Below are 288358 nucleotides of genomic sequence, written 5' to 3' on the forward strand. Positions count from 1 at the left end.
AATGAGGGGCAGTAACTTCAGAGCACTGAAGTGGTTTTTGCTGTTAAAACTTTTGTCATTTGGGGATGTGTGGGTGTGTTTTTCACACCTCTGCGTAACAAAAACTTTAATGGCAAAAGTGCAGTGGAGACAATCATAGAACACTAGAACTGGAAGGGACCTTGAGAGGTCGTCAAGTCCAGTCCCCAGTGCTCGTGGCAAGCCCAAGCACTGTTTAGATCATCCCTGACAGGTGTCTGTCCAACCTGCTCTTAAATATTTCCAGTGATGCAGATTCCACAACCTCCCTAGGCAATTTATTCCAGTGTTTAGCCACCCTGACAGTAAGAGTGTGTCTAGACTACAGGGTTTTGTCGACAAAACTATACCTGCGTCTATACTACTGCTGAGTTCTGTCGACATAATGTCGACAGAACTCGGCAGTTTTGTCGACGGTGGTAAACCTCATTCCACGAGGAATAACGCCTTTTGTCGACAGATTTCTGGGTTTGGGTTTGTTTAGTTTAGAAAAGAGAAGACTGAGAGGGGACATGATAGCAGTTTTCAAGTATTTAAAAAGGTGTTACAAGGAGGAGGGAGAAAAATTGTTTTCCTTGGCCTCTTATGATTGGACCATAAGTGGCTTGCTTTGTCGACAGAACTGGATGTAGTCTAGACACTCTTTGTCGACAGAAGCTTTGTCGTTGACAAAGCCTCTGTCGACAAAAGCCTGTAGTCTAGACATACCCTAAGGCAGTTTTTCCTAATGATCAATCTAAACCTCCCTTGCTGCTTCTGGTCCAATCGTCAGAGGCCAAGGAGAACAATTTTTCTCCCTCCTCCTTGTAACACCCTTTTAAATACTTGAAAACTGCTATCTTGTCCCCTCTCAGGCTTCTCTTTTCTAAACTAAACAAACCCAATTCTTTCAGTCTCCCCTTCATAGGTCATGTATTCTAGACCTTTAATCATTTTTTCATTAAGACAAAGCCTTAATGTGCTGGCTGTATGTCTCTCATCCCCTGCTACCTTGAGGAATGAGTGACTAGAATCAGGAAATTAATTTAGGTTTTGCCAGAGGTAGTGAAGGGCAAAAAGCAACCACAAAATGTTGTTTGACTCTTTCCTAGTATAATTCCACTGCTGTTAAGGAAATTACTTTCCCTTTTTATGTTCTGGATTTCCAAGTTATAGCTCACCCCAGGCTCTCTTGGATTCTGGCCATTGAGGTGGCCTTCCTAGCTTCTGAGGGGAAGTAACTGCCTTACATTAGTCACTGGTCATCCCTCCAGCTAGAGAAGTAAGGATACATCTACACAGCAAGGCTAAAGTTGGAATAAGTTAAGCAATTTCAGGCATGTCAATTGTGTAGCTGAAGTCAAAATAGCTTATTTTGGCTTTTGGTGCTGTTTACACAGCAGCATGTCAAAGGAAGAACAAAACTCTTCCTTCCACTTCCCTTACTCCTCACAAAATGAGGGTTACAGGAGTTGGAATAAGAAGTTCTCCAGCTCGGTATTATTTCGAAATAAAGGCTTGTAGTGTAGATGTGCACTAGGTTATTATGGATTAACATCAATTATTCCATAATAACATTGCTGGGTAGACATATCCTAAAGGTATAGGTACCCTGAACATAATCACAGCCAGTTCTTAGTGGGCTGGATAAGAGCAGCTGTCTGTCCATTTATTTGTCTAAAATATTTCTGATGCACCCCTCAGTATACAGGCTGCAATCAGTTTCAGATTAAAAATGAAGACTACATTGAAATAGTTCATAAAAGTCTCCCCTTTCTTATTCGTCCTACTCTGTCTTCAGGTTATTCTTTAGCTTTTGTTATTGAGAGAGTGAGTGTGGGATATGGCAATTTTCTACACAATCTTGGGGAAAATCTTATTGAAATAAGTTTAAGACTTTTAGAGTCCATTGTATTAAATGCAAAAGTACTATGGGCTTCGATAGTGTATTGGATGATGTGGCTCATAAAGAATCAACTTCTGGGATAAAACACTTGAAGTGTATTTCCCGTGGCTGTATGCAAATTAACCCCTCCCCCAGTATTCAAAAACCCAGCCTTTGAAGCTATGCCCTGAGGAGAGAGTGATTGTTGGCTGATAACTTGTTCTAGAGTCCCAAGATTTCAACCATGGGATAAATACAGGTGCAGTTGCCTTAAATTGTTACAGAAGGCTTCTGAGTAAAGTTGAGTCTTGCAGCTTGCTGTGGAAATGGTCCATAGAGGGCTCATTCTTGCCTTGCACCCAGATTAAAATGAAAGGGTAAAAGGAAGAACACTTTTCATAAAGGAGCTCAGCAGCATTAAAGATGGGACATGGGCCGGCTGATGTGCTGTATTTTCATTGTAAGCCATCATGCAACTCCCAGTAGAGAACAGACACCAAACTTTCCCCCCTCTACTTGGATTTGACCGTTAACTTTCATAGCAAGGTACCACAGAACTCAGCTTAAGCATTCTCTGGCTGTTACCAGACTTTTTCCATGCAAGACTTCTCTGTCTCTGCTATTAGTTGCTTCTCTGTCAAATACATTCCTACTCCAGAGGTGGCACAAATGGGACTCCATTGATCTGATAACAGAATAAGGCCATATCTACACTTTCATTTTGTCAGTATCACATATGTTGCTCAGGGGTGTGAAAAACCCCCCGCTGAGGGACATAAGTACCCCAGCTCTGCATGACATAGTAGTCTCTCACAAAAGCGGCTTGCTCCACCTGTCTGCCTATGGTTTTGTGATACCCTCTGACTATGTCTACACTATGAGTTTTCTTGGCAGAAAATATGCTATTGAGGGACTCATTTGCATGAGTTGTGATCTCATTTGCATGTTTTCTGCCAATCCGTTTTTGTGCTGGAGTTTTTGCACAAAAACAAGCAGTGTGGACGTTTTCTTTTTGCGCAAAAACATCCTTTACTGGGGCATAAGGATCTTGGGATCCAATTGAGATTGGTCCTGTGGGGCTGGAGTTGATGGCCTTCTGAGGTCCCTTCCAGCTCTATGGTTCTATGATTCTATGAAATGAGATTGTGACTCATGCAAATGAGTCCCTCGTTAGCATATTTTTTGTCCAGAAAACTCGTAGTATAGATGTAGCCTCTGAGTCCTCTGGGAGTGGTGTCCTGAGCAGCTCTGTGAGCTCTCTGTGCTGTGGAATTTCTGTCTGTTCCCACCCCATCCCTGCAGCAGCAATCTGCCTTCCCCTGTGTTCCTAGGCTAGGGCAGATCAGGAACATTCCACATCAATGATTAGCTAGCACGCTCAGCTGTCAGATAGGGCAGGGGTGCATGACTGCAGGGCAGCACAGATGACAAAACACTGAGTGGAACAGTCACTGTGGCCATGGTGAGATACCTGTGGGAGCCTGCTCTGTTGACAAAATAAACAGCAGCATCTACGCTGATGCTTTGTTGCTTTAACTTTGCCACAAAAATGTCTTATGACTCTTGTCAGCAAAGCAGCAGAGTTTTGCCGCCAAAAGTAGCTGTAGTGTGGACACCTCCCCTGTTTTGTGGGCAAAAGGTAGTGTAGACAAGGCTCTAGGCTCTGTGGAGGGGGCCAATGAGAAGGAAGTGCACCTGTGAGGGAATGGGTGAGGCTTCTATAAAGACAACAGGCTAGCATAAGTGTGGGGAGCAGCATAGAGAAAGCATGTGGCCCCTCTCCCTGCAGAGGAGAAGCACAGGAAGGATGGTAGGAAGGAGTCTGGAAGTGAGAGCAATAAGGCTGTGTAGATGCACACCTTAACTGTTCATTGCAGAAACCTGGAGTGTTCCCTAAAAAGCAGAGGGTGGGCCTGGGTTCCTCTGCCAACCACTGTGAAGAGGTATCACTACAGGGCAGTGACTAAGGAGACTGCTGTGGTTACTGCAGGAGTGACACAGCCAGGTTAGTGCCTATGAGGCCTGCTTATGGAGAGAGACTCTGAAAAACACCCTGGAAGGGGAAACTAAGTAGAGACCTGGTGTGACGGCGCGTTGGGGGTTCCCCGTCTCCTGCACCCCGAAATGGCACAAACAGACTTCACCAGCCGGTGGAATAGAGGAAGTTTATTGCCTCTCCAGGATACAGCACAGCACAGATGTAGTCTGGTCACAGAGCTGGGCTAGGATGCCTCAGGCCCCCTTGAGATGGGGGAGACTGGGCCCCTAAACTCCAGCCCCTTCTCCTAGGCTCTCCTCCATGCTCTCCCACAGTAACTAACTAAATTCCCTTGCAGCCCTGCCCCCCAGCCAGGGCAGCATCCACCTTCCTTTGTTCCTCTCCATGGGGGTGTCTGGCCACTGGTTCAACAAGTTTGGCATTACCTCTGCCTAGCGAGGTTTTCCCTGCTGGGTCTTGCTCCAGACAGCAGGGGTCACCACAGCCCAGCAAGTACCCCCACTACGTCACACCTGGATGGAAGGCTGAGCCACAAAAAGGAAACTGCAGTTCCTGGAGAGACAGAAGGGCTACAGGTGAGAGAGACTGTGAAAGGGTGCAACTATTAGGAAGGGGTGTTAGCCTGGCAGAGCTAATCCCCACAGCTGCCAGGAGGAGATGGTAACAAGCAGCAAATAGAGTGCTCTGTCACAAGCCCCTAAGAGTACTAGTCATGTGTATATGGGTTCTAGACAGGGCTCTAACTTTGGCCCCAAAAGACTAGAGACCTGACTCACCACTGACTAATCAAAGTTCTATACCCATATAACACCTCTGACATCAACAGAGATACACCTGCTTTACAAAGTGTCACACAGTGATTATTCCATACCAATGTGTTTTACCAACCAGTAATGCACCACGCCATAGAAGTCGGCCATTGAAGAGACAGTCCAGTTACACATTCTGTCTGATCTTTGCAAAAGAACTTTAATCAACAGAGATATGCCATTTCCATGCACATGATCAGGGGCGGCACTCAGGTAACTCTTTCATATTGTTAGGGAGCCTGACTCATCCTGAGTTCCATGCAGAGATGTTGCAAAAAATTCTGTTCTTGGCCTCAGATCTAACCAGTCAGTTTGGAGGCGGATAAGGTTTCTTTGTGGGTAGTCCCGACAAGTTCTGCCCATGGGGTCATCTTTCAGCCAAGGGTTCACTCTTATGACCATGAGCCCCACCAGCTCAATCTCATGTCGGTGTTGAGTGTCCTGTGTGTATATATCATACAATGGGCCTTTCTGCCACAGAGATAAAGCCTATCTATGCAGATGACAGAGCTTTCTCGGCTGCTGGCCCTAGACAGTGGCATGAACTGCCTTAGGAGCTAAGGACCACTGCAAACCTCACCACTTTCATTTCCAAGCGCAGAGCAGTGTATGCATCGATCAAACAAAGCCCCCCAAATCCCACTTCATCAAGACACTCCTCCTATTGCACACATTCTCTCACTCTCCCAGCAGGGGAGAGGAGAACATTTAACAAATGTTAGTAACAAAGTATAATACGTCACTGGAAAGTGCTCAGAGGCTACGTTGATGAGGACAGTTTAAGAACCTATATAGAGGGGACAGATGTGTATATGAGAGGTGTGGGGAACCTTTTTTGGGTCAGGGCCACCAACCCACAGAAAAATCAGTTGGGGGCTGCACACAAGAGAGAAACAATCAACCACCCCCACTCCTCAACAGCATGGGCTCCCCAATGCTGGGGGTAGTGCTGAGCCTTGGACTGGCTCCAGGCAAGCTGGGGCTGCATCTGGCACCCAGGCCTTAGGTTTCCCACCCCTGGTATATGAAATAGTCTGGGAGAAGGGACTATGTCCCACAGTAAACTGCGAGTTCCTTCAGAGCATTGAAGACAAACAGAAGTGTGCTGGTTGCTATTAGAGACAGTTGTGCCACTTTGTATCCTGTTTGTATGCACTTATCAACAGGAATCCATTGGGGGAAACATTACAGAACAGGGACAGCCATTCCAAAGGCAAGGCTGCAACTGAGTTTCCATTTTAAATGCAGTTTTGTCTCCTCACTTCCTTGATAAAATCCACACTCCCCCCACACTCTGCCCCATGAGGCATATCACCTTCGAAATTATCTGTTATATCTGTGGATGAGGTAGATTTTTAGTTTTTTTCTAACTCTGATGCAAATATGACAAGGGGGTTCTGATTTACGACATCCTAACTAGAGCTGTCCAGCGTTCCACATCATTCTGAAAGAAAGGGCAGTGCTAACATTTACTTTACTGAATTCCCTTAGCTGAGATACCCAAGTCCAAAAGGTAGTTTTTAAAATCTGATTTTAAGAGTTATTTAAATTTCATTCTGTAACGTTGCCAGGAAAGTTAGCTCTGACAATCTGCAAATAGGACATCACATGATTGCTGGACTATAGTTTTCATTAAAAAAAAAAAAGTAAGTGTCCAGCCCTTTTCTTTGCAGAGATCAAGCTAAAAGTGTAATGTAGTCAAGTAGGAAGGCTCGTCAAAGGGGGGAAAAGATTTTTCCATTAGAAGGTTCACAAGTGGCTCTCCCTATTTCTATGAGTCTCAGGAGGTTCTGAGGAAGGGGATCAGGAATGCCCCATCAAAGCCCTGTTCTCAGGGAGTTATGCCTCGTAGAAGGAGGTTTACCTACACCGGCAAAAGCCCTCTGTTCTGCCATTTTACTGCCAATTTACTTGTGCAAAAGCACATTTGAGGTGTGGATGCTCTGCAGGTTTTTGCACAAAATGGCCATTTTTTGCGCAAAAACGTTGCAGGATAGACATAGCCCTACTATCCCCACTCCAACTTTCTTGCCAGCCATAAGATGCCTGGCCAGCTCCAATCCTTCAAACATCACGCAGTTGAAAGGAATGGAACTGAATTTCTGTACATCTTCTGGTGCCTCCTGGAGAGAAGCAGTGTTCCTATGAATGTACAGACATTTTCAGGAGTTCAGCTCCCTTTGGAAGGACTGTGAAGACTCCTCTCAATAAAGGACAGAAATGTTAGCAGTAGGAGATGATGTGATCAGCAGACTAAATTGGTATTCCTTACCCATGGCCTCCTAAGAATGGCCAGTTTGCACCAGCCCTCTTGCAAAGGTCATAGGATGTGTGAGAATGGGACTTGTCTCCAGCCTACCTGAGGACCACTTACAAGGAACTGAGGTAATTCCCCCCAGAAAAAAACTGCAGTAATGTGGAATTAAGGCTGAAGATACATCAGTGGTTTGAATGCATATGACCCTTCAGGAATGTAAGAAATTAAAAATACAAACAACAGTGCTTAAACGTTAGAAACCCAGTACATTCAGAGCTAAAGTTGCATTTTTAAGCAGGGCAACTCTGTTTCACAGCAATGTCCTGAACCCCCCCACCCCCGAAACACACACTAACTTATCCAACTCAAATAAAATGTCCTTGGATAGATGGTCATAAAACGCTAGAAAACCTCTGTTTAATCATACAGTAATTCTGCTACTTTCTAGCTTTGCTAACAGCCATATATAGTGCACATCAAAGGGTTTTCCAGAGTCTTGATTAGACAAATACTAGGCTGAAAACAATCACTTTCCTCATTTCATTAAGGGTCCGATTCTTTTAGGTGCTGAGGGCACGCAGGGCCAGCTATACACCGAATGGGAATTTCAAAAGCGCCTGGGTGATTCAATAGGAGTTAAGTACCTAACCTGCTCAAGGCATTTTTAAAAACCACTGGGTGCTTGTAAGCATCTTCAGATACCCAAAGACCTATACAAATCTGACCTTCCATGCCTTGCAGGATCATGCTCTACTTGTAAAAGAGATGGTACTCACCTGCCTCTAAAACAGAATATAGTAATTAACTAATATTTATTAATGCATAAAGATGCTTGAGTGGAAAGCACCGGCCTTATCTATCTATTCAAGTGTCATTAGCTACAGAGCTAGCATGTGACTATATACAAATCTCAAAGACTTAGGTTAAATTAAATTAAAGCACTTACCTAAAAAGAACAAAAGTCAGTGTGGTGCCAAAACAGTACACTAAGTACAGGAGACAGGTATGCATGAAATAAATGATAATGCCTGTGTTCCACAGTGCACATTTTCAATACCATCTTTTTTGTCATGCAGTGTAGGCAGACATTTCTAAGGGGGCGGAGATAGGTACTCAGATACTATGGTGATGAGGAATATATAAGTAACTTGATTGATAGCTAGATAACAGTAATTTGAGTTACTTGTTTGAGAAGTACCCTTTAACTCTGAATTTTCTGGGTTTCTAACACTTATTTTGGTTTTTATTCAACTAGCATTTTCAAGAGATGATTTGCTCTGTAGCCACTTATATGTGCCTGCAACCTTAACTTTACCTCCTAGTTTCCATGAGCTTTTGCAGGCAAAACCCACTTCCTCAGACGAGAGAATAAGATGACTCTCCTCTGAGGAAGTGGATTTTGCCCATGAAAGCTCATTATACTTGGCTGTCCCCTGAGACTTTCACCTCCTAGATGTGTGTGTGGAGGAATTGTACATGCCATGACAGGGAGCAGAGTACAAAAGGACAGAGTAATCTGAACTCAGCACCGATAGCAGAGGGGGAAACTGTCCATTTGATTATGGGGCTGGGGGACTCTGGAGAGAAGCATAATGATAACCCCTTCTAGTGTGGGGCACAAGGGCTTCTGGAAGGGTACAGTACAGAGACAGCTCCTTCCCCACCCCACCCTTACTGTGGACACTAGAGTTCCACACTGTTTTATAGTGGATTGTTATATGACAGGTTGGGATAGACCAGTCACCACAAAAGATCACAGAAAGTAGAGACATGGGTAAGTGTTCAAGGGTTGGTTAGGTATATGTCCATCAAGTCTGATTACTGTGGGTTTGTGCTATGGTCTGTGCACATGTGCAATCAGAGCTGTAGGGTCTGTGTGTGCCGAAATGTAGCCTCTATGTGTACAAACTGTGGAATCTGAACACTTGCGTTTGCATGCATAACACACACACACATTGTGTGTGTGTATTTATACAGGTTTCTTAGGTCTGTGTATTGATAATGACACGCAGTTGCCTACTTTACAAGCAGGAGGAAGCACAGCATCCAGAACAAGAGAAGCCATGAAACAGTTACCGTCAGATCTGTTCAAAACCATTTCCACCAAGCATAAGAGCCCAGTGCTAGCCAGAGGCCCTGTGCCAATAACTAGGCTGCAAGGTCATTGGTGGACACCAGGAAAGTCCTCTTCTTTGTAGAAGCTGTCACTACCCAGCTCCTCCTCTTCCTTTTCCTCTTCCTCCTTTTCCAGGTGCTGGTTCATCATGGACTGCACCTGGGGAGAAGAAGACCGTGATCAAGTCACCTTCCGATGCCATAACACTGGAGCCCAGAGATAGCATCTCAACCACTTTTGACAGCTCTGAAATCTGAAGTACACAGGACAAGGTGTGTGTCTCCCTGGAGGAGGGGAGTGATGGAAGGGATCTTATTTCTGTGATTTATCTTCTGTCTTTACTGTAATCCCCTCATATATCCTGTTGTACTCCCCCTTCTCTCCCCATTTTCACTCCTTCTTGCGCCACAAGCTTTTAGTTCTCTGTATTTTAAAACCCTCTCATTGCTGACAGACCATTCTCTGCCTATGATCTCCTCACAATTACAGACGCTGTCTTGTAGGACATGGTCTCCTGCTATATCTTTCCCTTCTGCACAACAGCTCTATCCTCCAGGCTTGTTTCCCCAACCTGACTCCTTTAAAACATTCAGACCCTGTTGTCCAGGGCATTCTTCCCCAGTCATAACCTGCCCCTTCAGCGTGCCAAGACCCATGGTAATAGGAACATTCATGGCTTCACGGCAGCTCCAGCCTGCTCAGTCACAACAGGATTCTGCTACAGACCACCCCACACATACACCCCACACAAACACCCCCAAAAATCCTCCATACCTGCAGCAACATGAACTGCAAGGGGTCATCTGGTTTCTCATACACCAAGTTTTCAGTGATCTCCTGTGAGAGAAAGTGAGAGCTTTATATTCATGATGAAGGCAGGTAAGTTCTGCGGAGGGCAGGGATGCCCTGTCCTTTGGGATGAGATTCCAGAATATTTGGGATGTGGTACTAATGTTCATGAAAATAAAGCAGTGTAACAAGTAACGAGGGGCTGGTAAATACTGGTAATGATAGAAACAGACACAGGAATGTTTGGAAAATGCAAACAAATACAAAAGAGCTGGACTGGATAATATGTCATGGGAATTGGTTATTAAGTTATGCAACCACTGGCAATTATTGTTCAGAACCCCTGAAAAATGGTGGAGGCACAAAGGGTTGAGTGTGTTACTGCTCTGCTGAAAAGGAAAGAAGAGTGATCCAGATAATTGCCACCCACTAAATCTAACTTCTGTTCCCGGATTTTAAATATTTAATCTATTGTTTTTAGCAGTAGACATACTGAAGCATAACAGGACCATGAGCAGGATGTTGGCTGATAAAGGGTATGTCTACACTGTAGCATTTTTCCAGAATAATGGGCGCTATTCCAGAAAAACAATGCTTTTGTCCACACTGCCATTGCATTCTTTTGACAAATAGTCAAAAGAATGGAGGGGTTTTTCCGACATTGGTAAAAACCTTTTTCTACAAGGAAGAACACCTTTTCGGAAAAAGGTGTGCGTGGATGCAGAAGAGGGAGTTCTTTGGAAAAAAGAGGCCTCCAGGAAATAACACAGGTGCCCTGCTGGCCACTCCATCCAAACTCATCACAACTCTATAGTTCCTATCTCCAGGTAGCTCTTAAAGCCACAGGCGCTTGGGACAAGGCTTGTAGCAGTAAGCTGGCCCTGGGAGCTGCACCTCACTGCACGGCTTCCGATTCCTGACTTGCGGACACCAATGTCCCAGCCACGAGCCCCCCCGAGAGCCCACCGGCCCTCACAGGAAGCATGCCCAGGGCACCCAGGAGCACAAAAAGGCATGTGCCGTCATGATCTGGGGTGGAGATCCTGGCCCTCCTGGAGGTGTGGGGTGAGGAGAAGATCCTCCAGGATCTCCGCTCCAGACAGCACAACGCCAATATCTATGGCTGGATGGCCAAGGCCCTGGCCACAAGAGGCCACCACCCCAGGAACCCTGAACAGGTGTGCAGCCAAGTTAAGGAGCTGTGGCAGGGCTATTCCAGGCCCAGGGAGCACAACTCTCACTCCAGCGCAGAACCGCACTCCTGCCCCTATTCCAGCAAGCTCTACCACATCCTGGGGGGTGGTTGTGATGGGACATCAGGGTCCCCCGCCTCCTTCACCCCCATAGTGGCACGAACAGACTCCACCAGCCAGTAGAATAGAGGGAGTTTATTGCTTCTCCAGGATATAGCACAGCACAGATGTAATCTGATTACAGGAACTGGGGCTAGGAGGCCTCAGTGCCCCCCCTTGAGATGGGGGGTGGCTGGGCCCTACAATCCCAGCCCCCTCCCTAGCTCCTTCTCCCCTGCTTCCCAGACAGACACTAACTAACTATCCCTTCCAGCCCTGCCCCCCAGCCAGGGGCGGCATTTCAACTTCCTTTGTTCCTCTCCCTGAGAGGTAACTGGTAGAACAGGTTACCTCCCTGTCCCATCAGCTACTCTGCTGGGCCATGGTACAGACAGCAGCCAGTGGGGGTCGCTCACAGCCCAAGCCTAGCAACCAGCAAGGTACCCACACTACATCACAGTGGTGCAGCCCCTTTCCCATCCCTTGTTGTGGACTCGGGGCTGGAGACTCCCATCATTGCCTGGGCAGAGGTCCCAGAGGACGAGGAGGAGGAGAAGGAAGAGGAGGAAACGGCCAGCACCATCACCCTAAGCCTGGAGCTGGTACTCCAGGGCCAGGACGTCGCCCAGGCATCCTCTGAGGTTGGGGAGGGATTATCAGGTGAGTGCTCTTAGTTTTTCACACACACAATGTGGAGGTGGCAAGCACTGAGGTGCTATTGTCGCTTGGCCTTCTCGGCCTGGCCCTCACACTGCAGTCTGCGCATGTGGATGCACGTGCAGAGCCAGTCTGCAGCACTCAGCCCCACAAGGCAGCCCTGGACTCCCCTGGGCTCCTGTTCATAGGCTTTGGGGAGGCCACACACAGGTCTGACTCTGGAGAGGGATGCCCTCCCACCACCAGCCACTGCTGGAAGCAAGCTGGGGACAAGGGCACACACATGCCCATACACAGACTGAGGAGTGCCGCACACGGGCATGCCTGCACGCTCGAGGCACCACCTGCTCCCGGGGACAGCGCTGTCAGGCGCAGGTGTGTGTGGGGCCCCGATGGAAGCCCCTCTCCTGGCCATGGGATCCCAGTGTGGCTGGAAGCTTCCCTTGCCTGCTTGACTGTGGGATGTGGGGCGGGAAGGTGAGAAGCATGGTTCCTTCGGCACCTCTGGACCTGTGAGGCAGGACCCGCTGTAAAAGCTTAGTACAAAAGAAACTTGCACTGTAGACGTAGCCAAAGAAAAATACTGCCAGGTCCCTTCCTCTGCAGTAGTCAAAGGAGATGAAGAACTCAGCCCTCCACCCTTCTCAAAAACACTCACTGCCTTGCCTCCCTGCCTCCCAGTAGGATCCACAGGAAGAAGGATATGCTCCTTCCTGGCTCAATGTGGGAGGTTCTGTTTCTCAAGCGGGTCACTAGGAGAAGAGGAGATGGAACAGAAAAGTTCACCTGAAATATCTGCAGAATGTTATGTTTCTCCATGTACCTAACGGAAACTTCAAAGGGATCTTCATACACCACAGGCGTTTCTGCCTCAGGTGATTTGACCACTTCTGCCGATTCAGCCTCAGGTGCTTCAACTTCTGTCTTTGCAGGTTCAGCCTCAGGTGGCTTGACCACAGATGGTGACAATTCATACACAGGTGTTTTGACCTCAGTTGTTGGTAAGTCAGTCATGAATGATTTGTTATCTGACTCTGACAATTCAACCATGGCTAATGTGGCCACGGACTCTGACAATTCATCTGTCGGTAACTCTGATGTTGGCAATTCGACTATAGGTGGTTGGTCCACCGACGCTGGCGATTCGACTACTGGTGACTGGTCGACAGATGACTCAATCACTGCTGCTGGTGATTCCGCAAGCTCCTGCACTTCATCCATTCTAGCTTCTTCAGGCTCTGGCTAAAAGATTTAACATAAAAAAGTGTTAAATGCATAGAATTGCTTACTAGACACATTACATTACTGTACCATTATATGACAATAGGACTTTGCAGCTACAGCTCCTACAGCAAGGGCTTGTCCACCTCTCTTTCTGGGAGAGGCTGGTACTGGAATGAGCTTCATCTCTTTCTTAGCATGACTGAAAAAGGAAATATGAATTTTCTGTTCCTTGTATAAAACATAGAATACTCAAACTGGAAGGGACCTTGAGAGGTCAACAAGTTCAGTCCCCTGTCCTCATGGTAGAACCAAGCACCATCTAGATCAGTGGTTCCCAACCTTTTCCAGATGGGGACCTATTTTGACAATTCAGGAAGACTTAGTGACCCAAGGCAATTCAAAATCAGAGGGATGGGGGGGGGGGGGGGGACAGAGCCACCTGGGGAGACACTTGGCAACCCTTTTGAAATGTAATGGTGACCCATATTTGGGTTGTGATCCATAGGTTGGGAAACCCTGATCTAGATCATCCCTGATAGATGTTTATTTAGCCTGCTCTTACATATCTTCAGTGAGTGACAGCCTCTCTAAGCAGTTTATTCCAGCACTTAGGCAGGTAGGAAGTTTTTCCTATTGTCCAACCTAAACCTCCCTTGCTGCAATTTAAGCCCATAGCTTCTTGTCCTATCATTAGATGTTAAGGTGAACAATTTTTCTCCCTTCTCCTTGTAACATCCTTTTAGGTACTTGAAAGCTACTATCATGTCCCTTCTCAGCCTTCTCTTTTCCAAACTAAAAAAACAGGTTACGTCTACATTGGCAAGATTTTGTGCAAATACTTTTAACGCAAGAGTTTTTGCGTTAAAGTATTTGCACAAGAGAGCGTCTACACTGGCATGTGCTTTTGCGCAAGAGATGTGCTTTTGCACAAAAGCATCCATGCCAGTGTAGACGCTCTCTTGCGCAAGGAAGCTCCGATGGCCATTTTAGGCATCGGGCTTTCTTGCGCAAGAAATTCATGTTGCCTGTCTACACTGGCCTCTTGCGCAAGAACAGTTGCGCAAGAGGGCTTATTCCTAAGCGGGAGTATCATAGTTCTTGCGCAAGAAGCACTGATTTCATACATTATAACATCAGTGTTCTTGCGCAAGAACTCCCCGCCATTGTAGATAGGCAGCATGTTTTTGCACAAAAGCAGCCGCTTTTGCGCAAAATCATGCCAATGTAGACACAGCCACACAGTTCTTTCAGTCTTCCCTCATAGGTTGTGTTTTCTAAACCTTTAAACATTTTGTTGCTCTTCTCTGGATAGTCTTCAATTTCTCCAGACATGCTGGTTTACAGGTGAGATCCTAGCTCCATAGAAGTCAATGACAAAACTCTCATTGTCTTCCAGAGGACCAAGATTTCAGCATCTTTCCTTTCCAGCTCAGAAAGAGGGTTAAGCAACATATGACTCTGCAATTCTGCTGTTTTTAATGGGCACCAGTTTTTAAACAATCAAACAAACAAACAAACAAGCAAGTAAGAAAGCAAGCAAGCAAACACAACCACAGAGCTGAGAATTTAATACAAAATAGTTCTTTTCATCCTTTGGCAGCAGTGTGCATCAGGGATGCAAAATCCTATTTAATTAATTAACCAGCTAAACATTAAGTTTAAGTGGTTAACTGATTAAAAGGGGATGGGTGGTGCTTACCAGGTAACTGGTTAACTGGATACAGGGTGTCCCCACTATAAATTGCCCTGGTATACAGCCGTTCTGCACTAAAGTCCTTGATGCTTGTCGGAACTGATGTGTTATAGGTCCTGCCATTCCCCAGTCTTAAATCGCACAAAGAAAAAATTGTGCAAATGGAAGTCAGCTGCAGGAAAAAGTTCTCTGCTTTAAATTGTCTTGCTGTAAGTCCAAGTTTTTGGAACATATTTTGTACTTATAGCGAGAGCAGCCTGTACCCATTCACATCACTAGTATGCATCTTGGTGCAGGACTCAGGAGACCTATTTGGTACTCCGGGTGACTGGAGGCAAGACACTTGATTTTTCCCTGCCTCAGTTTCTCTACTGGTAAAAGGGGATAATGATATTGACCTCCCTTGTGCAGCACATTGTGCCCTGTGGAGTCTACATTATAACAAGGAGTGAATATCCCTGTGTCCATTTTCTGGAGGGGGAGAACAGGAGAGAAGAGAGAGAAATGACTGGCTCAAATTCGCACACCTGTTTCCCATGGCTGCATGGGGTGCTGTGGGGATCCGCGTGGGATCAGACACCACAGGGCAGCGGGGTGGGAGCTCCTGCTGTGCAGAGGCTGCAGGGGAGCGTGTGTGTGATGGGGGGCGGGCACTGGGGGAGCCATGTGTGTGCGGGACACGTGGAGAGTCGGGCACAGTGCCTGGGGCAGTGTGTGTGTGGGGGGGGGAGTGGGGGGCTGGGGCAGTGTGTGTGGGGGGGGAGTGGGGGGCTGGGGCAGTGTGTGTGGGGGGGGAGGGGGGGGCTGGGGCAGTGTGTGTGGGGGGGGAGTGGGGGGCTGGGGCAGTGTGTGGGGGGGGGAGTGGGGCAGTGTGTGTGGGGGGGAGTGGGGGGCTGGGGCAGTGTGTGTGGGGGGGGGCTGGGGCAGGGCGTTTTACCGGGGGGGGGGTCTGGGGAGGTGCAGCCCGTCGGGGTCTCACCTGCCCCGGCCCCTCCATCCCGGAGCAGAGGCGCGTTTCATCGCCCAGCCGCCCCCGTGCTATTCTGTCTCTCGGCGCTCTCCGTATGGCGGGATGGGGGGGGGGGTGCGTGGGGGGAGAGAGAGCGACAGAGACGCTAGCGGCGGTCGCCATGGAAACAGCCGCCCTTTAGCTCCGCCCCCTTTGTCCGCGGGCGACTGGGGCGGGGCCGAAGCCGATAGCGGTCACGTGGCTGCCCGGCCTTAGGGGCCTTGCCGGCCAGCTGGGGACGGGGTGGAAGGGGCCTGCGGCTGGAGTGGCACGAGCTGCAGGGCTGGGCTGCGCGCGAAGGCAGGGAGCGCGGGGCGGCGCTGGCTGCAGGAGGGGGCTGGCTAGTGAGGCAGCCAAATGCCTAAGCCCCCTGCCCCCTCTCACTCTGTGCCCCTCCTTCTGTGGGGCGTGGGCTCTGGGCTGAGCACGGGGTAGAGGTCGTGGAGCGGAAGGGGGTGATAGAGGGCAGGCACTGGGAGAGAGTTTGAGTGTGGGAGGGTGTTGGGATGCAGGAGGGGTGATGGGGGTGCAGGCTCTGGGAGGGAGTTTGGGTGTGGGAGGGGATTTGGGGTGGGGAAGGAGGTTGGGGTGCAGGAGGGGGTGAGAGATGCAGACTCTGCCTGGGTGGTGCTTAACCTCAAGTAACTCCAGTACAGGGGTGCAGTGGGGCTGAGGCAGGCTCTCTTCCCCTTCTTTCCTTGCCTTATGGCTCCTGGAAGTGACCAGCATGTCTGACTCCTAGGTTCTGTGCATTGCCCCTGCCTGCAGGCACTGCTATCGCAGTTCCCAACCAATGGAAGCTGCAGAGTTGGTGCTTGGGGTGGGGCAGCGCACAGAGCGACTTTGTCCCTTTGTCCAGGGGCCACAGGGATGTGATGAACACTTCTCAGAGCTGCATGGAGCCAGAGCCAGGGAGAGCCTGCCTTAGCCCTACTGCACCGCCAGTCCTTTAGCAGCCTACAATCTCTGATTGGCTTCAGTAGCCCCTGGGGAATATAGCATGATTCTGGGAGATTTCTTGGCAAAACCAGGAGGGTTGGCAACTCGAGAGACACAGGGTAGAGTTTAAGGATTGGCTGGTTCAGTACCGAGCCCAGCTTTGTCCATGACATTGTTGGTATAAATTGCCATCTATAGGACTCTGTACTTTGTCAGGAGTATTGCATGCTATGGTCATGGTACTTACCTCCGCAAGCTGCACCTTCCTATGTGGGAGTACATACAATTATGCTATTGTGTATTCATTAATTGTAGCTCTTAGTCTCCTGCTAGGGTGGCCATGTTTCCTTAAAGTGAAAACAGGGCACTAGGGAAGCAGCACAGTTGTGGCCAGAGCCACCTGTGTCACCACTTGCTTGAGCCCTACTCCACTGGACCAAGGGCCAGAGCCCTGCCACATGGGACCTGAGCTGTCTGGTATGACTGCTTGCTTGAGGTGCTTCACATTGCCTAATCCCTGCTCCATAGGGCCAATGGCCCATGCCTTGCCACATGCAGCTCAAGATGCCTGCTGTTGCCTGAGCCCTGCTTTATGTGACTGATGGCCTGAGCTGCATGGGGCTTTAGCCATTGTCAAAGACATCAGGACTGTTTTAGCAAAACTGGGAAATTGTCCCATTTGCTCTTGCTTCAGTGTTTCTTCAGGCCTCCATACAGCAAGAGCAGACAGGACAAATGCCTAGTTTTGCCAAAAAAGTTGTGATGTCTGGGACAGAGCTCAAAAAGGGGATTGTCCCATCTAAAATGGGACATAAGATCAACCTAGTTCCTGTCAAAGTGACCCTTTGTTTGCTCACATTTAATTTATTTTGTAAATTTCATTACTTTCAAGCAATTTAGTGTGTTTAGACCTTTCATCTCCTTTGACACACAAGTGTTTCAATAGTGGTTTCCCCTTCAAATAATTCTATTGCAAAGCTGTTGAGATAGCTGTGTCCTGTGGGATTCAAACCAGGAAAGCCTTGCTTTTGTCCACATCTAAACAACTTCATTTAGTGGATCAGAAACAAAAGTGTAAATCCAAAGCAACTCTGCTGCCTCCAAATTCATACTATTGTACCCAAGAGCAGAATTTGGCTTACTGTCTTCCCTGGGAATAATTCTATAGATATGTTTAGTTTTATTTTGGACACTAGAGGGCAGAATAAAAACAAAATTACTTCACAGTGCAACCCTCAAGGATATGGTAGAGTTATCTTTTAGGACTAAATTCTCTCTATTGATCCAACCAGGTTCCTATATAAGACCCCTCAAGTTAGTAAATGAGTTTTCAACTCCGAGTGGTAAGAAAACCATGACAACAATCTCTTTCTCCACCCCTTCCTTGATAATGAGTAGAAGTTTGGATTTCGTTATTAGCAGTATTAGTTCTTTATTAATATTATTGTCTAAGAGGAGTGGCAGTAGTATGACCGAGGGATCTATTATAGAAGAGTTTGGGTGAAGAGATGGATTTTGCATTTAGCTTGATTGTGGTGACTTTGGTGACCATTCTTATTTCATCTATCAATGAGTTTGGTAGTCTTGATCTAGCTTCTGTGGAGATTTAGTCTGCTGCATTCAAGAACCTAATCCCCATTATTGATGATTTTGTTGTTTCTCAGACAGACCCTGCCCTGAAAAGTTCATGTGTAAAAGTAGAAAACATAAAATCAATGTTTTTCTTTTAAATTGACTATCAACATTATTAGTGGCATGTATCACAGTGGCGGTTGATCTTGACAAGAGAATTGAAGGGGCAGAACATGGGGGATATTACGGATCAACATAGGGGAGCGTTCTCAGTGTAGGGCAGAAAGTATAAAAGTATTTGTAAGAGAGCTGGCCAAATGAAGATTGGATGTTAGCACCACTAAGGGGGTAGAGGATGCAAAGCGATATGATTTGTATATAGGTTGATTTTATATATAAAAGCACATGAAAAATTAAACCCCATTGAAACAGTTAAATGATATAATTTTAGTTGTTTAACCGGTTAAGTGGTTAACTGTGGAGGGCTGTGAGGCAAGAATGCCACCTGCCAGGCAAAGAGAGAGCTGCTCCAGGCAGGGGCTACTGCAGCTAGGGTCCTGCCACAGCCAGCCCGCCGTGCCACACTGGAGACTGCTTTGGCCATGGCCACTGTGGAGAGGGTCGTGCTAGCTGAGCCAGTGAATTGGTTACCAGGTAAACACGCTGGTAAGCCTAATGTTTACCAGGTAACCAGTTAATCGGTTAACCTTTTATATCCTATAGTGCACATTTATGTGAAAGAAGTATGTCTGAGGTATCCCAGAATAGCTACCTTGTGTCTTAACAAGCTGCCTGTTATTTGGAAATATTTTTCAAAATAACTGGCACGCTATTTCGGCCTTCCTGTAACCCTCATTCCATGAGGGTTAAGGGATGTCTCAAAATAATGTATTATCTCACAATTTGGCACCGTGTAGACATGCCAAATTTCAAATTAAGCTATGCTGAAATAGAATCAAAATAAGATACGCAATTTGTGTAGCGCAAATTGCGTATCTTATTTTGAGTTTAGGGTGCAGTGTGGACGTACCCTCATATATGTCCCTTTCTATACAATCCCTGATAGTTGGCTCATTGCTCTATGACCCTTTTCAGAGGGCACAAATAAACAGATTGCCAGTTTTCCCCCAAAGAACAGATTAAAAGCATGGAGATACAAACTGTGCTATGTTACCACAGTAACCAGCTTTCTGAAGTAGTTCAGTTCATCGTACTCCAGCGTGACAAAGTTTGGGTTGGAATGCATGAGACTGAAGTAGTAGCTGCTGGGAGAAAGGGAAAGACCCAAGATTTATAAAGCATTTTAACTAAGCAGAAGTTAAGTTCTGTGCAGTTCCGTTTGCATGTATTTTTAGATGTGCATTGACTTTTCAAAATTTGATTTTTTTTAAAAGCTGTAATTGACTCAGAACATGGCTGCATATTGCTCAACACCGCAGACCACTGAGAGTCTGTCACCACAGAACTCTGTTGCCTGCGTTGGCTCGGGGGGGATATAAGTTCAAATTCCAGGTTTTGGGCGTCATCTCCAAATTCTTTATGGCATCAGTAGGTAATGTGAGAGGCCCTCACATTGTGTGATGATGACAGCCTTATTCCACTGAAACAATCGCATCGCATACTGCAGATAGAGCATTTTCAATAACTGGCCCATAAATCTAAAAATTACTCCTGGAAGACATCAAGTATAAGCTCCTTCAGAGCAAACCCCACTTCTTCAGCTCAACCTTCTCGCAATAAACCAAGTCACATATTTAAAAAGCAAACCAGCAAGTCAAAGTCCTTACAGAATGAGGGAAAGAGACAGAGAACAAGTGGCTTATTTTAGTTTAATACTTTTATAAGACACTTTGGTCAGAATTGCAAAATAATTAGGTGCCCAGCTTGTACTGAATTTGGGTGCATAACATCTTTAGTCTCCTTTAAAAATCCTATCTTCAGATACTATGGTGAAGGGTATGGTAAAGGAAATTACTCACCCTGTGCAGTAATGATTGTTCTTCAAGGTGTGTCCACGTGGGTGCTCCACTGTTGGTGAAGGGTTGTCCCAGAGCCACTAATCGGAGCTTTATTGAGCAGTTGTCAGTGGGCTGCACATGTGCGGAGAGCGCCTTGCACTGCCCTTGTTTTGGCGCCTCATGCGTGGCCCTGACCCCATCTTCAGTTCTTCATCTATGCCTGAGTAACTAAGGATATGTTTAAACTACTTTTTTTTTGAAAGAGGATATGCAAATTCCTCTCCTCCTTAAAAAAAAAAAAAAAAAAAAAAGGGGTTACGTGATTTTTCGAAAAAGGGATTTTTTCTGGAAAAAAAAACCCCGCATCCAGACTACTTTCACTTTTGAAAGACCCGCTTTCGAAAAAGTGATCAGAAGAAGATATGAAAATTCCCTCTTTCGGGAGAGGGGGGGAAGTAGTTTAGACTTACCCTAAGACTCCGAGGAGAGGGGAGAAGGGAAGATTGTGGAGGACCCACGGGGGGACACACCTCAAAGAACAGTTGTTATTGCACAGGGTGAGTAACTTCCTTTTCTTCTTCGGGTGATGTCCCCATGTGTCCTCCACTATTGGTGATTACAAAGCTGTGCCCTATGTGGATGGTGGGAATCAGAGTCACTGCTTGGACGCTGTAGCCACCACCATATCTGTTGCCAGTTGAGGCATTAGGCATAGTGCCTGGCAAAGGTGTGGTCTGATGACCATTGGTTGGTCGATAAATGTCCTTAAGGGCCACATTGCTCAGGAAATCCATGGAGGTTGCAGTAGCATGAGTGGAATGTGCTCTTGGTGGGACTGTCAATGTTTTGTTGCGGAGGGAATGGCATCCTGGTATATGTGATGATATCCATTTGGAGATACATTGAACGGAAATTGTTGTGCCCTTCGAAAATGCTGTGATGGATATGAAGAGGCGTGGGGACTTCCGAAATGATAGAGTTCTAGCTATATAAAAAGCCTGAGTTCTGTGAATGTTCAGGGTATGGAGCATAGCATCCCTGTGGGATGCGTGAGGTTTAGGAAAAAATGTTGATAATATTATGGGCTCGTTGACATGGAAGGCCATGCTGACCTTGGGTAGAGATGTTGGGTGCAGTTGCAAGGTCACTTTGTCCTTGGTGAAGACTATATGGTGGTCTGACCATCAGGGCTCCTATCTCGCTAACCCTCCTTACTGAGGTAATAGCTGTCAAGAATAGTACCATCATTAGAAGAACGAGAGTGGACAAGTCGCCATGGGCTCGAAAGGAGGTCTCATGAGACCGTCTAGAACTAAGTTCAAGTCCCAGGTGAGGGCTGGGGCTCTATGCAGAGGGTAGAGATTCTGGAGGCCTTTCAGGAACCTCCTGGTTGCAGGGTATGTGAAGACAGATGATCTTGACGGAGGAGACTGATAAGCCTCCAGTGTTGAGGTGGAATATATAGTCAAGGACACGATTGAGTGGTGTACTATGAGAATCAACTTGGGCTTGCTGGCACCAAGAGGAGAACCGCTTCCATTTCTCCAGGTAAGTGGCTCTGGTGGACAGCGTTCTGCTGTGTAGAAGAATAGGGATTCTGATCTGTGGAACCAGACAGGAGCTAGGTGTGCAGGGGAAGAGTGTGGTGTTGGGGGTGGAGGAGTTTGATCCCAGCCTGGAAGAAGATGTCATGACAGGATGGAAGAGGATAAGTTGGTGTGATGGACATCGAGTGTAGGTATGGAGACCAGGTTTGTCTGGCCCAGGATGGGGCTATCAAGATGACTCGAGCTCTGTTGGCCTGGATCTTGTGTAGTATTATGGGATTGAGTGGGATGGGTGGGAAGGCATAGTGTAGCAGCTCATTCCAGTGGGTTAGGAATGCATCGCCCAGGGATCCCTAGCCCAGTCCCACCCGGGAGCAGAAGCTTGGTGTTGTTGGGGGTTGCAAAAAGGTCTATTGATGGATATCCCCAGCGGTGAAAGATGGAGGCAAGCATTGCTGGGTGTAGTTCCCATTCATGGTCGATGGAAAAATTGTGGCTCAGGACATCCGCTCTGACATTGTTCACTCCAGGTAAGTATGATGTTATCAGAGTGACCCTGTGATGAATGCACCAGTTCCAAAGGTGGATTGCTTCCACACTCAGTGATTGCAACCCTACCTGCCTGTTTATATAAAACATGGTTGTCATGTTGTTCATAAATATGCAAATGACAAGGTTGGTGATCATGGGGGTGCAGTGGCTGCATGCATTTCTCATGGTTCTGAGTTTGAGGAGGTTGATATGCAGTACAGTTTTGAGTGGGAACCATCTGCCCTGAATAGCATGCTGGTGCAGGTGTGCACCCCAGCCCAGGAGAGAGGCATCCGTAATAATGTGTACTGATGGCTCAGGTTGGGGGAAGGGTACCCCTGCTAGGAGATTGCTGAGTAGTGTCCACCATTTGAGAGAGTCCAGCACCCTCTTGGGAACAGTAACCTGTTTGTGTAGGGGACGACGAAATGGCGTATAGACTTATGCTAACCAGTGTTGCAGGGCACGGAAATGGAGGCGTGCATATTGGATGAAGAAAGTAGTGTCGGCCATGTGGCCCAACAATTGGAGGCAGGTAAGTACTGCAGTGGAAGGGCTTGTGGTTAACATGGCTACGAGATTGCATAGTGCAATGAAGCGGTGATGTGGAAGATAAGCTCGGGCAGCTAATGGATCAAGATGGGCCCCAATGAACTCTATGCCCTGTGCGGGATTCAGAGTTGATTTCTGTTTGTTTATCAGGAGGCCCAGATGATTGAACAGGTGTCTGGTTTTCAAAAACATGTTGGTCGTTTCCTCGTGGGACCAGCCTTTTATAAGGCAGTCGTCTAAGTATGGAAAAATCATGATCCCCTGCTGGTGGAGGTAGGCAGTGACTACAGTAAGGACCTTTGAGAATACCCAGGGGCAGAGGACAATCCAAAAGGTAGGACTCTGTACTGGAAGTGGTCATCGCCTGCCATGAATCGAAGGTACCGTCTGTGTGATGGATGTATGGCGATGTGAAAGTATGGGTCCTGTAGGTCAAGGGCTGCGAACCTGTCCCCTTCATCTAGTGCCGGTATAATTGAAGCCAAAGTTGCCATCTTGAATCGTGGCTTCCACAGGAATTTGTTTTGCTTGCGGAGATCCAGTATGGGTCCCCAGCCCTCTGTCCGCTTCTGAGTCAGAAAGTATTTGGAATAAAATCCCCTTCCCCGAAATGCATCTGGAACCCTCTCTATTGCTCCTAGATGGGGGAGGTGATCGATTTCTTGTCTGAGAGGGATCTTGTGGGAGGGGTCCCTGAAGAGGGATGGGGAACGGGAAAAAGTAGGGGGAAGCAATGTAAAGGGGGTGACATTCTGTATGGGTGATTCTGTATGGGTGATTTCTAGCACCCACTGATCTGATGTTATGGAGTCCCATTGGTGGTAAAAGGGATGGAGTCTGTGGGTGAACAGATGGTGTTGGTTTGTTGGCAGTGGATAGACAGGGAGGTCGGGCAGTCCCTTGACCAAATTTTCAAATCTGCTGCTTAGTTGCCTGGCAACCCAAGGAGCGAGATTGGGGTGGGCGCTTCCTGTGGGGTCATTGCCTGGGCCAGTTGTACTCATAAGGCTTCTGCTCTGTGCAGTTGTAATAACTATCTTTATTTCTGTTATACTGGGTATAATATTTTCCATGGTATGGAGGGCTGTACATGCCATCTGTCCGAAGTCTTGTTCAAGAGTCTTTGCTGCTGTGCAGGACCTCATCTGAATTTGCCACAAAGAGTTTGTGCTTATCGAAGGGGAGGTCCTCCACCTTCAACAGGAGCTCCTCAGGCACTCCCACAGAGAGGAGCCAAGAGGCTCTTTTCATTACCACTACTGTGGCAGTTGCTCTGGCTGCTGTTTCAGTTATGTCCATTGAGGAGAGCAGGGCCATGTGGGCAATGGTCTGCCCTTCATGAATAATCAATTTGAGAATGGGTCTTTTAGAGTCTGGGTGGTGTTCCATGCGCTCGGCAAGTTTAGAGTAGTTATTAAAGTCATGGTTCGCTAATAGTGTGGAATAATTAGCAATTCTCGGCTGTAGTGTGGCTGAAGAGTATACCTTTCTTCCAAATAGGTCTAATTTTTTGTGTTCCTTGTCATTAGATACTGATCTGTACTGAGGATTGGCAGTGATTGGTTGTGGAGGTGAGAAAAGGAAATCTAAGTCCTTCAGAGGGACAAAGTAATTCCTGTTGTCTTTCCTCCATATTGGTTGGATAGACGTGGGAGTTTGCCAAATTTAATCTGAAACTTCCATGATGGCCTCATTGGTGGGCAAACACAATCCTTACCTGCGAAGAAGGGAGGATGTTCTTGAGGAGGTGGTGTTGCTTTTCCTTGACCTCCTGTAACTGAACATCTTGACTTGCAGCCACCCTCTTGAAAATCTCTTGGAATTGTTTCAATTCATCTGTAGGGGGGATATCCTCTGGAATTACAGCTTCATGGGGGTGATGATGAGTTAATCGGTAGGGAACTCCCCTGGTGTATCCCTCTGGATCACCCTGGGAGACAGGGTGGGGGACAACAAACTTGTTGGGGAGAATCTCTTTTTTGACAGCTTGTGAGGCAACAGGGAGGCAGTCCTTTTCCTAGGAGCCTGTCCTGGTGGCAGGGAGGATTGAGAGTCCTCACTAGGCTGAACAGCCTTCTTGAATAAAATCATTCAGCGCTGAAGCTCCCTGTCTTTTCTGGCTCTGTTCATGAGGCTGCGGCAGTGATCACACATGAGCTTCCCCCAAGCTATTGCGCACTAAATGTTTGTCCGATACAGGCATTGGCTGACGACATGTCTCATGTTTCTTAAAGCCTGGTGAGCCTGGCATTGCGGGGTGTGTGTGAGGCTTGAGTGCTGTTAAAATCTCAATTGCCGAGATTGTCACTCTCCACTTCCTTTTATCTCCTTTTGCCCCACCTCGTTCTTTTTTTTTTTTTAAACAAGGGGAGGAAGGGTAGGGTAAAAGCATTATGCAGCTGCTTGGACAAGCCAGCGCTGGTACTGCTGGCAACTTCGGAGCTTACAGAATTTTTTTTTATAGGAACTGGAAGATGAATATTTAATAAGGAAACACTTGAGGAAAAGGTAAGTGTAACTTGAACTATCTCTGTGAAGAGAATGAAATTCTGAGGAGAACAAAGAGCTCCGTCTGCGACCGAGGGCAGTAAGCAAGGAAATGAAGAGGAGTTGGACTGCATGCGTGAGGCACCGAAGTGAGGACAGTGCGAGGCACTCTCCGTGCACGTGTGGCCCACTGACAGCTGCTCAAAAAAGGTCCGATCTGCAGCTCCGGGATGACCCGTCACCAACAGTGAAGCACCCACTGGGACGTCACCTGAAGAAGCATAAGAATTTACAGGTAGACCTTAAAATCCAAGGTTCTTGTTTCTTTGTGTAGATGTTAGTGATCCTTTCATGCTTTTATTTAAAAAAAAAATAGTTTCTAACTATTTTGGATGCCAAGGAAACCTAAAAAATGCAATTTACTACCATGCTTTAAATCTGCAAAGGAGGAAAGATTCTGAAACAACAGCGTTGAGAGAGGTGTGAAATGTTTGCCTTAGTAGCAAGAGGGCATTCACTTTGAAACCTAAAGCTGACAATATAAGGTATGTTTACGCTACAACAGCAAATAAAACAGAAACCAAAACTGCTGCCCCAATTCTCAGCTTAAGTCTACTTGAGTACAGACACTACAGTGATGAAAGGTTTTTTTTCCTTTGCTGTAATAAATCCACCTATAATAAATCCAATGGAAGAATTTTTCGGTGGACCTAGTGCTGTTTATATGGCCTTAGGTTGGCTTACCTACGTCTCTCAAGGTGTGACTTTTTCATGCTTGTTCGAAACTTAGCTGGGTCAACCTACCTTTAGTGTAGAACATCACTCAGAGCCTAGGTCTACAGGCTCAGACTCATGGTAGGTCACCACTGCAGAGGAAGATCAAAGCAGCCACTGTTGATCTTCCAGGGTTTGAATTAGCGCTCTCTCTAGTTAAGACAGGTAATTCGAAGTGAGAAGGGCACTCTGGTCGATGCCAGTAACCCTGCTTCCATGAGGAATAAGGGAAGTGGAAGGAAGAGTGTTCTCCCTTCGACTTCCTGCAGTGTGGACAGTGCCAAAAGCCAAGTTAAGCTACTTTGACTTCAACTACACAGTTAATGTAACTGAAGTTGCATATCTTAATTCAACTTTGGCATGTAGTGTAGACGTATCTTTAGAGAGCTCATGCTACAGTGCTGAAAATAGCAGAATGAACATTCCTGCTCAGGCTCTGAAACCCGGTTTCATAGCCCTAACTCCAGTTATAGCACCATAGCTTGAGGCCTGCAAGACCAAGTCTGTCATCTTAGGCCCTGGAACTCACTGCTACAAGTTTTTTTTTCCACAGTGTTGATGTACTTGTAGATGTCCTCATTGTTAACTGTTTTTATGATAAACTGAAAAACAACAAATGGTCTGGTAGCACTTTCTAGACAAAAAAAGTAGATGGTATCATGAGCTTTCTTGATACCATCTACATGTTTTGTTAGTCTATACAGTGCTACCAGACCATCTGTTGTTTTTTAGTTTATCTTGTACAGACTAACTCGGCTACCCCCTGAAGCTTCTGTTTTTATGAAGAACATCATTTTGGTAAGAAAGGTGAAGCTCTTAATTTCTGTGTCACGTGGTGGGGTAGTATCTTTGGCAGTTACTACCATTACCATTTTAGCCTAAACATGCAGATACTCTGGATTTATGGGTGAATTGGGCAATTGTGGATGGAGCATACCAGCACGTTCCTCCATAATATCATTTCCTCCAGTCCAGTTTCACTCTCCTCGCATTGTTATGCAATTCTGAGCAGACCTTTGCCACCTGTAGGCCTCAAGCAGAGACTGGTCTTCTGTAAATCCTGAGCCCCACGTGACACTTTTAGCATGTTTCTTCAACTCAGCCACATTGGTAAATAACCAATCTCTCCATTTGCAGCATTATGTCTCCTGCAGAGATCTGACTGCTGGGTCTGGAAAGCTAGGATTTTGTACAAGGAAGCACGATGAATTACTCCATTAAATATACATCACTGCTCTGCTCATTCTTTCAAAAGAACGGATTACAGAAACCAGAAGATGTGCTTTAAATGCATTAAAATTCTAAGTAAAATAATGTCTTAAATACAATGGTCATGTTACATAAATCATATGGCTTTTCTACTCAGGCATTCAGAAAGCAAAACTGTATTATTATATTATTATTTATATCACACCATATGCTAGGTCTGGAACTTAAACACTTGGAAATAGATAAGAAAACACCAGCTGCAGATCAGCAACACTCTCCTTTATTGTGTCCCTATGGAGGCATGGTGTAGCCATGACCATCCTTCCCACTATTAAGTTGAAACTTAAATAGGTTGTCAAAGAAATCAGAGAACCATTATAGAGTCAGTCTCTGTCTCCCGGGGACACTTCTTTAACATCTGCACCATAGATCTGCTGCTGGTTTTGTCCTGTCTGTGTACTAAGTCACTGCTAGCATTTGTCCTTGTGTGATCAAACACTTGGTATTTAGAAGAGTTGGTTGATTTATTTATTATGATCGTAATGGTTAGCAATGTAACTGCTTTTTGATTAGCAAATTATGAACAAACTGCTCCCTAGTTGGTTTGAAAGTATTTAGTGAAGACTTTGAACAAATAACTTTCACAGTATTCCCTTTGAATATCCCTAATTTGTTGATGCAGTAAGATGTGTACAACACAAACACCAGACATGCCCATTGCAAACTCCAGAGTCCCTTTACAAAACATAACATTCATAACATTGATTTTTTTTAAATTACATTAAATCACTTACTCCCACTTCTAGTACTATACAATCTTAAGTCTAACCTGAAAACATTCTGAGCGCATGGCATTAAAAGCCCCATCCAACCCTGATCCTCTCCCTTCCTAAACAGGGCATTCACCCTGAAACAATGGTTAGGGTACTAGCTTAGGACTTGTGAGACCTATCTTCAAATCCTTTCTGAATCCCGGACTTCTTGTATCATTTAGGCCCAGATTCTCAAAGGTCTTTGGGTCCCTCTCTCCCACTGAACTCATAAACATAGGGTTGTGTCTGGCAGTGTCTTCTCCCATACCTTTTGTAGAAGATCCCCCCACAAAACACTTCTCTGAGCTTGCAAGAACCTATCATCTGGTCACCTAGCTCCCAAAGAGCTCAATGGGAGTTAAGTGCCTAAATGTCTTTGTGGATCTCGGCCTTAATTCCACTGTTCCTCAGTTTCCCATCTGTACAAGGGGGAGAACAGCATTTCCTGGCCTCATGGGGATGTTGGGAGAATATGTACTAAGAAGTGCTCAAATGCTATGGTGCTGCTGCAATATAAGTACTATAGACAGATACAAACGCTGAGCTCCCAATGGCGAGAAAGAGACTGCCCTATGGTTATAGGGGGAGAAATTCAAGGAGGAAAATAATACACCTGAACATGCTGAAGCCAGGGAAAGGGGAAGGAAAGATTTAGGTCAGAGATGTTACCACATGAGTTCCCCTGGTAGGCTGGTTCTGAACAGCATTCTGGTTGCATGGTGCACCCCATAGCTTTTGAAAGGTTGTAACACAATAGGAGCATGATTAAAACAGTATTGCCAGGGGCTGGAATGAACTGTAAGTTTTCATACAATTATGTGACTGTTTGTTGGGGACAGATGGGGCCTGAGTGGGAGGAGAAACCCAACTCTTCTGTCAGATAGGAAAATATCCACTTGCAGTCTCCATTCCAGCTCTTCCCACAAGAGAGCAGCAGAGGCTCAGAACTGCAAAGTTAGGTCTGACAATATATTCTCCCATAGTTTTTATAGTGCATGTATGCCACACACACACACAAAAATCTTTGCTACGGTTGCAAGCGGATATAGTTTCTCTCAAGCACATTGGTGTGAACAAACAAGCAGCAAATACACGGTAGAAAGAAAGCCAGGAAATGCAGAACTCATCTGGACAAAAACACCCTAATTTATGAAGTCTAGGAGTGTGTAAAGGAAACATTCAAACTACCCGACCTTTAGCAGTTTCCCTGCTTTGCATGTAGCGCCACCAAATACAGCTTTGGCAGCCAAAGAAACTCCTTCAGCCCACAGCATTGGGAGCATTTTTTGAAGAATTCCGTGAGCTTTGTTGGATGAAGAAGATTGAGAGGCCCTGATCCTTCCCCTTGCCCTCTCCTGCATCCCTGAGCAACTCTTAAGCATCTCCTTTCTCCACAAGGGGTACATCTAGACTGCAAAGCTATTTTGGGATACTGGAGATATCCTGAAATAGCTACCCCGCATCCAAGGATCGTGTCTGCTATTTCAAAATAATTTTTGAAATAATGCATGCGCTATTTTGGCATCCCTGTAAACCTTGTTCCATGAGGAATAAGGGATGTCTCAAAATAGTGCTTTATTTCAAAATTTGGCGCTGTGTAGATGCGCCAAATTACGAAATAGCCTATTTCAAAATAAAAAACAAGTAAGATACGCAATTTGCATAGCGCAAATTACATCTTATTTCAATTTTAGAATGCAGACCAAATAGGTCTTTGTTCTGGCACAGAATTAGATGACATATGTGAATCATCGTCTCTTGACTCTCTTCTGCCTTAGCTGGACTCATGAACACAGATAGTGTATTGCAGGACTATCTCATGATAGCTAACCAGAGCCAATGTTCCCTAGCAACATTACTGAAGAAAATGTTAATAACTTTTGTGTTTTCAAATTAATTAAGTAAATGTTGGTCCTGGGGACTAGCTCTCAGCAAGAAGAGGCCAGTAAAAGTAGGTTTCAGCTGTCTTTTTGTGGGTGTTTGTTTTTTCTACAAAGTGGGGAAAGGGGAGTTAGAAAACTTTTAACAGCTCTTCTCCCACAAGATAATAAAACGAATGAGCCCTAGGGCTAATTCACTTCAAATTTTCCAGAAAAATTCAACTTTGGCCTTAGACTTAACTTACCAATGTTGAGGTCCTTTTGACTTTCACTGTGGATTTTAAGAAGTGGATCATAACTGGGTTTTATACTGGAAACACAGCTGCAACCCGAACTATGGAGCAACTGCTTTCATTCCATATATTTTCTATTCTTATTCTCAATCCAAAGCAACAAGGCTTTTATGTTTTCCTTCATGAGACTGACACAGAGTCAAATGCATATCAGATGGTATGATGTAGAGTGTCTTGAAGGGACAGCTTACTCAGTCGCCACCCTTCCCACCAATTCTTTACAGAAAGAGCCGTGGGGAGGGGGAGGAGGCTTCACTATGTTCTCCTTTGTTGTCTTTGGTGGAGTCTCCCTCATTAACTCAGTTGCTGGTATTTGAATTAAATAAATAATGGGAAGAGGCGCCTAATTTGAAATCCTCAAGAACAAAGAGGCCCGAAGGAGTTCAGGAGAGCTGTAATCTCAGTGAGGGGCCATTAGGGGTGCTGTGCCGGGGATAGGAAAGGAAATCCTGACCTATACTCCTACTCTGTTGCTGGAAATGCTCCCTTCTTCCTACACACTTACCATGAGCCAACTCAGGGTAGGCAGATACCGAGCAGGCAGGGACCAGGCAGTGGTCCCCAACCTTTTGGGGCTTCCGGGTCCAGGGGTGGGGTTGCGCATGGGCCCGGGGCACAAGAATGGCTCGGGCTGGCCCCGGGTCACTAGGCAGGCACACATAAATGCTCTGGCTGGTGCCATGGCGCCCACGGGCACCATGTTGGGGACCACTGGTGTAGGCAGACATGGGATGGGAGGCGGCCAGGCAGACAAAGGGGGGCAAATGCACACAGGTAGAAAGGGAAGGCACTTGCATTCCTTATTTTTTAAGGTTACATTTTGCTTTCTGCATTGCTTAGAAGCCCTGAACCTCTAGCCCCCACCCAGCACCTGGCAGCTGGTATATATGTCAACCCTAATTTAACACGTGATCTCCTACAGGCCACTGGGCTAGCCTACAAAATATCACATCACTCACCCCAGGAGGGATCTGTCCTCCTCTAAGGATGCGAATGATGCTTCATCTCTGAATTGCTGCTATACATGGGAAAGATGCAATTAGCTGCTGCAGAATGGGCCTGTCTGTTGCCTTGCCTTGTTTAACAGAGGCTTTAATTAAAGACCCCCTGATGTTAGAAAGCCACATTAATTATTCATCTGAAAACATTTACATAGAATCCCCCGATTCCCTTCTTCAATAAATTATCAACTTCACGTCTCCATAATTTATTGAAATGACTAAAAATACATTGTCTTAGCCAGCCTCCGTCGCCACCCTCCCTGCTCTGGCGTTGTCTCTTCAAAATGTGATGGGTTTGCTTTCTTAATGGTAAGCTATCCTAGTGGCCAGGAAAGTGGGAAGGAGAGGAAGACAGGGGAAAAAAGAAGTCTCTATGCAGGAGTTGTGGAGATAGCTGTTATTTGTCTTTCTTACATATCTGCTATGAGCTGTGGTTTGAAGCCATTCAGCGACCATGTTTGAGGAGGTTAGGAGCTAGTGCCCCAGCCTTATTCTCCAACAGAGAAGATGCACGTTCCCATTCTGATTCAACCGTATTTGCTGTGTGACCTTGGTCAAGTAATTTAATTTACCCTATCTTTCAGTTTCCCCGCTGTGAAATGGGGATGATACTACTACTTTGGTGGTAAGGATAAAATCCATTAATAACTGTGAGGCACTAAGAGGGCAATCACATAAGTGACTAATTAGAACCAGCTTTATAGCAAACCCCAGGGAAGGTATTACCATAGGAACCTCCAAATGAATGATTCACAGCAAGTAGTTAATTCAACACATTTCAGTTTGTGACAGAATGGACTGTCACATGGCGGGGGGGGGGGGGGGGAAAGACCTCTGAGAAGCAGGAAATTAGAACCAAGGCATAGGCCAGCTAACCCTAGTTAACAGCTAAGCCTTGCAGAGACTGCTGGGTGTGGGAGGAGTCCGTGAGCTATATAGTTAGGTCCAGTTAGCTTCAGGTTAGAGTCAGTTTCAAAATATAGTGATAGAAATGTAGCCGTGTTAGTCTGGTGTAGCTGAAACAAAAAACAGGACTATGTAGCACTTTAAAGACTAACAAGATGGTTTATTAGGTTTCGTGGGCCATACCCACTTCTTCAGATCAAATAGTGGAAGAAAATTGTCACAACCATATATACCAAAGGATACAATTAAAAAAATGAACACATATGAAAAGGACAAATCAAATTTCAGAACAGAAGGGGGATGGGGGGAGGTAAATGTCTGCGAGCTAATGATATTAGAGGTGATAATTGGGGAAGTTATCTTTGTGATGGGTAAGATAATTAAAGTCTTTATTCAAACTTAGGTGTAAAGTGTCGAATTTAAGCATGAATGACAGTTCAGAGGATTCTCTTTCAAGTGTAGTCTTAAAAAGATTTTTTGCTTTTGCTGTAGGAACTGCTATGTTATTTGACTTTTATTCTTCTCTTCTCTTCCTAATCCCTACATTGTACCTCTACTCTCTCCTGCTGTGCCCAAGTCCCTGCACTCCTTTCACACCAATCCCTGCCTCCTTCTGTGCCCCCAACCCTTGGTCTCCTGTGTCCCTGATCTCTGCCCTCTCCTGCACCCCACCCCTACACTGTGCCTCCTGTACCTCTAACCACTTCATTCCCCTCATGTGCCCCTAATCTTTGCATACCTTCATCTCAACCCTTGCCCCTTCCTGCTCTCACAATTCCCGATCGCCCATCCTGTGACCCTTACCTGTGCTCTTCCTGCATCCCTTATCCCTGTCCTTTCTGCTGCCTAATCCCTGCATCGTGACTCCCCACATGTCTCTGCCTTGCCAGCAGGGCTGGGTCAACTCTTCTGGGTGCTGGAGATGAGAAGATTTATATGGCCCTCTAGGCTCTGAGGGAGAGAGGCAAAAATGAGAGGCTCAGAGAGTTGGGAAGAGGCTGCCAAGGAATGGGGTGGGAGTGCAGGGTCTTAATGGGAAGTAGGTTGCAGGGGGCGGCTAGGGATAGGGGTGTGGGGTCTGGACAAGAGGGAGGGAAGAGTGCAGGAGCACGTGGGGTGGGGAGTAGGATATAGGAGCAGGCTGGAGGTGTGGAGTCTGGGAGATAGGTAAGGTGCAGGAGCAGGTTGGGGGTGCAGGGTCTGGGCAGGAGGGAGAGAGACAGCAGGCAGTGCACTGGGGTGCATCCCAGCGCAGCTCCGGGGGGAGGGGAAGGACAGGTGGTTGTGTGTGGCCCTGCTCTTGCAGGCACCACTCCTCATGATTCCTGGCCAATGGGAGCTTGAAGGCAAGTGTCACTGATGGGATGCCTGAAGCAACAGCCAGGAGAAGGCGGGGGGTGGGGAATAGCAGCATGCAGAGACACCCTGGGGCCCCCACCAGGCAGGGTCATAGCATATAGGGGCTTTAGTGGCTGCATCCCAGGGGCCAAGCTGCGGCTGCTCTTCTAATCAGTTGGGTGGCACTTGAATCTCTCCTGAGTGGCCACACAAGGGCACAGCTTGGAGGGTTAATGCAGGAATACCCACTGGGATTTAATGTGTGGGTGGTAAAATTGCTTCATAAAAATCAGATGTCAAGAAGCAATGGCCATCTGCCATGATGCAGTAGCCCATCATACCATTGCCTAGGAATTTTAGGTTCTCTGGTAAATTGAAAAGGGACGGTGTGACATATCAGGGGACAATCCAGACCAATGAGCAGCTGTGTCACCCCTGCCTTGCGCCTTTGGGTATTTTATAATGCCTTGCTGAAGGAGCTCTTACCTAGGCCTCTCACAAACAGACTTTCAGCATTCAAGTCATACCTTGAGTGTTTGTGTGTAACTGCAGTCTGCCACCCACAACTGGGTTACATTCTGCTTCTCACCAGCCGGAATTATACTGCAGGGTTAGATTTCCCTCTGGAAAAGGATGGCCTGGACTCTCTTGGACAATACAAGCTATATTAAGTCTGTTGTTTCTTTAATAAATATCTACAACTTGTCACACCAAATGGAGTTTCCCAGACACTTCCATTTAAACACACAACAAAACAAGTTTATTAACGACAAAGAAAGAGGTTTTAAGTGCATACAAGTAATGAGGCATAAAATTCAGAAATGGTTACAAGAAAAAATAAAGATAAAATGCTACTGGTGCCTCACTTAAACCAACTATGTTTAATTCAGTTTCTCACAATGCACTTTAAACAACCTTACTGATCAAACTTCTTAGGTCAGGACTCCTTATCCCATAGTCCAGTGAAAGCTTCCTTTGTTGTTTCAGGTACAATGAATACTAAGAGCAGAGAGAGAAAGAGGGGTCTTTTGGGGTGTTTGTCCCATCTTTTTACAGTTTTAGTCCCTTTCTTGAAAAACATTTCCAGTTGAAATTCAGGAGACAAAAAAAAAAAAAAAATCTATGGGAAGGATGTTCTCTGTTGTTTCTTCTCACCTATTTGAGCATCCTTTTGTCTTCCTTTCCTGCTTTTGATGAATCTGCTTACTGCTTAAATGCAAATTAAGCACATCACATATTCCTTTGTTTAGGACAGACCTGTGCCAGTCTTAGTTTGGAACATGTTAATAACACCATGCAGTGGAATCTTACATCACATACAATGTTGGCACATGTAATTTATCAAGATACTACTAATCAGCAAGTTCTGAGTTTTCAAATGATATTTTACAAAGAATTCTTTGTACAAAATTACTACACTGTTATGTAGGATGTGAATATAGAGGAACATTCTTTCACAGAGGGTAAAGTGGAAGATTAGGGAAGCAAAATACTTAAAAAAAGGTAACAGGAGTTCTTGCCTCAACTAACTCAGAATACTCACATTTGCAAAACATCAGTTTTAATTATTAAATTAAGAGTGAGTAAATCTAGGCAAGGTGCTGATGATGATACTGACAGAGAGATTGAGATCGCAGATAGAAGAACATCTAGCAGATGAGCAAGCAGGATTCAGGAAAGACAAAAGTACCATACGGCAGATATTGGCACTAAGATTGATAGCAGAGAAAGCTTGGCGAAAGAACAAGAACGTCTACAATTGCTTTGTCGATTTTCAGAAGGCATTTGACAGTATAGATCAGAAAGTGACTTGGGTGGTGTTGGATTCATATGGAGTGGATGGCAGACTGATATGGTTGTTGAAGGATATCAACGATAATGCGGAGGCAGTGGTGAGAACGTGCAGAGAGTTAGGATGTTGGTTTAGAACGAGTAGAGGTACGAGACACGGAGATCCGATATTGCCGAGTATCTTCATCACGCACCTAGAGAAAGTTATGGACAAGATCAAGGAAGAGGTGGAAGGGATATTGGTGCATGGGATGAGAATTAACAACTTGAGGTTCGGATGATATAGTTATCATCGAGGAAGATGAAGAGAAACTAGCAAGAACAGTGCAGGTGCTAAATGAGGTATGAACTGATTATGAATATCGATAAAACAAAGACAATGGTATTTAGAGATAAGGAAATAGGAAGGAAGATCAGTATACATGGGATCGAATTAGAGAATGTAGAGAAGTTAACGTATTTGGGGAGCAACATGATGTATGATCTAGACTCTAACAAGGAAACAGCGACTAGAATAGCAAAAGCAAGAGCGAGTTTGAAGGCGATGGATAAGATCTAGAAAAGTAAGTGATTAGCTTAGGCACAAAGCTGAGCATCTTGAAAATGTGTGTATTTAGCAGCATGTTGTACAGATGTGAGACATAGGTGATAATGAAAGATTTGAAGAGAAGGATATTGGCATTCAAAAGGAGTTGTTATAGAAAGATCCTGAGACTAGTATGGATGTAGGTCACCAATGAGGAATTATATAGGAAGATACAGATGAAAGAGAACCTACTGCAGGAGGTTATACAATAGAAGTTACAGCTCTTTGGACATATCTGCAGAATGAACGAGTGAAAAGTTAAGACCCCGGTATTCGGCATTATGGATGGTCCGAATAGGAGAGGCAGACCCCACAGAGAATGGGTAGTTGAGATAGGAGCTTGGTGCAGAGCTAGTCTACAGAAACTAAGCCACTCCGCACTGGACAGGGAAAGATGGAAGGAACTAGTGAGGGAGGCATCGGACACCAATGAGCGTTGGGTCCATTGTTGTTGATGATGATGATGAAATTAACTCCGTACATATGTGGACCTTGGAATAGCCCCTTTTCACTGAATTTTTGGGGTTTCCCTTTACTTTCATGAGAAAGAACAGTAATAAAACCCTCATTCTCCTTGATGTAGAACTCATTGTCATAAAATAGCATGGAGATCAAGAGCTTAGTAATTTTTTTAAATTAAATATTTATATAGTTAACAGGCTCTCTCTAGAGGGATAAGGTGAGTGAACTAATATCTTGTATTGGACCAACTTCTGCTGGTGAGAGACAAGCTTTTGAGGGCTGTACTTGATTAGCTGAGTCTGTTTCTTTTTTGTTTGGTTCAATGAGAAGCAATCCCTTTCCAGGCACATTTCATTTTCCTGGCACATCCAAACCTGTATGCTGCTGTAAGTTATGATAAGAGGAAACTGTATACCAAATTTGTTGGTCCTAGGACTTACTGTTTAGGAGGAGTTCCTGATGAAACAGACAAACTCTCTCTCTCTCTCTTTATATATATATATATATATATATATATATATATATATATATATATATATATATATATATATATATATATATATATATATATATATATATATAGATAGATAGATAGATAGATGAGGGATCTCAGCCCTCATGCTTGAGGCCATATGTCAAACCCTAACCTGTAGGCATCAAGAAGAAACCTCTCATCGGCAGATTGTTCCATATGCATTCTCAACAATGTTTCTGATACCTTCTTCTGAAGCAGCTGATACTGGTTGCTAATGGAGATGGCATACCCATCTAGGTGAACTGCTGGTCTGATCTGGAATGATTGTTCTCATGCTACTATCGCTAATATTTCCCAGAGAAGAAACATTCTTAGGTCCTATAATCCATTACAAAAACTTAATTCAAAAGATGTTGTGGTGGCTAAAAGATAAATAGGAAGTTCAGAATGGATCAGTTAAGGTAAATCACAGAAAAAACTGACAATCATTCGTTAAAGTTCATATACACTCTTTAAAGCTCTAGATGCTCTATCATCCTGCCACTTACATATGTGCGATACCCACTGAAGATGGATGAAGTGTCACATCTGACTTCCCTGTAAGTCAGAAATGCTCATGGCTGAAGCTTTCTTTTGCCTAAGCAGTGTGCACATAAAGTTTATCCTCCCCAAACCAGTGATATCTAAAGCTTAGAAACACCAGTCCTTTGTCATTCAAAATGTTACATCTTCATGTCAATAATGAAGAAGAAAGCAATAATGACAAAGCATTCTGATGAGTTTAATTTATTTTCAGAATGGTAAAACCAAGCTGTCTTTGATGGTGCAGGATCAACTTGGATCTCACACTCCAGCTTTTCTGACTAAGCTGGATAGTTCGCAGGGCTTCCTCTGAAATATCAGGAGTTGAGGAAGGAGCCATGGTCTGACCTGATGTGTTCAGTTCTAGATTACTGATAAACTGAGTGTCTACTGAGAATGCTGTTGGTCCCATAGTCATCTGCCCCATTCCATGGGAAAGATGGACTGAGCAGCGGGGAATTGGAGAAGCAGCAAGTTTGACACCAATTAAGGAGGTGTTACTTGTCGGCAGTTCCTCTTTCTGTCAGGAGGGACATTTTCACTTTTGTAGCTTTGTAGTTGTGGCAACGACAAACTAGGCACCTCACTTTCTGCAGGACTGAGATTACACAGAGGTGGGCATGGATGGGCAACCTTGGAGGTGAAGTCTCCATGTGTATGCTATTACACTAAGCATGCATGGCTACTAACCCAATGTCTTGAGAGTGGCTGTGCCAGTGATGGGGGAAGCAGGAGGACTATGCTCAAGATCGTACATTAGCAGCAATGGCTGAGTTTCTGCATGCTCATGATGTCGGGTTGGGTGAAGCTAAAGTTTGACCATCATGTCCGCCTGCACTTCTGAGTGACCATATTTTGTCGAATCTAATCAGCATGAAATTTGCTTACCATGTCATGCTAGGGAAAAAATGCAGGTTTTCTTTTGCAATGACTCATGAGGGATGAGGGAGAAGATGGGAAGGAGAGGAAAAGAAAAACTCTAACATACCCAGGCAACCTGTCAGATCCTGTCTTCTTCATTGCCCATCCTAACTAGCTGTGTGCTACTAAGAACCTGAACAGCAAGAGAGCTGTGTGTCCTAGAACTGCCACCCTGCGCAACCCGGAGAAGCCACCATTTCTTTGAACTTCTGAGGTAAATGCCACATAGTTTCTTTGAACTTATTTTACATCAAGTGACATCAAGCGGCTCAAACTGGAGTTGGTAATAGTAGCCCAAGATAAACGGGATGGATGTATGAAGGGGTAACTTTTTGTTTCAGATACTGTGATGTTAGGTGGTCACAAAGGACATAACAATTATTGATTATTTATTATTTGTGTTATCAAAGTGTCTAGGAACCCAGGTTGCCATTGTTCACCTTGCTTAACTCCTCAGAGACACTAGGAATGGCAGTCTTATGGCTTCAAAGAGATTAGCTTTTTCACCACTAATGCTCAAAAACCTTTGCACTAACAGTGTTCCTGATAAGCTGTGCGCTTGTGCAGCCACTCAGGAGAGATTCATATGCTGCCCAGCTGATTAGCAGAGCACTCACAACTAAGGCTGTGTCCAGACTCCATGCCTCCGTCGACGGAGGCATGTAGATTAGCCAGCTCGGAAGAGGGAAATGAAGCCGCGATTAAAATAATCGCGGCTTCATTTAAATTTAAATGGCTGCCCCGATCTGCCGATCAGCTGTTTGTCGGCAGATCGGGAGAGTCTGGACGCGATGCCCCGACAAAGAAGCCTTTCTTCATCGACACAGGTAAACCTGGTTTCACGAGGCTTACCTGTGTCGATGAAGAAAGGCTTCTTTGTCGGGGCATCGCGTCCAGACTCTCCCGATCTGCCGACAAACAGCTGATCGGCAGATCGGGGCAGCCATTTAAATTTAAATGAAGCCGCGATTATTTTAATCGCGGCTTCATTTCCCTCTTCCGAGCTGGCTAATCTACATGCCTCCGTCGACGGAGGCATGGAGTCTGGACACAGCCTAAGTGTTTTGTTTCCACTGATGATGCATAGTTGTATGTGCCTTGGTGCACATAACAATTTATTCCGCACACAAATGGAAAAGATTAGAGGGAACTTGGTTGCTAGCTGCACTGATTGGCAAGGTCAAGTCCACTTTTCTTAGATATGGTTCAAAATTGTGACAAATATCTGGATCCAAATTTGTCAACTTGACCCTATTTCTTATTTCTGGGTTCTCCCCGAAGCTCCTGTGCATAAAGAGCTGAATGACCTGTTTTCTCTTCCATATCTTTTTTTCTATGTGGTTCCTCAGCATCCCCTATGCCTCTCTCTTCCATTAAACAAACTTTACCACAGCTGGAAAAACTTAAAGAACAACAAATAATCTTGCATCACCTTAGGGTGTATCTACACAGCCGGGCTTAACTTGAAATAAGCTACACAAATGGAGGTACGTCAGTTGTGTAGCTTATTTCGAAATAGCTAATTTCGAAATTGGGAGCATCTACATAGAACTTATTTAGAAATAGAGCACTCTTCCTCCGACTTCCCTTACTCCTCGTACAATGAGGGTTACAGGAGTTGGAGTAAGAAGTCCTCCAGCTTGACAGTATTTCAACACTATTTCGAAATAACTTAGTCTGCGTTTACAGAGCAGGCAGTTATTTCGAAATAACGCTAGTTATTTGAAATAATGTTGCTGTGTAGACGTACCCTTAGAGACTAACAAAAAATGTAGATGGTATCATGAGCTTTTGTGGGCACAACTCTCTTTTTTTTTTTGGAAGTTTTTCTGCTTATAGACTAACACGGCTCCCCCTCTAAAACTTTACCACAGCTGATGTGGCATCTGTAGGGAACAGCAGGCTGGCTCCTTCCCATGCTCTGTTCTGTGGTTCCCTACACATTCCATCACGTCAAGAAGTTGACAACTGACCGTGACAGATGTAAGAGGGACAAAGAAATGTCATGGACAGCACCAAGAAACTCCAGCCAAGATCCTCTTCTGTAAGAGCAGGGGAATTCCCAACGTTCAGCCCTTATTATTAGCTAGATGAAGTGCTATTGTCCTCATCACTTTGCTGCAAGGCAGCCAAATTCTGCTTGTCGGAACTTGTGAGCATAGACCTGGCTCTAGAGCAGGGCTAATCAACATGCGGTCAATGGGCTGCATGTGGCCCATGGCCTGTTTGTTTATGGCCTGTAGTGCAGTTTGGGTTGGGTTTGTGGCCTGCGGATGGGATCCTTTGAACATGGCCTCCACTGGGAACACGCTCCACAATGGGGAGGCGTCTCCCAGGTGGGGTGAGCACTGAAAGACACAAGCAGATGGGCTGGCTGGAACAGACAAGTTCAGGGTGTTGGTGTTTTTAGCCCCCAGAGAAGAGGTGCCAGGAGCGCCAGGGCATTGTGGGAAATGCTGGCTGCTTAGCCTTGGGGCAGAGCCTGAGAGGTGCTGAGTGGCTCACACTGGCCACGTTTGGGCCCGGCACTGCAGCTTAAGACTTAATCTTTGTATTCATGCCTGTCAGTGTTTAAGAAGCTATTTGCATATATTTGCATACATATTTGCATGTATATGCAACCATACTTAAGTTGCAGCCCTTGGCATGTGCTGTGAGTATCATTGTGGCCCACGGGGCTTCCAAAGTTGAGTAGCCCTGCTCTAGAGAATCACACCCTGGTAATGCTTCCCAGGACTGTGCTGGTGATATTTGGGAATTGGCAGGGTGGGAATTAATGAGCGGAGAAGCAAAACAATTATTACAAATGTTATTTCGAGGTGATTGTGCATTATAAAAAGGGCTTCTGATAGTGCTTTCTTCATGGGTAGGAACTGAGTTACCAGGTATAATTCTGCTGTGGCTAGCTGGGTTACTCACATCAAATCTCACAACCGAGGATTTTTGCAATAGAGAAAGAGGGCAGAGCTCTCTTTCCACTTGTTTTAATATTTTCTTAGTATATAAATACCTAGAACTTAATCCTGCACATTCAAAATTCCCACTGACTCCAGTGGGTGCACATTTCCTGAGGCAGCTATATGGATTGAGTGTTAATATTATTTACCAGGAACATTTGGGCCTTAGGCACCCTTTAAAAGTAAAATTCCAGATCCTTAATTCTCTACTGAGAATTTGGCCCAGATTGTCTGTCTAGTAAGAATAAAGGAAAGCAACTTAAAACAAGCAGGCTGAGTACTTGTCAATTCACAATTAATTGGGACTCAGTCAGAGAATACAGGAGAGCACTGCTAGTATTACAACATTTGAATGTCAAATGGCAAGAGAAGACCATTTTGATTTTTACTTCCCTTGGCGCACACACCCTTCCTCCAAGCAAACTTAGCTTTGTCAGAGGCTTTACTGCCAAGAATTGAACAATGCACCCATAAGCTGTTGTACAAAGACTCCTGTTGTCTCTATGAACAGAGCAATCTTAACACAAGGGTTTGAACTGTAGAAGTCTAGCGTATTACCCCTTGGCTTTCAAGAAGCTCAGGAGCCGCCTCTGTTTCCGTGATTCTCATTATAATGCCACAGAAATGGTTACAACCAGCAGCACAAGTGAGGTCTTGGACTGCTCTCTCGCCCTTTTTGGGAGCTGCAAAGTGCACAAATATCCTGCTCCTGTGTAACGCTATTTGAAATTAAAAATTGGTTTCCTCTAATAGCTGTTACAGAATGCACTGTCTCTCACAATCACTTATCTGATCCCAGAGTGATCACCCATGCAAAAACGGCCCACATCAAAGCCTCCTGTTCCAAATGGGAAGGCTTTACCGATGGACCTCACTGTTTTCAAAGTCCATGAAAAATTAGTTACGAAAAGAGTGTCTAATGTATTCATTATTTATGGAGAGTTAACATGGTCACCTCCAAGCTGATAATGTCATGTGGGGATAGGGGAATTCTTCTGCCACAATTCACCATCAGCTATGAAATCAAGGCTTAGAAAATGAGTTGTGATACCCAGTGCTCCCTGACACCGGTGCGGTATTCTTGCTGCCTTCCATGGTGTGTCTAGACTACAAGGCTTTTATGAAAAAAGTGGCCTTTTTTAGAAAAAACTTCCCCTGCACCTAGACTGCTGCTGCGTTCTTTCAAAAGTAAATTGAAAGAACGCTGCAGGTTTTTTTTACTTTGGAAAAACTAGTTTTATGAGGAATAACGCCTTTTTTTGAAAGTACTCTTTTGAAAAAAGGCACTAGTAATGCAAACTGTGCTTTTTCGAAAGAGAGCATCCAGACTGTCTGGGTGTTCTCTTTTGAAAAAGTGGCTAGCTTTTTCAAAAGTGCAGGTTGTAGTCTAGACACTCTTTTTTGAGTGTAGTCTAGGCACTCTTTCTAGCCATAGCCCCAGAGGGATATAACAACTTACCACCATCCCTGTAAGAACTGGGCTGTGTCTAGACTGCAGGCTTCTTTCGAAAGAGGCTCTTTCGAAAGAACCTCTTTCGAAAGATCGCGTCTAGACAGCAGGCGGATCTTTCGATAGAGGAAATCCGCTTTTTCGAAAGAGAGCACCCAGCGAATCTGGATGCTCTCTTTCGAAGACGGCCTCTTTACATTGAAGAACGCCTTCCTTCGAAAGAGGAACTTTCGAAGGAAGGCGTTCTTCCTCGTGAAACGAGGTTTACCGCCATCGAAAGAAAAGCCGCGTTCTTTCAAAATAATTTCGAAAGAACGCGGCTTGAGTCTGGATGCAGGGGAAGTTCTTTCGAAAAAAGGGTACTTTTTTCGAAAGAACCCCTGAGTGTGGACACGGCCCTGGTGGTTCCACAGATTGTACACAAATTGACCAGCGATAAAAACTTACACCGAGATGTCATTTTCATAAGTGATTTAAATGCCTCATTCTCCTTGACTTCCAATGAAACTTGGACTCTTAAGTGCCCAAGTCATGTTGGAAAATGACACTTAGGCATTATTAAACATTTTACCTGAGACCTGTATTCCTGCCAACTTCAATTCTGCAGCAAGGGACCAGGTGTAACTTTTCTTGGGAACATGGGTAGCAAGAACATTGTGAAGAGGGAATGATGGGCATTTTAAAGGAAGCTGTTATATCATCCCCTGTACATAAGGAACAAACGATGCTCCATTCAATCTAGATTATTTCTATCTCCGCCTAAGGAGACTAGTCATCAGTATAACATAAAGGAGATCACACTAGGGATGTTAAATATCGGTTAATTGAATAGTCGATTAACCTCATGAATTTTTATTGGTTAATCAACTATTTTATAGTCCCCAGGGATGGGCTGGCAGCCAGTGTGCTCCGTCCCCACTCCCGAGGAGCCCCCTGCAACTCTGTGTTGCTGCTTCTGTATCAGAGGCAGCAGTGTGGAGTGCCAAGTGGGAGCTGGTCTATGAGGGGAGGCAGTTTAAAAAGCAGTTCCCCTTGTGGATCGGCTGCCTGTCATCCCGCACTGCTGCACAGCGTGGGGTGGCAGCAGCCCTGTCCAGGTAGAGGGTTGGGGCTGAGCTTCCAGGGCTCTCCTTGCCCGCCAGCTCCTAATACACTTTAAATTCAGAGCCACAGCAGGGATAGGTCCCAGACCTGGCGTGAGCCAGGACTGTGTAGGGCTGCTGGCCAACCTGCTAAAAAATTTACTGGTGGGGGAGGGGGGAGGAGGAAATTTATGTAGTCTATAGCTAAAGCTTATCGGTTAATTGGCTACACTATTACATCCGTAGATCACACACAAGGGCTAAACACACACCCTTCCCCATCCAGACAGGAACCCAAAATGGCAGCTACCTCCAGCAGCCCCTACATATAACCATGGAGACACTTCTGTAGTTAAAGGCACAGTACACTGAAGACAAACTATCTCTGAAGTTACACAGTGTGTTGGGGTACACACACCCCACACTGGACAACAAGGGGTTGAGGAGTTGCTCTGAGCTCAGGCAGCTCCACCCTGCCACACATGGAAGGCATGCACTGGCTGGAGGAAGAGCTGTAAGAGAGGAACAGAGCAGCTCGCTTGATGGCAGGCCAGGAGAGAGAACAAAACCCATGACAAAGGCAGGAGCTTCCTCAGCCACCACTGCCTGAAGGCCTCTCCCTGAGAGAAGGCGTGGTCAGATTCTGACATACCTTAAGAGGGAATCATGCCCCCCTATTTCCTATGGACTGTTTGTTTGTGTTAATTCCTCTTGCATTTTGTTTGTGGAATACCATGGAAGGAGAGAGACTCTAAAGTGACCTGTCCGGAGGGCAATCAAGGGAACTTTAATGAACCCTAGAGGAAGCAATGTCTTATGGAAATTCAAAAATGCAACCCAACTTGAAGGCAGCAGAGAGCAGCTTATGGTGTCTGGCACATAGATCGCAGCTTGCTTGGCACTCAGCCGTGCCATGCAGAATGTGGTCTCGTTTATTTCAGGACTTGATCTGCTTTGTGGGCTGCTTCCATACCTCAGGAATCTGCTGCATTTCAGTTTCCCCAGATGATGGATGTGTGATGGTTTGAGTATTCTTTCGATCTTCTGAACAGCATTCTCCACTCAGGGCATGCTCTTGTCACCTACTTCGAATTCCCCTCTGGGCAGCAGTCAAATGGAAATCTTGTGTATCTAAACTTCAGCTAATGCATATTGCACCAGACACACACAGCATGTGTTCACAAGTCCCCAAAAGCAACAGCAGAAGCAGGACCTGACACCTGAGACCATGTCAGAACATGCTGCTTTTACAGTCCATGCTTTGAGGGGGAGAACTGCTTCCTAGGGAATGAGAGAACATTAAACAGATGAATAGGAGAAAATGGTGACTGGGGGATATGTGGGGGACATTCAACACAGACAGCTATGTAGTCCCATTAGATCCCAGTCAGCTGTGAGAGAGGAAGTCATTGGTAGTCCAGCAGAGTTCCAAAACAATATTTTTCAGTTGGCAAACTTGTCTCTAAAACTATAAAATTGTTCATTAAGCCAGGATCCTGACATGGACATGTTCATCAGCTGTGGGGCAAGCCAAGGTTCAGAAGTGGACTCAGTCTTGCATGCTATGAACTGTTTGGAAACAGCCCTCTAATTCATGGTGGCTTTACTGAGAATAGTTATTAAGATAATAATCATGCTGTGGAATGACGGTTGTGGTTCATCTGATCGTAACAATGTCATGCTCAGAATTACCATAAAAGTCCGTAAGTGCCTGTATAATATGCTGAACATTTTCTGTGAAGTGACTACTTGATCACATCGCCTCATCTGCTTCAGGCCTCCCAGTTGGACTGACTGGAGTGCCAAGAAGACTGTTGCAAAAGAGTTCAACAGTCAAAGCTTCCACACAGAGAAGGAAGCCATTAAGTAGCTACACTTCTGCTTGGTCTCCAATGTCTTTGTGATTTAAGAATACAAACTATGACAAAGGCAGCAAATAAGACTCAAGCAATTAACACCAACCGTCATACCTTCTGTACACTGCGGGCTATAGTTTTTTGTGGAAATACATAGCGGAGATATATGGATCATTCAGTGTGAATGTTAGTATTTGCAAATTAACTTCTTCCTTTCCTGTTCATTAATTGTTTGGGACCCAGTAACAATCTCTTTGAATGCATCTGTTCATAAGAATTTCCCCAAACAGGACCATTCTTAGATGGTGTCAGTAGGTCAGTTGCAAACAGTGCATGTGGTTTGTGAGGTGTGTTTGGTCTCAGGAGTGGAATTTCTGCTTTTTGACTAGATGACAAGAACTTCTAAAGTAGGAAAATAACAAATAATTGTTGTCTGTAAATTTTCTGGCCAAATAGTTATGAATGATAAATTAAGGATGTTTTCATGATTATCCTCTCTGTGATTGTCCGAATACCTGTAAATACCAATAAGCAATTATGACTAAAGGAAATCAAATACAGGGCTCTGATTCTTGAAGCAGGGCTTCTGCTATTTAACCAATACTAGTATTTAGGTTAGGAGTGGACAATAATTTTTAGAGGGGGGACACTCCATGAATGTTGGTAAGTGGTCACACAGGCCACCCTTTTCTATTATATTAATGGGGGGTGGTGCATGGTTTGGAAGAGAGTTTGGATTCAGGAGGGGGTTCTGATTGAGGGCATGGAGTTGGGGTGAAAAGGGGAGTGCAGGTGCAGGCCCTGGCTCTGGCTGGGAGTTGCTTATCATAGGCAGATTTCAGCCAGCAGGGCACTCAGGTGGGCATGGTGCCTGCATGCCATGGTGGTCTCATGCTGCTTAAAACTGTCAGCTGCTGCTGTATGCCCCGTGGGATATGAGACATTTTCTTCCAGCCCAGGCTGGGAGGCTCATGACAGGCCAGAGGAAAATGTTTGGCAGGCTGGATTTGGACTGTATTTTGCCCACCGCTGATTTGGTATGTTCATGTGTGTGTGCGAAGCAGGTAATTGGTGCAGGATGTAGTGACTGAAGTGTGCCTACAGTGCACTGGTTGTAAATTATTTAGAATTGTTTTTCCAGCAAAACATACTTCCCTTACCTTGAAATACTGACACAATCTCCCAGATACAGAGCCAAAAATCAGCCTTGCTGAAAGTGACCATAACCCCACTGATATTGCTAGAAGTGCACATACACACATGTCACGGCTCTATTTAAGCTGGAGTTGAGAACTCTTCTGTTCATATATGGGAGTTTGTGTGGCTGCTAGGGGAATTATTAGCAGTTAAGGCAGAAGTATTGACAATAAAGGAAATAGAGTTTCTTCTTTTGTGGCACTGATTTAAAAATAGCCTTGAAAATAATATTAGATTATTGAAAATACTATGAGCCCTCTTTGGGCTCTGTTTAAGCAGGTGCAAATACTTTGGCTTCCATGGATACCCACCTACTTACACTATTTGTGAATGTGGATCTGTGCTTGTGCACAACTTAAAATGGTGTCCAGTTTCCGGAACCAAGTGTTCAAGTGCAGAGACAAAGGGCTAGATTCTAGCCCACAGTGTCAAACTGGTAAAGCCAGCTCTGGGAGGATCGTCTGGTGTATGTGGATCTTTACATAACGTAGAACCTGCTCCTAGAAATTCTCAGCCCTCCAACTACTAGCATGGGAAATATGGTTGGGGAGAAGTAACTAGAACATCCCAATGCTCTAATATCTGTACCTGCCACATTGGCTGCTGGAGCAGCCTATTAGCCAGCTAGTAAGTTAGATCTAGGGACTGGACTGGTGCAGAGACATCCCAAAATTGGAAGAATGCCAAGGTGACTTTCTTCTTACAGAGCTATGCTCTGCACTCCTCAGCCACAGATCATGATCCGGGACAGGGGTTCCCAAACTTTTTGACACGGGGACCGTGTCAAATAAATCCATTCATGAGCTTTTGGAGGACCAGTAACATTCATTAAGCAAATAATGAATATTCAAATAAGTTGTTTCTGGTCCTCCCAAAGCCCCCAGTGCCAGCGCTAGCAAAGTTTTTGATACAGTCACCCACAATATTCTTGCCAGCAAGTTAAGGGAATATGAATTGGATAAATGTACTGTAAGATAGATAGAAAGATGGCTAGACCAGGGTTTTCCAAACTTCTTACTTTAGTTGGAACCCGGTTCTTTTAGTACTGTTTTTTGCAGCCCAAAAATATAAACACATATAAAAAAAAATGAAAAATGAATAAATTTTCAGTTTTCACCTGGCTGCATCCTCCGCCCAGCCTGGGCCAGGGTTCTGGGGACCCGGAGCTGCATGGGCACTCCAGGAGGTGGGAGCAGGAGCGGACTGGGGGTAGGGTAGCTGTCTAGGAAGGAGGGTGCAAGGAAGGGTAGGGTTGCCAGGTATCTGGTTTTGTACTGGACAATCTGGTATTTGAGGGTTTTGTCTGAGAAACAAATTGAGAAATTGCCAGACATATAAAATGTCCGGTATTTTCTAATTAGGTAAGTTTTATTATAATTAGGTGTATCAGTCCTTAGCTGTGAACTGCCTGGCTGGTAGATGTGCTCACGCTGCCTGAGTGTGTCTACCTGCCAGGCAGTTCGCAACTACTTGAGGGAGGGTATGTGGGAGGACGGGGCCAAAAAGAAATCCCCAGGCAGACTCACTCCTCTGCCAGGGTCTGTAGGGTCTGCATGTGCCCATGTCAGTCCCGCTCCCCCCCTTCTCCTCCCAATCTCCCAGTCAAGCCCAGCTGCCCCCGTCCAGCCCTGCTTCCTGCAGCTGGTTCTCCCGTCCTCTTCCTCCTGTTCTCCCCTGGCCAGCCCTCCCACCCCCCGTCCAGCCCTGGTTCCTCATGGTAGGAGGAGTAACGGTAGTTCGAATTAAGAGTGTTAATTTGAACTACCTCGCCTGTTCCACGTGTAGCCGCAGGCAGGTAGTTCGAGCTACCGGGCATTTAAAAATGGTGGCGCCCGGGAACATGCAAATGAAGCCCGGGATATTTAAATCCTGGGCTTCATTTGCAAGTTTGAATGACTACATTAGCCACCCTAGTTCGAACTAGGGTGGCTAGTGTAGCCATACCCTAAGAGATGTTATCTGTGTTTTAATTTGTTTCACTGAGTGCTCTGTAACACCTAGCAACCAAGTATGTGTTCTCAAGTATATCTTTTTGTTTTGTTAATAAAATCGCCCTTTTTAAGGCGATGATTAGAGTCTTGTGTCTTGGAAAGTACAGGAGGTCTGTGTGTGTGCATGCCTCAGACTAAGAGGTCAGCTACCAGAGACTGCAGTTGTTTTCTCTTTCTTTTCAAGCTCTCCTGTGGTAAAGGAGCTTGGGGGTACCCCTCTGGAAGAAGTCCAAGTGCTTCTTCCTGGGTTCAAGAAGAAAGAGGTTTTTCTTTTATTTCACTTGGTGGTGGCAGCTAACCCCCCAAAAAGTCAGTGAATCTGTGACTCGGGAGTGGGGAAGGGGGGTTGTAAGCAGAGGCTGTAGAGGCAAGGTATTTAAGCTCTCTTGTGGGCCCCCGCCTTCTGCACTTGGAGTGCCAGAGTGGGGAACAGCCTTGACAGAAGCTAACAACACTTCATAGGGAAACTCTGCTGGACTTTTCTGTCTTGTTACCAATCTGAGGGGCATACCGTGGCTGTCTGCAGCACTCCCTGCCTGTGCATTAATTGCATTATCATCACTGCTTGAGTAGATCTGAGCATTTAAATAAAACAACACAGTCCTAGCCCATTCAATTTCATTGCCATAGTGCAGGGGTGGGGAACCTAAAGCTTGGGGGTCAGATGCAGCCTTTGGCGTCCCTGGATTTGGCCCCCAGGGCTCAGGGCTCCCCCCAAGCACTGGGGAATCTGTGCTGGCATGCCAGCCCCCCGCTGTTTCACTCTGAGGCTGGAGCACACAACATCTATTAGGCTGGGCCCTCCTAGGCTCTTCTGTATGAGGGAAATTTGAGGAGTATCTTTCTCCTCAGTAAGGGGCCACATCAGTGAGGGTTTGGTTTTTCTATTTAGCTTCTCACATGTGTGCGGCCCTCCAATTGATTTTTCTGTGGGGCAGAGGCCCCTGACCCAAAATGTTTCCCACCCCTGCCATAGTGTCTCTCCCATCTTGGGGCTGTTGACTGGGTTCCTTCTCTAGGAAGTCATTCCACCATTCTTCCTCCTTTCTCTTCTCCCTCTCTCAGTTGGGGAAAGGCTCCCTGATTTTTAAGTAGGAGCAGATCATGGCAGATGTATGTTCTCCTCTGGGACTCGACCACCATTTGGTCTAATTACTCCTGACATGTTGCTGTTGCTATTACGGAAGAAGTGTCAGGAGAAATTAGACCAAGCAGTTGCATGAAAAGCAGAGAGAATCCAGTATAGTGTTTCACTTTCCTGAAGTTTTCACTGCCAAGCTCTGCTGTTGCTGGTTTTCCAGCAGAGAAATAGAAGGAAACTGAAAGAATGTGAAAGTGATAGGCTGATCTGTGTTGAACACCTTTAGTTTACTGAGAGAGCTGAGAACCATTTTTGGTGGTTTTGGTGTTGAAACTAACATGTCAAAAGAGCTTTAAGGTGGACATCAACTCCTATGAAATCCTGGCTAATCTGTCATGTGGTGGAAATGAGGTAACTTTGAAACTCAGTGTTTGGAACATTGGAATCCATCTCTGAACTTTTTTGGAATGTGAAGCAGAGATTATGGCTCAGCTCATTAGAGGAAGGAGTCACTTGTGTGTTTTGTTTTCCGATCTGAACTTCACTGGTTTTAGGGTTTTGTTTCAGGCCACTTCTCTACTTAAAGAATCATGGAGCAATCCAGCCACTTGATGGTAATGATTGTTAAGTTCTGCGTATAATTTTTTAGGCACAAGTTTTAGCTGCTTAGCCATGTTACATTTCCTTGTACCAATATATCTTTGAAAAGGCAGGGGAAAATATTTTGTGTGAGTGCAATATTTAAACACGTTCACCCTAGCCATTCCTTCCTTCCATGGTTTATTTTAACATGCTTGAATTACAGTGCCAGATTTAGGACATTGCAGGAGCCTACTACTTGCAGCAACTTGCAAGAAACTGAAAAGTGTAGCTAGAATACTGACTTCTTCATGATCAGTTGCACAAAAGCACAATGGAAAATGACTGCCTAAGAAGGGACAGGAGGGTCATAGTGGATAACAGGTAAATATCAGTGAACAGTAGAAACACTGTTGCAATAAACATATCTATTATTCTGGGATGTATTAGCAGGAATGTTGTAAGCAGAGCATGATAAATAATTCTTCCACTCGACTCCATGCTGATTAGGCCTCAGTTGAAGTAGTATGTAGGGTTGCCAGGTGTCTGGTATTCACCCGGACAGTATGGTATTTTTGGCTCCTGTCCGGTAAAAAAAATTCAGAGAATACCGGACACCTAAAATGTCCGGTATTTTCTGAATTTTTCCCTGCCAGGAGGTAAAAATGCCGTGCACCTGGCAACTCTACAAACACTCAGCTCCCGGCTTCCCCCCCGAGCCTCCGCCTGACTCCCAACACCCCCTGACCCTAGCATCCATGCTTACCTGGTTCCCCAAGGGTGCCAGCACAAAATGGCTGTTGGCCAAAAGACTTAGGGGAAACAATGCTTTCCCCTGGGTCTTAGTGCTCAACTTTTCCTATCCCCGCACTCACTTTTAAAGGGGACATGCTGTTTTAATGCTGTTTTATTTTATTTATTTATGTTTTTCTCAACAACTTTGGTCTCCCTTCCCCTTTTTCCCCCCTTCAACAGAATTTTTTCCCATTTTGGGGGGAGGGAGTTTGGTATTTTTGTTTCAACCATCTGGCAACCCTAGTGGTATGTCCTGTTCTGGGTGCCACATTTCAGGAAAGATGTGGACAAATTAGAAAGTCCAGAATAGCACAACAAAAATTATTAAAAATCTAGAAAATATGATCAATGAGGAAAAATTGAAAAAATGGTATTTGTTTAGCATGATCAGTGCTCCTAGATTTGCCTCATTGCCTGTAAAGACCAGGGGGATTTTATTATGCCATGGTATCTTATGGAGGGAATGAATTGTTTCTCCCATCTGTTGTGCAAGAACAGGGCAAAGAAGGAAGAGTGAGTTAGAGCGGCACTTGTCTGAGTTGGAATATGGGCGGGGCCCTCCTGTATATATAGTGGGAGTTCTGAATGTATGAATGGGCAGACACAGATGCTGCTCTGACTTATTAAATAAAGGTGGGTCCAGATGTCAACAGCATGATCAGTGCTCCTTGATTTGCCATAATGTTTTATAGTTAATTGATGACCTTGATGGCAGAAGATAATGGTGGTCTCCATTAACAGAGACAAAGGGTTTCAAGGGATACTAAGGAAGATCCCACTGAACTTTAATGATATCTGGCTGTCCAACACCTCTGGGTTCCTTCAAAAATGCCTGCCTAGTACAGACCCTTCAAAAGCCCTGCACTGTGTTTGCATAGTTGCTGCAATTTTATTAATTTACTAGGATAACTTCAATTAGAAGAGCTCGTTAATTTGTAAAATTTTACTTATTTACAGTGCTTCTTGGACAGGGACTTTCACTGAGAATGATGATAACAAGCTTAGGCATTCCAAACCCTCTCACTGATTTTGTTAATGTGCAGGCTGAGAGTAGTAATTAGAGGGAGACATTTCCAGCTGGGAGCTTCACTCTAGTTTCCAATCATTGGACCTAGTTCCGCAAGGCCTGGATCTCCCACTGAAGTCAAGGGGACTTCTGCCTGGGGCACGCTTTCAGAACTAGATCTGTTGTTTTGTGTTGAAGAGGCCCACTTGAAATAACAGTGGCGAACCAAGTGGGTTTTCATTAATCACTGTGTAAATAACAAATACGAGGGATGCAGTGTTTGCCTAAAACATGCACTTCAGCCCCAGGTCTTTATCTGCACAGTATGGAAGATATGGTAATGCACTTTGTGACTGTACACTCTAGAGCACTTTCTGTCACCCCCCCCATGCTTTATGAAAATTGGCTTATGAATATGCATATTTCAAAGATGCTTTCTGCAAAATAGCTCATGTAACATGTCAATTTTACAGTTACAGTCTGCTGAATCTATATATCCTATTTTTGTGCATGCTTCATTCTTGAATGTGAAGTTAGAAACATGAAGTGTGAATCTGTTTATAGTTCTAAATTTGCTAACAAGAGCCATTACCGGTGCTCCGGAAACATAATGACTCAATATTCAAACCAACGACCTGTGAATGGTCATATTTGTCCTATAAGTCCAAACAGTGGTTGGTCCTAGAAAGACATGTGACCATGCCCCGTACTACTGGAATCCATCTTGAATCTGGTATTTTTCCATGGAGATGAAGGGGTGCTTAACAAAGGGTTTCCACCTTGCGGGAAAGTCTATTTAAGCAATGGGAAGCCATCAATCCTTTGTCTTTAGCTTTGAAACTGCTTGGCCCACCTTAAGAGGATACAAAGAACTTTGAAGAAGCTGTAGACCTGGGCCAGAGTAAAGATCAACTCTAACTCGAAGCTCTTTACCTGAGATAAGAACAACTGTTGAGGATAAGAATTTACAGGTAACTAGTTTCTTAGTGGATTAGAACTAGATAACGGTATTTTTTTGTTCGTTTTAATTTAATAACTTACTTTAATCTGACTGTTTTCACTTGCAGCTACTTAAATCTTACTTTTTTTCTTTAACAAAATCACTTGTTGATTATCAAGCCAAGTGTAAATAATTGTTAGGAGAGCGGGGGTGCAACCACTGTGCATAACTCTCTTTCACTGATAAAGAGGGCTGACCTGCTTTTATAATCTTTCTCTTTGTACAACTTTTACACAAGGTTTATTTGGAGTTTTGGTTCCTTTTGGATGTTGATTTCCTGAGTGCTAAATCCTCATAGGTGAGCCCTCCCGGAGCTGAACTGGTCAAGTGTCTGTGTTGATCTGCAGGGGGTTGGTAATTCCAATTCTGTGTCTTGACTGGGGGATGCCAGAGGATCTGGCTCAGTAGGACAGGGTGTTGGGGAGCCCCAGAGGACAGGAAGGCAAGTGTTAGTGGAATGATCAGTACACTGGGTGACAACCCTAAGAGGACTTCTGTGATTCAACCCATTAAGAAGCATGTCCAATCTAGGAATCTTAAACACTTTTACTATGAACCAAATAAAGTTCATATCACCCCTAAAGGTGAGAGGAGTGTGCTTCTCATTTTTTCGGATGAGGAAGCTGAGGCACATAGTGGGAAGATGATTTCTAAAGGCAGGCAGCAAGTCAATCACAGCTCTGGAAAGATCCAAGATCTTGTGACATCCAGACCTGTGCCTTAGATTGTCCATGCTCTCATAGGCTGCACAATCATATAAGAACATCCAAATTAATTCATTGCTAGAGATTTTTAGTTGCAGTGTTTTTATTAGCTCATGCTATTAGCAGGGCTATTATGAGAAGTGGCAGGAGATAAGCACCTCGTTGAAGTGCCTCGCATGGTAGGTGCAAGCTGACTCTTCCTAATGAGAGAGGTGCTGTAGGGGTCAGTTTTCCACCCCTGCTGTCGCTTTATCAATACAACACTGTCAGTACTGATTCTCTTCTCACAATGCTTCTCATTCATTCCTTCATTCTGGTTACTGAACGTTTGCTCTGGGCTCTTGGTGAAGCCTTTCTCCCTGCTGAGCAAATGCTCTCAGTGCACAGACAGCACAACTTGACCAGACATGCCATGCTGGAACAGTGATGGGTCCCGCTGGCTGGATTCAACTGGGCAATGGGTTGAGGCTGGGCTGGGAGTGGTTAAAATAGCGGCAGGGGTGTAGACTGCTATGGGCCACATAGGCAATGCTTCAGGCTGCAGTGTACCAGAGGCAACATCGAGCTGTTAAACAACAGAGAAGAGAGAGACAATGGTTTTTTCATATAATGTTTCCATTTTTGCTGTGATTAGACTCTGTCATGTGTTTTCTCCATAGTTAGCTGACTGCTGTCTGCCACACTGCATCCAATGCTCCTCCCCAAGAGCTGCTCCCTCCCCCTGGGATACCTGTCCAATGCATCCCCACTGGCTGCTCCAATGCCTCCCAGCATGCTGCGTCCAACAAGATACCTGTCCCCTTAGGCTACTCTTTTCTCCCTTCACATCCCCCAGATGTACAGTAATTTGCACGTTGGACACTTTCCTTCTTGAGGAGCATTGGAGGGCAAAGTTTGCTCGAGGTGGGGTAACGTGGCTAAAAAGAAGCAAGCTAAAAAGAAAGAAGCCTGACTAATGCATTGACTAGAGACCTCCTCTAAGGAGGATGCTTCATTTCTCAAACATTTGAAAGCTAAGGTCTCCTTCAGCCACCTTAAAAACCTTAATGTAATCTTCCATGCCCCTGTGCCCAGCTAAACCTTCATGTCCCCCCTCATATACGTCACACTTCAGGAACCACTGCAGTAGGTGGCGATGGCATGCCAGGGTGCAATCCAGACCTGCGAGGGGCTATGTCACCCTTGCCTTGCAACTAGAAGTGCCTCACAGCGCTTTGCTGCTATAAGTTCCAACCGGAGCCCCTCACAAACAGCATGCAGAGTGTGAGGGCCCATGGGCTGGATCCAGCCCGCTGTTTAATTTAATCTGTCTGTGGAAAATCTTCATGTAGTAAATCTTCATATACAATTCTCTGCTCCCTTAACTGGAGTTCCCCCAAACAATTCACAAGACTGGATTAGCTTTAATTGAAGAATAGAACAAGTTTAGTTAACCACAAGGAGAGCCATTTTAAGTGAATACAAGTAATGCAGCATTAAAGTCTGAAATGGTTACAAAAATAAAGATAAAATGCTTTCTACATTTAGCAAATTGGATTGGGTTTAAAGGGAAGTCTTTACTCGGGTTCCGAGTAGCATTGCTGGCCAAATTTCAGGTCAGGCTGTTCTCCCAAAATCAAAAGAAACAGCCTATGGTGGTCTTAGGTGGGAAAATGAAAATGGACACAGACAGATAAGTTTTGCTTCTCATTTTTATTGCCCAGTTGCCCTTTGAAATGCATTTTCCTAAGGGTTATCCCTAGTTAAAGTTCATTCAAACTGTGAAGAAGGTGAGATAGTGTCTGGTGGTGAAAGAGGCTCTATGTGGTTTCGTCTCACCAGTTTGCTGAAATGCAGTTTCCTTTTGTCTTCTGTCTTTCCCCTCTTGCTGTTTATTCCAGAGTTGTTGACTCGAGTCCCACGACTTGAACTCGAGTCCGACTTAAGTCGCCTATGTGACTCAACTTGAGACTAGACTCGGGTTCATTGTTTGTGACTTGAGACTTGACTTGAGACTTGCTAATTTTGTTAAATCGACTTGGTGAAAAAATTGTCCAAAAAATTGATGGCTTGTACCAAAGTGACTTGACATTTTTTAAATTAAGACTTGAGACTCGACTTGAGACTTGAAATGTAGTGACTTGAGACTCAACTTGGACTTGACAATGACGACTTGAAGACAACACTGGCTTATACCACATTTATAAATTGAGGCAAACACGCTTTTTAAGACCTTCCTGACCAATTCTGCCACAGTGGAGTTACATGGGTTGAATATGCGCCTCCAGCATAATCTAGGGGGAATTCATAACTTTGCATATAATGCTGCTACATGCATTCTACCATGATAGTATTGACCAGGAAGTGGGAGTGGGAAAGTTGGATACCGGGAAGAAATGCAGAGAGGAATGAGCAAGAAAGGAGGACTCCTGATTCGAATGGAGAAGATAGGGCAATCAACTGGTTACCTGAGGTGTTTGTACACTAATGCGAGAAGCCTGGGCAACAAACAGGAAGAACTGGAGGCCCTGGCCCTGGCCCAGTCCAAGAAATATGATTTAATTGGGATAACAGAGACTTGGTGGGATGACTCGCATGACTGGAGCGCTGTCATGGAAGGGTATAGACTGTTCAGGAAGAACAGGCAGGGGAGAAAAGGAGGAAGAGTTGCACTATATGTAAGAGAGCACTATGATTGCTCTGAACTCCAGTATAAAGAGGGAGAAAAACCTGTTGAGAGTATGGGTTAAGTTTAAAGGAGCAAACAACAGCAGTGATGTTGTGGTTGGTGTCTGCTACAGGCCACCGAATCAGGTGGATGAGGTAGATGAGGCTTTGTTCGGACAACTGAGAGAAGCTTCCAGATTGCAGGCCCTGGTTCTCATGGGTGACTTTTTAATCACCCTGACATCTGTTGGGAAACCAATACGGCAGTATGCAGGCAATCCAGGAAGTTTTTGGAGAATGTTGGCAATAACTTCTTGACACAAGTGCTGAAGGATCTGACCAGGGGCCGAGCGCAGCTTGACCTTCTGCTCACAAACAGGGAGGAACTAATAGGGGAAGTGGAGGTGGGTGATAACCTGGGAAGCAGTGATCATGAGATGGTAGATTTCAGGATCCTGACCAAAGAAAGAAAAAAGAGTAGAAAAATACTTATCTTGGACTTCAAAAAAGCAGTTTTTGACTCCCTCAGAGACCTGATGGGCAGAATCCCCTGGGATGCTAACATGAAGGGGAAAGGAGTCCAGGACAGCTGGCAGTATTTTAAAGAAGCCTTATTAAAGGCACAGAAAGTAGCCATCCCAACGTGTAGCAAGAGAGACAAACATGGTAGGAGACCGGACTGGCTTACAGGGGAAATCCTTGGTGAACTTAAGCACAAAAAGGAAGCTTACAAAAAGTGGAAACTTGGACAAATGACCAGGGAGGAGTTTAAATGTATAGCTCGAGAGTGCTGGGGGGTTATCAGGAAGGCGAAAGCACAAATGGAATTGCGACTGGCTAAGGATGTGAAGGACAACAGGAAAGGTATTTACTGGCATGTTAACAAGAAGAAGGTGATCAGAGAGGGTGTGCGGCCCCTACTGGATGAAGGAGGTAACCTAGTGACAGATGATGTAGGGAAAGCTGAGGTACTCAATGCTTTCTTTGCCTCTGTATTCACGGACAAGGAGGGCTCCTGGACTAATGCGCTAAGTGACGCAAGATGGGATGAAGATGGACAGCCCTTGGTGGGTAAAGAACAGGTTAGGAACTATTTAGAAAAGATAAACATACACAAATCCATGGGTCTGGACTTAATGCATCCGAGGGTACTGAGGGAGTTGGGAAATGTCACTTTGTCCATTATATTTGAAAAGTCGTGGAGATCGGGAGAAATCCCGGATGATTGGAAAAAGGCAAATGTAGTGCCCATCTTCAAAAAAGGGAAGAAGGATGATCCAGAGAACTATAGGCCGGTCAGTCTTACCTCAGTCCCTGGAAAAATCATGGAAGGGATCCTTAAGGAATCCATTTTGAGGCACTTGGAAGAGAGGAAAGTGATTAGGAATAGTCAGCATGGATTCACAAAGGGAAAGTCATGCCTGACCAATCTGATTAGCTTCTATGATGAGGTAACTGGCTCTGTGGACGTGGGAAAGTCAGTGTATGTGATATACCTTGACTTTAGCAAGGCTTTTGATACGGTTTCCCACAATATTCTTGCCAGCAAGTTAAGGGAATGTGGATTGGATAAATGGACGGTAAGATGGATAGAAAGATGGCTAGAAGGCTGGACCCAGCGGATAGTGATCAATGGCTTTCAGTTCCTAGCAGAGTGCCCCAAGGTTCGGTTCTAGGACCGGTTTTGTTCAATATCTTTATTAATGACCTGGATGAGGGGATGGATTGCACCTTCAGCAAGTTTGCGCATGATACTAAGCTAGGGCGAGAGGTAGATACGCTTGAGGGCAGAGATAGGGTCCAGAGTGACTTAGACAAATTGGAGGATTGGGCCACAAGATATCTGATGAGGTTCAACAAGGACAAATGCAGATTCCTGCACTTGGGATGGAAGAATCCCAAGCATAGTTACAAGCTGGGGACCAACCAGTTAAATAGTAGTTCTGCAGAAAAGGGTTACAGTGGATGAGAAGCTGGATATGAGTCAACAGTGTGCCCTTGTAGCCAAGAAGGCTACTGGCATATTAGGTTGCATTAAGAGGAGCATTGCCAGTCGATCCAGAGAAGTGATTATTCCTCTTTACTGGGCTCTGGTGAGGCCACATCTGGAGTATTATGTCCAGTTCTGGGCCCCCAATTACAGGAAGGATGTGGATGCATTGGAGAGGGTCCAGCAGAGGGCAACCAAAATGATTAGGGGGCTGGAGCATATGACCTACAAGGAGAGGCTGAGGGAGTTGGGTTTGTTTAGTTTGCAGAAGAGAAAAGTGAGGGGGGATTTGATAGCAGCCTTCAACTTCTGGAAGGGAGGTTCAAAGAGGCTGGAGAAAGGCTGTTCACAGTAGTGATGGATGGCAGAACAAGGAGCAATGGTCTCAAGTTGCAGTGGGAGAGGTCCAGGTTGGATATTAGGAAAAACTATTTCACTAGGAGGGTAGTGAAGCACTGGAATGGGTTACCTAGGGAAGTAGTGGAGTCTCTATCCCTAGAGGTGTATAAGTCTCGGCTTGACAAAGCCCTGGCCGGGTTGATTTAATTGGGATTGGTCCTGCCTAGAGCAGGGGCCTGGACTTGATGACCTTCTGAGGTCTCTTCCAGTTCTATGATTCTATGAAGTATGACCAAGCACATTTTGTACCAAAATTATTACATGGTCTTTAGGGTGTGAATAGAGGGGTGTATTCTGTCACAGTGGTGCCCTTCTCCCCACAGGGACTGAGTCAAAGTCCCTCAATGTGGAGTGTGCGGCACTTTGCAGCTGAATTGCCACCTTTTGGATGAAACATTGATTCATTAAAATTCCCATATTCTGTAAGAGAAGGTGTGTTAACTTTGGGATCCTGGCCAATCTCCAAATTACATTCTGCCTTCCAAAACTTCTCCCAGTATTTTCAATTGGATACCTCACCCCTCTTCACTTCTTGCTTTAGCCTGCTACTCCATGCCAGTGATGGCGGGAAACATTTCAACAATATTACTCTGCGATACTGTCATCACTTCCCAACCAGCTCTCCCATGCCTTGTTCAATGCCTGCAGCATTCCATCCCAGAGGAGGCTGTGCTGCCACCTGGATGAAATGATTCCTCTGTGTGAGTGGGTGGGGTAGGGCGGTGCGGTATAAAGTTTTGATGGGTGTAAGTTCAGGATGGTCACAGGTGTATAGTGAGTCTCTGAATTAGTTATATAGCTTGTCTTCCACGAGTGCTCATAAAACCTTTATCCCATGTCATCTGGATGTGCCCTCTATGCTATCCCCCACCCCCATTTTAACAATGTTTTGGCAAGCTTAAAACAAATGTTTAGTGGAGTTACATTTTGCATTGCTCTGCCTGCAAACTCAGGTGCCTTAGTTTTTACGAGCCCACCTTTGCAGGGCTCAGAAGCCTTATTTGCTGTGGGATAAGAGGAGCAATTGTTTTCTCAGGTCTTGGTTTGTGCCCCCTCCCCTTTTATAGATCTATACAGTCCATTTTGTCTTCTGTCATTGCTTCCTCCCCCTGATTTTGCAGGATATTAGATGATCTTTGTGTAGCTCCTCATAATAATGATCTTGTCTTGGACATGGTCAAAAGGAAAGCAATAGGGCTCAGACCAAAGGGAATTAGGCACCTAAATTCCTCTGAGTAAGAAGCAGATTTAAAGCAGCAAGGAGAACAACCCAAAGCTGAATAGCCAGTCATGCTCCCAATGACAGTAAGCTCCTTCCATGCCACTTGGGTGACAGGGTTTTCCAGATACTGATGGCTATGCTCATGAGAAATCTCTGAATCCCTTCCACCTAGTGAACTGGATCATGGGAATATGAGTTAGCAAGTGAACCAACCTGTAAAGGAAATGGCCCTGCTCACATAGACTAACATCCCAAACTAAGGGGATGCTTCAGCAAATTTGATGGTGTCCATCGGCAGGTCTTCACAATACACTTCTAGCTGTAAAACTTTGCAGGCATACTTCCTCCCTGGCTTCACTGGGATCTCCATATATCACCTCTGGGTGCGTGGGCTGCTGTTCACTGAACAGCTTGTGCTCCCCGTGTCAGATACTTAGGAAGTCTCACTGCATAAATCAGTACGACTTTGTGCCTCCGTCAGGTGTTTGTTTTCCTGTTGGCTTCCCTTGTATTTCAGACCGGATTGCTTCTGAATGCAGAAGGCAATTTTTTATATACATGGGATATACAAAGGGTTGTTATATAGAGCTAGCAAACCAGGGTAGGTATTGGCTCATACGTCTGCATCCCAGTCACAGCATCTACTCAACCCATTTGTGGAGTCCTGAAGCTTAATTTTTGACATCACATTCACAGCAGGCTTCTGCCTGATCCGGTATTCAGGCTTGAGGTTTGACTACAGGATAAAGTAGATAAGAAACAGGGAAGGAGAATGTTGACAAAGGTTTGTCTGTGTAGGGCCAGACTCAGTGTGATTGACATCAGGCTTATGAGCTTCAGAGGGGGAGCCGAGTTAGTCTGTAACAGGAAAAACTTCAAAAACAACAAATAGTCTAGTAGCTCCTTAAAGACTAACAAAACATGTAGCTGGAATCATGAGCTTTTGTGGGCAAAACCCACTTCTTCAGATGACCTGCAGGCTTATGGTCTCTCTCCACTGTCAAAAAAGTTTTATTTTGTGAGATACTTTTTGAAAAGCTTGTTCACTAATGTTGCCCATCTAGAGAAACTAAACTGCTCTCTGGTTCAGCTCAGAAGTAATAAGCTCTGGAAGGATCTGTTCTTGGAGATTACACCTCCCTCTTATAAACTGTAGCATCTCTAGTGGAACTGTAATTGACCACATTCCCATACTTAAAAGAAGGAGTTTGTGATGTTTTAAATTAAGAGTTGAGAGGGAGGGAGTGCTGATGTTGGGGAAACAAGATACTGAGAGTGGAGAGAAAATGGAGCTTTAAACCACGATCTGCACATGTTTCAACTTAGGTCTTTGCAGAATCAAGATCCTGTTTCCCCTTTAGCAATACCTGCATTATATAATTGTTATTCACTACAATTCTTTTGACACTATTACAGAAGTGTTGCTGTAGCCTTCTTGGTCCCAAGATATGAGAGACACAAAATGAGTAGGATAACATCTTTTATTGGACTGAGCTGAGGAACTTTGTAGAACTCAAAAGCTTCTCTCTTTCACCAATAGAAGTTGGTCCAATAAAGGAAATTATTCCATGGTTAGAAAGTTATTTAGAGCTTGTCCACACATACTGATTACTGATTTAACTAAATTGGTGGAATTCCCTAGTGTAAGAACTATTACATTTATTTAAAAGTGCCTTTCACTGATTTAGTTGAAATCCATTCTTTATTGACTTAAATTAACAGTATAAGGCACCTGTGAACTGATTTAAGGATGCCTATACTAGGCATTATATTAATATAACTTGTTGTGGAGCCTAAGGCCTGGGGGCCGGATTTGGCCGCTGTGGCGTGGGGCTTTCCCCAGCATTGGGGAGCCCATGTTGGTGAGGGGTGTTTTTTTCTCATGTGTGTGCAGACCCTGACTGATTTTACGGTGGGTCAGTGGCCCCCGACCCAAAAAAGGTTCCCCACTTCTGATTTAACTAAATCACTTTATAAATGAATTTAATTAAGCTGATTCACCTTTTATGGTAGACAAGGCAAATGGAACCGATCAAATCAAATTTTTAAAATGTCATAATTTTTTAGAAAATGTTCTATGGTAACTGTTCATCAAAAATTTCGTTTGGGAAACTGGAATTTTTTTTAAATAATATTTTTGAAAAATACATTTTCAGTATTTTCTTATTTGAAAAACAGCAACCAACAATTTTCTTATCAATAATTTCCAGTAAAAAAAAGAATATTTTTACCACCATCCAAGAAAAAAAATCATTTAAAAATGTTGACTAATTTGATTTCTAAGCAATATCTTGTATGTTAGGGGAGTCTGCGGGTAGCTGATGGCTATGTTTGAGAGAATAATAATAATAATTAATAATAAAGCATTCTGAGGTGACTTAGCAAGAATATTTATTATTTAATATCTATGTGCCAGTGTGATGGGGTGACCACCTCACATGGGACTGAAAAGGGTTAAGGTAGTCAGACAGGCCAATGAACTTTGCAGGCTGCATCTAGAAGAAGAGCCAAGGAGTAAAGAATTAACTAAAAGCAGGTTTACCTATGCAGGAACAGGCAGGGCCTGCATAAAGCCAGGGAGTTGGCAATGGAAGCTGCAGAAAAGCAAGCAGCAGTCACTCGCTGGGATGAGAGAGGAGGATTTTGGAGTTGATACACCCAGAGAGAGAAGGAGAACCAGATGCGGTAAGAAGCAGCCCAGGGAAGGTACAGTGAGGGCTAAGATAGGAAAGTCCAGAACTGCTGAGCTGAGGGTTCCTAAACTGGAATCCAGAGTAAAGGATGGGTCTGGGTTCCACTACTAGCCACTAAGAGAGTGGCACCAAGGTAGTAGAAGGGAAGAATACCTAGAACTATGAGGAAGAAGGGACTTTGATACCCCAGAAGAAGGGGAACACCGAGTGACCTGGCTGGAAGGCTGAGTCATGAAGAGGATGCTGTGGTTCTTGGCATGAGAGATGGGCTGCAAGCCAGAGGGAGAAACTGATTGATGGTGTGCAAACTTCGGAAGGGAGGGTTTCATCTTCCAGAGTGATCAGGAGGAGGCATCAGAGCAACAGTGAGTGGTGTGTCCATGACAGAGAGAATCACCCAGAGGCCCCAGTGGTGATCGGGGTCCCATTTGCTATGCATTGTAAAAATGTATAGGAAGACACGGTCCTCGGCTCAAAGAGCTTACAGTCTAAGAAACAAGTGAATTTATGAGACAGATTTAACTGCAGTTAATTGAATCTACAGGAGTAAAATGTAGATCTCCGACTGGTTGTAGAGAAACTGCTCCTTCATAAATCTTCAGCTGGGTATCCGGTTACATATGTTACCTCATTAGAACAAACTCTCATTGGCTAATTATATCCTGAGGCTAGGATGTTGCAGCCTTGCATCTTCTGACAGCAGCTAGCATTTACACAATAAATCTTTCCTGGACATCACATATGCTATACTCCTGCACTGGAATCTGCATGTTAAGCTTCAGAAAAAGCAAGGCACTGAAGTATGAAAAGGAAGTCACACTTGGAGAAGGCTGGATAGCATCTAGAGGCAAGAGCTTTCCTGCATGTTCTGGGTTCTTATAAGTGCCCATCATCATGCTGTCTGAACACCCTAAAGGCTGGTCCTTCTCTCTTCCTAAACTTCCATGCTCCAGTTGACCAACCTCAGTCGGACTCTCTAGAATAATCTGGAATTGCCAGATGCCAGCACCTGATTCTCTAAAAATTTTAAGTCCTACCAGGTGCCAGTCAAACAGAGAAAAGGGAAAGTTCACTCTAACATTATGGGAGTGGAACGGTTATTCGAAATAACTGCACTTGCTATGGCAATGTTGGGATTGAAGTGCACAGCTGTTCCCTCTGTTCTTTTTTTGTTGGTGCACTCTTCTTTCTTTAATGCATATTTTAGGTATAGTGAAAGGTGTTAGATTAAGAAGCATGGATATTCAACATCACCATGCTCTGCAGATATTAGCTATGCTGTCCATTCAGTGTGTTGTAATTCTCTTCTGGAGGGACCATCCTTGAGGATGAAAAAGGACTTGTGTCTCCGTGCATCATTCGGCCATTGAGCGTTCTGTTGTGACTCACAGGAAAGATGCCCAGTGCAGTAGTTGGTTTTGAAGCTTGGACCCTTGTGTGCTAGATTAGTGGTTTCAACTTCTTTCATTTTATGGAACCCTGCAATTTTTTGAATGGAGATGTGGACCCCTTTGAAAATCTGCTGCCTGTATGTATGGCTGAATTCTGTTCAGTCCATTTTCAATCTTTTGTGGACACCTTACACATAGTTTGTGGTTCCCATCCCCCACCACCTCCAATGAAAACCACTGTACTTTATTCTGCACAGAGTTCACCCTACTCATTTCCCATTGAATAACTATTCTACTAGTGGAAATATTCATTGTCTTTTCACTTCTAGAAGTTTATCTTATATCATTAATTTTCTAGTGCTGTTTTAGAGGTGGCTGATCTGAACTTTCAGTTTTAAAATATGTCTTACCATGCTTTCAAACATCCAGATAAAGCTGTTAGATAGAACAAGATGTTCTTATTGCGTTACCATAGAGACATCCATGGTCTGTGAAAGTTTCTTGTTCATAATCTGATTTTTAAGGGGGGTTGTGGTTTAGCTCTAAAAAGCTGACAGAAAAGGGCTTAATCATGAGCAACTATTAATTTAAAACATCCAGGTTTGGGTCAGGGTTGATTAAAAAAATAATTAAAAATTTAAAAATCAGATTTTTAATTTTTAAAATATCAATAAAATACTTTTTTTCATTTAAAAATAACAGTTACAATTAAATTTAATCACAAACATGTTACACCTGGGGTATGTCTATACTGCAACACTATTTCAAAATAACTAGTGCTATTCCGAAATAACTTAGTGCATGTCTACACAGCAGACAATTATTTTGAAATAGTGTCAAAATACTGTCAAGCTGGAGGACTTCATATTCTGACTCCTGTAACCCTCATTGTATGAGGAATGAGAGAAGTCAGAGGAAGAGTGCTCTATTTTGAAATAAGTGCTGAGTAGATGCTCCCTATTTTGAAATAAGATACGCAATTGACGTAGCTCAATTTGTGTAGCTTATTTCAATTTAAGCCCTGCAGTGTAGACATAGTCTCATAAAAATGAATGAATGGCTCTAGTCTCTCCAGCCTAGCTACTAGCTTTTGTTTCTTGAAAGTCTGGGCTGTGTTTTCAACTTCTGTTTCTCAGCAGACTAAAAAAGTAACATTTGCAAAGAGATATACACAGTGAATAGGATTGTTTTTGTTCTGTGCTTATGTTGTGGTGGACCTTGGCTAAGCATGGCAGAGGAGTTAGTTAAGACATTGTTTCAAACACAGCCAACATACAGGAAAGGACAGAAGCAGCATAGAAAGGAACAGTGAAGTGGACTGGAAAGAAAAAGGGAAGACATGATTCAGCACGCGCAGCTTCCTATATTCCCCCACACTTTTGCCACAGAAATTGTCATGGCTTCTAGGCATCGAGATCCTATCTGGAATATTTTGAAGAAATTCCCTGGGTAAAAAAGGAAAACGTGTTAAGTGTCAAGTATAAGCAGTGCAAGAAGATGATACAAGGCCTAGTTGCAAGAATGAAACATCATAAGGAAAACTACTTATTGGGAGAAAATGATGTAAATGGAGATGTGAATGTAGCTGAGTGGATCAACTGGCTAGTAACTTAAATAATTCACTTTGCAATGCATCATTCTTAAAAACTCTCTCTATGCTTTTTAGTGTAAGTGTAATTTGACAAGTAAATTCCCAAGCTGTTTGCTGGGTTGGATATTGCTAGAAAAAAATCTTTAGCTTGGCTAATCAGTGAGGCTTGTTTAATTAGCTAACTAGGTTTAGAATCTATCACTGAAATATATAATACAAGAACGCTGCAAGAAGAGAAATCTAGAGTTGCCAGTTGCCACTGGGTGTCATTTTCTTATTTTATATTACAGAATACACTCCCCTTATTTTGGAACATCATGGCCACAGACCATAATGGTGACCATAAGTCTATTCCCCATTTTACTTCAGCATAATTCAGTTTTTCCAAGGAACCCCATCCTGTGCTTGTTTCCTCAAAAAACAGAAGTGCTAGTGAGTTCAATGGGGCTTATTCCATAATTAAGTACATTCTAAGCACGGAAGCTTAAGCTTATGTCTTAAAGCTTCTTTTTTTTTTTGGTAACTTGATTTAAATAATTGATTTTTTTTGGTGATTTAAATCTCCTCGATTTTAAATCAATCCACTCTGGTCTGGGTGCAATGAAGTGACAGTCTCTATCCAGATCTCAGAAGACAGGTGTTTGCATCACAAAACTTGCTGTTCCCTAGAAAGACTAAGGGTATGTCTACACTTGCACCCTCTTTCGAGAGGGATGCAAATGAAGACATTCAAAATTGCAAATGAAGCTGGGATTTAAATATCCCACGCTTCATTTGCATATTCGTGTTATGGTGCTATTTCGAATTAGCGCTATTTCGAAATAACAGATGCTGTTAAGATGCAGTTATTTTGAGAGAAAACCCTTCTCTCAAAATAGCTGGTAAAACTCATTGTATGAGGAATAAGGATTATTTCAAGAGAAGGGTTTTCTCTTGAAATAACCGAGTCTTAACAGCATTTGTTATTTCGAAATAGTGCTATTTCAAAATAGTGCCATAATGCGAATATGCAAATGAAGTGAGGGATATTTAAATCACAGCTTCATTTGCAATTTTGAATGTCTTCATTTGCATCCCTCTCTCGAAAGTGGGTGCAAGTGTAGACATACCCTAAGGGATGAATGGGCCAGTGAAACTGAATTGACTTGAAACATTCTTTAAAAATAGAGTAAAAGAGTAAAAAAAAGAGAAAACTTTTCCTTAAATTTTAATACTGATTTTTAAAATAGATGGTTTCCATTTGCACTCAGACAACTAAATTTTGCTTTTTAAGTGTATACATTTTTAAGTGTATACTAAATGAAGTTAATGGCAGTGAAAGGTGCTGGTCTGACAGCTGTGCTCTGGAGACTGAATTCTTTGACATTCTTCTGCAGGGGTATAATAGTGGAGGCTGAAGCTGTCTTTCAAACCTGACCTGAAGAAGCTACCCTTAGGAGAGAGAGGTTGGCACTGTCCACTGATTGCCATACCAGAGAAAGGTTTTGTGAAGTGGAGAGAAAAGGGGTTCACTGCAACTATGGGAAATGAAAATAAAGGAAAACAAAATAGCAGAGTTAGCTGAGAGTCTCTATTCAGCACTATAATCCTCTGACAGGGATAAAGCTGACTTTTCTTTAGACTAGAGGTTCTGAGGTGCCTATGCTAGGGGGAAAAGTGTGGGTTTTTTAAACATGGCATGGAGTGGCTGGCTCTTTGAGGCCATGCCCAAGACTTAGCATCTATCCCTCAGCCTCCCAGGTGAGCAGGCAAGGTAAGGACTAATCAGTGACCTCAATTGGCTGTAATGAAACTTAATTAGAAAGCTGACCCCCCCCCCCCCATCTGGTGATGATGCAGTAGAGAGGGGACTACCTGAATGGAGCTGGGAATGCAGGAAGAGCCTGGAAAGAAGAACAAAGGCTTTTCTCCAGAAGAGAATGCCCTGAGAGTGAGGCTGAGTAACCCATGGGGAGCTCTGTGATATGGCCTATATACAGAACAGAGAGATCTTCAGAGATAAGCTGCCAGAGTTTCTGGTGAAGGGAAGATGCTATTCCAGAGAATCTCTGCAGAGGCCAGGAAGCAGGAGATTTCAGTCAAGCCTGAGGGGGCAGAAGAACTGTAAGTTTGGACATTGTCTGTGAACTTTAAGCCAGCCCTTTAGTTCCCCCAGAAGAAGAGTGAGCTGTTGTTTGAAATGGCCAAAGAACAGAGCCACAGAACACCCTGAGAGGGAGTCAGGTGAAGATGCCATCTGGGACTGGTCATTGTGAGGCTAATGAAGTAGCCATCTGGAGGGGTACCCTAAGAGTTGTCTGCTCTCCAGCCCAGGGAAAAATGAACACTTCTTCCTTTTCTGACCATCTTAGATAATCTCCTGTTCTGGTTAAATACCTACCTTTTCAGGAGTAAACTATGAGTTTGGCACAATATTGTTCTCTAGGGCAGTGCTGGTCCTTTGCCCGCCTTCTTTTGCAGGGGATTAACCCCTTTATTCCTGATCATATGTGGAATTTGTAGATCCCATCACAAAGATCATCTATGGACCTATGGCATTTTGCTTTATGGATTAACCACCAACAGGCTATCACTTGCCGCTATGTCTTTGTGCTTCACTGTAATGTTAATAGAAGTGAGGTACCTGGGTACACAATTTTAGGCCACTAAGTGGCATGTTAAGTGGATCTGGGTTCTCAAATAACCAAATTACTACAAACTCAATGGACTTTATAATTGAAACCACCATGTGGTCTGTGATATCAATAGATAACAGACCATGGTGTCAATTAAACCTAAGGATTAATGATTTCTGTTTGTTTTGGTTTGTGATGGATTGCACTAACTCTAGAGTGTGGGAAAGACCCATGAGAGTCAGACCTGGCATGATTACAGAGCAGTTCCTTACATCTAGAACCAAATCTGAATGCATGTTTTAGGGGTGAAGTGTTTGCATATTTGGTCCCCAATTTTAAGTGGAGCATGTGCCTCCTGATATTTTTAGCTTAGACTTATTTTAGGATTAAAAACTTCTATTATTTTTAAAGAATGTCTACAACTAAAGGCTGTTTGTTCTTCTTATAATTCCATTTGATGGGGTTACACCCAGGATGAATGTGTGCCTGTGTTAATATGCATGACACCAAGCTGTATGTGGCAGAAAGGCACAGAGAGGTGGCTTGAACTCTAGTTACACATGAACTGGACTAGCACAGTTGGATTAGGGGAAGGGAAGCAGGCTAAAATAAAAATATATTTTTTCTTTATCATTTTCTCTTTCTGCGTATATAGCACCTAGCACAAGGGGCAACTATTGTGAGACCAGGAATATTTTTTTTCAAAATTAATAATGTAAGTATAACCAAGATATTTCAATTGATACAATCATTACCAATATCAAGATGAAAGAATCCAAAAATAAGCCTATTGTTTTATATAAAAAAAAAACTAAAATAAGTATACTAGTTGCCAATGCAGTTTAAAAATATTATGAAAACATGTAAGAGCCATGCTCTATTGTCCATTTTAGTTCCTTTCCCCATTTTGTCAGTAAAGTATTTTTATCAATCAGAGCACTGTGTATTAAATTCTTCCAACTGTTATAAATAAATTAGATTTCCATTCTCTGAGCAGTCTGAGTTATGCTTCCGTAAGACATGTCGTTGCCACCATTTGTTGGTGTTTGGTGGAAAACATAATTCTATAATTCCAGTATTATGGACTCTTGGAGAGGGACAGATCTCTGTACTCAGAGTTATGGAGAGATCTTAGAATATGCTGCTTCAGTATTTTTTTAAATCTTGGCAAGAAAAACACGATATGGGACAGATTTGTAGTTGATGGTTAGTGCCATCTCCAGCATTTGCTGCAGTTAGCTAAATCTATCATGTATAGATTTTACTGTTCAGTAAAATCTGTTCGTCTTTTTTTTTCCTGGAAAAAATCGTAAAGATAATTAGGTGGATGTATTTTTGATGTACTGTCACATTTCTTCCCAAACAGAATTAAAACCGAGCAAGCTGCCAACTTAATTTCCTCAATAACATCGAGATAACCAAGTTTCAGTAAATTCTGCAGTTATTAATGATCACTTCAGTACATTTTATCATTATCTTTATATGTCAGGACACTCTGACGATGATTTTGTTCAATTCTGGCGCAATGACACCTTCAATAAATTTCTATCTGACAATGGATAAACCAATACCAGTTCAGTAGACGGAAGAGGTGACTCAGGACCTGGAATTTTTCTGAGAACTGGTGGCTTCCCAGCTGATTTTTGTAAACCATTGGAGGCGTAGGTAGGAGCACCTATCCTGGAAAGGTTCTTCATTGAACTTTCCCAGAAAAGTCTCATTCCCTGACATGAGAACTACCTTATTTCCAGTAACTTTTTAAAAGGATAAGGCAAGTAGTAATTGTGGATTCTTTAGCCCTTTATCTTTGCCAAGAACTTACTTGCTATGTTTGGCAAAGATATTAGCCATTAAATTCATATGTACATGATAGGGAGACTTGCAGCAGTCTGCAGCTGCTGATGCTTGTAGAATTTGTATGTGTAATTCTCTTCCAACCACTGCTGTTCCGTCAGTAGTGGTGGGAAGTTGCTGGCACTCCTTGGTGGACAGAGACCCCAGAAAGCAGTAAATGTGTACTTCACAACTGCTTGCTTGATTTGCTCTCTCCTTTTGTCTGAGGGATCTAGTTGCTAGTGTTTGATGTTTTTGTACCTTCTCATCATCAAACAAGCAGTTAGGAGTACGGGGACATCTCTAAAGTCCTCCTTGAATGATTTGCAAACTAATTTGGAGGCAGTGGTGTTTGTTGTGGAGCGAGGGTTTTTTTCTACATTTCCTGCCATTTGTTCCCTGTACTTGCCATTCCAACTTTCGGTGTAGCCACAGATTTATTTTGCCAGCCACTGAAATAGCCACCTTTGCCTTGTTGGTATGTCATGATATGGTGTGTGTGTGGCAGGGCAGGGGGAATGTTAAAAGATGATAAACTGATAAGCATAGCTCCTACCCAGTTAACTCGGAGGAATTGGCTCATTTAAAGCCAGGTAGAAGTGCTGCCTGCTGCCCACTAAGATCATGAATAAAGGCATGCTTATGGGTACTCTGTAGGAAGTGAATCCAATCAGCCACTGCATAGGGACCTGCTCGTGGGCTGAACTGATTTCAGTGATCTATTCCTGAGCAAGTAGATGACATGGGCATGGATGAAATTGGCATGTACTAAAAATGCAGAGACGATATTTCTAAGCAAACACTTATTTCCCAAGAGGGTAAGGTAGATTCCAGGTCTCAACTTTGAGCAGAGAAAAAGGACACCACCAGCAAGTAACAGAAATTGTTTCTCTTTGTTCAGTTTGTCTAGCCATTTCTTATAACCTGAGCTCTGTAATGCCTGGTAGCTTTGCAAGGGATCCTCAAGGAATCCATTTTGAAGCACTTGGAAGAGGGGAAGGTGATCAACAATACGCAGCATGGATTCATGAATGGCAAGTCATGCCTGACCAATCTGATTAGCTTCTATGATGAGATAACTGGCTTTCTGGATATGGGGAAGTCAGTGGATGTGATATACCTTGACTTTAGCAAAGCTTTTGATACGGTCTCCCACAATATTCTTGCCAGCAAGTTAAGGGAATGTGGATTGGATAAATGAATGGTAAGATGGATAGAAAGCTGGCTGGAAGCGGGTAGTGATCAACGGCTCAATGTCAGGATGGTAGTCGGTTTCTAGCAGAGTGCCCCAAGATTTGGTTCTGGGACCAGTTTTGTTCAACATCTTTATTAATGACGTGGATGAGGGGATGGATTGCATCTTCAGCAAATTTGCAGATGACACTAAGCTAGAGGGAGAGGTAGATACGCTAGAGGGCAGGGATAGAGTCCAGAGTGACTTTAGACAAATTGGAGGATTGGGCCACAAGAAATCTGATGAAGTTCAATAAGGACAAGTGTAGAGACCTGCACTTGGGACAGAAGAATCCCAAGCATTGTTAGAAGTTGGGGACTAACTGGCTAAGTAGCAGTTCTGTAGAAAAGGATCTGGGGATTACAGTGGATGAGAAGCTGGACATGAGTCAACAGTGTGCCCTTGTAGCCAAGAAGGCTAATGGCATATTAGGTTGCATTAAGAGGAGCATTGCCAGTCAATCCAGAGAAGTGATTATTCCTCTTTACTGGGCTCTGGTGAGGCCACATCTGGAGTATTATGTCCCGTTCTGGGCCCCCAATTACAGGAAGGATGTGGATGCATTGGAGAGGGTCCAGCAGAGGGCAACCAAAATGATTAGGGGGCAGGAGCATATGACCTACAAGGAGAGGCTGAGGGAGTTGGGTTTGTTTAGTTTGCAGAAGAGAAAAGTGAAGGGGGATTTGATAGCAGCCTTCAACTTCTGGAAGGGAGGTTCAAAGAGGCTGGAGAAAGGCTGTTCACTGTAATGATGGATGGCAGAACAAGGAGCAATGGTCTCAAGTTGCGGTGGGAGAGGTCCAGGTTGGATATTAGGAAAAACTATTTCACTAGGAGGGTGGTGAAGCACTGGAATGGATTACCTAGGGAAGTAGTGGAGTGTCCATCCCTAGAGGTGTTTAAGTCTCGGCTTCACAAAGCCCTGGATGGGTTGATTTAGTTAGGATTGGTCCTGCCTTAGGCATGGGGCAGGACTTGATAGCCTTCTAAGCTCTCTTCCAGCTCTATGATTCTAAGTAAGAGGGGTGTCAGTCTCCCCTTCACAGGATCATGATGTTTCCACCACTTTTTCTGGTATTTCTCATGTTACATGTAGCTGGTGGCTGAGCACTCTGTTTTGTTTTCAATAACAACTTGGTGTGATTTTTTTCAGAGGTCCCAGATGCCTATTTGTCTCTCATTGACTTGACTTGGAATTATTGGTGCACAGTACCTTGGAAAATTAGGTCTGTGGTATGGATGTTACTTGAAGCTGGGTAGAGCAGAGACCAAATACTGGTCCATACAGGTCCAGTGTTTCCTACCCAAGACTAGGATCCAACAGAGGTACAAGCTTTAAAGGCAATAAATCCCATAATGCAGTCTTCCTTCCAGAATTGCACAGAAGAGGCTCCAAGAGGGGGATTGCACAGGGGCTAGCTAAGAGCAGTGTGACCACAGCTTCTGCTCAGGTCAGGCTGGTACATCACAAGCTGCTGTTCCCACCACAAGGCCACATACCTGCTAGGATTACAATTTGAGAATTGTAAGCAAAGGCAGGGCAGAGCTGATTTCTGAGGGGCTGCACCTCAGAGTGGACCAACAAGCAGCATCACATGTTGGAATGCCTAGTCTCTCTGAACTAAAACAAGATGTGGGCATGTACGTTCTGATTTTATTGGTTTATGCTCCACCTTGGGCTGAGCCAGGCAGGGAGATGACTTGGATGAAGCATAACCTGCAGGGAGGGACCTCTGCTGGGCATTAGGCTGGCAACAAAGCATGGCCCAGCTGGGTGGGTTCTGTGCAGAGCCTGGATTTCAGTGGCCTAAAAAGCTGGCCCATTGCTGGCTAAGTCACTGGACTGTGCTGTCTCCAGGGGCCACTCTATCTCAGACCAAGGTGAGGCGTTGCAGGACTGAAACCTGCTCGGTTTCAGGCAGACCGGGGGCTGCCCGAAGTGCATGCTGAACTGGGGTTAGGCAGCGTTTTCGGGCTAAGGGGCTGCAGCCTTGGGCTTTCTAGGAGCCAGCTGTCCTGGGCAGCGGGTGGGTGGCTGGTGAGGGGGGCTTGAGCCATGCCGCTCTAAAGCGAGCCCGCCTCCTGGGGGAGGGGAGCGGGGACTGCGCCCTGCAGTTGCATCCCGCTTTTGGCGCGTGCGGTTCTCCAGCTCCTGGGGCAGGAGCAGGAGCAGCAGCAGCAGAGCCCGCGGGGGGCTGCGTGAGGCGGGGGCTCGGGCGGAGCGGAGCCCGGTGCACCTGCGGGGCCGGGCTGGGGCAGGCGGCTCCCGGGCTGGGTGGCAGCTGCTGCAGCTCGGCGGGGCCGCCAGGCTGCGCTCTCGGGCCGGTTCGGAGCCTGGCGGCGTCCCCGGGCTGCCGGGGCTCCGGAGCTCCAGAGCCTCCCGGGCAGCGGGCGGTGCAGGCGGGCGGTCCCGGGACAGCGGCTGCAGCCGGAGCGGCGGCTGCTGCGGGAGCAGCCCGGGCGGGGAGCCCCGCGCTTAGCCCGGCTGCTGAGCGCCCCTGTGGCGGGGCGGCGCCCCCGGGGGCTTCGCCAGGACTTGGGGGCTGGCGGCAGGGCGCCGAGCCGCCGCCCGGGGAGGGGGAGCGAGGTGCCGGCTGAGCCCCTCTCCCGGCCCGGCATGACTCCGAGGGGCTCCGGCGGCTGGGGGCTGTGGGTCGGCCCCTTGGCTGCGCTCCTGTCTCTGCGAGGTGAGTGCGGGCAGGGCAGGGCGGCGGGCTCCCTGGGGGGGCACCGGCCCCCGCCTTCCCTCCGAGCCCGGGCGGGACTTGGGCGCCCAACTTTCTCCGGGCCCGAGCCGGGGGGAGCGATCGCCCGAGATGCGCTCGGGGCCGGGGTCGGGAGGTGGCGGCTCGGAGCAGGGCGCCGGCTGGGCACCCAGGCGCTGTCCGCTAGCCGGCTGCAGGGATGAGCGGAGCAGGTTGGCTGGAAGTCCCCGAGAGGGGCTGATCCGCCACCTCCCGTCCCGGGCATCCCGAGCCGCCCGGAGGGTGGGTGTCGGGTCAGCCCCTCGCTGGGACTGCAGGGGAAGGGGAAAGCGCGTTGTGAGAGGGAGGGAGGCGTTTTGTTTGTGCCCTGACAGGGTCGGCGACCTTTTAAGGAGCAGCGGCCGGAGCCCCGGCTTATTCATAGGGAACGGGACGCCTGCGATGGCTCCTGCAGCCGTCTCATGGGGCCGATGGAGTTGTCGTGTTGCAACCAGGCACGGCGAGGAGCGATTCATTTCCTCCCTCGCGGCTGCGCTCCCGTGACCGTTTTCTGTAGAGCTCTTGAACTTGCTTTAAAGTAACTGTCTGTAATTCACTTCCCGCTCCATGGCCCGGCCCCGGCCTCGCTCCGCGATTGCCCGGTGAAGATCATGAGTTACAACTTTGCTCCTTACCACTTGCACAAGGCAACTTTCCACCCGTCGGGCAATGCTTGTCTGTGAGGGAGACAGAGCTTTCTCAGGGGCTGGCCCAAGACTGGGGCAGGCACTCCCCGCAAACCTCCCCACCTTCAGCGGCAAGGGCGAGGTGCATTTCTCCAACCGGCCTTCTCAAATGGAAACACAGAGCAGCAAGTACAGTTAACAAGCTAGACCCCCCTACCCCAAGAAAAGGCCACCGGCACACTCAGCTCTCTTGAGAAGGGGATGGGAGACTTCAAACTACACATCACTTAATGCCCCACTGGAAAGTGCTCAGATACTAAGGTGATGGGAGTAATTTAAGAGCCTGTCTACAATAGAATTTTCAGACTCATCCCTTGGTCAGTGAGTTATGTGCTCTTTTCAGCAGCAATCTGAATTTCCTGCTATAAGCAATGGTCCCTTTCCTCTCTATAGTTTAGGACCTCTCGTGGTGTATTTCCTCTAAAATATTTGGCAGGTTTGAAAAAGGTCTGAAGTGATTTAGATCCCAAAGTCCTATTTTCCTAAGTAATTTAGGAGCCTAAAGTAGGTTGTTTTGAACATTTTAACTAGTCAACTTCAGAAAGATGGTTTGTTTACAATATATTTCCTTCCCAATTTCACTAACAGCACTTCAGCTTAAACAGGACAGGGATAGTCAGTAAGCAGACTGCAGAACAAATCTGGACCATTAGATGCTTTCTAATGGACCCTGAAATATTTTTATTTAGTTTATTATTGTTGTTGTTTTTCTGAAGTCTGGACCTTGACTATACCTTGATGAAGACATTTGTGCATTGACCAAAATAATTGATTTTCCCTGAAATAGGAAGTACTATTCAGGGTGTTTGTTTACTTTTTGCATTTTTCTTAGCTTGGATAACAAAGTGAACACAACTTCATTGATTAGTTTCTTGATGCTGCAATATTTGGGCTACAAGCAATACAACGGTATGATTATTTAAACAGCCTTTCCCTCCCCCCCCCCCAAACTACTGTGAAGGGGGAATAATGAAAACATTTCTACTGATGTGAGATCTTTGTAAAAGGTTTTTAGAAACTCCAATTTTGGGGACAAATTTGAATTTCATTTCACTATCTCTTTACATGGTAAGAGATCTAATCAATATTTATTTTTGATCTTTCATTATATTGTTGATAGATACTACTTGGCACTTAACAAGTTTACCTTTGAATAAAATATTTTACTTACAGTACAATAATTATTTTCCTGCACCTTCCTCTTTAATTTTTAAAGCTGCACCAGTGATCCTCCAATCTCTCAGGTTGGGGGTTACTTTTAGCTGTGGGAAGATGCTTTGTAGTAGGTGGAACTGGTAAGCAACGTGGTGCACAAAAGGAAGAGGTGCATCGTTTTTTGAGTCCTTGCTAGAACAATAATCTGGTGAAGATGTGTTAGGCATATAACATTACTTAGGTTGAATTTAAATCCAGTGATTACCATGGTTTGTTTTTTAATCCAAATAATGTTTGAAAGAGACCAACAAGAGGGTTTCACCTTGGGGTACAATATTTGAATAGAAAATGTGGTCTTTCTATCAGATGTGTGGTAGGGGAGAAGGGGGTGGAGGAGAAGGCAGGGAGATTAGACCATATACAAAGTGATATTTGGATGGAGGGTGGAGCCTCCAGCGGTCTTCTTGTACCCAATCATTTTACACCTATGACATGGGAGGATCAAACTTTGTAGTAAATTGCCTGATGGGGAAGCAGTGTCATAGCCCCTGTAACTTATGTTGTTTTGTGGAACAGCAGTGAATCTGCTTCACAGGAGCTGGTGCGCCACTGTATTTAGACTTGTAATACTATACTGTATGGTCCTCGTGGCAGGGACAATATCTTTATTTCCCAGTTAAGCCTTAAGGGGGATTTATATGCATGCTGATGGATATTCACCCCCACTAGTGAAGTATTTGGAAAATAAGGAGGGAATTCTGTTAAAGCTTAAACAAAACCTATGCTTGCAAAGTGTTGCCTGTAATAGCTTATTGCAAATTTTCCAATGTGTTAGAAATCACACATTGGGAACAGCTAAATCGAAGATTCATTTTTAACTAAATGAGGTTTTGCCCACGTGATGTAGTGTTGCAACAAGTGACTGTGTTAACTGTGCATATGCAAGGGTGGCTCTGGAGGGATTGACAGCACCATATAGGCTTTGTCAGAGTTCCAGCACATGCAACTTCTCACACTGTTCTACACTTCTAGTCTTGACGTGCAGCACCTTTTGGTCTTTTATTCCAGTCCAGGACTCCTTTTATCCAGCTCTAGTTGTACCTTCATCTGTTGCAGGCCTGCTCCCTCTTCCTCCCCGCTCTGCTGCAGATGCGGAGTCCTGGCCAGAGTACAGTGCCCCTTGCTCCCTCATCTTTATGTATTGTGTGAACAGACAGCTGTTTGTGTCAAACTGTGTGGCTTCCTGTTTGTGTAGATACCTTATTTCATTTGCAGCCTGACCTGTTCTCTAGAGGTAAATGCAAAGGCATTAATCCGATCTTAGTCTTCTCCAATAGGCATCTTCCTCTGTTTTGGAAAATGAGCATAACTGATTTTTTTATCTGTTTCTCTCAGTACTCTTCAAACAGTTTTTCATTTATAGGATACCTGTCATACTGGATTCTCAAAGTGCTTCAAGACCAAATAGGTTTAGCTTTTCTGTAACCATTGGGATAGTCCATGTGTTGCATAAACATCTTAAAAACTTGCTAATTATTTCTCCCCTCCCTCCTGAGAAGTGAGTGATTAGCACAATACCAGTATTACAGGTGGTGATATTGAGGCACAAGGCTTTTAATATCTTGCTCAAGGTCAGTGGCAGACCCATGAATAGAAGCAAATACTCTGGGCTCCTTGGCCCAAGTTCTAACCACTGGAGAATGTTAAATGCATGTGACACGATAAGCAATATTCCTAATGGTCTTCTTAACTACTAAATTGTGGTGACTCATCTATATTTAGCAGGATTCTACTATCGTTGTGCTTTTTTTAATAAATAAAGTGCTTTTAACACAATGTATTTCAAGGGGAAATGCACACACTGAGAATCTATTCTTCGTGGTTTCTTTGAGCAATAATTCTGCATTTATTTTATAATAGTCCAGAGTGCAATTTAGCTTCTGGATGTTAGTAGGCAGGTGTGATGAAGAAAATTCCATTGTTGGTAATACTAACTAGGAATTACATGGTAGTTTACAAACATCATCCAATGAGTGCTCCTGACACTTTTGTTTGCTAAGGGAGGACACAATCATTATACCCATTTTACAGATGGGGAAACTCAAGCACAGATCAAGGCAGTGTCACATAGGGCATTCTCCCAGCTCTGCTTCTCAGAATTCAGAAGTCTCTTGTTTCCAATCAGAGAACTAAATAATAATACCCATCTCTTCATCAGTGGATACCAAAGCACTTTACAAAGGAGGTTTGTATCATAACCCTCCTTTCACAGATGGGGTAACTGGGGCAGAGAGCGGTGAAGTGATTTTTTTCCGAGGTCACCCAGCAAGCCAGTGGCAGAACTGGGCATAGGCCCCAGGTTTTCTGAATCCCAGGCCAGTGCTGTACCCACAGGGCTGCACTGCCTTCAGGATGTTTAACAGACTAAGGATGTTAAATATGTTAACTGAATAGTTGAGTAACCTCATGAATTCTTATTGGTTACTCTGTAATCCTTAGAGGCAGGGCCAGCAAGCCAGTGTAATCTGTCCTCACTCCTAAGACGCCCTCTGCCACACCACGCTGCTGCCTCTGTATCAGAGGCATCAGTGCGGGGTGCCAGGCGGGAGCTGGTCCAAGAGGGGAGCCAGTTTAAAAATCAGCTCCCTCACAGACTGGCTGCCTGTTGCCCCTCACTGCTGCCTCTGATACAGGGATGGCAGCAGCTCCTGTCTGGGAGATGGGATGTCTGAGCTCCTGGATCCAGTGTGAGCTGGAATTGAGCCAGGTTGCTTGCCCACATATCTCCTAATATACTTTAAATACAGAGCCCACGGGGATAGGTCCCAGACCCATCGCAAGCCAGGACTGAGACAAGCTGCTGGCCAGCCTGCTAAAAAATTTACTGGCGGGGAGTTGGGGGGAGTGGGAAGCATGTAGTCTATAGCAGTAACCTATAAGCTTTTGTTTATCGGTTAATCGACTACACTATTACATCCCTACTTCAGACCAGTTCTCTATTGTGGACGTTTCATGCCCTTAAAGACTAAGGTAAAAATTTACCGTGAATAGATTTCTTTACACAATCAATTTATCTGTTTGGTTTCAGTGGTCACTGTTATGTCCATTCTAGCTCCACTGTTTATTTCTTTTGAAATTTTTGACTGGCTTTGTAGTTTAAAAATACTCCCACAAACCTGCCCTTTCCTCCTGACTTGTGATCTTTGGAAGCAGTTTTCTGCCTTTTTTAGTATTAATTGTTCCAGCATTCCTTGTCTGCCTTCCCTTCCTCTATTCAGACTCATGTATGCAAATACTTCATAAAAGCATGCCATGTTGCATATCTCCTTCTTTATTCGTATTCACGTAGAATCCAGTTTCCCGCAAAATGAGTGGATGGTATAGTCTGATGTGTCCCAGTTTTGCATTTTGAACCCCCCCTTTTTTTGCCTTCTCACACAGTTGTAAGAGTTCAGAACAGAACTAGTAGATATGCTACAACCATTTATTACTCATGTACATGCAGAGTCACATCTTTCTTCACTGCACACAGTCATTTGCATGTAGATAAATCAAAGTGCACTTCTGCTTTGAAAAATGACTATGTAAAAATGTCCCCTCCTGTCTCAGTCTATCTGAGCCTGATGTGTATCTCAGGAGTCAGATCACTCAAATGAAGAATAAAAAATAGTATCATGGGTGTCACACTCTCTCTCTCTCTCTCTCTCTCTCTCTCTCTCTTTTTTGGGGGGGGTGGGGAGGAGGGCTCTAGTTAGCCTTCCTGAGATAACTGAGTGACAAGTGTGTGAGGTGAATTTGACATCTGTGTTCTGGTTAGCTACATCCATACACTAGATTTCTTCAAAACACAAGAGCTGGAAGTGTAATTTTAAAGAGATGTAAGTGTACATTTGGAGGCACAACTCTGCAGCAGTGAGTGTAAGAATTGCCACAGAGAATCAGAGTAGTGGTCCACGGAAGCCAGTCTCCTGTCTCTGACATTGGTCAGTACCAGATGCTTCAAGGAAAGGTGCAAGAAACTCCACAGTGGGCAGTTAATAACACAATTAGTCAAGAGGTTCCCTGGTGCTGTCTTATTGCTGAGGGCAGCCCAGTAGCTGAGCTGTAAATGTAAACAACACTCCAGGTATAGCTCCTAAAATCTTCAGCCTTCTCAAGGCCACATCCTTTTCCTTAAGATTGGCTCTTGAGTCCAACAGACAAGCCACATTGTGAAGTTCTCATGCTTCCCTCAGAATAAAGTAAATTATATACTCCTTAACAGTAGAAAGGGAATAAGGAGTCCAAAGTATGTCTTTCCCTCAGGGAAGCCCTTTCCATCTGGAAAATTACAAGCACAACATTCACTCTTGTGAGAGTAAACGTGTGGTATCTTCAATTATCTCAACTGTTGGAGTGAAAAACCTTCCCCTCATTCAGACACTCAACTGTTCTTTCCCATGTCCGAGGGCTGGCATGCTGTGTCAGAATGGCACATGAGAGATTTCTTCCTGACCCCCATTAGTTAGAGGTTGGCTTCTTAGGTTCTCAAGCATGAAGATTTATTGTGTGTGTGGGTATATATAGCATTATACCTAATATAACTGTTGGTGTTCTCATTATCCTTATAAATATGTAATCAATTGTCAATCTTGCTAAGATCTTGGCCTTAGTGATAACTTGTGGTAATAAGTTCCACAGGTTTATTATGTGCTGTGCAAAAAATAAACTATTGTAGTAATAATAATGAAGTGTTTAATTGAACATCACCTTGCCTTTCTGTTCTGAGAATAAATAGAAGCACTCAGTTTATGTTCTGTGTTCCACTCAGTATCTTATCTATCTCTAGCCTACCTTTTCTTATAGATCTCTCTAAATTGAACAGTCCCAATCGTAATGTCATAACAAAGTTTCTATTGGCCCATACACAATTTTGAGGTCTGTTTTTGAAACTCTTACTTTTAGGTAAAACATCCAGAAGTAAATACAGTATTCTAGCTGAGAGTATGCTATCAAATTTCATAATGACCTTTATATTTTCAGCATATTTTATCTAATTATTTAGACATCTGAACATTTTGTTTGACTGCTTTTGTGCACTGAACAAAAGTTTGCACTGAGCTGTCCATGATAATACTAAGGTAACTGCCCCAAGGGATTCGTTCAATAAGAACCCAGTGATATGTGTGAGTAGTTGAAATGATTCCTTTAAGTTTGTATTACCTTCCATTTGCTAACACAGAATTTCATCTTCTGTCACCTTGCTACCTAGCTTTGCCTGCCTTTGTTAGATCCCTCTGAAGTTCCTCACTGCTGCCTTTTGTCTAATCTAAACCAAACCATTTTATTACCTGAAAACTTTGCCACCTCACACTTCATCCCCCTTTTGCAGATGACTTATGAACCTATTACATTACACCAGTTGGTGTGGCACCCACGTGATGATCATTTACACTACTGAGTATTGACAAATAGCCCTACTCTGGTTTTGTCTGTATCACATTCCTAATCCATGCAAAATGTTGTTACCTTTCACATCCATTGCTGAAGAACTTTGTCTCCTTCATCCACTGTTTTGTTGACATCTTCAAGGAATTCTAGTACATTGGAGAGGTCTGGTTTCCCTTTTCGGAGACTGGGCTCCTTTGTCCCTATGATGTTCCTCTGGGAACTTTATAATTCTTGCTTTAGCTATAATTTCAGATGGAGTCATCCCAGCACCTTCTTTAAAGATAGGTATATTTTTGCTGTTTTCCAGCAGCAGCTGATGTGAATGGAGGATTGCTTAAGTTTCTTCAGCCCTTTTGGATCAAACTGTTCAGTCTGGGTGACTTGTCATGCATGAGTTTCACAGTTTTGTTCCATTAACTTTCTCTTCTTACATCTGTCTCGGACACTTTCTCATCTTATTTTCTGTAAAGAGTAGTTTTAGGGTAGGAATCTCCCCAGAATTCTGTGCAATGAAAACCAATGCAAAGCTTCTTTGCTTTAGCTTCTTTGTGATGTCCTTGCCCTCCTTAACTGTTCCTTTTACCACTTCATAGTCTATCAGATCCCTTGTTCATAATGCAGGTTCCTGCTTCTGATATTATACAAGGATTGCCGCTTTCAGTTTTGCTATCAGTTCTGTTAACATCTTATAAATTATACCCTACTAATTCAAATAACTTTTTGTACCTTACCATTTAACTGCACAGAGTATTTGCTTCCTTTTCTACACCTGTTTTTGTTCAGGGGGTATATATAATTTCTGTTTTCTGCTATGGTTGCTTAAGTAGTATCCATGCTAAGTGTAAAGACTTTAATTTTTCTGCTTTGAAGTTGGGATCCTTTGGACTGGCTTCCTCATTACTTTTAAAATATACCATTTTAATGTTTAGTGTCACTACTAGTTTTTGCTAAGGTCAGTCTCACAATGATATTGTTATTACTATTATTTGATTACTTCTTGAATGAATTTCTGTGTTATTTATTCAAGAGTAACCTCTATTTCTGTGTACCCTAGAACTAGAAGCACTGTTTAAGATGTTGAGAAAATTTCTCTAACTCTTGTCTTGTTGCTGTGATATTGAATTAGTCAACATGTGTATAGCTAAAATTAGCCACTATTGCTGTTCTAGGCTTTGTTGTTTCTTTGATCTCTTTGAGCACTGTATTCTCCATACCCTTTTCCTGATCAGAGGGTCACTAGAGTATGTCTACACTGCAACACTATTTCGCAATAACTAGCTCTATTCAGAAATAACTTAGTTGGTGTCTACACAGCAGGCAGTTATTTCGAAATAGTGTCAAAATACTGTCAAGCTGGAGGACTTCTTACTCCGACTCCTGTAATCCTCATTGTATGAGGAGTAAGGGAAGTTGGAGGGAGAGCACTTTATTTCAAAATAAGTGCTGTGTAGACACTCGCTATTTCAAAATAAGCTACGCAATGGATGTAGTTCAGTTTGTGTAGCTTATTTCGAGTTTAGCCTTGCTTGGTAGATGCACCCTAATAGGACCTTTATACTTATGGTTTTGATGGCTTGGGCTTTGTATCCATAAAGATTCTATTCTGTTCTTTTGCTCTCATGAATTTGAGCTCATTAGAGTCTATAGAATCTGTCAAGAATAGTGCTACTGCATCCACCTCTACCCCTGAGTCTGTCCTTCCTGTAGCATTTGTAGCCAGTATTCCACAAATGTATTGTTTTGGTCTTTTATTATTGCTTTGTTATCCTATCACCTCTCAGTAATATTTACTATGCCAGGGTTCTCATCAGCTAGCAGATATTCTGATTCACCCACTTTCGATTTTCTTGCATTGGCATGTTAGATTAGTACGGCTATTATTTTAATAAGCTCTGTGCCTATTCGGATCCTACATATTCCTTGTTACTGCTTACAGAATTTAACTCTGTGCTGTTGAGCTCTTCGTCGGTAGTTCTGTGTTACTGGTGTCACTGGACGATGTCTTAGTCAGAGTCGAATGCCTCTCCATGCTTGTTGGCTTTCTGGCCGAGGAGTGACTTCTACAGCCGCTGCACCCTGAATGGCATGAAGCTCTGGTCATATGCACTCTTTTGCTCTGTGACTAACTTATTTATTTAGCTATACAGTACTCTGCTTTGTGGAAGTCAGCAGTTCTGTCCTGCCAGAGGGGATGGTTTAGAGTAGATCCTAAGCATCGAAAGTTAAATACTCACTCCCTGGAACCAGGGGTTCTGAGACTCTAGCGCAGTCTCGATAGCTTCCCTCCTCAGTAGCCAGACCGAGTTCCAGTCTGTTGGTCTTTGGGCTGAGGTCTTAAAAACCAAGGTCCTGACTGCTCAGTGACTGTTGGATGCACAGGTTCCAGGGGGTTACGTTGGTGTTACCTTCTGCCCACGTGCAGTGTGCTGTCTGCTTGGATGCTGTTCTCTTCCCAGAAGCACTGTATCTCTGTGGTGCTGTGTGCATGTGGTATCTGATGCATTCTGGGATCTTTTGGGAGGAGAGAGTGACTTGGTTTTTTAACTGTGGCAGAGCCTGCAATATGTTGTTGTTTTAATGAAGCTACTTGTGAGAGGCTACGCCAAGGGCTTCAGGGCAACTCGGGCTGCCTGAATAATCGGAGTATCCTTTGCCTCACTAGCTGCATTAGCCTCTTTTTTTCAGTCACAGAGCAAGGAGAAGGTATTTCACAAGGGCTAACTGGTAGCCAGCACAGACCAAAGAGCTTGGCTATTTGGCAAAGGAACAGGATAGCCTCTGCCCCTGTGCAAATCAGCTCCTCTTTGTTTTGGTGTGTCATGGGCAACCCCTTCCCCCTTTTGTCCCTGAAACAGATGGTGTGCCCGGGGCTGCTGCGGATGGACATTCCCAGGCTGCTGATGTCCCTGGCACAAGCCTTAAGGGTGTCCCTTTCATTTGGGTGGTGCGGCAGCAATGCTGCATTGATAGGATTTTTGCTAGTACTCTTGGGGCATGCTTTGTCTAATTCTCGGCTGTGCTTTCTCCTTCTATCCTGCTGCCTTTTTATTCCTATTTCCAGTCACAATTTAAAACCATATTTTGTCTATAACAGGCCAGATTGTCAGCAATTTATCCACAGAGCACAGGCAGGAGCCAAGCAGGCTCTCCCTCACCCCCAGAACCACCCTGCCAGTGTGCTATAGTAGCCCTGCACTGGAGAGGTGACCTCTCTGGGCAAGAGGGGAATTCGGTCTCCACACACTCCTGCTGCATCCTAGTTGAAATAGCCCTTCCACAATCAGCAGTTTCTGGAAGTAATTGACAAGAGGTGCTGAATTCTTGCTGACTCAGTGCGATGTGTGCTTGCCAAGTGACTGCAGCAGAAGGAGGCGGTGGCTAGCATCTGATAGAGGGAAGCCAGTTTACTGTGGGCTCCTTAACTGCTTTGGGACCCTCTTATGCTGCTTATGCAGAAACTGTGCTGGACCAGCAGCGATGCTCTGTGCGAGGGAACAAGGAGCCTGCTGGTTAAAGCACAGAATCAAGAAGCAGAGGGGATGTGGGCTGTATTCCCAGCTGCCACTACTCCCTTGTTGTGCTAGCCCTTCTACACTCTGAGCCCAATTGCATAATGGCAAATAGCCGAGTGTAAACTACATATTGGGTATAACAGGTAAATGAGGGTGTTTGGCAGCAATGTGGCATGCAGTGGGCATGAAACACGAATGTGTCACCCCAAGGTGGGGAGGGAGTATGGAAAACAACAGGAGAATACTTCTTACCCTTCCTTATTACACTATAGGGGCTTTCCACAGATAGACTAGTCCTTCCCCTCCATCTTCTGACCTGCTCCCAGCTAGCATCTCCACTCTCACTGAAGATCTTAGGGGGAGGGGGATGTTTGCCTCCTTTACCTCAATGGGTGCAGGATGTGTGACTAACAAGGTTTATATCCGTGCTGAATTTGTCCCAGGCTTCCATAGGATATGCAGCTGCTTACACTAGCCTGGCTCCAAAATGCATTAGGCACTCTGTCTCCAGGACCGTACCATAGGATAATACCTTCCTGACTTGCACAGCAGTTAAAAACTTTGAGACTGATGCTCAGTCAAGAAGGCCTGGGTCCTGCTCTGAGAGATCTTGGAGATGAGAGTGTGAGTGTGTGTGTGTTTAAATACTGCATTTGTGTAAAGAGTGTACATGATTTCTATTAACAACTTTGACACGTGACACACAGCACCAGGGAAAAAATGGCCCCACATATTTTTTGAAAGTTATCCCACATTTGTGTACTAAACAATAGATTTTTTAAAAAGACACTCATTAAATGGGACACATCCATTCAGTCCACTGTGTTAGGTACCAGAAAAGTAGAGGGCATCAGCACTGTGTCAATGGCAGTCTAGCTACACAGGCAGGCTCCCATGGACACTTTTGGGGGAGCTATATGTCCTTGCTGTTTGAAAGTGAATGCACTTGTGATGACCAGTTGTGTCCATTCACCCCAACACACACTGGTGTGCTGGGGCTTTCAGTTGTAACTTCAAAGCCAAGCTGAATGATTTGGAAACTTTTGTTTTACACGTACAGATGTTTAATGCTATTAATACTTTGGACCTCTCTAGTTCCTGCCATTTGAAGATTTCAAAGTACTGTACAGCTCTCAATAAAATATTCCTTTTCATGTTCTTGTGAGGTCAGCAATTATTTGTCGTCCCGGTTCGGTAGATGGGGAAACTGAGGCACGGGGGTATGTGGAATTGACTTGCCCAGGGTCACACAGAGTGAGTGTGGCAGAACCAAGAATAGTTCTTGCATCTCCCAACTCCCAGCCCTGTGCTTTAATCACAACTTCCCATTGATTTGCTTAAGCAGCGAACATGTAATTCTTTCCCTCTTGAGTTTTAGTGGTAACGTCTCGTGGACAGTTATTGATTTTTGGTATTTATAGAAAACCTGCAATTGCTAAATCAAATCTTGGCATTTTCTTTATATCAGCCACACCTTGGTCACCTCTGGGCTGGATTACTGCAGTGACCCTTCATCAGGGTGTCCCCTGGGGGGCTGTGGGTGTGTGACAGGTCTCTGCCTCTTTTACCTTCTGGGGAAATTGAAGGTGCTAAAGCAGTCTATAAATCTGTACTTGGCATGAGACGCAGTAAAGAGAGCAGCTTCCCCTGTGCTCTGCTGAGATAGCTGAGATCTGCTGGGACCTGGTGCTCAGCTTCTGTGGCTCATGGTGCTTTCATGGGGTGGGGGGACAAGGCTCCTGGGTTTGGAAGTATCCCCCCATTACTGTCCAGAAGAGTGCTTTATAGCAGTGGTTCTCCACCTTCCCTAACTACCGTACTGCTTTCAGGGGCCTGAATCCCAAGCCCCACTGCCTGGGGTTGAAGCCTATAATTTAGCTTCACAGGGCCCCTGTGCACAGGGTCTCAGGCTTGCCATTGTCTAATGCTGACCCTGCACTCGTGACCCTCCCTCCCCATTCCTGTCCCACAACACTCACGGAGGTTTCAACCCCTAGGTAGAGCAGCACTGATCTAGATCAGTGGTGTGCAACCTTTTTCCTGGCGTGACCTCCGGGGAAAACTTTGGTTAAGCAAAAAAAAACCCCAAAAAACTGTGGCCCCTTTAAATGCTGCTCTGCTAGCCTGCTGTGCTGGGGAAAAAATGGCAGCCGGCCCAGTCCTGTGACTGCCCCCAGAAGTCAGCCGCAACCCCATTGGTGGGCGCGACCCACGAGTTGCGCACTGCTGATGTAGATGAACTGACATACCCCTGGAGGACTTCTACATACCACTCCCGCTCAGAGTACACATGCCCATGGGTGAGAACCATCGCTTTAGAGCACACCAGGAGGCTCTCTGCTCCCTCAGGCTGATGAATATTTTTGGTTTTGTCTGTTTGAATGCTGTGCAGGTTAGCTGGATGTCTTAGGCCGGTACTTTGATCCAAAGGATGGAGGCTTCTCTTTGTTAAATCTGAGCTCTTCTAAAGTCAATGACTGTTGCACAGGAGGGTCTTCACCCTAACTCTGTGTTTGTACTCTCCTTCCACTAAGACTTTTAAGGCTCTTCCAGTGAACCTTCCAATACTGATCTCCTTGCCTCAACCTGAGGCTTTCCATGCTAACCACTACACAGCCATGCCAAGCCTTGTAAAGCTGGGATTTTCAAAGTCGCCAAAGGGAAATGAGTTCCAAGCTCCCTTAGCCGTCTTTGAAAAAATGAGTTTAGATAACTTTAAAAATAAATCAAAAGCAGAGAAACCAACAATTGTCAATTTTACGAAGTTCAGATCCTATTTTTTCACTTTGGTACCATTATAACTCTCTCCTCCCTCCCTGTGTTTAAAGTAATTTCTTGCTGGGATAAATTGATTTGGACAATAAACTCTTTGGGCCGGGGACTGGGAATGGAATTTTCAATAGAGTTTGCGTAAATTCTTCAAAATCTTGTAAGTGGCTTTGGGTTCCTAAAGTCCCATTTTCAAAAGTGACTGGAGGCGGAGGGGCCTAATTCCCATTGAAAGTCAAATGGGAGTTAGGCTTCTTAGACACTCAGGCTGTTTAGAGACTTTCTCCAATGTCTCTTGTCTGCGAAGAACCCAGCAAACCTTAAGTGAGCTAGAAATACCACAGGATCATATACAATGTCCAGTTATGCTTACAGTAGTTACCTGACAATTTCTCATCCAAGGATTATGCATACTAGCCAGGGTGAAGAAGAGCTCTGTGCATCTTTAAAGTTTGACTTTCACCAACAGAAGATGGTTCAATAAAAACTCACAGTGAGTACAGAATGGGAAGCAACTGGAGGCGTCCTCGCACAGGGGCGGCGAGTTATATGGGACTGGGACCCCATGCTCCAGCAATGCTCAGGGGCCCATCTCCACCAGTGTTGGAGGGTCAGGTCTCCTTTTCCTGGCTCTGCCTGCTGCTCCCATGCGACTCCCCTGAAGCATCCCTACCTGCATCCTGAGCAGCGGGTGGCAGCTCTGCGCTGTGCTTCCCCCTCAGCTGCTGCTGGCTACAGCACAGGGAGCGGCACGGGTGGCAGTCTGAGGTAAAGCATACTCTTTCTTCTGTGCCAAGATCATTAATAAAAATGTTAAATAAGACTGGTCCTCTGAGGAGCTCAATTAGTAACCTCCCTTCAGTTCACCTTTCAGAATGACCTATTGTAGACTCCCCTTTTACCAATTCCTTACCCACCTTTTCATTCTTATATTTAAACCTGATCTTCTCCAATTGAACTAATTTCCCATAAAGAACGGTATCAAATGCCTTCTTGAAATCCAGGGAGATTAGATTTTCTACATTTCCTTTGTTTAACACATCAGTGTCCTTCTCAAAGAAAGACATCAGGTTGGTCTAGATGGTGCTGGGTCCTGCCATGAGGACAGGGGACTGGACTTGATGATCTCTTGAGGTCTCTTCCAGTCCTAGTATTCTATGATCTGGCACAATCTACCTTTTGTGAAACCATTTGAAAATAGGAACTATATTCTCCAATCACAGGAGAATAAACCCCTGAGTTTATAGATTCCTTAAAAATCCTTGCTTATTGGGCCTGCACTTTCATACGGCAGTTCATTTTTGCTTGGAGATTATCCAAGTCCTCAAATTTCATCCCATTTAAACTGTTTGACTTCCACTTCATATGTGGTCATTGCTACTTCCATAGTCTCCTTGCCACTACCCCGGAGCTCCTCATTACCTTTATTAAAAACTGAGGCAAATAAATTTTGGTGTTGAGCCATGTCTAGATTACTTTGAAGCTCCATTCCTCCTCAGTGTTTAGCTGTCCCACATCTTTAATTTTTTTAGTTTTTAGGCTATAGACCCTTTTACAGTGTTTTCCTTCCTTTGCAAGGTCAAACTCTATTTTGCTTTTGTCATTTTGCACTTTATCCCTCTACTTTTTGAACTTCAAAAGATAGTTTTCCTTGCTGAACTTTTTGCCCCCCTCATCTTTTCCATTCCTTGTAGTTTTCTGCTCTCTTAATCACCTGTTTTGAGATGCTTGGTCTGCAACCTTTCCCTATGAATTTTCTCCCCTTGATTGAAATGATGTCTTCACACAGGCCAGGTCTACACTATCGGAGAAAGTCATCTTAAGATATGCAACTCCAGCTATGAGAATAGTGTAGATGGAGTCGACATACTTTAGTTAGAATTTCTGCAATATCCTCACTGCGGGAGGTTGATGGGAGAAACTCCAGTGAGCTGGTGGAATACCAGGATTGATGGGGGCACACTCTAGCGGGTCCTTACTAGACCTTCTAAATCAAAGCCCAGGACATCCATCTCCCACGTGTAAATATAATTTCTTGTGAATCACTGAGCTCTGTGGCAACTGCCCTGTTTGGGCCCCGCTTATCAGTGAGCTTGCTCATCATTAATATACAATGCTAGTCCACCACCTTTGCCTTTATTTCTGTCTTTCCTGCACAGCGCTTATCCTTCAGTACCTGTGCGCCAGTCACGATGACTATTCTGCCATGTTTCTGTTACCCCTAAAATATCTGGTTTTACTTCCTGCACCAGGTGTTCTAATTCCTCTATTTTGTTACCCAGCTTCCTTGCATTGTTAAATATCTTAATTGTTTCTGCTTGACTTCACCCACATTCCTCACCTGACCAAGTACAGACATTGTACTACCAATATCACTTGCCTGACTGTTAGCTTCATTGGTATTGGTACTGTCTTTCCTCTTGATGTCCAATTTTCTACCCATTGCTGTTCCTTTGTTCATTGCCATATTCTGTCTGTCTTAATTTTCCTCCTGCTTAATGTTAGAATCAGGCGTAGAGTCTACATGAGTATCTCCAGCTGTCTCCAAGTTCCTAGTCTAGAGCTCTTTTAATGAGTTGTGCCAGCCTCCAACCCAGAAGTCTATTTCCCTCCCTGCATGGGTGAAATCCATCTTAGGGAAACAGTCCTTGCTCCATGAATGCCTCGCAGGGCACAGACATCCCCAAACCTTCTTTATAGCACCACTGCCTGAGCCATCTTTTAGTCACCATAATCATGTCTCACCTTCATTTGTCTCTTCTAGGGACAGGTAAAGAGATGGAATTTTTCAGGCTTGATATTGTAACTAAATTAATGTTTTTCAATGTTCAGTTTTTGCTGCAGAATGTGGCTAGTATGTATTTCTTATTTGACTCAGCAGGTCACTAAAACATGTTATTTTTATAGAGGTTGTAATTCAAGGGCTTCAAAAGTGCCATAGCCTCTATTTTACAAATGGGAAAATTGAGGCACACAGAGGCCAAGCAGCTTTCAGTGACTGTGGAATTAGAACCCATGTCTTCTAATTCCAAGTCTCTTGTTCTTATCACTCGGTCTGCTCACTGCCCTTGGTGATGTATGCTGTACACTGGATGAGCTCCGCTGTATGGTGTGGATCCAAGCGGCAGTAAACTGGGTTGTTTTCCCCTCTTGTAATAGTTTCTCAAATCAGGCTCCATAGAGATGTTCTGCTTGTGCAAAATCTCTGCTTACATGATGTACTTTTTATTAGGACGGCTTCATTGCACATTTGTTCTTCCCCCTCCCCCCATGTATTTAAACTGGGGGCATAACAGTGCTTGTGAAAGTGACAGCAGTGAGTAGAGTCAGGAGCAATGCAGGCAGGCACTATACAAGCTTCTCTCTTCACAGCTTTGCTAAATCACCTTAATCTGACCTGCAAAACACCTTGCTGTTCCAAGCCTGAAACCCACTCCTCTTCCCCGGGGCTGCCTTTGCACTACAGTCCTGCTCTGAGGAATTCTCTCCTAGTCCCCTTCTTGACTGCCTCAAAAGAACAGGCTTACAGAGGTGCCAAATTGCATGGTTATTTTGGGATGTCCTACCCCTTGTGGGAATAGATGGGTGGTACCAAACTCACGTCTCTTGGGTCGGCTTCAAATAAGTGACCAGTGTGCCCCGTGAAGAGGCGTTTGCAGCTCCTCTGTGTCCGATTTATATTTTTGCCTCAAGGTGAAATGTTCTTTTGTCCACTCCCCTTCTTGCTATCCACTTTCTACTCTACCCTACTTGAGCTCTGCTTTAGAGCAATCCGACAAAGAAGGGTCCTCTCCCGAAGAGCTCTGAGTACAATTGGCTGAGATTTCCTCACAACCCTTTTCCACACTCATACAGCAACCAGACGCTTTCCTACCAAAAACTGATTTTCAGATTACAGGAAAACAAAAAAGAACACAAGTCAAGTTTCTGTGAGAGATTGCGCACATAAGTAATCCTGTGTCTTGAACTGCCTCCTCCCCCTCCCCAAATGCCTTATTTTCAAGGTGCCATATACAATAAACACTCTTATTTCCTCCCGTCTGGTAAATGGAAGGTTGCATGAGTCTGACCACATTATGCTTCTCTGACTGCATTGGAGTAAGACACAGCTCACAAACCAGCTAGAGCAGTGGTTCCCAAACTTTTAGGCATCATGCCCCCTTTTTGATTTTTGAGGAACGCTCATGACCCCCCACCCCAAAATAGCAGCAAAACTTATTGCCCCCCCCCCCAAAAAAAGGAGCAGAGCAGGCATTGCCCTTTTAAGCCAGCCATTTTGAAGTCTGCTCGGGATGCTCCATCCTCCTCCTGTCCCAGCCAGCCCGAGCTGTGCATGTTCTGGTGGACACCCGAGCCAGGAAAAACAGAAAATACTGGACATTTCACATGGTATTTTCTGATTTTTTTTTTTATCAGATGGACCAGGCTCTTGGGGAGGGGATTGACTGGGGTGAGGGGAGACGAGGGGTGGGTTGCTTTGTGTGCCCCCCTGGAATTTCTTCACGCCCCCCAGTTTGGGAACCTGTGCGCTAGAGCATGTGTCTATGCAGCTCCCAACTCTCAGATTCCTCCAAAGGGTGCTTTCTTTTGTCCTGTTGAGATGTATGGATGACAAAGACCTTCACAACACAGGACTGGAACAACAGGGGAGGTGAGGAAACTGAAGCGCAGGACTGAGGAGCATTGGCTTAACTATGTGGGGAGCCCAGGGTTGGAATAGCAGGGAGCTGCAGGGCAGAAGGTGTGAGGAGCCTTGGTAAGACCCATCGCGATTATTACACATGTGTAATTCATTTGACCTTCCATAGAAGTTCTTCAAGAATCCCCACTCAAGGTGATGTAAAGGGGAGCTCTAAAAAGATTTTGTCATTATTCCCACATCCTTGCAATTTTGTATCCAGCGTCTCCCTTCCCCTGTCCATCTGGAGCATTTGGCACATTAATAATTTAAATTTGCCCAGGCTCACTGCTAACTGGCTCCTTTTTAACTCCATATTGTACACTGTGAAACTGTAGGAGAATTACTCCTATACGAGAAGAATAAAGAGAAAGCGGTCCTGCTACTCACCCTTGCCCTGTACATAACACCATCTATGGGGAGTAGGAAGCATGGCACTGGGTGTCCCATAGGTTGTGATGCACCTCAACATGCAGCTTTGGAGACTGCAGGCCCAAGGGAAATAGCATCCTTGTATCGTTGGCACATGAGCCTCTCTCTCTGGAGAGTCAGGCTGGGGCCCCATGTCTGCATCCGGGGCAGTCATGCTGGGGTTCTGAACACCACTCCCAGTTCTTTTCCCAAGGGGGTAAAATGCTTAAAAGAAATGTTGTGATGTCTCCGTCCAGCAGCTGGAGCCACTGCTAAGGTTGTGAGTTCTGCAGAAACGCTACTACTTCTAAAAGGGAATCCGATAAGAGGAATCCCATCTTCCCACAGAGGAGAGGAGAGTTGCTTAACCCCCCACCCCCAAACCAGGATTGGGGTCCTCTTTGTTCCCGAATGCAAAGCCTGGAAGAAGTGTGAGAAGCACGTTAACATGCTGACTGTCCTGTTTGGTTGCCCTCATGGGCAAGGGTTGGAAACATGGATTGATTTTAATCTACTGGGAAAATCCCTGTTGTGACACGGGCTAATTTATTTGGTCATGAGTCCTGGGGGATGATGGACCTTTTCAGACCTGAATTGCAGCTTTTGTACATCAAGTTCACTGTCTCTCTGTTATAGTCAAACAGGACACGGGGAAGAAAAAATACACACGTTTCTGCATCCACAGCAGCTGGAGAGAACGTCAAACAGATGGGCTCTTCCACCTCGATTATCTTAGCCTCCCAAATATAGAAATACTGGCTTTTTTTAAAAAAATATAAATTTAAATTACCCGAGGGGGTGGTGTTAGCACACGCTAGGGCAGTGCTAACGAGTGCAAATAGAAGTCATCTGCTGACAGTCGGAGCTTGGCTCTTGCTGATGACTCTCTCTCTCTCTCTCTCTCTCTCTCTCCTGCATGCTCCTTCTTTCCGCTAGAGAGTGTATATACCAAGCATCAGTTGAAGCTGTCTTCCCTCCAGACGGGTAAAATATGTAAGAGCAGGCTTTCATATTGCATCACATCTGTGGCTGCACACACATGCACACAAAAAATAAGTAAGAAAATTGATAGAGGGTTTTTATGGCTTTGCCTTTCTCAGCAGGAGGTGCTGAAGGAAATGGGATGGGGTGCTGGCTTTGGGCAGTTCACAGTATCCCAGGAGGGGGCACCGTAAGGAACAGCACTGGTTGTGAGGGGGTTCACAGTTACTTCACTACCAGCCTCTCCAAGCAGGAGGCACTGCAGAGAGTGGTGCAGGGGCTGTTCTATAGTCTCTTCAGTCCCAATTTGTTTTATAATACAACTGCAAAATGATCGAGAGAGAGAGAGGGTGCCAGTGGCTGGGTGGCTGCTGCAGCTGTGCTTGAGCTCCCTTGTACTCTTTGTTCCGGAGTGTGTGACACCAGTGAAGAAGCTGTTTTGTTTGTGCTGGTTTTGGATTTTTCTCCTTTTTCTGCTGTGGCTGAGAGCTTAGTTGGGGGAATAGTGACTGGGAAGAGTCTTCCCAGCTGTAATGCAGCTGCTTCTTTTGGAACCCAAACATTTCTCAGCATGTTATTGCGTTAGGACTGATCTTAGTAAATGTTTCCATCTCTGTGGTTACCCAGGTAGGACCAGGAAGACAGGTCAGGGAAGAGTGAGGTGCCAAATGCAGGGTGATGTGGACTGAGCACAGAGCTAGGTTCTAATCACCACTTTGTTCACTTTTTCTGTCTTCCTGGGCCTACTTGGGTAACCACAAGATGGGAACATGACTACATTGCAATGTAAGCCCAGGGTTTACAGGACTTCAGTCAGAGAACCCTGGGCCTGAGCATCTATGCTTATACTTCACACTATGGTAAAACTTATCACACCCGGGCCTCTGGCATCTACACTGCAGCATTCAGACCCAAGTCAAGTCAATTCCTGAGCACCTTCCCAAACAGTAGTCGCTCCAGTACTTTGCCCTTCATGCACTGTGGGAAAATGTAACTGATAAACCTGCATGTTAGAGGCAGTTTGAATAGTCCACCAACACAGTCTACCAGACAGTCTTTTTGGTCTGTGTGTTCTCAGCTACTGAAGACAACAATGTATAGGAGCCTTTTGAAGAACTTCTGTTGCTTGAGTTTTCACTCCTGTGTTGCAAAACCAGCAGAGCTTCCATAAAACGCTGGTGAGCAACGTAGCTGCATTTTCTCACTGACCAAAGACCCCTCGCAGTGCTTCAGTGTGGGGGATTAACCAGGAATGACAGACTTCCACTGCTTAGTACACCTGGTGTAGCCAGTGTTTTTAACCAAGCTACATTTGTCGACAGGCTGGGACAATATCCCAACCACATGATATTGTCATAAATGGAGTGCCTATATCCACTATTATTTTGGGGGTCCCTATGTACAGCCTTTTGGCATGCTGGTCCATACTTCATTTCAGAGTCCCTAGTAAATGACAGGTTAACTACCTTTTCAGCAGGTGTAGAACAGTTGTTGCTTTCAACAACTATTCTACACCTGCTGAAAAGGTAATTAACCTGTCTTTTTTACCAGGGACTCTGAACTGGAGTATGGACTAGTATGCTTTAGTCAGACTGAAATCAAGTTGGAAGTATCTACAGACGCATTTGTATCATCAGTACTGTACTTGCTGTGCTCTTCACAATCTTTGTGAAGCTAGAGGTGAATCCTTCCCCCCCCCCCCAGGAAAAGTTATTTACTTGTTCCCATAATGTAAGAACTAGGGGCCACCAAATGAAACTAATGGGCAGCAGATTTAAAACAAATAAAAGGTAGTTCTTCACACAGTACACAGTCAATCTGTGGAACTCCTTGCTTGAGGAGGTTGTGAAAGTTAGGACTATAACAGGGTGTAAAAGAGATCTAGATAATTTTGTGGAGGTTAAGTCCATACATGGCTATTAGCCAGTATGGGTAAGGAATGGTCTCCCTTGCCTCTGTTTGTCAGAGGGTGGAGATGGATGGCAGGAGAGAGATCGCTTGATCATTACCTGTTTGATTCACTCCCTCTGGAACATCTGGAATTGGCCACTGTCAGCAGACAGGGTACTGGGCTGGAGGGACCTTTGGTCTGACCCAGTATGGCTATTCTTATGTTCTTAAATGAAAATGCCTGGAAAAACTGTGAACACACAGAACCATAGCACTGCATGTTGCCTGTCCCACATTCTCCCTTTCCTAGTTAACACATCTTTATCTACAAACATCGAAGATGAAACTGACCTGGGGACAGTGACTAGTCCTTTTGAACTGGCAGTGACATGAATATTACTGTGATTCTTAGAGTAAAGGAGCACTTGTTAGAAATATACACTCACCTGGGTGGGGAGAGAGATTGGTGTATTGAAGAGGACTGGCGGTGATGGTAACAGCTAAAGCAGTTATGGTGTCTGAGGAGTTCACACTTGATAACTGGTTGGTGAAATCTAAGTATTGAACTCCCAGTCAGTTTGGGGTGTGTGCCCTGGTTCCTACCAGTCTGACCTGAAGTTGGTACCCGTACTCATTTCTAATGCTGCAAAATTTTACAGAAAGGCTCTGTTTTGGGATGTGGAAACAGCCGATATTAAAATTGGAGAAATTTCTTTATTTTTCTCTGAGCCCTGATAGGGAAAGTTACAGTCTTGTCCCCAGTGGAGATTTCAGTCCTTGGTGGCCAGCCTCTAGTATATATGCACCAGCATGATACTATAGATTATACACTATTGTCCCAGTCTACTATATCTCCTAAACGTTTTAGAGTGCATCTGACAGTGGGTCTGTCTTTCTGTTTGTGAGTCCATTTGTTCAAGAACTCCTCCTAAACAGTAAGAGTGAGGGCCACCAAATTTGGCAGGCAGTTTCTTCTTATGCTAACTTAAAGCAAGGTCAGGGTTTGGTTGTGCCAGGAAAACAGGAAGTGGTCCAGGAATGGGACTGTTTTCCTTAACATAGAAAGAGAGCGAGCGAGAGCGGAGGCATATGCTACTCATAGTGGCCACTGGGGACAGCAAGTGCATGGGGGGAGTGTGCTGCAGAGTGGCCACTAGGAGCAGCTGCACAAACAATGAAGTGGCCAGCTGGGGCTCTCCATCTTGTCTGCCACTGGACCGGACTGGGGAGGGGGGGCCCTGCCCCAAACCTTCTCTGACAGACACTGGGGAAGAGCCCTTGCCATACAGGGTGGGATGGAGGGGGAAGGCCCTGCTGGATGGGACCCCCCCAACCTGAGTCCCTCCATGCACCCCAGTCCTCACTCTTGCACCCCCACATCCCCATTTCCCTTATCCCAAGCCCCTCTTGCACCCCTCCAACACCTTGATTCTTGCACCAAACACCCACTCTCCCCTGCACCTTGACTCCTGAAGAACCAGGCAATGCCAGGTAACTCTTCTAGTAGTCTATAAACTGCAGATTACATAGGTACAGTTTAACTCTCTTTGAAATGGAGATAAACTGGAGTAGTGCAAATTGCAGATTTGCCTGTATACCCTGAAGTCTTCCTGCAACAGTAAAACAATACCTAAGGCTGGCTACCGATGGGTGAAATTGAACAAATCTTTGTTGTAGAAAAGAAATGCCAGCACTGTCAGTGCATCAGCTGTACGGCACTACATGGAGGGTGTTACAGGGAGATTTAATCTTCTCCAAGCATCAGGTAGTATTTCTGTGGATGCAGGATACCAAACCCAATAAACCAATATCTGACCCATGATGACAGGTCTTATGTTTTTTCTGAAAAATATTGATCTTTTTAATTTCAAAGAATTGGTACAACAATAAGGTAGGCAGAACTCAATTTATGTTTATATACTCAATTATTAACATCACTGTTAATTTTAATATAAAAATTATTTACATTTTCACAATTGTGGGAAATTATGAGGGATGGTCAGACAGTAATTATTTAATGACAGTAGATGTTGAGATTAAAAATGTTAAAGCTTTATCACTGTTAAGAGTCAACACCACATGTCAAAATATGCAAAGCAAATCTCTTTAAATCAAGATCTCAAGCAGCATTTTTCTTTGCTGACCTGTACATTTTGGTTGTCGAGGGAAGTATTTTTGTTGGGTTGTGAGTACGATGAAATTGACATTTATCAACACTTATAAAAATCGAATACCTCCAAGCTTATTTAACAGTGACAGTGGAATGCTGCATGTCTGTGTTTCTTTGGAGGAGACATCTTTACTCAATGATGGATCATTGTTAGTACTTGGATGCTTTGCTTACAGACCACCCCTGCCAAAGGCTTCGGCATAAACAGTACAGTATTAAAAGGAACCAAATCAAATAGTACAATTAAAAATCTAATAGGTTTCCATCTCACCAAAGCAGAGTCACCCCTTCATTCTTCCAATGCAAATAATTCAAATTCCAAAATGTCACCTATTTCCGTTCCTGTCCTCACTACTTTTATGCATGAGGCAGAATGCCAGATTGATGTTGTGTCACTTAGAAGTGACTACATATCATAAGCACAGAATGAATATTATTAGGGTTGCAGTCAAAATGGATCAAGGCAGTGACTGTCTTTATATGTACAGTGTCTAGCAAAATAGGGTACTGGTCTGTGACTGAGATTCCTAGCTGCTACCCTAATAGAAGTAATGAATAATTATTTTGGAACTGGACTTTTAATACTCCAGTCATCTGAAGAAGTGGGTTGTGCCCACGAAAGCTCATGATACCATCTACTTGTTTTGTTAGCCTCTAAGGTGCTGCAAGACTACTAGTTGTTTTCTGAGTTTTTAATGTTAGTCAATCCAGGATAGCATCCATTTTACATTACTGCCCTCTCTCTTCCTCCCCCTCCCCCCAAAAAAGTGGTGGGTAGGAAAGAAGGAAAGGAAAAGGGAGATAAGGATTGGTTGTGGAAAAGAATCTACTCCTCAAAATGCCGGGGGGACAGAACTGGATGTGAAAGAGGAGTGGGGAGCAAGCTGCAATACAAACTCCAAGTACTGAACAGCACGTGTATATTCTGCAGTGCAAGGAGTGCTCTCTCAGGCAATGCTAGCTGCCAAAAGCAGTTGGCGTAGTTGCACACTTATATTACCTGCACTGTTAATCTGTTCTCATTACGCGTCAGTACGTGAGGATTGAGTGTAATGGGGATGTGGCTTTTATTGGCAGTGATTGAAATATGCTGCTTGGGCTCATTGCTGCTTCCCACTTTTTTGTTTTGTTTTGTTTTGTTTGCAATAGTAAAAGCTAAGGACAAAATCATTTCTTGCTTTGTTATGATCTATATTATGAGTGGTGCCATCCAGTCCAGGGACCTTGCAAAGCTGTGTAGTGGGAATCCTCCCCATGCAATTAGACCAGATAATTCACACTTGGGGGCCTGTAGGTGGACACTTAAATCCTTTATTTAGGTCTCTTAAATAAAAAGCCAGCTGAGCATTGAATTCAGTGGGAGTTGTAGGGACCTAAACATGGATTTGGTGTCTAATTTTATGCACCAGAGCTTGCAAGTGTGGTCTTATCCACAAGAAAACGTCTGCCTCACTGTTTGAAAACTGGCTCTTCCGCATCTGGCATGTTAGCAGGTTTTCTCACAGAAATACTTTCCCACATTCATGTACCTGCAAATTGAGTGTATTACTTCCCAGGGCTTGGGGACTGTAGCTGCTTGTACAGCAGAATGACAGTCAGTGAGGGAGAACAGAGTTCCCAGAGAATATTCCTATATTAATCACTTATCTTGTTTAGTATTTACAACTCTGCAGCAGGTTGATTTTTTTTAAATGAATTGGAAGTTGTTTCACTGCAGCGCTGACGAGTCTCCCTTGGTTGCTGGACTTGTTTTGCTCCATCCCTCCCTCTGCTTCCATTCCGTGGACAAATGCTGTAATGGAAGGAGAAAAAATGTGATATGTGACGCCTTACTCATTCCCCTTGCTAGAGCTGGTCCAATTTACAAATACTGTTCTGTGGTGGCTAGCTGGAATTCTGAAAGATTGTTCTGTTGAACTCTCTCCTTGTGCCGCTTGTTGTTTGCAAACATTTGTGCAAATGGGTTTTGTTACACTCAAACGCTGAATGAACCACAAGCAGAGGAAAGGGTTAAAAATGACAACACACATTCATAATGAATGCTTCAACCAGTGCCTTCTACCAACCCCACAGCTGTGGCCCTTAGAAAGTGCCCCCAACCACCTCTAGCCGTCTTTTGAATTGTTGTTGAAAGCATTAATGGCGTTGTCCTGAGAAACCCATGAATCGTGCCAGCATTTCCTGGCAGTGGCTATGTACCTGGAGTGTGGCTTCAGGGCTCCACAGAACACGTTAATCTTGTGAAATGTGCAAGTTAAGCTTTACAGTCAAAGTCTCCCTTTCCCACTATCATAAGCCTTGAATAGACACAAATAGTCTGTGCCTCTCTGTGCTTTATCCTGGTGGTCTAGAGCAGTGGTTCCCAACCTTTTCCAGATGGGGACCCATTTTGACAATTCAGGAAGACTTGGTGACCCAAGGCAATTCCAAAACGGGGGGGGGGGGGGGGGTAGAGCCACCTGGGGAGACACTTGGTGACCCTCTTGAAATGTAATGGCAACTCATATTTGGGTCCCGACCCATAGGTTGGGAAACCCTGGTCTAGAGTGAGACTTTTTCACCTACAGAGGGGATTTGAATGGATAATAGCCAAGTTTCTGGCCAAGTGAAAGAATTCATAGTGGCTGGCTCTCTTGCACCATCCCTCTCCCATTTCTCTCCAGATTTGTTTGCCATTGTCTGTTGTGCATCTGTGAAAGGAAGCCAAGCAGCAATGTCAGAGAAAAGCTACTTTCAAGAGTGAGTGGTGGAGCTGGGTAGTAGGGCCAGGCCATTATTAACCTCATTTTCCTCCCTTGCTTTTCCTGCTCACCACCCTTCCCATGCATAACAATGTGGATTCACAGCAAGGGGCAGAGTTCATTTCACTGTCATTTTCCCCCCTCCTATGGCCTGTGCTCATGTCCCATAGAGTCTAATCTGGACACCCCATACCCCCCACAATATGTTGGAACTGGAAAAGGTACAGACAAGGGCTACTAAAATGATCAGGGATATGAAACGGGGGAGATTAATAAGATTTTTCAGCTTGGAAATGAGACGACTAAGTGGGGATACGATAGAGGTCTTGAGTCTTGACTAGTATGAAGAGAGTGAATAAGGAAATGTTGTTTAATCCTTCACCTAACCCAAGAACTAGGGGTCAGCCAGTGAAATTAATAGGCAGCAAGTTTTTAAAAAATCAACAAAAGGAAGTATTTCTTCACACAGTGCACAGTCAACCCATAGGATGCTGTAAAGATTAAAACTATAACAGGGTTAAAGAGAACTAAATTGTTTTTTGGAGAATAGGCCCATCAGTGGCTATTGGTCAGGATGGGTAGGAATGCAACACTGTGTTCTAGGTGTTTGTCAGAAGCTGGGACTGGAAGACAGGGGATGAATCACTGGCCTATTGCCTGTTCTGTTCATTCCCTTTTCCTCTGAAGCACCTGGCATTGGCCACTGTTGGTAGACAGGATACTGGGCTACATGGATCATCGGTCTGACCCAGTACGGCCGTTTTTATGTAAATAATTAATGTTAAATATTATACTACTGAAACCCCCAAGATAACAGCAATGATGTGACATAAGTCTGTGCAAATAATGCATTTAAAAAATCTTGGCCTTTTAGGAAACATGTATTCATGAAAGTTTCCTAAACACAAATCTAACACAGTCCAGCAAAGAAAGGTTCCTCTAACATGCCCCTCACTTTCCCCTCCCTCACACGCTGTTGTCCTTGGTCAATGGAGACTCAGTCTGTATCTAGACTGCAGGCTTCTTTTGGAAGAACCTTTTGGTTGGAAGAGATCTTGCGAAAATACTTCTTCCGAAAGAGAGCGTGCACACACAAGCGCATTGAAAAAGCGATCTGCTTTTTTCGAAAGATAGCGTCCACACTGAACGGAGTGGCCACCAGGGCACCCCTGCTTTGAAAGAACTCCCTCTTCCCCATTCACACATGCCTTCAAAAGAACATGATTGCAATGTGGATGTAACTCAGGTTTTGTCAGAAAAATGGCCTTTTTTCCCGACAAAACTCTGTAGTGTAGACATACCCTCAGAGTTCACAGGTACTTTCACAGGAATTCACCTCCCAGAAGGGGACAGGGAGGAAGGCACCTTGTTTATTGCTCCAGCTGCTCACCACTCCCTCTGGTCATGGTTGGTTGTTGTGGCACTGTTCACTCCACTCTGTTGCCAATAACCCACGCCATCGCCTTCTGCTGCCACCTGTGAACTCTTCAAGTTGGTCTCTTCATGTTCCGGCTCTTGGTAGGGGAATCTCACTGCTAGTGCAGGCTGGGCTGTCTCTTCCACAGAAATACTAGTCCCCAATGCCTTCAATGAAGATTAAGTACATTTCTGTTGCCCTTTACTCATACTATAAGGATAACAATGTTCCATTGTCCCAGCATTCCAGTGATTTGTAACCCAACACCAGTCGGGTCTGATCACTTGGTGACAAAGGGATGTAACAAATTGACAACTGGGGAGGATGTTGGAGAAATCCAGGGGGTGGAGTGTATACCCGCTCCCAATAAGCATCTAGGGAAATTCCTGGTGTCCTTTTGGCTGGTTTTTTGATTGGGAGTCTCCATTTTAGGTTCACTTCTGGTCCCACCTTTCATAGCATCCAACTTATTTGCAGTCTGGTCACTAGGAAAAGAGTGAGATGTTATCCAACAAGCAGGGCCACTTCTGAACTATCCATCTGGGATAGTGCAGATGAAGTCTAGGACAGGGAGAGGTCTGTGTCTGCTTCTCTTCCTCCTGTGTCTGCCTCCAGGCCCGCGTGCACACAACCATTCTGCAGGGCATGTACTCATCCCAGTAGTGAACTAGTGGGTGAGTACTTAGATTACTTAAAATACATAGTCTCAGAAGGGCTGCCGTGTTACTCTGTAACTTTAAAAACAATGAGTAGTCCTGTGGCATCTTAGGGTATGTCTACACTACAAAGGTAATTCGAACTAACAGCTGTTAGTTCAACTTTCATAGCGTCTATACGTGCAAACCGCTAGTTCAAACTTAATTCGAACTAGGTAAACCTCATTCTACGAGGACTAGCGCCTAGTTTGAATTAAGTAGTTCGAATTAAGAGCTGTGTAGCCACTTAATTCGAACTAGTTGGAGGCTAGCCCTCCCCAGCTTGCTCAGGTGGCCATTCTGGGCCAAACCAAGGAAACTTTTCTGTCCCGGCCCTGGAGCCCTTAAAGGGACACGATCTGGCTACGGTGCTCGTGCCAGTTGCAAGCCTGCCAGCACCCAGCCAGCAGACCCTGCACCTGGCAGGGCATGAGCCAACCACTCGTTGCCCCCCAACTCTCCGCCTCTTCCCAGGACCAGGCTGGCAGCTCCCAGGAGCCTGCCTGGGGGTGCAAGAGGCGGGTGCCAGACTGGTCTAGTGTGGAGTTCGTGGACCTCATCGAGGTTTGGAGGGAGGCCTCCAACATCCATGACCTCCGCACTAGGCACAGGAATGTGTCCGTCTAGGGCAGGATAGCTGCCAGCCTGGCCACCAAAGGCCACATGCAAACCCAGGAGCAGGTTTGCATGAAAATCAAGTGGTCCGGTGAGACCTCAGACCCTGAGCTTAGAACATAAGAACATAAGAATGGCTGTACTGGGTCAGACCAAAGGTCCATCTAGCCCAGTAGCCTGTCTGCCGACAGAGCCAGCACCAGGTACCCCAGGGGGGATGGACTGAAGACAATGACCAAGCAATTTGTCTCGTGCCAGCCATCTCCAGCCTTCCACAAACAGAGGCCAGGGACACCGTTCCTACCCCCTGGCTAATAACACTCCATGGACCCAACCTCCATGAATTTATCTAACTTCTCTTTAAACCTTTAAACTCTGTTATAGTTCTAGCCTTCACAGCCTCCTGTGGCAAGGAGTTCCACAGGTTGACTATGTGCTGTGTGAAGAAGAATTTTCGCTTATTAGTTTTAAACCTGCTGTCCATTCATTTCATTTGGTGTCCTCTAGTCCGTCTATTATTGGAACTAATGAAGAACTTTTCTTTATTCACCCTCTCCACACCACTCATTATTTTATAGACCTCTATCATATCCCCCCTCAGTCTCCTCTTTTCTAACCTGAAAAGTCCCAGTCTCTTTAGCCTCTCTTCATATGGGACCTGTTCCAAACCCCTAATCATTGTAGTTGCCCTTTTCTGAACCCTTTCCAAGGCCAAAATATCTTTTTTGAGGTGAGGAGATCACATCTGTACACAGTACTGAAGATATGGCATACCATAGTTTATACTTCCCCTCCTCCTTCTTCCCCTGGCTTCTCCCTTCCAGCTCCCTCCTCCCAGGTTTCCCCCTCCCCTCTTCTATCCTCTCTCTTCCCCTCTCCCACCTCCTTTTCCCAGTCTCCCCAAAGATTAATCCCTCCTCCCGCCCCCAGTTTTGTTAAATAAAGAGAGTTTCTATTTTTGAACACACGTGTCCTTTATTTTTTACATCAGGAAGGGGGGCTAGGGAGGGGTAAGTGGAAGGCGGTGAGGGAGGAATGGGGCACGAGCCCATCATAGGGAGGACTGGGGTGGCTCTGCAGGCTCCTCGGGGTGGAAGCTCTCCTGCAGGGCCCCCTGGATCCTGACTGCCCCCCGATTGACCCCCTGGATGGCAGCCTGCGGCAAGTGCAGTCAGGCTGATGGCCGAGTGCTGTGATGTGCCGAGTGTGGGCACTCAGGGCACTCCAAGCCAGGACTGCTTTGCTGTCCCTCATCGAGTTAGACAAGCGAGCGGGGAACCCTGAGAACTGTCTGTCCGGGGTGGGGGTCGGGTCCCTTTAAGCACAGCCCTCGGCCTAACCTTATGCCCTGCTGGCTCTGGTTCCGGCCAGCCTTAACTTTGGTTCAGGGTCCACTCAATGTGGACATGCTATTTCCAATTAGCAAAACGCTAATTCGAATTAGTTTTTAGGTCTAGATGCACTAATTCGAATTGGCTTAGTTCGAATTAACTAATTCGAATTAAGTTAGTTTGAATTAGTGCTGTAGTGTAGACATACCCTTAGAGACTAACTAAAAATATAGATCGTACCATGAGCTTTCGTGGGCAAAAACCACTTCTTCAGATAAGCTGGAGGGGAAATAAGGTTATGAATTCTGGGTTTCTGTTATTTCCACTCCAGCTTCCAGTTCATCTGAGAAGTGGGGTTTGCCCACAAAAGCTCATGATACTACTATATATTTTTGTTAGTCTCTAAGATGTCACAGGACAACTCATTATTTTTTAGGATAGATAATACCACCTGGCAGCAAAAGACAAAGCTGTGAAACGAAAGACTTCAGATTGGCTTGTAAAACTGCCCAAGGATGAAGTCTTGATATCTTGTTTTACTTTATTTAATTTGATGTATTTAATTAGGTTTTATTGTGATTTATTCTGTGTTCATCTTGCCAAGTGCAGCAAATTCTCCTCTCTGAACCACCCATGTGTAAAGTGCTGCATTTTCACAGGTTAAAAACACGAGCTGTCATTGAGCACCAATGCCAAAGCTCTACCTACAGTTACACAAAACTGAATAGAATTCACGGGCCATGCTGTTCAGATGGTGACAAAGATTTCTTGACATTTGGTAATGATGCCTGTGGCATGAGATTAACAGTTCATCGCTGCCACTGTCAGGCTGTGCCACCAGGAGCAAGTCACAGCCCCTCCCTGTGCCTCAGTTTCCCCTTTAATAGTGCTATGGATGCTCAGCTGCATTTGCTATCTGCTTTGAGATCTATGGCAGAGCACATATTGTTAAGTGCAGATTATTCCTTTATCATGGAATGGGAAAGCCAAGAGCATGTTAATCCTGTCTGGAGGGTCTCTAGTTCCTCCATCTCTTCAGAAGCTTTTAAGACCTTTTTTCCAACTTTGGATGTTTACACCAGTCCTGGAATGTGAACGCTTGAATGTGTCCCTTCCTCCTCCATCTCTTTCTTCCCTCCCCCTCTTTGAAATATCCCAGTACCACTAGGAGGAATTGGCTCTTGTCCTTTCTCGGTTCAGGGCCCTGATTTCCATTTGAATAGGGGGCTTTCTGCTAAAACTTCGCTGCAGTCCAGCCAGCATACAAGGAGCCCACTGTTCACAGACTGAATGTTCAGCCAGCCCTGACATACCCACTATTATCAATGGAACTTATTCAATACAACTTGTGTGTTGTGCTGGCTGGGGTGAGGGGCTTGCTGAGGAGAGGGAGACTTTGCCACTCTTAAACAGACTCACCACTCTGTGCAAACACTCCAGTAATGTTAAAGCAACTCCCCCTGTCTCCACTTAGGACTTTATGGTTTAATGCTGGGTGTTTTCAGAGGATTGTTTCACTTGCAGCTGGTTTTCATGTGGCACGTTGGTTCCTTTCAGCTTTATCCTCTGCATTTGTCAGTGTTCATTTTCAAGCTGCAAAGTGTGTGAGGAAATTGCAATGAATCTTTAGGGATCTGCTTTTATTTCACCCTGTTTTCTTTCCCTTTCTCATACTTTTTCTCCCTTCTTTGTCAGAAGCTGGGAATGGGCAACAGGGGAGGGATCATGTGATGGTTACCTGTTCTGTTCGTTCCCTCTGGGCACCTGGCATTGGCCACTGTTGGAAGACAGGACACTTGGTCTGATTGTGGCTGTTATGTCATTCTTTTTTCATCTCTTTATCGCTCTGTACCTCCTTTTTTCCTCTCGTTTTTTTCATTCTGCCCTTTCATCTGCCTCATCTCTCTTTGCATGCCCATGCACACATGCTTTTCACCTGCCCCTATTTCTCTGTTTCTCCCACACACCTCTACCTCAGAGGACTATCAGAGTGAGTTGTCAGCATCTAGGCAATACTTTAGCAGGGATGGATAAAAGGAAAGGCAATAAGGGGTCATTAGCCAAAAGCTTGAATGAAGTTTGAGTGTGTGTTCAGGGGAGAGCATACAGTACATCCAAGACGTGTCTCCTTGTGGACTTGCAGTGATGCCTCAGGTTAGATGCAGACCTGTGCTGAATGCCTAATATTTTCTTCTAAAAAATGTATTTGTACCGCCTGTCGCCCAGTGTCTGTATCAGATGCAGTTTTTTCTGTTCACTCTTGTTGTCAGCCACACAGCTGCGTCTCTAGTGTTTCAGCGAGGCAGGACAAAGGAGAGGAACATCCCTGTCCCCGGTGTTGTCAGAGGCTGAGAGACCAGAGGCTTGGCTGTGTCTTCCCAGTGGTGGGGGAAGAGATTGTGTGTGAGCTGGGAAGGAGAGGGCAGTGAGGTTAAGATGACCTGGTGACCCCATGAGTCCTGCTGTGTCATGCTTAAGTACTCTGTCACACAAGACCCAGGAGTTGGCTGGCTGGGTTCGAAGTGCTGGAATCTCATTATCAGAGCCAGATGCAGATGAGGGCTGACAGGCCCTCTAGTAATTTTTTGAGTTTGTCCTTCAGACAAGGCTGGCTTGGGTATCGTAACGGATTCTTCCGCCGCACTGAAACCGCCTCTCCCAAAGAGGCACAGGAGGACTTGGCTACTTCTTCAACTGTGATTAGCATCCAGAATGTTTTAATTGAATCTGGACTCCCCAATGGCCTCCCAGCATTGCCCTGTGCAAAGCTGGCTCTAGCTGCTGCTTTCTGCATCGTTTTTCTTTAGGGGGACTAGTGAGAGAATCCACTTTTTAAACGGCATCACATTAATGACACTGCTAGCTGTGTTGTGGTTGAGTCTTCTGTATACCGAGAACTTGACTGAGAACCTGCAGACTCATTACACCTAAGCCCCCCGTCTGCTAATGGATTGGCTCACCTCTGACCTAGGCTGGAATTGAAGTAGTAACATATCAAACTCATGAGCCATTCAGCCATTCCACTCACCGGAGAGCGGCCAGTGGCATATTCGATATGATAAGCCACCTGTAAAACCTTGTTTGGAAAAAAACAACCCAGCAGCTTGAGTTCCATATCTCCATGCTACCAGCCATGCCCTGAGTGGAGAACACCTCAGGACAAGTAGCCTGGCGGATGATGTCAAAGGCTGGCATGAGAACTTGACACCTCCTTCCATGGAGGGCTGGAATAGATTGACTGCCCCTCCCCAAGAGAATGTGCTGTTGGGCTCTGTGTTTGTCTTTTGGTTCTGGCCACATGGCTACATTCTGATGCAGGCTGACTGGAGGGAGGCATGTTGAATGAGAATGTAGATTGGCTCCCTGTATTTTAACCACTGTGTCTTCTGACCCTATTCTTGCAGGTCTAGATGGGCTAGGACTGGAAATGTTCGTGGCCTCTTGCACCTTGTCTGCCTTACAGCATCTGCTCTTGTTTCCACCAGTGGAGTTGAGCAGTAGCCTCACAATACTGCGGGAGGCGGGGGAGGGAGGAGGGAAGGAGATGGAATTTTAGAGAGGAGAAAAAGCCTAGCATAGCCAAGGCTTGTGACACACAAGGAGCCACATCTCAGCTCCACACTGCTTAACTCTCCCTTCAGGCCTTTGTAGCATCACTGCTTCGGCATCTCTTGGAGGGTGGGTATTCATCTCCAGTCTTGTCCTCAGCCCTGCTGAACCACTCAGCAAGGAAGCCGACATGCAGCTTCCATCATATTCTCATCCTGCTCCAGTCAGGCCTGGACATCTACTTAGCTTGTGACCTCTTTGAGTCCGGGGCCATCTTTTTGTTCTGCTTTTGTCCCACACCTGGTCCATGACTGGGGCTCCTAGGCACTAAATACTAGAAACAATATTTTTCCTCACCTCTAGGTAAGTGCATCCTTTATATAATTGGCTCTTCCATGAGGAACCTTACAACCACCCCTGCCGCCTTTGAAGTAGGTTGATGTACTGCTCTCCTATTAACAGATGGAGAATAAACAATTCACACACAATCCCTCAGCAAATGGGTGGCAGAAACAGGGATTAGTCGCAGATCTTTACTGCCAGTCCAGTACCTTGACTGCATGACCTTTCCCTCTCTAGCATCTTCTTGGTAGCCCTGCTGTAGTTGGGGAAACTTGATTTGGGTTTGGTTTGGTTTGCTCACATCTGTAATTCACTGAAAAATTCTCCTTAAGGGTTGTCATTTCCCAGGGTTGATTTCAGCATGGGGATTTGGCTCAGTGCATTTTAGGGATGCATTTCAGGGACAAAATCTGAATCCAGATCTGAAGCTTTGGTTTGGGCCCAGTCTTGCAGTTTGGTAGGCGTAAGATGTAAAAGAATTACAAGAGTGAATTCTTGAAGCCTGTGAGGTTGATGGGTCAGGGTCAGTGAGGTTCACTATGTACTTCCCAAAGCCTGTTGCTCATCTGAGCACATGGCAGCCTGGCCAGTGTAACTCAGGTTTTACAAGGACAGCAACCCAGAACCCTAACGGGAGCTGCAGTGGACAAGCTCCTTGTTAATACTGCCTGCCATGCTGGAAGGGGACAGGAGTCACCAGTGAATTGGCACTTCCAAGAATTCAGCAACGCAGTAAATTATTCTGGTCAGAGCCGTTTCTCTGAGGCACTTTCCTGTCTGACTGAGAAACAATGCTGGAAGGGACAGGACTCAGCAGCCACTGCAGCATCGCAACAAGTGAGAGCTGTGAAGATAATTTGCAGCCAGTCACAGATTTAAATTGTTTTCCTTCTTCAGGGGCTTAATTAGACTGCAAATCACATTAGTGGAGAGGGCATAGTTACTGTGCCATACGGTGGCTATCACTCAAGCCTGGCATTGCTAGGCATGCAACAGGGAAAACTCCAGCCCTACTGTGCAGACGCCAGTGCTGTGGAAGAGGGACTGCTCTCGGAGCACTGAATGAAACACAGAGCTTTCAGCTGGCCCACGGGAGATTCTGCTAGAGGAAACATGGGACTCTCCTGAGAGGCTGTTCTTCTGGCAGAGTAAAACTCATGGGTAAGACCAAAGCTTTAGCATAACTAGGGACACTGCTTGGTCCCCTCAGCTCTGCAAGATGGAGCCACGTGCAAAGGCAAAAGCAGTGGTGCGCATTTATAGGTGCAGCCCTAACATGAGTGCTTCTACAAAGTAAAAGAGGCACCAGTGCCCACATCAAAGAACTCCTGCATATTTTGATACAGATGCTGGGTGTTACCTAAGAAGGCCCAGTGCTAGCATAGCCAGGGGTGCTGCGTGTCAGGAGTGAGGGATATTGGCAAAGCTGGGTGAGATGCGTGACTGGAATAGCTTAGGGTGGTAAGAGAGGAATGGACAAGATTGTGGGAGGGCATCCCAGGATTGGAACAATAGGGCATGATGCAGATCAGGATTGAGAAACATAAGCAGAGCAGTGGTCAAGAACCCCTCTGTGCACTCTGCCTGGCTAATTTTCATGAGCCAGGGTAGGTGGAAAATGATGCTACAACAGAAATCCATCCCTTCTGAAAGCAGTGGGAATACAGGGTAGATTATGCACAAAGTTGTAGTGGCCAGGGAAGGAGTGGATTGGTTTAATTTATTCATGAAGCCTTGGCAAACAGCTAGTTAGAGTAAATTCTGCATGTGTGTGTGTGCACACAGCTTCTGAGTTGTGGAGCAGATTGGCAAGCGTAGGATCCACATCCGGAAGAATGGTTTTGTGCTACAGTAATGCTGGCAAAGGAGACGTTTCACTTGTGATGACATCAGAGTGGGAATTCATTGAGAGAGGCTGCGGTAGAGTCAGAGGTGGCAGAGCTGAAAGTGACTACTTGGTTCAGGTTTCTTTTTTGAAATTGTATTTATTAAAATGCTCTACAGGTAGGGGAGCTCCGCTCATTATTTATACGTTTGTTTTTTTTTTCTGCTGCCTTGAAATGGGATTTTTTTCAAAGTGCCGGTGGAAGCTTGTCTGGTTTCACTGCCACTTCTCTAAAGTGCTTCCTGTAGTCTCTGCTGAAACGTTGTTCTGTAAGTGTATATGGCAACACTCCTCGCAGTGGCAGGGGCTGTGGGGAAGTGGAGCAAATGCTTCCAGCGCTGCATGGCAACAGATGCCAATTCTATCTAGTGCTGGTGGAAATGGAGCAAGAATGAGTAGTGTGGTGCACACCTGAGAGCACTAGGGGGCACCGAGAAGAGAGTGCACTGTGGTGAGTTTGTTGGAATAAAGAATCCCATTTATTCCTCTTGCCTGCCCGCTTCCTTTTGTGAGGAACATTTGCTGCTGTTAGGCCTCATGGTGCACCAGAGTCATCTTTTCTACCCAGCTGGCAATTATTTCTCATAATCTTACAGTGCACAGTGATGGATGAACCTTTTCTTTTGCCCTGTGCTAAGGCTAAAAATGTTGTCTGCCTCCAAGCCACTTTGCCAAATAACAGAAAACTAGAAGTCTGCGCCCCCTGCTCGCTAGGCTCGCCAACTCCCCTCTCTCTCGGAGTAGGGAGTCCAAGCTCTCCCCCTGGCCACTGGAGTGTGCTGGGCTGAAGGGGGTGCTGGCCCTGGCTATTCCTCCCCCTCTTGGCCCCAGCAGTGCCAGCCCCAGCTCTTTCTCCCCCTACTCTGGCTCTTTCCCCCCACAGGCCTACCTCTAACCCTTCCCCTGACAAAGTTTTGGAGTTTTTTTTTTAACTTTGAGAGAGTTTCAAATCTGAACCAAATTTTGCAGTTTGAACCCACTTCTAGTTTTTTTTCATTCCTTTTAAAAGTGTTTCATTGTCCTGAATTCTCTGCAGCTTCCGTACCCCGTGTGGAGGCTTTTCCACATTCAGGTTTCTGTAAAGTGTTTCAGCCTATGTCCAGCTGCTCAATAGTTTTGGGGGCTAAAAGCCAGTTACTAGCTAAGAGGGCAATGGTTCAAAACTATTTTCAACAACATGACCCCATCTCCGCCAATTGGATTGTGTTGGGGAATCCAATTTGAGACCAGGTCACACAACCTGAAATAGTTTGTGCTGCTGCCGTCACTGGTTCACACAGACATGCAGATGTACAGTTAAGGCCTCTTTATGACATGCTTTAGTTCTTGACCTCCGGGACTGAATGATCTCTCTCTAAGATTCCTGCTACTCATTCACTGTTGTTGGGAAAGAAAGTTGCCACCTTTTCCCAGTTTGTCCTGCAGAGCAAACTCCTTGATAAATCAGCAATTTATATTGCAATCTTATCCCCAAATAATTTTTGCTCTGACCACTAGTCTGCTAGCCATATTTGTAGGATGCATAGCCACCCCATAAAAATTAGCAGCAGGTTTAAGAATTTGCATAATGGACTCTCCAAAGCATCTGATTTTAAGAACAAAAGAACAGTCATACTGGGAGAGACGAAATGTTTATCTAGCCCAGCATCCTGTCTTCTGACAGTGGTCAATGCCAAATGCTTCAGAGGAAATGAAAAGAACAGGCAATCATCAAGTGATCCATCTCCTTATTTTGGCAAACAGAGGGAGGGATACTTTGGAGCATGATTTTACATCCCTTCCCATACTGGCTAATATGGATCTAGCCTTCATGAATTTATCTAGTTCTTTTTTGAAACCTGTTAAAATCCTGGCCTTCACAACATCTTCTGGCAAGGAGTTCCACAGGCTGACTGTATATTGCATGAAGAAATGCTCCTTTTTCTTTGTTTAAACCTGCCGTCTATTAATTTCATTTGGTCACCCCTCGTTCTTGTGTTATGGCAAGGAATAAATAACACTTCCTTATTTACTTTCTTCACATCAGTCATGATTTTATAGACCTCTCTCTTATCCCCTCTTAGTCTCTTTTTCCAGTTGGAAAAATCCCAGTCTTGTTAATCTCATATGGAGCCTATTCCATACCCCTAAACATTTTTGCTACTCTTTTCTGTATTTTGTGTAGGAACTGCTGCTCTTGGGGCCCAGAGTCCTGAAATATGCCATGTATATTCCAAAAGCTGCATGTGTGGGAATGGGGGTGTTGTATTCATTGCTTATTTAGTCTGCAGCATAGGGTTAAATGTTGTCATAGCACATGCTGACTCCAGGAGGAGGAGAGGACTAGTGCCCATCATGCTGTTACTCCCCAGGCTGACCTGCCTGTGTACAGTGGGGTGGCTCATAGTGGCTAAAAGGGGGTACCTGGTAGAATACACAACAAATGTCTCCTCTTGCCTAGCACAGAATGCAAAGTGCAGCATAGAGAATTTGGAAGCCACAACAAACCATCACTCTCTTGTGGGATTCTGGCAAGCATGGCCTTAGCTCCTGGTCCTTCCTTGAGCTCCTGCAAGTCCTCTTCCCTCATTGCCCTTTGCCTGTGCAGCAGTGAGAGACAGTGTGGCCCATGCTTCATGTTAAACAGTGAGTTGAGGACATTCCCATAGGCCTTGTGGTCTTTGGATATTTTTGGGAAGTCCCCCCCAGTGTTGCACAAACACCAGTGCAGCTCCAACATGAGTAGCAGCTATGAGGAGTACTAATGAAGATGGGGCAAGAGGATTCATCACCGTTTCCGCATTATGCCAAATAGAGCGTCTGTCCGAGGGACCAGATGGAAAAAGGTGGTAATTAGGCCTACATTAGGGTACCTGCCCTTGCTGCCACAGCTGGAGCTGAGCCTACAGTGCCGGGGTAGATATAGCTGTGCTGGTCTGGGTTTTATTGCTGTTGGCTGAACTTCCTGGTTCCTAGTAAAGGCTCCTGTTCTCTTCCTAACTTGATCCCGCTGCTGAGTGGTGGGGTTGCACTTGTGTATTCAAAGACCTCGCCAGTCTCAAACAGAGTGAAGTAAGGCTGGAGAAGCCATCTTCAGCTGCTTTGGCCATACTACATGGTAGGTGTTCTAGCTTATTGTGGGGGTGTAAGTATGTTAGTTCTCCCCTTTCTCCCTCTGCATGTATATACAAATATATTCATATGGTGAAGCTATAGGTAAGGCTAAGATTTAGTCACTGGGTACTGTTAGTAAAAGTCATGGACAGGTCACTGGCAATAAAGAAAAATACATGACCTGTCCATTAATTCTCCTAAAATACCAATTATTAAATCTTTGGGGGAAGCATTGGGAGGGGCTACTTTTGAGGGTGCCTGGGGCCAGTGGCACTAGCTGCTGGAGGCCAGGGACTGTGGCTGTGCTGGCTGGCCAGAGACCATTGCCAGAGGCTGTCCCTGGGGTCACCTAAGTCTTCAGCAGCCCTGGGGTCAGCCACACTGTGCCCCGCAGAAGTTATGTGAGCAGTTATGGCGGTCACAGGGAATCATGGAATCCGTGACTTCCACAACCTCTGTGACAAACAGGGAGCCCTACTGGAATATTTTTCATTCTCTGTGTGCTGTGCCCAGAGCCCTCCCTCTTAAGCATTGCTCTTTGGGGAAGGCAGTAGCCAAGCCTTCTACTTGGCATGCAGGTAGAAAGGAGAGAGTGAGCAACATTTCTGTTTTCCTGTGGTCCTGTTGGTGGCTGTCTGGCTAGATGGGTTAGAAATGCTTTGACAGATGGGTTAGGCCTAAAAGTGTGACATCGGGGTACTTGACCCATATTGGGGACTCCTAGTCTCCATTGCAGGTGAGTGGAGGGTTTCTTCCCCCCTTAGCTGCCCTTAGCAAGGAGCAGATGTGGCAACCTGTAGGCCTACGTTAAACCATGGCATGGCTGCCTCTGGTGATTTTTCATGGTGAGCACTGAGATTTTGGCTCCTGGTGGAGCCAGCCTGACCGTGATGTGGGAATCTCTGACTACTATCAGCTCTGCCTGGGGCAAAACCCTGCATCTCCCACCTCCTGGAGAAGAGCAGCTAAACAAAGCTGCTGCCGGAGACAGGGCAGCGCTCCTCCCTTCAGGAGCTGAGAGGAGTTTTTGTATAGGGAGGACGGAGAGGAGCCATTGATACCTCCTGAGGATTCTGGGCTTCTTCATCTCCTCTGCCCCTTCACAGGCCTGGTGTTTCAGGGATGAAGAGGAGTTGGGGGAAACTGCTCCTACTTGAAGGGGGAGTGAGGATAACAGCCCTGGAGCTGCAGAAGGAGCAGGTGTGGGACTAAGGGGAGGGAGGAGAATTGATGTGGCACATGTGGGTTCATAGTTACTAGTGGGGGTTGGGATGATATGAGGCAGTGAGGAGAGACAGAATTCATTAGAACTGCTGGGTGGGAGGAGAAGCTTGGTAGCCCTGCTGCATGTGCAGCCAGGAGAGCTGCTGCCTTCGGGGCCTTGCTCTGTACAGCTGGGAGAGCTGCAACACTATAGAGCCACCCATGCAGTGTGGCAGGCAGGGCAGTGTCAAACAGCCAAACGCAGACCAGAAATGTGGGTCAGTCTTGGGACTTTTGGGGGTTCTTGCTATTTTTGATTTCTTGGGGCTGACACCATGGACCCTGGCCTTGCAGCACTTGGCCAGTTACATTGGCCATTTTTGTTTTGAAAGGATCTGTGCACGTTTTCCTTGCTTTCCTTGAGAGAATTAAACTTCCCTCCCACCCCCACACCAATCCCTTAGCTCATAATCCACAATAAAGGGGGGAGACAAATGAAATGAAGCAATTGCTAGATGGCCATATGGACAGAGTTGCTGTGGCCACCTCCTCTCTGGCTGTGCATGCCTCATTTGGCAGTTTTGTTCCCATGCTGTCCCCCATTCCCTCCATACCTTGCTCCTTGGGTGTAAGATCTGCCGCTGGTCTGTGTCATTGGAGGGTTAGGAGGGGCTAATGTGGTCTGGCACTTTGGATTCGTTCCGCTGAGACCTGTGCTCCCTGCATTTTCTGATGGCAAGTCAGTGTGCTAACCACGCAAAACCACCAAGTTTCTTCTGACTGAGGGCTCCATGGTGTCACTGGTCACAACTCGGCCTCAGGCTGACTCTGTACTGGGCTTGCAGGTTCACAGGTTTTTGGATGAAGCTGGCCCTAGTTTCAGGCGGGTGACACAACTCCAAATCAATTCACTTGGATCAGCGCGGCCCAAGCACCTTCCAGCCTCTTCCGCGGTGTCCAGTCTGTCCTGTGATTGACAAACGGCTGCCAGTGCACAGATGCAGGTTCCATATGGCTGTCTCGCTCTCTCATCATGTGCAAACAGCTGTTGGTTAATCCCCAGGGCAGCCCCAGAGGCAGAGGGAGATTATTTGCTCTCCTTTAAGACTGGACGTGAGACCCTAGCTTTGACCTGTAGCAGAGTTCCTCCAGGTGCAGGCAGGCCCCCACTACGGGACAAGGAACGACCCTACTGCTGACGCCGCTTGGGCTTAACCAAGGTCTGAGGTTTATTTTAAGGAGTGAACTTTTACACAGCAGCAGCAAGTTTCTATGGGGACCTAAGGAACAGCAGGCCCTTGGCACAGGGTTCTCCCTGCTGGGAAAAGAGCGTCTTAGCCTTCCTTGGTAAAATCCGAACACGAGTCTGTGCTGTTTGAAATGACCATCAATTCCCGCTTCAGTTTTGATGCCAAACCCATGGCCACAACCACAGAGTGGTCACCCCGTGAGCATAAGTTGTGTGTGGGGTTGTGCCTGATTCGCATACAGTGTACGGTGAGCCTTTGCCCCCATCGCTGACCACTGATAATGAAAACATGGTGTTATAAACTGAAATGAGTTACGCTTTGCAGCAGCCATGGGACCTCAGTCAGTATGGGGCAGATGGGAGAACTGAGGCACAGAACACAGAGAGGCCATAGTAGAGCATGTAATAAAACCTAGAAGTCACACTTGCTTCAGAGCTGGGAAGAGAACTCAAGAGTCCAGACTCTGCTCTGACTACCAGACTCTTCTTCTGCCTTCCCCACCCTGCTCCCATGAGGGTAAGTAAATCCAATGTAAAAATAGCTCTCAGGTGGGTTTGTTGCTTCTTCTGCCTGATTAAAAAGCAGTTAGTCCCCAAGAGTTTGTGCTGCCTGGGTTGTTGTGTACTCTCTGGGTACATCTACACTGCACGCTTATTTCAAAATAAGCCATTCCGGAATGGTTATTCCAAAATAGCACATCTACACTACAGGGAAGCCTCAAAATTAGTCTGAGGCAGGTTTCCCTAATGCAGATGGATGGATTTAGAGCCCCAGGAGGCACTTAGAAGAACAACTTAGAATGGCCCTGGTGCGGGGCTATTTTGAAATAGCGGCATTATTTCGAAATAGCTGTTTTGACATCGGCGTTATTCCTCATAGAATGAGGTTGACAGATTTTGGAATAAGCCGTCCGTTATTTTGAAGTTATTTCGAAATAGCAGAATGGCTGCATAGACACTCGCATTGTTATTTTGGAATAACGCTAGTTATCTTGAAATAACGGTACAGTGTAGATGCACTCTCTGCGTGTGGAGAGCGTACTGTGGGTTCCTACGCAGGAGGATGTCAGGGCCCCTTATTGGACTTGTTTATGGATAGCCAGCCACTAGGAGAAGTTATCGTACAGGAAGCAGGTGCACTGTTGATGTTGTGTGTGCATGGGCACGTCACAGGGCGGCAGTGATGACTGGTGTGGGCCTGGGGGCCAGGTTCAGTGAGAATGTTACCAGCCTGCCCCTTTCCCTGGAAAATAGGCTGAGGGAGGGAAAGGGGTTCTCTCCCTTCTTTAGTGCATTCACACTTCCTGAGAGGGCTCCAGGGATTTGTCAACTCTTCTATTTTTGCGTTGCCTTTTCTATCGTTCAGCACCCGTCTCACCTGCCTCTGTGGCATATGCAGCAGCTGCACAAGAAGGAGCACTTCTCCTGCCACGCTGATTGCTGGCCCCCCAAGATTCATCTGCAGCCCGCGTCTCTCACTCAGCCATGTTTCCTCACTCTCTTTTTTTTTTTTTTTTTGGCAGGGAAGGGGATTGGCTAGAGCTTTCCCAGAGTAACTCAGAAGTGGAATCTGATTTATGGTGATTGCTTTTTTACTGTTATCTAGCGGAGTGCAACCATTCTCTAGTTTCAGTGATGGGAACATTAGGGCATTGGGCTCGGATACTGCATGCAATGCAGAGATGAATTGCCAGCAAAATCTTTGTGTAAGTTTGGAATAAATAATACATCCAATTCATCTTGTTGTGTCACTTACACTAGGCATCTCTGGAAACGAGAGACTCTGTGCACTCATTTAGGCAGGGGAAAAGTCAAAACCTGTTAGAGACAAAAGGATCTTTCCAGCACTAAGGAGTTCCCTTAGCAGATTTCAACTTTCTCATTTTACCTGAGCATCCTATATTCTAAACCTGTACATGCTGACTTGGATCCTAGGCTATACGGGAGATTGCTGAGGCTGGATTATGCACGAGGGTTAAAAGCTCTGAGTTCCAGGATGTTTGATATTATGTCTCCTAATCTTGGCTCTGATTTCTGTGTGTCCATCCGTGCTAGTCAGACTTAAGCACCTCTTTCCTCCCTCCTTCCCCCCTGCAAGTCAATCCCTTTTATTTCACTGCATTTAGTTCCCAATTACAGAAGTCGTGGTATTAAAAAAAAAAGAAATCAATAATCTGGGTTTAGAAGCAAGCTTCTGGGACGTTTAATTATACCCAGCTCATGACCAGGAAGAGCCCCACACTGGGGTGTGCATATAGATTGCTGATGTAGTGTAATCGAGAGGGGACATGCTGTGTGCATGTGTGAGCGCGCGTGTGAGTAAGAGCACAGGATTCAGTTAAATGGATCTTTGATATCCTTGTTCCAAATATAATGTTCTTAAATGTGTAACCCACAGGGAAACAGCAATCCCGTTATGAAATATTCAGAGATGATCTGAAGGCTGGTGCCTAGAGAAGATCAGCAGCTCTGCTTCCCATGGGCAGCATGGCACTGGAGCTGGGAGACAGTCTGCTGCTGTTGCCTATGGAAGCTCCTCAGACAGGCCTGTGGAGGGGAATGCTTTTTTTCTTGTGCCCAGTAGTAATGGGGAAGCATCGCAGCTAACTGGCAATATCATCATCTCATAGACACTAACCTCCCCCCCATTACCCTCTGTTCTAAAATCAGATTTGTCTATTTCATATGTGTTCACTTTTTTTTTTGATTGTATCCCTTTGGTATATATGGTGGTGCCAATTTTCTTCCACAATTTGATCTGAGGAAGTGGGTCTGGCCCACGAAAGCTCATCGTCTAATAAACCATCTTGTTAGTCTTTAAAGTGCTGCATGGTCCTGTCTTTTGTTTCAGCAAGACCAGACTAACACGGCTACATCTCTATCACTATTGAAAATAGGACCGACATGCTGTGATTGGGGAACCTGCAGCAGAGTTTCCGAAGGCTACTGTGGGGGAGAGGGAGAGAGAGGGAGAGAGCTATAAGGCTCTAGGTGCATGGTCTGCGGGAAACTGTTCATGTGTGCCTGTGTATGGCAGGGAGGGTCTGTGCCCAGTTGGGCACAGATACATTCTTTTACCCAAGATCATGCCTCTGAAGGTGGCTAGGAGTGGATGTTCAGAGGAAGATGCAAAAAACAGTGCAATTAAAGGACAACCTGCCCTAGGGAAATTCCCAGATTATAAATGGCTGGGTCCAAGGCCTGAAATTTAAGGGTTTATGTGATCTCACCCCCAAAACTCTTCTGGGTTTGTTCCCTTTTGTGTAACTCTGAATACGCATATAAATATATAATCCTTTCCTGAACTTGACTAAGATTTTGGCTTCTATATAGTGTAGCATTAAGTTTCACAGGTTAATTGTGCACTCGTGTGTGGGAGAGGGGGGGGGGGGGGGAAGAATTCTCTCCTTTAATCAGTTTTGAATTTGCTGCCCTTCAGTTTCACTGAACAGTTTCTTGTTTCTGTGGCATTATGAAATGGAATGAGTTGATCATGTGCCTTTCTGTGCCGCACACATTACTTTGCATTGTTCACACCCGGGTGTATCTGAGGGAGGGCAGCAAGTACCTTTTTCTGCTTGTGAGTGAGCCATTGCCTGATTGAAATGTGAGGTTGATGTGGTCTGTAGGAAGAAGAGAAGTGGTGGGAAGGGCACTGGAAGCAGTTAGGCTCTGTGAATTTCATCTCTGAGACTCCTTGCCTCTCTCTGACACCTGTATCCACTGTGCCTTTTACTCATGCAGGAGTTGCTACTTTGATCTGACAAAAACAGGTTTTTTTCTCTTCATTTTTGAGAGGAGGGAGCTGGAGGTTGCAAGGTGAATAATTTAGCATTAGCAGGAGTGGCTTTCGTCTTCCTCACACCTTGCTCAGTTTTTTGACTGCTCTGTAGCCTGGGGTTCCCTTTCCCCCTTTCTGAAGGGGTTTCTCCTGCCTCCCACTTGACTCCAGAAACTGGAATCCCCACTTCCAGGATATCTTTCTTTCCCCAGTCAGGAGGCTTCGAAGAGTCACACTCCTGTGGCAGCTGGGGGTTGAGTCCCGTGCAACTAAGTGCCAGTCCCATTGGTAGCTGTAGTAACTATAGGCTTCTCTACTGTATAATGTATGTTGTCCTTGTATGATAGCTGCTTGCAAAGTAGAATTCTCATGTGTTCTGTCCCTATCCCTGTTCTTCTTTTCTGACTCTACTAGTCCTATCTACAAGTCACAAGCACCCTTTCCCAGGATAAATAAAACCATTGTATGCAACTCTCTAATCTGTGTGCACACAGCACTGCTTCTGTCAGTTAAAAAGCAACTTCTCTTCTTGAACTGTGAGAGAACCAAGGAAAGGGGAGGAGGTTAATTGGGAGATTTGTTGGTAAATTTTATATTTAACTCTTTGTAATACAGTAGATACAAAAATCGCAGTTGCACATTTCAGTTGCATTGGATAACTAAATAGTATTTGCAATGTTCCCTACATTCAACATCAAGAATGTTGCTGATACTAAGGGTTATGTGTATCTAGTTATCTGAGATAAAAATGGAAAGATTTTATGGGTTTGCACTGTAAGTGCTGAAAACTACCCCCAGTTACAATCCTATACCTTTTCATGCAATATAACTTTAATATGTAGGGTTCTGTTCAGCTACACATTCCTTTAAAACGTGGCATCCGAACAACTTTACAGTTCTTGCAGTCAGGAAAAAGAAGACTTCTTTAGATTCTGTGGAGTCATTGTAGGTGTAGTGCAGGGCTACACAACTTTGGAAGCCCTGGGGGCCACAATGATACCCATAGCACATACCAAAGTGCAACTTATGTGTGGTTGCATATACATGCAAATATATGCAAAAAGTTTTTCACATCATGATGGGCATGAATACAAAGGTTAAGGCAGACTACGTAACACGCAGGCCCCATTTAAGTCAGTTCTGCTGATATTAATAAAATGCAATATTTACCCGATTTCCACCCATATGACAGCACTTTTAATGAGCAATGACAGTCCAGGAATTTAACTACTAAAATGTATTGACTCATGTGGAATGTTTTCCCAGTGGAGGCCATGTTTGAAGGATCCCACCCAGGGGACCGCGTGTTGAGCCCTGGGTAAACCCAAACCGCAGCCCTGGTGGAGTGGAATCAGGTTGTAAGAACTGATCTAGACAATTCCAGGTTTGATTGTTCTGTCAGAGCAATTGCTCTTCCCAGAGCTATAAAAGCGCTTCTCAAATCATACAGACATAAAATCCCCACTCTGCAGGGACAAGAGCAAGGCATTTCAGTGCCACAGCAGGTCCTTCAGGTTATAATTGGCTCTAATTAGCACTCCCAGAAGCTGTGACATTCTGTACCTGCAGCCAAGTGGCCCATGAAGGTGTGAATGTAGTTTGTAAATATCAAAGAAGGCCTTCCAGTCTGCTCCTCAGATTCAAAGGCTGAGTGATAACGTAATGATTAGTACCAAAGGGAAATGTCTTCTGGCAACTGGCTTTCGGATCCAGTGCAAGTGGTGGTCACACAAAGCACAGCCATAAAGAGTGTTACATTCCCAGGCTCTTCTAATAACAGTGAATGACAATCTGATGATGAGCTCAGAAAAAAAGCCTCTGATGAATTAACACGGAGCATGGATATTTAAGTGTTTTTCCAGCTTCTTGTTGCCAGGAATAAGTCTCAGTTCTGGGGAGGGTTAGATCAAGTGTCTCTCCTCAATCAGATTTAATTCCACTCCATCTGTTGTCTGCATCTCATGTTGTCCCTTGCCCAGTAGGGCAGCTTGCTTGGGCTCAGAGAGCAGTGATTGGGGCTGGGAATAGACTAATGTCTCGTCTACGTGGCTACAGACTGGGATTGGGGAAAACTCTGGTTATCTACAGCAGTAGCCTTCGGGGTGAATTGTGGCCTTTAAGTTCATTCTTGGTAACCCCAGAATCAAATGGTGATTCCCTTGTGCAGTGGGAGGCTGCAGAGGGAAAGTGGTTGAGAGGTGGTTGAGAGGTGAGGGTTTGATGCATCCCATCTGACCCATCTCTGAAAGGATGAACTGACATCAGGAATGTGCTTCTCTGGCCCTCTCGGCTGTAGAGAAAGGTGGAGTTAATGGAGTTGAGGATTTGCATTAGTATTTAAATAGCAAACCTCACTATTCCCTCTACTTTCCTTCCCTGAGCACAGACCTAATGCTGAGGTGGGTAGGACCCTGCATTTGTAGAACCTGTTCTGGCGTAACAGATCTGCTTGTAGCGGCCATTGAAATTCTCTCTCCTTCTCCCTTCCCCCTCCCTCGTTTTCTTTTTTGACCCAGTCCCCAAATACTAGCACAGCCAGAGGACACCATGAGTCTTTTTGGACAGGATGAAACCATACAAGCAGGGGCAGCTTGGCACAGAAGAGAACTATTATGCCAGTATTGCTGTTGGAAATAATAGTAATCATTGCCTCATTATTTCAAAAATGGCCACGGTTCAAGAATAGCTGATGTATCACAATGCCTCTTTTGTCAATAAAGCCCTGGGCACCTTCTTTGGAAGGAGGAAAAAAAGACCTAGAGCACTGTCCCCCCCGTTCCCCCCCGTTCATCTCAGTGTTCCTCCCTTTGATGTTGGTCTGCTGGGTTTTTCCTTCCTCTAGACATGTAGTTGTTACTTAGTGCTTTTCAGCTGTGACTCTGAGCCCCTCACCTAAATGCAGCTAAGCCCACTTGCCCTCTTTTTACAGCAGGTGAAACTGAGGAGCAGAGAAGAAAAGTGATTTGCCCAAGATCAAGTTAATTGGAGAGGAGCCCTAATTCCTAGGCTTCTTCGCTCCTCGCTCCTTTTTTTCTCCAATTGCCCCGCAAAGGGAGAGCCATGCAGTTCTTTGGGTTATGGACTGTTTCTCTGTTCTGGATTTGGACAGTGACTAGCACAATGGGCTGCAGGGCTATGGTTGCAGCTCCTAGGTGCTACCCCAATACAAATCAGGTATAATAATTGTTCCATTTGGGGCTTCTTTAGGATATAGAAAATAGGCTTGGAAGGCCTTTGGGTTTGATTTGTTTCTCTTTACAATGGAAATATCTAGTTTTTGTTGGAGGTTTCCTTGGAGACCAGGAGAACTGCAGCCGGAATGTACTCAGCCCTCATTGGAAGGGGGGAAAAGCCTTAAATCTGTATCTGAGAGCATTTCTCTCAAGTGTTCTGTCAAGTGAATGAGCTGAGTAAGTATTACTGCAAACCGAAAGACCAGTTTTAAACAGTCTGACAGGCTCAGGTTTCAGTCTCCTCAGACATCATCACTAGTTCACCAGAGAAATTGCTGTTTTTGCCAGTGAAGTCAAGAGCAGGTATTTTAAACATGCTTTCAAAAAGGGAGATTTTTGTTCTTAAAAAACCCAGACTCCTCCAGGCCTCACCTGTATATGTCACAAAGCAGGAAAAATGGGAATAAATCCCATTTGATTTTTTTTTAAATTGCAGGTCATCTTTAAGGCTTTTTTTGGTAGAAGGCCTTTGTGCCTCAAATGAGTTGTGGAGGAGAAGGGGCTGATGAGGAGAACTTGTTGATGTTCACCGAAGGAAGCCAAGTGGCCTCTTGAACTGTGTAGAGGTGGGAATTCTATTCCTGACTCTTCCACTAATTCACTGTGTAGAACTTTGGGCAAATGTGCCATTCTGTGCCTCAGTTTCTACAGCCATAAAATGGGGATAGTAATAATTATCTATGGTACTGAGAGCTGGTATGAAGGTTAATAAATGAATGTGTATAGCTTGGCATATGTAAAGTGCTGTGTAGCCAACACCAAGAACCTTGAGATAGAAGGAGGAAAATACATCACTCTTGATGTCACATCTGCAAACAATTCTGAATGCACTATCTGCCATTCCTCCTTAAGCCTATATGGTGCTTAGGGATTGTCTGACCCCCTTCCCCCCACCTCCTTGATGAGTAAGGGCTTAAAAGGGAGGAGCACGCTCAAATCCCAGCCATAACCTCAGGAAATACAGGCTACAGCCAAGCTATAAGACGTCTCCGTCTTTGCAATACTGTACCATCTGTCTCTTCTAACTTTCTGTAATCCCCTGGCTGCTGGATTAGAAGTTAGCATTGGGCAGAGCTGGATTGCATGCAGGGTGGGGTATCTCCTTAGGGTGGACTTGGTACCTGTGCAGGGATGGGATGCTGGGACAGCCACCCAGAGGGGCAGGGAGGGGGCATGTGGGGTATCCCATTTAGCAATTAAACGTTTGGTGGGGTTGCAGGGGGGTGGTGCACCTCCCGAATGCTGCCATGAGTCAGACTTAAAAAGACAGTTAAACAGTCTGGCTAGCGGAGGAGGCGTTTCTGCCACTCACACTCCTTTCTTAAGGCTCTGTTCCAGGCCTGCCAACAGGAGGCAGGGGAGTAAAGGGGGCAGTTGCCTTAGGGCCCAGCAATTCCAAAGAACCTGCGGCTCCAGGCTGCCATTGCTGTGACTGCAGGAGAATTGGTAGCCAGAGCCCCAAGCCATTTAAATTGTGGCCAAAGCACTGCTGAGGGCTGGCTGCCTGAGGTCCCAACTCTTCCAGGAGCATGGAGCTGCCCCCCCCCCTTACCCAGAGGCCTGGCAAGACTGTCAGCACCCCCCGCTCCCCCATGCTCTATTCAGTTGCAGTAGAACAGAAGGGTGCTGTGTGCAGATGAGATAAGGATTCTGGGAGTACCTGGAGTCTCCCTCTTGTTTCTCCTTTGTTTCAAGAAGCAGACCCCTTCTCCTGCTTCATAGGACATGGAGAAGACCAAGATCCTGCCCTAAGTGATTGATGGTCTGACTCCCAGGAAATGAAGCAGGAGTTGATTGTCGATGTTGGGTCAGTGATAGGAGAGTAAAACTAAACATTTCGAGCAAAAGAGAAGTTATTGCTACTGCTTCCAACATTCCACCTCCCCTCCCCCCAAAATTCATTCCATTACCATGATAGTGGGATGTCTAATGTCACCTATTTCCTTGCCTTTCAAATAGCCCGCCTGCCTTCTCCTTCTACCACCCAACGTGTTTACAGTGTGGGTTTTCTCTGCACAATGATTGTAAAATTGCAGCAAGGGGCTCCATGTTTGTGTGCTAGCAGCTCCAGAGCAAATTTGGCCAGTTCACAATTAAAAGATGTGTTTCCTAACTTCCTGGGCCACATGATCTGGGGTCTGACAATCAAGCTGAGTTCTTTCCTCCTCAGGTTGCATCACGAGTTATAAAGATTCTGCAGGCCAAAATCCACACACATCCTTCTCTGGGGTTCCATAGGTGCACATAAAGGCCGATCCGAAGCACACAATGCAAACTTAATTTCACTGTTAGAAAAAATAGAATGATACTTGCCCACCTGTGTAAAGTGCTTTGTGTTTTTCATGTGAAAAGTGCTTATCGGCACTAACTGCTGCTGCTATTTTGTTGCCGTTATTACAGCTTGGGTTTTGTTGTTGTTGTTGTTGATTCACGAGCTAAAATAGAATCCCGCTTGCTGCTATTTAGCTGGTTGGTTCTGCAGTGCTAGCAGGAGTAAGACGCTCTCAAAATGTATTTGAGATCAGTGGCTCACTTTCAATCTCTCCAGACGATTGTGCACCTCTCAAGGGTCTGAGTTGTTGCGTGTATCCCCAAGTTTCATCTCACTTAAAAGCTATTTGCTTACACAATCAGACGTAAAAACACAACATTGGCATAGCATGCTATTACTTTCAAAAATTGCTTACTTTCTTATTTTTATCATCTAATTTATAGAACAAGTCAACTGGAATATAAATATGGTACTTACATGTCAGTGTATAGAGCAGTATAAACAAGTCATTGCCTGTATAAAATTTTAGTTTGCACTGGTCTTTCTAATGCTTTTTAGGTAGTAATGTTAAAATGAGGAGTAATGTTAGTTCGAACCAAGGGGTTTGGTTTGAACTAACACGTCCCGGCACGCACTTTCACTTTCGAAATAGCTGGCATTCGGAGTAACGCGCCGGCGAGATCATGCAAATGAAGCGTGGGATATTTAAATCCCTGCTTCGTTGACTATTTCGAATGCCTGCATTTGTATCCCTAGTTCGAACTAGGGTGCAAGTATAGACATACCCATAGAGACAGGTTCAGGCAGGGTAATGTGGTTGCATTGGCTTGATCCCCTTATTCTATCTCCTCTTTCCAAATCAGTGCTCTCTCAGAGAAATGGATATGTTGTGGGGTGAACAGAGCACTGAGGTTAACTAGGCCTGCCCTCTCAGCTGAAATATGTGGGATGGCCTTGGTTTTGTACAGGACAATCCTGCCCCCTACAAGTTTAGAATGGTTATATATGTATACATAGAGCCCTTCATTTTTATTTTATTCATGTTTCTTACTACAAAACAACTAAAAATCAGTGCAAAAAAACCTGTTAATTTTTTTTGTGGATAAATATCGGGGGGTTTTGGTGGGAGGAAGGACAGATTTTCGTTTTCTTCCAGCTTTAATGTGTCACATCTTTAAACCGTTGTCTGCTAACAGCTTGAAATGTGTATGTGGTGGGCGTGAGATTTATCAGGACAGTCAGATGTGCACACACTTCAGTGCTTGCATGCGTGCCTGTGTTTTTATTCTGTGCGTCTTCCAGACTGATACACAGCCTCACTTCAACAGGCAGTTTTGCACAGGCATGCAGACTCCTGGTTTAAACTGAAAAAAAAGACAGTGTGTGTGTGTGTGTGTGTGTGTGTGTGTGTGTGTGTGTGTGTGTGTAAAGCAGGTCAGTGCCTCTGTGTGTGTGTGTGTGTGTGTGTGTGTGTGTGTGTGTAAAGCAGGTCAGTGCCTCTGTGTGTGTGTGTGTGTGTGTGTGTGTGTGTAAAGCAGGTCAGTGCCAGTATGATGACTTGGCAGGTTTTGTTGTGACACTGCACCGTGGCAAGCAGATGCAGTGTCACCCCCATCACCGTGCAGCATTCCAGCCTGGCCACACACATATTTGTCTGGCCTGAGAAATAAGAGGTGCACCTCATTCCGGATGACCCCCAATTTCTTCCCCATTATGTAGATCAGAGGGTCTCAAATGATGATCCACAGAGCCCTGCTTGGTGGTCTGCAGAATGAAGTGGTTTGGGGAGGCAGTGGTGAGGGGACCGGGAAGTGGTGTCACAGGGAGGATCTTTGCCTTTATGAAATGGACCCAAAAAAGGAAGGTTGGAGCCCCTGATGTATTGCACAGATCTTTTCACACTGGCCTATATTTACCTGGTTCACTGCTGGCATATGCCTAACCTGCAGAGGATGAGTTAATAGAAAAACTCCTTTAGCAGGTTACATGAACCCCAGAGAGGCTCCTCTAGCTAGTCAGTGGATCTCCCCATTTCCCTGTTTTCTGTTGCAAAATGACAAGATTATTGGGAATAACATGTCTCATCTCCACATGAGGAGCACAGAACCTCTCTGTCCCACCCTCCTGCCCCTGCCAGTGTGGCATGGAAGGAATTTTTCTAGTTAGAAAAATGGAGGCAAAGTGACCAGCTTATGAAAAAACTTAACCGACCAATTGTCTGGCAGCATCTTAAAGACTAACACAACATGTCGATGGTATCATGAGCTTTCATGGGCAAAACCCACTTTGTCATCTGAAGAAGTGGGTTGTAGCCAGGAAAGCTCATGATACGATTGACATGTTGTGTTAGTCTGTAACTGGAAAAACTTAAACAACAAATAGTCTAGCAGCACCTTAAAGACTAACTCGACTCTCCCTCTGAAGCTTTTGAACATGACTAGCTTATGGTCATTCAGTGACAGAATTGGGAATAGAATCCAAGAACCCTTGTTCTGTGCTCAAGTCCTAAAATCACCCTTTCCTCCCCTCTCATCTGTGGGACGTGGCACATCCCACACTGACGTCTTGTCAGAGGCTGTTAGAACGTGGTAACCTCTCCGTGTGCTAAGCCACTTTATAAGGAGAGATACACTGTGTGTAGCCCTTCTAATTGATACAATATCCCCTTTGATTGCATGCAAGCAATTTGCTTAACATCCCCATTTAAAATCAGCCTTTGTTTCCTGTGGATGATTCACATCCCCACCCGTCCTGTTAGCACATGTCTGTGCATGATGGCATGCTCTGGACTGGACTCCAACCTTTCTCTGGCATTCCCTTTATCTCCTCTCCTGGTGGCTCTGTGGTTCCCTTTCTCTATTTCCTTGCCAGGTACGGAGTGGGCAGGGAAGCATCCGAGGAGGAAGCAGAGAACCTGGAGTGCTAGCCATATTCAGGCAAGGTCTAGCCCTGTGCAGTGTTGGATGAGAGAGACTGCTGCACGGTTGCTGTGCCTGTCCCCTGAAGTGAGCTGACCATCTGTTCACATTAATGGGCTAAAGATTAGTAGAAGGGTTAACTCATCACCATAATAAGCTTAGATCTCTCTTCTAGGGCCGCGGCACTGTTTTTTATTTTGTTTTTTTTCCTTCCCCCTTCCTGCCCAGACGAACAGAATCCCAGTGTTGTGAAATTCGGAGAATTCTTTGCATGAACATTGGAATTGCCACTTGTGGAAGGGAAATCTTTTGAAAATCAGAGCACTTGAAGCATAGATAAGGAGAGACCACGAGGCGATGCTGTGTCCAGAAATGAGGGCTACAGATTGCCTGTTACACAGAAAAAAGGGGCCAGACTGCAGAGTGGCTCAGGACAAAAGCTAGATGTTCTGAACTCTGCGGGGGCAGAAGGTATTATCCCCATTGGGCTCCCAGTGGGTGGGGCGAACTAAGCATTGTGCTAGCATTCCATTCCATCTTGTTACTGGTGGAGCTCATTCTTTGAGGGTAAGTCTGCATAGCAGGGCACAAGTCGAATTAAGCTATGCAACTTGAGCTATGTCAATTGTGTAGCTGACGTCAAAATAACTTAATTCAGCTTTTTTTGGCGCTGTCTACACAGCAGGAAGTCAAAGGAAGAGCACTCGTCCTTCCACTTCCCTTACTCCTCGTGAAAGGAGGGTTACAGAAGTCAGAAGAAGTCCTCCAGCTCGACATTATTTTGAAATAAGGGCTTGCTGGGTAGATGTGCACTTTGTTATTTCAGAATTCTCCAACATTGTCTGAGCCAGCCTGAGTTGCATTTCCTTCCTACCCCCACAGTATATGTCATGCAGAAGTGGGGGGCAGAGGTTGAAGGGGGATCGCTGAAGGTTGTAGGGGAAAGATAAATGTGCTAGTGATCTTCAAAACTGGAAACCAAATGATCCTTGCAGTTACCATTCTGCAGGCTTAAACTTGAGCTTCTCCTTAAGTAAAGGAGCAGGTAGTTATGGCAAGAAGAATCCATAGCCATCTTGAGGAAAACAGAACCATGAGTGATGAGATGCATAAGTTAAGAAAGTACCATTTTTGCTAGATGTTCCTGATTCTGATTAAATTAGCATACAACATTGGGAAGACCATACTCAGCATACTGCATTTAGCTCTAAGCATTTCACTATCACAAAGCAATTGACAAACTGGAAGGAGTTCAGAGAAGAACAAAAATGATAAAGGAGTTGGAGGAGGTGGCGGTAGGAGGAAAAGTTAAAGGAAGTAAATACGTTTATGTTGCCTAAATGATGATTAAAGGCTTCCCTTGTCAACCACGTCGCGTCTAGACTGCCGCGCTATGCCGGATCAGCTGATCATCGGCACAGCACGGTGGCCATTTTTATTTTAATGAAGTGGGGATTATTTAAATCCCTGCTTCGTTGACTATGTCGAGTAAACTACTTTACATGGCTCCGTCGATGGAGCCATGTAGTCTAGACATACCCCTACACGCTATGGTGGCAATAGCTTCCTTGCCCATTGAAAGGCTTGAGAAGATCAGGGATCTGTTCGAAAGCTACACATAATGCTGCAGGTCACGGCACACAATTGCCTTCAGCTGCTTGGCCACATGGCAGCATACAACTCAGTGGTCCCCAATGCAAGCCAATTCATGAGGTGCCTCCAGGGTTGGCTCAGTTCAGTCTACCAGCCAAACTATCAACCCCTCACCAGGACTCTCTCCATTCCACCCACAGTAAAAAATGCACTACTATAGTGGAGAAAGACAAGAGAGCCTATGCATAGGAATCCCATTTCAAGCACCAGAGCCCTCCGTCATCATGACAGATGTCTCCATCATGGGCTGGGGAGCGCACATGGGAAACTAAATGACACAGGGCCTCTGGCTACCAAAGGAAAGGGCCCTCCATATGTGAACTAAGAGCCATAAGATTAGCTTGCAAACATTTCCTTCTGGCAATAGCCCACAGCACGTCAAGATATACACCGACAAAGTTGCCAACATGTTTTACGTAAACAGACAGGAGCACCCATTCCCATACCCCCTGTACAGAGGCTATTGCCCTGTGGAACTGGTGCCTTTCCCATTGCACCACTGTAGGCACATGTTGCCTACCAGACACACTGAACACCTTGGCTGACGTTCTGAGCAGATCACTACCCCAACAGGACAAGTGGCAGATAGACCAGAGGATACTGGACATGATCTTCACATGTTGGGGATATCCCCTACTAGACCTTTTCGCCACAGCACCAACAAAAAGTGCCCTCTATACTGTTCCAGAGCATGCATAGGCAAAGGTTCCCTGGGAGACGCTCTCACCGTGAAATGGAGTCGCTGTCTCCTTTATGCCTTTGTTCCTGTTCCCCACCTCCCCTGCACAATACTCAAGATAAGAAGGGACAAGGCCAGAGTTGTTCTCATAGCTCCATGCTAGCTCAGACAGCCCTGGTTCCCCTTCCTCAGTAGAATGGCACTGTTTCCATCAATTTCCCTGCCATGCAACCCCAGGCTGATATACCAACCATGTCTACAGACCCAACACCCATGGTTCCTCAGGCTCCATCTAAAGGTTTGATTCCTAAATGGTTTTTAGGTATGGAGTTACAGTGCTCTGACCAAGTTCACAATGTACGCTTGCACAGTCGAGCAGCCTCAATGCGTAAAACATATTCCGATAAACAGACATGTTTTACACACTGGGCTCTCCATCGTAACATCCCTCTTGAGATTGCCCTATTACCTGTCATCCTTGACTACCTCCTGCACTTAAAGAAGTCCAACCTTTCTATCAGTTCCATTAGGGTTCACTTCACTGCTATAACCATATCACATACAAAAATAGATAACACAATCTTCGCTCATCCGATGACAAAGCGCTTTAGGAAGGGCCTCCAGTCACTATGTCCTGACGTAAGTCTGCCAAGGGAGCCATGGGACCTCCATTTAGTTCTCAGTTCCTTCTTCAATCCTCCATCTCTCTGAAAACTGCATTTTTAGTGGCAATTACATCTGCCAGGCGGGTGGGAAAAATGGCTGCCCTCATGGTGGGTCCTCCATACATCATCTTTTTTAAGGATAAAGTCACGTTACATACCCATCCCAAGTTCCTCCCCAAAGTGTGCTTCTCATTCCACATAAGCCAAACTATCCAAACTATACCTGTATTTTTTTCCAAACCTCATGCCAAATACTTTTAAAGCAAGGATGCATACCCTAGATGTCTACAGGGCTCTCTCATTTTGCATCCACAGAACGAGGCCTTTTAGAGCTTCCCCCAGACTCTTTATATCCATAGCAGGAGAGTCTCTTTTAATTCAGTTGGTGCGTTTAGATGCTGCAGCCTCAATGAGGTTCTGGGTAACCACAATATGCAGTATAACAACAGCCAGAAACCCAAGGGTGGCTATGTACATGTTACCAAAGGAAAACATCCACTGTCCTGATAGGTAGATGAATTGTCTGCTTTGAATCCCTCCAAAATACAGCCGGTCCCCGACTTATGAACGAGTTACGTACCGAACACTAGGTCATAACTCGATCTGTTCGTAAGTCAGATTACATTCACTTGCGTATGGATACGCTGTTCGTAAATGCAGATTTCGTTCATAACTCGGGGACTGGCTGTAATAGCCATTTTGAAACCCTTCTTTACAACTTCTTCCATTGCTTACAACTGTATTTTTCTGCTAAATATTTAATCTCTGTATTTCTTGCATGGTCTAAATCCAGTCCCCCTACCTCTCCCTACTTTTCATTTCTTTGCCAGAGAGCATATAGAATAGTGGCTGAGGGAAAGCACTGCCTGGACAGGGTTCCCATCTAGGAATCTCACTTCATTAATCTCTGAAGCTGAGTGCATTTAACACTGTCCTTGGATATATCTCTCCAGCTTTCTTGTTTTGTACCTTATCCTCTCTCTCTCCTGTTCTCTTCTCTTTCTGCTCTTTCTGAGAGACTTCCCTCTTCTTGTCTCCCCTCCCCCCCGCTTACTATAATAGGTACCTGTTTCGCACAGCAGATGTCTGAAGGCCATGGCATGGGGTACCAGTGCTGCTAAAGTTGTGACACAGGTGGCTGTGCTCTGCCAGTTCTCTGACCTGGGGCAGCCATCCCCTTCCCTATCAATTTAAGAGAGAATGACACTGCTGCAAAGCCCCTGCAAGAACTTACATTGCTGTAAATGGGAGATGTTTACAGCTAAAGATTTACCTTTAAATTTATTTTATTTCTTGCACAGAAACATTCCTTTTTTTGGCGCATGGTAGGTTTTATTTCTGAGGGAGAGGCTTTCATAGTTAATAGCCTGTAGAAAAACTTACCCTACACATATCTTTTTATATATCTGGAAAAGTTCCTATCAACTCTGACAGTGGGGTAGACGTTTCACTGTCAGGTGATATTTTGCTATCTATGTGGGTGCCTCACCTGGCAAAATAGCCCAAGGCCTTTTACCCATCATGGTGACCAAGGACTTCTCTGAGGCTGACTCCTAACCTGTAGGCAGATGCACCCTGAACCTCTTCTTTGGCCTGGGATTAGACCTCTTTTTGATAGGCAACTCCCAACTAACAAACAGGTGTCAAAGGGATGGCCACCTTGTCTTTTCAGTGAACCAATGGTACGGATTCATTTCCAGAAGTGCTTGTCATGGAAAATTCCTGGAAATTCCTGGAGCAGAAACCACCCAGCTGAGAGACTGGGGCACCAGTTATTAGCACATTGCAGCCAGCTGCCAATTGAACCAAGGACAAACTAGCCACGACAGACCCTTGACTCTGCGCACTCCCTCACAGGTCACTGTGGCTCATTGACACACAGTGAAGCACAATAGTGCAGGAATTTAGAGCATTTGTGGTGCAAAACCCACTCATTCAACAGTCCTTAGCCAGTTCAGAGTCCATCTGCTTCAGCCATAGAGGAAGATAAAAGACTCCTCCTCTGTGGCAGAATTCTGTTAGCTAATTCCCAGCTGGCAGAGTTGCTCTATGGAATCATGGAGTTAGCTGGTTAATTGGCTTGGAATGTCCTATCCCTCCCCCCGTCCCTGGACCAATGCCCTCCTGATGCAAAGAGCCTACGTCAGGGGGAAAATCTGCATATCGAAGTAGCTATTTCAAAGTAAGGCATGTGTAGACACCCCACTGCTGCTGTTTCAAAATAGCTCCTCACCTAGGCCATTCTAAGTTATTCCTCCCCAGTGCCTTCTGGGGCTTTCAATTGAGATAGCACATCTACATTAGGGGAGCCTGCCTCGGGCTAATTTTAAGGCTTCCCTGCAGTGTAGATGTGCTAATTCGAAATCAGCTATTTCAGAATAACTATTCCAGAATAGCTTATTCCGAAATAAGTGTGCAATGTAGACATAGCCTCAGTGATTGTGAGATGCCAAGAACTCATACCATGAAAACTCAGATGACATTCAACTGTACATTTCCCTCGGCCTTCCCAAGGAACGGTCTTGTGTACATCCCTCTGTCCCCACAGGTCCTCCCAGGAAGTGGGGCAACTCGCACTCAGCAACATGTCCCTGTCATCATCATCTGCCCCTCAGGCCACCTACTTTCTCTGCATTCCAGGCAGTTTCCAAAACGGGGAGTGAACGGGGGAAGGGAATGTTGTATGTGTAGGGAGATTGCTAGGAATATTGATGGATGGAGTGTGGCTAGCAGGGTACTGCTGGTAATGGGGCAGCCACTGTCAGTCTCCTGTCATTTCTGATTTGCTTGTCTGCTGTGTAAACAGTATGGAGTAACCTCATTGGAAAGCAAGTGACAGCGAGGAAATTGAAACTCCTGGAAGCGTACCAGTGAGTGAAGTCTCATCATAAAATAGCCTGAGGCCAGATCAGAATCTTTTCCTGCTTGACTTTCAGGGGAGAGATGCTGTGGAACTTGATCAGTGTTGTTGGGCATGTAAAATGCTGTGTTGCACAGATGGAGCAGGTACCAGCTCAGGGAAATACTGTGCTCATGTGCGCTTTGGCTTGCATGTGTGTGTCTGCAGAGAAGCATGGCTTGGCTTTTTGCAGCAGGCTTGTGTTGCAAGTCCTGCACCCCCAAGTTCTCACCTGCATCACCCACTGTTGTTTTGGACCTCAGTCTCGACTTGGGCCACCACTTGCTATTCTTGTTGTGGGTTCCCTGTACAGCTCCGCCCATGCACCTCACTCCTGACCTGCAGCATCTCCTGCTATTCCACTGCTGTTCCCTGCCACCCGAAGCTTTGCTCATGCACCCTGATCCTGGCCTGCAACACCTTCCTTGTTTTCCAAATTTTGTGTCATTTTGTGAAGTGGATTAATAACCCTCTAGTGACTAGGCCATAGGGCTGCCAGGTGTCCAGTTTTGAACCAGACAGTCCAGTATTTGAGCTTTTTGTTTGGGAAACAAATTGAGAAAAGATAAATGTTGGGTATTTTCTAAATAAGATGTAATGTAGATTGTGATGTAATGTCAAGTATGTCCGGTATTTTTGTTGAAACCATCTGGCAACCCTACTAGGCCACAGCCACCAAACTCATTCTGGATTTTGCTCCTAGCAAAAATGGCAGAGATGTACGTTCTGAAGCTTATAATTGGGAATTTATCATCACAAGACAAGTAACTGAACCACAGCTATAAAAAAAAATCAGAGTCTGTTTAACACTACCTCAGTGAAATAATTAATTCACTGCCCTTTCCCTCAGGCCTCCTGCTGCCAGGTCAGCAGATTCACTTCCATTACAGTCATTGAGACTGCACTTCTCTCCTTAGTAGTTTATCAGTTTTACTGGAGCAGACTGTCTTCTCTCAACTTCTTTCTGAAGCAAAGATATGGTAAAGCAAGCACACAAGTGTAGAATCCTGAACTTGAAAGCCTGGTTTGATCTAGATCTACTACATCCCCCAAGAAATCCAGAGGATTGCTTTGGAGTTTGTGCTTCATCTCTTTGGTGTGGGGTATGAACATCATCAGCATTTCTCAGATTCATAGACAAAGGACACAGGTTAATGATAAGCGACTGAACAGGGCCCCACCTTCACTTACATGATGCACTGTATCTCTGAAGAGTTCCCTCTGGAGCAAAGCCCTTCCACTTTCAGGGAGGCCCAACGCTTAAGAAGCCTACTGAATAACACCGCAACAGGCTGCATCTTTCTGCCCCACATCTTGGCTAGTCAGTCAGAGCAGGCACTCCTACTGCAGTGAAATCAAGTCATGTCAATGAAAGAGCCACAATCATTAGAGCCCTGAGCTAATACGAAATTTCTACCTGCATCTGTAGCCACAAAAGTCTGTCGCGGATATCCGCATCCACAGACTCTGCAGATACCTGCAAATTTGCAAGGTTCTAAATACAAAATGTACATCTGCATGCACATCTGCAAAGGTGAACTGTAGCTATCCATGGATTTGCAGAGCTCTAACAATCACTATGAAGGAGCATGGAAAAGGCACATGTATCCCAGCTCGCCCCAAAAACTCTCCTCAAGTCTCACTGCTACTCTGCAGCTGATCATTTTATCCACCTTCCCCCAAAGTATTGCCTACAAATTTGTATAAAAAAACCATGCACAGGTACTATTTCCTCCTGGTCCACTGACTTGGGTGGGACATGTCATCTCTCTGTGCCTCAGTTTCTCCATCATCAAAGCAGGAATAACACTTACCTCCTTCATCAGAGATCTACAAAGATTTGCCGCTCTTTTTGTAAAGCTCCTGGATGAACGGCAGTAAAGGAAGAGCAAAACAGCATCTTTTATTTTACTTTTTTAAACTTTATACAAATTTCTATCTGCAGCCCAAATTAGACAGGATTTTTTTGGGTTGTTTTTTGTTTTGTTTTATTTGTTGACATCACTAAAGTGAAGCTATTGCTGGAGTGTCACAGCAGCATTTTGACAGCCACACAGCAATAGTTTAGGTCAGGAAGTGGAGTACTTGTATTGATGGCTGAGCTACTCACTGCAATCAAAGTTTACTGGCCATTTCACGTTAAGGGGTTGTAGCTCTTTAGTAACCCTGCCCCACGCGAGAGGCCAGGAAATAAACAGCAGTCTCTTTCCAGCACTCCTGTGTATCACACACCGCTTCACAGGATGTCAGAAGAAAACTTAATCTTGGCAAAAATGGAACATGTGATGCTACCTAAGTCTAGGAGGCGATCCTGACAGAGAACCAGAGATGGTCATTGCTGTGCTTCCAAATTTTCCTGGAAACAAGTGCTGCCCCCGAGAAGTGGGAGAGGGTGAAATTCTCCTCTCTGCTCCATGCAGCAGACTCAGTGGCAAAGGGGACTGCAAACTGCTGAAACAAAGTCCTTTCAAGTGTGCTGTAATCCAGCCAAGAATGTGACGGGGAAAAGATGTACTTTCTTTAAGGAAACGTGCTGTTGTGGGAGTCCACTGATCACTATATTTTAGGCCTTTGCCATCAAGCAGAATCACGTGAATTTGAATGCAGATGGATTAATCAGGGATCATGTTCTTTGTAGTGTAACTGATAACCAGGTCACCACAAGGTTACAGTGAGAAATAGACTTGATTTTGCAACGTACAGTGGATATTTGCAGGGATAGTGAAAACTGTGCTTCCCAAATGAGAGCGTTAGCAGGTAGTGAAAGAAGAGAAATGCATCTAATTAAAAATGTATGCCAAGGAATAAAGATGGAACGAATGGATAAACAAATGGTAGAGACCAGATTTGTTTGCAATAAATGAGGAGGCATTCACAACACAATGCAACGCTCTCCTGCATAATGGGCATAGTATCTCACATGCAATAAAAGCAACTATTTCATTTCTCGTGCGTGACACAAATTGCAAAGAAATACAAAAGCAAAATACTTTCATGGTATCGCAGCTGGAGGAAAAACTGTGAACATGGCCCAGACACACCAAAATCTCTTAGCCATCTTGTCAAGTTCAGCTTTTATTTTTTTTCCACAGTACTTATAGTGCATGAATGGTATGGCCGCATGGTGGGTTGGTGTCCATGTGATGTCTGATGATGGATCCTCAAATGAATCGCAGCCTGTTAAATATCTAGCACCTCAAATTCCTTAAGAATGCCTTTGTGGTCTGCTCTGAAGACAAATTATGCATCACTGGACCATCTGCATTTGCAGAAGTGTCTTCAGTCTAAGCACATGTGGGCATTCCTGTTCTGTTTCAAATGCTTTCTGGGAAGTATCTTTTACTTATATACACACAGCAGGATAGCTTTGCTACATGGGTTTATATTGTGCCTGTTACATGAGGTTATTGGGCAAATACATACATTTTAATTATCAATACAGGCACCAAACAAGTTAAAAACTTGTATAAAGCCAGAAGATTTAAATCAGACCATCAAATGTGAGTGTTACCCTATGAGAACAACTGAGGAGGTCATGCTTGTACTTAAAAATGCTGAAATATTTTCAGTTTTGTATGCAAGCCAAAGGTTTTCGTAGGTTCAGCTCAATTGGAGACTACAAATTCTCTGTGCCATACAGTCCCCCTTTTAGTAGAGATAGGTTTAAATGACTTTCCTTCAGAGCTGCTTTTGCACCTGAGGTCTGCCAAGGATCTTTCTCCCAGAACATTGAGGATTTAGATGGGGATGCCGGATGCATTAATATAGGTGAAGAACTGCAATCTGTGAGTAGTGCATTTTGGCAATTTTATTCAGAGATTCTCAGGAGGAAGAAAGAAAGAACATAGTGACAACTTCCAGCCAGCTTCTTGAGCCAAAGACAATTAAGCCTAAAGTAATTACAAAAGAGCTGTACATTAGGGAACTCATATAGAAGAAATCCTACAACAAGCATGCCAAAAGGTTACCTTTCTTGGAAGTGGGAGAGAATGTTAGCTTTCAAAGTAGCTGGGAGTCTGTTAAAGGTATCGCCTATATAATCCACTGCAAAGTCCTGATCAGTTTAGAACATCCATCCTACCAGCAGAACAGGGGTGTGTCTACACTAGCCATCCTAGTTCGAACTAGGGTGGCTAATGTAGTCATTCGAACTTGCAAATGAAGCCCGGGATTAAAATATCTAGTCACCCTAGTTTGAACTAGGGTGGCTAATGTAGTCATTCGAACTTGCAAATGAAGCCCGGGATTAAAATATCCCGGGCTTTATTGGCATGTTCCCGGGCACTGCCATTTTTAAATGCCCGGTAGTTCGGACTCCCTGCTCGCGGCTACACGCGGCACGGGCTAGGTAGTTGGAACTAAAGTCCCGAATTCAGACTACCCTTACTACTCATTGAGGAGTAATGGTAGTCCGAATTAGGGGCTTTAGTTTGAACTACCTAGCCCGTGCCGCGTGTAGCCGCGGGCAGGGAGTCCGAACTACCGGGCATTTAAAAATGGCGGCTCCCGGGAACATGCCAATAAAGCCCAGGATATTTTAATCCCGGGCTTCATTTGCAAGTTCGAATGACTACATTAGCCACCCTAGTTCAAACTAGGGTGACTAGTGTAGACCTACCTCAGAAGACAACCAAACAAATGCAAAGAAGCTCTCTCAGTTCCTTGAGGAAGGACGTCCAGGATCTTTCAGATGGACGTACCCGGCACACAGTGGAAAATAGTAGGAACAGCAAACAGAGGCTACAACTGGCCAATCCATCTCAGGGGCTGAATGGGTCACTACAAAAGGAAATGTTTAGAGGCTTGAGGATTAAATGAACAGAAAGCCATTAGGACGGTGGTGGGCAACATGGAGCCCATCAAGGTTCAATGTGTGGCCATCTTGTTTACCATTGAGCAGAGGGTTGCCGGATTCTGCTGGTTTCTGTCCATGTAGTGGATTTCCTACCTGTATTACTAAGTGACACAAGGGCATGTGAAGTGGGGTGTGTGCTGATGGCAGACAACATTGACTGTCAGAGCATTGACTGGACACTTTCTGTGTCCAATCCAAGCACTGCTACGGTTTAGTCGAAACACAATTCTAGGTACACAAGCTGAGTTAGCAAAACTACCCTGTCCTGGGAGCTTATCTTGGTTATGGCAATTTTGAGGCCCACTGAGATGAAGGAGGAAGCATCTTATGAAGCTCATTCACTAGCCTCGGTTGCCCATCACTGCGTTAGGGTCTAGGGGTGGTGCTAGTTATTGACAGCTGTCCAATACTCTGGTCCGTGTCCTCAAAGTCTGTATTTGTGTGTGGTGGTAATTAATCTATGGGTGTTACTTTTAAGCTATTAAGTTTTATTTGCATTTGATTTTTAAGAGAACTTGGAGTTACCGGAGAGAGTGGCTAATGCGAATGAACCTCTGCTGTGTGGTGGGGCAGTAACCTTTTGTAACACATGTCATCATGCAACCAAGACTAGTATTTTAAGTTGAATTTCATAGCAACTTTCATGTGTGCCCCACCTGTGTGACACTGTCTAGTCAGAACGGCAGGGGGAATTTAGATAGGGAAAATGTAATCATCTGTATTGGAATGCAGCCATGAGACAGGCTTAACACCTCTAATCTTATAAAAAGTACCATGGGATCTTTAACAACCATGAGTAACCAGGGCCAGAATTTTGCCTCTCATCTGAAAGACAGCAGCTCTGGTGGCCCGGCACTCTGACACCTGTTGATAAGGCTGTCAGGGAGGAGTGCCACCTACTGAATCACCACACTGACTTCCTGCAGCATCTCCTTTTTTTCTCCCCCTTTGAATCTCCAAGCCAAGTAATAACTGCCTTACCAACTTATTATAGGCCTGAACCAAAGAGGAGAAGAGATCACAGAGTCTGTCCATTGACTTTAGTGAGCTTTAGAGCGGATGTATATGAAGTCTGAGTGTATCAAGGCTTGAGGTAGGGTGGCAGCAGGCGTTTGGTGTTTATAGCCATTAAAAATAAATGACCCTCCACCCCTCTCTTGGTATCTTTCTGCTTTTTGGGAGGAATGAGGAGAGATCAAGTAACAGAGAAGAGAGAGAGGTTGCAAGACCGAGTGGGAGTCTGGAGGGTAGTGGTGGGGATGGGAAACCTCCCAAAGGCAAAGAATTAATCATCTTGATTATAGCTTTGGGCAGTGGGAGAGCATAATGGCTGGGTGCCTTCTTGCGAGGCCCATTAGTGGAGATGACATTTTCCTAACTCAGTCTGAACTCTCTGGGTTCCTGTAGATGGGGATGTGAGACTGGAATACACCTCACGGGTCGCTGTAGGCCATTTGTGTGGTATTGATTCAAACTGATGGTTGACCACTGATGCATGGTACTACTGTCCCACCTGCAGGAAGCTGTGGGATCTGGCACCGACTTCTCTCCTTGCCCTACCATCCCCTCCCTACACTTCCCCCATATCAACCTCACTGAGTTCTTAAGAACAGTGCTCTGAAAAGGAAGCACTGAATTTTGTTCAGCCTTCTGCAGTGCACTCCCTCCTCCGCCTGCCCCGCGCACACCTGAGCCAGGCAGTTTGCTTTCAGCCACCCAGTGACCTGCTGGGATTGTGCTAGGGAAGCTGCTTCACCAAGGGTCACTTCCCAGAGCAACATGGTGGAAACTCTGTTGACTGAGCGCCCAGGAGATGAGAGCCAGCAGGAAAATGAGCTAATGGCTTTCATTGACAGTGCATTCTTAATACCTGTGCAGCTCCATAGGCAGAGTTGCCCCAGGGAAGATGAAACATTAATGGGGAGATTTTCACCCTAGCTGGCTCACATGCCATTTTAATCCTGCTGCCAACATGATGGCCATTTTCTGCCTGAGAAAAAGTGCTAGAGCTAAATCCAAGTTGCTAGGGTTAGTGAGAGTGTCTGAATCAACACGCCAGACACAAACATCTCCCTCCTTGGAGGGAATCTAAAGCCAAGCTTTGTCTCCGATGGCCTGCACTTTCCCGCCTAGAAACAAGCGCCTGAGAATATTAGGGTGCTTGCTATCTGGATCCTAGCTCTGCAGTGCAAGTCCAGTTCTACAACAAACTACGATGTGGGAGAGGTGGGAGGTGCCCCAGGGTCATGGACAAAATGTGTTTTATTTTGGATGGTTAAAACCTGCTCTACACACAAAGCTGTTTTGATTTATCTCAAGGCATGATTTATTTAGGCCTTGTCTATACTGAGAGAGAAGGTTAAATTTATTAGAGTCGATTTTAATTTTTTAGCACCCATTTTGGATCTCCTCCACACTCCATGTCGGTGCTCATCTGCAACCTTTGGAACTCATGGTCAGGTGTGCTGCTCAGGTATGCTGCCTGCTATGGGGTCTGCTCTCCACGCGGGAAATTTACATTTTCCCGGGGCTTTTCCTGTACGTCTGGAGAACAGTAGAATTGAAAGAACTGGCCAGAGCACTCAACACAGGACACTGTGGGACGCTTTCTGGAGGCCAAGAACATCGGCTTTCACAGCGCTGCGTCTGCCTTACCTTAAGGTCGACCATGCAAGATTGAATTATTGTTGATCCTTGTGAAAAGCTGGAGAACCAAAACTTACTAATTGCCTTTAAAGTCAAAGGAACGGGCTTGATGGTGTGGACTCATTGTTTAGAAATTTGACCTAATGCGGCCAAGTTAGACCTAAACTCCCGGTGTTTAGATCAGGCTTTAAACCTGGACACTCTTAAATTGGTCTAAATGAGGCTTGCATTGGTTTAGTTTGCACCTGTGAAGGCTGAGCTACACAAGAAAGGGTCAGTGCTAAATCTCTGTAAACACTTCTTAGGTGTGGACTACAAAGAGTATTGCATTACAGGTGTGATGTTAAACCATGCAACTGAGTTCATCTTCTGTTCTTCTCTCAGGATAGTTACCGCATGACAGCTAACCCCTGCCTTGAGCTAACATCCTCAGGAACAGAGGGTGCGGTTATATCTTTGATGGGAACCACTACTGCTGATGAAGAAGACATGTTTTTAAGCTTACACAGAGCTCTCTTTTGTGGCAAACTGCTTAAGAAGACAAGCAAGTTTTTTTTTAGCTTCCTTATTAGTTTTTAGGTGCCTAAGATTCAACTGGGGTGGGGGCCTGTCTGTTCTTTTCCTCATTGTCCTTTGTTGAATTCTGTATGGAGTTCACTTACTGCTTAATTTTCAGATTTGTTTAAACCTGCCATGCTGGCGGTTGCGCTGGGAGGCCATATCCTGTCTGCATATGTTGGATAGCTAACTCTAGCTATCAGGAAGGAAGGGAAAGGGGTTAAAATTAAAAGGCCAAAGTCTTTTTGAAGGCTGGTAAATTTTTGCCTTCCATTACCACCGCCAACCCAACCCTTTGTGTGCCTTGAAGACTCTTATAGCTACTAGGAAAACTAATTGGGGTTAGGTGCTGTTTACTCTGCCAGCATCTCCAAGTTTTTATGATACTCCAGAGCATGAATTTATATTGTGCATGTGCCATTCTAACAATGGGAACTACAGGAACTGAGCATTGCTGAAAATCAGGTCTGCAGAGTTTAGCTCTAGAAGCATGGGATGAGTTTATGATCTAAAGCAGGCATGTCCAAAGTCCGGCCCGCGGGCCAATTGCGGCCCGTGTTCCGGTTTAATACGGCCCCACAGGTAATTTGGCAATATCTATCTTTTATGGCCCCCAACGAATCCATATGTATTGAGATGAATACATTGTAAAATCTCAGTTAATGTCAGTTGGTCTAAATCAGTTATAAATATATTTGGACACAACATGTATACTTGGTGTTATGTTCCTGTTCATATTTTTTGAACTTAAAAGTTGACAGACAACCTTTATTACCAATAATATGTAATGTACTTTACAATGTTCCTGACAAATATTTCAGCTTCCTGGATTTTTTTTTCATCTGGCCTTCAGATATGAAAGGCAGAGTGATTTAACACCTGTTTAGATTTGTCATCCATGTGACGAAATGAAAAGTATGCCGTTTGCAATAAACTTTGCATAAAATAGTTAATTTGCATTTAATTTTAATGGTTCAAAGAATGTCAGGCAAAATGGTCGGCCCTCACGCATGTTCACTTCATCAAATCTGGCCCTCTTTGAAAAAAGTTTGGACACCCCTGATCTAAAGTCTGGCTATGCATCAGAATTGGCTGTTTCTAGGGAGAGGGATGAGTGTGCTGGATGCAACCAAAGGCTAGAGAATAATGGGAGAATGAAACAACATTTCAGATAAACCCAAGTCTGAATGTTCAACCCAAAGTCTCCTGAAGTGAAGCTGGGATGAACAGTGGGCCAACACGCCTTTGTGCTCGGAATATTAAACAACGTATCACACTGCCCAGTCTTCAAGCATTCCCAACTTTATTGCAACAGGTTTTGGGGGTAAGTAAAACAAACTCGATTCTCCTCCTTCCAGACATATCAGGCTTTTGAAACAGTGAGTTCTGAGTTAAAGATTAAACCTAAGATGATTAAACGACTTCTATTTAAAGCAAAAAAATATTACTTTGCCAGGATTACATAACTCACAAGCCAGCTGACTGCCTAGTTTGCAAAATTATTGCAAACACAATATTACCTAGGGGGCTGCTAAGCAAGCACAGTACATTTCAGAATTCTGAATAGTTGGAAACTGTGCTTAGGGTTGAAATAGAAACCCCCATACCAGCCTTTAACACCGCATCAGTGCCACTACAGTGCAGAATACCTACGCAGATCCACTCCATTAGGCAATGTTCCTTGGAGTGCCACCTGCCTTCCCATTTTCCCAGTCTCTGAGACAGGGTGGCTAGCTGGAGAATTTTGTATTTGATTGGAGGAAATTGAAAAAGCAAGTGATGTCAAGTGTCCCCTGTTTCTGTCTCTGTGTGCAACGTTGCATGGCTAGTGGGTAGTAAAAGCAGAGTAGGATGTAGCTGCATAAAGCTTTCAATAAATCTGGTTCAAATCAATATCCAGAAATCTCCACTGCAAATTTTGGCAGAGGGAAAGTGGTGAAGCTGGCTCCTCCACATTGACTGCCATCCTAAAAGACAAAGCAAAAACAAACTCCTCCATGAACCAGCTGCAAAATCTTCAGAATTTTTAGTTCAAAACAGAAATAAACTCATCCTTGTTATTGAGTTTATGGCCATGAAGGGACTGCCACCTGCAAAACCCAGGCCATCAACATCACCCCGCACCTGCACACTGTACCCAATGACCGAAATTGCACCAGTGTATTACAAGGCTCAGGACACGAAGCTGTTGCATGCCACAGACAGAGAATAGGAGGCCCCAAGGCCCCTCCAGTGATAGGGAATTGAGTAAGTGAGATGTATCAAGATGACCCTGGGCAAGTGACCTGTGCCGCATTCTACAGAGGAAGATGTAACCTCCTCCCTTCCCCCAGTGTCTCTGCAATCTGACCTGGGGAAAAATTCCTTCCTCGTCCCAAATACAGTGAGTGGTTAGACCCTGGGCACATGAGCAAGTACCAGCCAGCTAAACACATCAGAGAGAGATTGAGAATTGTCTGTACTGCTTTGGACCACTTGCTCGCTCTGTCCAGTGACTCATTCCCAGCCGTGGCTATTTCTGATACTTCAAAGGAAAAAGAATACACCCAGGGTAAAAATAAACTTTCCCGGCCCCTGCAGGAGGTGAGGAGGAGCTTTTTGGACAAAAGGGGAATATAGGCATTAGCCTAACTTTGCTCCCAGTGCAGTCAGTGGGAGTTTTGCCCAGGAGCATGATTGTAAATCTGCTCAGTAGCTGATACAATAGGTGACTTCCCAGGTGTCTTAGTCCCCATAGTTTCTCCATTAGGTGGCTGACAGGCCTCCCAGTGGGAAGTTAATTTTGCACTAGTGACGCACTACTTTTTGTGACACACCTACCCACAAGCCCCAGCCCACTTGTCATTTTTCTGCTCATCTAGACAACTACTCATCAAGACCACTGTCTGCATCCTCCCCACCACACCCGACCTGTGTAGCTTAACCTCAGCCCTCGGAACCAGAAGTCTCCATGCTGCATGCTTAGATAGTACTGAGCGCCAGTCCAGCTCATTGTAGAAAGGGCACATTCTCAGCAAGATGCTGAACTAGGAGTTGCGGTGTTTGCCCTTCCTGCATGTGGTTCTGACAGCTTTGATTTTTCTCGGTGCTGATGTCCCATCCAGACAATTCCCTCTTCTTCCAGATTCTTGGGGCTGTACTCTGAGAATTGCTGATTTGGGGGCATCTCACCAGATATTGGGGCTTGCTGACATCACGCCAGAGGTTCACCGGAAATTTGGTGTCAGCATCTGGCTTGCCAGCTGTATGCTGGGTGGAGTATTTCCCAGATGCCATCTCTGTTCCAGTGCTGTGGAAGTGCAGTAGAAATGTAGCTGGCTGCATGGGAGGCGTGGTTTAAATGCGGGACCAGTGTGTGTAAACCAGGGGTGGGCAAAAGGGCCTCCACGGGCCGGATCCAGCCCACCAAGTGGATGGATCCAGCCCATGGAGGCCCTGCTACTCCCCCGCCTCCAGGTGAATTAGGGTCTAGGGGGTGGGGAAGCATGCAAAACCTTCTTTGCTCTGCCCCGGCCCTGTGGGGAGGAGGTTTCCTGTGCTTCTGGTTGGCCTGGGAGTGGGGGAGCGTGCCAAGCCTCTCCAGGACATGGGTGCCTAGTGGGAAGTGGGGCAAAGGAGCTCTCCCAACCCCAGATCAATCATGTTCTGGGGGTGGGGTAGCGCCACCCCTTCCTGTTTAGGCCCCCGCTCCTTCTGGGGTGGCCCAGGGCTACTTCAAAAAATTTTGAAGTGGCCCCCAGACAATAATTATTGCCCACCCCTGGTGAAAACTGATAGGTGGGACTCAAAGGTAAGAAAATACAGTCCAGTGGGAATTGTGGATGGTAGTCTACTGAGAGGTGTCAGCTGACTCAGAAGGGAAGACATACCCTTGCTGGGGAGGAGACTGAGTGAGAATCTTTCACATTTCTGCTGGTGACTCTGCTAACATGGGAGAGTAGAGGTGGGGAATTTACGAACTTTTACTCTCCAAGCTATAAGTCACAGGGTCCTATTTGCTAAAAAGCAAATGGCAGAAGCAAAGCAAGTAGACCCTTTGTCTCAGTGTCACACCGAAATCCAGCCTGCTCCGCTGAGTAAATGTGAATAAAAAGGTGGATTTGCAATATTGGATGTAGCCATTGGGCCATCTATTTCAACCTCGTGTCTCCAGCAAAGTGACTAATATGAGTTAGGGCTATGTGGACAAGGGCTTCCTTGTCCATCCCATAATGCGCCTGCTTGTGAGAGGAAAGATTTCTTCACAAGCCCTGCCATGATTTTTTCGAGCTACTTATGTATAAAGCCATTAAATCACCACTTCATATCTCCCACGCCACAAAAAGATCCTTCTCCTTAACCCAGTCAACCCATGCTGCAAAGCTGTCAGCTGCCCCTTTCTTTTCTTCGATTGCAATGCCAATAGGTTAAAAGTGGACAAGAGTTTATTGTGGAGCTGAGGATGTTGGGGTGATTTTACCAACACTACATTTGAATCTCTCAAACATCTCCATAGATCTAAAGGATAAACACAGGCCTCCTTCAGGACCTTGGTTTCTGTCGATATCCCACAATGCTGACCTCTGATGGAAGTGTCCTTGGAGAATAAAACTGGATCATTAGAGTAAATAGTTAGACGTACCTTTTGTAGGGCGTGTCTTTCTCAGTTGTGCCCAAGTGGCTCTACAGTATCACGTACACAGGACAATTGCATATCCAAACTCAAACCCCGACCCACTGTCATGTTCTCCTGCCCACATAGCATCTTGTCTCCCCACACCAAATCTCTCCTCCCCGACTAGGGGTCTTCTTCCTCTTAGGGTTTGGTCTCTTCTTTTCTTTTCTTTCATAGGTCCCTGGCTGGGCTCTGGCTCTCCTGTTATTCCTACCTGCTGCCAAACTCCAAAGATCCCCCTCTGTTTCAGATGTTTTTTAAAATTGTTTCTCATCCTTGTGTTTGCAAAGAAGGCTTCAGAAATGTGATGGGAGCATTAGAGATGCAGTGCAGGCAGCCTAAAACAACAGTTAAGGGAAGCAGGTGCTGATCCGTTCATTTCAAACTAAGAATGTAGTCAACATTATTAACTGTTTCACTGATGATTGTTTGAGCAATAGCAACCAGTGATTGTGATACTCCCACGGTTCTTATTTGGCCCCAAAGCCCCCACTGGCCCATATTCAGCTGCCAAAACCTCCAACTTTCCTCCCTGACATCTACAATGCAGATGTGTGTTGTCCAGATGTGTGTCAGGTTGGAAACTGAAAATGGGGAGCCTGAGTATAAATTAGATGTAACATAAATAATGGAGTTCCACTGTCATGAGTGTATGATCCATGTTCATATTTCGTTTGTTAAAAAGCTCAGTTTTTAAATTTAACTGACATTGCTGCAGCATCCTCAACAGTGCTGCATCGAATCCAGGCACCTTGCTGCAGAATTCAGGTTCTGCTTGCTATAGAGTACATGGGAATTTGCTGATCAGATTGAGTTCCTCTTGGCTGTGAGGTTGCAGAGACACTAGAAGGAGTTTTCTGTAGGTACGACTTCAGGGCTGTAACGTCCTAGGCTGTGTCTACACTGGCATGAATTTCCAGAACTGTTTAAAACGGAATACTATTCCGTTTTCAGTTTTTCCAGAAAAGGAGAGTCTACATTGGCAGGCTGCTTTTCTGGAAAAGCCCTTTTTCCGGAAAAGCATCTGTGGCCAATGTAGATGCGCTTTTCCGGAAAAGAGCCCCGATCGCCATTTTCGCGATCGGGGCTTTTTTCCGGAAAAGACTACTGGGCTGTCTACACTGGCCCTTTTCCGGAACAGTGTTCCGGAATAAGGGGACTTATGCCCGAGCGGGAGCAGAATAGTTTTTCCGGAATAGCGGCTGATTTTGTACAGTAGAGCATCGTTGCTTTTCCGGAAATTCAAGGGCCAGTGTAGACAGCTCGCAGCTTATTCCGGAAAAGCGGCTGATTTTCCGGAATAAGTGGCCCAGTGTAGACACAGCCCTAGTGTCTTACTGAAACATGGACCATGATTCTCCTGGGTTCAGTAAAAACCACCTGGGATCTTGACCCTATTCCTCCAAACCAGGAGAATTCCGGCAACTGAAATTCCTGCTCGTTCTACTCGTTCAGCCTTTCTGCTTGGAATGCATTTAAAGGATCTTGCATTATTGATCTGGATCTCTTTAGGTCCTTGTTTCTTTTGTCAGTGCTTGTACCCTTCTTACTTCCGACGTGCCGCTTAGCTGGTATAGTTTATGCTCCTCTCCAATGATATTGTGTTGAGAGGCTTGCCACATTTGTAAAGCTCTTTAAATAAAGCCTTTACATACAGTTGTTTGTTTCTCCACTGACTCGTGCATATTTCGCTCTCTCTAGCTCAGATGTGCACGAGCTATAAAACACGATGTTTGAAGTAGCCTGTCTCTGTGGCTTCAAGGCTTTTTTTAGTCTCCTGTTTCACCACTTTTCTCCTATTTCTTTGTCACCATGTATGCATGAGGAGATTGCCCCTTATTACCGTATTACTGCACAGGTCACTCCAGTTTAGAAGGGCTGTGATCTCCTGCTGCAATGACTCTGGCATGTTATATCATGTGACTAGATCTAGAGTGGTTTTTTTCCTTGTGGCTCCCAGAGTAAGCTTTTCTAAAACTTTGCTGCGGGTGATTTGATTTAGTGTCTACCCCAAAGAGCCATTCAGCCAGTTTGCGGCACTGTTGGACGAAGAGATTGCTAGTGAAAAGGTTAAACACTGGTTCAAACCAAAACTTTACAGAGGGGACCAGGCCATAACTCCAGGTCCAAACATCCCATCGGTGTAAGGTTCAAAATCCAGTTCTGACTCCAATCTTTCCCAAAGTCAGGAATGTCTGGATTTCGGGTTCTAACCAGATAGATCTCTGCCTGGTGGCCATTCATCCTCCCTGCCTAACCCTCCCAGAATTACTGTGGCTTATCTCCCTGTTGTGGCATGCAGACCCCACAACATCCCCTACTCCCCCAGACTTTGTGACCTGTTCTTCATGGAGTCCTGTGGGATTCATGTTAATCACCCTGTATTTTATTTTCCCGGGAGCTGAGCTGGAAATGCTTTGTCTGCTAAAGCTGTTTTTTAAAGTGCAAAATTGGGCTCATTAAGACTGAGGTGAATGATACAAAACAAGGGAAGTTGCATTTTCTTTCCCCATTTGGTAGCTCTGTCTGCCTCTTTTCTTCTCTCCATTTTTGTCCCCCAAACTCTCCCACTCCAGCAGCATTCAGACTTTTGTGGCCACACCTTTTGCTCTACCCAGGGGGTTTCACACATTGTACAACAGCTGGAACTCTCGGAGTGTAGCGACTCTGTTTTCCAATGACTTGCCCTAGAGACTAGGAAGTGTAGCATCACCCTAGGAATCTCATCTCTAGTGGCTCAGAAACTGGACTGGTGGGGAAGTTGAAGATATGGTAGGGTGCAGAAAAACCAAGTGTCAGTCCACATGCACACTGCTACTTGCAAATGCTTTTAAAGAGCTCTTGGCAGAACTCAGGCTTTTTTAAAAAAAATCCCGTTTCACTCTCCCACCGCTCACAAAGCATTTGGGAAGCATGAGGTGAAATCTGGGTAGTGGAGGGGTAATCCCCATTTTTTTTTAAAATCTCTGCTTGTTGAATTCCTTGTCTTTATACAGCTCAGTTTTCATCTCCGTGAGGGTCTCATCTAGTCACTCCCTTTCACCCTATCTATTTATATTCAGCTCTTAGGCATGGATATGTAGATGCTGCCAAGTGCGGGTTGCTCCTAATTTCCACCTGCTGTGAAGATTCTGCCTCTCCTTGCAGAAGGGCTCGTTTAACAGTTTGAGGTACAGAATTAATCCCTGGAGTCTTGAGCTGCTCCTGTTTAAAGATCTGCCTCGTTTTCTGCCTTCAGGGGGATAGGGTTACCGAACACGGCAAGATGGGGGTGGGGAATGCGTCTATTCTGAGGAGCAGTATTTGGTTTCCATCTCCTGCTTAGTCTGAATCCTTAGCATTCCAAAGATACTCTGGTAAATATTAGATCTAGGAGGGAACCCCACCCCTCCCATCTCTCACTTGTATGGTTAGTTGAAAGGGGCTGTGAAGAGAAGAGGAAGGAAGAACCTGTGACAATTAGTTAGCATTCGCTTTGGAAAAGGATCATGGGGGCCACTGAAGAGCATGAAGGCAGATGGCTTCCTGGCTCACTTGAACTCTGAGGTCTTCTGATCTCCTCCATGAACTCCAGGGGTACTTTCCGGGTGCTCTTGGCCATGCACAAAGAACCCAGCCCTGAGACAGTGGCCCTTCATCAGCAGGCTTTTGCAGGCTTGAATTTTACAGCAGCTGCTCTTTATTGTGCTAACTGCTGAGAAATAGAGGTGGGACATCAAGTAGAGATTGTAGGGAGGAGTACGTAAAGCTCTTCATCCATACACTTTCTGCTTTTGCTTTCTCAACTCAAGAGACCTGTTGGCCTAAGAGAATGTGCACAGATCCATTTTCTAGATAGATCATTGAGGTTTGGTGTGTTTAAGTGACTTGCCACAGGATATATGTATGAATTCTATGGCAGAGCAAGGAAATAGATCTTGATTTTTGATAAGTAGATCAGCAATATGCAACCTGGGCTAGTGAGTGGGCCTAGTGAGTGGCCCTTCTTTGTCTCAGTGGTCCGCAAGATTGTCATAACCACAGCAGTCTCTTGGGATAGGGTAGTTTTGCTAAATGCACTTGCATACCTAGAATTTGCAGGGTCTGCTGATTTAACCATAGTAGCACTTTGATTGGATGCAGAGGGAGCACATGGCTCTCACAGTCCATTGTTGTGTACAATCAGCATGCACCTCGCATGTGAGTGCCACTTTAGTAATACGCACATGGAAACCAGTGGAATCGAGCAACACTGCGCGTGAGCAATGGTAAACAAAATGTCTCTCAGACTGCAGGTTGCCCGCCACTAAGATAGACCTGCTGTCCACTGGACCTCAGTGCATCTTACATTGATTGCTTCAGTTCTACATACTCAGGCGAGATCCAAAGTTGTACTTTATCTGGCGTTGTACAGTGCTTTGATGACTATAGTTGAAGAAGCACTAGATAAGTGCAAAGAGTTGTTCAACATACCCTCTCCTCCCCTAGTAACATGTCCAAAATTTTGTCTTTTCTCTCCGACTTCTGGTCTATACAACCCTTGTTTGGACTATTGTAATTTTCTTCTCTTGGGTGCTCTTGATGCCTGCCTCATTCCTCTCTGGTCTGTTAAAAAATGGTTCATCTTTGCCTTTCAGCCTTTCACAAGTTACCCATTCCTGCTCATCTGCTCCTATATCATCTTGTGTTGTCCTCCCCAGTCCTCACTTCATTACTCTGCCTGAGAGAGCCTCCACCAGCACCTTCACATCTCTCTTCCAGGCTGTCATGAAGTGCATGTCTGCCCTTCTTTTCTGTTTTTATAGAACTGTTTTTTCCACTCCCATTTTCTTCTTGTTTGCTACACTCTTTTGTTGTAGCGCTTGCCTTAAATTAATATCCAGGGCACAGATTGTCTTTCACTCTTTACGTTGCCCAACACAACTGTGCTCTGACCTCACTTGAGGCCTGTAAGCACTACGGTAACACAATATATCATCGTCATCATCATCATTGTCATTTTTGGGACAGTGTAAGATTCCTGATGTCCTAAACTAGCAATTTCCCTGTTTTCCTGTGCGTGGGTTTTATAAATGATGTGATAGATAAGTATATCGTAGTCACTTAGCAACCAGAACTGGCTTTTGAAACTTGGTTTTTTTTCCATGTTTGTTTTAAAATTAACTTCTACCTGCTTGACAAATGGCTTAAGAGCATGCAGGGTTGTAGGACAAGGATGGTCCATTAGCTTTTGGATGTACTCTGCGGACCCGACGTTTAGAAGTGCTGCAACTTTGGTTATAGTCAGTGGGACTCACTGGGGCTCAGCGCCTCTGAAAAATTAATTCCCCAGTGATTCATAGAAACACAAACTGCCTCCCATGCATCCCCAAGTGGCAGCATAGCAGCCAAAACTTCCAGATTTGTTCCTGGCAACTTCTATAAATGCAGTCCTGAGTGATCAATGCAAAAATCTTTGGCAGCTGAAAACAAGAAGCGCGAGGACAGCATAAAATAAATTGAATTGTAAAATAACACAGAGGCAATTCTACTGATTGCCTGATTCAGCTCCACATTTGTTTAATTAAAAAAAACCCTACATTTTATAATTAAAGTGCAGCCCTTGCAGAATTTTCAGGCTGCGGCAGCAGTGTGTCAAAGAAACTAGGACTTGTGCCCTAGAACTGCTTGCTGTAAGAGACACGGGGCTTGGAGACTAGGGCCCAGCCTGCAAACATACGCTAGCAGGAATAATGCTTACTGTCCATAAGAGTGCCAGTGAAGGACAACCAGGATAAGAAAGCCAGTGAGACTTACCCTGGACAGTGTTTGGCCCATGGGACTGATACTCACTTCCCATATTGATTCCTGTACAGTCCCTCAGTGAAATTGAGGTGGCTAAGAGACAGAGCACATTTAGATTTTTGAAAGGCAGAAGAATGCCCCCTAATGCTATTCGGGGCTGCTGATGCATGGAAAGCATCCAGAACGTGGAGGACAGCTGCACAGCGCCCCCTAAAGCCCTGATGTGCTGTTGAGAAATGTCTCTACACTGGAAAGAAAGGGGCCTTTTTTGTTTTTTTAGCAGTGAGAGGAATCAAGTGCCTCCTGACTGGTAAATTGAGCCACCACCCTCAGCTGATTAAGAAGCTGTGGTGTGAGAGACCCACATTGCTTTCCGACCCCCGGCTGTTGGACAGATATTTCTGATCAAATTACCTGGTTTTGCCACTCTGCTCCTTGGATGTGCTTTATGCTATGAACCCTCAGTGCATACACTGCAGTGTTACTTTTCAAGTGGCTGAGCTGGCAGGAAGAGCCCTACAAGTACAGCATTGTAATGCCTTGCACATCTGGGTGATTTACATGTCCCTCACTGGAAGAAAAATATTTCCACGTGTTAGAACCAGATGACCAAATTGAATATCATATTGATTTCAAGGGTGTCCAAAATACCCTCATTGGGCGATTGATAGGAGCCCTGTCTTTCATCCATGTTTTTAAATATTAAATGCTGCACAACAATTTCTGCTGACTGGTATTTGTAATAGAGATGAGTTGAAATCTATTAACTATAAAAGGAGGATTAGAAATCAGGACCCACATCTGAATTTTGTGACTGGAGTCCATTTCTTAGCAGATGAACAAGATTTGCTAGTTGTTCTGTTCTTTGGCAACCCCTAGCAATTTGATGAGTGTTGCCCTTTCTCTGTGATCACAGGGGAAACTTTTGGGCGTACTTCAAGGCTTTAGTGGGCCAAATTTTCAACATGCCCTATTTAACTGGAGCCCAATTGCTCTTTTCTCCCTACCCAGGAACAAACATCTACAGAACAGTATTGTGCTTCCCCTCTATGGTACGCCCGTGTGTTTTGCTGCTGAGATAATGCCCAGAAAGTAACAGGCCCTAGTAACTCACAGCATTGCATGACGGCAAAGTTGGAGTACATGTGTAAGAGGGGGTTTTCTAGCTTAGGAGGGAAATATGGACTCTGGGATTCTTTCTGTCGTTCTCATGTGCGGGATGACCTCTCCAGAGTCCAGGAAGGAGATTGGTGTAGCCAGGGCAGCTGGTTCCAGCTAATCGAGTTCTCTGTGTTCCTGACCTGAGGGCAGTTGGGTAGGAAGTTTGGCTGGGAATGGATCATCATAAGACTGTCACCAGCCTGTTTAACTCAATACCAATTACAAGGCTATTAATTAAAAAAAAATGTGACCGATGCCTATAATGAATATAACCCTCTGTTTTCCATGTAACCACGTTGCACACATCCAGTAAGACTTGGGGAACTCTGCATGCACTGATTGTTAAAGGGGCAGCATAGTCTTTTAAGTGTTAAGGCTAGTTTTGTTCTGCCCTGGCTCCCACGTCATGTCAAACCTCCACAGACACTCACACAGATGCAGTCCAACTTGAGATTCCTTATCTCCTGCTGGCTGGGAAGATCTCAGACTTGGGGTTGTCTTTCATCTCACCCATCACAGGAGAGTGAAAGATCACCCATGAATGTCAAATTCTCTGGACAGTTGGTCTCATATTCAGCCTCAATGTTCCCATGACTAATCTGGGGAAGAGGGGAGGGGATGGAGATTATGAAAGTTGCCTTCCTTTTAAAGTACTTTGAGATCTCTGGATGAAAAGTGCCTAGATAAGACTAAGTATACTAGTACCATTGTGTGTGAGCATTAGCCTGGAGCTAATTTCCTGACTAACTGTTGCAATGTCACTGCCCTGGAGAGGGAATTCCAGACTGGCAGGCTTCCATGGAAATATATGGGAGTGGATTCTGGAGTAACTGCTTTATTGGTACTGGGAATTTCCAGGCAGTGTGATGGTTGCTTCTCCACTTCTCTGGAGAGGGGTGGTTATGGACAGAAGGAAGAGAGGAACTGCACATGTAAATACGACATTTTCATTTTCCTCTCGAGGCCTGTCTTTATTTGGTTTTCGCACCCAGTCCTGTCTTCATTAGTTAGTTTTCCTTCCTCATTTTGGGAATCTGGAAAGATCTATCTGGCTTTAAGAAAACTTTAAAAAACAGCGAATAGTCCCGCAGCACCTTAGAGACTAACAAAAAATGTAATCTCTAAGGTGCTGCAGGATTATTGGCTGTTTTTCAAGTGTTTTCAGTTTCAGACTAACACGGCTCCCCCTCTGATGGCTTTGTTTAGTGATTTACCAGCCAGACTTTCTGCATTGCAAGAGGGCAATCCATCTGTGCACACATACACTCCCTGCCTCTCTAAGACAAACCCAGGTAACCTTGGAGTGCCATGTAAACTTGGCAAAGAAGAGCGCGACCCCCCCCCCCCCGTGTTAGCAGGCAATTTGAATAGCATTGGGGGCATGACTCCTCAGAGCTGCACGTAGACTCAGTTCCATTACTGCCAGGCAGGACAGATGCGACTCAACGTGCACCAGTGATGCAGACAATCTGTATCTGGCCAGATGCCGGCTCTTTGAATGTTCGGGGTGGGAGGGTATGTGAGAGAAGAGCTGCCTTCTCCTTGCCCCTGGTGTGTGTGTGTGTGGGGGGGGGGCGTGATGAATGTGGGGCTATGACGGAGAAGCCTGTTTGTCAGTAGGCTCTTGCCCTGTTGGATGGCAGAGATGCAACAGAATGGGACTGATGCACAGAAGCCTTGCTGGAGGTGTTTGTCCTTTTGCTGCAGCTGTTGGATTTATTCTGTGTTGTTTTGTTTTTCCACCGTGAGTGCGTGTGTGTGTGTGCATGTGTGTGTGTGTGTTTAATAATCCCCTCCAAGGTTACAGAGATATCATTTGTCAGGCAAGCCGACAGAGCTCGCTCTTACTATGGGATTACATAAGAGAACACAGGCTTTATTACCATTTTAGGGAGTATTAGCATTGTGGATTATTTCCATAGAGACTTGGCCCTCACTCATCACTAACTCTTCCTCTAGTCCCCCACCACTTCAAAATAATATTTATCTATTAAACAAACAATAGAAGTGTCCTATGACCCAGAAACTCACTGGCAAGCAGCACACACAGAGGGGTTGAATCTAGGCAGTGCCTCTCGCAAAGGCATGAATGGAAGGAAAGGGAGAATGGAGAGAACAGCAAGACACTACAGGATCTCTTCTAATCCAGCTTTTTTGGTGGTAGGAGAACACAGTGAGGTTTGGGATTTGGAGTTCTGGGGGATCTCAACCTCTCTCTGCCATGGGGAGAGCTTGTGCAAGTTGAGTTGCCACTAAGTGCTTTGGTTTCCCCTCATTTAAAATGGAGAGAATACTTATTGTCCAGCTTCTTTGTGCTATGCATCCCACTTGATCCAAATTACGGTGTCCAGAGTGTGGCAAAGCAGAGCAGCAGGCCTCTGTTTCCCTGTCTCCCTGCTTGCATGAGGGGTATGTGCCTCGCTGGCTGGCTGCATAGACACGTGTACGTTGTGTGTGCCCATAAAAATTGGGATCTGAAATGGCACATGCCTCACGTTGCAAAAGGAGTCCTGTATTTCTGATACTGAAAACTCCCTGGCTGTGTCTAGACTGGCAAGTTTTTCCGCAAAATCATTTGATTTTGCGGAAAAACTTGCCAGCTGTCTACACTGGCCGCTTGAATTTCCGGAAAAGCACTGACGATCTCATATAAGATCGTCAGTGATTTTCCGGAAATACTATGCTGCTCCCATTTGGGCAAAAGTCTTTTTCCGAAAAACTTTTGCACAAAAGGGCCAGTGTAAACAGCACAGTAGTGTTTTCTGGAAAAAAGCCCCGATCGCGAAAATGGCCATCGGGGCTTTTTTATGGAAAACCGCGTCTAGATTGGCCACGGACGCTTTTCCGCAAAAAGTGCTTTTGCGGAAAAGCATCCTGCCAATCTAGACGCTCTGTTCCGAAAATGCTTTTAACGGAAAAGTTTTCCGTTAAAAGCATTTTCGGAAAATCATGTCAGTGTAGACGTAGCTCCTGAGTCGGGACTGGGACCTAGTCTCTCTTTCCCATTTCCAGCTTATTTAGCCATACAGGTGACTATGGGTAGGGGCATGACTGCACTCAGTAGAGTAGCTCTGTATTCTGAAGGGTAGAGATGTGCCCTGAGGCATGTGGTGAGCACGATGAGGCGTAGCCCCTCTTTGAACCAATCCAGTCTGCAAGAGGTCTCAACCTTATCGCTGCTAGCATGGCATGGGGATGTTTTGCCACCGCGGTGCAGCATGCCTGGTGTAAAAGGCAGCCCATGCTCTACTTCTTTGCCCCAGCAGCTTGCTGTGTGAAGCAGCCCTTAGTCCTGGCACACGATTGTCTGCCAGATCCATTCACGTGATGATACTCAGCTACGAGTGGAATTCATGTGCATGACAGATGACAATGTCTTCAGACCAGGCTTGGGCTCAGGGCAATGGGACGAGGCAAAGGAAGTGCCTCACCTCTGTGTCTGGGGCTCTTTTGTGTTGCCTACCACTGGATGTTGTGATGTTTAGGGTCTGGGACTTGTGCCGTTAAAACTTTTTCATTTAATGTATATGTTTGTTTGTAAACTTACTTCAGTACCTCCGGCAGGAATACCATGTTCAATTTTCAGAGGGGCAGCCGTGTTAGTCTGTAACTTAAAGGAAAAAAAAACAAGAGAGCAGTCCCGTGGCACTTCAGAGACTAACAAAAATATTACATCATGAGCTTTGTGGGTAAAACCTACATTTGGAGCAACCTATAGGCCCTTGCCTAGGTAACAGCTGAGCTGTGTTGCCCACAGTCATTTGTCATGACCATTCCTAAGAAGACCTCTAAACAAATCCATGTAAAAGACTGCCTCTGAGTTTCTTGAGGCCATCCACTATCCAGGGCCTTGGACAGTGCGTGTGAGCTGATGAAGTAGCACATGGCCACCCAGTCACTGACAATGGGAAGGCACCAGAAGCAGCAAATAGAGGCACAAGGAGGCAGATCAACCTCAGTGGCTGAATAGGCCCTTGTAGAAGACACTGTTCCTGCAGGAGGAACAAGAAGGGCCCATGTATGTGATCAGAAAGCCACTAAGGTTCAGTCATTCACAGAGGGCATGTAAGAGCTAGAATAGGATGTCGTGGTGATGGAGAGAGGGTTGCTGCTCTTTTGTGGGGATAGGGGTTGGTAGTAGCTGCACAGTCTTCTCTCATGATAGAAACCATGAGACCCTTTTTTCTAGCTATGTTTTTATTTTGTTTTTGTTTTTTAAATCAAGAACATATTTTCTTTATTAGGTTTTTTTATGCCAGAGACCAGGAGATGTGGGTCCTCTTGATGAGCTCCTAGCTATTGAGGCACATGTGTGATGTGTATGTGTTATGTTGGGTGGCTTTTCCAACAGTCAGGAATTGTAAAATGTGAGCTTTTGCTAAAGGCTGAGCCCATCCTTGCTTTGGGTCCCTTGCTGACATTTGAAAAACAAGTATCAAGCCATTCCATTTTTCCTATAAAACAGGAAAATAACTTCTGTTGCTGCATATAAGTGAAACTGGACAAAAGTAGTTCTTGGGGACTCAAAACGGTTATCTTTGTGGCTTGCCTTGACTTTCTGTTCCCCCTCTAGTCTCTTAGGGTATGTTTACATTGCAACACTATTTCGAAATAACTAGCGCTATTCCAAAATAACGTAGCCCACATCTACACAGCAGGCAGTTATTTTGAAATAGTGTCAAAATACTGTCAAGCTGGAGGACTTCTTACTCTGACTCATATAACCCTCATTGTACAAGGAGTAAGGGAAGCTGGAAGAAGAGTGCTCTATTTCGAAATAAGTGCTGTGTAGATTGCAAAATACGCTATTTTGAAATAAGCTATGCAATTGACATAGCTCAATTTGTGTAGTTTATTTTGAGTTAAGCCTTGCTGTGTAGATGCACCCTTACACAGAATCCTTATAGCTGCGTCCCCCTAACAACTCTTAGAGGATGGGTGTGGTTGTGAAGGCCTAGAAACCCTGCAAAGCCTGAGTTTCAGACCAAATACTGGAGGTTATTGATCCCAGGTTATTCGGGTACCTGACACAGATACACCAGGCTATGAGTCGCACAGAGTTTTCAACTGGGCTCCTAGGCCTCAATTGGACGTTGGTTAGGCCTCAATTGGAGTATTGTGTTCAGTTCAGGGCATTGCATTTCAAGAAAGATGTGGAGAAATTGGAGAGGGTCCAGAGAAGAGCAACGAGAATGATTAAAGGTCTAGAGTACATGACCTATGAGGGAAGGCTGAAGGAATTAGGTTTGTTTAGTTTAGAAAAGAGAAGATTGAGGGGGGACATGATAGCAGTTTTCATATATCTAAAAGGATGTCATAAGGAGGAGGGAGAAAACTTGTTCATCTTGGCCTTTGGGGATAGAACAAGAAGCAATGGGCTTAAACTGCAGCAAGGGAGGTTTAGGTTGGACATTAGGAAAAAGTTCCTAACTATTAGGGTAGTCAAACACTGGAATAAATTGCCCAGGGAGGCTGTGGAATCCCCATCTCTGGAGATATTTAAGAGTAGGTTAGATAAATGTCTATTAGGGATGGTCTAGACAGTATTTGGTCCTGCCATGAGGGCAGGGGACTGGACTCGATGACCTCTCGAGGTCCCTTCCAGTCCTAGTATTCTATGATTCTATGAAATGTTAGGTTTTACAGGATTCTTCTCTGAATGGACAATATTGGCTCATGGTTTTAAAGGCTAGACCCAAAATCCCTGCTGATGCAAAGCATGTTGTATGAGCTCTCAGTAAAGGGACACGTCACTTCCCAGTTGAAGAATTTTACTCTGAAACCACTCTCAGGGAGGTAGTATCCAATGGGAAGTGGTTCAGGAGGGAGTGAAAGTCAATATGTAATTGGACTAATGAGCTCAATGTGAATAACAATAGCGTGTTCAGTTAATGCCCACACATTGTACTCTGCTGATCTTATACCTTGGAATGATGAAAGGCTGAGTCCATGCTTCAAGGACTCAGATATCTGGGAATACTGAGCCAGCATTCCTGGCAGTAGCAGTCTGAGATACCTATAAATGGAGGGTGTTAGAGGAAGAGTTTACTAAGAGTAAAGACTGTGATGTTTTAGGCTAGTCGTGCTTGGGGAAGGCTTGCTTCAGCATTCCTCAGGTGAGGCTCTGGAACAACTGGGGAATCCCTCCCCTGCTTCCCACGATACCCAGGACTGGGAGGAACTGTGGGCATTTTAGTGTCAGGTAGGTATAATAAAGCTACTGTCCTTTAATACAAAGTCTTGGTCTGTCATTCAAAGGCTCTTGATAACTTGGGACGTGATCATAAACATTCCTACCTTATTCCCCGTGGATTAAAAAAAAAAATCCTCCAGTCATGCGTAGGCAGTCTTCATAAAGACAAACTATATTTCTCATCTAAATATACCCACGTGTGCTCTTACAGGCCCCTCGGGGAAGGACACAGCTGAACGCTGGAACTTCTGTGATCAGTATCTATTAATCACAGCTATTATTAAAGTGTGGTTGCAGTCAAAAACAGTGACTGTGGAAATGGGACCTTCTTCCTCAACAGATCTGTTCTTGCAGTGTCTGCACCACAACCTCTGTCAGGAAAATGCATGTTCTGGGGTATGACTATTCCATCCCCTAAGCAACCTAAGTTCTAGCGGCATAAATGCTCGTGTGCACAGCATTGTGTTGGCAGAAAAGCTTCTCCTGGTGACACAGCTGCTCCTGTTTCCGGAAGTGGATTTCTTTATGCCGACAGGCGAGCTCTCGCCTATCAGCGCTGAGCATCTTCACCAAATGGTACTGGTGCAGTTGAAACGCTGTACCTATGGATAGGGTCTTGGTGTTCTCACATCAGACCTGTTCACTTGATACAAATAATACAGCTATGGGATGGTGAGCTGGGATCTTTTCTGCCTCATACACCCTAACACAACTGTTGGTAGACTGTATTCCCAATCACTGCCATTTATCCACCTTGCTGGACTCTCCCAGAATTTCTGTGCTCGGTCTCCTGTTTGTGTAGCCCAGCCCCACCCTCCCCTTGCTTTGGGACCCGTTCTTCATGGCAGAGCGGAGTGTTATGAGAGACGGATGTTAATCACCCTCTGTATCTTAATGCAATTGTCATCTAGACTCTGATCTTTAATATCTGTGGTGATGGAAGAGGCAGAAAGAACACCTCTTGGCTTTCATATTACTCTTGAGTACTTTATATCTAGCGCCCTGCGCGGATACAAAATTGGTAGCCATATTTCCAAAAATGATCCATGGATGTGGATACCCATGGACAGGCCCACCGATTGGGGGAGGGAGGGCAGGGGAGCAGTTGTCCCGGGGCCTGGCAATTCAAAGGGGCCTGAAACTCCGGCTGCCACCACAGTAGCAGTGGTGGTGGCCAGACCCCACGGCCCTTTAGTTCACTGTGGGGGCACCTGGCCACATGCTCTGAGCAGCACTAAGGGCTGGGGGGGAGGGGTTGCCACACTCCAGGCAGTGCTGAGGGCTGGCTGCCTTCAGCCCTGTCCCCTCCACCTCCTCCCCCACCCCTCCTTTGCCCAGGGGCCCGCAGAGGCTGTATGCTCCCCTACCTGTGGATTTGCAGGACTCTATTTATATCTTCCAAGTGCTTTGCGAATGTAACGAACCCCGGTTCATTACCAAATATGTGCAGAGGTAATGGTTACCTTGAGAGACTGAACCCAGGGGCTTTGGTACCAAAACCAGAGATTACCATCCCTTGAGCTAAGGGGGTACGTGATTCTTGCTGCTGAATGCTGTATCTATAAGCATGAAGTACAAAATGGCACTTGAATGTCTGTGCGCCTCAGCATGTAATTGACCAACATCTTGCGTGTCCCTTTCTTGTAGCTGGCCCTAGAGGCTACACCAGCCAGGAGAAGAGGTGTAACTCCTTTGGGATTGTGCTTTTGATACTGATGGTCCCATGATTGAATCCTATTGACAGCCCTGGGGTCTGCGTATCTCTCCTAGGCACTTCTATGTCCCATCTGAGCACCTCCCCATTGTTAATGGCATTATCCCTAGAAGAGCTTTGTGAGTCAGGCAGGGCATTGCTATAACCCCCATTGTACAGATGGGGAACGGAGGCTAAGAGACATGACCAAGGTCATCCAGGAAGCACGTGGTGGAAAAGAGAGATGAACCCAGCTGTCCTGAGTGCCAGCCTAGTACTCTCCACTGGCCTGTCCTTCCTGCCATTATCCTGTGATTGTCAGCAGCTGTGATGCATTTCGGAAACATGAATGTTTTCAGATCCCAGTTTGTCTCCCCTTTTGCTCAGTGGATTGAACAAATTTGATAGGGAACTGTGCAGAAAACATAATTAATAACAATTATTTGTGTTGCAACGGGCTTTCATCCAAGGATCTCTCAAAGCTGGGCAAACAGGAATTAATTCAGCCTTAGAGTCCCCTCTTGGGAGGAAACAAAGTATTCTTAGCCACATTAAGAGTCTCTCTATATGATTATGATAATTATAGTACAGCACTTAGGTGTTGTTCTAGACACTATAAAAGATGGCAAATATATAACATTTGACAGCTAGAAACAAAGGAATTTCCATTACAGATCACACCCATGGTCCAACTAGGCCAGAATTTTGTCTCCCACAAAGTACGGCACCAGATGCTTCAGAGAAAGAGGCAAGAAACCTCCTAGCAGACAATTTATGAATAACCTGCCCAGAGCCGCAGAGAGGAGAAGCGACTGGCTCAAGGTCACACAGTGAGTTTCTAACAGAGTTGGATGTATAGTGATCTCACACATCTGTCCTCCATTCCCTACACAATCATTCTTTTGATGTGTGAAGACCCAGATGTACATTGCCAGAAAGATGACTCTGAGAGCACATTGAAACAAGACACCCTGTAGCCATGTCTACACTATGTGGAAAATTGACGCTGCCACATTCAGTCTTCTGGGGCTTGAGTTAGTGGGTCTAGTGAAGGCCCGCTAATTTGAATGGAAAGGGCACCACCATTGACACCAGCAGTCCTGGTCCTCACGAGGAGTAAGGGAAATTGACAGGAGCATTTGCTTCCGTCAACCTCCTGCTTTGATCGGCCCAAAAACACAATTTAAGATACATTGACTCCAGCTATGTAATTAATATAGCTCGAGTTGCATATCGTAAGTCGATTTTCCCTTTTAGTGTAGGTCAGGCCTTAGACTTGCTACAGAGATGCCAAACCACTGGCTGTACTGCTCCTACCTGCCCTACATGGTTATCCACAAACCACGTACTGAGCAGGCAAAATCCTGCCTATCTGGGAATGGATTTGGTTTAAAACCTAGGCTGGATTTTCTAGGTCAGGCCTTTGTCTCAAGGCCTGGTCAGAAATGTGGAGGAGAGGCCTCCCAGATGATGCCTCATGATCCAACGAAATCTCCTTTTCTGTCACTTTGTTCCCTAGGAGACCAGCACGCAGCGGACAGTTTTCTGAGCTGCTTTGCCATGATAGCCTAAGCCAGGGGTGGGGAACCTCAGGCCTCGGGGGCCAGATGTGGCCTCTAGCTTGTCTGGATCCAGTCCCTAAGGCTTGGGGAGCCTGTGCTAGTGCTCCAGCCCCAGCCCTCGCTGTCCTACCATGGGGAATGTGAGGGGAATGTGTGGAGTATCTTTTTCCTTCGCAGTCAGGGGCCACATCAGTTAGGGGTTTGTTTGTTTTGGGGGTGGTTTTTTTTTTTTGCTTCTCCCTTGTGTGGCCCCTGACTGATTTTTCTGTGAGTCAGAGGCCCCCCGACCCATAAAAGTTTCCTCACCCCTATGCAGTTAGTGGCTTTGTTTTCTGTGCAGTCTTCCTCTTCCAAAATGGTTACAGCCCAGACAAACAAGATAGGTTAAGTTGGTAGGCACAGAAGAGCTATATCTGGACAAATTTGGGTCTGCCCAGGTTCCTGGCATCTAAGATCTCCAGCAGGGGTTTTTCCACCCCACATCTCAGATATACCCATGGAATAAAGCAATATTTGGCTTTTCTGAGGACAACTGGCTGGGCATGGCAGTATTTGAAATAAATATAGTTTTGGAGGAGAATTCATTTCCTCTGAATTAATGCAGCCTGACACAGAGCACAGGAGCATGTGCCATCTGGTCAGATCTGACTTGATTTTATGAACAGGGGGGAGGGTAACTGATACTTTTATGAAGTGTAGTTACAGTACAGGCAGAAATGGTAATCCCTTGGTACCAAAAATGCGAGATGCTTATCTGAAATTAAAATGGGTAAACGCTCACAGGCCCAGTAAGGTTGAGAAGGTCAAAATGTTGATCTCGGAGGAGATGAACCTTTATTTTTTTTTATTCCCAGAAGTCCTGGGTATAACAATGTTGTCCGTCAGTTTAATAGGCAGCAGTGAGTAGTGTATTGTTTTCTCTTATTTTCAGAGCTAGCTTGTTCATTGTATGCATAGACTGTTATGCCATGTCCCTTCTCCAACTCCAAAGATGTGTGGTTTTGCTACAGGGGTCCTCTCCTTTATATATCATCCATACACACTCACACATACATACCCTCCACCGGGGGGCTGACACCATTGCTGTATCCCTGGGCAAGGAGGAGCTGGCTCAGAGCTCTTGGAAGGGGTGGGGCTGTGACAGCCAGTCCTCAGTGCTACTTGGACCACCCGGCGCCCCTCCTTTGGCCCTCAGAACCAGCTGGAGCATGCTTCCCGGAGCTCCAGTGGTGATTCTAAAGCTTCCAGGCTCCAGTACAATTGCCCCTTTTGCCTGCTCTTCCCCGTCAGTGGGCTTTGCCTCCACCTCATGCCCTGTGCTGAAGCTGCTGTGTAAGAACATGTCAGTTGGGCCAGAGGGTGCCCCGTTCATTCAACATCATCAGCAGCAGCCCACACAGCAAAAAGTCAGGAATCTAACTGGGTTCTCCTCTGTAGTCATGTAGAGCATGTAACAAAATGGCTGAATTCCTCCAACCCCTTTGCATGGGGTGGGCATTGGAACTCACCAGCGTAGTGTGATAACATACCCCTGAATCTGCTGAAGCTGAGGGTGATTCCCGTTTAGCTCCCGCAGTTGAGACTTGTGGTTTTGAAGCTGAAGGATTTCTATGTCCACTTCTGCTGCTGTGATGTTCCTAGTAGCCATCTTGTGTGTGGCAATGCCAAACATGAAATCATTGTTGGCCGTGATCCTAGGGCCAGTCCAGCTATTGAAGATTTAGTATGGTGTAGTGATCGCAGCCTCTGTAAAAAAGGGACAGAAAGAGGTTTTCCTGCCTTTCAAGAAAAATAACCCAGCTACCGTAGCCATGAAGCAAGAACAGTTACCATCCATTTGAAAGGTTTAGGGCAAGGGTGGGGAACCTTTTTTGTGTCAGGGGCTGTTGACCCAAGAAAAATCAGTCGGGGGCTATGCTCTAGTGAGCAGCAAAAAAACCCTCATTGATGTGGCTGCTGACTGAGAAGGAGAAAGACACTCTTCACAGCCCGCTTGCACACCAGAGCCTGGGGGCCCCATGGTAGTAGATTCAGTGTGCTCCAGGGTGATGGAGGGGCTAGAGCACCAGCTCAGGCCCCCCAATGCTGGGGGGAGCCCTGAACCTTGTGGGGTGGATCCAAGCGAGCTGGGGGCCTGAAGTTCCTCTTCCCTAGTTTAGGGTGAGAGGGCCAAAAATAACAAATCTGACCTGCATGGCCATGACTAGTGAAGAGGTGAGCTGGAGAGGTGATCAAAAGCATCCTTCATGTGCAATAAAATAGTTGCTTGTACAGGGGTAGAGGCTCCCTCATAGTGCTGAATGCAATACAGAAGCCCCCTATCTCCTTTACCCTCCAAGAGGCTAGCAACTGAGTGTTGCCCAGGGAAAAAAATCTGGCAGGATCCCTAAAGTTAAGCTTGGAATGAGGTGCCCCAAAACCTTTCACTGTCATGAGAAGTAGGTCTTTTACTTTCTATGTGGGCCCAGCCACTATAATGGGGAACACGACTTGATCATACACAGGACACGAGTACATTATGATAAGTGCCATCTGATATCAGTGGTTCAAGGCAAGTTGGGTCTGTCAGAGGAATAAGCTGAAGGGTGCTTGCTGTTTACAATTGCTTGTTAAAGATAGCCGTGAACAGTGCTGCTCTTCCAGAACGGACAGATGGGGGGAGATTCCCTCCCCTTCAATAACTGTTCATTTGTCGTTAACCACGACCCTGGTGTAAAGCAAGGACAGAATCTCACCATGTTAAGTGTCTTAGGTTGCTCCATGGGTGTAGTAAATTGTACCTCTGCCTCTGAGCAAAGGAGAGCAACGTATGAGGTTTGAATGACTGTAAGGAGTGTTGTAACTGTGTAGGTCCTACAATATGAGAGACACAAGGTGAGTGAGGTAATCGCTTTTATTGGCTGCGCTTCTGTTGGTGAGAGAGAAACTTTCACGCTTACACAGAGTGCTTCTTCAGAAACTAGCTCAGAATGTCACAGTTAAATACAAGGTGGAACTGATTGTTCAGCATAACACCTTACGAACCTTGGGTGATGGATGTTATGGAAGAGCAAAAGTTAAAAATGTGCCCTGAAGCTAGGCTTTGGGCTCAGCTCATTACTGACAGATTCCTGCTGTGAAATCTGGCTTTGCATCTCTCCACAATCCAGGGCTGTTAGGTTCTGGGGATTTGGGGCAGCTGTATTCCTGCAGAGCCTTAATGCCTGCCTTAGACCCATTTCTCCAGGTCCTTCCTCATAAATCTACTTCACTTCCCATAAATGAGAGAATTCAATCACTTGATCTTCTCTTCTACCCCATCTCCTTTACCGTCAGCCTCATTTGTATCCCTGGATCAGAAGATCTGATAAAATCGTGCAGAGGTCTTTTATTAATGTTTGGCTAAGAGCTGACCAGATGCCCCAGCCTGTGAAATAATCACCATATGTTGATTGAAATTGTAATTGCAAGGCAAAAGCCAAAAGCCTGGGAGGTTTTTTCTGTGAAGTGTTCAAAGAACTGCTGCCTGACTTTTCTGAATTAAAACAAAAGTGTTCCTTTTCTGACCTGCTTTGAGTCAAGACTTTAAAAAGCATATAATACCTTCTGATTTCTGTGAATAGCTTTCTGGGCAATTTTTTTTTACCTCCTTCTGCAGTTGTGTAGTTCGCACCAGCCTCTTTTTCCTTTTGTTGTGTTGTGTGGAAGGAGTACAGGATTACTGTGGGCTGTGAAAGAGCCAATGCATTTCAGCCTTACACTTGCTGTACCTTAGTGGAAAATGAGTTTCTTTCTGCAGCAATGTTCCCTCTAATTTTTTCCATTCATGTGAAGAATACATTTTGTTATATGCATGGAGACATGTGCTGATGTGCGCTACCGGTAGAAACACATCCCACCTGCTATAAGCAGTTTGCTAATTAGCTGGTCCACATTTGAATTTCTCCTAGGTAGCCACCCAAGCACACAGCTTAAAGGGAACCCTTCTCTGCCGTCATGCCCAGTAGGTTTTTTTTTCCATTTCTAACATCAGTGGCTCTGCAAACCTCAGTGGTGAAAACCAGAGGTGTAGATTAGGGGTAGCTTGGCAGTTTTTAGCATGTTGAAGGCAAAGGATCTTTCTCAACAGATGATTAATGATATGAGTATAGGACAAAGTCTGGCCTGGTTAAACCATATGGAGAAAGCATGATGCGCCTCCGTTTGATGCTTATCAGGACAGTGACATGGCCAATTTATACAGTGTTGTATGTCTTGGGTGGGATTCAAAGATTCCTTTTTCCTTCCCATCCCACATATAAGTGGACAGCTGGAAGCATGAGTGCTGTGGGGGCAGGGACAGTTTCCAGTGTGTTTGTACAGCACCAAGCACAGTGGGTCCTAACCTGGTTGGCCTTGAGGCACTATTGCAACATAAATGTTTATAATCATCCTGAAGAATGTACTCAATGGCCCTTAATATATCTTCTCTTAATTCAACACACATCTGCTGATGGTCATAAGATTATCCACAACTGCTGAAAATCCCAGCCATGCTGCTTGCCTCTGCAGCATGATGAATTCCACGGGGGTACTGCATTCACCATGAAGTGTCTGTTTTTCTTAAAAATAAGGGATAAATGGAACAAACAGCCCCGCCACCACTAAGTTTTTTTTATTTTTATTTTGTGTGTGTATGTGTGTGTGCACAAAAGAATCAAATAAATTGAAGTGATATATATGAGCTAGTTCCTGTTTGTGATCTCGCTCATATCCATTATATACTAGTGTAGCTCCATTGACTTCAGGGGAGTTGCCGCAAATTTACACTGAGGTCAGAGCAGAACCTGGGCCAGTGTATTGCAATCTGATTTTCCTTTTAATCCCATTATTCCTAGTTCTTACCCTGCTGCCACCTTAAACCATCCCTCCCGCTCCTTAATTATAACATGCTTCAAATAGCTCTGTATAGTTATTATGCCAACTCCCTCCAAGTCTTTCCTTAGCAAAGCCATGCACATTTAACCTTTTCTGTCTTTCCTCATAAATCTCTCCAGTTCCCTGATCCATTTTGTTGCTCTTCTGTGAATTCCCTTCTACTCGCCATTTATTTTAGGTAACAAGATGAGCAAAACTGTGTTCCAAGGGTGGCTGCACCAGAGGGTTGTAGAAATGGCCCTATGCCTATTATCTCCCTATGCCATAATGTGATTCTTCTGTGTACAAAGCGCCTAACTTTGTGTGCTTCTTTTGCTTCAATGTCACAAGCTCATTTCTTATTTGCTGCTCTCTCTTCACCCTGATCTCTCTTAACATGATTGCTTTCCTGTTTTCTCCCTCCTGTTCATTATCCGTGTTTTGGATTATTGTTCTCCAGGGGTATCAGCTGCATTTTTCTGAGATTAATCTCATTTTGTAGTGTTCAGCCCAGGTTTCCAACATATCTAGTTTCCATTGCGTTATGGCCCCTCTCCTTCAATGATTTATGTAAGTGTTTAATTTTCAGTTAGTTTCTTCAGTTAATGCTCACATTATTCACTCGGTCAAAGTTATGGATGTGCATGCATTTGCACTTGCTTCTAGTTAGGATGTCTTTGCAATACAACGGCCTCTGTTCACATTGGCATTTTTATTGCCATCCACTTGAATGTCATCTGCAAATTCCTTTACATGCTGTTGGCTTCTTTTTTACTTTCCTTCCTTCCATCGGTTTAATTGACTTGAGCAATCTCTAATATGCCCTAATAGACACCTCTCCCCTAAAAGATTCTTTATTCATAGTTCCGCCACCAGTTTGCTGTCCAAGGGGATGCAGCATCATAATCTTCACTATGATCCCAAAACAATCCATTACCATTTTCCCTTCAGATACTAAGTGTATTATTGTACCAAAAACATGATTCTCATCTCTAGGTGCTTAAGGATTTTTTTCTCTTTCATGTGTATTCTATTATTTTGCTAGGAAAATTCACTAGATTACAAGTAAACAATTGCCAGGATCATTTTTCTTTGACAATCAGTATTACATCTGTGATTCTTCAGTCTTTGGGAACCTCCCTACCACTGGGGGTTTTCAGATGTATTTATCAGAAGTAAAGTAAATTTGTTAGCTAGTTCCCTAAATAACAGTCTAGGCCCCCAATACTGCAGATACTTAAACATGAAAAAGAGACTGTTCACAACATATAAAGTGCATTCAGCTTTGCGAGATTAGGTCCTAGGGTGCTTGCTGTATCTGGACTAGCTGAGTAGTAAATGTTTCAAGTGTTTCCTTATTTGTGGTTTTTCAGTAGTGATGTCTAACAAGCTTTTCCTCCCTTCGTTTCTAGTTCAAACTTCTTACTTTTTTTTTCTAAAGACAGATTTAAAAAAGCTTCTAAGTCATTTTCGAACCGTTAATTCCGTCCCCATCCTCATGTATTAATGAACCTACCTTCTTTCAGGCACATCTTATCCCTCCTCCTCCTCCCCCGAACTTGTAAATCCCTTCTTATTTCCTCCAGCGCCTTGAGCAGCATAAACGCATTTACTTTTTTTTTTCTTTCTTTTTTTTTGCTTGCTGCCCTTATCTTTTGCCTGCAGCCTTAACTGACTTGGCGTATTCTTGTTTGGTTCCATTCTCCCTTTCAATTTCCATTTCCAGTAAGGATTTTGTTTTTAATTGTTTTATGAAAAGGTGTTCATTGGAACACACTGCTATGAAACAGAAGTGTGTTATTCAGAAGACTTGTGTGGTGGCATCCCCTCAGGGACCGTTTATATTAGCAACAGTCATCTGGCTGCAATGCTAGAGTAGTTCCACTCCTAGAGTGTCCTCTCCATTAACAAAGCTCAGCCCATTATCTGGGTAGACAACATGCTAATGATCTCAAAAGGGAAACACTTGATCAGTGCGCTTTTTCCTTCTCTTTGGTTTTTGAACCGCTTTATCTGCTACCTTAAAAGCTCTACTAGCAGATTATGCTAGATTTGAACTGTGAAAATGTCTCTTCTTTGCTCTGTGTGTATTTTAAAGCCCTGCTAGTTTTGAAGCTAGTGTAGGAGAACAGTAGAATCCACCCTATTTAAGAGGAGACTGTCCACTCCAAACAAAGAATAATTAGCCAGTGAGGGTTTCAACCAGTTGTTGTTTAGAAGAAGGTTGAATGTTGGGAGGAACAATGTGGGAGAAGCCCAAGACTGGCTAACTGAATTCCCTTAATACAGGAGAGGTGTGTTGGTAGTTTTTTACCATAGTGATTTTCTCCTTATAGACTTTCTTTAGGTACCGACTCAACATGTGGTCACATTGACACAAGCAAAGCATGGGATTAGTATACCACCAGTGTGCTGGGAAGCTGTAATAAGCACATTTAGCACCAGGACAGGAGACAAATTCTCTCATAGACTCATGGATTTTAAGGCTAGAAGGGGTAATTGTGATCATCTAGTCTGACCTGCACATCACAAGCCCCCAAACCCCTCACCCATGCCCTCCTATAATAGACCCTTAACCTTTGGCTGAGTTACTGAAGGCCTCAGATCATGCTTTAAAGATTTCAAGAGCTTCAGGAGGTATCCAAGTTAGTCTGTTTCAGAAAAAAACCAGCAAGTAAATGGTCTGATATAGCACTACCAGACCATTTGCTTGCTTTTTTCTTTTTTAAAGATTTCAAGTTACTGACTCAACCATTTATTGTAGATCAAGCCAGAAAGTGACCTGTGCTACAGAGGAAGGCAAACTTGCACCAGCATCAGGATATCTGCCAATAAGATGAAGGGAAAAATTCCTTCCTAGCCTGAAATATGGAGACCAGTTAGACCCCGAGCATGTTGGTGGCATCCACCAGCCAGACATCTGGAAAGAACTCTCTGTAGTAGCTGAGAGATCTCCCCATCTAGTGTCTCGTCTGTAGGCATTGGAGATATTCTCTAGCACATGGGCCACATGCACTGTAGGCACTCTCATCATACCATCCCCTCCATAAACTTATGAAGCTCAATCTTAAACAAGTTGGGGATTTTGGCTCCCATTATTCCCGTTGGAAGGCTGCTTCAGCACTTCACTCATCTTCCCACAACGTGTTTGGGAGGGAAAAGGTGAAGAAAGGTCTATAAGAGGAACTGCTTTGTGAAGTCCAGATATGAATAAAATATGGAGATTGAATTCTGAATGATCATCCGAAGAGGGTGATGTTCAGCCATTAAATACAGGAAGGTCTTACAGCCAGCATACATGCCTGTGTCTCTCACTTCCTGGGGTCTAATCTCAGCTCTGTCGCTGACCCAGCTGACACACCTTGGATGACTCACTTCTTTTTCCTTCCCCATTTCTAAAATATGGATAATGCTGCTCACCTAGAGGCTGTAAAGTTTGGTTCCTGAATGGGGTGAAGGGCTCTGAGGCCCTGGAGTAGAATGGCAAGGTACTTTTCTTACAGGCATTCATTATGAGCATTCTGTTGGAGCAGGCCGAAAGGGGGCAAGGCCTAACGTTCAGCAATTCATTATTTTCTGTTGAGTCTATTGTTCCGGTGATTCCCTAATGGGTTGTTTTCACCCGCCTTCTTCCTCTCCTGTCACTGTGTTGTAGCTGTTGCTATGCAGAGGGTTATGGATAAGTAAAGCATAATGAGGTCACAAATTCTCATGCTCATCTGAAACTAAAATAATACCACCCACCACTACTCTCTTCTCCCCGCATCTCTTTCCTCCCCAAAACGGGTAACCCCAAACAGGCTCATGCAACCGGCACAGCAGTGGCAGGGAGTCCCGATGCTGTGGTTTTTGTTTAAAAGGACACAGTAGGTCATGTTCCAGTCTCTAATTCTCTGCGCCATATTCTTCTCAGTTATCTGGCCCGGTAAAGGGTTGGGCCCAAGTCATGCTGTGGGTATTCACTCACAGTAATGTATTTCCGTGGGGCTTTTGTTTACATGGGGGAGAGAAAAGCTTAGAGAAGAAACCTGGCACAGAACAGTTGGGATTCGGTTAATCTGCTTAGAAATACATTAATCGGAGGATCAGATGCTGTCAACAATACTCTTTCCCCCTTGCTCTCTTTCCCTGCCTTTGTGTCAGCCGCCCCCCGCCGTCTGTTCCTGAACCTCGCCCCATTCTTCCTTTCCCTGACCCTGCAAGTCAGTGGGTAATGAAGCACAAGGAGATTAAAACAAAATTAACAACTAAAATCCTGCATCTTAATGAAAATTAAAAATGGGTCTTTGGCTGAGACTTGGTGCTATTTTTAGTATCTTAAACAAACAACCAAATTGATTGTAGCAAGACTTTCCCTGGAAATCACCAGGATAAGGGGGTGTTCACAGCAGATAATCACATAACTGCTGTCCAACCTGTTCCCCCACAGAAGGTGGCACTGCAGAATAGACCTGTTGGGTCACACCACTATCCTGACATAATGTCGTGATGCAACCACATTGTTGTGATTACTAGAGAAGGGTCCACTCAAACCCCACAGCTCCTGTTGACTGCAACTGGAATTCTGGATGCTCAGCATTTCAGAATTACTGGCTTAAAGCTGGGCACCCAAAATTTGATGCAGATTTTGTGGATGGTCTTGAAAAAATGGGGCATTATCTTTTGGGACTTCAGTTTCTGTATCTGAACAAAGTGGGGGTAATGGTGCAGACTTAGCACACAGAGGTTTATTGCCTCTGTGGAGAATGAGCTACCCGACTGAATGCCAGTGGTGTCTTAATTACCTGGCACTTCAGTACCTCTCCAGGGGGACTCATGCAGATTTGGAGGAGAAGGGGTGACAGGATGGATGCCTATGGCCATGTGTATTTGAAGTATTTGGAGGAAAAGGATCAGTTGTCCATCGTCAATTTGTGAGTTATTTTGGAGAACAAATGATTGGATCCTTGCAACAATGTGCAACTACTCCAACCATGGGAGAGAAGTGGGACATTGTGGTTCTCTTTGCGGGACACTTCAGAGACATTTGTAGGACACTTCAGAGAAGTAGGAGAATTGTGGCTTCTGTGATCTCCAGAAAGAGGTGGTGCATTAGTACTTCTTGTACTTCTTGTACTTGGGCTGTCCTCACTCCATGCCCAAGTGGGACACCAACAACATAAGGCTGCACATTGCTGAAATGTGCCTGTTACTGTTTTCTCAGTGATTCTGTCTAGGAATGGGAGGTTGGAAATGGTGAAAAGATTGGAGAGGTTTTCTGCATCGAAGACTGGTTTTGTGTGGCTCAGCCAACGATTTTCATGGAGGTGGGAAGAGGTAAGTCTCTGAAGGAGATATTGATTATTCCTATGAGCATTGGGTATGGTTGTTGTTCATTGGCTTTCCAGAAGAGGTATTAGATCTATTTTGTAGGGTATGAATCAAATATTTATCAGGGCCTCTAGAATTTCAATACATATGACAAAGCCAAACTCCACCAGGAGAAGTGGTTGATGTAGAGTTTTCTGCCCCAATTAGTTTCCCTCATATTAGTTTTTTTTCCTGCAAAGTATGATCAGAGCTCTCTGCATACTCTGGTCCAATGCTTGGATTGGGCCGCCTGGGCTGGTGAGTTGGTCTGCTTTGGAAATAGTTGTGATTTTGTGGCTATGATGGTAGAGAAGGAGAAGATTCCCTATTGCTTCAGCTCGTGTCATGGCCCAGTTCTGGAGGATTCCTTTATGCTGTTGACAGTTGGATTTGGTGCACTGAGAGCCTACTCTTCAGTCTGTATATTGTGACAGATATAGTGTAGCACTAAATCTTAGTCGGCCTTCCTCTGCATCAACTGAGATGAAGGCAAATTGGGGCCGAGACCTTGATGCTTGTGGGCAGCATGCCATGCTACTCTGTCACCTTGTTGGTACATTGATGTTGTGAATGGGAGCTTCCCAGTTTTTCTAAGGCATTCAGGAAGCTGAATAGATTCAGGAGTAAGCCAGTTTGTCATTTCACTTCTCCAATGGGAAGAAGCAAAGGCCGCTCTGAGGTGGTGGTAGGAACAGGAGCGCAGAAGATTTGTTATGTTTTCAAAATCCACATGTAGGCTGAAGATGGGGTCTAGTGTGTGTCCGGACCAGTGTGTGGGCTTGGAGAAAGCCTGCAAAAACACCCCTTGTTACCCTGGTGTATCAGAGATTGAACACATAGGGCATCTTTGGAAATTGTAGTCACCTGGGAATAGGGGTGGAGCTGCAAAGAAACTGGTGAGCACCTGGGGAAGGGGAAAAGGAGAAATTCCCAAGAGAGATGATTTATTCCTTCTGCTCCCCTGAGCTCTAAGAAAAATAATGACCTCGATCTCCTGCGTGCTCACTGGCTATTAACGATATCCTAGGCTAATGAGTCATGTGCTGGGAACCGCTGGGCTTTGGGACAGCTCGGGGAGGGGAGCACAATTACTGCCTCATTAGTGCCTAGGGAATGAGAAGCCCTGTGTGGGTCCCATTGTACTATTATTCAGGCAGCCCCCTGAGCGGGGAACAAGCTCCCCTGAGCCTGCATCTCAGATCCCGGTGTTCATATCTGGGGCTTACTGCCCGGCCAGGCAAGCAAGCAGAGCAGCCTCCTCAGGAGGCACTCTTCATGGAGCCTTTTCTCCAAGCAGGTGTCTGAAGCCAAACCCAGCTATTTGCATTGTGGGGAGAGAGGGAGAAATGAATGACAGAGAGAAGGGCAGAGCATGAGCAATGGCAAGGTCAGCTTTTCAGATTCCAGGAGCCAGTGTATGATCCCAGCAGGTCCCTCAGTTTGGTAGGGTCTTCCTCTGGGGGCCATTAGAAATTCAAGGTCTTTTCTGTCCTTCATCTCCTAGGTTTCCTGCTGTAAATATCAGAAGCTCTGAAGGATCTGAGCTTCACTGGGACCTTGGTGTGTGGGTGGAAGAGTCGGAGGGGAAATTACAGCTGCCCTGAAGCTAACCCAGACCTTTAATTAATCAATGCTTGAATAATTGAGATTTGATTGTTGGTTCATGGGAATTACAAGGGTCTGCAGAGCTTGAAAGTTGTGTCAGTCAAACAGATCAAAATTTGTTCTCTGATTTTTAGTTTAGATCCATGTTTTTAAAAGCCTAGCCTTTTTTGAAATGATTAATTCCATGGTAAGGTTGCAAAATCAAGGGCTCAAAACTCAAGAAATCCCCAGAGAGAAAAGCTCCCTTGACAGTGTTAACTTGGCCATATGGCATATATGTAGCATTATCTTCTCTTTAAATGTTTATAAATTTTCTGACAAAATACAGCAAACCCACTACACTGAGTAAGACATTCTGACTGACCTCCAGACAAAGGAGAGCATGCACATATATCTATTGCTTTTTACCTTTAATTGTTGTTTTCCTTTGAGCAGATGGCATTTTGAAGTCCTGGTTTCTGTGTTTAAATGTACAGTTCCATGTTTTCGTTTCCGCTGTTAATGCATAATTATAAAGAGTACAGAATGTACAGCATGGCTGAGTGAATGTTCCAGGGAAACGCTTATCCTTAAGAATTTCTTGGCCCTTGATGAAACATCAAAGTTGCATCCATGTTAGTTCCCCACAATCACACATTAAACATATTTGCTTTTGCTCATTTAAGACTCAGTCCAAATCCCAGTGAAGTCAACAGAAAGACATCCACTGACTTTGGAGTTCCATTGGACCATCATTTTGTGTTGGAGGAGGGCAGGAGCTAGAGTCAAGGGAATATGGGAGCACAGTTCCCTTTCTCCTTTAATCAGTGAGAAAGCTCACCCTTCTCCTCCTTTCCTCAGATCCTGCCTTGCCTTCCCTGGGTGGTGTAGTTGACAGGGAAACAAAGTTTCCTGCCCATAGGAGTAGCAGCACCCCCACCTGGAACCCCCAGCCTGCATTTTCATCCTTTCTGCTCTAGGAGGCTGTCCGCCTAAGGGCTGGACAAACTGGGCCCATGGTTGTAGCCAGATGGGAGGGGCAACTGGGCATGGGTATTGTTGGGCAAAAGGGTACTTGGGCAGCGGGAATTGTAGCAGGACATGCTGGAAGCACATGGCTAGGGAGGGGGCATGCAGTTGAGGGAGAAGTGCAGGGATTGGGATGAAGGGGGCACTGTGCAGAGATTGGGCCAACTGGGGCACAGTGCAGAGGCTAGTGGTAAAGAGAGCACAAGATGGGGATGCAGGGGTTGGGGAGACCATGGATGCCAGGGGAAATGGGTGGTACTATACGCACAGAGGTCAGGGGCACCAAAACACAAGACTGCCCAGGGCACCTTTTCCCCTAAGGCTGGCTCTGATTCTGTCCCTATGTGTTGGTTCTCCTTCTTTCGCTCCTTCTAGCTGTCCCAGCTCTGAAGGGGAAATGGGAGACCCTGCTACCAGCTTCCTCTATCCAGCTCAGAATGAATGCAAAACTGAACCTTTCACCGTTGCACGTACATACATCTGACTGGCTGGCCATGTGCCTGCTTAGGGGCATGGACTCCTTTCAGAGGGATGTATTCCTTGGTCTCAGTTCGATACCCCATGCCATCTCCTCCCCATGTCAATTCACCACATGACTTTGACAGCCATGACAACATACAACCCCCAGAATGGGTGAGATTGCCCTCTACGCTGGTCTGCTTTAGCTACTGGTTCTGTTCTGGTAACTTCAGGGGCCTCGCCCTCCCTTCAGGCTAGAGGGGCTGATCCCATGACCTCCCAGAGGCCAACAACTTAACACCTACACTCTGAAGGTGATGAGGAAAGAACTTCACAAAGTCCTATGCCTTGACTTTAGCCCAGCAAGTGTCAAGTGCTGAGCAAGAGACTTCACAGGAGCTGTGTCCGGATGGTATTCCAGCAAGGCAGAGATGCTGAGCTGGTAAATGTACAAATGCCTGCGTCTTGGCTTCAGCCCAGCAAGCCAGAGGGACTGACCCAATAAACCCCCCCTGGGCATGTGCCTTCATATCAGCCTAGCATACTAAACTGCTCTACCACTGACCTCACACAGGATGGAGCTTTGACATCAGATCAGCAAGTGAACACTGCTGAATCAGTGAGTTTACCAACTCACTGCCTTGCCAACATCACAACTGATATATTAGCTGAGTAGCTGTGATCCAAATTTCTCATTCAAAGAGATCTGGTGGTGGAAATTGGCCTTTCTTACTCATGAAAAATGTCCACAGAAGTTTTTGTTCCATTTAGAATTTTCCAGGTTTTTTTCTATGAAAAACTAAAAAATTTTCAGGTGTCAGAGTTAGGGCCTTTTGTGTACCCCCATTTATTTTCTTTTCCCCCTCATTTTGCCTCCTGAAGATGGCTGGGGCAAGTGGTGCAGGGAAGGAGCAGTAAATTACGAGAAAAAGTCCCTTGTGAAAGCCAAAATGTGTTTGTTTTTCATCAAAATTTTTTCATAGAAAACTCTTTTTTGCATTTTTCTGTTTCCTTTTCTTTGCCTTCCCTTTGCTCTTCCTCTCTATTTACCTGTATCTTTTCCATTCTCTCACTTTCCTTCCTTCATAGCGGTCACTTGCTCCTTTCCCAGAGATAGAAATCAGCCACCTGAGGACTTACCTGACTGCAGAATGGTTTTTAGAAAATATAGTAATTCCCCGATTTCAGCCCATTTCTAATGCTGCGTCTGCAGCCCTTAGTGTAGATGTGTGCCCCACTCTCATCTCTGTAAGTTGCAGCTGCTATGCTGGTGACCTCGTTGAGGCTGAGGGAGGGCGCTCACAGGGGCCTGTAATATGCCATCAACCTGGCAAATTAGATTCTGAACTGGGGGAAAAGTACAGCTTCCCCTCTCCTGAGACTGGACAATCTCCCCTCCCTCTTCCTCTCCCTCTCCCTCTCCTTAGATTGTGGGAGCTTCCTCTTCCCGCCTCCTCACTGACTGGGGGAACAAGGACACAACAGGAGGAAGATCTGAAGCAGGAGCAGCAGGACAAGATGGAGTCTGGCTGGGGAGGGTAAGGGACTCCACTCATACCTGTTAGTAAGTGGAGATGGGAGGGAAAAAATGTCCAGGCTGAAAGTCCTTTTACCTGCTTCCTTTTTCTAGAGGAAGAACTGCCCCCTGCTGTCTTCCACTCTCTCCAAGTGCACAGGGGAAAGGGGGTGATGTGGATGTTGAGCTGACACAGCTAGTTGGAAACACAAGGGATGGTGTGTGGCTGGCTATGGGCTGTTTGAAGACATGGCCTTGTTGCACACATATTTACCCCCTAGTCTCTATTAGTGTCCCCAGGCATTGAACCCTCAAGCAGACTGATGCAGTGACAGCAATATCCATGGCAACAGATAACTCCCAGAATTAGTAGCATTCTGTTCCTGTTTTGATCTTTCTTAACTGTTGAGTGAGGACAGAGAATTATTGTCCCCATGAAGGGGGAGACAATCTCTCTCCAGCTATTTTTTTCTATTTCTTTCTATTCCCTCTCTCACCCCCTGTTTACTCTTTACTCTTTCTTTATTTGTGTGTACAGTGCTTGCTTTGTACTCTATTTCTCTCCTCCTTACTTGTTCTTTTCTCTCTTCACAGAAAAGGCATCCTGGAAAAACTCTGCTGCATCCAGGGAATGCATTTGCTCTCCCATTTTTTTTTGCAGAAGAGCAAATGCGCTCTTTTGGGGAGCTCTGTATATCTTGTTCTAAGAGGAACAAGAGCTCCTCTGAAAGAGGAGGCTTCTCTACCATTTGTCCCCATCTAGACTGGGCCAAATGGTGGAAAAGCCTCTTCCGGAAAAGCGTTTGGAAAAAGCTACGCAAATTGCGCTTCGCAATTTGCGTAGCTTTTTCAGATAAAAGAGTGTAGTCTAGACCTAGCCTCATTGTCATGTCTTATGGTCTCTATTTGCCATTCCATGCCCCATGCACCCCCTCTTTTTGAAAGGCCCTGCCCCCTCCCCATATTGTTCCTTGTCCGCCTGTTTAATGGCTCACCAGTAGCTGGCTTCACCTGAGTCTAGTGGACTCTTGATTAACCTATCCTTTTGGGCTGTTTGCTGGCCAGTCACGCATGCACCTGCAAGGCCCAGAAACCTTGTTCCTACCCTGACACAGCTTGTGGTCCCGATGCTGACATTTCACTTGTGTTAGTGTCCTTATGCCTGGGGCTTACAGAAATGTTCATTAATTAATCCCTTAAATATCAGTGCTCGCAGGCGGTATTGTGTGTATACATCCATCTGAAAGAGAGAGGGACACACGTACGGCACTAGAGCATATGCTATACGTCCTGCCATTTCTAACACTCATTTACCAATGGGTCATCCCTTCCAGACTCAACGCCCCCTCCCCCCCGCCACACCTCAGTAAGCCAGCAGGGAGTGGGATGTCCTGGAGGCAGGCTAAGGGATGCAATAAGTTGTGATAGGGTTTGCACCTTAAATTGAAAAAATCTTGAATGTTCTCATTGGACACTAAAGCTCGATGCAGCTTTTGGGAAGCCTTTGGCAGAGAAATCTGTCACAAATCCAAGCTATTGAAAAGCAGAGGTGGGGGGTTGCTATCTTGCCGTCTTCTGAAAAATGTAAATCATTGAATAAGAGTGATGTGGCCTTAGTGGCTTCACTGGGCACTGCGCCTCCATCATCCCAGGAGAGGAGTGTGCCTGGTAGGTCACCATATTCCCTTCTCCACCCTTCACTTGGCATAGATACATTTTCAGTCTTGAATTTGCTGCATCTTGGACAGTTCAGGTAAGTGCTGCGTTTCCAGCAGAATAATATTCCCTTAGCTCATGCAGATGCTGGGAGGGGTTCAGGTGGAGAAAGGGGGCAACATAACCGTTCCTTGAAAAGATAGGTTTATGTTAAAGAGGGACATGCATGCTAGATTGAATGTACATTTCTAATTGCCACTATTTTAATTTTATTCAGTTTGCAATTAGAGTGGGTATTTGCAGATACTTGCTTTCTCTTTTCTGCTTGCTCTCCAGTTTGATCATGCAAGGAAACTGTCACAGCTGCCCATCTGGGGCCTCTCATATGGGTGCCTGAGTCGGGTAAGACGTGATATCACGAATTCAGCACTGTGACTTCACTGCGTGAGGAAGCAGCCAAGGAGAAAAGCTGGGAAAGGAGCCAGGCTTTGATTTCACTACTGAGATAATTATTACCACCATTAGCAAATACAGCAGGGAAAGTTATGATAAACAAGGGAGATATAAGTGGGATTTGTGTATGAGTGTGTTTAATCTCTTCTATTTTTTCCTCCCAATCTGAAAGTACCTCTTTAAAATGAGGGACAGATCGCATTGTTTTCTCTGAAAGGTCAATACAATCAGGGCTTGTTTCCACTCACTGGGAAATCGACACTGCAGAGATTGATCTCCCAGGGTTTGATTTAGCAGGTCTAATAAGGACCCACTAAATTGAATACTGATGGCACTCCCATCGACTCCGGTACTCCACCGGGTTGTGAGGAATAAGGGATGTTGACCCCATCTATATTTGGGGTTGGGAAGGAATTTTGCCCTGGGTCAGATTAGCAGAGACCCTGGGGAGTTAGTTTTTGCCTTTCTCTGCAGCATGGGACATGGGTCGTTTGCTGGTTTAAACTAGAGTAAATAGTGAATTCTTGGTAACTTGCAATCTTTAAACCGGGACTGCAGTAACGTGGCCAGAGGTTATGAGTCTATGACAGGAGTGGGTGGATGAGGTGCTGTGGCCTGTGATGTGCAGGTGATCAGACTAGATGATCACAATAGTCCTTTCTGACCTAGGGTCTATGAATCTCTGCAGGCCTGCCAACGGGGGAGCGGGAAGGGACAACTGCCCCAGGACCTGGTATTCAAAAAGGCCCATGGCCCCCAACCACGGCTGCCAATACTACTGTGACAGCGGCTGGAGCCCTGAGGCCTTTGAATCACTGTCAGGGTGACAAATGGCGCTAACAGCTTCAGGGGGGCACAGTATGGCACAATCTGGGGAGCATGGAGTGCTGATTGCCTTTGCCCTGTCTCTTCCACCACCCCACCTTCCAGGAGCATGGAGATGCCCCTATACACCTTGCCCAGGGGCCTAGGAATTCTGTCCGATAGACTGGGTCATCCAGTTATCTAGGACCCCTGCTCTGCCTCTCCTAGACAGATCTGCACAGCAGCAAAGGGGTTTGGTTTTGTATGTGCCATTGGTTCCAGTCAGGACAGCCTGTGATTTGCTTTAGGAATCACTTCCCAGGGATTCTTCTGAAGGCTGCCCTTAGGATAGGATGGGCTCACTGTGAATTTAGAGATTACCAGGATCTCAGAGGCCAGGACTTTTCCAGTTCTTTGGAGGCCGTGGCAAGGTGTGTGTTCCCTTGCTTCAAATTAATGATGACGTTATGTGCCTGCATTGGCCACAGGAGGAAAGGCACTGGGGCAGACTTGAGTGTGCAGAATGCTGTCAATCTGAGTTTTTAATAATGTATTTCACTTGTAAATGTTCCAACCTGTAAGATTTTTTTAATTAATTTTTAATCCAAAGTTTAACATTAAAAATTTAAAATACGTGTCTTGCATTTCAAAAGGGAGTTTACCCCAAAAAGCTCAGGATGTTTCAGGTCTGCTTCAGTGGTCTTCTCAAAAAAATATATATGTATATTTTTTTGGCATGTGTAGAAGGGAAAGCAAAACAATGTCCAGACTGTATCTGCTGTTCTTGGAGGTGTGGTGTCTATACGGGGCATGAGATTGGCACTCAAGTGAGTCTTAGTCCCCTCTCTGATAGTGGCTCATCCTCTGTGAGATTGTTTTTGTCTCTGTCTTGGTTTTCTCTCTCTGTAAATGGGAACACTGATGCATAGCTGATACCTTCCTGAGGAAAGTGTTTTGTGATCAGCTAGGGAAGCTTTATACAAGTTCAATTTTTCAAACATGGCCACTGACTTAGAGTGCCCAGCTTGGTCTGGGATTTCAGAAGTGTTGAGCACTTATGGGTCAATTGGAGCTGGGAGTTCTCAGCATCTCTGAAAATCAAGCCCAAGGTGCTTCAGGTTAGGCAACCTGAGACAGACATCCCAAATCAGCTGTCACTTTTGACAGTTAAAGTTTAAGATCATTGGAACCTCATTCACAAATGTGCTGCATCTTGTGCTGTAATTTACACCAGTGCAAATTGGGTGTAAAACATATAATTGTGATCTGGAGATGTTTTGCATTCACTCTGCAGTGGTGTGAACGCCTACACAAAATACAGGGCTAGAGGGAATGCAGGTGCTAAATACACCATCAAGAAAAGCCCATTTGGAGAATCTTAGTTCTTCCTTCTTTCTTTTCCTTCAGCAAGATAGAAAGTGAGAAGAAAGTAACATGTAGCTGTATTTCTATTGCTTGTTTGTGTATGTGTGTGTATTACAGATGGAGCACTAGCAATGTATGCAATTAAGTTTGCCTAAATGTTATGAGTTTCTCATAACCAGAGCAGGTCATTTCTGGAATTTCTGTTCTGTGGGAAAGTCTAGCATTTCAGAAGATGTTTCATTCCAGATTGTTACAAAAAAGTAAGATATTGAAATTTCCCAGAGAACACATATTCTGAAAAGTTTTGTTCAAAACCATCAAAACATTGTGTTTTGCTAACAAAGATGTTTTGATCATTTCAAAACAAAGTATTATTCAAATTATATTTACTGTCTTTTAAACTTTAATATTTTATGTTGTATTAACTTTGTATTATAAATGAAAACAGTAAAGTCCAAACTAAATGTTTTTCCTTCTCAAAATAAGACGTCTTGATGTTATCAAAATGATTCATTTTGACTTTTTCCTCACAAAAAAGTCATCAAAATGAATAAACTTAAAAAACAATTAAGGGCCTTGTAGTACCTTAGGGTATGTCTACACTACAAAGTTAATTCGAACTAACGGACGTTAGTTCGAATTAACTTTAATAGGCCTACGCTAGCGCTCCGCTAGTTCGAATTTAAATCGAACTAGCGGAGCGCTTAGTTCGAACTAGGAAAACCTCATTTTACGAGGATTAAGCCTAGTTCGAACTAGCTAGTTCGAATTAAGGGGTGTGTAGCCCCTTAATTCGAACTAGTGGGAGGCTAGCCCTCCCCAGGTTTCCCTGGTGGCCACTCTGGCCAACACCAGGGAAACTCGTCTGCCCCCCTCCCAGCCCCAGACTCCTTAAAGGGGCACGGGCTGGCTACGGTGCCTGTGCCAGGTGCAAGCCTGCCAGCACCCAGCCAGCAGACCCTGCACTTGGCACGGATCAAGCCACCCACCCGATGCCACCCAGCCCTCCCCCTCTTCCCGGGACCAGGCTGGCGGCTCCCGGGAGCTTGCCCGGGACCGCAAGAGGCGGGCACCCACCTGGGCTAGTGCAGACATCGTGGACCTCATCCACGATCTCCGCACTAGGCACAGGAAAGTGGCCGTCTAGGGCAGGAGAGCTGCCAGCCTGGCCACCCAGGAGCAGGTGTGCAAGAGAATCAAGGGGGTCCACTGAGACCCCCGACCCTGAGCCCTGAGCTTACAATGGCCATCCTGGGTCAGACCAAAGGTCCATCTAGCCCAGTAGCCTGTCTGCTGACAGCGGCCAACCCTAGGGACCCTGGAGGGGATGGACCAAAGACAGTGACCAAGCCATTTGTCTTGTGCCATCCCTCTCCAGCCTTCCACAAACCTTGGGCAGGGACACCACTCCTACCCCCTGGCTAATACCACTCCATGGACCCAACCTCCATGACTTGATCTCACTTCTCTTTAAACTCTGTTCTAGTTCTAGCCTTCACAGCCTCCTGCAGCAAGGAGTTCCACAGGTTGACTCTTTGCTTTGCGAAGAAGAACTTTCTGTTACTAGTTTGAAGCCTGCTACCCATTCCTTTCCTTTGGTGTCCTCTAGTCCTTCTTTATGGGAACTAATGAAGAAGTTTTCTGTATGCACCCTCTCCACCCAACTCTTGCTTTTAGAGACATCTATCCTGTCCCCCCTCCGTCTCCTCTTTTCTAAGCTGAAAAGTCCCAGTCTCTTTAGCCTCTCTTCATATGGGACCTGTTCCCAACCCCTGATCATTGTAGTTGCCCTCCCCTCTCCCAGCCTCTCTCTTCCCCTCTCCCACCTCCTTTTCCCAGTCTCCCCCAGTTTTGTTCAATAAAGACAGATTCCATTTTGGAAGACACGTTATCTTTATTTTGTACATCAAGAAGAGGGGCTAGGGAAGGGTAAGTGGAAGGAGGTGAGGGAGGAATGGGGCACGAGCCCCCGATGGGGAGGACTGGGCTGGCTCTGCGGGCTTCTGGGGGTGGAAGCTCTCCTGCAGCCCCCCAATTAACCCCTCTCCCCAGATGGCAGCCTGCGGCAAGTGCAGCCAGTCTGATGGCCGAGTGGTGTGATGTGCCCAGTGTGGGTAGTCCGGGCAATCCAAGCCAGGACTGCTTTGCAAGCGGGGCACCCCTGAGAACTGTCTGTCCGGGGTGGGGGTCGGGACCCTTTAAGCGCAGCCCTCGGCTAGCCTGAGACAGCATCTCCACGCTCTAAGTCCTCCTCTGATGCCCTGCCGGCACTGCTTCCGGCCATCCTTAACCCCGGTTCAGGGTCCACTTAATGTGGACATGCTAGTTAGAATTAGCAAAACACTAATTCGAACTAGTTTTTTAGTCTGGATCCGTTAGTTCGAATTAACGTAGTGTAGACATACCCTTAGAGACTAACAAAAAATGTAGATAGTGTCATGAGCCTTCGTGGGCACAATCAACTTTTTCAGATGAATACTATCTACATTTTTGTTAGTGTCTAAGGCTACGTCTACACTACGACTTTCGTGGCAGAAAATATGCTAATGAGGGGCTCGTTAGCATAAGTTGCCACCTCATTTGCATATTTTCTGCCGATCTGTTTTTTTGCTAGGAGTTTTTGCACAAAAACAAGCAGTGTGGACATTTCCTTTTTGCGCAAAACCCCCTTTTTGCGCAACATCGGTATACCTCCTTTTTTGAGGCAGAAGGATCTTGCGGAAAAAGGGGTCTTTGCAGAAAAATGAGTCCCTCATTAGCATATTTTCTGCCACAAAAACTCGTAGTGTAGATGTAGTCTAAGGGTGCACCTGCACAGCACCCTAATCTCGAAATAAGATACGCAATTTGCACAATGCAAATTGCGTATTTTATTTCAAATCTATTTTGAAATAACACAGCACCAAATTTTGAAATAACATGCTATTTCGAGCCATCCCTTATGCAACGAGGTTTGGATGCCGAAGTAGCACGCCCATTATTTTGAAAAATATTTTAAAATATTGGGCAACTTCTGTAGACATGGGGTAGCTATTTCAGGATAACTCTGCTATCCTGAAATAGCTGTGCAGTGTAGCTGTACCCTAAGGTGCTGCAGGACCATTCATTGTTTTTTCAGTTCCAGACTAACATGACTCCCCCTCAAAATGAATGTATTTCTGCAAGACTTTTTGGTTTCAGTGGAAACTGTCTCCAGTGGAAAAATTTTTGTTGAAAAAATTTCAACTAGCTAGGTTCATAATCGTCTGAAATTTCCTGTTACTGAGCTCATATTCTTCAGATCTAGTCTGTTCAAATGGGAATGATTATTTTAAAGGGTTTTTTAAAGAGGGGGGGTTAAAATTCCCACAAAAATGGGAATGCACCCACATACACAAACAAGCAATAGAAATACAGCTACATGTTACTTTCTTCTCACTTTCTATCTTGCTGAAGGAAAAGAAAGTAGGAAAGACTAAGATTCTCCAAATGACCCTTTCTTGATGGTGTATTTAGCACCTGCATTCCCTGTTACCCTGTATTTTGTATAGGTGTTTACACCACTTTTGGATTCATTTTGGACAGTGTTAGATCCAAATTAGCTGACAATAAAAAGAGGAATCCTATAATATGTTTACATTGCTTAACACAAAAGTACACCTTTGAGTATCCTGGTGAAAACTGTTTTTTCATTAGGTTGCTGTAGGAGCCTTTAAAAACTGCTCTTTGGGACTGCACAATCCTTTTTTAATAGCATTGACTGTTTTTCAGCAAAAGGCTGAAGGCTGTGCCATGTATTCACGTGTTACTCATTTAGGGCTCCCTCCTGATCATTCAAATCAATGGGAGTTCTGTAACTGAAATGTATAGGAGCAGAGTTGGATTCTTAGATGCCAGTTCAGCAAGTTAAAGCATGCACTTTAAATTTTCATGTGATAAATAGTTTCATTGACTTCCTTGTTTTGAATGGGACTCTGCACAGCACTGAAAGATAGCCTTGTGCTTAAGTACCTGTCTATGTGTGGTCCTGAAAAGGCAACAAGCACAGCTTGTAAGGTACTGATTAAGTGAAGCAGGACTCCTTTCTGAATTGCTGTACAATGAGATGCTGTGATTGCTGAGGGAGCTGGATGAGCAAGCATCTCAAACAAGTGATTAAGAGAAAGCAGAAAGCCTCCAAGGAATGGAAGATGGGATGGATCAGTAAGGAAAACTATCTCTTGGAGTTCATAAAGTGTAGGGATAAAATAACTGCCAAAAGCCAAGCAGAGTTGGACCTTGCAAAAGGAAATAAAACTAACAGTAAAAGGTTCTATAGCTATAGAAATAAAAAGAAAACAAGGATAGAAGTAAGACCGCTAATAGGGTGACCAGACTGCAAATATGAAAAATGGGAACAAAGCATGGGGGTTATAGGTGCCTAGATATATGAAAAAATCCCTAATATCAGGACTGTTCCTATAAAACTGGGACATCCGGTCACCCTAACCGCTAAGCACTAAGAACGAGTGGAGATTCAAGATAATCTAGATGTGGCCCAAGCCTAAACAAATACTTTGCTTCAGTTTTTAATGAGGCTAATGAAGAGTTTAGGGATAGTGACATGGTAACTAATGGAAATGAGGACACAGAGGTAGAATTTATTACATCCAAAGTGCATGTCAAACTTTGAACAATTTAATGGAACCAAATTTGGGGGCCAGGATAATCTCCATGCAAGAATATTAAAAGAACTGGCACATTAAATTTCAAGATCAATAGCAAGGATTTTCAAGGAATCTGCAAACTTGGGGGTCGTATCCTATGACTGGAGAATTGTTCATTTTTTTCTTTCTTAAAAAAACAGGAATTATAAGTGATCTGGAAAACCACAGGACTATTAGTTTGACCTCAGTTGTATGACTCAGTTGTACGTAATTGCATGCAAGGTGTGGGAACAAATTTTGAACAAGAAAATAGTTAAGGATGTAGAGGTAAATGGCAATTGGGATAAAATACAACATGATTTTACAAAAGATATATTGTACCAGATTAACCTGATCTCCTTCTTTGAGAAGATAACCAATTTGTTAGACAAAGGAAATGCAGTGGATCTAATCTACCTGGATTTCAGGAAGGCATTTGATATAGTTCCATATGGGAAAATATTAGTTAATTTGGAGAAGAACTGAAAGGTGATGAAAGAACTGGCTAAAGGGGAGTCTACATGCTAAAGGGCGGGCTGTAGGGAGATTACTGGTGGAGTTCCTCAGGGACTGGTCTTGGGACCATTTAATACCATTTAATATTTTTATTACTGAACTTGGCACAAGTAGTGGGATTGTGATAGCAAAATTTGTGGATGACACAAAGCTGAGAGGTATTGCCAGGAATATCATAAAAGAAGACCTGGATGACCTTGTAAACAGGAGTAATAGAAATGGGATGAAATGTAAGAGTGCAAAGTGCAAGGGCGTGCATTTAAGGGCTAACTAGAGTTTTTGCTACAAAGTGGGCACATATCCATTGGAAATAACAGAGAAGATAGAAAGATCTGGATGTATTGGTTCATCTCAAAATGACTGTGAGCTACCAATGTCATGTGGCCATGAAAAAAGCTACTGCAGTCCTAGGAAAGCTGAGGGACATATGACTGTTCTCTATAAATACATCAAAGAGCTAAATACAGGTCCAGTAGGACCATGGATGTTGCTGGATCAGAGAGCCCTGGTGCCCGGGTGCGTGAATCTGCTGGAAGCCCTGACCAGCGGAACTGGTGAGCCTAGTTCCCGGGGAGCCCCGGCTGGGCGGGACAGCAGTGGGACCAGGAAGCCCTGGCAGAGTGTGGCAGAAGTGGGGCAGCCAGCAAGCTCTGTCCCTGGGGATTCTTGGTCGGGCTGGGGAGAAGTGGGGCCATGGCAGCTGGGGAGCTCCATCCCTGGGGTGCCCCAATGGGCTAAAGCCCAAGTCCAAGCCCTGCAGGCTGGAGCCCAGTGGCAGTGGAGCCAGAGTGGAGCCAGCCACAGGGAGGGGGAACGTCCTGGGAGGCCGGTGGCAGGGGGGGACCTCCCCTGCCCTGGCAAATTCCCTCATTCGGACAGGACAGGCCCCGATGGTGCAGGACCAGGGAGATCCAACCTGTACTGTGGGGGAGAGGAGTTTTTAAGAAGTGGCACAGGAACAAATGGATGTAGACTGGCCCTTGACAGGTTTAGGCTTGAAATTAGACAAAGGTTTCTAACCATCAGCCTTCCAAGGGGAGCGGTGGGGGCAAAAAGCCTAACTGGCTTCATAGACTGAGCTCAATAAATTTCTGGAGGGGCAGGTATGAAGAGACTGGCCACACTGCAGGTAGCTGGTCTGTGACTGCCAGCAGCTAGTGTCTCCAGGGGCTGGTGATGGGACACTAGATGGGGAGGGCTCAGAGTTACTACAGAGAATTCTACCCCTGGTGTCTGCCTGGTGAGTCTTGCCCACATGCTCTGAGTTTAACTGATCACCATATTTGGGATCAGGAAGGGATTTTCCCCAGGGTCCGTCTGTCAGAGACCAGGGCTATCCCTAGAGGGACAGGCCTGATGCAGGGCAGCCGCAGAGATTGCCCCCACCCCTTGCACTCACTGTAGTGGAGGGACCTGTGACAAGCAGAGTGACCTGGCTGGGAGATGGGCGGTGGACATGGTTCTGCTTCCCACGGCTTCCACCAGCATAGGGAGAAGGGCGGGGGGGGGGGGGGTCTGACCCCTGCTGCCATCCTATGCCAGGCCTCCCAGTTAATCCCCCAGGCTGCCCTGAGTCCTGCAGGCCAACATCAATATGGGAAACCATTCTGTCCATAGCGCAGGGCCTGGAGAAGCTGCCCTGAACTGTCCTATGATTGGGATGACTCTGGCAGAAACCCTGGGGTGGTTTTTGTCTTCATCTGCAGTGTGGATCACTTGCAGGTTTAAACTAGCGTGAATGCTGACATGTCTGTAACGGGAAGTCTTTAAACCATGAGTTGAGGCCTTCCATAAGTCAGCCAGAGGTGAGGGGTCTGTCACAGGAGCTGGTGGGTGAGGTTCTGTGGCCTGCGATGGCTCCTTCTGCTCTGACCACGCGTGAGCTCAGGAATTTTTGCAGGGCAGCAGCACAGGTCATTCCTTGCCCTGCCTGACTCTAGATTGCAACAGTTTCAAGCAGGAGCAATTGTACTGGGGCAAAGAATAGCAGCAGGGAGAGAGCTTGGCACTCTTATTTGTCAGAGGTTGAGGAAGGCCTGGGGAGTCTGCCAAGATGCATATTAAGGGCCTCATCCAAATGCCGTTGAAGTAAATAGAAAGATCCCTGCTAACTTCAAAGGGAGTCAGACTAGCCTTTAAATAAGAGCCTTTAAAGCAGTGCAGCATAAGGAACCTGATCCCTGTGGAGCTGGGAACACTAGGCCTATAGGCCTAGGAGAGATGGCTTCTATGGGGAATATCTCTAGCACCACAGCTCCTGTGGTGGGTGCCAGAACAATAGGCTGGGCGGGGGGAGGAGGAGCACGGCTCCAGAGGGGTGCCAGACCCTAGGCTTGGGGTGTCATGGCCCCTGTGTGAGTGGGTTATCAGCCTCTTAGTTTTCAAATAAATGTAACCATGAACACCTGAGAGCATGAGGATTTGTCCTTTGGCATTACAAGGACTTGTGGCAGGGTGATGGTTCCCACGGTAACAATGGAAAGCCACCCCTTTCATAATTAGAACAGCATGCCGCAGCGGAGCCGATGCTGGAGCCCTGGCCTTGCAGCTCCAGAGACACTGGCCTCCATCTACCACTTGAGCTGAAGTAAGCCATCTCTGGGGAACATCCCAGCTGCAGAGAGCTTGATCTCAGCCCAAGCTTTCTGTTTATGTTAATTGTCGTGCCGTCTGTTTGCAGACCCACGCCCCTGCGCGCAGCCTCTGTGCCTGCGTGTGATAGAATACAGCCCCACTGGGGCTGGCAAAATGTTGTGTGTTTCCATTGGCCTGGTGCCTCGTTGTTTCTGCAGCGCCTCTGCATCAGCACAAACACAGCCTGGGCTTCGCTGCCACGTCTGGCAGATTGCCCTTGGCACGGAGTGGCACCACCTGAGGCCTGCTGCACATCCCTTTGGGGGCACCTTGGTTTATGGAGTGAGGAGGCCGGCGAGGGCTGGATTGTTTTGAGATTTAGGAAGGTAGGAGCACCTCTCTTTTTCAAAGGTCTGGGGGAGCATGTGCGCGCATCATCACACAATTTGTGCCTTATCAGGGCTGGCTCCTTTCAGGCCCTCTGTTGCCTTCTCTACGCCCAACAGAAGAGTGACCCTTGCCTTCCCCTCCCACTTGGATACTTGGCAGAGATGGCTGTCTTCGGGGTGGGTGTGGATAAGTCAGTCATAGGTCCCAAGCATTTATGTTCAAGGTGAACTACAGATCCTTTGCATCAGGCTGGTGTAAAAGGCAGTGGCAGTCTGCTTCAGTCTCTGTGAGCCCCCAGGGAGAACAGAAAGTGCAGGAGATGAAAAGATTTTGATCCTGGGAAGGGCAAGGGGACTTCCTTGAAGCTGTGTCTGGTCCCAGGGTCTCTGGGTTTTTTTTTTCCAGGCCTCTGCAGTGTTAAAGATTCCAGCACTGGGAAGCGAGGAGCCAATCTCTGCCGTCCAGAAAGGCCTGTGTCGGTGGTGGGGAATGGGAGGGAGGTTGGAGGAATACATTCAAATGCTTTGGCACATTTTCTAGCAGTGTTAAAAATTGCTGATGATCCGGTCTCCTCTTCCGTTCATTTTCCTGCCCATCGGCCCCACTCCCAGTGTGCCTTTCCCCACCAGGCATCCTACTCCAGGCCATATGCTCCAGTTTTGCCCAGCCATTTATTTGGTTTCCTCACCCCGAACAGCACCACAGATGTGCGCCGCCCCTTCCCCCTCAGTGCTCTTTCCTTGTGCCCGCTGGCCCCTTTCCTTCCCACCCTGATATATTATTGATCAGGCTGGAGCTTTGCGTTGTTTTCCCTTATTAAGCAGTTTATCATCGTGTCGCTTTTTTTCAGTGGAGGAGGAAGAAATTTATTCGTTTGACCATAAATCATTTACAAGGCTGCGGGGCCATTAATGTATTTTTCATGGCTTGGCAAACAGCAAATAGGAACAAGTGCTGTGTTAGAGCCTCGCTGACCTGTTTCAAGTCCCTGCTCCTAATGCTGACCCCTCTTGCCTGATCCCGGGAGCGGGTGTGTTCTAGTGCCGAGATACCGGTAGATTTCTCCCCCCCCTCCCGAGGGGCTGCTCTGCTGTGTCAGCAGTGGTACATGCTGCTGACTGCACTTGGCACCAATCCACAGCGCGGTGCATCTCTGCTGACTTGGCTTTGTGGAGAGAATGTTAACAGGGAAATTGGGGGAAAAAAACCAAAGTGGCAACATCTCTGCCTTTCAGTTTCCAAACGGAACATGAATGAGGCTCTTGCTCTATGTAAGGCTGTCCCATGTTCCCGCACAGGCCGCAGGTAGGAGAATCCTAGGGTACTTGACCTACTGAGGGCTGGACTGTATCTGCAAAGCAGAGAAGCTGGTAGGGATAATGTCTGTCCAAACCAGAGTTTCCCAAATTTTAAGAACTGATTTTTCCTTCAGAAAAATGAATCCATCCTGGCTTTCCCCCACCAGGTATTGTTAAATGTCTGCACATCTTAATACGTAAATTATCGCTTCCATTCAGCAATAATTACCTCCACTTTGGGCTAGAATCCTTCATGCCCCTCCCCACGTCAGGAAGCGCTGATGTTTATCATTAGCACCCAAGTCTGCACAAACTGACATGAATGGGGGCTCTTCCCATGTCAGAGTTACTATTTTGGGCTCTCTGCAAACTCAGGCAGACATCTCTGCATCAGTTACACGCCCTTCACGTTTGCAAGGCGTCCTTCACAACTGTAGCATCATTGTTTAACATGAAAGCTGAAACTCTGGTTAGCAATTGAGAGGCCTGTCCATTAGTCTAACTGGTCCTTCACTCTTCCCCAGGGATGCTCCCCCACACGTTGGGAAGCATTTGTCCATAAGCCTCTGTGTGCCCATGGGAAGCAAGAAAGGTGAAAGAGGCTAGTCAAAATAGGAAGGCTACTCTGCAGCTCTCGTGTACAACAGCAGCTACCTTGGCTCCATATAGCCACATACCTACCTCACCCAGACACCCCTCTATGCCAGTCACCTACCTGTGCTGCATTTGCACACCAGAGCATGGGGAGTCAAACTGTTGTTGCCTCCTGTATTGGTGTGCTACAAGAACGGGGAAAAGGCACCAGCACTTGCAGCAAAAGCTCTGTATCCTGCAGCTCCTCTGTAGAGGCCAATGGTATTTAGACAGAAAGAAAAGATCCATTCTCAGAATGTAGCTATTGCCACACTGTACAACATTACGGGCAGAGCACAAAAGCAATTGAAATGGCAGGAGAAATCTAGACAGCCAGCCTGTAATTTTCCAAGCTGAGCTCTGGCTCACAGGAATGACGCCCTTATGCTGGCGTGAAATACAATAGGGTCTTTAATAGATATGGGCAGAAGGGCCTTGGCTTGACTTGTGATTGAGGAAACTTTGCCTCTAGCAATGGCGCCTCCTTGTCACCAGACTTGGGGATTTGTTCAGCCTAGCCCAAGGGGGACATTTCAGAGAGGGGAGTCATGTTAGTCTGTAACTGGAAAAACTTAAAAACCAACAGATAGTCTTGCAGCACCGTAGAGACTAACAAAAAAATGTAGATGGTGTCATGAGCTTTCGTGGGCACAGCCCACTTCTTCAGATGAATGGAGTAGGGTGATGAAGGGAGAAAAGCAGCCACTACTGTATCACTAGCAGTACTTCCTGCAGCAGCCAGACATTTCGTGAGAGTGAGGCTGCCCATCCAAGCGCATCTGCTTGACAGAGCTATGGGGATCATGTATTTGAGGTTCTGTGGTTGCCTTGTGCACTTCTTCCCCCTTGTCATTTTCTGACCCTGCTAGGGGAGAGGATGAGCTGAAAACAGTGTCCTTGAAGTATGACACACCAAGATGTTTTTGCCTTGTTTGCTTCTTCTACCAACTGGGAAGTCAAGTGTTGAGCATTTGAGTGGGATCCTGGTCTCACAGGGACACCCTCTGACCTGGCCCAGCAAACATGACAAAGAATCCCCTAAATCAATCAATATAGCTGCTACCTACTGCCTCTGTGGCCAGATGCGAGCAGTGGGAATTCAAGGACTGCCAGAGCAGAACAGAGCAGTCTCAGACATCGGCCAATGCCGCATACATCAGAGAGAAGCGTTAAATCTCCCATAATGTACCTAATTGTGCAACACTATACCATGCAGAGGGGATTAACATATGCCCCAGAGCCCAGGGATTGATTAGTTTTATCCTAGCTAATGTCATTGTAGATGCTATTTTTATTCCTGTCAATGTCCCTTCCTATTTTTGTAATCTTGCTATAATACAATACAACTTTATTTGTGTCACCAGTGTGCATGCAAACAGCATCCTAGCTGGAGAGGCAGCAGGAGACCTGCTCCAGATGGCACATATTGCAAAGGAGAAGGCTCTTGTGGTAGCTATGACCAAACTGTGTGCAGAGGCAGAAAGGGAGCCAGTGCTACAGCATGGGGAGGGGAGCAGAGGGAGAGGATGGAGGTTCATGAGGTTGGCTGGAGAACACTGAAAACGAGGAACATGATTTAATGCCTGGATCCCATTTCTCGTCCGCATGTTGCTGGGTAAAAAAGAAAACACTTCATCTCCTTTTGTCCCTAGTCAAAATTTTCTATTATGATTTTTGTGTGTGTCAGGTAAGCTCACTGAGCAAGTACAATTCCTCTGGTAAGGACTGGGGATGGAAAGACAGCTGTTGCTGCCTGTTGAAATCTTGCCTCTTTTTCCTTTTTGCTTTACACTCTAGTTCCCATGTCTTAAGTCTGTGGCAGTGCAGCGAGAACAGGGGAAAGGAGATTGACTCCACTTTAGCATTGTCAAGCAGCTGGTTCCAATCCTCCTTCTGACAGTGGGGGAGAGACTCTTCTACAGGGAGAGAAGGCAGGAAGGCTGGATGTTCATGAGGAACAGGAAGGGAGATGTTCATGAGGCCAGCAGCTGAGCACTGGGCAGGATGGGACAGCAAGGGTTTTTTCACCTGCAAGTTACTCTGGTGGCCATCTGCCTAGTCCAGAGGTGGACTGTAAATGACAGCAGAGAAGGGTCAGCTGGGATCCACACATTGGTAATAGATGTCTCTGATCATCCAGCTGGCCGAGTGATCAGCAAGGAGCGCTGGGGGCTAGAAGTGAAGACCCCAAAATCTGAATGTGCTTGGTGAATTAATTACTATGTGCATTATCCTGCCGCGTTGTTTAATGTGATGGGTGATGCTCCTTGCTGGAGCAGGTGAGTGTTTATTCAGTGGGGTATATGGCTGCTTCTGGTGGAGTGGATGAGTCTGTTTATTCAATGCCAAAGGGATGGATTTCTGACCATTTCCCAAGGGCTCACAAGTGAACTCTGTGTTTTTACCTGAGTATAATTGAAGGGGAAACCTCCCCTGCCCCATCGAACTAAGATTTAGTCTGTTTAAAAAAGTATTTTGAGCTTAACGCATCCATCACTGAGATCTTGCCCTTCTGGGATCAGTATTCAGGTTTTCCTGCTCTTCACTCCTGTTAGCCCTGCAGAGCCAGTGTAGTTAATGAACAAGAAGACATAGACTCTGGCTCCCTCTTTGACCACATTGTTAACTATAGCACTACTGGAGTGGAGGGAACCCAGCTGGGGCCCTGATACAAGGCAGCATCCCAGCTCAGGAAATGGGGATGGACTAGGCATGTGCTCAGATGTTTTCTTGTGCCGGGATCCTGATTCACAGGCCCCAGGGTGAACTTGTCCTATGTGACTCAGTCACAGGCTTCTCTGAGGGCAGTGGTGTGTAGGTTGGCTGTCTGGCTGCTCCTGGGGAGGAGGGGACATGGGGCTTGGGCTGCCCTGGGGTGAGTGTGTGTGTGTGTGACTCCAACCCACCACCCTGTGCTTCCCAGGCAAGTGCCCTATCGCCTGAGCCACCCTCCCTTCAGAGGGTCCCTTATCCCATGTTGGCTGTCTGGTCACTCCCTGGGGGGACTGGATTCAAGCCCAAACAGGCTTATTTCTGCCCTTGTTTACAGACCTGAGCGATGCACTGCCATCAGGGAACTCTCCGCTGGGAGTGAGGGTATTGGAAGGGACTGGATGGGTCTGTGGCTGGGAGCAGGGAAGGAGCTGTGTCAGCAGTGTGACGCGCTGAGACACACGTGCCCAGGCACTAACAGGATAGGAGCCCTGCAAGTGCTACAGACCAGCCTGAAGGAGAGATGCTTTCCTTGGATGTACAGTAGCCCGTTGGGTCAGCACTCTTTGTGTCAGACTTTCCTATGGCACCTGCCTAAGCTGAGTGCCCCCCAATAAGGGATCAAATGTGCTAGCAGGTGCAGCTCCCATGGATATCTCTGCACTCACACCTGCCTTGCTCCTCCCAGACACTCTCTGAACCGTGGTTGTGGGCCCTGGGCCTTCTTCCATTTTGCTAGCGATCCCATGTCTTAATGGTTGTCTTCACTGGCAGCCTGCCCATTTGGGCTTGTGCCTATGAATGTGATACGCCGGTTGCTGGCGTGTTCCATTATGACCAAATGTGGGCCTGTCCCCCACTCCTCTGTCTGGCTGAGCAAAGACTTCACGGGCTGTTTGGTCACCCCATAGGACTGAGATACGCTGGACCTGTCAGGATTTGGATCCAACTCCATGTACTTCCTCGGCACTCTGGACTCACAAAGGGGCCTTAGTCATACCCGAGCTGCTGCGGGATGCCATGCTGGGCAAGTTGTGCTTTTAGTTTGGCCGTGGCTAAGCTGGCAGCCTAGATACAATATTGATCGCACCCCTTCTCATAGGCGGTGTGTAATCAGTGCCCAGCCTCCTGCATGTCAAGTCCAAGCTCTCATGTGGCTACAGCAGCTCTTGGGATGCTGTGTCTGTTCTGGACATGCGCCAACCAGTTTGCTGGTAGCCTCTCGCTATTCCTGACACAGCTAGCCACCCTTGCTGTGGTCTTGGTGATCCTCAGGGAGCAGAAATCACCCTCTTTCTCTGGCACTCAGGAACACCTGTCTTTCCTCCGACTGACGGGATGGCTACATGGCAATGCTCTTGCTCCTTCGTAGGCCAGAAGGGATTAGCAGCAGGGACACTGTCCCTCTTGTGTCTTGGCCGTCCTTTCTGTATCAATGTCATTAGCACTTGGAACTGTGAGTCTCCTCTAGTGGCTTCTTAAATGGATGCTCTGCTAGCAGGTCTGCAGCCAAAGCACTCTCTGCATATATCACTCTCCCCTCTCTGTGTATGATTCTCCCGTTCTTGGAGAGGGACCTACTGTAGCCTGGCATTACACCCGTCTCCTATGCCAGCACTGGCAGGGCTGGGTGGGGAGCCCAGGGCTGGAATAGCAGGGGTGCTGCAGGGCAGGACTGAGGTGCACTGGCAGAGCTGTGTGGGGAGCCCAGGGCTGGAATAGCAGTGGGCTGCAGGGCAGGAATGAGGGGCACTGGCAGAGCTGTGTGGGGAGCCCAGGGCTGGAATAGCACGGGGTTGCAGGGCAGGACTGAGGGGCACTGGCAGAGCTGTGTGGGGAGCCCAGGGCTGGAATAGCATAGGTGGGAGCCAGTGTTCCCTGTAAGCTCTGCGCTTGTGTGGCTGCCTAACAGCGATTCAACTGATTAGCAGAGTGCCCTCAGCTGGGAATTTTGTTTCTGCTGTTGGTGCACACTGGCACATAACATTTATTCCAAAAAAAGATTAGAGGGGACATTGGTGGGAGCCAAGGTTCCCGCTAAGGGCAGCAGAGCTCTGCAGCTGCTTAATCAGCCCTGCCCAGCCAGAGGCTCAGGGCTCCGTGGACGGAGCTGATTAAGCAGCTGCAGGGCTGTGCAACCTTAGAGGGAACCTTGGTAGGAGCTGCAGCTTGGTAGTGAGGAACGTTGGCTGAGCTTTGTGGGAAAACAAGGATCCCAGCCCCATCCCTCCTTTCAAGCAGGTATCTTCCCTGTGGTAGCTTGTATAAGTCAGCCCATGTCTGTGCTGCCAAAACAGGCATATTGTTCCCTTGGGTTACCAGCTTACATGTTAATGTTAGTTAACTTATAGTTCTGGATGGCACTATAAACACACAGAAACTTTAGTTCAGCTGCTCTCCTCCCCTCCCTAGCAAACATTATAGATTTTCATTGAACTGCTGCACTTTTGTACTCCACACAGGGTTCCAAGAAATGGACCTTCATTACAGCGTATGCAGGATAGGGGGCTGGCAATGCAGGCAAGGCAAGGCAGAGCCTGGGCAGAAGGGACGAGGCAGGGCTGGGCTTTCACCCGCTGCCCATGTTACTCAGGAGTCCATTGGCCTGCATCAGACCTAGTTCCAGCCAGTTGCAGGTCCTGGTGGGGACATCTGCCAGGTCTCTTAAAGACGTGCTTTACGATAGTCCCTGAGGTGTGTGTAGGTGCCCATGTGTCTGTCTGGCCTTATTTGCACCTGTTTGTCTGGGAGCAAGGAAGAGGCAGATGCTAGAAGTCTGTTTGCTCCTGCATATGGATCTCTAGCCAAGACTGGTAGGCTCAGAAACAAGTGGAGCCTGAGGTCAGGTGTGGGGCTAGAGCCACGTGGCAAGAAAGTTGTGCTTTGGCCCCATACATGCTAAAGAAGGTTGCTGACGATGGTACTTGGAAAGCTGAGGGGATCCCATCCGAGATGAAATCAAAACGATCCAGTTCTAACAGTTATTTTACTAACCAGGTCCAACAAATACAAGGGCTTGATAATACCCAAACAGCAATTTCTAAATCTCAAGGAGTGTGTAACTGAAACATCGATCTGCCATCTGGTTCCCTTAGAAGTAGGTGATGTAGAAATGGAACATTTATTCTAATTACTGCACCCCGGTGCTTCAGGCCCAAAGTATAAAGCAAGGCGTAGCCTTCTGGGCACAGCTGGCGACTGGAGTCACCTGTCAATTACACCAGTTTGTACCAATCTAACTCCAAGAGCCTTGGGAACAGCCAGTGTGCACCTATGAGCGTTGAAGTCCAAAGCTAAGCGAGGCTACTGCTGTCCCCAGAATTGATTCCAGATGATTGTTGCTTACAGGAGAGAGGTGGTTGCCTCTGACAGGTAGTTTAAGCTTGCTGAATGCTTGGAGGTGCTCATTTAATAAAGGGGAGGGGGGCATTAACACAGCTTTCACTGAGTTCTCTGTTGTTTTATGTGCTGATTTGTAATTTGCTTTGTAAGGTGGGGATTTTTGAAGGAGCCTAAGGGGGTTTGCCCTAATGGGGCACCTAATTTATTCAGGCTGCTTTGAAAACCCAAGCCTTAAAATTTAGGTTAAGTGCAAAACCTACAATCCCCCTGGTCAGGCAATGGGCCAAATTAATGCCAAGATGGGAACAAGACACTTGCAATGCCTGGGCTTTTAACATTTAAACTTGTAACTCTTCACATTATAGGAATTTTTTGGTGCACGTCTGCATTTGTATTTGTATATCTGCATGTGTGTATCGGCACATCTGGCTGCATTGGGGCTTCTGCATTAGTGTGTCTGCAGGTGCCTTTGTGTTGGTGTGTCGATGTGTGTCTGCAGATGGCAGGGATGTGTCCGTGTAGATAATTATGAGAATTTTTATTTGTCTGAGATATAAATAAAAGGAATTTAGGATAAAATGAGAAGCCTGAAAACAGCATTTGGTCTTCGCTGCTTCCTCTTTGCATTCGACTGTCTCCCTGGCAGTGAAGTCACTTTGTAGTAATAACTCCCTGGTGCTGTATGTATGCACGTCTCTGTGTTTACATTGGTGTAGGGTAACTCTATGCACTGCACACACAGTCCCCTGCTCCCTTGTCACCTTTGTTAAGTTTGATTGTCAGAAGGAGTTGTGTGTATTTTTCCCCAGCTGTAGCCCTGCAGGTGCCACTTAGCCTGGCAGAATGAATCTTTGTCTTTTATTTGCCTCCTGCATCATGGGCATTCAGGGCCAAAGAGCAGCTGACAGCATTGCAACACTCCGGGCGCCGGCAGCTCCGGAAATGTGGGGCAAGGTGGCAAAGTGAGAGTGGCATGTAGAGCAGCTCAGCGAGGAGGGCGGGAATCAGGCAGTACACTGAATTCATATACTGCACATCCAGATGCAGAGAGGTACCCTAGGCAAGAGAATGCGTTTGGATCTCTGGTATTGCCTAGTGCCGTCTTCTAAAATCACACCATGCAGATTAGCAGCACTCATGGACTGTGTCCTGGACTAGCAGGATGTGGTGCACTTCAGAATTGTGGTTCCTTGGTAGAGTGGTTGGTGACTGGAATACCAGAGAGGTGGGGGCTGCTGGGCAGGAGTGAGGGGCACTGGCAGGGCTGTGTGGGGAGCCCAGGGCTGGGATAACAGGGGGTTGCAGAACAGGAGTGAGGGGCACTGGCAGAGCTGTGTGGGGAGCCCAGAGCTGGGATAGCAGGGGGGCTGCAGGACAGGGGTGAAGTGCACTGGCAGAGCTGTGAGGAGACCCCAAGGCTGGAATAGCAGGAGCTGCAGAACAGGAGTGAGGAGAATTGGCAGAGCTGTGTAGGACAATCAATGGCAGGGTTAACAAGAATCCTGATTCCTCCTACAGAGCAGGTATCTGTTTCATGGCTGCTTTGGTAACTTTTATGTCTACACTGCTAAAACAGACATATTCTTAGCTCAGGTTAGCTAACCCAGGTTAGTTAACTTGGGTTAAAAGAGTAGTGAAGTTCTGGCAATTTAACTTTTAACACTAATTATTAGCAGCTTGAGGAAAACTCTCCAGGGCAGCCTGGGGTTGAACTTGAGCTGGCAATCGGAGTTCAAACTTGGTTCTCATGTCTTTGACGCTGTTTGAACCTGGGGTAGCACATCTTCTTTGCAGTGTAGATGTACTCTTAGCATGCGGTGGTTGCTTTGCTTTCCATTTGGATGGTCATTATTCCAAGTCCGGCTCACATTCAGAGCTGAAGGAATAAGCCCCATGTTCTTTTTTTTGTGACTCTCACAAACCAACTGGGAAATTCTTAAATATGTTCTTTATTCAAAATTATTTTCACATTCCAAAAGGAAAGAATTATGCATGTAAGAATGATTTTAGTATTTTTACTAGTCTACAGGTTTATGATGATGCACTTGGCTTCAAATATTAACAGTTGTGCTATGCTAGTTGGTTACATAACACATGATGTTCTTTCATTTCCCTGATTGGATGACTTATGTAACTAATCCTGCAGCACAAATGTCAAGGTTTCCAACAACCATTTCTGTTGGCGAATACTCAGGTGTAGAATCCCCTTTTCCTGTGTAGTTTTGTCAGCGGGGTTGAGTGCTTGCCAGTCTGCTGACGGTGAACTTGGAAGAGTTGTGAATATGACTGAATCCATATTCTGTTCCACATATTTGTGGACAGCTTTTCCTTTCTATTTGCTAGGCTCGTAAGGATTGCCTCATCATACTACCCTGGGCATCACTGAACACCCTGCCTCCCAGCAGTAGGGTGAGAGCATATGTCACCAATGGCTGGGTTCTTTAGACCCTTAAAAAGGGGGAAATGTATCTTTGCTCTGTGTTGCGCCAGTTGAAACTTCAAGGTAGCTTATGGGATTAGTGCTAAGTAAATTGTGTCACTACGGTCCAGTCTGGGTGAAACAGAGCATGCGACCATGATATTAGGGTAATGGATGCAATCTCCTGGCCTGCGTAAATAGAAGGGACCATTCTTGGCTATTGGCATTATGGCTAATACTATCTGGCCATCCCTGAGCAATAAGTTTGCTTGTTGCCTCGGTGTTGCGAAGAGAGGGTGAATGCCTGAGGGGAGGTCGTGCCTGCTAGCTCCTACCTAGCTCTGTTCTTTCAGCGTCGGGAGCCATTATAATCACATTTCAAAGCATTAACATTTCTTTCCACGTGCAAAAACTTTCCTGTTCATACTGAATTTTGTTGAGAAAAAATGAAGGGCTAATTGCATGTCTCCTTTATCATGAAGTTATTTCTCTCTCTCTCTCCCATCACCCCCTGGTTCAAACTTTTTGTGGTTGGTTTCCCTTTTGGGCAGCATCAGAGCTGCCAACTATCTCACTGGGAGGTGGGTTTTCAAATGCCACTCCTCATCTCTAGGACAGCTTAGCTTCTCTTTCAGATTTTCCCCTGTTTTCAGATGGGCCCCATTATTTTCAAAGGGACAGAAGCCAGAATGTCCTCAGTTAAGATGGCTGCCATTTCAGCTTTGGCTTTTGCAATGGCTCCATTTTGCAAAGCACTGAGGGAACCACGTCACCTTGTTAGGCCTGTGGTGGCTGGAAAGGGACTGCTGTCTCCATCTCAGGGTTAGTGCCATGCCACACTCATGTACAGTGCTGTGTGAAAGGGTTGTCAGTGCAAGAGTGCTAGAAAGAGGGCGAATGCTTGAATTTTGTGTCCCTTTCTTTTCAGGTCTGGTGAGCCCCCTCGAGGTGTCAGTGAGCTCGGGGAGTATCCAAGTTGCTCGGGGACAGACAGCAATCCTGCCCTGCACTTTCACCACTAGCGCTGCCCTCACTAACCTTAATGTCATCTGGATGGTCATTCCCCTCTCCAATGCCAACCAGCCGGAACAGGTACCAGTGTTCATTGGAACATGGAACTTTCTGCATCTTTCCCTTCCCTTGTCCTATCCATACCACTTGAGCAGGGGGGTGTATGATGGGTGTGGGTTGTCTGATGACCCTTCTGGATTCTAGTTCACAAAAACTGTGTAGCATCTAGTTGTCTGCATTAGCGTGCCCAGCCCTTGACTCAGGATAGGTGTCACTGAAGACAAGGCCTTCTTGTTGCCCTGGCTCTGGAAGGGCTCAGCAGTGGAGCAGCAGTGTGATGTAGCTCCAGATTGAGGATGTTTGACAGAACTCACTGTGCCTCGAGGGGCCATTCCATTTAGCTGTGTTGCCTTCTATGACCAATATTGACTCTTTCCTTTAATATCATTGTATCTCCAGTTGCCATCCAATTGTCCCTGCCATCCAATGTGCCCTGTGTTCCTTCCTCACACCTTGTTTCTAATTCTTTCCCACTGCCTCATTCAGCAGCCCTCTTGTATCCCGTCTCCTTAGTTGTTCTGGTTTGACTTGTACACTGGGCAGGTGTGCGGTGTGCCGTGAGCGGTTGTGTGTTCTAGGTATTCTATAGATAGGATGGGGCACTGAGAGGATGGTCCTGTGATGTGGGGACTTGGAGGTGGCTCTGGAGGATCTGGAAGCAGTTGGAGACTGAAGCTGAAAGGAAGATTGATCCTTTTGCACTGGGGTTCTGGAATATTTCCATTCTGCAGAGCACTTCTTAGGAGTCAGATGTTCTCACGGGCCCACCTGCTCTCCTAACACCCCACTGCTTGTTGCTTGTGAGGTTTTGTTCTGACGGGCACCAGGAGGGCCTCAAGATGTGTGTGGAGGCCCAGAGACCATAGTCTGAGGACCACTGGGCCCTATGCTCAGACTGCTACTAAACCTTAGAAAACATTGTTTGGAAATTCACTTGTCCCAGATCAGCTTAGGCACTAGATGTTCAGTTATGAATTCTGGAATCCAACAGTGAAAAGTGTCTGGTTTTCACCTGTGCATGTTGTTGTACCACCTGTCTAAGTAGTCTCTTATTTCCTGGTGGTGAGCAGTGTTCCTTCTAAGATTTTCCATACATGAGCAGAGAGAGTTTCATCTTGTGCACCAGTATTAAATTCTTGTGCGCTTGTGCGGATATGTGCCACTGTGGCAGGCACCCAAGTTATTAACAAATATAATATTTATAAAACGTTATGGAAGGAAGACTATTAAGATTCATGAAAATGGAGCTCCAGTACTTTACATGAAAATATAATGCCCAGAAATATTCCAGTATGTGCCAGACTAGACAGATAACCTTTTCTCCTTGTAAAACCAAGCCTAAAATAAACTGTCAGATAAGATCTGAACCCCGTTTCCACTGCCCTATGTCAGTCAAGCCCTTCATATTGATAATATGAAGAAAATGAGATAGGGAGAAAGTTGGCATGCAGTGAGGGCACAAATTAGACAAGAATAAGTTAAAAATGGAAAGTGTAGAAAAGGGGGAAATAAATAAGGGGAAAATGGAAGTGAGAAGATGAGAGAACAAAAACCAGAGTTAGAAAAAGAGGATGAAGTAGGATAAGAGAGTCAGGAAAAAGGGAAACAAAAAATTATTAGAAAAATTACACCAAAAATGATGTATGTCGCAGGGGAAGGAAAGATGGAAAGGAAAGAAAGTTGAAACCGGAGGGGTTCTGAGCCAGGGTGACGGAGCACTTGGGAAGAGAAGGTCTCTTGACGGAGTATTGGAAGTAAATATTAGCTCTTCGAGGTTCACATAGGGATAAATACTATTTTCACAGTCCACCCAAATCGCTTCTCTGGACTCCCCCTTTCTGTTTCAATTAACCTTCAAACACTGCAGGGTTGGGACGGGGAAAAGAGCAACAGGGGGAAGCCTCCTACCTGCAGCCCCATCAGTTACTTTGGACCCTGCCTGTGTCATTAACAATCAGCAGCGAGGTCTGTTCCGGGCGGGGGGCGGGGGGGAAGGGGGAAGGGAGGAGCAGGTGGAGGCAAGTCCGGCACTGCTGGTGGCTGTGTCATGCGTACAGTGGAGGTGCAAGGGCGGGATCCTGGAGCAGCAGACTAATAACTCCAGTTCTCTCCCCCTCCCCCCATTACCCTCTTCCTTTTCCCAAACCAAACCACCCATGCACTCACCCGCCACTCTCAGCCGCTAGGGCACCTTCCTGCCACCACTCCTGGCCCCCTTTGCGGGAGAACCGTGCAATGGTTGAAGCTCAGGGCTGCTGCTGGAGCTGGAACAGGGGCTGTGAGGAGGCTGCCCCAGCAGGGAAAGCCTTATGGCACCCGGGCTCCAGCCGTGCCACCCACCACATAGCCTCACCTACCGCCAGAGCAGGAATGCACCACACCACTCACCTTCCAGCAGGAAAGCGAGTGCTGTGGCACAGCCCTGGGAAGGAGATGGGCAGGCATAGAATGGTCTGTGCACGGCCGCGCAGGCGCACACCTTAGAGGGTGGTGAGGTTAATTGTGAGGAACTGAACAGGCACCTGCAAATTGTGCTAAGGCATCTCCACCGAGGGGAGAGCTAAAGTGACGGTGGCTGCGCCCCGCTCCTCAGTACCTGTTTCCAACAAAACACTCAGGCTTGTCTCTTGGAAACAGCTATGGAGAGTCACTAGCACAGAATCCATCCCTCCTGGTGGATTCTGACCATCAGATGAGGAGGAGGTGGATACTCCAGATCCAGCCATAGAAATAAACTTAGAAATCTGGCACATGGTTCTCTCTTCTCCGTGGCAATCGGAGTGTGTTACTGACACACAGCCTCTGCCTCTGAGGCCACTACTGACTTCCTGCTTTATCACAGGACAGTCCCCCTTTAGAGGGACTCTGCTATCAGGCACAGCCACATGGGAGCTACTGTCAATTTGGTTTCACTGCAGTCCATTGGGCGCTGGCCTTTTCTGATTTGCCCCTCATGGTAATATACACTTTGCTTCTTCACACCAGCCAGTACAGAGAGATGTCTGATCCTTCTTTCTTTTCTAGGTGATTCTCTACCAAGGGGGGCAGATCTTTGGTGGTGCACCCCAGTTCTATGGGCGAGTGGGGTTTGCAGGGACAATGCCAACCACCAGTGCCTCCATTTTCATCAACAACACCCAGCTGTCGGACACTGGCACGTATCAGTGTTTGGTCAACAACCTTCCAGACCGAGGCGGCAGGAATATTGGAGTCATTGGACTCACCGTCTTGGGTGCGTGTATTGGGGAGACAAGGGAGTTCTCTCTCTCTCTCTAGTAGGGGGTGCATGGAGAACAAGACAGTCTGGGGGCTTTGAGGTGTGACCTGGAAACACTGGGGGTAAGTCATAAGGGGGAGGTTGATGGCTCTACTGGGAAGTATGGGAGGATATCTTGTACATAAATAAATGGAGATTGTCTATCTCCTAGAACTGGAAGGGACCTTGAAAGGTCATGGAGTCCAGTCCCCTGCCTTCACAGCAGGACCAAGTACCATCCCTGACAAATTGTTGCCCCAAATGGCCTCTGCAAGGATTGAACTCACAATCGTGGGTTTAGCAGGCCAATGCTCAAACCACTGAGCTATCCCTACATATTGGGGGAATAAAGGACTTTTGGGGCTATGATATGAGGTGTTTTGGGAAATGTATTGAGGGAATGAGGGTGTTTTGGGAACAGATATATTAAAAGGGGTCATGATAGTAGCAACAGGAGGATGGATTGGACCTATGGTCCTCAACTCTAGGTTCTTTCCTTAAAAGTGGCCTGTATTGAGTCTTTGTAGTAGTTATAAACCCCCAATAATGCACTTGGCCCATGTACCATGACTGTTTCATGGAGGCAAATGTTTTCTTGTCCTCAGCCCATAACCAGCACACATGCTGTGGAGCAGGAGGATTTCATGAAAGGAGTTCTCTCGTTATTCCAGCCAGGGAACTGCAGATGGGTCAAATGCAAAGTGGCCATGACAAAGTCAGCAATGTGACACTTTTCTTTTTCACACCAGAGCCTTAGTTGGGATTTTGGTTCTGTTAGTATCTCTCTTTTATTGCCTTTCAGCTGCCCGCTGTAGACTACATTGGTGACCCTGCTTTCCTGGACCTGGGGCCATGCTCACAGGCAGCTGGTGAGCAGCAGGAGCCCAGGTCATTTGTCGAATGGGCCTCCTGACATGCTGATTCTCTCCTCTCTGCTCTCCTTGCAGTCCCTCCGTCTGCTCCTCTCTGCGGAATTCAGGGGTCCCTGGATGTTGGCAGCGATATCACCCTGAGCTGCAACTCAGAAGAAGGCATCCCTCGGCCGACATACCTCTGGGAGAAGTTGGACAATGCCCCCCGGCTGCCCCCGACAGCCACACAAGGTGTCCACTCTGTTGTTTATCTTCCTCTTCCCCACGTGGCTAATGTGGCTTGGGTTTGTCTGCGCTGCCAGTAATGACACAATGTTGGGAGTATACCGAGTCCCTGCCATAGGCACTTGTTCCCTAAGAAGGCTCCCCGTGGAGAGTAAAAGGGTGACTTGGCAGCTGTAGTGTCTTGGTTGCCCTCTGGTGGCCATTTTCCACTATTGTGTTTCTTCATATAGGAAATGCCTCTTGGGCTACAACTGCTCACCAACAATAACAAGAAGATGGTCACGGGTCGCTATTGATTTGGGGGGGGGGCTCCCAGATTAACGCACCTACCAAAGCAAACTCAAAGAGCCAATGGCTAGAAAGTGGGGAAAGGTAGCCTGAGGGTCACGCAAAGAATCAGGCAACCTCTTGGCTGTGTAGTCTTACCCCTATGCCCCAGTGTGGTGTTGAGGAGTGTTGTATTGCTGGAGGAGCTGTCTTCCAGATGTGAAATCAAGCCAAGGTTCTGACATTTTCTGTTCTGAAAAAAATCCATGGTACTGCTCATCAGACACAGAAGTCAGTCTTGATGTTATGGACAAATAGCAGCCTGTGTACTTCTAGTCTTCTACCTTAACATACTCCACAGTTTCATTTAGTATGGAATCCTTTGATTTCTGTATAATACAGCAGTGAGAGGTATTAGAAGAGCTGTGTGGGCAGCCTGTGGCTAGAATACCGTGAGGGTGGGGAGGACTGCAAGTCGGGAGTGAGGGGCATTGGCACTGGCTGTGTGCAGAGCCCAGGAATGGAATAGCAGAGGAGGCTGCAGGGCAGGATTGAATTCATGGGGAGAACTATGTGGTGAAAGTTGCACATTCTTTGCTTGTATGTTGCCTGGCTCTCTTCTCTTGCACCATATCAGCTCAAAGCCTTAAGGGACAAAAGTTAATCTACAAAAAGAAAAAGGAAACATCTCCTGTAAGATCATTAAAACCTAATCTTGTGTGTGTGTGTGCGTGTGTGTGCATGCATGAGCGTGTGTGTGTTTGCATGCGTGTGTTTCCATCTTAAATAAATTAGGAAATAACCTCATCTCTTAAGCGTCTCACACCAGAATTCTCTATTTGCTGGATTGGCCTTTTCATGGTTTTCTGAGAGAGTTATGTACAAATCCTTCTTTTTCCCCGGTTTGTCTAGACCAAGTCCAGGGCACGGTCACCCTCCGGAATATCAGCACTGGTTCCTCAGGTCTTTACCAGTGCGTGGCTTCTAATGCCATTGGAACCAGCACCTGCCTCCTGGACCTGCAAGTCATTGCACGTAAGTACATCCCACTGAGAGGTTTGGACTTGCAGTTGAACTTTGCTCTGGTAACCAGTGTCACCATGTATACCCTGAATCATCACACCTCTGTTGTCTAGCACCATAGTACCCACAACTGTAGAGATGGAGACCCATCTGGGCAACCACATTCTTCCCTACCTCAAGTCATTAGAGCTCCAGGTTGCACCCACATTCTGATTTCTTCCTTCCTTCATTGTTCCATGTCCCCCACAGCTCATCCCCGGAGTGTCGGCCTGATTGCTGGAACTGTTGCCACGGGTGCCGTCGTGCTCGTTGTTTGCATTGTCTTGGTGGCCGTGGCACTGGTTTACTGGAAGAACAAACACAAGGAGGAAGAAGAGGAGGAGATTCCCAATGAGATAAGGTTGGGCTCAGGGCAGACAGATGGTCCCAGCTGGCTCCGAGTAGTCTTAGCTCCTCTCCCCCCACATCCTGCTGATCCCATTGATGTTCACTGAGGCTGACAAGAGCACCTGCATCCATAAAATGGAGGCAAATGATGGAGATAGCAAATTTCTGGGTGGGTGGAAGAGGTCTGAGTTCTCGTAGGGATGTGCAGGGAGAGCTCTGCATACTCTGTCTTTACACTAGGGGGATGGGACAACAGTGGCTACGTGGGGACAGGGAGATCAGAACTAAAGGGCTGAATGTGGGTGTAGGACAAGGGAGGCATTCTATGCCATGGTCCCAAACAGCAATAGGGGAGGGCTCTGGGTAAATATAGGAGACACTTTGTCCAAGCTTACAGCCATGGCGTGTGTGTACACACACACACACACACACACACACACACACACACACACACACACACCTGCTTCCCATGGGATTTTTGCCTCAGTGGCACGATATGAGCAGGCGGAACAATTAACAAAAACTAAGATGAGAGTCAGAACAGGGGATATGTGAACAGGCTGGGATGGTGTACTTGGTCACTGTGTGCATCTCCAAGCACCGGTAATCACCACTACCACTAGAGCTGTGTGAGCAACCAATTTTTTGGTAGGCTAGTCATTATGGAAAAAAAAATCCCACTTTGTTTCAGTCTCCCTCTATCTCACTCACAATTTTTTTTGATGTGCTAAAAAATTCAAATGATTCATTTTGGGTCAAACAAAACATTCCATTTTGGCTTTCAGCATTTTAAAAAGTGTTTCAGCATTTTAAATTAAAATAAAAAAATGTTGAAATGGGAATGCATTTCTGACTGAAAATGGAAAACAGAACCATTCATCTGCCTTCATTTACTTCTTCTAGCAGGTTCTAACTGCTCTGTGGAGGGAGGTGAGGGTTGCAAGTGGGTTCTAGGCAGGATTCTGATCTCCTACTCTCTCTCTCTAGGGAGGATGACCTACCACCGAAATGCTCAGCATCCACAAAAGCGTTCCATGGGGACGCATCCTCCTCGGAGAATGACACCCTCACCTCCTCCAACACTTACAACAGCCGTTACTGGAATGACCCTAAAGCCAATCACGCCACAGACTCCTTCACCCGCTTCAGCAACAACAATGACGTGCGCCAGCCCTTCTCCCGCTCTGGGAGCACCAACGCCCGCCCTGTCTATGCCAACGGAGGCCACCCATCCCCAGCTCCCCCCAAGACACTGGTGGTGACAGCCACCACTGCACCGTCCCCACAGGAGGTGGCCAGGAGCAATGGCTCAGTCAGCCGGAAACCCAGGCCTCAGCACACACGCTCCTATGCCGTGAGCCAGGCGACGCTGGAGCGGATAGGGGCTGTGCCTGTCATGGTGCCAGCCCAGAGCCGGGCAGGCTCCCTAGTGTAGAAAGTGAGAGAGGGCGTAAGAAAAGCAAGAAGCTATGGTACCAGATGGGGTGAAGACCTGGCCAAGAGACCTTCCTCTTCCTCTGTGAAACACGATGAAGGGGGAGAGCGCTTCTTCCTGGTGCAATACACTTTAGCCTACCAAGGCGATGGGCCTGCCCTTGCCACTCTGCCCTCGGGATCTCAGGGGTCTCCTCTGCACCAGCTGGATCTCACAGATGTGCCAAGACCACGGGAGGGGCGCCATGGGAACCAGGCCCAGGGATGCCTGTTTGTTCCTAATCCCTGCCTGTGGTGGGGCTTGGGGTTTTTGATTTCCGAAGGGTGGGCAAGCCGGGTGGGATTCACGAGGAGAGCTGGAAGGGGCAGAAGGAGGGGCCTTCCCAGAGAGGACATCGCTCTGCTGCTCAGGCCACCTCCGCCAGCCCTAGGACGGGTGACAGAATCGGAGAGGGGAGCGACGAGATGCTGGCCACTCCAGGCCAACTTCAAAGGGAGGAGGCAGAGACGGACCCACCAGCCAGAACAGAGTGGACGGGGCGGGGGATGGGCTCGGAAGGTCTTTTATTTATTTTTGTTTCCTTCTCTCCTCACACTGGACGGTTTCCTGCACTAGGTCTGGATGCTTCTGGAACCCCCTTCACCGTGTTAGAAACTGCTGCCGCCGGGGCCTCTTTCCCCCGGCAGCCGTGTGGAACGAGGCTGAGTTTCCTCAGAGGGGTCGCGGAATCGAGAGGGGGTGGGAAGCAGGTGACAGTTCCCGCAGGGCTGGCCCAACGCCCCCACGGCTGAAGAGCCGCACTGTTTCTGGGCATGCGGCTTGCCTTTCTCAACGGGCTGGGCCCAGCTTTGGCCTTTGCATGGCAGGTTCTCCCTACTGGGCTGTTTGGGGCTGGCCTGCATGGAGCCAGCATGGTGCTTGTTGAGCTGTGGGTGGGGGAACCCACTCGGAGGCACCACATTTACTCCTCTCTGCAGAATGCTGGGGTTGTCAGTGTCTGGTTTTAAATCCCGCTCTTCAGAAAGAGCAAAAGCGTGGGGGAGAGGGGCAGGCCCATGGGGCGGTGTTCCAGTTGTCTGCTGCTCTCCCTTGCCTCTTCCCTCCAGTCAGGGTGCTCGGGTCTCTGGGGCACCTCACACTGGCAGCTGTGCAGGGTGCTCTGTGGCCTCCATGCCACACCTGTGCACATACAGCCAGGTTTTTCTCTTGTGACTAAATAGCCTTAATCAAAGCTGAGGGTCCAAACCATTTGAAGGTCCTGCTGCTACAAGGGGGCTGGAGCCCAAGGGGCTGGATCCCGATGCCTCAAGGAGGGTGGCACCACAAACTGAGGTCCACGCCCACCTCCTTCATAATGCTGACACTGATATACCCCTCCCAACCCCACTAAAGCATCAGAGGCTCCCCCTTAGCACTAGGAAAGGGAGGCTACTATCCCCATCGCTGCTCCTGCATTCGGAGAGGGAGCTGTATAAATTAGCCACTCTCATCCTTGCATCCTCCCTTGCTTTCCTTTCCATATGGCACAGACGCTGCAGGGGCCATCTCTTTCGTGCTCTCGCAGCCACTGCTGGGAGTCTCCTGGACCCTGTGAGAGCACAGGCATTGCACTGAAGGCTGCCTGGGCTGCACTGGTTTTGACGCTTGGCTGAGATTTTTGTGCCTTCTTTGCTTAAAGAAAAACAAAAGCCAACCCACCCCATTGCTGCCCCGTCCTCCCCAGCTCTGTCCACAGACATTGCAAACATCCCCAGCACACCAGGTGCAGGGCTGTCTGGTTTACACACCGTTCACAGGGAGCAGTCTCCTGCTTGGAGGGGGAGAGTGGCTTTCAAAATCCTACGGTGGAAAAACAAAATCCCAACAAATTCTCTCTGCGTGTGCAACAACTCCGTGAGGTTTATAGGGATGCTGTCCCTGGGCAGCCCTGCTTTAGTGTTGGGGAAACTCTTTTGGTGACACCCTTCATGAGACTGTTCACTCCTCTCTTTGTTCTTTCTAATGGTCTAAAATTCAATAAAATTTTATTCATATAAAAAGGGAACATTGTTTTGCTGGCTTCTTTTGTTCGCCCTATTTCTGTTTGCCCTTGTTGAGGAAACTCTCCCCCAAAGGTGACTTGCCTTGGCCACGTGACAATTCTTGCCCCTTATTAGCTCATTAATGGGAACAAACATTTTGGGAAGGTTGTAAAATGGCTTCTGTTCCAACCTCCTATTTTGCTTGCTCATAGCTCTGACACATTCTCCCTTGGGATGTAAGTTACCAGGCCTGTGTGCTCCCTTTCTCGGCCCAAAGGTGAGTTTTAATTTCTTGCCGGTCTGAGGGAAATCGCTTTTGTTCTTTCTGAGGAGGGTTGATGGGCGGGAGGCGGGGGAGGGCATTTAAAACGTGTCACACCTTTTTCTCGCATGTATTGCAACACAGCTGAGCTTCATAACTTGAAACATGGCATGTTCATAGTCTTCACTGGAACTGACATGGGTTCTCATTCAGAGACTCCCACTGACTTCAGAGGGTCAGGAAAGAGGGGCAGCTGCCCCACGGCCTGAGATTTAAAAGGGCCAGGGGGCTCGTGGCCACAGCCAGAGCCTTGGGCTCTTTAAAATCACCAATGGAGCCCCAGGCAGTGTAGGCTGGGTAGTGCTGAAGGGCTGGCTGGGGGAGGCTAGTCCCCATTTTTGTCCCTTTTGGGGGCCCAAAGCTGCCCCTCCCACCTTGTCCAGGGGCCAACAATTCTGTTGGCAGCCCTGCAAAGGGCTTTAGATCAGGCCTTAGGTCTGATGTTGGGGGAAAGCCGGTTCAGAAATTAACTAAAGTTCTGATCATGTGAACAGGGCATGGGAAATATTCATTGCTAGCGTGTATGAGGTTTTTGGCTTTCAATAGATGATTATAGTAGCCAACTGGTACCTATTAACTTGCTCAGTTCCTGGCTTAGCTATAGTGATAGAGATGTAGCCGTGTTAGTCTGGGGTAGCTGAAGCAAAATGCAGGACAATGTAGCACTTTAAAGACTAACAAGATGGTTTATTAGATGATGAGCTTTCGTGGGCCAGACCCACTGAGGAAGTGGGTCTGGCCCACGAAAGCTCATCATCTAATAAACCATCTTGTTAGTCTTTAAAGTGCTACATTGTCCTGCATTCTGGCTTAGCTATCGCAGCGTTGCTGCTGTACTATGTTTCGTTTTATCGGTCCTATTTTTTCCTTGAAAAAAACCAAGTCATAAAACCAAATTCCTTATGAATGAAGATAAGGATCCAAAAACGCTGTTAACTCAACCAGACTGATTTTATGTCTGTCCTTTACTTCATTTCAATGTTCAGCTTAAAATATTTCAGTTTGTTGTTGTTACCGATAGCCTTAATCCCGTATAGGATGCATGTATGCATTACAGTTGCTGGAATATTGCTCTTGGAACCTTAATTTTTGCATTTACTGACTTTTAGTTGTGTAACCCTGGTATTGCATAAATCCAGGAGTTTTTCCATTTTATACATGTTATAGCCCTTTAAGTATTATGATGCATTAGCCATTCTCCACCGTCAGCTCACTCTGGGTCAAATTCTGTAGATGACACTTTGAGTTGCTGCAATTTCTCCTTGTATTGCTTAGACTAAAGCAGCCATAGTATGAGTATATGTTGCATAAATAGGGAGGTCAAAGGACTACAGGAAGGCACTGACAGACTTCTCAGCTGTTCTCCTTAATCTCAGTTTTTATTTTAGATAAAATCTCTGGTTGTTATAGTGGCAAATAAAAGCTTGAAAACATGACTCGAGTGTAATCAATGCAGCAGTGTCTGCCTGAGTTTTCAAAGAGCCTGAAACAGTCACTTGACAGTACTACTTAGCATGATGTAAAATGTTAGGTATCACTTATACTTTAAGGGTACATCTACATCACATGCCTCTGCCGACAGAGGCATGTAAAATAGGCTACCCGACATAGTCAATGAAGCGAGGATTTAAATATCCCCGGCTTCATTAAAATAAAAATGGCTGCCGCGCTGTGCCGGTCCAGCTGATCGTCGACACAGCGTGCGAGTCAAGATGAGGATCGGTTGACAAGGGAAGCCTTTGTCGACTGCTCCCTTATGCCTTGTAAAACAAGGTTTACAGGAGCAGTCGACAAAGGCTTCCCCTGTCGACCGATCCTCATCTTGACTCGTGCGCTGTGCCGATGATCAGCTGAGCTGGCACAGCACGGCGGCCATTATTTTAATGAAGCTGGGGATATTTAAATCCCCGCTTCATTGACTATGTCGGGTAGCCTATTTTACATGCCTCTGTCGGCAGAGGCATGTAATCTAGACGTACCCTAAATGTCAACATGTTGTGCTATATCAGTGCTCATCACAGAATGCGAGAGCTACTGGTGTTGCCCAACATGGGGGCTAGCACAAGAAACTAGCTGTGAATAAGAGGAGAGAGGTATGGAAGGTGTAAACATTAAGACATTCAGACCTTTTAATGAAGCATGGCAAGAGAGCAGCAGGGGTCTACATCGTTTCATTTTCCTAAATGGGAGCTTGGTTTCAAAAGTTTGGGAAACATTGGTCTGCACATGTTATTCTCTGTTTATTTCCTTTCTGCACCAGAATCATGGTGAGACTCTGCCAGAGGTGGGAACAGGGCTGCAGGAGAAGCACTAACACTGGTTTGCAGTGTGGACTGCCAAAATGATGGCATAATAACAACATATTTCTAAACAATTGAGGGATGGACTTTAAGAAAATTAGGGCTAGATCCCTCATTCACATTGACTAACAACATACCCCACCAATAGTGCTATAACTGATTTTACCAGATAATTGTGGAAGGAAAATCCTTTTTACTGTGAACAGGGGTGTCAAAATCTGGCCCTCACTTGAGAATAACATTTTCAAGTTGTGATGCTTGTAGCCACTTGAGAGTGTCCAGTTTTTCCCAGAGTTTTCCATAGAATGAACCTCAAGGGTGGGATAGGAAACAGACACCCTGTCTCATCAAATGTGAGATTGTGGAAATTTTTCTCTTCCCAGATCATGCTGAAAAGTAAAAAAAAAAAAAAAAATCTCAACAAATGTTCATGAACTGAAAACCTGAAGGCAAAAAAATAAAGATTCAGGTCAATTGCAATATTGTTGTAATCGTTTCTACTTTGTTTAAATGTTAACCATTTGTTTAAAAAATATTTAATGTTAAAAATAAGCTTTCATGTAGAAAAGTGTCCAGATTGTACGCTTGGAACATTTCACAACTTGAGTCAAGAAATGCGTTGAAACTGAGCCTTCCAGCAAGCAGTTTTGGTTTTGCTGACACAGCATTTCTTTTTATGAACAAAAGCATTCTATTAAAAAGTGCCCCAAACCACTGACTTTGCCACTCACACATCTCGTCAGCCACTGCCAAAATCAGTGAGGACTTAACAGGAGAGTTTCCCATTACTGCAGTGCTCTTGCCTTGGGGGCGGGGTGCCTGCACAGAAGGTGATAGGTACCAGCAAGGAGTCTGATGCTGAGCTGTGTCCATGCTAGGCTAGCGATTAGCGCACAAGAGAGGACATGTAAATGACTGAATAAGCACTTAAGTCTGAAGAGATGGGCTGGAACACCAAAGCCGTGGCATTCTAGCACCATTTTCAAATGGCGTCCTCTCCCACAGTCTTTGCTTGCTTACTGTGATGCTGGTGGCAGGCACGTGTCTGTGAGGGTGAGCTGTGTGCCTTCTCCTGTTCACCAAGTGGTCACTGGTCACAAGGAGAAACACTGCAATCACCCAGAGTTGCTGCCTAATTCGTGCTTTCATCCCGCCTGGGAACAGATTTCTTGAAATCACACAGCACAGCAGAGGGAAGAAACACGCCTTGCTTGAAAGCATAGGGCACATTGCTAGGGCCATTGGTGGGCTCAAAAAGAAGTCTCTCTTCGGGGTGTGGACATATCCTGCGTTTATTAGCCCTGTGTTATTTAATATTGGGGCCTGATCCTGTAGAATCCCTGATGGGTATAGGACCTCTCCTGAATGTCAGGATTGGGCTGAGGTTAAGGTGACTAGCACCCTTCCACCTGCAACCAGTTTGAATGAAAACGTGGGTTGGCAGGATTTTGATCTAGCCTATGAACACAAAGAGCATGGAGGAGAGGAGATTAAGACCCGGCTTGCATGGAAAGCTGGCAGAAGATTCTTTGACAGGTCAGCTTCCGGCTTTGGATTTACGCAATCCTGCTGAAGAAGGGACAAGCGCAGCATTGACTAATTTCCAACTGACACTGTCTTATGGGAGAGCTGTTGTCACGCAGCCTGCCACATTAACAGCCGGAGACCCTGCTGTTTGTATATATTTCAAGTGTTACATTTCATAAAGCTGGGCCTGACGGGCAGAGTTTGGAACCAGACTTCCCCCATAGTAGCAGTGACTATAGAAACTGCCCTTATCTAGCACTTTGCTTTGGAGGATCTCAGAGTGCTGTGCCAAGCTGAGAAAGTAAGTATTGCCATCCTAATTTCACAAATAAGGAAACTGAGGCACGGAGCACACGCATGACCAGAGTTTGATGCCTTTGCCAAGCCCAGTCAGCTACCGTAGTTTATTTTCCAACCTAACCTGTTGCAAATCCATTGTCAGGAGAGAGGTTACTGTGGAATGACTCTACTATGTGGCTGGAAGCCAGTAGTGCTGGTCTGAGACAGGTGGTCCCTCCTTGGAAAGCAGGAAGTTGTGCATAAGGCAGTCCCAGGAAAATTATGTCCATAAGGTTTATTTGGCCTCTTTCTGGATTTGGGTGGGAGATTCAGATTTTTAAGCAGCTCTATGCTGACACCTGCTGGAAGTATGAGGAATTGTATCACATATGGATTCACCACCACAGCAGTGTGTGTGTGTGCGCGTGCGTGTCTGTATTCGTGCTAAGCTAGCTCATTGCCATTACCAGCTTCCCTTCTCATGTTGGGAGGATGCAGAATATTGCTCAGTTTTATTTCCTAGTGCAGCTCGTCTCCCTGGGCCCGGTAAGCACAGACAAGGTGAAGGTCCAAATCTGACCGCCCCAACTTTTTACACGGATGATTGTTTACCACTTGTGATTTACACAGGGCTAGCTCTCTGAAACAAGGGATGGGGAATGTAATGCCTCCTCCCCCTCTGAGCAAACCACTCCACCACTGAGCCTTTTCTCTGTAATGGCCTCACTGAAAGCACAGATATGAATGAACATCCCAAACCCTTATTGAGCACCACATCAGACCAGATTCTGAACTTTGCAGCTGAACTTAGCGTTGATGACTAATGGTAAGAATACCAATTTCCAAGGGCTGGATAAATAAAACCAAGTTGGCCCAGACACCCTCCAGTCTGTGTTGCTCACCAGCCATGTATACAGCTAGTGGGGCCATGGAAGGCCTGTTTTGGCCTTAGAGGATGGCGATGGGCCCTTTACAAAACAGATCTGCTAAATCACCCAGCATTGGCAGGAGCCTCCTGGTTTGAGGTACCACATAGGGAGGCAGTGTGGCCTAGGGGGTGGACCACTGGACTGAGATACAGGAGAACACGGTTCTATTTGTAGTTTGGACAGTGGCCTTCTGGGTGCCCTTGGGCAAACCACAGCGCTGCTCTGTGCCTCAGTTTCCCTATCTGTAAAACTGGGGGTGATGATACTAAAATCCTCTTTGATAAGCACTTTACAAATCTAATGAAAAGCTCTACAGAAGAGCTAGGTATTATTACTAACCAGTGTTTCTGGCTTTAAGGGAGCTAATTTTTTCTGTTTGTGCCCTTCCCCTTTAGTATGGGGAGGCAGGTGCTTTCTTTGATCACCCACTTTGTCTGAATCCTCCACATCTGCCATGGGAGAAGAGAGCACTAGGGCAGGATGGCATCCCCTTTATACAACTCTTAGGCTACATCTACCCTGGTGGCTTCTTGCGCAAGAACTCTTTTGTGGAAGAGTTCTTGTGCAAAAAATCTTCCACAAGAGCACGTCCACACTGCCATGTGCTTTTGCACAAGAGCATCCATGGCAGTGTGGACGCTCTCTTGCGCAAGAAAGCTCTGATGATCATTTTAACCATAGGGGCTTCTTGAGCAAGAAATTCATGTTGCCTGTCTACACTGGCCTCTTGTGGAAGAGCTCTGCGCAAGAGGGCTTATTCCTCGTGGGGAGAGGAATAACTCTTCCAGAAGAAGTCCTGTTTTGCAATGCTATACTGTAAATTTACTTGTACAAGAATGCTCGTGTAGTGTAGACAGCAGGCAAGTTTTTGCACAAGAACGGCTGTTCTTGCGCAAGAAGCTGCCAGTGTAGACATAGCCTTAGACTTGGTGCAGAGGTTGTATCCAGTTCTGGATCCAGAAGAGCTGGACACTAGAACAGGAGTAGAGTTCTGGTACAGATTTGATGGTGTGAGACTCAACTTCTCCTTATGAACTGCTGGTCACCAGAGGAAGAAATCTCACGAGTTCAACTGATCTCATAAAATTCCACCTGCATTTGAACTGGAATCAGAAAATAGACTCCTTTAGGTTTTGAATTAGAGCAGGAATCAATATTTCATATCTTGCTCATATGTGGGACCTGTTAGGTTTGATCTTGAGTGGTTATGGATCAATTTCCTAAAGAGATTTAGCACTAGAGGGGGTACTAGTTGGTTTCTGTGACAGCCCACCATATCATACTAGGGAATAGGAAAATCATTTCCTTATGCACCTATCTACAGTGTGTAGGAAAAAAGTTGCATGATCATGGGGGACTCTGCTTTGAGTGAGGTATTGAGGTCTGATAGTTTCCTAACAAAGTACTCGTGCAAGATCACCCACTGAGCTAGCAATTAAAATTGCAACCGCCACAAGGGAATCCTATAGCAGACCTTGTCTTAACAGATGGAGAGGCACTAATCCCAGAACTTGAAATTACGGCACCTAGATACTAATGATCATGGTTTGATGACATATATGATGTGCAAGCACAATAAAATCCAGTAAATTACATACATACACTTGATGCATTAATAGGGCCAGTTTCACAATTCTGAAAAGATTATGAACCAAATCAGCTGGGAAGAAGGATTTAATCAGAAAAGTGTGACTACCAACCGGGAATCACTTAAGAACACTGTACTAGACCCAAAAAGTCACAATAGAGGAAGGTATCTATGCTACTTAAAACACATACACGCACGCACACACACACACACACACACATGGTCTACAAGAGAAAGTGAAGACAATTGGACTATGTCTAGACTTTTGAAAAAGCCTCTTTTGAAAAAGAGCATCCAGATTACAACCAGTACTTTTGAAAAAGCAAGCCGCTTTTTCGAAAGAGAGCACCCAGGCAGTCTGGATGCTCTCTTTCGAAAAAGCACAGTTTGCATTACATAGTGCCTTTTTTTTGAAAGAGCACTTTCGAAAAAAGGCATTCTTCCTCGTAAAATGAGGTTTTCCACTGTCAAAAAAACTGCTGCGTTCTTTCGATTTACTTTTGAAAGAACGTGGCAGCAGTCTAGATGCAGGGGAAGTTTTTTTAGAAAAAAGGCCACTTTTTTTTCGAAAAAACCCTGTAGTCTAGACACACCTTAATTTTTTTTAAAAGGCACAAAAGCAAGGAGGAAATATTGATGATAAAGAATACAAATCAGAAGTTCAGAATTGTGGAAAACTGATAAGGGCAGCCAAGGGATACAAGAAGAAGTTTAGGGGCAGCAGATATAAGGACAATGAGGAGAATATATTAGGAACAAAAAGAATCCTGAGAATGGTAACTGGTCCATTACTAGATGGAAAAAGTAGAATTATCAATAATGCAGAAAAAGTCAAATATTTGTTCTATATTGGTGGAAAAAAGGTGACCTTGTCTGATCATATGATGACAGCACCCTTTCCATTCCAACAAAATCTCAGGAGGATGTTGAACAGAAGCTACTAAAGTAAGATTTTTTAAATGAGTAGGTCCAGCCGAGACTACTGGATGGGAGTTAAAAGAGCAGTCTGAATAGCTTTCTGGATGGTTAATGTTGATTAGTCTTGGAGCACTGAGGAAGTTCCAGAGTCCAGAAAAAAGCTCATGTTTGTCAATTTTAAAAATGGATCAACAGGATGACCCAAGTAATTATGGGCTTGTCAGACTGACATTGATCCTGGGCAAGATAATAGAGTAGCTGTTATAGGACTTGATTAAGAACTAAAGGAGGGCAATGTAATTAATGCAATTCAACAAGGGTTTATGGAAAACAAATCCTACCAAGCTAACTTGATTTTTTTTCACACAACATTGATTAAAAAATATAAATTTAACATGCCACATTAAATGGATTAAAAACTGACTAACTGATAGATCTCAAAACATAACTAAACAGGACATCAGGCACGATTTCAGTAGGATCCCATAGAGATTGATAAAAATGTTAAATAGTATAGGGACAAGAACCAAAAACCTGGAAGAAAACAAATTCAGCACTGATAAAATTTGCACGATACAAAAATTTGGGGAGGGGGGTTGGTAAAAAGGAAGGAAGAGGATAGGTCACTGATTCAGGGTGATCTGGACTAGCTGGTAAGATGGGTACAAGCAAACACAGGCTTTTTAATGGGGGCAAAGGTAAAGATATCTCTTTGGAACAAAGAACATAGGCCCCACTTCCATGATGGTGATTCTGTCCTTGGAAACTGAAACTCCAAAGAGTGGTGGATCATGATCCATTAACTTCCAGTATGATGCTGTGATCAACAGAGTTAATGCAAACTTAGGATGCTTGAATAGAGGAATATTGAGTAGAAGAAAAGAGATTATTTTACCTGTATATATGCACTGGTGTGACCACTGCTGGAACACTGTGTCTACTTCTGGTGCCCGCAATTCAAAAAGGATATTGGTAAATTGGAGGGGGTTCAGAAAAAAGCTACAAGATTAGAAAACCTGTGGTTTCCACTGATAGAATCAAGAAACTCATTCTATTTCACTTAAAGATCAAGGGGTGATGACTACAGTTTATAAATAACTACATGGGGAACAAATATTTAATTATGAGTTCTTCAATCCAGCAGAGAAAGGTACAACACAATCCAATGGCTAGGTGTTGAAACCAGACAAACTCAGACTAGACGTAAGGTGGACATTTTGAATGGTGTCAGTAATTACCCATTGAAACAATTTACCGCTGATAATTTTAAATCAAGACTGGATATTTTTGTACAAGTTGTGCTCTAGGAATTGTTTTGGAGGAGAAGTTCTATGGTCTGTATTATACATGGTCCCTTCCAGACATGGAATCCATGCATACAGGGCCAACCCAGGCTCTCCTGTGGTTGGGGAGGTTTGAAATCTGCTCTGGATTCTAGATCGTAATAATGGACCAAACCAAAACCACAGGACCAAATGGTGTTAGAAATTTTGTGGTCTAAGTTTATGCCCCAGCATCGTTTCTGGCCATGCCTCTGGCTTCACTAGCCTGTGACACACATGTTCTTAATGGTGCTGTGACATTTAGGCTGTGTTTCACGGTAAGGGTACGTCTAGACAGCAGCGCTATTTCGGGATACTTCTAGTACCCGCATATTGTATTTTCCATGTCTTGACAGCGCACCCATTATTACGAAATAGCTTTCAAAATAATGGGTGTGCTATTCCGACATCCCTGTAAATCTTGTTCCACAAGAATTAAGGGACCTTTGGGAATAGCGCTCTATTTTGAAATGTGGCGCTGTGTAGACGGTGCCAAATTTTGAAATAAGCGATCTCGAAATTAACTCGAAATAAGCTACGCAATTTGCATAGCTCACATAGCATAGCTTATTTCGAGCAACGGGTGCAGTGTAGACACACCCTAAGGGTAGTGCAGAACTGTGGCAATTTACCATACCCACCGACGTTTGTGTATCTACCTAACCTCCTCTACCAACTGACTTGTGAGCCACATGACTCCCCCCAGTCCTCTTCCATACACTGTGTAGCATTGCAATGCTTGTCAGTTATGTCATATGCCTGAGAATTAGCATCAAGGCTTGGATTAATAATTGGAATTGGTGTTGGACATACTGTCCTTTGCCAAGGTTCCTGCCCACAAACCCCCCCCCCAGTATTTTTGCTGTTCATGAATTATTCACAGACAGGCCACGGTTTAACAATTCATTCATTTCCACAAGGGTTCAGCAAATAGTCTGTGAGAATAAAGGTCAGTTGCTGAGTTGTTCACAAGACAGGCATGATCTGAGGCAGCGGGCAGGGCAAGAGCCGCTGTACTAGGACTCTATCACTGCAGTTCCAGTTACTTGCCAGGAAGTAAACCTAAGAAAGAGGTGCCCAATGGACAGGCTGGGGATGGGCTGGAGAGAGCTACAAGGCTAAATAACCCATTTGCCCAGAAAAGGCACAGTAAGAAAGTGCTTGGAGTTGGTCTCAGAGTTAGTTCCCAGTGAGCTCTGCAAGGGAGAGCTCTCCCACCTCTCCTACCCTTGGTTCCAAACACAGGTGGGGTTGATTCAATGAAATACGAAACCCAGCTGTTCATTACAGAGCTTTCAGAGGAGCAGATTAGACCCACTGAACAAACCTTCCCTGCAAGTCCTGCTCTGACCCCACAGGATACAAGTAACTTCCAATACAATCATCAGGAGCTATTCACATTCTGCAAGAGGTAAGTCAAGCCAGAGGCAGGGGGCACCTAAGCAAAGGAGGGGGATGTGTGTTTGGCTGCACCTGGACTTTAAGTTCCATGTGCATTTATCTAGGGGGGAAACAAACACTCCCTGCCATTCAGAGAGGTCTGTGGATTAACAATCATACTTAGCACTGCTTTTCTGCTCTACAGCAGATACTGTTCGATAGTTTTTTCTTTATTTCCATTTTATGGGTAAGGGAAATGGAGGCACCAAGGTGCTCGTGCAAGATCACCCACTGAGTTAGCAATTAAAATAACTGCACCAGTGTCACACTTGAGCTAAGCGCATCCTCTCTGCGCAGACTGAAGTGGGGGGGAAGGAAGGGAGAAAGAGGGAGAGATAATTGCAAATGTAGTTAATTGAAGAGAAAGTCTCTGCATTCTAGGTGTTTTAGATCATTCCCACAGCCAGAAATGGGTGTCCTCTCCTCAGCGTGCCTTGGATTACCAACAAAGATGAGCTGCAGGACAGTCAGGGAAGATCAGAGTGTAAAAAAAATCAGTTGTCACAAGTATCTGTGCTGCCAGGGCCATCCATGGGGGGGGGGGCATATGGCCTGGGGCAACCTTGCTTTATCCCAGTCTCACCTCTTTCCACCCCTGCTCTGTCCTCTTCATTCTTTGGCCCTCCAGCCAGGTCTCCCTCCATGGTTCCCCCTTCTAGGGTTACCCCAAAGTCTGTTAATGCAAACAGTCCCACCCAGCCTTCTCCTGGGCTGCCCTGATGCTGCTGCTTCCCCAGTGGCCAGTCGGGAAACTCAGGCCCACCCAGTACTCTGGGTTCCAGACAGGGACCCTCAGCTCAGCAGTTCTGGGTTTTACCCTCTCAGGCCTCACTGCTCCTTCCCTGGGCAGCTTCCTACTCTGCCTAGTTCCTCCAAGTACCAGCTCCAAACTAACTCCCTCTTCCATCAGAGTAGCTGAAGCCTTCCCTAGCATTCCTTACAGGTGACTCTCCCAATCTGTGCTCAGTCTGTGGGCTTTATAGGCTCTGCCCAGCCGAGTCGCCTTTAATCAACTCCCTGTGTTATGGCTGATCCTCTAGGGCTGTGTCTACATTGGCGCAATCTTGCGCCAAAGTGGCTGCTTTTGCACAAAAACATGCTGCCTGTCTACACTGGCGGGGAGTTCTTGCGCAAGAACACTGATGTTCTAATGTGTGAAATCAGTGCTTCTTGCGCAAGGACTATGATGCTCCCACTCAGGAATAAGCCCTCTTGCGCAACTGTTCTTGTGCAAGAGGCCAGTGTAGACAGGCAACATGAATTTCTTGCGTAAGAAAGCCCGATGGCTAAAATGGCCATTGGAGCTTTCTTGTGCAAGAGAACAGCATCCACACTGGCACGGATGCTCTTGCGCAAAAGCACATCTCTTGCGCAAAGGCACATGCCAGTGTAGATGCTCTCTTGCGCAAATACTTTAATGCAAGAACTCTTGTGTTAAAGAGTATTTGCGCAAGATCATGCCAATATAGACGTAGCCTAGGTGAACACCCCATCACACAGTGGCTCAAAGGACATTATACTATCTGACTCAGCACCCCCTCACGTTAAAGGAGCAGTGCCCCACACCCAGGCCCTGGCCAAGTGGTGTGATGACCAGATGTCTTAGGTTTTGTCTGTGTCCTTAAAACTACTAGTTGTGTAGAATCAGTCAGAAGGCTGCGACTGCCCCCTCCAAACCGTGACAAGCTCAGGGAACCGGGTCATTGAATCTCACCACTCCTGAAAGGATACCTTGAAGGGTCAGGAAAGGTTTACTCTCTCTGGCCCAATCAGTCCTTGACCTCTTGGCTTACACGGCAGTAAGGATACTAATTAGTGGAAATGCTTTCCAGGGTACTGAGGCAAACTCCCAGAACTGAAACCAGCCGCTCAATCCACACAGGCTGTGAATAGCCATCTGCCAGTGACAGCATTCAGTCACGGACCACACAAGGTAAAATGCTGCTTAACCCAAGACTAGCTATACTCGCTGCCAAGCTGAAGTACTTGCCTGGCTCTTGTGCCTCATAAGTAACAGGTGGATCTTCACAAGGCCACTCTGAGGTAGGGCTGTGCCATTGTCCCCACTGTGTGGAGGGAGAATGGAGTTACAGATAGCCTAAGGGACTGGCCTTCAGTCACACACAGCACGTCTGTGAGAGTGCAAGGGGCAGAGCCGGGTCTCGAGAGTCCCTGTCCACAACCCTAACTGTAAGGCCATCGTTCCTGTGGAGCTATGCAAACACTGTCTTCCATTTTCCATTCAAAGTGGTGGGAAAAATAGATGTTTTGTTTTCATTGCCATTTTTCATGGAATTCTTTAGGCTTTCATCGAAGGCCCCAAATCTAAACCTTTTTCTTCTTTTGGTTTTGGTTTTGAAAGCTGAAAACTCAAGTTTTGATTTCCAAAGGTTTTCAGCGTATCAACAAACATGAACTGGAATTGGAAACGTGCCACATAGAAACCACACATATCTGCTACCTTATACACCTTCAGGTGCTTGATCCTTTCAGGCACTAGAAAGGAAACCCACCATGAACAGCCACTTCCAGGAGCGATTCCCTCTTTATTTTAAGGCTCTCCTGCCTCAGGAGCAGTATTTCCCGTAAGTCAGGTGCTTGTGCAGCTGCTCATGAGAGATTCAAATGCCACCCGGCTGATTAGCAAAGTGCCCGCAACTAGGTTTTGTTTGTACAGGTGGTGCACGTTCACATGTGTCTCAGTGCACATAACAAAATGTATTGTGCACATAGATGGAAAAAATCCACACATGGATGGAAAAGGTTAGAGGGAAGATTACTCAGGAAGGACTCGGTGTAGAAGCTGAATTCCTCTACCCAGCCACTGGAGGATGTGGCCTCTTACTTCAGTATGGATGGTTCCTAGACAATTTTCCTCTATTCACAGGCCAATACTCCCATCCTTTGGGGAACTGCTTTCCCATTGGCTTTAGTCCTGGGCATTTTTCCCTATTTGCGGCAGACAGAACATCTGGACAGGCTAAGACTTCTAAGTCCCAATCAATTGCAGCAGGGATACCCGAGCGGCAGCCTTAGATTTTCCAAGCTGTAAGGGAAGCTTATACCTTGGTTTAACTCTTTTGGACCAGTTTTCATCATATGCATCATCCCTAAAGGAGGGTAAGGAACCCTAAAAACAGCCAGTTGACTCTAACTGGCCCCCACCCCAAGCTGGCAAACTCAGAAAAGAGGCCAAGTATTGAATGGGCCATGAAGATCAAATTATTCTCTGGGCCCTTCAGGGATTCCTGCAGGCCAGGGTGGGCATGGGGGGAGCTAGCTATGACACTGTGCCTATCCTGTGGCTAGAGGACCTCAGTCTCCTAGGGCTATCAGTGCTGCAGCTTCCACAACCAACACATTTGCTTATTAAAAGAGCTAAACTCCACAGCTTTATGTTGGACTGCCAGATGGAGCCTGCAGTGGCAGCAGTTAGGAAAAATCCTCTCTGGCTGGAGAATAAATCTCTGTGACAGGGAATAAATAGAGAGCACCAAGTTGTCATTTTAATAGACTTTGCCTCAGACCGTGAGCACACTTTAAACCTTGAAAATCACCATTTCTTTCATGGTCACCTAGACACGCCTTTTGTCACAGCAGCTTGAGAAACTCTGATTCTCCAAGGCATCTTGGTGCTGGCTCGGCTGTTCGGTCCAGTGTTGCACCAGGCTGTGATTAATACTTCTCATCCTCAGCTTACTTATCCCAGGGAAAAAAAACCAACCAACCAACCAACCAACCAACCAAAAAACCCCCTACAAAGGCTAGAAATCGGCACCAGGGGGCAGCCTCGTCAAGCAATTTGACACAATGCTCCAAGCAGCAGCCAGAGCTACCTTCCAACCTGCTCCTGACTGACAGCGTTTTGCACCTAATCTTCAGGCCCCGGCTCCGTTCCAAATCCCAGTCACATTGGGCCGCGTGGTGGTGACATTTTAACATGCAGCATATGCAGCTCATTTCCCTATTCACTGGGCTATTTGTAAACCTAATTTAAGCTAAATCTCTCCCGACTCTTATCGTTTTGAAAAGCTCGGAAGAAAAAGTGTTGCCAGCGAGGCACCTTTTTCTTTGGTTCCAGTACAATGGCTTTGCAATCCTTCCCTTACCCGGTGTCAGTGCGCAACACCACCTTGCACTTGCATCACCTTGGGCTGCGACCTTCACCTCTCTCAAGGTCACAAGGGGAAAAAACCCACAGGATGCTATAAGAAGTGGCGATGGAGATTCAGAAGGGGGCACTGCTTCATCTGAGGGGGTCTGGAATGTAACATCCCAGCATGCTGCTGTGGGGTGTCAGACTACAGGGGTACAGTTTGATCTGGATCTGATTCTAAAAATCCCATCATGCTTTTCACACGCATAGGACACTGACCCTGGGTAGCCTGGCAAAATGATCACCGCAGTTAGGGTAATTATCCTGCTTCCACAAACACCTCCTTGCAATGTTAACTGGTTACAGGATTCTCCCTCACTTCCTGTCCTACACAGTTGTGCAGCGTTGCTGTACAGGCACGTACAAGATAGGGACTGTAGGTTTGTTCTTAAGTTGAATTTGTATGTAAGTCGGAACTGGTACATATTGTAGGGGAAACTCTAGCCAAACATTTCTCCAGAGCTCAGTTTTATTCTCCCACACCTCACTTCCCTCAGTCCTTTATTCTCAAGCTGAGGTGTCTGCTGAGAAAAGCCGCTCCGCGTCTCCCTGGTCTGCTGGGGGGGGGGGGGAGCGGGGCGCTAGCTTCGTGTCTCCCTGGTCTGCTGGGGGGAAGCAGCTAGTGCGGGGTTGCCTCACCCCATTTGTAAGTAGGGATCCGATGTAAGTCGGATCCATGTAACCCAGGGACTGCCTGTACTTTGCTAAGCAGCTGCTGCGCTCCACTCCAGAGGAGGTTGCATTTCAGGGCTAAGTTGTTATTGTTTCTGTAGTACCTCAAAGAACGATTGGAGCATTTATGTATGGATGAAGGCCAGACTGTTGCTTCAAGGCGTGCACAGTCTGAATGAAAAATGTGCAGAGAGAGCGTGTGGGAAAGAGAGACAGCTAAAAGTATTGTGACTGAGCAGACAAGTGAGGCATGCATCTTGCTGGTCCTATGTTTTGAGGTAGGAGGCATTTGTTCATGCTCTTTTGAGGAGGAGGCTTGGGGATACAGATGCCACAGAAGGACTATGTATTCAGAAAACACTTGAAGGAGAAAAGGGTGGATGGTGGTGGAGTCATGGAGGAAATTTCAGGCACAGGGAATCTCTTGGGGTATTTCTAGACTGCAAGCTTCTTTTGAAAGAAGCTTTTTCAGAAGAGATCTTCTGAAAAAATCTTCTTCCAAAAGAGAGCGTCCACACACAAAAGCGCATCGAAAAAGCAATCTGCTTTTTCGAAAGATAGCGTCCACACTGAATGGATGCTATCTCACATTTAAGCTGTGATTATTATGGGCAGAGTGGCTACCAGGGCACCTGTGCTTTTTCCTGGAGGCCTCTTCTTTTGGAAAAAATTCCCTCTTCCCACACACAACTTTTTCTGAAAGAGCTCTTTCAGAAAGGGCATTCTTCCTTGTAGAATGAGGTTTACCAATGTCAGAAAAACCCCTGCATTCTTTTGATTTTCTTTCAAAAGAACACCATAGCAGTGTGGGCGTAAGTGAAGTTTTTTTGGAAAAATGGCCGTTTTTCTGAAAAAACCCTGTAGTCTAGACGTACCCTTGGAGAGGGAGGATGGGACAAAGGATGGTTGGCTAAAACAGAGCAGTGGGGCTCTGAGAGAAGGTACGCAAAAAGAGATGAAAACAGAGAGGTAGATGAGTGATGGGTATTCAAGGTAGGGACAAGATTCGTGAATGAGATGTGTGAGCAGAAGGAGAACCAAAGGAAAGATCTGAAGAAGGGCTGGATGGGGTCAGAAGAAACAGGGAGGGAGAAGATTTTTGCAATCGCAGTTTGGATAGATTGTAGATTGTGGGTGAGAGGTTATGAGTCAGCGAGGTTGTAGTTGTCAAGTCAGATAATGGGCCTGGATAAGGGTTTGAGCAGAAATGACCCGGCTTGGGAGAACTTGTGGAGACCCCTCTCTTGTACATAGGCCACAAGCCCTCTGGGATCATTGTCTGAAAAGCCCTGTATATGGGTCATTCATTATTACAAGGGCTGCTCAATAACTGTTGAGCATTATTAATAATAATAATATTCAGTAGCAAATTGGGGTGTTGATCAAACAAAAATTTTCATGGAAAGTATTTATTTTGTTTGGAGAAAATAATGTTTCATAGGAAAAAATTGTGTGCATGGCAGTTTTCAGCTGAATGTATGTATTTATTGTTTTGGTTTTGGCTGCCTCTGTTTAGTTTTATTCTGTTTTTTCTGAGTGGGGGTTTCCATCAAAAAAGTTAAAATCTTTTGTGTTAAAACCAGCTATAAGCATTGTCACCTCAGTTCCCATGAGTTTGTCTGGATACTACAGCCCAGCAGATCTTCTAATATTTACAAGGAAGATCCACTAGGGCTTTCACCTCATCAGTGAAATTGTGATATGGAGGAATTAATATATTCGGCAACAAGGAGGAAGGGCTGAGGTACTAGAACCCAGATCCTCAGAAACAGGGTGTCACAGCTGATGTGAAAGCTGTCACCCTGGCCAAAGCAGCTCTGTTATGAGATGCCCATAAGTCTTCTCAGGGCCTCAACGAGGCATTCAGGATGCTGCCCACCCCAGCACGCTGCAGAGTGAAAGCTGACAGGCCAAGAGCAGCAGTTGTGCCTCCACGGTTCGGAGCCACGGCACGAGGCTGGATTCAGCAACAGCGGCAGGAGCAGAGACTGCAACACGGTGAACTGATGTGAGGAACATCTGCTGGAGACAGATAACAGGAAGAAAGAAGCCTGCAGGCTTGTTCAACAGCAGCTCAAACTTCAAACTAGTGTTTATGACATGTTACGTTCTTCTTCATCTGCTTTTGCTAGAGAGAGGGAGTGAGGCTTAGAAACTCCCCCCAGGAAACAGTGCAGGATGCCTAGTCCCCTGAAGCCAATCTGGAAAAGGGAAGCTAGTCCAGACAACAGCTGGAAACTGAACCCTGTTTCTTTCTCTCGCAGGATCTGAGACGTGACCCTGCTAGGGGAGAGGGAACTAACTTGGATAGTGATTGATGGCTCGGTTTGGGGCAGAGCTTGGATGGGACACTGCCATAGCTAACCCCGGTTGTCGTAGAAAGTGGTACTGGTGATGCAATTGGCATCCCTGTTCCCTGAGCCCGGACCACTGGGACGTCCCGACCACAGAGATGTTCCCCCCCACAGTTTGCAAGAGTCAGAATGTTCACTTTGACTGATGGTTCCAATTCATCAGATAATTCCACCTTGTCTTCTACATTATCCTTGGATACGGTGCACTCTGCTGCCCGGCGTGGGTGCAATCTGTTTAGCCAGCACAGCCGGGTGGAATGTACCAAATCTTGCCAGGGTTGAGTGAAGACAGGAAGAAATTCACTGTGAATATTAGTTTGCATTTGAAAGCCAATTTCCATCCACAGCCGAGACAGGCCCACAAGACAGCTGCAGTTAAGCCAACGAAGCATTGAATTGAAGCTATTCAGAACAAACTGTCCATGGAGGGCAAGAGGAAATTCACGGACAATTTTGACTAATGAACAAATTCTGAAATTTGGCTTTCCACTTGCAGACAGTTCACGAATCGAAAAACAGACGAAATGTATTGGATAAATGATATTGTGTGAATTATTTGCTTAGCTCAAATCCCTGTAACACACATAGTCTGTGGTATTAGGAAGCGCTTTAAAATGACCAGTGAGTGCTATAACTCAGTGAATAGCCGGTAGAACAACATTCCTTTCTGGACAGCTCTGCAGAGAAGTGTCTACTCCTAGTCACAGGAGTATCTGAGAAAGCACCACAGTTTGGAACAGGGGCTCTTTGGGTGCCAGCTTCCTGGCATCTGGGTTCAGAAATGTAGGCTTAGAACGTTAGCGGACTGAGACAGTTTGGCTCACGAGAGCAGTGAAAGCCAGAGGAGGCAAATGCCAGTATCCCCTGGCATTGGAAGTGAGCTGGAGGAATTGTTTCACTTTGCAGATTATTTTCACTGAATGGTTTTATGTTCACGTTCTACCAAGACTGTAAGAAATAAAACTCAGTGTAGCGCTCCCCAGTGTCTGAGCACCAGCTGGAAAGAGAAGAATGAGACTTTAGAACAGCAGCTGGGGCTAATCTTCTTCCTAAGACTGTCCTATTATGGGGCAGAGGAAACACGGGGGAGGGAAGAGGGTAACAGAGGCAGCCCCCGGTGAGTAGAAGGGACTCTGTCTCAGTCCCTCCCCCTGCCAAACACCCTGTACCTATACTGGGGGAGGGGGAGGAAGAGAGGTACAGAGACAGCCTCACCTAGTGTCGGTCATAGATGTTCCTCATAACCCTATTTTCAATGTGTATTTAATTACCTAGTTTGCTGAAGACTCCGGATCCTGACTGGGAAAAAAAAAAGACTGTTCAAAGGGTGAAAAAGACTTTTGTCCTTGCTTGGTTGTTTACCTTAATTTAAAATAACAGGGATTCCAGCTTCAAGTCCCTCTTTGTATATGGTATAAGGGCACCTTGGGATGCATTAATGCAGGGACTGAGCTTGGGCCCCCTCGGTTTAAAAGCAAGCTAAAAGTCCAGCTCCCTCAGCTCAAAGGGAGGTGTGGATGCAGAAACATCTCTTTGTGGTCTAGCCGTTAGAGGGAGACTAAAAAGCACATTGTGTCAGCGTGGATTACAGTTCACAGACAGAACAGCCATGACAGCTGTTGTTTCACTTGGGAGAGAAATGAAGAGGCAGGGTAAAAGGACACCAACAATAGACCTTTACTATTTTTGCCCAAGCCAGGAAAAGGCTGCCTGTCCTTTGAAAGAAGGATACCATAAAGCTTTCTCCCTTACCATGTGACAAGCCCCCAGGGTGTAGGAGCTGCAAAGTGAAGGTGTGAGGGAGCGCTCAGACCTATAGTTTGTTTTTCCATTTAAACAAAGATGCTTTCTTGTAATCAGATCCAAGGCAGCATCTCTTGGCAAACAAACGCCCATTAAGAGCACTTGCTGGAAATGCTTATATTTCCCTCCCGAAGAACGTGCAGAGTGTATTGATAGGACAGCACGAGGCCTGTGTGTCCCGCACAAGGATCAGCTTGTATGATTTGGAATGGGGGAAAGGTGAAGAAATTGTAGGGGACCTAGGGCACACAATAAGGAGTATGCACTTCCCAAGTACGTGTGGGAGCTGTGGAACAGGCCATGTGCAGCCGGGGTAGTTTAGCTGCATCCAGAGAAAGAGTAATTCCACCTGGAAATCACCACCAGCTCTCCCATGAATTTGGAAGCAGAATTTTTCAGAGCAAACCTGGAAGCCCAGGATCGCCCTGTGTTCACATGCCGAGCCCATAGAAACCATAAATGCAGGCTCATGTTATATCAGTAGTCAGAGACTCTGTGCCTCAGGTACAAGGAAACTTCCTACCACAAAGGTGAAGCTTGTCTCTGCAGGAGACACAGAGGCTGGTCACACAAAATACAGGACTATGTAGCACTTTAAAGACTAACAAGATGGTTTATTAGATGATGAGCTTTCGTGGGCCAGACCCACTTCCTCGGATCAAATAGTGGAAGAAAATAGTCACAACCATATATAGCAAAGGATACAATTTAAAAAATGAACAAATATGAAAAGGACAAATCACATTTCAGAACAGAAGGCGGATGCGGGGGGAGGGAGGGAGGTAAATATCTGTGAGCTAATGGTATTAGAGGTGGGGAAAGGTAAATATCTGGGAGTTAATGGTATTAGAGGTAATAATTGGGGAAATTATCTTTTTAATCGGTAAGATAGTTAGTGTCTTTGTTGAGACCGACGCGTAGAGTGTCGAATTTTAGCATGAATGACAGTTCAGAGGATTCCCTTTCAAGTGCAGATTTAAAAGGCTTCTCAAAGACAGTGGCATGAACTCCCATAGAAGCTGAGATCCATAGCTGACCACCTTCAATGGTAAGTACAAAGAGCATTTCTCCAACCTGCTTTCTCTGACTTGCCCACTGATCAGCACATATAGTTAAATGCAAAAGCAATTCCCACCATAGCAAAAAGCTCCACTGTACACTCGTTTCTCCTGCTGAACAGAGGAAGAGAAAAAACAAACTTCACATGAAACATCAGTCATACCACTTAATGCACCCCTGGAGAGCTCTCAGATACCATGGTGATGAGATCAATATAAGAACCTGTAGAGAAGAGACAATACATCCAGCATCATCCATAATTCAGCTGCAGCCAAGCCACCCTGTCTTGTTTTATTACAGAGACTTCACAATATAATGTTGTTGGACCAACTTGCTTGGTCTGCTGGTGACTTGTAAGTACACAAAGATGATGCAAGTGAAGCTCCATGCCCAACATGGACTTAATTGAGCGCACCCCAAGAGTGCATGCTCTAGGAAAATGTCAGTGTGAGAAAGCAAATGACAGAGTCCTTCTGGCTTTTCGAGATGCTCATGAAGCCAGCCCATGAGCTACCATGTTGGCCCCGGTAACCCTAAGATCCCACAAAAAACACTCACCATTCAGAAAAAAGCAGACTACTTCCAAAATCTTGCCATTTGTTAGGAGAGGGAAAGGCTCTCATCTTTATCCAGTTTTTTCCCCATTAATTGGGTCACCTCTAACCAGTTGCTTTTGGAAACCAACTGCTGCAGCTGACCTCTTCAGGAGAGTAGCTGAAAAGGAAGGTGTTGGAAAGTTCTGCATTATAGAGGGATAATGGTCTAACAAGGGGTTATAAAAAGGTGACATATTTAAAATTTGTACAAGAAAATACTTGTTTTTTTTTACATACTGTCTAATTAACCCATGGAACTCATTGCCACAGGATATCAATGAGGTCACTCTGCTTAGCAGAATTCAAAAGAGGATTAGACATTTAAATAGATAATAACATACCCAATTACATTAGACAAGATACAAATTTATAAGGGATATAAACCCTCATGCTTCAGGGCATCAGTCAATTACTAGCTGATGGGATTTCAGATGAAACTTCCCCTTTAGGCAGGTTATTAATTGCATAATTGTCCAGGGATTTTACATCCTCCTCTGCAGCATCTGGCACTGCTTCTAGTTGGAGACAGGATACCAGACTAGATGGACCATTGGCCTGATTTTCAGTCTGGCAATCCTTACATGTATCTCTTCATTTTGTGTTGAATCCAAAAAGTACTGAGAGAAATGCACTAGAAATACAGTAAGTGGGGTGGCTTCAACTTGGTAGTGGGTGAAATGATTCATATATATATATATATATATATATATATATATATATATATATATATATAGAGAGAGAGAGAGAGAGAGAGAGAGAGAGAGACGTGTGAATCATACAGAAACACATATATTATGTATAAAGCTGTTCAGGATCCTGAGGGAAGAAAGATGTGACATACATTTGTAAATAGGATATTCCTTTCTTTAGGGTTCCATTGTTTCTGCTTTTTATTTCCCACCGGAAATCATCCACCAGTCTTTACAAGGCTTAGCAATCTGTAAAGTGCTTTACAATCTATGGAGCAATTCAGGGGGTCAGTGACACACCTCTGACTCTGCTGACATGGCAGATTTGTGCTGATGTAACCAAAGAAGAATTTGTCCTTTTATTCATGGTTTTAACTCTGAAGATTGCAAAGGCCCAGCTCTACATAGGTACTTAGGAGTCTAAATCCCAGACTTTGGCACTAAGTGTGGGTAACAGGCACCTAAATCCTAATTTTGGCTCCACCATCATCCGCAAAACTCATGTTGAACCTTGTAGACACCTGAACTCGCTCAGTGGCTACATTTTCAGAGTAAAAATTTCCTTTGCCCCTCAGCCTTCGAGCATGAGCACTGCTGCCTCTCTCTGATGCCATGTCTGCACTACAGATAAGATTGAAGCAGCTGCTGTTGATTCCAGGGTTTGAATTAGCGGGTCTAGTGAAGCCACGCTCATTTGAACTGAGAGGGTTCTCCCGTCGGTGCAGGTACAGGCTCATATGCAGGAATTTCTGTGGGGGGTGCAAGCTGTGGGAGGGGCTAGTGACTGCTCCTGCTCACCCTGTGGCTAAGCTCCACCCCCGGCCTCTCTCCTAGGTGAGGAAGCATGGATTAGCTCTAACCTTCCCTCGCTGGCTGGATCATGGGGGAGGGAGGCTGGGGCAATGCATCACCCTTCCCTAGGTCAGCTATAATGGCAGACCATGAAGAACCATGGTGCGCTCATACCCTTCACACCCACGCTGTGTACAAGCCTGGGTAGTGCTGCTTCTCTGGGGAATAAGGGAAGTCAAAGGGGGATTATTTTCTCTTCAACTTCCCACAGTGTGGACGGTGCCAAAATTCAAGTTAAGATACTTCAACTTAAGCTGCGCAATGAACCTAGCTGGAGTTGTGTATCTTCATTTGACCTTATCCCCTCGTGTAGACCAGGCCTAAGCGTCCATCAGCCTATCTCTCCGCTAAACTCTGGAGCCATCCATGAATCAGCGAAGGCAGGTATTTGTCTGTCCAAGTGATGTGCAGAGCCCAATCCAGTAAATGGCTTGTGAGCACACTTATGAGATTGGGTACTATTCAAAATCCAGAGGAGGGGGTAGTGCCAATGTATAACTGATGGCCTAGTGGTTATAGCACTTGCTCAGTTGGGGGAAGTCCCTGGTTTGCCAGATGGCAGGAAAAAGGAATTGAACAAGGGAGTCAGGCTCTGACCACTGAGCTATTTACCAAAAGTTGGGAATGAGTGCCAGGATGGATTTGTTCACTCCCTCTGGGGCACCTGGCATTGGCCTCCATTGGAAGTCAGCCTACTGGGCTAGATGGACCTTTGGCCTGACCTACAGTGGCTATTCTAACGAGCTGCAGGGCATTCTAATGTAAGACTCTTTCACTTTTTTCTACTGGAGCTGTTCTATTGTGGATTAAATAAGTAATAATCACTGGGCCAGACACAGTCTATATGAGAGAGACATTCTATATATGCCAATAGTTAGGGCATCTGCCTAGGAAGTGGACGGCTGAGGGTCCAGTCCTTCTGCTTATCATGCTTAGTGTGGCAACATCCCTTTGTAGATCCTATTTCCTCACTGCTGCTGTCAGTGATTTTTGAGGTAAGGCTGCAGTCTCTCCATTTTACAAAAGGGGAAACAGAACACAGAGGAATGCGGTGAATTGCCCAAGGTCACAGAATGGAGTCAGTGTCAGAGCTGGGACTAAAATTTAGAGGGTCTATGTTCCTGGACATGATCCCAGACACTGTTGGATTGCCATGGAGATTGTTGCATCCAATGGATGACAACGATTTGCCATAACCAACACTGCTTTTCAAAGTTCTCCAGGAGGTATCAGCAGCTCCTAAAAAGGTTGGCTAGTGCTCTAATTTTTCTGGCCTAGTCTTTTGATGCAGCATTGGTCTCTACCCATCTCATCTCTGTATTGTACATGCGCCACACAGCATGCCTCCAATGGGACATGAAGAAGGAAAGTAGAACTTGCCCTGAAAGTGTCACCCCTAATTAATATCCTCCAAGGCAGTTTCCTAATTAGTATGCAGATCTGGTGTCAGCTCGGCTTGTTAGTGGTCTCATTTCTTCAAAAATGGTAATTAGGTATGACACTGATGTACTGTGCTGTTATGGGAATCTCTACCACACTGGACCTAATGGACAGGTAAATAGCAGAGAAGGAATTTGCCATTTCTGGAGCATGGGCCATGTTCAGACAACTTGACAAACAAGTTTGGGAAGGAACTCCCCTTATGTAACAAGGGGGTGCTGGGGAGAGACTGCTGAGAGTATCATTTCAGGGTGAATGGCTTAGAGACAGGCTTACGTACAGTCCAAGTTTGGAGGTTCTCCAGTATAAGGCACCCCAAACCAGTCACAAAGAGCACACTGGCTATCAAGAAGTCAGACACACAATTCCCTCAGACACTCCAATACTCCTGTGACACCACCAGTAACAATCCTTGTACAGATGAGACTTTATGAAACCCGATCTTATCAAATGAAAGAGGACCAGCCTCATTCCCAGGTCAATTTATAACTTAGAATCTTACCCAGAAAGCACGCTATTGCCAAAATGGTTAAAGGAATCAAATACATACAACACTTGCAAAATTATTGGTGCAGGCTTGTGGCAGAGATGGAATAAACTGCTGGCTTCAGACAAGTCTCTGGAGTACATCTAAAGCTTGGGAGGGTCACTCAGTACTTGGTTTAGAGCTTCAGTTTGCAGCAAAGATCTTGAGAGGTAAGAAGCAGAATAGAACACAAAATGGAGGGATTTCTAGGGATTTTAGATTCTTGGTCATGTGAAGGGAATCTCATTAATTCTGCTGCTACAAGATGGAGTTTGTCACATGAGTAAGTAACTTGTCCATGAATGACTCAGTTCTTTAGAGACAGAAGTTATTGCTCCCATGCTAGTTTGAACATTCACAGGAAAGCCTATCAAATACGGACTGGTGTCACCCAAAGCCCAATGTCAGTCAAATAGCTCTTGATGGGCCAATCCACCTGAATAGTCCCTTACTAATATGTTGGTCAAAATTTCCAGTTGGTGTCCCCCAGAAGCAAACATTTGAAATGCAAGTACCTAGCCAATACTCTTAACTTCAAATACAAAAAAAGGTACACACATACGAATGGCATAATCATAACCAGCAAATTATAAGCTTTTCATAGACACCTCACCTGGAACACTTTGTACAAGATTTGCTGTAAACATGGAACAATGATTGCAACCATGATCTGTATGGCCACATTTTAATCAGATAACGTCACACCTTAGCTCGAGGGGGAAAAATGAGCATTACTTGCATCTTACTCTGCTGGCAGCTGCCAGCCTGAATTAGGGCCAGAGTGTCTGGAAAAAGGCCCTGTGAACTTCCCTTCCCAATCCGAAGGTCTGCCAATGCCCCTCATTCTGGATCTGCAGCAGCCCCTGCTATTCAGTGCCGAGGTCCCTACGCAGCTCTGACAATGCTGTTGACAGTACAGCCATGCAGCCAGGAGGAGCTGCCAGCATGGGGTGCTTGCTTCTGGGAGTGGCAGGACCATGTTCTTCTCCTCTGGCTGCTGATGTTCCCTGGAGTAGCCCCCTGCATTTCAGCAGATACTGATTTCATAGTCTCCTAGTGCTGGAAGAGACCTAAGGAGGGCATCGAGTCAGGTCCCCTTCCCAAAGCAGGACCAACCCCAACTAAATCATCCCAGCCAGGGCTTTGTCTAGGGATGGAGATTCCACCACCTCTCTAGGGAACCCATTCCAGTGCTTCACCACCCTTCTTGTGAAATAGTTTTTCCTAATATCCAACCAAGAGCTCCCCCACTGCAACTTGAGACCATTGCTCCTTGTTCTGCCATCTGTCACTACTGAGAACAGCTTCTCTCCTTCCTATCTGGAACCTCCCTTCAGGAAGTTGAAGGCTGCTATCAAAAAGGCTGCGGGTAGAAATCTGTATCCACGCAGGGTTCTACAGACAATTCTATGTTGATGGCCCATCAAAGACACTTAACACTTGCAACAGGTCATGGAAGAAACCCATTTCACCTTTTCTCATTTCACCTATTTCAGCTTTTCTCATGGATGTCTCAGCAAACATATGTGCAATGGCCACACCCTATGAGTCATCAAGCCATGTAAGAACATGTTCATGTGACTCTGGTCTCCATCTTGAGCCAGCAGTTTTCCACAGACTGAGCTGTGACCATTGTTAGAGACAATACATTTCCAGGCACATGGAAGAAGATATAAAAGACCCCCGAGCAGCTATATTTTGCCTCTTTTTTACCTCATTCCTCTGGACCATAGGTTCCCAAACTGGGGGGCACAAGTCCGCGGGCTGAGGGGGAAGAACCCAGCCGCCCCCCTGCCAACCTCCTCCCAAGAAAGAGCCCGGTCTGTCCAATAAAAAAAATTCAGGAGAGGATGGAGCGTCCTGGGTAGATTTCAAAATGGCCACCTTAAAAGGGCAATGTCTGTTCCATTACCACTACAAACCTGATATAAGGCCTTGCATGCATATGATCTATTAACCATTGTTAACTCTCTTCTTTCCTTCTATTAACCTTTAGCTTTTAGTTACTACAGCAGGGGTGAGGAATCTTTTTTGAGTTGGGGGCCACTGACCCACAGAAAAATTTACGTACAAATGAAAAGTGGAACCCCCTCGCCCCCGTGTGGCCCCAAATGGGAATGAGAAAGGCACTCCCCATATTCCCCTCACACACCAGAGACTGGGGGGCTCAGCCTAGTAGATTTTATGTGCTCCAGCCCCACAGGGAAGCAGGGGTGGGACTGGAGCATCAGTGCAGGCTCCCCAATGTTGGGGGGGCCCTGAGCCTTGAAGGCCAGATCCAGGCAAGCTGGGGGCCACATCTGGCCCCCGGTCCTGAGATTCCCCACCTCTGTACTAAAGGATTGCCATCAGCATGATTATAGGGTAAAATCTGGGTTATATATTGACCTGGTTATATGGCTGATCTCTTGGGATTAGAAGAACCCTATGTTTGGTGAAATTGACTTTCAGTAACCACTGCTCAGTGGCTGGGTAATGAGCCAAGGGCTGGAATGCTTAAGGAAGATGCATTTTTGACTTTTTGTTAGCCAACGTGCTGAGACAGAAGTTTACTTTGGTTATTGGTTTGGTGTAATCTAATCGTAGAATAATCAATGCCCTGTTTCTCAGCAGTTTGTCGTGAATTTGGCATCCTCATCTGTGACCTAGAAAGGCATGGTGACTTCCCCCCTCCCCATACCACATCTCTGCAGTGCACCTCACTCTTGTCCTATTGCTATTCCAGTCTTGGGCTCTCCGCTCGGCTCTGCAAATGGAACTCCTTGAGCAAAATCTGCCAATTCCACTGTAGCGAGTGGTGGATTAGGGACTTCATAAGGGTGGGGATAAACAACAGGAGTTGATGGATTCTGCAAGCAAGCAAAAAAAAAAAAAAAAAAAAAAAAAGTTGAGTTTCCTTAACAATGTTCCTCATGCAAATAACAGCAGCGAGGGACGTACAGAATGCCTCCCACTGGGCTCTAGCCTGCCTGCACTGCACTTGGAACAACACAGATGGAAGTAGATGGGAAATCCATGCAAAATCTCCACAGGGCATAAAATAGCACTGCACTCAGTGAGATTTAGCGATAGAGATTTAGCAAGTGGCCCTGCCTTTATCACAAGCCAGAGCCAAAACCCTGGATCTGAATGCCCTTAAATCTGGGGTGCTTGAACTTAAGTCAGCATTGATGTACATAGAACAGGAGTGGGAAATTTAAGGCCCTGTCTTGCTTAGATCTGGCCTCTGAGGCTCAGGCCACCCTAGCATTGAGGACCCTATGCTGGGTTTTCCAACCTCCATCTCCCTCCCCATCCTGCCCCACGGCAGGGCTGGAGCACACAAAATCTACTATGTTAATCAGTCGGGGGCCACGTCAGTGAGGGCTTGGGTTTTGTTTTTTGTTTGCTTCTCAAAAGCAAAAGATTTTTCCTACCCCTGACATAGATCCTTCTATTTACCCTTTTTATTCTTCTGGTCCCTTAATCTAGGGCAGCTAGTGGCTCCAGAATTCTGGAAGCACTGGTAAGAACCTGCCACTCTTTCCAAACAATCCCTTGCTGCAGATCCATTGGGCTGCACTGGGCCATGGGAGGCTCAGGGCTTCAGCCCACAAGATTGCTATAAACTGTGTTGAGGCAGCTCCCTCATCCTGACTCTGAAAGAGTTAAATGGAGAAAGAGAAGCCAATTAACCCACCTGGTTACATCTGGAGGCTAAGCCTGGCCCTATTTAAGAGATGTCTCAGCTGGGAGAGGAGCTCAGTGCTTAGTATAAAGAAAGGAACTCTGAACAGAAAGGAGCTAGCAGGAGGAAATGCTGCTGTGTGGGTGTGGTGGGACTGGGAACCTTTGGGAGAGAGTTGGCCCTGAAAGCCTCTCCTAAATAGAAAAGTCTGGCAGGAGGCCATGAGAGACATGGAGCAAGTTTTGTGGTGACTGAGAACCCTGATTTAAAAGGGCAGGGTTCTGATTTCTGGGGAGAAAGCCCTAGGAGGAGTTCCAAGGAAGAACAACATGGGGAATTTAGCAGCCATGAAAGGTCAAGCCAGAGGAGAGTAAAACTGAATTTAAACTTGTATTTCTGATTTGGGATATACCAGGAGTAGCCCTGTGAGTCCTGCCCCTGAAAGAAGGCTGTATTTTGAGAGGCTACAGAAGAGGCTTGCTGATAGGCTTCATAGTAAGAAGTGTAGGAGACCATGACTTGTCTTATGGTCCCTGGACTGGAACTAAGCATAGAGTATGGTCCGGGTTCCCCTACCAGCCAGGGGGAAGGTGGTGTGAAGCCCAATAGAAGGGAATATTAGCTATTAGAAGCCCTGAGAAATGGAGGTATGAACCGCAGGGCCCAGAATTGAAGGTGGCAGATTAGACAGAGTGATCTGGCATTTGTTTTTGTTGACTCTTTCAACAAACTTTAGAAGAGGAGGGTCTAAATGGAACCTAGATTGAGAACTGAGTCACAAGATGAGGCTGACTGCAGCAGGGCCAAGCAGCAGTTGGTAAGGAGTGCTCGATGAGGAGAGCTTACTAGGTCCGTGAAGTGGGGCACCAGAGTTAAGTCAACTCTTCTCCAGAATCTGCGACTATTTTATATCCCCTGCTCTCTCACTGTGTAAACGCTCATCCCTCACCCCTGGAATGGGATACTTGAAATATCCTGTAGCTCTTCAGAATGCTCACCCCTTTTCTTCTACTTGTGCCTACCTCCGCTCTGCCAGGGCCTAGAATTTCAACTTCTACCTCACCCCAAACCCACAGGCTGTGTCTACATTGGCAAGATTTTGCGCAAAAGCACGTGCTTTTGCGCAAAAACATGCTGCCTGTCTACACTGGTGGGGAGTTCATGTGCAAGAACACTGACGTTCTAATGTGTGAAATCAGTGCTTCTTGCGCAAGAACTATGTTGCTCCTGCTTAGGAATAAGCCCTTTTGTGCAACTGTTCAGGTAATTTAAAAACAAAAGAAAACTGAATTTGAGCCCTCTCTTGTTTTTTTCCTCTAACAAACACCTATCACAGATAGTCTAGCAGCTAATACTTAGTGCTGCTCTAGTGCAGGTACACAGACTAGATGATTTAACCAGCTCCATTACAGTCCTACATTTCTGATTTATAGTGATGTCCTGAGGGGGTTGAAGGGTTCTTTTCCCAAATCCACTTTTTTTTTTTACCTTGGAAATGTCAGGGATGTCAAGTCAGATCTTCCTGGAAGACCTTTTGATGGTCTCACTTAGATGTATGCTGTGAGTTCTCATGTCTTAATTGAAAGGGCTCATGTGTTGAATCTTTAGCAAAGACTTTCTTTTGCCCAAACCTTTACTGGGCACTGGAGTTCTGTAGTTAGCAATAGGCAAATGCCAGAACTTTCAAACTTGAGTGTGTCCAGTTAGACCCTGGAATCCATGTTTAGGTGTTGAAGTGTGTGGCCTAGTATGATATTTTCCCCTGGAGCCTCTGAAAAGTCTTCAAGCAACCAGTCAACTCAAGAAAAGCTCTTGCAAAAAGCTCTGAAAAACATATCTGGGAAAATGAGCAGGTTTTCTTTTCTTTTTTTGATCTTTGGTTGTATGCTGGTGAAAAAGATTAGACTGACAATCAAGGGATGGCTGACCAAAAGTGAATCTTTTTTGATGCTGCAATTTTATGCATGGTGGGACACAGCAAAGCTGTTGCACTCTAGTGCACATGGACGGAGAACCTAACAAAGGAAGGTTGCAAGCAAGGTTAAATGCTAGTGGTAATATGCTTCCAACATGTCCTGAAGGGAATGCTGACAAGGGAGTTTAGTCTCCATTCCATCTGTGGCCTCCTTGAAATAAACAACAAAATGAGACTAACTGATGTTAAATGCATATGTGGGTTCTGTGACATGGACACCTCTTTCCTGAGAACTGGACTGAAATCCCAACCCATTTCACACAGGATGCCCAGAGCCAGTATATGGCAATTGCTCTTCGTCCCTGCCCATCTGAGTTGGTTTGGAACAGGCAAAGTGTTGTTAGTGTCCCATGACAACCACGGTCCCTCCGCCACAATCCTCTCTACAGTCTTGTAGAAGGTAGCCGGTCCATGTTGTTTAAGAAGTTTTTAACACTAGCCTGACCTTCCATTCCCTCAGCATGTCATCCTGAGACAATTTGGTGGGGGAGACATTTTTGTTGCCCTTGGATATTTCATAATTTTAAATATTTTATAACAAGTTAAATGTTAATTATGTGCTGTCGTGGGAGAAGATCCATTGTCGTACTCAATTAACATTTAATTTATTAGCCATCAAATATTTAAATAGTTGCTATCCAATGAAGCTTTTCGCCCTCCAGTTGTCAGAATGATCCTTCTAACTCAGCCCTCCACAAAACTTTTCATGGAGACACCATGGAAGAATAACTGAGACAAGACTCTTTCATTCCCCCATTTTCTTTCCTCAGTTTGCCAGTTGCTCAGAACAGTAGCAAAATGAAAAGGCAAAGTGATGATAGAACCTACAGCCTTTTGCTATCTCATTCTGACTACAAGTAGCATCAGCTTGGAGGATTTGCCTATAGCTTTCAGTAATATAGATGTCCCCTGCATTGGGCTGCACCTCAAATTCCCCTTTTTTTGTCCTCCAAGTCCTTACATCTCACTGCCCCTGCTTAAACTTCTGGCTTGGAGTCCTTTTGTCACTTTTCCACCCTTTGACTCCTTCTCAGTGCGTCCCTACCGCTTTCAACTTCTTCCTTCAGACATCTTTGGGATTTCTGTGCTATCCCCTAATGTGAACTTCCTCCAGTAACTTGTTTGCCAAACTGTCTCCTCAGTTTATTCAGAGGAGACTCCTCGTAGCAACTTCAAGGAACAAAAAACAAAAACAAAAATGTAAAGACATCAAGGTAAATATTTGGAAGAAAATAGAAAATCATTGCTGGTGAAGCTTTGCTTGATGACCACAAATTGGTGGCATGGTAAATAACGAATGGGACAGGTCAGTTTTGTAGAGCAGTTGAGATTGCTTGGTAAGAAAGTCTGCTTTTAATATAGATGAATACAAGATCAGACACCTAGCAATGAAGAACATAGGGCACTGTTAGGCTTTTTCTACACTACTAATAGCAATAGATGGTGGGACTGCATTAATTCAAGTGTGTGGGACAATACATTTAATTCTATTACAAATACCATGACTCTGTGAAATGTGCATGAAATAGTGGAAATAGTGGTTTCCTTAGCTGTAGAAGGGCAATAGATGGCATACGCATTGCAGTTTTAGCATCAGGCCACCTTGAAACAGAACATATCGATAGGAAAGGGTACTTCTTCGTAGTGCTTGTGGATCACCAAGGGTTTTCCACGGACATCAGTGCAGGGTGATCTGGAAAGATGCATGATGAACCCATCTTCAGGAAAACCATCCTGTACAGAAAGCTGTAAGTGGGGACTTTCTTTCCAGACCACAAGATTACAGTGGGGGATACATCCTGGCAGACCTGGCTTACCCCTTATGGCTCTTGCTCATGAAACTTTAGATGGGACAGCTGGATAGCAGTAAGGAGCATTTCAACAACAGGCTGTGTAGTTGCTAGAATACATTTGTATGTGTTATTGGCAGATTAAAGGCACTCCTGCATTGCCTTTTAGGGAATGTTAGACCTTATTTACTTATAAATAACCTTATAAAACTACAAAAGTGGGAGGAGGAGGGTTTTTTTTTAAGGCTATTTCCCTGACAGTTCTCATGTGTATTTATCTAGGCTGAAATTCTGGCTCACTTGAAGCTAATGTGAATCTTGCTCTTGGTTTCCATCTCAGCCCTCACAACTGGATAGGTGAGGAATGCCTCACTTGCGATTTCTGCTGAGACTCATGCCCTGAGGGACTTAGCAGCCTAAGAACTTAAGCGCCTGTATCCATGTGCACTAGCAGATGTTTAGGAGACTTTATCCATGGAAACATAGGTGCCTAGGCCAGTTAGATGCCTACAAAGTTAGTCAGAAACTGATCAGAAATTTTGAGGATCTAAAATTGGGATTTAGGCATCTAAATCTCTTCATCTAGTGCCTAGTGTTTTGTCCAGTCTAGTTTAATGTGTCCCTAGAAAGAGATTTCTATTCTTTCTTTGCAGAGACTATGTTACTATCTAATGAAATTCACTGTCAGTAAGTCTCTCCTCCTAGTTGTCATTCCAAGACTCCTAGTTTTCTCCATGTGAAGTCCTCTCTACTTGGTGTTTATACACACAAAATATTTGTAGATTATGTTTTTTCACTCCTTTCCTACCACCAGATGCATTAAATGTCATTACTGCCAAGTGGAAGCTGACCAAGTTTCTAGTCTGTATCTTAACATAAATTAAAGAATAATAATATAAAGTACCAACAGTGTGCCAGGGCCATCAGTGCACCAGATGCTACACAAGATGCAAAGACGTTCCCTTTCCTGAGAAATCTACGGCCTAAAAGACAAAGATCAGAGATAATGCACTAGGCAGGTCATAGCCTGGGGCTGAATTAGAATGTTGTCTTGTGCATGTGGAGAGGGGAGGGAGGGGCAATGGGGTCATGAGAGGGTTAGGACTTCTTTAGACCTTGCAGAAGAAATGGGCTTCTTGGAGGTAGCTAACTCAAGAGAAGATGGGTGTCTGACCCGTAGGAGGGGCTATTGAAGCACAGAAGGGGCATGGAAAGCAGCACAACAGTAACAGAGTGAGAGAGACAAAACCAGGAAGGTATGCTGATGTGGGCTAGGAGAAGAAACAAGAGCAGAGATGTCGACAGGGTGAGGTTGTGCAGAGCATTCAAGGTGAAGGCAAGAATACTCAATTTGATTGAGAGGTAATGGGAGGGCTGGTGGAATAGGTGAGGAAAGTGATTTGGGCTGCTACATTCTTCGAGAAGGATGAGAGGGGGTTGAAATAGGAGAATGGGACAGCTTGAAAGAAGTAGTTTGCAGCACTTGAGGCAGGAGACGATAAACGTATGAACTAACTCTAGGTGAGGGCCAGCTAGAGAGGAACAGATTTTAAAGAAGTTGTATAAGAAGAAGTGTCAGGATTTGATGACAATCTGGAGGGCCATGTCTACACTACAGATAAGATTGAAGCAGCCACAGTTGATCTTCCAGGGTTCGAATTAGCGAGTCTAGTGAATAGTCCAATAGTCCTGCTTCTACAAGGAGTAAGGGAAGTTGAAGGAAGAATGCATTCCTTTTGACTTCCCACCATGTGGATGGCTCCAAAATTCAAGTGAAGCTACTTCGACTTAAGCTACACAATTAACGTAGCTGAAGTTGTGTATCTTAATTCATCCATATCCCCTAGTATGGACCAGGCTGAGGAGAGAAGAATCAAAAGCCATGATAAGGACAGAGAGGATGGTGGGGCAGGCCACATTATTGTTCTGTTCTGCCGAGTGTTTTCAGTTATCGAATGACATTCACAGACTGTTCTAATGAAATAATCTGCTATTTACTCCCTCTTTGGCTAAGTGCTCTATAAAAACTTTAGATTAGAGTGGTATAAATGTCCACCCTAGAAACACTCAGGGCTTACAAAGAAATCAGCCTCCCTCAGAGCAGAATTCTGCAGCTCCAGAATTCTGATGAGGAATACATCTTCCCAATTTTTTTGATGGTTTTTGGGAAACTTCAATGGTCTGATCCTGTTCTAAGGTAATGTTAGGGCTATTACACAATTTTAAAACATGTATCACAATTCACCAGGAGATTAATTGTGTTGTTATACAATAATAGAATTACATTTATTTAAACATTTGTGAAAATTTCTGCATTTTTAAATACATTGATTTTAATTACAACACAGAATATAAAGTGGATAGTGCTCACTTTACATTTATTTTTGGTTACAACTGTTTACACTGTAAAAACAAAAGAAATTGTATTTTCAGTTCACCACATACAAGCACTGAAGTGCAATATATTTATCACAAACACTGAAATTATTTTAAATGTAAAATAATTTAAATTATTTTATATATAACTGCATTCCAAAATAAAACAATGTGAAACTTAAGACCATAGAAAGTCCCCTTTAGTCCTACTTCTTATTCAGTCAATCACTCAGACAAACATGTTTGTTTACATTTGCAGGATGTAATGCTTCATGGAAACATGTCCTCTGGAATAGTGACCAAAGCATGAAGGGACATATAAATGCTTAGCATATCTAGCATGTAAATATCCTGCAATGGTGGCTACAAAAGTGCCATGTAAATGCCTGTTCTCACTTTCAGGGAGCACTGTAAATTATAAGTGGACTCCATTTTTCCTTTAAATGTAAACGAATGTGTTTGTCTGGGTGATTGGCTGAACAAGAAGTAGAACCAAATGGACTTGTAGGCTCTATAGTTTGTTTTATTTTTCTAATGCAGTTATATACAAAAGAATGCAAATTTACATTTGCAAAAATGTATTTTAACAATAAAGAGATTTCACTTCAGTACTTGTATGATGTTAATTGAAATATACTCTTTCTTCTGTTCATCATTTTTACAGTGCAAATATTTTTAATCAAAATATAAAGTGAGCAGTGAGTAGTTTGTATTTTGTGTTCCATTGATTTCAATTACATTTTAAAACATAGAAAAACATCTTAAAATATTTTAAAAATTTCAGTTGGTATTCTATTGTTTACCAGTGTGATAATTATTTGAAATAATCATGATTAATCATGAGTTAAATGCGATTTATCAACAGCCCTAATTAATCTATAATTATTAAACTGTGACCCAAACAATGCACTCTTATTTGTTACTTTATGGCACCCATAAATGTTAGGTATTCCAAAAAGAAAAAAAAGCCCTGATCCAAATTGCTTCCTGCAGTCTTGATGATGAAAACAGACAAATCAGGATATAACAGAGGCCCAGATACTTCACAGCACAAAAGGGCCAAGTTCTGCTGAAACAAAACCTATGTTCTGCAGTAATGTTCGTTCATTCTTTTGCCATGAAGCTCTCTTCATTCCTTTCCCCATTGTTATAACTAGGGCTATGTCTAGACTGTAGGCTTCTTTTGGAAGAAGCTTTTCCAGAAGAGATCTTCTGGAAAAACTTCTTCCAAAAGAGAGCATCCACACTGCCAAAATGCATCGAAAATGCAATCTGTTTTTTCAAAAGATAGCATCCACACTCAATGGACGCTATCTCGCATTTCACCTGTGATTACTATGGACGGAGTGGCCACCAGCACCTGTGTTTTTTCCTCTTTCCTCTTCTTTCAGAAGAACTCCCTCTTCCCCGTCCACACACGCCTTTTTCTGAAAGAACTCTTACCAATGCCAGAAAAACCCCTCTGCTCTTTCAATTTTCTTTCAGAAGAACACAATTGCAATGTGGAAGTAATTTAAGTTTTTTCGGAAAAACGGTAGTTTTTCCGAAAAAAACTCTGTAGTGTAGACATACCCTAGGTTTACAGGTTTACTGTAAATGTATATCAAAAGTGTGTTCATAGAGTGTCATGGTAACTAATAACAAACCTTAATGGGAAAAGGCTCAAAAACCCACTAAAGATTAGTCTAAAGAAAGAGGCGCGCTTATTTTGAATGTGGCAAACCTCATTCCATAATGAATAATACCAAATTTGAAATTGCTATTTCAAAATAAGTGCTGTATAGACACTTATATTGAAATAGGGGGCCTCCAGCCTTCCCAGGGTGCCCTGGTGGCCACTCCAGCCTCAACCAACAACACTCCTCTCCCTCACCCTCTCACCGGAGCCCTTAAAGGGGTTGACTCTGGCCACAGTGCCTGTGCCAGCTCCAAGCCCGCCAGCCCAGAGCCAGCAGTCACTGCCTCTGACCCAATGGCCCCAAAACATTAACCAGCAAGCCACTGGCAGCCAGCCCTCCACCGCTCCCCAGGAGCAGTCTGCTAGCTCCCACGAGCCTGCCAAGGTCTGGAGAAGGTGGGCGCCTTCCTGGTCCAGGGTGGAGATCATGGACCTTATTCAGGTTGGGGGAGGGATGCCCCCAACGTCCATGATCTCTGCACTAGATGGAGAAAAACAGCCGTCTATGGCAGGATAGCTGCCAGCCTGGCCACCAAAGGCCACATGTGAACCCAGGAGCAGGTTTTCATGACAATCAAGTTGGTCCGGTGAGACCCCCAACCCTGAGCCCTGAGCTGCTTCTGAGTTTGTGTTCATGAAAATACATGTATTTTATTTGACATCAGGAAGGGAGGTTAGGGAGGGGTAAGTGGAAGGACATGAGGGAGGAATGAGGCACAAGCCCCCAGTGGGGCAGACCAGGGAGTCTCTTAGTGCTCCTCAGGGTGGAAGCTCTCCTGCAGGGCCTCCTGGACACTGACAGCCCCCCCAATTGACCTCCCAGATGGAAGGCTGCAGAAAGTGCAGCCAGGCTTGAAGCAACTCATCCATGAGAAGCACCAGAGTGTCCAGGGGCAGCTCTGGCTCCATGTTGCAGAGTGCTGTGCTGTCCCGAGTGAGGGCAACCAGAGCATGCAAAGACAAAATGCTTTGCTGTTTCCTCATCAAAGTAGGCAAGCAAGCAGGGAAAGCTGAGAACTGGCTGTCCGGGGGTGGTCCCTTTAAGTACAGGCCTCAGATAGCCTCAGGCAGCAGCCACACAAAGTAACTCCTGACCTGATGCCCTGCCGGACCTGGTTCCGGCTGGCCTTAAATGCGATTCAGCGTCCGCTCAGTGTGGACGTGCTATTTTGAAATAGTAAAACACTATTTTGAAATGCATTTTGTGTGTAAACGCATTATTTCAAAATAAGCTATTTTGAAATAAGATATTTCAAAATAATGCTGTAGTGTAGACATACCCTTAGAGACTAGGTTTGATTGGGGGACAAAACACTGAGGGGAGGGCTATTCCACTCATCACACCCTTTTGGGACCTAAAAGAGAGACGGCTGGAAGAAAATAAAGGAGGCTACCAAACGGCTGCCAGTTAAAAGAGAAAAGAAAGAGAAGGCTTCAGCAACACAGGTTGATTCAAAGACAGAGAGAAAGGAGTGAGTTTCACTATCAAGACTGCCACCCCCACTACCCACCTGGGACCCCAGTTCTTCTTCATGCTAATCCTGAGAAATTTCCTGACAAGACCAGACTAGAAAAAGATATCCAGGTGACATCAGCACCTCTATCAGCTCCAAACAAATCCCAATCACCTCCTGCAATGGGAGATTTTTTCTCACCCATCTTATTTGTTTTCTTGCCTGCCTCGCTCTCCTTTATTTCTTCAATATAATAGGAGTGTGACTTAGCCAAGGCTGCATATTTTTCAACACTGCTGTAAGCTGTGACCAGAAAGAGACTTGCTAATGAAATGCCCTAAAGAACCCAAGGCTGGTACAAGTTCGCAAGGTCTCAGAGTGGCTGATGAGACCACGTGTTGTGTCCAGCTTTTTCCAGCATTGAGGTCGACAGCGAGAGTCAACAACAGAGAGAGAGCCTGCATTTTCTCTCTCTGCTGCGCATTCTTCTCCCCTTTCCTACATGTTTGCATTGTTTTGGCGTCTGGAAAGACAGCTTCTCTTTTCCAAAAAAAAGACAGTTATAATCTTTAATAGTGTCTAAATCAAGGGTAAGGAAACTTTTTTGGGTCGAGGGCCACTGATGCACAGAAAAATCCTTTGGGGGGGGCACTCAAATTAAAAACAACCTCCCCCCCAAACCTCCAAACCAAAAAACACATCACTGACAGAAAGACTCTCTCCACATTCCCCTTGCACACCAGAGCATAGAGGGCCTGGGCTAGTGGATTTTGTAGCCCCTTTAGGCTCTAAGGTGGGGTCAAAAATGAGGGGGGTTCAGTGTGTGAGAGGGGGCTGCCAGGAAGTGGGCTTGGAGTGTGATGTCTGGGCGGGAGGGAGGGTGCAGGAGCAGGTTTCAGGGAGGGCTGGATGGGAGGTAGGATGCAGGATTGGAGTGGGGATGAGTGCAAGGAGAAGGAGGTACAGGGGAGCAGGATTTGAGTGATGGGGGGGGCTCTTACTTGGAGCAACTTCCCAGGGATGCACATGGCTCTGTGTCCCCTATTGCTGCCAGGTACCGCCCTCTGCTGCTCCTATTGGCCACGATTCTGGCCAATCGGAGCATTGGGGGAAAAGCCTCCAGGCAGCGCTTTGCTGCTATGCCATTTCCTCAGCCAGGGAGAGGAGGAGGAAGAACAGCCTGCAGAGCCCATGGGTTGGATCTGGAGCTTTTGGTTCCTCACCCTAGTCAAAATACTGTAAAACATGGGGTTCCTCCCCGCTTCTAGGACTCTTAACATGGCATCCCTTGTTCCCTTATCTTTTAGCTGTAAAGTATTAAGACTTATTACAGTTTTGGGGTCATGATAACCTTTGACTCTTTGAGTCCATAGATTTCCTCTATACTGATATATCACCATGCCTATGGCTCCTTAATGTGAAATTCACTAATGATGGTTTTCAACAATTTTATTTTTGAGGTTGGGATTGCTGCGATGTCATCCAGGCAGCCTGGCTTTATTTCCCCTGCTTCTGTTCCCATAACATTACCTAGACAGCCAGGCTCAGATCCACCTTCCTCACCATGTGCCAGGGGCTGGGAAAAGCAAGTAGCCAGTTTTCATTTCCCTGGCTCCATACCCGAGGCACCTTTTTGTGCTGCTCTCCATGGAGCCCAGCTTTCCAATTTATGCCTCAAAATTATATCTTGCAAGGTATCATTTGTACAAAAAACCTCTTGGATGGGGTGTTAATAATGGGATGCTTCTGATCACGCTCTCACTATGCCTTATTTCTGGCCTGAATTCATCTAGCTTCAGCTTCCTGCCACTGAAACTCATTGCACCTTTGTCTGCTAGATTAAAGAGCCATCTGCTATCAGATGTCTTCTCCCTACGTAGCTACTTACAGACTGATTGAGTCATCTCTTAACCTTCTCTTTGATACGGCAACTAGACGTTTCCTAAATCTCTTGCTGTACGGCATGTTTTCCAGACCTTGACTCATTCTTGTTGCTTATTCTGCATCCTTTCCAAATGTTTCCAATATGCATTTTTATATAGTGACAGCAAATGGTCTGACTAATGCTGAATATGAAGCTAATACAATATCACCTTTCCATGCCTGCTATTCCTTTCTGCCTTCCACCCCCCGCACCTGGCCAAGGATCACACCTTTTAACCACAGCATTGGACCAGGAGCTCATGTTTGATTGGTTATTTCTATCATGACCCCTAAGTCCTTCCCTGAGTCACTACTTTCCTCTCCCCACCTGTAAGGCTTTGTCTACCTTACCAAGCCTGCCTTTTGGCAAAAGAACAGGGAGTGCATACACACTGCACAGTGACTTTTCTTGGGAAAAATACCCAATTTTGGTGGCAAAATACTTTCACTCTTGTGAGAAACCTTTTTTTTCCCCTTCCCTTGATTAAAGCAAGCATGATGTCTCCACTGTTGATAATAATTTTGTCTGGTGCCCGGGAGGTCTCCCACAATGCCCATCTTGACCGCTCTGGTCAGTAGTTTGAACTCCACTGCCCTGCAGCCAGGTAAACCACAATCCTTCCCTTCCCCCGTGCAAGCCCTAGGAATATAAAATTCCATTTCCTGCTTGCTGGCTCAGCGTGGAAAGGGCTCATTGTGTCTTCCCAGGTGACAACGGCTGGTTATCACTCCAAACACTCTCACACTTGGACCACCATGGGGCAGTTGGATCTGCTCAGTGTATAGGAAAAGGATTCTCTGCAGTTCCAGCTGCACTTGACCCATGGGAACTAGGATGGCTACGGACACATTTCTTGAGGCTTGTGTGAAAAGCGTGCTAAGTGGGACACTCTGCAGTGCACAACAGATAGGAAGGAGCTGAGGCAGGTGCACCATAAGGGAAGGGAGAGAAACCATTGATCTGGTGCTGTACCTAAGGCCTGGAATTTCTATAAGGAGCTGGATCAACAGGGGTGACCGCAACTTCCCTGGGAGCCCTGTGGATACATCAGAGGACTCAGAGGCAGCAGAAAGAGGACCTAGCCCAGAGTAGAAAGTTACTAATTTAGAGGTGGAGCTAAATGAGGGTGTGGAGCTCCCGGCGGGGTCACCTGGAGACACAGGCAGCCAGGAATTGTTCTCCACTCCTGATGCGCCGACCGGTCTCAACAGTTGCTCTCCAGGAGGCAGGAGAGCACGGGATGCAAGACATGTGGCTGTGGCTTGTGCAGTGCAGAGGTGGGCCTAGAGTATGGAAAAGTGGGAGGCTGGCTGTGTTTCTGTAAGCTGAACCCCCTCTGCAGCTAATCTGAACAGCAGATCAGGTGCTTGACGCACCCTAAGATCTCTCAGGAATTCTCCAGAGAGATTGCCAGGAAAGTTACCTGGACGCACTTGTCAATCCTCTGCTGCAGGTTGCACGGCGGTGCCGCTTTGTTCTTTCCCCCATTGTAGGGCACTGCCCCATGCCATTCTGCAATCACTCGTGCAGGGACCAAAGCAGCACAGAGACGAGCTGCATATAGAGCAGGGCAGAAGCCACAAGCATACAGTAGACGGGCACTGGTTTCCCTGCTCACTCACAGCAGCGAGATGTCTGCTAGCATGATCCCCGCCTCGCCCACGGAAAAAGTGTGGGATAATTTTGGAATTAGTTGCCTGTAAAGCTACATCACAGCTCCTTGCAAGACTATGTTCTTTTGTCCATGTGCAATCCCCTCCCTGCCCCTCCACTACCAAATCTCACCATGGTTTGGGTGTTCAGAGATTTGTGCCTGGCAAGAACCAGCGAGGAAGTGCCCAATATGTTGTAACAGGTGCATGTAAGGGAAATGTTTCAGTGTTGTGCTTGGATGTAACAATCCCCCTTCTGTGCATTGTCCCCTGTGCTGCACCAGGTGTGGCCTCCTGGGACACCCCATGCACCCCTGCCAACAGTCTCCACCAGATAAAAAAAAGAGGCCAAAGATGCAGCAAAGAAGACATGTCCCAGGAGGTAGTGCAATGCTCCACTGCAGAGAAAAGGGAACAAAAGGAGCGCTAGGCAGCCAAAAGGCAGGAGGGACATCAAGCATTTGCTAGGGACACAACTAAGAAGATGATACAATGAATGGAGGAGTAGACAGAGATGCTCAAGTCTTTTAGTAATGCTGCAGAGTGAACAGATCTCGGCTCAGCCTCCACTGCAGCACGTCAACACACACACAATTCCTTTACTATGCCTCCCCTGCTCTGCCTGCACATTCTGTTCCACGTGGAGTCCTCAGTTTCCCTTTCACTCCATCCCCCTCGCACGACTTTCACAATGATTGCTGGACCGAGACCTAGTTGTGAGGTGCTGCCCTTTCCCTGTCTCTCCTTTCCCAGAAGGCATCTGTGTTTTGGTCAGTGTCAGTGTGCTAGTTTCTTGATCAGTAAAGGCAAAATTTGATAATCGTAAATTATCTTTTTTATTTTCTACAAATTCACATTGCAATCGCTACAAGTATATGTACAAGCATTTTAATAATTTTCTTAATGGAATATGCAGCCCCAAATGTCAACATAGCCTCCCAGGTAAAAAACACGGACTGTACCATGGAAGCATCTCGAAGACAGATATACATTACTGCTGCTGTCAAAATGCTTCCCCAAAGCCTTCCTGATTACAGTTGCTGTCCTCTGGGCTCCTCTGACAGCCCTACTAGCTTGCTGATCAAACTCAGCAGCCACGTGCTCTGCCTCAGCACTGAGAAAACATGTCACCCTTTTATTATTCACAGTGATTGTGCAAAGTGCACATGTGTCTATGACCTTGGGAGAATTATAGATCTAAAGGGTTGGAAATGACCTCAAATGCCATCTAGTCTAGTCCCTGTGCTGTGGCAGGACCAAGTACCATCCCTGACAGGTGATTGCCCAACTTGATTTTAAAAGCTTTTGTTGATGGGGGATTCCACAACCACCCTTGGAAGCCTATTCCAGAGTTTAACTACCCTTATAGGTAAAAAGCTTTTCCTAATATCTAACCTAAACCTTCCTGAGCCCATTACATCTTGTCCTATCTTCAATGGCTACAGAGAAAAACTTCTCACTGTCCTCTTTAGAATAGCCCTTAAGGCAGGGGTTCTCAAACTTTTTATACCATGACCCCCCTCTAAGTTGACCCCCTGGGGGGTCGGAACCCATAGTTTGAGAAATGTGGCCTTATTGTATTGGAACATTTAACAGGATTCCCCTCAGAAATCATTTTCTAAAACTAAATGTACCTGTTTTTTTCAACCTTTCCTCATTGGTCAAGTTTTCAAACATGTTCATCATTTTTTGTTGCTCTCCTATGGACACTGTCTGATTTGTCCTCATCCTTCCTAAATTTTGATGCCCAGAATTAGAGACAGTATTCCAGCTGGGGCCTCACCAGTACCTAATACAGCGGGACAGTGACATCCTCTGTCTTACATGCAACACTCCTGTTAATATACCTCAGAATCACATGAGTCTTTTTTGCAGCTGCAGCACATTGAAACTCGTGTTCAGTTTGTGGTCCACTAGCACCTTTGGGATTGTACTGCCATCTAGCCCATTATTCCCCATTTTTTAGCTGTGCTTTGGATTTGTTTCATCATAAGTGAAATACTTTGCAGGTATCGTTATTGAATTTTAACATATATATAACTATAAAGGTGTGGTCATGGGTTAGAGCAATAATTTGCCAGTACAAGGTACAGGATTTAAATGGGACTTAAGCCTGTGCTAGTCATTTTCTGAAAGGGAGGGAAGGAGACATAGATCAGTGTCCATGTTGCATTTCCCATCAGTACCCAACCCAAGCTAGCTAATGATCAAACTAGTGGACCAAATTTGGTGATGAGTCCTGGTCACATGCCCTCCAAGGCACATTGCGCATGTGCTAAGAAGATCTCCAGGGGGTGAATCTGACTTTTTATGTATACTGGTAGGGTATGCTAATTTGTCTTCACCTGGACTCCTGAAATCATGCTTGAGTGTATTTTCAAGAAAGTCTGGCTTGACCCCCAAGCTACCAGTAAACTAGTAAGGAACCATTATTCCCCCCACAGAAGGAATTACTGTGGGAAATACTATAGCCTGTGTCATTCAGGAGGCTAGGTTGGACCACAGTGGTCCCTTCTGGTCTTAAAATCTATGAATCTGTGACAGGGCTGTGATTATAAGCAGCAGCAGGAAAAAGTTAGACAACTGCTCTCCTGAGTGTGGGAATGGCTGCACATGCTGGATAGAGAGATTAGGCTACTGGGAGAGCCTCATACTTTGAATATACTGACTGGCTCTGGAATTAAAATTTCAAACATTGCATTATGGAGGCTTTTTCAGAGTAGAGAATGAGTCCCGAAAGGGCTAGACAAGGCTTGCTGGCTAGATTTCTTTACAGACTGGGAGACATGTGCAGAGGTGTCTCTTGCTGTGAGACTGATGCTTACTGGCCTATTTGAACAGTTATGTACTTTAATTATTACAGCTCAAGAGCATAAACATCTCTGAGTCGTGCTATTTGAAGAGGTAGAATGCATCCTCCTCCCTCCTCTACAAGGTCATGTAGCTATTTGGCCTCACGTCCTTAGAGCATCCTTGCCACTAAAACTGCTTACAGACTCCTGCTGTTATCTTTCCAGCCATTCAAAATTGTTAGTCTCACAAATTAACCAGCTCTCTGGCCTTACCCTTCACTTTGGAGGGATTGTTTTTTAATCTTTTAATGAAGCTTGACTCATATAAAGTTTCATCATTTATTTTTAAATTTTAAACGTCTTTGGACAGCGATTATACAACTGCACAGCAAGGCTATGCTCTGTTTACAAACCGCCACAAATTTCCAAACAGATACTTTGCAAATCGTTGAACCACTGTATCACTGCTCGGTGGATTGTGGAAACACAACAGTGACTCTGGGGTTTGGGTTTCAAGATACTTTATTATTTGATAGAAGCTATTATTCACATTTTGGCTGTCCCCAGAAACCAGAGTCAGAATCAGCCCTGTTGTTCCATGGATGTCTCAGCAGAGAGTGTGCAGAAATTTTTTTTCTCTTGGGAAGATTCGCATACTACAGTGAGAAAACTTGCATAGATTGGTAACATTGAGAAAATACAGCCTTGCCGAAATAGAGATAGGGAAGATTATTCAGTGCTTTATGTTTTCTATATGCATTACAAACACTAACTGACTATTAGAAACAATCCTTATTATGATTTTAGCCTTCACACTTCAAGGAAGTACTAAAGATGTGTGTCTGTACTGGGTCTGGAAAAGCGTCCCAAAAACGCTGTTAGGTAGGTAGGGTTGCCAGATGGTTTAACAAAAAATACCAAACACCTCCTTCTCCTCTTTCCCCCCAAAAAAACCACCGGGGAAGAAATTCTGTTGAGAAAAAAAAAGGGGGATACCAAAGTTGTTGAGCAAAAAAAAGGACACCAAGAGTTATTAAGCAAAAAAACAAAAACAAACCCCTAACGGGCTGCTGGCAGCTGTCCGCCATCTTGGCTTCCTGTTCAGGGCCAGACAGATCCCCTGTGGAACCAGGTAAGCACCCAGGATTTTCGACTACAAGCTGGGAAAAAATCAGAAGATACCAGACATTTTAGGTGTCCTGTATTTTCTGAATTTTTTTTACCAGACATGAGGCAAAAATACAGGACTGTCCAGGTCAATACCCAACACCTGGCAACCCTATACGTGGAGGCAGGAAGAAATGATATCCTTTCACAGAAGGGGAAACTGAGGCGTGGACACGGGCTGTGATTTGCCCAAAGCCACACCCTGTGAGTTGATGGCAGAAATGGCATTAAAATAAGTGACTCTAACATATGCTTTATATTTGAAAAAATACCTACTAGCAGAGGTGAAAGTAAGCGGGTACACGCTGGTGCTCAGCTCTGGCAAGTGCTGGTTGAGCTGTGGGAAAAGCCAGTAGGGAGCTATGTAAAGATCTGGCAGGGACCCCGGGTTGCAATACAACAGAACTTATAAGAAATGTTAAGTTACTTTCACCGCTGCCTGCTAGACATATTCAAACCTTGCTTACCCAGATCCTTTAGATGCAGTTGGAGCCTCTCCCAACTCAGTAAATATATGTTGACAGAGCCTATGTGTGGCAAAGGTTACAGGTAATGTATCAATGACTAAAGCATCACCAGCAATTCCCACTTTGTTCTACAGGCTCCCCTCTTGTACTGGAGACTGCATTCTGCAGGATTGTAGAGCAAGGCATCAGAGAAAGCAACTAACTACAACTGCAGGTGTAAGACCACATGCAGGTCATTAGTTATTTATTTTAAATGTCTTTGCCTGGTAGGTGCTTTCCCAGGAAGACAACTCACTTGGCCTGCAAATTATATCTGTTGACTACTGGGAGTAGCATGCAAGTAAACACACTGGCTCAAATTCAGTCTATTCTGAGTTTGATCCAATGTGTTTACTTGCACGCGTGCACACACACACACACAAATAGAGAGACTTTTCCAAAAATGACATACTATTGAACAAGAGAATTCAGCTTTAGGTGATATATGCAGATTGGTCCTTTTGTGGGATGTCAGGCTAGTAAAACCGGTGTGCTGCATGCCTCTGCCGGATAGTGCTTTGAAGTCTGCTGTTAACCAGCTCCAAGGGACGGGACAAGGCAAAATGCACTGATTAGCAATAAAACACATCAATACACTCAACATAGCCACATCAATAAACAGTAATTAAATCTATAGCGCTAGCTTTACAGTTCCTCTGCCTACGAATCCCCTTAGGATAGCCTCAAAGTCCCCTGCATATTTAATCCAACCCAACAAGGCCTTTGCACAGTTATCATCCAAAAAGAAAAGAAAAGAAAAGAAAAGATAATGTTCTGCGTCATTGGAGATTCTTTTATGGCTGTCTACAGAAGAGGTGGCAGCAATCCTCTTGCTGGAAGGCTGTGTGAGGAGAAGTGCCTCCTGTCACTCCGTTTGTTTGCATGTGGTCAGGGGAGCTGACAGGATCTCTGAATCCCTGGGCAATACGGGTGGGGGAGGCAGTGCTTCAGGAAGAAGGGGCGGGGCTGGGGCAGCCAGCCTTCAGTGCTGCCCAGCTGTCCCCACTTCCCCCTTCTGCCAGCCCTCACAGCTAGCTGGAGAGCGCAGCACTCCAGCAGTGATTGTTAAAAGGCCTGGGGCTCCAAATGCTGCAGCAGTGTGGCTAGGAGCCCCAGGCCCATTAGAATCACCTGGTCCTGGGGCAACTGCTCCCTTGGCCCCCTGCTTATCAGCAGGCCAGCATATGTTTGCTCCCAAATCCAGGAAGGTGACTACATGGATTATAATGGAGCATTCATGGAGCAGAGGGGGCAGGAACAGCAACAATTGTAGTTTGTAGACAGTAGGGTTGCCAGGTGTCTGGTTTTGAGCCAGACAGTCCGGTATTTGAGGGTTCTGTCCGGGAAACAAACTGAGAAAATACTGGACATATAAAATGTCCGGTATCTTCTAATTAGGTCAGTTTTATTATTATTAGGAGTATCAGTACCTAGTTGCGAGCTGCCTGGCTGATAGACACACGCTGCTTGAGTGTGTCTACAGCTTGGCAGTACGCAACTACGCGGGGGCCGGGGCAGGGGCAGGGGCAGGAGGGAATCCCCGGGCCTGGACTCGCTCGTGTTTTGCTGGGACCGTGCGTGGGATGGGCAGCGCCCAGATCAGTCCCGCTCCCCGCCGACCGATTCTCTCCCCCCGCCCCAGCCAGCTCTGCTCCCCCCGACCGCCTTCTGGCCAGTCCTGCTTCCCACCGACTGGTCCCCCTCCAATCTCCCCCGGCCAGCTCCACTGCCCCGCCCCCCTGCCCCACCAGTACTGCTTCCCGCTGGCCCTTTTCACCTCCCCCAGCCAGCCCCTCTCCCTTCCCGGCCAGTCTCCCCCTCCATGTAAGATCAAGCATGTCCAGTATTTCTTTTGAAACCATCTGGTAACCCTAGACAGCCATCTGCTTCATAGCTGTGGAACTCAAACACTAACTAGGCCTTACCTCATCCTTCTGAGGTATTATTCCTATAAACCAAGACAGAGGTCAAAGCCAAAGTGGGTCTGTCTACACTGCAATTAGACACTCATGGCTGGCCTGTACCAGCTGACTCAGGCTTAAAGGCCTGTTTAATGGCTGTGTAGACTTCTGGGCCTAGGCTAGAGATTGTGCTCTAGGATCCTGCGGGATGGAAGGGTCCCAGGATCCAGTGTGCAATCGAGCGCAGAAGTCTGCACTGCAATGAAATAGCTCCCAACCCAAGCCGCACTAGCCAAAGTCAGCTGGCATGGGCCAGCCACGGATCTCTAATCACAATGTAGATATATCATGAAGTTTACAGTGGCCTCTGCTTTTGGGTCTCTCCTTTCTAGGTTCTTAGCTTGAGCCACTGCATGAGTTGGTAGGAACAGAAAATCAGAGGCCACTAATTATTTTTGTACTTTTATTTTTTTTAAATTTGGCCTTCAGTGACTTCCACAGGATCACACAGTAACTTATTAGCAGAGCCTCAGGTTGTCAGGTGTCCAGTTTTGAACCGCACAATCCAGTATTCAAGCTTTCTGTTCGGGAAAGTTTAAAGCGAAGCTAGATAATTTCATGGAGGTTAGGTCCATGAAAGGCTATTAGCCAGGGGATAAAATGGTGTCCTTGGCCTCTGTCTGTCAGAGGCTGGAGAGGGATGGCAGGAGACAAATCGTTTGATCATTGTCTTCAGTCCACCCTCTCTGGGGCACCTGGTGCTGGCCACTGTCGGCAGACAGGATACTGGGCTAGATGGACCTTTGGTCTGACCCAGTACGGCCGTTCTTATGAAACAAATTGAGAATATAGAAATAAGAACATAGAAAGGTCCGGTATTTTCTAAATAAGATGTAATGTAGATTGTGATGTAATGTCAAATGTGTCTGGTATTTTTGTGGAAACCATCTGGCAACCCTAGCAGAGCTAGAGCTGGGGACAGATTAATCATCACTGTAGTTCGAGAGGCAGGAAAGGATTCTGAATGTCGGTGAAATTAAAGGGAAGTTAAGGAGGCAGAATTTAATGACCCACATTAGATTCTATTACCCACATTAGATTCTAATGCCCCAACCATGCGGGATTCAGCCCTACCTGTCCCCTGACCCCAAACATTGTACTGAGGCAGCCTAGTTGGAACAGCTACTAAATCTTGAAATTACTCCTTCTCTGCTCCTAGGTGGTGGTCTCTTTTTCAAATACTGGCCAAGCCTTCTCGGATTAAGCTTGGGAAGTGCAACAAATTCACAACCCAAGATATTAGAATTGTAAACCATTCAGGGCTCCTTTACCTGATGAAATTGTAATGCTCTTAAATAAGATCTGGGAAGTGGGGAGGGGTGGTCTTTGTCAGTCATTTCTGAAAATAATTGATTTGTCTTTGGATCAGAGGTGAGTCAGGATACCATAACTGGACTACAGCATATGTTACTGATGAGCTTATATAAGTACCCATCCTAGAATCTAAACTCAGCTGATCTCCATGGATATAAATTCATAAGCTTTAAAAAATTCAATCAAAATTAAAAACAAATGTTATTGTCTAAGCCAGTGGCACATTTTCTTTTTAAAAGCGAGTAATTCCCCATTGTTTACTAAGTATTCATAGCGGTTACAGCACAAAACAACGGGAGCGTACATACACTACAAAGCATAGAAGCATGTTAGAGGTTTTTTCCAAGGGGAAAATGGTTTCCTTGTAATAGGCAAGGTCTATGTTGATGAGACAGACTTGGAACATAAACATGCCTTACTGTGACACAAATGGAGGTACGGATATTAGAGAAGGCTGACCAGATTCTTCTGGCTTTTTCCTCCCCCTGGAATTTTTCCAATAAACAGGAGATCCTGGATTCAAGTCCCAGTGGTGCCTTGCTCTAAATGCTTCTGGGCCAAAGTATGCTTCACCAGCTTGCAAGTGTGGTATAGTGATAGAAAGAAGTTTGTGATGTAGATCACAGGGGCCACCCTCCCCTCTATTCCTTGCAGGCTTTCAGACACACCGCTAAAACACATACCTGAATATTAATACTGTTCCATGATGCATAGGGGACCATCCTCCTGACCAGCAAGCTCTCAAAAGTTCAGCCATGCATGGTGGCTCTGAGGACTGCAAAGGTTGTGGGAAAACATGCTTGAAATAATTGAGTTCATAAGAAAGGGCACCATGTATATAGCTATACACAACAAACGTCTGTGATTCAAAAGATTTTAACCCTGATTCGTATGGGGCCACGTCCATTCATTGCAGGATGATAGCCCATTCTAATGACTTTTGTCCACGAGGCCAGCTTTCAGACAATATGTGACCTTCTAACTCTTCTATTAGCCATAGCTGTAGTATGGTGCATCCTAAGTGTTCCCATACTCTAGCATGGCCCATGGTAATACTGTGTCTTAGGCCAGATTTACACTAGGAGATTCTCAACTTCAGCAATGTTCATTGCGTCGCTGGAGTCGACATACCTTGATTCGAACTTTGGCGCAGTCCTCACAGTGGGAGGTCAATGGGAGAAATGCTGACATCGACTTCCCTTATTCCTCCTGAGGAGTAAGGGTACAAGCGTGGACCCTTAGTGTTCGATTTAGCAGGTCTTTACTAGACACGATAAATCGAATGCTAAAAAAGTGACCTCTAGACTGTTGATCTGTGGGTAAGTATAGATGTGACCTTACTTACAGCACCTCTTTACAAGGGCATCAGTTATGGCTTCTGCATCATCACCAATAGCAAGCACTACTATGTTTGCAATAAATACATTGTCTTAGTCTGAGTGATCAAGTTTCACCGTAGCGGCTGGCCCTGGTGACTATAACCGTAACTGCCCTGAGACAGCTGCAGGAGCCATCTTCCAGCTCTTGTAGGGGCGATGTTTGCCTTCTGGAGCTGCAGCTCCTTGGTTTGATCCTCTACTGATATAATCACTATTCGCCTTTCCCAGCTTGGGAAGGTTTTCCTGATGGCATCTCACACCACCTCATACTGCAGCCTCCTAGATAAATTCATGCTCACTTCTATGTGTCTGCAATTTCCATATCATGTTTATTCAGAATAGGTTGTTTTTGCTTCTCTCAGCCCTGCGGGGTTAACCCATCTTATGAAATTCAAATGTCCTCCACTCACCCGCTCTCTTGTAGCACTTCTCTTCCCTCCTCCCTCCCAGCTCCTGCTGTCTTCATGTGCTTCATTAGTCCTGAAAAGAGATGCTGAGAGGAACAGATGAAACATCATCTTTGCCCCATCCACGGAATGACTCAGGCTTCTTCTGGAACCTGTTCTAGTGTTTTGTACAATGCTTTGAACAAAAAACATACCACCGCCCAGTGCTCTTTATCACAAAGCCTGTTTCTAATTCCACTCACAAGAATAAGACTATCCCACTGGGTTAAACATCTAATGCAGACAGCATTAAGCAGATATGCATTTCCCCATCAGCTCAGCAATTTTCAGTGCCTTGTTTTAGGAAATATTTTATCTTTCAGTTAATGCTTAGTGTGCTGCCCTCTTGTATAGAACTTTGCTATCATAAAGTGAGATAATGATGAAAATTCCTACCTGGATAGCTAGTGATCATTGGTGCTGCTCATCCCTTCTTTCATGCAAAGATTGCAAATCCCTTTGTGGCTGGGATTTTAAAAGGAGCCTAAGGGAGTTAGGCACAACGTTCTATTGCATCGAGATATCTTTTTTTTTTAAATATCCCAGCCTATACATATAAGCAAATTAGGCTTTCCAACCGCTAGCTCCTCTGGAAATAGATAGTTTCTTGTTATTAAACATGCCCGAGTCCCATAGTGATTAAAACTGATTTGCAAAGATAAATAGATTGGGTTTTTGCCCTTTTTCATCCTTTCTGGATCAGACAATGATCCGGTGGAAATCATAATATATGGTCATGTAATTATAGTCGATATTGTAATGCATATGCAGAAGGGAACACAATTAAGGCTGTACAGGCAATCTTAAGTCTGGCATATTTTTACTCAAGTACTTCAATCATGTTACAGCCTTAATGCTCTTTTCATCCTTTATGATGCTTTCCATTAAAATACATTAAAAGCAGGATAGTTAGGTTGGTTCAGCTGCCTGAATTGTTTTCTTTTTAGTTAGCTCAACCCTTAGCTCCGAGGAGGCAGTACACCATAAAAGGAAATGAAGTTTAAGTTTGGGTCCACGTTCTCCTCCATGAACCAGGATCCATGGTAGGACCACTTCTCCAGTGATGAACTATGATCTACCCACTGACCACTCTTGCGAATGTTGCATCATGGGAGTCACGTGAGTGCAGGCGTATTGTCGGAGAAGTAGTTCAATTAGGGAGCCTGCCATCAGGCTCCTGAACTACAATTCAATTTGTGCTCTACTTGAGTTTCATGCACAAATTTTAAACTTAAGGTGGAACTTCTCAAAGAAGGCATCCAGGCTACCATCACTCTATAGTGAAGCCTGACAGACCCAGACATGCACACTAACGTACCCCTCCATAAAGTTTTTGTGGCCATGGAGCAAACAAATTACAGGTTGTACCTCTCTTAACTGGGACTCTCTGGTCCGGCAACATCTGTGGCCTGGCATTGGACCATGGATGTTCCTGGACCACAGAGCCCAGGAACAGGGAGGTCTGGTGGCAGGACAGGAGCCCCATAGAGGACACTGGCAATTCAGCCAGGAGCCCTGTGTGTGTGTGTGTGTGTGAGGGGCAGGGGCTGGCAGAGTGAATGGAGTTCTGGCTCCAGCGGAGCTCCCTGGCCCCAGCAGCTGTGGAGCTCCAAACCCAGTGGCTCTGTGGCTGGAGCTGGAGCTCCGTAGCCAGAGTGGAGAAATGGAGCCAGAACTCTGTTGCCGGGGCCAGAGCTCCCTGGCCATGGAGCTCCAGCTGCAGCCACAGAGCCAGGTGGCTGTGGAGCTCTGCCCAGGTTGTGCAGCTCTAACCACGGTGTTCTGGCACCGGCAGGAGCACAGCCAGTGGCATCTAGAGAGCCTTGGGGGCGGGGAGGTAATGGGCAGCAGTGGTGGGAGGCCAGAGCCCTAGCCCAGTGGCAGCACAGGCAATGAGGGGAGAGACCTTCTCTGGTCTGGCAAATCCCCTCATTTGGGACCAGTCAGATCCTGAGGGTGTTGGACCAGCGAAGTCCAACCTGTAGAATGCCTCAACCCTAACCATGTTGCCTCAGAGGGGTAGCTGTGTTAGTCCGTAACTTAAAAATGAGTAGTCCTGTGGTACCTTAGGGTATGTCTACACTACCCCCCTAGTTCAAACTAGGGGAGGTAATGTAGTCATACGGAGTTGCAAATGAAGCCCGGGATTTGAATTTCCCGGGCTTCATTTGCATGAAGCTGGCCGGTGCTATTTTTAAATGCCGGCTAGTTCGGACTCCGTGCCGCGTGTAGCCGCGCGGCACGGAGTCCGAACTAGCCGGCATTTAAAAATAGCGCCGGCCGGCTTCATGCAAATGAAGCCCAGGAAATTCAAATCCCGGGCTTCATTTGCAACTCTGTATGACTACATTACCCCCCCTAGTTCGAACTAGGGGGGTAGTGTAGACATACCCTTAGAGACTAATAAAATATAGATAGTATCATGAGGTTTTGTGGGCACAACCCACCTCCTCAGATGTTGGTTGTGTTTCCTCACAGCTGTTTTTACAATCAGACTAGTAAAAGGACTCCATAGGCGCTTACTTAGCCAAACAGCACACTGAAGGCAATCACTCTTCGTGGTTCAAATACAGCATAATCTTGCCAGGTGCTGAGTGCATTCAGCTTCTCATAGAAGGTGTTCAGCATCGAAGAAGTTGCAGCTCTCCAACTGCATAATGCAGCCTGTTATCCACCTGTCATGAGAGACGGTGCTAAGAGACCACGGTAGGCAAACAGAATGTACCCAGAGCATTTCAATCTGAGCGCTTACTGAAAAGAACAAGGGGAAATGGGGCAACAAAGCAGCACAGTGAATATTGGAGCAGTGTGCTGATGGAGGGGAAAAATGAGAAAGCTGGTGTTTTGTGGTGCCTTGATATTTAGGAAACTACATCTGCCTCCATAGTAATGACACTTTCCCTTGTTAAGTAGTCCAGGTGCCTTGTCTAAGTGCAGTTCATAAGTTTTATTTTAACTCTAATGTTCTTGAGTGGCAATATGCACTCAAGCCACTGCTATGTGCCTGCAACCTTAACTTCACCTTACAAGTTTTCTGTGTGGGTTGTTTATTGCTTAGTGTCATAGATGCCCATAGGACTTCTGTAGCATGGGGATATGATTACACGCGCTAATAAAAATAATGGGCAGTAATCAATCTGTCTGTGAGGCTGAAAATATTGACCATTACTACAAATGGCTTGTTGTATGGACTAAATTATTTTATGGCTATTAAAAAATTCAATTGCCACCTTCATGCAGGTGTAAGTGCTTTCTCTGTGGCTGCCTGGAAGGATAAATGGGGTGACTGAGGTAAGCAGGTCACTGTAAGGCAGCGGCTAAGAGCTATTGTGGAGTGGTCAGTGGGGATGCTGGGACAGATGGCTATTGAAATGGGTTTGGGTGACAGCGATCATGGTGCCCATAGATTGCACTAATGTGCCAGCCACATGACTGCTGGTAGCTGGGATGTGGGTAACAGGACAATGCCCAGTCTTCTCCGATAGATGATGCAACTCTTCATCCCTGGAGTCTGGGGGCAGAATGATATTTGGACGAGGAGCATACTGTGTGGCCAGAAGAAGAGCTTTGCTCAGAGGATCTCCCCTGTGTGTAGGTAGCAGGATTTGTCCCTTGATCTACTCTTGTTCCTACTGTTTTCCTCTTCTGCCTTTACTGGATACAGAAGCAGGATTGTAATGGACAGAAAACTGAGTCTAGACCCTGATTGGTTAGTAGCTTAACATTTAGAGCAGAGTACAGATCAGGCTGTAGGGAGAATGAATGAACCAGAGAGAAAGCATGAAAGCAGATGTTATGGGCCTTCAGAGTGGTGGCTAGGCAAGAGAAGAGGATATCAAAGCTCTTCTTGGTGGGAGACACAATGCTGTGTGGAGTTGATGGAATATTCCGCCAGATAGGCCATCGGTTATTGCCTGGATTCAGGAACTCACGGCATTGGAAAGAGGGACTAATGTGGAACACAAGAGCAGCCAGGACAACTTGTTCACTATTAGTCATATTAGATCCAACAGACTGGCCAGGAAGAGATGGGAGATATTGGAAAGCCATAGAACTGAGCTGGACTGAGAGCTGAAGATCAGAATCATAGCCCCAGTGATCTGTCCGCACAATCTGCTGGTGGAATAAGCTGAGGAAGGAGGAAGTTCAAACCAGCAGGGAAGGTAGTGTCAGCCTTTTTACTTCCTGCACGAGATAGCCTTCACTTGAGTGGCAGGGGAGCCAGCTAACCAGGGCGGAGGTGATATTTATTTGACTAGGCTTCCGAGTTTTTTTCAAGAAAGAGAAAAAGGGATAATGCCCTTCACAACACAATATTGAAGCATGCTAGAAAAAGTGAGCAAAAAAGTATTTCCTAAATGTCTCAACACGGGGGCTACGTCTACACTGGCCCCTTTTCCGGAAGGGGCATGTAAATTTCATGAGTCGTCGTAGGGAAATCCGTGGGGGATTTAAATATCCCCCGCGGCATTTAAATAAAAATGTCCGCCGCTTTTTTCCGGCTTTTAAAAAAGCCGGAAAAGAGCGTCTACACTGGCCCCGATCCTCCGGAAAAAGCGCCCTTTTCCGGAGGCTCTTATTCCTACTTCAAAGGAAGGAATAAGAGCCTCCGGAAAAGGGTGCTTTATTCAAAGTAGGAATAAGAGCCTCTGGAAAAGGGTGCTTTTTCCGGAGGATCGGGGCCAGTGTAGACGCTCTTTTCCGGCTTTTTTAAAAGCCGGAAAAAAGCGGCGGACATTTTTATTTAAATGCCGCGGGGGATATTTAAATCTCCCGCGGATTTCCCTACGACGACTCATGAAATTTACATGCCCCTTCCGGAAAAGGGGCCAGTGTAGACGTAGCCAAGGAGTCTGGGAAATAACTAATCAGGAAGAGCTAGAGATTCTCATGCATGAAAACAATGATTTAGCTGGCATTATACAGACCTGCTGGGATAAAACACATGACTAGAATACTAATACAGGAGGATATGATCAACAATACAGAAGAATAAAATAATGCCCCAAACCATGCAGGACTGGAGAAAATAAGGTTGCATAATGCTAGATTAAGAAGCTGATGTAAAAGTGTTTTAGGCCAAATTCATTCCTAGTGTAAATCTGACTTCCATTTAGGGATGTAAATGACTTATCGACTAGTCGACTATCTGATAAGCAAAAGCTTATTGGATAATCGACACACTAGTTGATTAGTTACTTCTCCCTACCTTGCTGCCTCTACTAGAAAGAGGCAGCAAGGCGGGGGAAGAAGAGCAGGTGCTGGAGGGAACTAACTTAAAAACCAGTTCCCCCCAGCTCCATGGAAGGGGGCAGGTGGCATTCCACCTTTGAAATGTACAAGACTCCCTGCAGGGGCTCTTGTACATTTCAAAGTGGAAGCACCGCATGGAGCCTGGGGCTAACGGGGGACTCAGAGAGCCTGCTGGCCCCAGGCTCCACGTGGCATTTCAATCTTTGTACTGGGGCTCTTGTACATTTCAAAGGTGGAACTCTGCCCAGCACTTCCACCTTTGAAATATAGCAACAGCCAGGCGGGCTCGTGCTACATTTCAAAGTGGAAGTGCCCTTATCGACTAATCGAATAGTCAATGGAAATTCCGTCAATTATTCGATTAGTTGATTCATCTAATTTTCACATTCCTACTTCCATAACCAAAAATGAATTAGGTCTGATTTATGTTAAGAAGAAAACCAGATGAAGAACTCTTCATTAGAAAAGAGTTCTACATTTAAGTGATCCAAGAAGCAGGATTTAGTAGCTGGAGCAGTCTGACTGATTGCCAGGACTCCTGGTTCTCTTTCATGCTGATGCTGACTTGCTGTGTGATGCAGGCCAAATTTCCTCTAACAAAGAGAGAGAAAGGGCATGTCTACACTTTCTGGAGACTGATGCTGCTGCAATCGATGTTGCGGGAGTCGATTTAACAGCTCTCCGATGGTATGAGAGAAGGTAGGTGACAGGGGAGGGATCACATGGTGATTATCTGTTGTTATCCCTCCTTCTGTGGTATCTGGCTTTGGCCACTGTCGGCAGACAAGATACTGGGCTAGATGGACCTTTGGTCTGACCCAGTGTGGCTGTTCTTATGTTCTAAGTAAGGTAAGACAATGGGAGAATGTCTCCCATCGACACAGCACTGTGTGGAAACCGCAGTAAATTGACTTAAGCTATGTTTTTCACATAGCTGGAGTTGTGTAACTTAGGTTGACCTACCTTGCTAGTGTAGACAAGGCCTTAGTTTCTCCCTCTGTCAAATAGTGTTAATGATTCTGGGCAGTTTCACAAGTGGTTGTGAGGATTCATTAATTAATGTTTGTAAAGTGCTTTCTTTGAATTCCTTTTATAATAATACTCATCTCTCTCTATATTTCAGTGTGAGACTCTCTGTCTGTGTGTCTGTGAGTCCATTTGTTCAAAAGCTCCTCCTAAACTATAAGACCCAGGACCACCAAATTTGGTAGGCAGCTTCCCCTTACCCTATCTAAAACCAAGGTCAGAGTTTGGTTGTGCCCAAAAAACTAGAAGTGCTGAGAATGGGACTGTTTTCCATAACATGGAAAGCAGGGCCATAACAAGGGCGGGGCAATGGGGCGCTTGCCCCAGGTGCATCATAATCAGGGGCACAAAGATCCAATAATTAAAAATAATAAGCTGTGAAAGTAAAGAGCGCGTCACGTGCTAAGAGGAGCGCATAATTAATATTTTGCCCTGGGCTAAAAAATGCCTATTTACAGTGCTGCTGGAAATGGAGGGGGGCACAGGGAGAAGGGACATGAAAGGGAGGGGCAGAGAGGAGAGATGAGATACTAAGAGTGGCCATTAGGGGCAGCTGCAGCACCGAGGGTATGTCTACACTACCCCGCTAGTTCGAGCGGGGTAATGTATGCATACCGCACTTGCTAATGAAGCCCGGGATTTGAATTTCCCGGGCTTCATTAGCATAAGCGGGGAGCCGCCATTTTTAAATCCCCGCTGCTTCGAACCCCGTGTAGCGCGGCTACACGGGGCTCGAACTAGGTAGTTCGGACTAAGGTGCCTATTCCGAACTACCGGTACACCTCGTTTCACGAGGAGTAACGGTAGTTCGGAATAGGACCCTAGTCCGAACTACCTAGTTCGAGCCCCGTGTAGCCGCGCTACACGGGGTTCGAAGCAGCGGGGATTTAAAAATGGCGGCTCCCCGCTTATGCTAATGAAGCCCGGGAAATTCAAATCCCGCTTCATTAGCAAGTGCGGTATGCATACATTACCCCGCTAGTTCGAACTAGCGGGGTAGTGTAGACATACCCCAAGAGATTAGCTAGCAGGGCTGGGGCTCCACCATCTTGCCTGGCACCAGACTGGGGGTATGTCTACACTACCCCCCTAGTTCGAACTAGGAGGGTAATGTATGCATACCGCACTTGCAAATGAAGCCCGGGATTTGAATTTCCCGGGCTTCATTTGCATAAGCGGGGAGCCGCCATTTTTAAAACCCCGCTGGTTCGCACCCCGTGCAGCGCGGCTACACGGGGCTCGAACTAGGTAGTTCGGATTAGGATTCCTATTCCGAACTACCGGTACGCCACGTAGCTTCCCTGCCCTCCCAGAGAGAACCTGCAAGCCATGGGGGGCAATTGGAGGAGGGGGTAACTGCCAGAGCCTGCCTCCCCCAGGCAATCTACAGGTTCCACGAGGGGTAACGGTAGTTCAAATTAGAGATCCTAATTCGAACTACCTACTCTGTGCCCCCTGGCAGTGTACATCACCGCCCCACCCCTCCTCCCCTGTGGCAGCCCGGCTGAGCGTGCTACACTCAGCCCAGCTGCCACGGAGGGAGGGGAAGGGGGGGCGAGGCGGTGACATACACGGCTGGGGGCCTGGCTGTGTACATCACCGCCCCCTTTCCCCTCCCACCGTGGCGCTGAGTGCTGCGCCCCTTAGCCGGGCCCCCGGCAGGGGAACAAGTGGCGGCAAGCAGCCATGGGGCCCAGCTGAGCGGCGCAGAGCGCCACGGCAGAAAGGGACGGGGTGCTGACGTACACGGACAGGGGGCGTGGCCGTGTACGTCAGCATTACAGACACACAGACACTGGGCTACTATATATATGATAATGGGCTTGTTATTTGAAAATAACAACTCCTGATTGGGAAGAGGAACAAGCTTACTTCAAAATAGTTATTTCGGGCGTTATTTCAAAATAATGTATTTTAAAATAACCTGGGAGTGTAGACATAGCCACAGTGGGCAGCTCCACTGAAGGGGAGCTAATCCTGTGGATTCCAGAGAGCTACTTAGAGTTTAAGAGGCTACCAGTGCTCTTGTTTTGTTTCAATATGACCTCTTCCTTCTATCTCCAGGGTGGGCAAAGGGCATTCCTCAGGCCAGATCCGGCCCACCAAGCCAATGGATCCTGCCCACAGCTGCGCTACTGCTCTCCCATCCCAGGCCAATCGCAGCGTGGGGATAAGGGAGAGCACGAAGTCTCCTCGTGTCCCGTCCCGACCCTGCTAGGAGTGTGCAGTGGCTAGAGAGACATGCTGGCTGCTGGTGTGTCTCTCTAGCCACCACATGCTCTTGTGGAGCAAGGAGACTTTGCCTGTTCCCCCGCCCCCCAGACCCTGATTGGTCTGGGGACAGGGAGAGCGTGTGAGAGCTCCTGTGGCTAGGCACCTAGAGGGAACGCCACTGTTTTGAAACAGCTGGCCTTTCTCTCTAGGGCAGGATGGGGTAGAGGAGGGAGGGGAAGACTTCTCTCACTCCCCCATCTCAGACCAATCAGGGTGGAGGGGGAAGCACAAGAAGTCTCCTGGCCCTGCCTCTTCCACCCTTCAGAGATTTCTGAAGTGGCCCCCTTTTAAAAATGATTGCCCACCTCTTTTGTAGTTGGTGAGTGCTGTTATGGCCAGGGAAATGATTATGCAATACACCCTCTTCTTATTCACTATTTCTACTTCCTGGGTGTAGTCAGAGTCACATTTGTTCACACTAGTGACACAGGTAACCTATTACATTCATTCACTCCCACAGAGCCAAAACAGTGCTGGGGTTCCTTTCAGCTTTATGTCTTATCAGGAAAATTGTGAACTAAGAACCAAATGTAGAATTTTTCTTCCCAGCAAGTTGGAACACACTCAAATCTCGCAGATCTGAGCTGTGTTAGCAGAGACAGCAGTTAAAACAAGCATTTATTTTCTAGCGTACACAGAGTGAATTTGTAACGGACTCAGACACAAAGCTAGATCTCCACAGTGCCATTTTCACAGATGTCACTATGTACAATTTAACCACACCTTGAGGCAGATACTTTAGCCATTAGCCTGAGCAACCTCTGGTTACCTTTGATGGGAATGTATTGTTGATGTGTTAGCAAAGGATGCAGCTTCTATTGCTCCATAAAAACCCAGTGGTGAAAACAAGGAGCAAAAATGAGATTTCTGTGAAGGTGGCCCACGAGATGCAAGTCGCAAAGAGTGTATGACAGTGAGATATGATTGATGTCACCTAATAAAGTGAACAGATCTAGCAATCAGGCAGATGCTAGAGGAAAGGATACCAATACTGAAAAGAAATTTAATTATGGGGAATTTTAATTACTAAGGAATGTGTTAGAAGAAACCCATCTGGCAGGGCAATATCCCAGCAACGACATTTCCAGACTTAGTGGAGGATAGCTGCTTTTTACAAACCATGCAGCAAAGAATAAAGGGCAATACATTTTGAACTGAAGGCTGCTCCACGGAGAAAAGGACCATGGTTTTGAAAGTGGGATGCAACTGGGGATTGAGGTTTGCTTCACTGTGGGGCTCAGTGCCAACACTGCACATGGCTCCGCTCAACAGAAGCATTGGCGCTTCTGGGGGATTTGCCAACCCTAGCTTAACCTCCAAGCCTATTGAGCTTTTTTTCATCACTAATGAGAACTTGAGGCAGGCCCATGTGGCAAAGTACAGATCTGGATGTGACCTTCCCAACCGTTCAGGGAACGCTTGTATTAAGGGTTTTGGCTCACTCTGCTACAGGGATGAAGCCAATTGCAAAGTTCAGATGGGTTTTTTTTCCAGATACAATGGCTTGATGCTTCCACCGCAGGAGGCGAGTAACTCCCACTGACGTCAATGAGAATTACAGCCTGCTGCTGGAAAATGAGGCCCCACATTATTGGTCCTGACCCATTTCTCATTTGGATGCTAAATTTTCAACAAACCCAGTTATTGAGAGAGTGTAAAATTGCTTGCTAGCTGGGGTCTGGAAAAGACAGGCGAGAATTAAAAACAGTCCAGAAAGCCCCAACGGCTAGTCTTATCAAGACAGCTTAAAAGTACAAGGTAGATTTAAAAAAAAAAATCCATTTGGCTGAAGGGAGAGTGTGTAAAGAATTGCATAGAAAATGAACAAACAAGAAGATTGATTTGAACAGATAGAAGCCAGCCATTGATGCACCCCTCAAACTATGGAGGGAGGGAAGGGAAACAGAATTAAATCACTCTTGCTCGGGGTGAAAAAACAAAACAAGACAAGAAAGGGCTTTATCAAAACAGAGAGAGTTTCCAAAATGAGAAAGTGACCAGAGGAGGGAGGAGACCAGAGTAGTATGACTCTTTCAGTCATTATTTTTGCTTAATTTTCTTTGCTCTGAGTCCTCCTGGAGGACTATTTTTCAATACCATACACAGCTTCAGCATTGTGCTGTGCTTCCCCTGATCTGGAAGACAGCAATTTACAGGTTAATGCATCTTGAGACAGAGCCCACTCATGGGCTACATCTAGACTGCAAGCCTCTTTCGAAAGATACTTTCGAAAAAGCTTCTTTTGAAAAAGAGCATCTAGACTACAATCAGTACTTTCGAAAAAGCAAGCTGCTTTTTCAGAAGAGAGCACTCAGGCAGTCTGGATACTCTCTTTTGAAAAAGCACAGTTTGCATTACGTAGCGCCTTTTTTCAAAAGAGCACTTTCGAAAAAAGGCATTCTTCCTCGTGAAATGAGGAGTACCACCGTCGAAAGAAAAGCTGCATTCTTTCGATTTAATTTTGAAAGAACACAGCTGTAGTCTAGATGCAGGTGAAGTTTTTTCGAAAAAAGGCTACTTTTTTCGAAAAAACCCTGCAGTCTAGACACAGCCATGCTGTGGAACTAGCTCTCCATCCTCTTTATGGTGTATCTGCTGCGAGGAGAATGCCACAGGCCCTATACTGGCATGAAGTTGTCAGACTAGTGGTTCAAGGCAGGGTATAGGGCAGTGTTTCTTAAACTTTTTAAGATCAAGAAGGATCACCAAATAATATTTTTTTTAATGAGGAACACGAATTTTTTTGTTAAGGGGGAGGTGAGAAAAGGGTCAGGGGGAAAGTTAGTGAGGAAAAAAGGGGTTGGGGGAAAGTTATTGAGAAAAAAAGTTGTCCCTCTAAGGGCCGTCATTTTGAATTCTGTTGTTTTCTGTGGCACACCTCCAACTGCTTTGCAGCACACCAGTGTACCCCGGAACACAGTTAAAGAAACTGGCATATGTCCTCTGAATCAATCAGCTTATTCTCCCGCTGATTGTTCTATACCCATGCGAAGTCTGGGGAATCTCAGGTGGTGCTTGGCGGCTGGCTTCTCAACATCCTCCTGGAGGGCAGAGCTGGGTTGAGGGATAAACTCTGCTTCCCTTGAGAGGGGAATCTCCTGTGATAAGAATCTCACCATTTTCCACCCTGTGGATTTCTTCATGGGTGGCTACATTTGGTCTTTTATGCACCAGTTCAGCGAGGTGCTTAAGCATGTGCCTAATGTTAAGGATGTGCAAAAGCTTCAGAGGGGGAGCCGAGTTAGTCTGTATCAGGAAAAACTTAAAAACCAACAAATAGTCTAGTAGCACTTTAAAGACTAACAAAACATGTCAATAGTATCATGAGCGTTCGTGGGTACAACCCACTGAGTAGCCCCATTGAAGTCTCCTCATGTGCTTAGAGTTAAATTATCTCACTGAATTGGAGGCCTTAGTCAGGCGATAATGCCAGGGGCTTACCATGCTTGGATTTCAGCAAGGTGTTTGATCTAATGCCACACCAATATCAAGAAACGAAATGAATGCTGCATAGATAAAACATATCATCATAGATACTGCTTGACTCAGAATGTAAGTAGGAGGTCTAGGGGAAGGAGAATAGCCTGTATCATGGCAAAAGGCAGTAGTAGAGAAAAAAGTAGGTTTATTATTAAATGAGGATGACTCAGAAATGGCTGAGATTCAGATTTTTGACTAGGTGTTGAACAAGAGAAATAAAGAAGTTTAAACAGAGAAAGTGAAAAATTCCCTGAAGAATAACTTAAAAGGGCAGGTATGGACTGGATGAAGGTGTACAGATCAGCTGATCTGCATCACATGCATAGTAGGATACTAAAAGAAAAGTCATTAACCTCATAGTGTCAAGGACGATTAATTTTGAAAAAGACATGCAGAACTGAGGAGATGGGGGAGGTTTAAGAAAAGCAAACCTGGAAGTAATCTTCTGGAAAGGAAAGAAGAGTGGTCCTGATAGTCACTATGCAGTTAATGTCTCTGAATAATAAAATAAAGGAGGAAATATTTGGAAAAATCACCAACTGGCTCACACATGATGGAACCATAAGCAATAGGCAACACAAGCTTTTAAAGAAACTCCTTGCTAGACAAATGTAACTGCTTTTTTATCTGCCAAGTTCACAGAGATCAGATTTTGGATTTCAGTAAAGTGCTTGATACTCGCTCACAAAATCTTACTTGATGCTTTAATTCAAATTGGTTTAGAGTGGAGTAAAGTCAAGCAGAATGAAAACTGTCTACAGGGCCATAAACAAATGGTTTTTCTAAGGTTCCTCATTTTCTGAGGTCTACAACAAATGAGGTAGGTGTACTGCAGACAACATTCTCCATCACTACATAACCCCAGTTCACCCCAAAGCAGAACCATCCTGTGAACTAAAGAAGGCAGGGGGACTGGTGGGGGAGAAATATATATGTCCATGTAATTAAAGACGTGTAGCCTAATGCATACACACAAGGGAGCTGAAATAAGCTTTCATAACCAGATTTCTGCTGGCAATTCCTAGCTTCCAGAAATCTTGCCTCACCTTGTTCTGGCAGAACGGGAGCCAACTGCCCCTTGGGTCCCTTGGGCAAGATGTGGCGGGGCCTCAGGAAGAAGGTATGGGGCCAGAGGCAGCCAGCCCTCTGCACCGCCCCGAGCACAGTGCTTCCCCTCCAGCCCTCAGAGTTGCATGGAGAACAAGGCGTTTTAAAGGTCTGGGGCTCCAGCCGCCACTCCAAACACAGCGGCAGCTGCAGCAGTGGGAATCCTCAGGCCCCTTTGACTCTCTGGGCTCTGGGGAAGTTGTCTCCCTTAACCCCACCGTCAGCAGCAGGCCTGCTTGGCAGCAGCCTCAATGAATCCTCACTACCCCATAATGCATAAGGGAAGAAGTGGGATATGCAGGAGATTTTGGGCTTCATGCTCGATAAGACGCCCACTTGACCAAATAACCCTTCTACTCCCTTATTAATGTTTCAGAGTCACTCTTGCTGCCGCTTTCCATAGGTGTTTCTCTGTTGCATGGATGGACTAGCAGGGTTGATTCCGCTTGAGGGATTTTGTTGTGCATGTGGGGTTTCTTTGTATACTTTGCTGGTCACGATCCATAACTGGAAGCAAAAAGCTCAGTGTGAGTTGCAGTTGGCTGATGCCCTGATCTGTGGTTGGTTTGCCGAGAGTGTATCTGGCACTTCAAATATGAATGGTAACAACACAAGGAAACACGAGGGTTCACACTAAAAATAGCCTAGTGCTATCTCCTCTCCCCATCCTCCCCACCCCACTCGGACAGGAATGCATTTCAGTGGAACGTGTCCTCATAAATAATGCACTGGTATGCACACTCTCGGTCTATCATTTACATTTTCCTCCCTATTGCTATCTCTCTTTCCTCCACTCCACAGCGGAGCTCTCTCTGTAGTATGCTTTTTCTTTCTCTCTCCAGAACCAAATTTTCTATCTTTACTTAAAAAAACAACACATCTGAGAGACTGAAATTGTATATCAGTTATCTGCAAAGCAGGCACAAGCTTCCTGCACATTGCACTACTGGTGTGCTATAGTCCTGCCCCAAAGGGACCACCTTGAAGGGAGAAAGGGGAATTCAGTCTCTGGCCCATTCAGTCCTTAGGCTCCCTGCCAAGCCTGCCAACAGGGAGGCCAACTGGTGCTTTTTGTAACATGAACCAGTCTGATGCTACTGGCTCAGCCAGGAAGGGGCGGGGGGTCTGAATGGCACTGAAAAAAATAATTGATCTCACATTCAGGCAAAGTGCACTGAGGAAAGTACTCATGGAGATTCAGGCAATCTAGAGTCAGTAGCTATTCTAAGCAGATGGGAAAATGCTCTCACATTGATTTAATTAATCCATCCCCAACAAGCGGTGGCAGATATGTCAGCAAAAGAAGCTCTCCTACTGAAATAGCACTGTCCACACCGATTCTTAGGTCAATATAACTTATGTCACCCAAGCTTATTAGCATCCTTGACTAACACAAGTTGTATCAACATAAATGGTAATATAGACTTAGCCCCATTTTACAGATGGACAACTGAAGATAGTACTGTCTTTGCTTAGACTGTAAAGCTATGTCTATGCAGCAGTGTTATTTTGGAATAACTGATGTTATTCTGAAATAACATGGTGCGTGTCTACACTGCCAGCCGTTATTTTGAAATAATGTCAAACTGAATGACTTCTCACTCTGAATCCTGTAACATTTTATGAGGAGTAAGGGAAGTCAAAGGGAGAGTGCTCTTCCTTCTAATTCCTGCTGTGTAGGCAGCACCAAAAGCCGAGATAAGCTGTTTTATTGACATAGCTCAAGTTGTGTAACTTAATTTGACTTTAGCTCTGTTGTGTAGATGTACCCTAAACTCTTTGGGGGGCAAGGACTGTCTTAGAGGGTGTATTTGCATAGTGCCTGGGCCTCTAGGCATAACTGTAATATTATTATTTAAAATATTACATTAGTTATATAAATGAATGTCAAGGTTGTAACATTTAGCACTTATAACTTGGGAAATTGCAGAATGAAGGTTTCTTGGGCAACTCTATGTTACCTCTCTTGTGAATATACATTATGATATGGACTTTCATTTCCCAGTCACATGCTATCCTTACACCGAGCTCCTGCTTGTGGGTTTTTCAGCCATTTGCTCACAACAAGGAATGCTGAGTTGCTGGATTTCTGGGTTCCATATTTCGTTCTCAGGGGAGTGGTTACAGACTCTTTTGCACCTGTCCCCTCACAAGCCTGGTAGTGCTCAGTCTCTCCAGCCGCCCCCATCAGCGTTCTCCCCACTTTGCGGATATATTCCAGTTTCCCTTGTGCTCTCATCCCAGTTTGCTTCTCATTCCACTGAAAATGAAGTAAATTGTCCATCCTTCTCTTACTGCTAGAGCATCTCCATTGGACACTAAGGGTATGTCTAGACTACATGGCTCCGTTGACGGAGCCATGTAGATTAGGTTTCTAGACATAGGGAAATGAAGCAGTGATTTAAATAATAGCTGCTTCATTTTAATTAAAATGGCTGCCACGCTGTGCCGATCAGCTGTTTGGCGGCACAGTGCAGTAGTCTGGATGCTCCGTGCTTGACATCAAAGGCATTGTTGACCTCCCCGTTATGCCTCGTGGGAGGAGGTTTACTGGGGAGGTTGACAAATGCCTTTGATGTCGACCGCGGAGCGTCCAGACTACATCGCTGTGCCGCCAAACAGCTGATCGGCACAGCGCTGCAGCCATTTTAATTTAAATGAAGCAGCAATTATTTAAATCGCTGCTTCATTTCCCTTTGCCGAGTAAACAAATCTACATGGCTCCATCGACAGAGCCTTGTAGTGTAGACATACCCTAAGACTCAGCACACAACGGTCAGTATCCCTGAACTCAAGTCCAGTGCCACAGCAGCCCTCAGCTGCCAAGAGAAATATTTGCAGGGAAAGTCCAGCTTAGCCTCTGGGCAATACCCTGGCATGTAGCATGCTAAGGCCAAACAGAATCTTGGAGATTTTAACTGCTAAATTCTATCAACTCTCTATTGAGCATGTGCAAACTGAGATTTTCAGGGGCCATAACTTGATCAAAATGGAGTGAATTTTTACAGTAAAAATAAAAGGCATATCACTGACACCAGGGGTGATGCTTTCTTTCTCTGACCCTAGCCAAATGTTCAGTTCCTGCTTCAAAACCTGCAAGCATTAGGACTTACCAATTAACTGTCTTAAGAATTTTTTTTAACATGGCAAAACAACATATTTTTGCCTGCTCTCATTCTCAGAAATGGCCAGACCATTTTAGCTGAAATTTTCCAAAACAATCAGCCTGAGACAGACCCTCTCAGCATGAAAAATGTCAGCACCCCCCAAATGAAAGCGTGGCAAAGTAGTACAGTCTTGTTATGGAAAGTGCTGTGTAACCTCAACAGTAGGTATCCCTATCTGCATGGGCTATAATGAGGATGTTAATAATAATGGCAACCAAACAGGGACCAAATGGAGAATATTAGCCACAGACCATTTAAAAATACAATCCTCTGTGACTCATCAGTTCCTGTCTCCCACCCATCACTGGAGGTCTAAGGGGTTCTGTTGAAGGGTAGGAGCCAGCATGCAAGTTCCATCTGTGCTTTTTGCCTTCAACTTTGTACCTGGCATTCAGTGTTACTGAGGTGATGGTATTTATTACACAAAGAACTGCTTGGGAATGAACTTCCATAATTCGGAATGCTCCTGATGATGTCAGCTGAGGACAGTAGGTGTGACAGTTCTGTCCCCACTAGGGATGGGCAACCTAGTGATAGGACAATAAAAATGGGGACAAGGGATCTTTTCTTCAAACCAAACTTGAGAGGAGCCTCAGCTATTTCCTTAAGAGGAAGGTATGTGAACCCAATACAAATAAAATAATACTTTTAGCACTGTAGCAGGACTCTAGGAACATTCTCTATTTCTCACACCCTCTGTGACATGTGTCCACATTATCATTCACCAGTTATCAATTGGGAAACCATGAAACAAAGTGTGAAAAGTGTTCCCTGTGAGCTGTGTGTTAGTGTGGCCTCTCAGATTCAGGTGCTGCCCAGCTGATTAGCAGAGCACCCCCAGCTAGGTTTTGTGTTTCTGCTCATGGTGCACATGCACACACATGGATGGAAAAAAATCTGAACATGGATGGAAAAGTTTAGAGGGAACATTGCCAGTGATTTGGGGCAATCCATTGTTTGGAGGATTCAAATATCTCAAGATGAACATTCATGTATTGAGTCACTCAAAATTAATGGTCACTTTTGAAAATGACTTGCCCAAGTTTACAGAAAGAGTCACATCTGAATTATAGTTTAGGAATTTCTCATGGGGGAGGAGGGTAGTCATTTGACTGTACTGGAAACACAGTATCCGATTCTTACAATGGGAAAACTGGCATAGCACAATGGAAAACCAGTCTCCTGATCAGAATTGGTCACAAATTTGATTTGGCAGTACTGAAATGTTCCACAAGAACATACACTTCTGTCAAAAGTTCAGATGGAAGCCAGGCTGCCTAACCAGCTTGTCTCCCTGCATGGTTTCTTGCCAGCTGGCCAGCTGCCCTTCTCTTTGGGCAGCCACTTTCTCAGTGAGTCCTGCACCCTGGGGAGCCAGCCACCTCTGGGCTACGTCTACACTGGCATGATTTTCCGGAAATGCTTAAAATGGAACAGTTTTCCGTTATAAGTATTTCCGGAAAAAGCGCATCTACATTGGCAGGATGCTTTTCCGGAAAAGCACTTTTTCCGGAAAAGCGTCCGTGCCAATGTAGACGCGCTTTTCCGCAAAAAAGCCCCGATAGTCATTTTCGCGATCAGGGCTTTTTTGCGGAAAAGAAATCTGTGCTGTCTACACTGGCCCTTTTCTGGAACAGTTTTCCGGAAAAGGACTTTTGCCCGAACAGGAGCAGTATAGTTTTTCCGGAAAAGCACTGATGATTTTACAGTAGATCGTCAGTGCTTTTCCGGAAATTCAAGGGGCCAGTGTAGACAGCTGGCAAGTTATTCCGGAAAAGCGGCTGATTTTCCGGAATAAGTGGCCAGTGTAGACACAGCCCTGGAATCAGCTGGCCCAGGGAGGCAACTGCCTGGAAAGTTGGAGAGCCAGCTGCCCATGAAGCAAATGGAAAAATTCCATTTCCATTCTGAAATAGAATTTTCCATCTTTCTTCCTGCCCACACTTTTGTATTTGTAACTTTCTGGCCTGATTTGGGAGGATTTTTTTCCAAACATTTGAAACTATTCTTGGGAAAAATTCCCTTTTCTGGCCAGCTTTGCCTATGACCTCTACACCCAACCACCGAGTCTGATTCCTCTACTGCTTTGGCCAGTGTGGTGATTCACACCTGTATGATGCTTGTGAAATACCACCAAGTCACCCTGGCTGCCACTCATTCCTACCAACAGAAGTGTACTTCCTCCACTTTGTATAGCTGAAAATGTGCACATCTATACAACAGGGCTAAAGCCGAAATAAGCTACGCAACTTCAGCTATGTCAGTTGCGTAGCTTAAGTTGAAATTGCTTAATTCGGCTTTTGGCGCTGTCTACACAGCAGGAAGTCGAAGGAAGAGTGTTTTTCCTTTGACCTCCCTTACTCCTCGGGAAATGAGGGTTAGAGGAGTCAGAGTAAGAAGTCCTCCAGCTCGCCTTTATTTCGTCATGTCGAAATAACTGCTTGTGGTGTAGACGCGGACTATATTTTTTCAGAAAAATATCAGTGTAGACGTATCCTAAGGAACCAAGTCAACTATCTCTCAACACCATTTCCTACTGAGGGTGACTAGTCTTCCTTTGGGAAGATAATGTTAGTCAAATGGTTTTTTAATTCCTTATGCTTTTAAACAAAAGTACAGAAGAGAAAGGTGGCGAGAAGGGAGGGAAAGGGACATTCCCCTTATTAGTTATCTTATCTCATTGAAATCCCATGCAAAATCTGCTGTATGTGGCCTGCTTTCTTGGGTTGTGGTGGTTGTATGTGACACTCGACCCATTAAAGGGTTGCTAAGCAACAGTGTCCTGCCCTCAGGGTATGCTCAGCTAGGGAGTGTTATTCTTTGATGTAATTCTTCCAGCTTGTGTTTCTGTTGGATATGGCGCTGTGCATGGAGTTTTGATAGAGCTGGTCCGATCTTCCTAGATTAGATTCAAGCTCATCTGCTCATGTAGCTGAATTAATTTTTTTTCTAATTAAAAGCAGGGGCTATTTTTCTGTGGCTTGGCCTACATGAAAAACTTGACTGTCTTGACTTAAATCAGTTGAGAAACTGTTTGATTACATTGACACAACCTCCTTGTGTAGACATCCCTAAATTGGTTCAAGAATGTCTTATGTAAACAAAATTGATACAGGATAAAGGGCTATAAAAAGTTTCTAAACTGACTTAGTTAAATCAGCCCAAGGTTGTGACTCACCTCAGGTCAGCAAGGCTGGAGGGAGAGATGGACTATGAGGTGATAGCTTCCTACCACACTCTCTGCTACAGTTCTTCAGGAGACAGTAAGTAAAAGGACCGAGGCCCACAGCAGTATGGTGTCATTTGTGAAACAGAAAATGAAAATAGAGACACTGGCATTGTTTCAGTGAAAATATATTTTCTTCCCATGGTCGTATCAAAAGATAACTACCAGAGCACCCAAATCTTAGTCAGATTGGGTCCATTTAGCCCAGTGTCCAAGAGTGTCTAGTGCCTGATGCTTTAAATAAATATAATAGCGCAAGCATCAAATGGTCCATTCCCTATCATCCAGTCCCAGCATCTGGCAATCAGAGACTTAGGGTCACCCAGAGCTTGGGGTTGCATAATTCTCCCAGGATAGAACTGCCATTGGTAGAGATGGCTCTGAACCAAACCCCATGTTCAAACACATCCACACCTGGAGAAATGTGACTCTAGGCCAGTGTCTAATCAGTACAGATGATACCATATGGTTAGAGACAGTTTTTGTGCTACCCAAAGTAATCCCCTCTAAAACCTGCCAGTCATGATAAAGAATATCACCATTCCTGAACATGAAGAAACAGAATCCTATACCATGTGTGGCCAACTTGGGAGAGTGTATTGATGAAAGAAGGAGCGAAGAAAAATCAAGTGTGAAAGGGAAGCACAGAGAATGACAGAGAAGAGTAGGAAGGAAGCTATCTAAGGTCAGAACCATCACAGCCCACGAGCAGTGCGGAAGGTGGCTTTCCATAACCTTTGCATTTATAGAGTCACAGATTCCAAGAGCAGAAGGGAGCGTAGTGATCAACCAGGCTGACCTGCTGTATAACACAGGAAATAGAACTTCCTCAGAACAATTGCCTAAAGCAGATTGTTTAGGGGGGAAAAAGCATCTAATCCCCATTTAAAAATTGCGGTGATGGAGAATCCACCACAACCCAAATTGCTCTAATGGATAATTATCCTCACTTTTAAAAAATGTATGCCTTCTCTCCAGTATGAATTTATCTAGCTTCAACTTCCAGCCATTGAACTATGTTATACCATTCCCTGCTCAATTGAAGAGCAGATTATCAAATATTTATTCCCAATGGAGATGATCACAATCTCTAATCAAGTTACCTTCTTCAGGGAGCTAGGCAGTTTTCCAGTAGAATCCCTGTTGCCAGGTAGAATTCCAAACTTGCCTGGTCTTTTGACAGTCCTCCTGCATGGCTCTTAATCGCCAGCCTGGGGGATTTCTGGGGAGCATGGACTCAAGAACCCAGAAGCCCTGGTTCCCAGGCTCATTGCTTGTCAGCAGACTGAGTTCTTGGGCTCCCTGCCATTGGGGGCAGACTGCCCTGGAGCCAGGGGGCTAGTGGTGGAATACAATAATCCTATTCAGCAGAGAATTTTTGAAAGGTTTTTGGTTTTGTTTTGAATTGAAGCAGAAATCAAAATTCAAAATGCTGTGTTCTCTGCCCAATGATCCGGACTGCTTTTCAGAACCAGACTTGGGTTTTGCTCTGTGTGTGGGGAACACACATACAGTTTGGGGTATTGTACACATGATTTTTACTGCTATGAATCAGAGATGGATGCTGAGTTTTTTACAGAAGTCAGAAGCAATCAGGTTTTAGATTCTCCTGAAAATTCAGCATGCTTGTTACAACCCTTTCCCCTTTTCCTCCCCACACACATTCTTTTTCTCTGTTCTGCATTTCCTCATGTGACCTCCCTCTAATGTTGACAACTATGTATTGCATTTGTTCCCTCCTATGCTGTTCCCTTTAGACTTCCACACAGCAAGAACAAACCCAGAACCTTTTATATGAACCCATATTTTAGTCATTCAGATAAAACAAGAATTCAGTCAGAAATCAACACTGCTGTTGGTTTCGGTGGCAAAACCCAAACCAGGCTTCCTCAGCCTGCCTCTTTTTACTGGTTAATTAATCAATAACAATGGAAGAGGAGGGAGGGGAGAGTTACTGGTACTGTATAGAACAGACATGATGGGAAGCGGCAGAAAAATGTATGATGGGAAATTTAGACTCTGTTTCCCAGCTTGCTTTAATGCATTCCAATGAGAGTAAATAGCTGGTTGGTTTATTTCTGCATTTTAAACGGGTTCTGAAGCCTACTGGAGAAAGTACCCCCCTGTGCAAGCACATGCTGAAATTTTCTGCATTTCCTCACTCCCCCAGCTCAGACCTCAGTTCTGCTCTGAAGCAGCTGTGAGCCGGAAGGGCGTTCTGGTTAATGGGACATGCAGATAAGCTCTCCAGGCCTACCATGGTGCTTCAGAAGTTACATTATCTAGCACATTATAGCATAAAACTCGTTGATATTACAGATGGGGCTCACGTAGCATAATTTCCATCCAAATTTTGATTTCTTCTCATCGAAGTCTGAGGCGTGTGCAGAGCCAACGTTTTGGTTCAGACCTATACAGAGTGGAGTCATTTGAAAAATGCAGATGTAGGGTAAGGGTGGGAATTCAACAGTCCTCAAAGTTCACAGTGGGTTGGTTCAGACTGGTCTCTAAAGTCTTATTTTAATGGGGTAATGCTATGTTCTGGCAATAATTGGCAGAACCAGAGACACTCCCCAATAGAAATCAAAGTCTCAGGGTATGTCTACACTACCCCGCTAGTTCGAACTAGCGGGGTAATGTAGGCATACCGCACTTGCAAATGAAGCCCGGGATTTGAATTTCCTGGGCTTCATTTGCATAAGCCGGGCGCCGCCATTTTTAAATCCCGGCTAGTTCGAACCCCGTGCCGCGCGGCTACACGCGGCACGGAGTAGCTAGTTCGGATTAGGCTTCTAATCCGAACTAGCTGTATTCCTCGTGGAATGAGGAGTACAGCTAGTTCAGATTAGAAGCCTAATCCGAACTAGCTACTCCGTGCCGCGTGTAGCCGCGCGGCACGGGGTTCGAACTAGCCGGGATTTAAAAATGGCGGCGCCCGGCTTATGCAAATGAAGCCCAGGAAATTCAAATCCCGGGCTTCATTTGCAAGTGCGGTATGCCTACATTACCCCGCTAGTTCAAACTAGCGGGGTAGTGTAGACATACCCTCAGTTTTGTAACAAACAAGTGAAATGCTGTCTGTCTACTTGTTTACTTTTACTATTGTTCTTCCTCCTCATCCTGCTTGATCTCACTGTGGCTCTCAGTGCTATTGACCACTTCAGCCTTCCTCAAGGCTTCTGTCGCTCTCTCACCTCCTGGTGAGAGTCATGGTTATTTTCGCTACTGTTTATTAAGTGCAATTCGATAGAGCATGTTCTCTTTCCTCCTCTTTTTCTGTAGCTCTGCAACTGAGTGAAAAGCTCTTCCTCCTCTCACAGAAAAGACATGACTCCTTACACAGAGCACCAGCCTGCAACCCTGGAGGTTTGGGTTATGGTCTTGCCTTTGCCACTGGCTTATTTTGTGGTCTCAGGCAAGTTACTTATCTCCTTGTGCCTCAGTTTCCCCTATCTGTAGAATAGAAATAAGACACTTACCCATCTTTTTTTACATGGCTCGAGTTCTGTGACTGAAAACCGATAGACAATTGCTGGGCATTAGCACCAGCTTGTGCTAATGCCCCCAGGTCTTTTAATTTGTTCAACAAATCCAGAGTCCTGACCTTAACCATTTCTTTTTCACCCACATGGGCATCCTCTGACAAACTCATATCCCCAATCCAAAACACATGAACAAATCAGTCTTCCCTTATTCTTCCCTTTTCTGAAATCTGTATTCACATGGTAATCATTTCCTGACCCGCTCACAATCTTCTCTATTGTATTCTTAAAAAGCCATGCCAGGCAAACCTTAGGGAGTCAGGAATATTACAGCCAGATGACTGTTTGACACCAGCAAGTGGGCAATCTTCATCTAAGAATCCAGCTCGGAACTATCTTTCCGGCTCTCTAAGCTGTTTCTCAAGCTTCCTTCTACCTCTCTGAAGTCACTGACTGAATAACCACCACCAGCTGCCCTCCACCCCCTTCTTTTTCTCTCCCCATTCCTGCTCCTCCTTCTCCCACTCACTATCACCCTGAATTCCCACCTTCCTCTCCCTCTATCCTGCCCTTTTACCCCCCAGCCACTGTCACAGTGACTCTGTTCCCCCCCATTCCTGCCCCTTTGAGAGGGGCCTCTTCCCTGTTGTGCGTGAGTTGCTGTCCTTAGCCATGCAGACCATATGTATTATTTTGCCTTTCTCCTGGTACTGAGGTTCATGAGCAGTGCATGAAAGATGCTCTGCAAAGAATTGTTCTGTGTAGATTTCCATTCTGCTGAACCTACTGCGCCAAAAGGCAGCATTGTGGCTATCACCGCATCTTTTACTGCATACCACACGATGGTGCTGTTGGACACAGGAACACTGTTTCATCATAACGCAGCTATATTTTCAGAAGGGACCACTAATGCTGAGTGACTCTGTTGTTCGGAACCCAGCCCGATCTCAGTTTTAAACTGAACCCCCCAAAATCGGAGGCTGCCATCACAATTTTGGCCATGACATTACGAACCCTTACATGCTCCAGAAACATCTTCCCTTTCCTTGTATCCCCTTTCTCTATAGGCATTTTTTCTCCCCTTTTCCTTCATTTTTTCTTATTCTTCCCCTTGTCACTGTCCTTTCGTCTTGTTCTCCTTTCAAATTCCCTCCTTCATATTAGATTTTCCTCTTTCTCTCTTCATATTCCCTCCCCATTCTGTCCCTTCACAACTGTTCTCCCCCACCATATCTGTCACACTGACTTTCCCACCTCTTTCCCCACTGCTCTCTCTAGAGTTTGCACTGCTTTTAAATATACACAAAGTCCTAAAATAGAACACAGGGGTTCGATTTTGCTTGAAATTGCAGTCGCTCTCCTCCCTCAGCATTTGCCGCAGTTCCAGTCATTTTGCATGAACCCAAAAATCTTTTTTCTATTTCATTCTTCCTCTCATGGTTCATTTTCCAACCATGGCCTGTGAACTGGCAAGTGCAGCATTAACACACCACCAAGAGCTCCAGTCCACAGTGGCTCAGAGAATACGCTGCCTCTCCATGGGCACCTGACATTGCTCTCTTTAAGAAGGTCTGAAGTAGTGAGTCACTGGGACCACAATGCAGGCTTCATTTGTTTAGACTGCGATCTAGCAATCAGAGCACAATGAGAATTGACACCCCCCAGAAAGGCTAGAATGTTCTAAGGTATTTTGCAGTATTGTTAAAGGTCCTCAGATGAAAAGCATTTCTTAAGAGCGTGGTATCATTATTAAATGCTCTGAAAAAGGGAAGTATCATTATACCCACTTTATAGATAGGAGAACTGAGGCTCAGAGGAGGAAATTATTTGCCTATACTCACCAATAGGTAAATGAGAGAAATAGAAATATAGCCCTGAACCTGAGTCCCCTCCTCTAAACACCAGGCCATACTGTCTATTATAGCATTGGTAATATAAAACTACTGTACAATGAAGTAAGCCATCTCTAGAAGTCTGTGGAGTAAGAGATTGAGAGTCAGGACTCTTTGGTTCAATTCCCAGATCTGCCAGTTAGTAGCTTGTGTGATCACAGTGGCTTCACTGCAGTGGGGTTATAGTGATTCTGACCCAGAAGGAGAATTCATGAATGATTGTAATGCACTTTAAGGGTACATTAGACTGCATTGCTATTTTAGAATACTGGAAGTATCCCGAAATAGCAATGCTGCATCTTTAAAAGTGCCTGCTATTTCCTGAAATAGTGGATGCACTATTCTGGCATCCCTGTAGCCTTCGGGTTAAGGGATTTGTCAGAATAGTGCCTGTGTAGACAGCACCAAATTTCAAAATAAGCTCTTTCAATTTAGACTCGGAATAAGCTATGCAGTTTGCGTAGTGCAAATTGTGTAGCGTATTCCAATAGAAGGGTGCTGTGTAGATGCACCCAGAGGTATGTCAACCCTGCATGCTTATTTCGAAATAAGCTATTCTGGAATAGTTATTCAGAAATAGCTTTTTTCAAAATAGCACATCTGCACTGCAGGGAAGCCTTAAAATTAACCTAATGTGCTATCTCAATTTAGAGCCCCAGGAGGCACTGGGGAGGGACTACTTTGAAATAGCAGCAGTGGAGTGTCTACACATGCCTTTTTCCAAAATAGCTATTTCAGAATAGGCGTTAATCCTCGTAGAATGAGATTTACAGATTTTGGATTAAGCAGCCCATTAATTTTGAAATTATTTTGAAATAACAGAATGGCCGTGTAGACGCGTGCATAGTTATTTTGGAATAACGGCATTTATTCCAAAATAACTTTGTTGTGTAGACATACCCTAAGATGCTAATGACTAGTGGGAGAAAATAGTGAGAGATTGTCCCTCCCTAGCTGCTTCGGCACAGGGATCTCAAAGTGTTCACTTAACATTATTAAACATTCGCTGCCTTGTGA

General features: G+C 45.6%; 2 protein-coding genes and 1 long non-coding RNA gene across 4 annotated transcripts; 2 read left to right on the top strand and 1 right to left on the bottom strand.

The window, feature by feature from the left end:
• Positions 1-9014: 9014 nt before the first annotated feature.
• TEX55 (testis expressed 55) lies at positions 9015-15846 on the bottom strand. 2 transcript variants are annotated; one of them, XM_075905908.2, is made up of 5 exons: positions 15698-15802; positions 14725-14890; positions 12588-13043; positions 9838-9900; positions 9015-9222 (listed from the first exon to the last, which is right to left on the bottom strand). In XM_075905908.2, the coding sequence occupies exons 2-5, from the start codon at positions 14839-14841 to the stop codon at positions 9109-9111; spliced, it is 750 nt and encodes a 249-aa protein (XP_075762023.2). In that variant the 5' UTR covers positions 14842-14890; positions 15698-15802; the 3' UTR covers positions 9015-9108. The 2 variants fall into 2 exon arrangements, with proteins under 2 accessions (XP_075762023.2, XP_075762034.2); XM_075905919.2 differs by lacking the exon at positions 14725-14890 and having other exon boundaries at positions 15698-15846.
• On the top strand, positions 11507-13057 carry LOC112547197 (uncharacterized). Its single transcript, XR_012897249.2, has 3 exons — positions 11507-11804; positions 12734-12802; positions 12920-13057. It is a non-coding gene; the product is annotated as an uncharacterized LOC112547197 (long non-coding RNA).
• A 58279-nt stretch (positions 15847-74125) lies between the features above and the next one.
• On the top strand, positions 74126-211650 carry IGSF11 (immunoglobulin superfamily member 11). Its single transcript, XM_075905949.2, has 7 exons — positions 74126-74342; positions 201953-202116; positions 205120-205327; positions 206299-206454; positions 207628-207750; positions 207988-208138; positions 209113-211650. Exons 1-7 carry the CDS (start codon positions 74273-74275, stop codon positions 209558-209560), a joined length of 1320 nt encoding a protein of 439 aa, XP_075762064.1. The 5' UTR covers positions 74126-74272; the 3' UTR covers positions 209561-211650.
• The last annotated feature ends 76708 nt before the right edge of the window (positions 211651-288358 follow it).

Source organism: Pelodiscus sinensis, chromosome 1 (assembly GCF_052426305.1).
Source record: "Pelodiscus sinensis isolate ZL-2025 chromosome 1, ASM5242630v1, whole genome shotgun sequence".
NCBI classification, from domain to species: Eukaryota; Metazoa; Chordata; order Testudines; family Trionychidae; genus Pelodiscus; species Pelodiscus sinensis.

What these genes read in the sequence shown, in the direction of transcription:
- IGSF11 (XM_075905949.2), top strand. Translation starts at nt 74,273, where the DNA reads ATGACTCCGAGGGGCTCCGGCGGCTGGGGGCTGTGGGTCGGCCCCTTG. An exon ending in CATTGGACTCACCGTCTTGG is followed by an intron (nt 205,328 to 206,298) that starts GTGCGTGTATTG and finishes CTCTCCTTGCAG; the next exon opens with TCCCTCCGTCTGCTCCTCTC. An exon ending in GGACCTGCAAGTCATTGCAC is followed by an intron (nt 207,751 to 207,987) that starts GTAAGTACATCC and finishes TGTCCCCCACAG; the next exon opens with CTCATCCCCGGAGTGTCGGC.
- TEX55 (XM_075905908.2), bottom strand. Translation starts at nt 14,841, where the DNA reads ATGGCAGGACCTATAACACATCAGTTCCGACAAGCATCAAGGACTTTA. An exon ending in TCCAGTTAACCAGTTACCTG is followed by an intron (nt 13,044 to 14,724) that starts GTAAGCACCACC and finishes TAAATCTTTTAG; the next exon opens with CCAGAGCCTGAAGAAGCTAG. An exon ending in TGCAGTTCATGTTGCTGCAG is followed by an intron (nt 9,223 to 9,837) that starts GTATGGAGGATT and finishes TCTTCTCCCCAG; the next exon opens with GTGCAGTCCATGATGAACCA.